This window comes from Lissotriton helveticus, chromosome 5_1 (assembly GCF_964261635.1).
Source record: "Lissotriton helveticus chromosome 5_1, aLisHel1.1, whole genome shotgun sequence".
NCBI lineage: Eukaryota > Metazoa > Chordata > Amphibia > Caudata > Salamandridae > Lissotriton > Lissotriton helveticus.
In genome coordinates, this window is record NC_136065.1 from 1,067,922,457 (window position 1) to 1,068,210,814 (window position 288,358).

Consider the following 288,358-nt stretch of genomic DNA (forward strand, 5'->3'; position numbering starts at 1 on the left):
ACGCTGCCCTGTGTTGCCCTTTGAGGTGCAAAGGCAATGCAAAGGCTTGTAAAAGTGTTAAGAATTAGTAGATACTGTGCATTAATAAGCCAGGTTCATATTTCACATTGTTTTCCTGTATCTAATCACGCATTTCAACTACGTGGCTATTGGGCTGGTAAACAATTCATATTGTAAAAGTTGTAACATTAAAAATGCTGGATAACATTGTCTCAGACCTAGAGTCTTTAAAATGGGTACAATTCATCTTTTTCACAGTATAGAATTTACAGAATAAAAATGTGTGCATTGTGGATTGAGGGGACATATCATCACAAGGGTATAGGCCCAAAGTTCTGGACCAGTCATTCATGACTGGGAAACTTGTTAGTCTATTAAAATTCCCCAAACGAACACGGGTCAACATCATCCTATCATACCCCCGATTACATTTTCAAGATAATGCTGGATACCGTGACACGTTAGTACCATCTGATTTTCCTTTACGTGACCTTTCTAATAGTCTCCAAGTGCAATAGACAATCTGATTTCAGAGTTTTTCTTGGGATTATTGTAATACTACCCGGATTGTCAAAATATTCCGGAACTATTTTACGCCACTCCACTCTACTCCACGAGACTTTACCGCTCTTACGCCACTGTACAAGAATACATTGAACGCAGCTCCACTGTACGACACACTAGTGTACTCTATGCAACTCCACTCTACAACACTGTATAGAACAATCCACACTTTACTACATTCTATACCCCTAAACTCCACTGTAATATACTGTATTCCACTGTACAATGCTCTAATCCACTATATAATACTCTAATCCACTATATACCGCTCTATGATACTGTAGTCCACTATACGACACTGTACGCAACTCTTTGTATGCCACTGCACCCCACTTTACTCCACTGTAATCTATGACACAGTACTTCACTCTACTCTATTCCACTCAACGCTACTTTTTGCAATTCTACTCTATCAAACTGTATGCCAATCCACTCTAGCACACTCTACAACACTGTACCGTACTGTAAGCCAATCCACTCTACAAAACTGTACTATACTGTATGGAACTCTACTCTCCTGTAGTATACATCACTTTCCAGTACTGTATGACATGCCACTGCACTGTACTTCAGTTTATAACAGTTTACTCAACTGTATGCTAAGCCAATCTACTTTACTGCACTCCACGCCACTTTACTCTACGACATCCCACCCCAATCTGTTATACTTTACTGTACTCTATGCTGCCCCGTTTCATTGTTCTCCACTATACTCCACTTCACTACACTTTATCCCACTCTATGCCACTGTATCACACTCCACTCTATGCCACTCCACTGTCCGATACTCTACTCGAGTTTATGCAACTCCACTCTGCAAGACTGTTGAACATGCTGTACCACTCGATAACTCTCTACTCCATGCTATGCCCATCCACTGTACTCCACTATAGTACACTGTGTGATGCTCGATGAGAATCGACTCTACTCTTCTTTACGACATACCACTCCACTGTATGACAATCTCCTCCAGCGTACTCTACGACACTCCTCTCGACGATACTCCACTGTACGACACTCTACTCCATCTTATGCCACTCCTCTCTACAACACTCTACTCCACTCTGACAGTCTGACTTCCTGCTGTACTGTACAACATTCTAGTGTACCTCCACTCTAGCGTACGACACTCCAATTAATGACACCCTAATAAATGACACTCAACACTACGATTTCAAACACATTATTAAAAAATCAAAACCATTGAAATTCAATTGAAAAACCAAAGTGTAGGGATAAGTTATAGCTAGGAAAACTTCCTTTATTCCTTCTATACAAAGCCAACTTATATTAGACAAACATTAAAAATTCTAAAGTTATAGTTATAACCACTGTTCCCAATAACATGCGCGCATGGGCGGGCGCGCACCTCTGTTGCATGAAGCGCGCAGTTCTGTGTGTGAAGCGCGCACACACACACACAGCACATCAATCAACAACATTCGCGCCGCTGCTTTTAAAAAGCGAGCGGCGCGAAACCGGGTATTTCTTTCATGTAGAGCCAGGCTGCAGTGCCTACTGTGTGCTTTTGATTAAAGTATTCATGTTAATTGCAGCGCCGTCACAAGCTGCAATTAACATGAATACTTTAAACAAAAGCGCACAGTGTGCCCATCACCCTGCAGCTCAGCTCTATTATGAAAAGAAATTCAGCAAGTCTAAAAACAGGGGGTGAAAAGCACACATCGTGTTTGTAACCTTGCTGAATTTCTCTTCTTAACAGAGCTGGGCCGCGGTGTGATTGTGTGACTTTGGTAAAGTTTTCAGGTTAATTACAGCTCCAGACGGGCGCTGTGATTAACCTGAAATCTTTAACAAAGCCCCACAATCACCCCGCAGCCCAGCTCTGTTAAGAAAAGAAATGCAGCAACTCTACAAACACGGCGTGAAAAGCACACGTCGTGTGTGTAGAGTTGCTGCATTTCTTTTCTTAACAGTGCTGGGCTGCGGGGTGATTGTGTGACTTTGTTAAAGTTTTCAGGTTAATTACAGCTCCAGACGGGCTCTGTGATTAACCTGCAATCTTTAACAAAGCCCCACAATCACCCCGCAGCCCAGCTCTGTTAAGAAAAGAAATGCAGCAACTCTACAAACACGACGTGAAAAACACACGTCGTGTTTGTAGAGTTGCTGCATTTCTTCTTAACAGAGCTGGACTGCGGGGTGATTGTGTGACTTTGTTAAAGTTTTCAGGTTAATTACAGCTTCAGACGGGCGCTGTGCTTAACCTGAAGTCTTTAACAAAGCCCCACAATCCCCCCGCAGCCCGCTCTGTTAAGAAAAGAAATGCAGCAACTCTACAAACAGGGCGTGAAAAGCACACGTCGTGTTGTAGACTTGCTGAATTTCTCTACTTAATAGAGCGCAGCTGTGGGGTGATTTACACATTTCTGCGCTTGGCATAGTGTGCCACCCTACTTGTATTTTACTGTTTCTGTCATTACTTCCAGATATATGATACAAGTAACATCATACCCAGGGCTTTAAGTGGGATGAAAAAACTTGGGGGTCTCGCAAAGGTGCGTGGCCAGTTTAATTTAGCTTAAGACACATAAGCTAAAAATCTGTACTTAGCATAGTGTACCGCCCGACTTGTATTTTGCTGTTTCTGTCATTGCATCCAGATATATGATACAACAAGCAACATCATACCTACAAGTCAGGACTATTAGCTTTGTCAATGGTTGTTATTTGCATCAGATAAATAAGCAGCAACTATGGCTTGTGTGTAATATTGAAAAGACTTCAACTTAAAGCCCTGGTGGCACCACAACAATGTTGCTGCTCCTGCGTTTCAAAAAGAGAACTGAAATCCAGAGAGAAAATGACTCTCTTTAAAGGATTTCCCATCCCCTACAAGTATGGTTATTAGAGCGTGCGACCCAAACAACGGGACATTTTGCAAAAATAGAGGAAGGACACAGAACAAGCACTAAGAAAATAAATAAAATGTAATTTTTAAAACCAGCATCATGACAGTTAATTAAAATGCTTACTTATGACAGCTGCTTACTAGCCCTGCTTTGGAACACCCAAAAACATGCCTATTACTGTTTTTTTGTTCACCCTCTCCAAAAACTGGGACATAAGACACTTTTCCCAAAATCTGCCGGGACAACTGTTGGAAAACCGGGATGGTCCAGACAAATCCGGGACTCCTGGTCACCCTACCTACAAGACTCACCAGGCATGATGTCATGCCCTAACTTCTCTACTAGTGAGAAGTGAGCAGTGTGAGCACGCACACATCGATGTGCCTGCTGTCACTGCAGTCTGGAAAAAAACGGACTGCCTGTGCCAGGGCATAAAACAGAGCCCAATAGAGACCTGTTTCGAGGCCCCCTTTAAAAAACTGCCAGTGCTCAGCACCGGTGAGACCCTCTTAAAGCCCTGATCATACCTACAAGTCAGACTATTGACTTTGTAAGTGGTTACTAGTTACATAAGATAAATACGCAGCAACAATGGCTGGTATAAATGAAATCCATCTGAATTTGAAAGCAGCAAAACTCTCCAGCCATCTTTTTAGTTGTGTTTAGGCTGCCAATGACAGAGACTTGCTTGACTGTCTGTTATGGTCACGCTGGTAGTACAGTTTTAACAACCCCTTTTGACAAAATGTGACATTTTAACAAGAAGCAGTTTGACTGTTGATGAGATTCGCTTTTTTGTACTTGCATATATTAGGGCGAAAGGGGGTGATCTTCTGTACAAAACTCAGCTCTGAAATTCATCAGGTTAAGCAGACTGTCTTGTGATAGGAGCTTGCCATTCATCTAGTAGTGCAGCTTCTGTACTGTGGTTGGGACAGAAAAGTAAATAAAGGGAATTCAACAGTTGGCTTTCTTCTAAATATTTTTCAAATTGTAGGGTGCTTATTCTTTCCAGGTTTAATGGGATCAGAGGAAGGAAGAAAGGGGAAATGTTTGTGGTATTTCTCTATTTTTTTTAATGTAGGTGCTCATTATGGCAAGTCTGAAGAATAGACTAGATAAACCTTGACCCAGTGAGACACTGATGATGGTAACAGTAGTCTTGAGCAGTGGAGGAGCAGAGTCTTTTTAGACCTTATTTAGACCTTCTTTTAGCTCGACCTTACAAGTAACTATCCCCCAGATTCATCATGCTCCTCTTTTGCGAGTCCTTAATAGCGATTATTAAGGAATCGCTATTAAAGACTCGCAAAACGGGATGCATGTAGAAATCGCAAAATTTTTAGCGATTTTTACATCTTCCTTATTTGCGATTCGCTAATTGCTATTCGCAAATAAGGAATGACTCCCCATTCATTCCTATGGGCCAAAGGCCTATAGGAATGAATGGGGAGTCAATCCTTATTTGCGATTAGCAATTAGCGAATCGCAAATAAGGAAGCGATTTCAAGGGTGCCAGGGTGTCCAAAGGACACCCTGTAGCACCCCTGAAATGCAAATGTACACTGGTGTTGCGCACACACATGTCCAAAGGACATGTGTCTGTGTGTACCACCCAACTTAGAAAAATGCACTAAAGTGCATTTTTCAACGTTTTCGCTATTTACCACGAAGTCTGACTTCGCGGTAAATAGCGGCCAAAAATTGCAAATTCGCAATTCTAAAATGGTTCATGAATTGCATTTAAGGAATCTCAAATAGAGATTCCTTAAATGCAATTCCTCGCAATTTAGCGATTTCAGAATTTGCGAATTATGCATTTGGGATGATGTATCCCAAATGCAAAAAAAGCGCTCGCAAAGGGCCAGATTCGCAGAAACTGGCCCTTTGCGAACCGATTTTCCCTTCATGAATCTGGATGTATGTTGCCATGCTCTAATAACTGTGTAACCTTTGTGAAATTTGTAAGTAAGCTTTATTTCGATACAGTACATATCCTAAAAGCAATACAAAGCATCAAATAAAACAATACAATTTACATAATATAAAATACCTTCAGGTTTGATAATAAAAGCAATAAAAGCAATAAGAGCGAGATGCGCAAATAAGGGTAGCATTAACATTTGAACACCCATACGGAATATAGTTCATCAAGGGGCACTTTACTGAAGCAGCAGCTTCCTTGAGGTTCTTATACGCCAGGCCCAACCTAAAAATTTTGCCATACAACATGCAAAAAATGGGCGGGCATCTGAGCATAGTATGCGTAGGGCTTCTGAGTGTGATCTTGTTCCTAGGCTCCTACACAATGGATTTAGCCATTTCGATCTAGGTGCTGCATAAGCCTTACACTCAAACAGTAAGTGGGCGATGGACTCAACCCTTGAAGCACAGAACGGGCAATGTGGAAGCGTTTGAAGTGGAGGTTTCCAGGTAGAGGTAAACGAGCCTAGGGGGAGCACACCCACTCTAAATTTAAAATACAGTGATCTGTCTCCAGAATTATGAATCAGGTCCAGATAGGGTTCCCTATAGGGGATCTCTTTGACCAACAAGAACTTGGCGACAGATTTGCAATGGTTGGAATTGTGTATTCTCTTATTGTGTACCCATAGCCAATACACCCTCTTCAGGAACTGCTTGGGGGGTGCGGTTTTGTTGACCCAGGCGTCACCCAAATCCAGCTCATAAAGCAGGCGTTTGACTTCCCTAAACCAGGGTATCTTACTGCAACCTGGAAGCGACAGAAGGTCTTTTAGGGCGTCAGCGTAGCTACACAATTCGGGGACGTTCCAGATCCGGGACCAGAGAAGCAAAGGTCGTAAATTAGCTTGCTCACAGATTGGGCGAGTGCCTGTATCTAACAGTAGTGGGATTGTAGGAGTACTATGGGGCAACCTCATCAAATCCTTGTGGAAATTATTTTCAAGGTGGGCCAGGGTATCAACTTTCTGTAAGCCCCACAGTTCAGCCCCATACAGGGCGGCACTCACAACCCGCGCTCTGTAGATATCTATCAATGCCCCGATTGGTTTTAAGGATGAGGCTCGCTGTTCCTTAAGCAAGGCTCCTGTGGCCCTTTTGTGAGTCAGGAATACCTTTTGGTGGTGTGCCTTCCAGCTCATGGTATCACAGAGCCGTATTCCGAGGTAATCAAATTCCCTGACTCTTTCAAGGGGGATAGAGTCTAAGGCAGGAGGGGTAACGGATTTCTTAGGAGGGTTAAGGACAAGGAATTTAGTCTTGCCTATATTTATTGCCAATCCCCTAGAGTCACAAAAAGATTTAAAACTTGTGAGCAATTTCTGAATGCCCGCAGGTGTTTTGGATATCAGAAGGGTGTCGTCCGCAAACAGGAGAGTTGGAACTTTTCTGCCCGCCAGGGTGGGTGCATCTGCTGGATGTTCCAAGAGATGCTCCACCACTCCGTTTACATAAAGAGAAAACAGAGTGGGGGCAAGCACACACCCCTGGCGGACACCCCTGTCTACTGGGATACGAGATGTTTTTTCTCCCTGGACACCCCATCTGATCTGGGCGAAATTGTCTTCGTGGAATTTTCTGAGCAAAAGCAGCAAGTAGGGTGGTAGGCCTAGTCCATCGAGGACATTCCAAAGTAGTGCCCGTGGGACCAGGTCGAAGGTCTATAAAGACTAGGTACAAACTGCCCCCTCCCAGTACCACCACCTTCCAATATATCATTAGGAGACGGAATGTCTGCTCGATGGTGCCTGTCCCTGATCTGAATCCTGCCTGAAAATCAGACAGAATTTTTCCCTCGTCAACCCACTGCAGAATCCTACCCAGAACCACCTTGCCTGCCACCTTTTGGGTTGAATCCAGCAAACTGATGGGACGGTAGTTGGCTGGATCGTCCCTGCTGCCTTTCTTAAATATTGGCACAACTTCAGCGCCCCTCCAAGAGTCAGGAAAGGAGCCTCCCATCAAGACCTCGTTTAGCAGTGAAGCAATTAATCTGCTCCATACTGCTGGATGGGACTTCAAAAGGTCGCCTGGGATTCCATCGGGGCCCGGTGCCTTGTTAGAAGCAATACCACCAATTGCCCTTTCAACTTCCTGGTTAGTGAAGGGGTCAACGATGACAGGGGAGAAGACTGTTGGGCTGTTCAAGAGGCCCGGGCCCGGGCATGCAAGGGATATCCCCTGAGTCTCAGAGTATAGTTTGGAAAAGTGAGCAAACCAAACGTCACCGGGAATGTTGCAGGTTATCTGCTGGTCAATGGGCTTGTCCCTTGCTCTTAAAAGATCCCAAAAACCCTTCGAGTCCTTCCTTTTACTTGCCTCAGTTAACTCACACCAAAAATAATATTCATAATTCTCCTTGGCCTCAGTCACCGTTTTTTTATAGAACTTCCTTGCGGATTTGATAATGACTGGATCCCTATTCTTTACTGCAGTGATGAGATCCCCCCTAGCAGCTCTACATTTGGCGGAATACCATTTAGCTCTAGCTTTGTTGGCACCATTAGCTACAGACCTGGCCTTGGGTTGAGGAATAACAAACAAATCACTCAAGGATACTACGGTCTCTATGAATAATGGTAGCACTTTAGTGTTCGGTGGGCATAAAGTGTCAAGCCGGGATACCACCACAGACAAGATGGTCCCAGCTTGCATCAGTCTAGCCTCGTCTTCTTTAACTTTAGCCCACTTCAATCGTCTGCCACAGTTCGTTGGTACAATGTTATGGGATGATTTCCAGATGTGGGAAGGCTTGACCTGGTTCTTCATCTGCCACGGGGAAGACAAGGTTAGGGAGAGGGGGTTGTGGTCGCTGTCGGAAGACGTGATGACCTCCATGTCATGGTGAAGAGGCCAGAGATTATAGTTCAACATGATAAAATCTATTCTGGAGGTATGGCCCGTCCTATTATATGTGTGGGCACCCCCAGGATCCGATTTGGATCGACCATTCGTTGAGCGCAAGTTGTGTTCCATGCAAAGTGCAGTGATGTCTATCGCACTTTGAGTCCATTTTGGAATTGGGTCGAGAGTCAAAATCGGTATTCCTCTTTTAGTGTCCTCATCGAAAGACTCCAAAATGTCCTCCCTTGCCAGTGGTTCAAAGCAACAGTTAAAGTCGCCTGCAAGGAGGACGTAGGAGTTAATATTGCAAGCAGCCAGATCTTTACTTAGGCCTGTTGATGGCAAGCTGGATGACCCATTTCTAGCACCTCTCAAGTACAGATAAAAAACCTCTAGCATCCTTCCCCCATCACAATGAATTGAAATCCTCTGTAGGTCAGGAGATTGGGTGGGCCTATGACTCACCTTTAGGCCCAGAGCAATACTGACCCATATCAAGAGGCCGCCAGATGGGCGACCCTTAGATCCGCTTTGCTGGTGAGCTGGGACAAAGTAGGTTGTGAACCCTACCCTATGTTTAGGTTCCTGAGACCAGGTTTCTTGCAGAATGCAGATGTTAAAAGGCTCTAAGAACGCATTCCATTCCGGGTTATCGAGGTTGCGAGCAAGCCCTGCCACATTCCAGCTTACAATCTTTAACAGTGATACCTCTAAGGAGGAATGGTTGATGGAATGGGTAAGTGCAAATGGAGAGGACACAGCCAATGACGGTGGCCTATCTAAGGGCTCATTTTTAGAGTTGTTAGGATCCATAGTATCCTCCAGTGGGTAAGCCGGTGCTGGGGTGAGCCGGGGTAATGAAGACAGTGGAATATGGGAGGGGACCAACTGGGACTCCCTACCATAATGACAAGGCTCACCTAGGATGGTCGAATCAGCCAATGCAACCTTGCTCATGTCTGTCATCCCACCCTCTAGCAGTGGAATGTTAGGTGTTCTATTTAAGTCAGAAGGGCGTTCGATGGCTAAGGATTCCTTAGAGACAGAGGGGGATTCACAAGGCCTTCCGGCTTGTGGTGATATTACAATCCCCCCTGTGTGGTGATCAGGGTGCTTAAGGAGTCAATCTACTTCCTCTAGGCCTCCAAATCTATTAGAGGTAGGGAAGCCGTTCCAGTGTGAGTAGGGATCCACATTCTTAAAATGGCCTTTCCTTGGTTGGTGGTGGACTAGTGACCAATTATTAATCTGGTTGTGAGTGGGGCGTGGAGGTTTTGGTAACCTTTGTAACGATGTAACCTGTAACTATGATCTGATACTCATGTAAGGCACTGTGATACCTCCGGGTCTAGCCAGTGCTATATAAAACCTTTAAAATAGGGTCTTAATTATTGTTCTAATATTGTCTTGAGAAACTGACATCTAAAAGAGTGTGATTTTTATGCATGATGATTTGTGACCTGAGCATTCGACGGGACTAGGTGATGTCCCAGTGCAGTGATGGTGCAGATTTTCACAGATCTCTTGTCAGCGTTGTAATGTTGGTCTAAGTTTGTATTTTTTCAAGGATTTGAAAGTTGGATAGGTGTTCAGTGATCACTTTTCTCACCTATAAAAGCCTCTAGGTGCACTGCCCACTCCTAGTCATCCCGTTTCACTTCATCTGAAAGTTTTCTTGTTAATTGCAGCTCCAGACGGGCGCTGCGATTAACCCGAAAACTTTAACAAAGGTACACAATCAATAGAATTTGCAGTAATTCTCTTCTTAATAGAGCTGGGGTGCGGGGTGATTGTGTGACTTTTTAAACTTTTGTGTGCTTGGCGTAGTGTGCCCCCCAACTTGTATTTTTCTGTTTCTGTCATTGCATCCAGATATATGATACAACAAGTAACATCATACCTACAACAAGTCGTACTATTGGCTTTGTCAGTGGTTGTTAGTTGCATGAGATAAATAAGCAGCAACTATGGCTTTCATATAATATAGAAAAAGCTTCCAAGACAATGTTGCTGCCCCTGAGTTTCAAAAAGAGAGGGCAAGCAAGTGTTAGTGAAGAGAATACTCCCGAAAGATGGATCAGTCATTTACACACTTGCAGCTGCCATCTGCTCACACCTGCATCTTGGCAAAATTAAAAATCTTGGCAAGGCCTAACCAGCTTTTCAACCTCCTTAGTTTGTTCAGGTGAGCACGAGTACATAGAGCAAGCGTTTAGAAATGACAAGACACCCCAACATCGATATGCAGAGACGCTACTTCCGAAGCATTGCCATACCACACTCGCTGTCCTCTCTGACATATCTTTTGTCCTTTATTTCTTCCACTCCCCAGCTGCTCTCGCCGTCTCCTTCTCTTCTTTTTCTTCTTCCTCATATCAGTTCCGCTCCACGTTTACCCACTTTCCCCTTCTCCCCATCCCATTCTTGTCTCCATTTCCCTCTCACTGCCTGTTCTTTGCTTTCTCTCTTACCGGTTTTCCATTCTCCCTTCTCCCTTCCAGTGCTCCAAAGCCTCTGGCTGCCTTTCTTTCCGTCCCTCTCTTACCAATTTCTCCATTACCCCATCCCCATTTCTCGTCTTTGCGCCCTGACTTTTTTTCTACTTTGTTCCTCTCTCCCCCTTTCTCTGCCACTAAATCCTATTTCTCACTAGTCTCCTCTCCTTTTCCTTCAGGCTATGTTACAATTTTTAAAACACATCCAACTATCACTGAATATTACATGGAAGCATATTTAGAATTTGGACCAGTGTGCCTCTGCAGTATCGGTGACCTGGCCAAAAAAGGCATGAAAAAGCTGAAATTGGATAATAAATCGAAAGCTGTTCAAATCAGGGGCCCCGGAAATAATGTTGGCCCTGGCACTCAAAATCCTTAAGATGTCCCTGTGCATTTGTTAAAGTTTTCATGTTAATCGCAGCACCCATCATGAGCTGCAATTAACACGAAAACCTTAACAAATGCACACAATCACCCCACAGCCTAACCATATTAAGAAAAGAAATGCAGCAACATAGCTGCCAAGGTTTCAAATTGCAATGTGGGATGTTTTCATAATTTCACTGTAATTATTAGTGCCATTTGAACAGGGCCGGCTTTAGTGATGGTGGCGTCTGCTGTGACAATGTTTGTTGGCGCCCCAATAACCACCTCAGCCGCGGATACTCTCAAGTCTCCAAAACCCCTCTATCTTTAATATTTATTTTGTTTAATAGCGCCACTCATACCAGTGTAAGGTGTTAAGCACTTTACATCGCATACACATTACACAGAGACACTGAAACATAGTGTGTAATCAATGTATAGGAAATGTTACACCAAGCAGAGGGGTTAAAATGTCTCTTCTTAACAGAGCTGGGATGCTAGGGTTTTAAAGCAAACGTTTGTAGAGATATTTGGCGCTGCACACACGGGCGGTGTGGTTCCTGGTGCACATAGCCATGGCTGAAGCGTACAGAGACCCTACACTGCCTACACAGAGGAAAAAAATTTGAGGGAACATTGGTTATAACTTACATTTATAATTTATGCACTACCTTCAAATTACAGTAAGTCGTGCACCTTCGTACCCAGTGTTATCACCTCACTCGCCGCACAACTTTAACTATAACTCACACCTTCTCCATGCACTGGTTATACCTTCCATATTACATCACTTATACCATGCGAAATTACAGCATTTATAGCAACACTGATCACTTCTCATATTACAACATTTGTGAGAACATAGTGCATGGTAGAACAGCGAGTTATAGTTAATGTAGTGTGGCGAGTGAGGTGACAACACTGGGTGCTGTTTAGGTGCAATGGTTTCTCAGTAGTGGTATTCCATTAAATTGTTTTTCTATGAAATCACATACATTGTGATATGCCTTGTACATCTTGGTCATAGGCTCACTCAGTGCTTACTCAACCTCATCATTACACCTGTCATATGACTGGACCTCAGGCTACTTTTCATGCACTGGACACTGGACACTGTGCCTCATTTCAGAGGTTCGTCTATTCTTGTTCGCCCATCTCCCCGAAACACTCGTTTCTCAGCACTCCCCAAGTTATGGAAGTCACTCTGTTTAGACTTGTAACTGCATAGGTTTCAAATGTTACTCCCTCATTTTTATTTCCTGGAAACACGCCACTATACTACTGCTGCTGAAGAAACTCCCCTCCTTGTGCTTGCCTGTCTGCTTCTCCCCACCTGCAACCTCTGTGCTTTACCCCAACCCCTGTGTTTCTTCTGCTCACGTTCTCTCCTGGTGTGTTTGTGTGCCCTCCTATGTTGCTTCGCCATTCCCCCCTGACTCTCGACAATGTTGGGTCACTGTTAACCTCACCCTGCCCTTGTTGTTTCTGCTCCTTCCACCCACCTGCTTTAAAAAATCTTTGCGAGTTGTTTTTTCTTTTGTAGTTACCGGAAACTAAAGAGAAAAAAAAAGCACCTGAATAATTTTGAAGCTTGCAGAGGCCGTACCAAAGGCTTTAAAAAATAAAAAGAAAAAGAGCCATGGTGCACAGCATTGTGGATGATCTGCGGCCTGAATAAAAACAATTTGCAAAGCCAATAGGTCACAAAGGTGAGCCCTATTGGCGTGGCAATGCTTGTTTTTCACTGAAGTTGCCTTTTTAAAAATATTGTAGTGGGGGGCTCGAATGAAAGCCAAATATGTGGGCATTGTCAATGCTTGTTTTGTTATAGTACTTGAAGCTTGTTTGTTTACATGCACAAAAGCCTTGCACATGGGTCACAACACCCTGGTTTTGCAAAGGTTAATACTTCACGCTATGTTTATGACAGATTATTCACAGATAAATACGGAAGCTTTCTCTTCTACAAACAAAAAGTGCTAGATATCATGAGGACAGGTAAAGGTTATTATGTTCGGCGACCCTGACTGAGAGTCTAAGGTAATAGAGCACTTAACATAAAAGTTGTTAAATGCGCACTTGCGGAAATGAGTGCCATTTTTGGTCTGTGATTCGCATCGTGCCTAGCCTGCTCTTCCGCCCTCATTTATGTACAGTATTAGAAGCGAGCTCGGTCGGAGTTGCACATGCTCAGTGCAATTTGCAGGGCAGCCTTGGTTTCTGTTTCCATTTGACTTTATTTTTCCGTGCCTGGGTGCAGCAGTTCCTTGTTTTTTTTTTACTCTAATATTTTATCTAAACTTGGGATTTTAGCTTTTGTTAATTACTTATCTCGCTTTTCGATAACAGAACAAACATTTGCGACTCGACATATCTTCCAACTACTTTCTGGTTTTTGGTATTTCATCGCATGCTGAGATGGAGGCGGGACGCTGCAAGCCACTCACGGCATCAACAGAGGAGAGCCGCTCTCAGGAAGGTGAGGCCCTGCTTATTGAACGATGTGACGCAGTGACAGGTCATTGTTTTGCTAGAGAATGAATATCGAGTTTGCGAGACCTGTCACCCCCACTCTCAAAAATCGCGCAGAGAGGTGGAGTGACTAGATTTTTAAAACAAAAACCGGAACATTTCACAACATAAATAGAACTGCAACTTTTGCAACCACCGAGGGGCACTGACTTAATTAAAGGCGCTCACCAGCATAGACAACGTACGTAGATCGTAAGGCAATACGCACAGTGTCATTGGTGGTATGTATCTAAATTCCTCAGTGATAAGGGCTGCTAATATTTACACCGGATCAGGTGAAAACTTCCCTCCCTCTGTGTTTGAAAATGCCTTCTGGGTTTTGTAGTTCAGACACGCAAACATTTCAAAAAAGAAAGTAGGAGATTCTGAAAATAATAACAAGCATTTACAATGCAATGGTTTCGCCTTTGGAAAAGTTAGAGCTATTGGCATTGTAAATGACAAACTTTGTATTTATGTGTTGGTTTTGTCATTTACATTGCCATTAGCTTAATCTCTCGCAATGTGAGACCTATTGTACCCTACGGACGAGCTCAGCAGACAGCAATTACTACCACACACACACACCCAGAGCCCCACACACACACACCCAGAGCCACGCACACACACCCAGAGCCACACACACACCCAGAGACACACACACACCCAGAGACACACACACACACAGAGAGACACACACACACACACCCAGAGCCCCCCCACACACACCCACCCAGAGCCCCCCCACACCCACCCACCCAGAGCCGCACACACACACACCCACCCAGAGCCCCACACACACACACCCACCTAGAGCCACACACACCCACCCAGAGGCAGGGCAGCCCACATCTCACTTCTTGCTGTTTGAACAATAGATCTCACTTCCAATGGCTAGCCTCCATTTATGGAGCTAGCCAATGGAGGTGAGAGGCGGGACTTTTGTCCATAATGTGTGTCCATAATTGTGTAAAGGACAGGGGATGCCTCAGTCATGAGGTTCCCTCCTTTTTACCACATGGTCTCTGCATAGACTTAGAAACCTTGACTTTACATTTCCACAGCTGAGCTTACTGCAAGTCTCACACTGTGCAATAGGAAAAGTTTAGCGAGAAAAACAACCAGCAAAGCATAGCTACCAAGGTATCAGATTCATAGTGGGACATTTTCATAATTTCAGTGCAATTATGAGTGATATTTTAACGACTATGAGTGACACTTTCTGGAGAGCAACATCAAGCATTGACGACGAGGGAAACATATAAATATCAGACATTACACCCATTTGCATGTCAAGATTGTCTGAATTGTACTGTGTGAGCTACCAAAGACCATTCATTAAAGGGTGTGAGCCATCTAGTGAATGATGTCACAATAGGTATCAACATCCAAGCAGACGTCAAAGAAAGAACATTTTGGAATGCTTACTGGTGGTGTCGGTTAGTGGTGGAGGAGAGGCCTGTTTGTTTCTCTTCAGAGGATGCCCCTTTCAGAGAGAACAATCTCTCAGCCAAGCAGCAGCTCTACAAAAGCGATTAGGAGGCAGGGGTTAATGTTCTTGTTTTTATCTGCCTGTAGAGATGGTCTTGTTTTGGCAGCTGTATTAAGTTTATTTGCATTATTATATCAAGTTATATGAGAGCATCAGCGAAGCTGGAAAATGTGGCTTGGATTCTTGTGATATATTGAACTTGTTTTAAATCAAGTCATGTCTCTGTAAGGCATCAGAGGGGTTCTTTCACTGGGAAAGTTTCCCTATTTTATGTGAAAAGTAAAAGCCATGGCATTATTCCCTTACAATAGCTAAAAATATTACTTTTTCCATGAATAACATTTCTCATTTAATTCTGAAATTGCAAATGCGACACTCCCTTTTAGAGTTGTGCTGAATCCAGTGGCTGCAACGGAACCTACTAATTATATCAGTCCAGTCCATTCCAGGAGCAAGGACACACAAGCCCGCATTTCAATGCCAGAGGATGCTTGTCACAAGCGCCTGACCCCTAAAGTACTCTGACACGACGAGTGCTCCACCCCAGCTTTAATGTATCCGCTGCCCGTTTAAAAATGCTTCCCATTTGCAGAAAACAGGCGACGCACCAGCAGGTACAATCCACCTACTTCCTTTCGACTCACTGCTTGGTTCTTATTGGTGAGTGAATATATGCGGCTCCTGGAAGAACAGAGCTCTGCGTTTCCGAGCCTGAAGGAAATGATTTAGGCTGCCATCTATCACGCCAACTTCACTTGGAGCGTGACTCTGGCTGCGCTACAACGCTTGTGACTCCAGTCAGTCTTGGGTGCACTTTCGGTAACTGAATTTTCATGGCGCGACTGAGCGTCAAATATATTGCAGCCGGGACGGTGTCCGGGGGGGCAGTGGCGCGGGCGGCACACGAACAGCGGGGGGGGGACGGGAACGAGCAAACGGACAGGGGGGGAAGGGGGGCAAATGGACAGCGGGAGGGGGGGCGGGAACGGGCAAACGGACAGCGGGAGGGGGGCGCACTCACCTGGACAATAATCCGGCAAATGATCAAAACATGGCGTCGAAAAAAAAAAAAAATATCCGCCCGCAGCCACATGACGTGCTAAAAGGGGCAGGATGAGAAAAACATCCCCGGAACGCCCACGAATCGCCTCGGACCATGATTGACAGATCTCACTTGCAATGGCTAGCCTCCATTTATGGAGCTAGCCAATGGAAGTGAGAGGCGGTGAGAGGCGGGACTTTTGTCCATAATGGTAAACAAAAGTTTTCGCCTTGTGCGAAAGTCTGCTTGCGCAGCTTTCGGCGAGGCGAAACCTAAAAACGGGGGAATGCATTTCCCCGATTGAATTCTATTTAAGCAGAGGCAATTTTAGGTGGGAGGCAGCTCAAATAAAGCATATTTTTGCTTTAGAACTCTAGAGACTGCTGCCTAAATTGGATCTATTGGCATGTATGCTTGTGCTTCAATTGAGTTTTTAGCACACGTGAAATCAAAGATTTGTGGGCGGAAAGTTCAGGCATGGAATCACTGAACGTAATTACATGGAGTGCGGTGGTCATTCTACTCTGGGAACCAGGGCATTCACTAAATTTAAAGAAATTAGTCAAGGAAAGAGGTAGGAAACTGGAGATTTTCCAGTAAATCCGCGATGGCTGGTCACCTCACGGAAAGAGTGACATCAGCATTTATTCAGTTGCAAAATGGAATGAGATGTAGGTGATGAAACTAGGTTATATCTTGATGCATGTTATCATTATGCAGAGGAGCTATTTGGGTTTGGGGAAGCTTGGTTTCGCGCCGATAGGGACACTTTCAACGCTCTATTGAAACTTACTGACTTGACTTAGTCTTAGAAGATGTAGAGAGGAAACCATAAATAGAAAATAAACAGCTTTGAAACTGGGCCAACCATGTTATCAGTGTAATTTTCAAATAAAAAAAAAAAAAAAAATATATATATATATATATATATGTATATTAATTCCGTTTTCCCTTATTCAGAGAGTTGTTTCTTCATGCACTCTCGTGTTTTTTCAAATTTACGCCACATGTTCTGTTTGTCAATTATTAGATTTATTTAGTTTATCCACAGCAAGCCAGCAGCACCTTACGCGTTTCGGTCTCTACGGAGACCTTGCTCACAGGTAAAACACGAGAGTGCATGAAGAAACAACTCTCTGAATAAGGGAAAACGGAATTAATTTTAACGCGGCGGGTCCTGCCGTGCTTCGCGTGCACCGCCTGAAGAGCACCCGGAAGCTTCAAACTTGGATCAAACGGGAGGTGATATATATATATAGTGACATTTAACAGGGAGCCAAACATTAATCCATGAAAATGATACATAACTGGTTAGAGCCCAAAATTCCTCCAAGACACCTAACATTCCAGTTACACTCCCTGGAAAGTCGTGATGGCCAAGTGGTAGAAAGCAAGATGGATATAAGGTGGGTGTAAAGTCAGAGTATACAAATACCTAGTCTAAATTGTTTGACTGACTTTGCATAGTTACATTTCCTCAAATACCACTATCACACTAGGGACGAGATTTTTTGTTCTTTCCCAAACATTCTGTAATTTTTGCAACTGCTAACAGTTACAACCCATAGCCACCAAACCTTTGTGCAAATGGGTTTTATCATTTAAATAGGGTCTTTCTCACACATTCAAAGTTCTTGGGAGAAAAAGGATTGCTAACACTTGTTCAGTGTCAAAATTCCGAGGTAAACTGTTTTGAAGTCAACTTTAGAGGAAGACGCACATACCTTTCCTCTCCCAAATAACAATGCAAGAAGTTAATCTTTTTATTTGCAGTGCCTAAAAAATTAAGTACACTTGATAATACACTTGGTTAATCAGATTGCAGGCACAGGTTCACTGTTCACACATGCGATCACCGTGTTTGATTGAATCTAGTTATAACCAATATCTGCTCATGGTCCAGGTGTTTGCAGTGGCATAAAAATATGAATTGGAGTTCTTAGATCTTGTGCCCACTGACCTTTTTCATTCCTTCACCAGTAGCTTGATTTATCTATTTTGATGCATATGTCGCAGGTGCATTTACAGCAAATATATTGTATTCTACACTTCCTTTAAGGGTATTTGGGTCAGCCTCGTGTAACCATTAGCTTGTTTTGCTCTAGAACCTTCATCCATTCATTGGCTTGAAACAGTGTTAGTCCTCCTCACATAGGACAGTTTGTCAGTTTTCAGATGGCTTTTTGGGTGCATACTTCTGCCTTTTTTATATTGCATGAAGGACTCTTCTAGAGTCTGTGATCAGCCCTGTAGCACTGTGGAGCGAGCGCTGATAGAAGCATCTGAATAGTCGACACTATATAAAACAAAGCATTCCCTTATTTTTTGTAATGCTTATTTTTAGATGCTTTAGTCTGCGGTTATGCCTCAGAGAATAAACAAGTATTGGTCAAAATATCACGCAGTACAAAATGTCAAACCTACTGTCTTAACCGTTGCGTGTTCATTTGTTCGAAGCCTACTAGACAGTCTTGTTGGCATTCTGAAAGCTTCCCTGAGAGTGCATTCCACCCAATGCTTACCATTGACTTTGTGGTTTGTAACTCACATTTTCTAGCTTTGTTTAAGGCTCTCCAGCTTGTCTTCACCACTCCCGTGGAGCAAAGCTTGTTCACCATCGCTCCTTGTATTTTTCCAAAGTCCTCACTTTCTGTTAACAGGCTTTTACATTTTGTTCTTATCTTGTCACATTTGTTGTGCTTTCAAAGACATTTAATTACATATCTTTTTCTGACTTCAGAGTGAAAGGATTTATCTGACAATCTTGCCAGGTACTGGGAAATAAACGTTTTTTCTAGTGTACAACAAAATGTATATGTCATTCAATGAACTGGGCAGATATTTCAGAATATATCAGAATTTGGAAAGCACAAATGTAGCACTTTTTTGGTAATACTGAATTGTGGTGGAAACAAATATTATTTTTCGATCTAAACAAATCAGCACAGTAGGTGCTGCCATTTCCACACATTATCGTTTGTGCATTGTATAGTTATATCAGTAAAACTGTATGCGCGAACGTAATGGTAATTTTAATTGAAAATGTGTTGTCTGTAATGGCAGTACGCTAACACACCATGCATAGCTCTATGCCACTCAACTGTACGACACTCTATTCTACTCGACTCTACCTCCACTGTACAACACTTTACTCCACTCAACCACACTTCACTCTAAGGCACTTCACTGTACACCACTTTACTCCACTCAACAACAATATATGCCACTTTACAACACTTCATGCCATGTTACACCCCTCTATGCTAGGCCACTCTGACACTTTACTCCATCCTATGCTATGCCACTCTGCTTTTCGCCACTCCACAACACTTTACGCCACTTTACCCCAAACTGTGCCCCTCAACTCGATGCCCCTCCATGCTATGCCCCCTCCACTCTCACACTCTACTCCCCAGTCTACACCACTCCACTGTGCAACACACTGTGCCACTCAAAGCCACTCTACAACTATCCAAGCCATGCCACTCTACACGGCTACGCCACTCCAATCTACACCACTCCACGACACTTTATTGTACTCTGCAACACTTTACTCTATGCCCCACAGCTCTATGTCCCTCCATTCTGACACTTTACTCCACTCTTAGACACTCTACGCCACTCCACGCCACTTCACAGTAGGGCACTTTAGTCCACGCCACTCCACTCTATGCCACTCCGCTCTACGGCTCTACTCCACTCTACAACACTCCACAACACTCTTCGACACTCCACTCTACTACAGTTTATTATTTTATTTATTTATTTATTTTATAAGTTTTATATAGCGCTAGCTAGACCCGAGGGTATCAAAGTGCTTTACATGATCGAAGAACACCGTATAATCAGGTCGCTTACCAGAAGATGCGAGACATATTAGATTTTTAGAAACACACCCAAAAATAAACAAAGAAAATTGTTAGGCAATGAGCATGGATTAACTGTAAAGGCAATAGGAACAGAGTAAGATTAAGGGAAAGAAACACCTCCTAAACAGCTGAAACAAAAAAACAACTGACTATAACAGAGGGCCGATCCCGGGGGGGGGGGGGGCGAGGTGAGTTTTCGGCGTCCCTTTGAGGATGCATTTCCATAGTCCAGTTTAGAGAGGATGAGAGATTGGACCACCATCTTGAAATCATCAGAAGGAATGAATGGTTTCATTTTCTTGAGGTGCTTAAGTGTGTAAAGCGCTCCTTTGGCTGAGTTTTTGATGTGATTCTTCAGTGAAATGTTCTTGTCCAAGACGAATCCTAGAGATTTTGCTGAGTTGGCTAGAGTGAGAGAACAATTTATTCTGCTTTAACATTTATTCTGCTCTACTTCACGACACTACAGTCCATTACACTCCACAACACTCTACTCCGCAACCAGATTCTGGGTGGGGAATGGCCATGACTGATTCTGGAAGTGTTGGGTCCTTTATAAATTAAATGATAGTGAGTTTATGTAGTGCATGCGGTGTGGCTAAAAGATATAGTAGGATAACGGTTTGCTACCTTTTAATTATTTCATGCTTTCAGGAATGCCTATATTTTGTCGTACTTTGAAGTTCAAGATCTGACATTTCAGTACTACTGTGAAAAGGCTTTGTGGCTTTGATTTATGGTAGTCCATAAAATACCATGAACGTTGGAGATAGGTGTTCTATGCGTCCCGTTTGCATAGCGATTGTTGGAACTGTGTTTTAGACTGCCTGAAGTTGGCTGTCTTCCCATGGCCTGTACATGACTTGTTTGTCACCATTTATGCTCCTGCTGGTATGTCCATCTTCCACTCCCTGGGTAGCACAGTAGGAGGCATCTACACTGATACAGGAGAGGATACTCTTGTAGCTGAGTGATGCTCCCAAACTCTTGGGATTCATATGTGGGGTATTGGTGTGTGATTTTAGCAAATCTCTTTCATTTACCCTGTCCTAGATCCCTAACACACTTCCAACTTTAGCTAGCAATGCAGTACCATTGTTGGTGTTTCCCCTTTACCTCCATAGCCACACAACCAAAGGACTACCCCAAACGAAATCTGAGGCTACAAGTAGCTAGTGTTCTGGAAATGTTTATTTAGATACATGTTTACCCCTTAGATATAGAGTCCTAGTCTACCTCAGCATCTCGTTTCAACCACTCTGGGACATTCTTGTAATGCTGTAATGCCAGTTTGAACCAATGTCTTCTTAAACGTCTGACAAGTCATACTTCCTCCCCACTTAACTACTGCGCATCCTTCCTCCCCACTTAACTACTGCGCATTATCCCAAGTTACTTCTTTTTCTGAACTCCTGAATGTCTGATGTTCAACTGGTTTATTCCACGCCTCTCCTACTCATCCTTCTAAAATGAATAGAATCTGGCCTTTGCAAATTTAACTCTACATCTCTGGCGCTCGACTGGGACTTTCTCACCACTGCCTAGCATAACCACCTCTCTTAAGTTCACATGCTCTTTAACCTCGCAGCTATGTTTAACGCACCTTGCCTTGTGTTGCTGACAATGCTGAAGACTGGTTGTCTGCAGGATTTAAATGGGGGAAAAATAATTGCTCCCTGAAAGTAGTAGAGGTCAGAGATAAAAGGAGAGACTTGGGCTGATGTGGTTAGCGGTATGGTGGAGATGCGGGGCATTGAATGGTATTTCCAGACGTTCTCGGTCTATGTGCACATTTTAAACATACACATTTCAAATTGTGTATGTACAAATTTGTACATATGTACTAGAATGTGCAAAAGGCCCACTTTTACATTCTATCTGAATTTCCCATTCTCAGCACACTCTGCCATGCCCAGCATATATTTTATCTTTGGCTTCCACCCCCTCCTATGCACAGAACCTCTCATGTCCAGCATTGCCCCATCCTTCTGTCTCCTCATCGCAATGCAGAATTCCTTTGCCCCGTTGTCCCATACCAGGTATCAGTGGCTTATCTCTTGAGTGGCATCTTAATAAACAATATACAATGAAGTACATAACCAGCAACAACTAGAAAGCAAGTTAACATTTAGGAGGTATCTCAATTCTGAGACGGTGATTTACAGTATTCTTAAACAAGCATTTGCAATGCAATAGGTCTCGCATTAGGAAAGTTTGAGCTATTGGTATTGTAAATGACATTTTTTTAATTTATGTGTTGGTTTTGAAAATAGCGAAATTATTAGCTTTGTCATTTACAATGCCAATAGTTATAACTTTTGCAAATGTGACACCTATAGGATTTGTAATGCAATATGTGTTGTATTTACGTGACTTAGATGTATTGATATTACAAATACCAATGGCTTTTAATTTTTGTTTAATAATTAATACTTAAATAAAAGTTATTGTAATTTATAATGGCAATAGCTTAAACTTTTGTAAATAACTTTTGTGAAGATTATGTTCAGTGTATTTTATTGTAATGAAAATCCAAGAACAGAAGTAAAATATTAACATCTTTTTGTGACATTTGTAATAAAGCTTGAAACATTGAGAGAACATATTTGAACCAGTTAGTTGTTGTTGAATGGTTGCACAGGCTGATGCTGTGGTGGCGCTGAGTGATGTTGTGGTGGCGACGAGTGATGCTGTGGCGTTCAGTGAGGCTGTGGTAGCGCATAGTGATGTGGTACCCCTGAGTGATGCTGTGGTGGTGCGAGAGATAGATAGAGTGTGTGCGATAGATAGATAGAGTGAGTGCGATAGATAGAGTGAGGGCGATAGATAGATAGATAGAGGGAGGGTGATAGATAGATACCGGGAGGGTGATAGATAGAGTGAGGGCGATAGATAGAGTGAGGGCGATAAATAGATAGAGTGAGGGCGATAGATAGACAGATAGAGTGAGGGCGATTGATAGATAGACAGATAGAGTGCGGGCGATAGATAGATAGAGTGAGGGCGATAGATTGATAGAGGGCGATATATAGATAGAGTGAGGGCGATAGATAGATAGATAGATAGAGTGAGGGCGATAGAGTGAGGGAGATAGAGTGAGGGCGATAGATAGAGTGCGGGCGAAAGGTAGATAGAGTGAGGGTGATAGAGTGAGGGCGATAGATAGATAGATAGATAGTGAGGGTGATAGATAGATTGATAGAGTGAGGGGCGATAGATAGAGTGAGGGCGATAGATAGAGTGAGGGCGATAGATAGATAGATTGATAGAGTGAGGGGCGATAGATAGAGTGAGGGCGATAGATAGATAGAGTGAGGGCGATAGATAGATAGATAGAGTGAGGGCGATAGATAAATAGTGTAATTATGTGGCGTGCAATTATGTGGCACCGAGAGGTATTTGGAGTGTATGTTGCATTGAGTGCAGTGTAATTATGTGGCGTGTAACTATGTGGCACTGAGTGGTATTTGGAGTGTATGTTGCATTGAGTGCAGTGTAATTATGTGGCGTGTAATTATGTGGCATTGAGTGGTATTTTGAGTGTATGTTGCGTTGAGCGCAGTGTAATTATGTGGCTTTGATTGGTATTTGGAGTGTATGTTGCATTGAGTGCAGTGTAATGTGGCGTGTAATTATGTGGCACTGAGTGGTATTTGAAGTGTATGTTGCGTTGAGCGCAGTGTAAATATGTAGCATATAATTATTTGGCACTCAGTGGTATTTGGAGTGTATGTTGCATTAAGTGCAGTGTAATTATGTGGCTTTGAGTGGTATTTGGAGTGTATGTTGCGTTGAGCGCAGTGTAATTTTGTAGCATATAATTATGTGGCACTGAGTGGTATTATGAGGAGTGTATGCTGTATTCAGTAGAGTGTAATTGTGTGGCATGTAATTATGCGGCACTGAGTGGTATTGTTTGCAGTGTATGTTGCATTGTAATTATGTAGCATATAATTATGTGGCACTGAGTGGTATTGTGTGGAGTGTGTGTTGCATTCAGTAGAGTGTAATTATGTGGTGTGTAATTATGTGGCACTGAGTGGTATTTGGAGTGTATGTTGCGTTGAGTGCAGTGTAATTATGTAGCATATAATTATGTGGCACTGAGTGGTATTGTGTGGTGTGTGTGTTGCATTCAGTAGATTTTAATTATGTGGCGTGTAATTATGTGGCACTGAGTGGTATTTGGAATGTATGTTGCATTGAGTGCAGTGTAATTATGTGGCGTGTAATTATGTGGCACTGAGTTGTATTTGGAGTGTATGGTGCATTGAGTGCAGTGTAATTATGGTACAAATTTATCCAGATAAAAGATGCCCTATTGGCTTGAAAGTTTAACCAATGAAGTATGCATCCCCGAATGTAGTTGCCATTAAACATGGCTTTCCGCATGGTACATATAGCAGTACTCATTTACCTTTTAGGGACAGCGCTTATGCACAAGAAGGCCTAGGGTTTCCGGGACGCTGTTTGGGGCCAACTAGAGGGTATAAACTGAATACACACAATCTCCCTAGAATCTATATGGTTAATGTTCCAAAACTAACCCCAAATAGTGGCAGTGAGAATGGTGATTCGTTGATAAAGAAAGCCATCTACAAGATCAGATATGTGAGGGGTTGTCGATCGGTGATCAGGGAGGACATCTTAGCTGCACGAAGGATATCTCTCCATAGCATTCCTATTGCATCACCTAGGGAGGGACCTAAGGAGAGGCTATCGACCACTATCCACAATGTGGCTCTGTCACTAGAAGATGATGGGGGACAAGTTTAGCTGTTATACCAACTATGAAACACCCAATGCCCCAGACCTCAGTTCCTATTTACCCTGTAAGTAATATCTTGAGGGGGGTGCCTGGAGAATCTATTAGCAACAGGGGCACATACCCACAAGGAACTTTCCAGATGGTTGTGAATCTACCTACAGTATGTAACATCATGAGCTGGAATATTGCAGGCCTTAATTCAAAGTTATGCTCGCCTGAATGGAATACTTTTGTAAAGATATATGACATTTGTGCTTTCCAAGAGACCTGGGCGGAAGCACCCCTGTTTTGTGATGGGTATTTGAATTTCTCCATAGCAGCTGAAAGGGGAGAGAAGGGAAGGCCCTCGGTGGGGCTAACAATCTGGGTTCGTCAAGAGCTTAAAGTCAATATCCATGTTCTTTCAACTCAGAATAAGGATATCCAAGCGATTAAATTAATCACCAATGATCATTTATCAATTGTGTTATTTAACATCTACGTCAGGGGCACAAGGGGCAAAAGATCAAGAGTTTTAGCGGCTCTTAAAGAGCTCCTTGATATACTACCTGACGCTTCTAAGGTAATAATAATGGGTGATTTTAATATATCGTTTGAACCACTTACTGAATAGGATGGCCACTGCATCGAGGTAGATGACAGTAAATGGGGTGTCCCACCGCTTGAGTTGCAGCTTATTAGAAAGTGGACTGATGTGGCTGTCCAAATAAATAGTATCTGTATGGAACAGGGCCTAAGGGCTCTGAATGGGCGCACTAAATCAGACGGGCTAGGAGCAAATACTTTTAATAATGGGCATTATGTAAGTAGAATCGATTATGTTTTGGTAAGTCTGAGCCTGTGGTATTTGGTGGAGGACATGAAGGTCACTGATAGGCTCGAAAGTGACCATAATCCGCTCTGTTGTTCTTTGTTTCTGATTTGTCATATTTCAGATTCACATTTAGCTGATAGGAATTACCTTGGCGAGGTTGTCCCCATGAATGATCAAAGGAGACTTAAATGGGTACAGGTAAAAGAAGCCCCAACCTTGCTAGACAACATAGCGCAGAGCCTGCATCTCGCTATTAAAGATCCCGAGGCTTGTGTATACCAGAAAGGAGACCAAGGTAGAAGAGTGAGCATCCATGCTGCCTTATTTAACCTTTTGCGCTCATACTTTGTGAAGCAGGGAAAGAAGCCCAAGGTATCAGCCCAGAAAGAGGGACGCTGGTATAATGATGAATGCCGTGACGTTTCGCCTGGCCCTTGGGAAAGCCATAAGAGGGGGTGATCCATCAAAGGTCCGCGAAATGAGAAATCTTTTTAAGGTTATGCAAGTAAAGGCCAAGAAAGCCTGGGATGGTAAAAGGTGGCAGGATTTGAGGGACGCATGTGCCTCGAAAAATCCAAAGCAGTTTTGGCACATTTATAAATGGTCTACCAGGGGCCAAGCAGAGCGCCCCCAAAATCATGTCTCCGTATCAGCCTGGGTTAATCACTTTAAGCCCCAATATGCTTCTACCCCTTTAGTGGGGGAAATCATACTCACAAGTTTGATGTATTCAGGAGAAACCTTTACCAAGAGTGAAGTTGAGTCAGCTTTGAACTCAATTTTACCGGGGAAAGCACCAGGGCCTGATGGTATCCCTGGCGATATCTTTCTACATGATAAATCTAGTTGGAGCCGATATATCCTCTTGCTATCCAATGCGATTGCACAAGGAGCCCCAATTTCCGCGTCTTGGAAAAGTGCGGAAATCATCCCTGTCTACAAAAAAGGTGACAAAGCATGCCCGGGGAACTATAGGCCTATTAGCTTAATTGACTGCTTCCAGAAAATAATTGGTAGAATGGTGTTAAATAGATTACAGGGGTGGATAGAGGAGTTCGGAGTCCTATCCCCATTGCAAGCTGGATTCTGAGCGTCCATAAGCACCATCGACCAAGTTTTCAGATTCACTCGAATTTACTGGAAGATAGTGACTATAGGCAAGGGTAGTCTCTATGCAGCCTTCGTAGACCTTAGGGCGGCATTTGATTCAGTTCCCCTTTGGAAATTATGGCTAGTTTTGAAACAGCTTGGGATTCCCCTGGACCTTTTAAATTTGATCAGAAGGCTCCATGAAGATAACAATGCCCAAATTAGATGGGGGGGGGGGGCAGGGGGAAGCCACTGAATTGTTCCCGGTGGAACATGGTTTGAGACAGGGATGTGTGATGGCCCCTACGCTATTTTTGTTATATATCAACGGGATATCCGATTGTATGAGTGCAATGCCAACTGATGCCTCTTCACTTGCCGGAGAAAAAGTACCAATATTGATGTTTGCCGATGACACGTTGATCCTTTCCAAGACCCCTAGTGGGCTAAGAAGGCATTAAAATTCGTTGAGGATTTTTGCTGCCAGAGGGGCTTGGAGGTCAACGTGTCCAAAACAAAGCTAATGGCATTTAATGCCGGTAAGGCAAATCTGAGCGGTTTTAATATGAAGGATGGCCCACTAGAATTAGTAAACGAGTTCACTTATTTAGGAGTGAACTTTCAAGGAAGTATGGAGTGGAATCGCCAAATTGATTTAGCCTCACTTAAACTCAGACAGATTTCAGGGGCTCTCTGTCAGGAGCATAATCTCCCTCATTTGAAGCCTATTAGTCCAGCCCTTGAAATTTATAATTTGAAAGCTGTTAGTTCAGCATTATATGGCTCGGAAGTTTGGGGATGAAAGAACCTTCTAGCTCTTACCATCGCTGAAAACAGGTTCCTAAGAAATATTACTAGACTACCCCAGAGTACCCCTACGTGCCCGTTGTTAATTGATCTGGGTAAGAAACCTATTGCAGCAGTAGCTAAATTGCGCCCCCTTCTGTAGTGGAGGAGACTATGGTCTACACCTGAACTCGCAGGCTATGCGCTGGGTGTCTTAGAAATAATTAGGGTTGATACACTACGTCGTATTAAATGGTTATGGGTAGTTCGAAACCTTCTAGTAGAGCTAGGCTTGATTTCGCTGTGGATTGATCCTGTAAACTCCAACTTTCCATCAAAAGTTGTGCTGAAGACCAAATACTGGAAATGGTTTCAGGAAAAAAATGTAAGACAACAAGCGTCAACTTCCCATACTAGCCACTTTTTGGACCATAAAGTCGCCCCGAGGTTGGAACCTTACTGGGATGCTATCACTAAACCCATGGACCGGAAGTTGTACTTCCAGTTTAGGGTGGGAACGCTCCGGGTGAGATTCTTTACCATTAAATGGTCAGCCCAATCGTCAACTAGGTGCCCGTGGTGCAGATCCTTTAATGAGTCTACGGCTCATATTCTCTTTGCTTGTGATGCCTATGTTGCCCCGCGCCGGGCCTGGCTGCTACCAATTTGTAGGCTCCTGGGCACAAGGATGGCTGTGGAAGCTAAACGCATCCTGTGTACTTTCACATCATTACCTATTGCACTAGCCATGGCAAAATTTCTAGGCTGGGTATGGATTTTGAGTATTTGAAAACAAAAATATAATGATTTCTTCATAATGCTGTAATTTGCACATATTCTAATGTTTTATCATTTTTAACCTGCTGTTTTTAACGATTTTATATATCTATTTTTATTTACGGAGATGCAAAGTGTTTTATCTAATGATTTATTGTCTCTTTTTTTGTGATTTTGTATATAAACTTGTACTCGCTGATTTGCACACTGCTTTTATGACTGCAAAACTCGAATAAAGCTTTTTTGAAATGAAATGCAGTTTAATTATGTGGTGTGTAACTATGTGGCACTGAGTGGTATTTGGAGTGTATGTTGCATGGAGTGTGTGGTGCATTGAGTGCAGTGTAATTATGTGGCACTGAGTGGTATTAGGAGTGTATGTTGTGTTGAGCGCAGTGTAATTATGTGGCGTGTAATTATGTGGCACTGAGTGGTATTTGGAGTGTATGTTGCATTGAGTGGAGTGTAATTATGTGGAGTGTTATTATGTGGCAATGAGTGGTATTTGGAGTGTATGTTGCATTGAGTGCAGTGTAATTATGTGGCGGGTAATTATGTGGCACTGAGTGGTATTTAGAGTGTATGTTGCATTGAGTGCAGTGTAATTATGTGGCATGTAATTATGTGGCACCGAGTGGTATTTGGAGTGTATGTTGCATTGAGTGCAGTGTAATTATATGGCGTGTGATTATGTGGCACTGAATGGTATTTGGAGTGTATGTTGCGTTGAGCGCAGTGTAATTATGTAGCATATAATTATGTGGCACTGAGTGGTATTGTGAGGAGTGTATGTTGTATTCAGTAGAGTGTAATTGTGTGGCGTGTAATTATGTGGCGTGTAACTATGTGGCACTGAGTGGTATGTTATGTTAAAGGTGTCTATATGTTATGTTAAAGGTGTTTATATAGCGCACGGCTGCCCCAGCCAAGGGGCGTCCCGGCGCTAGCAGCCAAAATCCAGGGGACAGCTAAAGATGTAAAATGGAAGGGGGTTGTCCTAAAGTGCACATAACATAACTAATTAAAAAGGTAGGTTTTGATGGCCTTCCTGAAGGATAATAGATCGTTCATCTCACGGATCTGGGCTGGAAGCCCATTCCAGAGTTTGGCAGCCAAGTATCCAAATGAGCGGCCGCCCATTCGGCTTAGCTTGATGCGGGGAATGGTGACCAGGTTCTGACCCTCCGACCGAAGGGTGCGTCGAGGGACGTAGGGGTAGAGGAGGGGACATAGCATCGGGGGGGAAGCAAGTTTAAGAATTTTGAAAGCAAGGCATAGGGATTTAAAGTGGATCCTCTTTTCAACTGGGAGCCAGTGTAGATTCTTTAGAGTAGAGGAAACCGCTTTATGTCGAGGAAGACCTGTAAGGGCTCTCGCGGCAGCGTTTTGGACTCTTTGTAATCTAACTTTCTCGGCTACGTTAGTTCCCAACAGTAAGGAGCTAGCGTAGTCCAGCCGCGATAGAATAGCTGATTGGACCACCACGTGGCGGGTCTGATGGTCAAAATATTTTAAAATAGGCCGAAGGTTTCGTAGAATTCCGAAACATGTGGCAGCCACTTTTTTAGTATGGTGGGTAAAGTTCAAGGCAGAGTCCACCCATACTCCTAGGTTTTTTACCACATTCTTGGGTACAGGCGGCTGGTCCATAGTTTCAGGCCACCAGTTTTTTCCCCAGGCCGTTGTGTCTTTACCTAGCAACAACACCTCCGTTTTGCCAGCATTAAGTTGGAGATAGTTTGCTGACATCCAGCTGGTGATATCTGTGAGAGTTTGCTTGAAGTTCTGAGCACTCAAGCCACTCTCGTCTTTCAGTGCTACCACCAGCTGGGTGTCGTCGGCGTAGGATACCAGTGTGAGCCCACGCTTCCTGGCTACCTCTGCCAACGGAAGGACATACACGTTGAACAGGGTGGGGCTGAGAGCCGACCCCTGGGGAACTCCCTGTTCAACGGGATATTCCTTAGAGAGGAAAGGCAGGATGGAGACCCTGAAAGATCTATCTGACAGAAAAGCCCTAAACCAACTGAGAGCCTGGCCAACAACTCCTACTTCCTCAAGTCTGGACAACAGCACCTTATGGGAAACCGTGTCGAAGGCAGCACTGAGATCTAAAAGAATCAGTGCTGCCGTTCCTCCCACGTCTAGTATGGTCCGAAGATGTTCAATGACGCTCAGGAGGGCAGTTTCGGTGCTGTGTCCAGCTCGGAATCCATGCTGAGACCTGTCTAGGATGGAATTAGACACCAAAAAGTTGGTTAGGGTGGAATTAACATGGGCTTCTGCCACTTTGGCTGGCCAGGGGAGCAGAGAGATTGGCCTAAAGCTCTCAGGGAGGTTAGGGTCAAGTGAGGGTTTTTAGGTCTCGCGACCTATCGATGCGCGCAAGCGCATCGAGCGGAGCGAGAATTCAAGTAGGCAAACTGCTCGTGAAACCACCAGCTTTTTGCTGGCGTTTTCATGAAGTTCACGTGAACCACGTGATCAAACACGAACGCGCATCAGCCTCCCTCCATCCTAATTGCATCTTGCCGCAGAGCACATCAAAGGGCTTCGCCCAGCGTGCGCTCTGCGGCTTCTCGGCTTCTCCTCCCCTAATTAGTCATTTTCGCCGCTCTCCCCACTCGGGCCCCCTCCCCTGCCCGCCGTGTCGCATTTCATAGCAATCCTTTGAAGACGCTGCCATGAAACAAGCCTTGGCAGTTTCCTTTCCTTCCGTGTTTCCTTAGGTAGACCGTTTTTAAACTGCTGCGGAAACTGACAGCTATTGCAATCACGGCAGCAACTTGCACAGCCGCCTGTAATCTGAGAGCAGCAAATACTGACCAATTTCCTGCAATATCTGCTTAGAGCATGTTATTATTGTCTGGTACAACAACACACATTTAAGGATTTGCGTATGACAACCCCATTCACAATACACATAATGCTGCTTGACGAGAACCACACACGCCATCCTCAGAAATGGCTCCTCAGCCGACTGCGGCAAGGCGACCAGAGCGCTTTAATAATGAAGGACAAATTAACAGTCACCATGTAGGACTGCAGCTCTGCATCGCTGTGGCTGATTTATTAGCAGCTCTATATAGCGAGGGCCGTAACCCAGGGGTGTCAGAGAGATACAAATTGAATACGCCCCCCAAGTTCGTTTCCACACTTTTTTTTTTATTGAAGCGGGCTTCTCCCGCGTAAGCAGAATATGCCTCCGCAGTCCGCACCATCCACAGCCTGGCAATTAGCATGTTAATTCATTTCACCAAATTGCCTTTAGACTGCTATTAGGTGTGGGCTGGTTGCCAGGTTTCTTTTGTAATGCCTGACTCTTATGCATTCCTGATACATCAAACACACAGCCGTGAATGACATTTAAACAACTGTCTGGCTTCCCTCTCTTTGTGCTGATAGTTAAAACAAAGCCGCCGTCTGTCCTCTCGATGGGATTGATAGCAGCGCGCGGTTCTAACAGCTTGCAAGTCTATTCTCTCGTATGCAGCGCTAACTTACAACAAGCATTGGCGTAGCCAATAGGTCTCGCTTGTGGGACCTTATAAGTATTTAGTTTTGCAGCACAATATCCTTGGTGCAACAAGGATATTGTGCTGCAAAACTAAATACTTATAAGGTCCCACAAGCGAGACCTATTGGCAATGCCAATGCTTGTTTTATGATGGGAGAGACCCACGCTTGCTTCCAGGTGGCGGGAATGTTGGCCGTAAGGAGGGAGGAGTTCGTTATATCTCTGAGGGGGCCTAGTATTAGATCACCGACTTCTCTAAAGAATTCAGGTTTCAAGGGATCTGCGGGAGAGCCGGATTTAATTTTGGCGCAAAGTGTCAAGTAGTTTTCATGGCTAATGGCTGGAATAATGGAGAGTAAGGGTCTATGAGAGTCGGTTATGGAGATAGGTTGGGACGTAGTCGTAAACGAGTTGTTGATTTTTTAAATTTTGTCCCGGAAGAAAATGGCCAGATTTTCGCAAAGAGCAGGAGAGGTGTTAAGATTATTTACAGTTTTTTTGGCGCTAAGTTCTTTCAAGATTTTGAAAATAGTTTTAGAAGCGTTCTGGCTATTATGAATTTCAGTGGCGTAGTATGCAGCTCTGGTCCTACATATTTTGCGGTGGTAGCTTTTTTGTAGTTGAACATATACGCTCTTGGACGTGGGATCGTAGTCCTTTCTCCATCTATTTGGAGTGTATGTTGCGTTGAGCGCACTGTAATTATGTGGCGTGTAATTATGTGGCGCTGAGTGGTATTTGGAGTTTCTGTTGCATTGAGCGCAGTGTAATTATGTGGCACTGAGTGGTATTTGGAGTGTATGTTGCATTGAACGCAGTGTAATTATGTGACACTGAGCGGTATTTGGAGTGTATGTTGGGTTGAGCACAGTGTAAATATGTAGCATATAATTATGTGGCACTGAGTGGTATTTGGAGTGTATGTTGCATTGAGTACAGTGTAATTATGTGGCCTGTAATTATGTGGCACTGAGTGGTATTTGGAGTGTATGTTGCGTTGAGCGCAGTGTAATTATGTAGCATATAATTGTATGTGAGGGTGCAGAGTTTTTGAGGGTGCAGAGTGTGTGTAGGTACAGTGTGTGAGGGTGCAGTGCGGCATTAAAAAGTATATTGCTTCTGTGTTTGCGCTCAGACATCACTGTGCATGATATAATAGTTGTGGTGTTTAATATCATATTGCTGCTATATCAATAAATGCACATCACTTGCGGTATACTCTATGCATCAACATAAATAGTAAAATAAAAGACCTATAAGTTGCAATGCGTAGTGCGCTCCGCACTGTTCGAAGTAAGTAAATTTAATAATGAGAAAGGACAGTTTTTGATTAAAGTGTCCTTGAAGCGCTGATGAAGGATGTACAAAGAGCGTCTACTAATAAATTTGTTACCACGAAGTAACAATAAGGAGCCAGTTAGAAAAAAGGGTAAAATACCGGCAACTAGCAAACATGAGTAAAGGCTTCCTAAATTAATTAAGCGCAATAAATAAAAGCATCTGTAACCGAAAAAAGTACAGGCTCCATTGATTATTAATACAGTGCAGTCAAGTGATGTCCTCGTCCAAAACACGCAAAAGCATGCGCTTCACGAGGTAAGAGACTTGCCAATAGGAACAAACGGGCTGGCCTAGGCAACGTGGTGTGACGGGAAACAAGGACTGGGCGAGAAGGGAGGGGGGATGCCAGCAGGAAGGGAGAGGGTGGGAAAGCAGCTGGGGTGTTGCTTGTAAACAACAAACTCTGGCATTGCGCGGAGGGGGGCGGGGGAGCGGATTCCTTTGAAGTGTAAACCAGCATGAGTGCGGAGAGAGGCTCACAGGCTGACATGCACTGTAGGCAATCCGCTTAGAAAAGCCTTTGGGTGCATTTTTTAAAGCCCCTACATAATATCTCGCCAACACGCATTGCTAAAGCAATGCCTTAAGCGAGACCTAAAATTGAGTGCTGTGTAATTATGTGGCGTGTAATTATGTGGCACTGAGTGGTATTTGGAGTGTATGTTGCATTGAGTGCAGTGTAATTATATGGCGAATAATTATGTGGCACTGAGTGGTATTTGGAGTGTATGTTGGGTTGAGCGCAGTGTAAATATGTAACATATAACTATGTGGCACTGAGTGGTATTTGGAGTGTATGTTGCATTGAGTGCAGTGTAATTATGTGGCCTGTAATTATGTGGAACCGAGTTGTATTTGGAGTGTATGTTGCATTGAGCGCAGTGTAATTATGTAGCATATAATTATGTGGCACTGAGTGGTATTATGGGGAGTGTATGTTGTATTCAATAGAGTGTAATTGTGTGGCGTGTAATTATGTGGCGCTGAGTGGTATTGTTTGGAGTGTATGTTGCGTTGTAATTATGTAGCATATAATTATGTGGCACTAAGTGTAATTGTGTGTGAGGGTGCACAGTTTGTGAGGGTGCAGAGTGTGTGAAGGTGCAGTGTGTGAGGGTGCAGTGCGGCATTAAAAAGTATATTGCTTCTGCGTTTGCGCTCAGACATCACTGTGCATGACATAATAGTTGTGGTATTTAATATCATATTGCTGCTATATCAATAAATGCACACCACTTGCAGTATACTCTATGCATCAACATAAATAGTAAAATAAAAGACCTATAGGTTGCAATGCGTAGTGCGCTCCGCACTGTCAAAGTAAGTTAATTTAATAATGAGAAAGGACAGTTTTTGAATAAAGTGTCCTTGAAGCGCTGATGAAGGATGTACAAAGAGCGTCTACTAATAAATTTGTTACTACGAAGTAACAATAAGGAGCCAGTTAGAAAAAAGGGTTAAATACCGGCAACTAGCAATCACAAGTAAAGGCTTCCTAAATTAATGAAGCGCAATAAATAAAAGCGTCTGTAACCGAAAAAAGTACAGGCTCCATTGATTATTAATACAGTGCAGTCAAGTGAAGTCCTCGTCCAAAACACGCAAAAACATTTGCTTCTTGAGGTAAGAGACCTGCCAATAGGAACAAACGGGCTGGCCTAGGCAAAGTGGTGTGACGGGAAACAAGGACTGGGCGAGAAGGGAGAGGGGAATGCCAGCAGGAAGGGAGAGGGTGGCAAAGCAGCTGGGGTGTTGCTTATAAACAACAAGCTCTGGCATTGCGCGGAGGGGGGCGGGGGAGCGGATTTCTTTGAAGTGTAAACCAGCATGAGTGTGGAGAGAGGCTCACAGGCTGACAAATGGTGTGCGATGTGCATGCGCTCGCACACATGCACTGTAGGCAATCCGCCTAGAAAAGCCTTTGGGTGCATTTTTTAAAGCCCCTACATAATTTCTCGCCAACAAGCATTGCTAAAGCAATGCCTTAAGCTAGACCTAAAAATCATTTGGCACAAATGATTTTGCTAGAGAGCTGAAGTAAGTCTGCTGCAGAGATGTGTTCATTCTACAGGTTTATAGTTTTGAATTCCATAGAAGCAAATTCAGCCTTTCTTCCAAGGATAATAAAGTGTTGTAATTAACTGGGTATGTTGCTTACAATGTGCCCTACAAATGCTATTTCCTTTATATATTGCACGCAGTTGTATACATCATTGTTGAATATGTCGCAAGAGGGGTAAAAAAATGGTAAATCTATTTTTTTTTTTGTCTCTGACCTTCTGACCGGTTTGTTGCTGCATTCTCCTCCAGCACTAATACATCTTTTTCAATGGCCTTGTATTCTAGTTTATGTTAATTCACCCCCCCCCCCACTACTCTTAAGGGCCTAATCCCGAAGCGCAGTCTTATAGGCTTGCCAACAAATACAGGGGGATCTACTGATCGCTGATTCTCTTCGAAGTATTGGGTTTTCCTGTTTTTAATTTTATTTTTCATTTACCTATCCTGAAAGTACCAAGTTTCAATTCTGGGGAACAATGTAGCGGTCTTTGAAGGACCCTGTTGGTGCACCCCAATGGGAGAATGGTCTGAGATACACCTTGCATATAATGTCGCATTCGAAAACCGCCATGCCGATGGTTTGTACGTAAAGAGATAGTCCAGGCAGGAGTAACTAGTATGTGCAGAGGAAAAGTGTGTGTATCGGTGAGCAGAGTAATTTTTATGTCTCCACAGGTCCACTAGCCTCATTGCTTCTACAAATGAGGGCAGCGCCCCCCTTGCCTCCACTCAGCACATTACCGCTGACTCTGACGCCCATTAATTCATTGACATCGCCCCTCAGCCCTAGTGTTCCAGTCGGCAGGGCCAGGAGTAACGCACCCACATCCGGCAGATTCCCTGTGTGAATGTGTGGAGGAATATATAGGGAGCAAAGATTTACCCTCCCATATTCCAGTTACTGCCACGTATCTACCATGTGGGTCAGTCCAAGTACGATGTGTTGTGAAGTGAATGATTTTCTGAGTAATATCCACACTTCTCTCGAATCTGTTGTGTAACCTGAGTGAGTTATCAGTGTATAACCAAATCTATCTAGGGCCTTGTAGCATGTGCCCTTAAGATGTTCCTCTTGAAGTAAAATCACATCCGGAGGCCGTCTCTGTAAATACTGAAGGACCAGGATATGCCTAATCTTGTGACCCAGTCCGTTCACATTCCTTGACCATATATTTAAGTCTCTGTGCATGCGTTGTCTCATTCTAGACTAGGGAACTTAGAGGTGAAATTGTGCCTCGACAGGGACAACTCTGTTCCAGCCCGGGCATCCAACGCCGTATGACACCTCCACTTTTCAAAAGCCCGCCTGCCAAACTGAATCTGTAGTGACGCATCAGTAAAACGGACAAAATACTACATGCCTTGATAAACCCCCTAAAACCCCCTCCCTTCTACCTTGCCTTATGAGCTAGAACATGCCCAACCCCCAGCTTGCAGAGTGCCTATCGCCCACATAAGTAAATAGGGGCAGGCAGCACACGCCATTGTGAAGCATATATGGATAAACAAGGAAAAATGGTCATCCCCCTTCAAAGGATCATGTTTTAGTAATTTTATTGCAGCTTCCAACTTTTAAGTATTGTCCAGCTGGGCGACATTGTAGTTTTCATAACCAGCCCTTAAGGGACCCAGTGGTGAATCAGCCAACAATTAACCTGTCAAGAAACAGTGTACATATCAACAAGCATAAGCCCATAGGATTATTCTCCCGTGTCGACCAACTGATCCAGAGACTGACGCCCCTGGCCCACGAGTTCCTTTATTTCTTGTCCCTCTCAGGTGGCCAGGACGCCAGCCCGCCTCCCAAAACCAGGCCTCCTCAGGGGGTTGTTGAAATACCATGTTTTGCCATCATCGATGATCTGTAGCTTAGTCGGGTGAAGCATCATGTATTTGATGTCTCTGTCACACAAGGTTCGTTTCACTGCCTCAAAGCTCTGCCTCTGTTTGTGGACATGCAAGGTAAAGTCTGGGAAGAATCTGATTGTCGCATTTTTGATACATAAGTCTCCATGGGCACATGCCGCCTGCAGAATTGCGTCTCGATCTCTATATTTAAATATTCTGGCAATTTTGGCTGTAAGAATCGCACTCTTTTTGGTAAGGGTCTGGATCTGCTCCTCCAAACACTTCGTCGTAGACTAAAGACCATTAATTTGAGATTCTGTTGTTTTCACCTTGTCCGCTATTTTCCTAACATGTGCCCTGAGTAGGTTCACATCTGTCGTGACTGTTTCTAATTTAGGTTCCAATGTCCCCCCTCAGATCCCTTATTGCCGCCAGTATGTCATGAAGAGTGGGTTTTTCATTGGTCTGGACGAAATGGTTCAGCATCGTTCCCTGAATTTTGGGTGGATTGCCCCTGGGTAGACATTATAACAGTGTATTTGTCTAGTTTATTGCATTGCGTGGGTTTAGTCCCACGATTTCTGACGATTGCCCTAACAAATCAGGAGACAGGTGGGGTGCTTACCAGCGTCGGATTGGTAATGAGGGCACTCTGGCAATGCCCGAGGGGCTGGTGTCCGAGCTCCAGTTGTTGGCTGCTTTTTTGAGCAGCCTGGGGGGCGATTTGGGCGGTTTCGGAGTTGTTCTATGCCACCAACGGCCCAGTGGGTGTCTGAGTGGCCTTTCTGGAGGTAAATGGGCGTCCATTACCTCCCTTTTACCAAGGGGCAGAGGTGTCACTCCTTTTGTTTCACTCGGCCGGCCCATTAATGTATGCATATTGAGCGGGGGTAAGGGGGCCCGAGCAAAAGTGACCTCACTTGTCTTCAGGTGTGTTTCACCAGTGTTAACAAATTCCTACATTTTTTTTTAACGCCCCCCCACACCTTTTAATAAACGTTCGCTGAAGCAGTGTTTTGCGGCAACGCAATATGCAAATGTGGCCACTTTGTTTTTGCGTGTCCGGGCCGATTTTCAATCCCAATCCAACCCTGGTGCTTACCCACCTCACAGAGGCTCCTCCCTGATGTAGAATCCACTGCTTGAAAGCCTGTTGTAGCTCTGGGAGACTTAAAAGTCCATAATACCTCCTGTGGGGTCGGGCCTTAGGCCCTCATGCTGGCAATAACTGAGACACAGGACACACTGCATACAAGGTGCAATTGGGCTCGAGCACGTGGGCTCAGCCCTTTTTATTAACAGGGTCATCTGACCGATGACGCCTGTGGTGGGTGGGTGTTTAGTGTGGTCACAATAATAAACACTAGAATGCTGACTGTGACTCTGAGTCCTTACATCCCTCCCAAAATTGGTGAAAATCAAACCAAACGGGAAAAGTCCAAAAACCCTGTGGGGAAAGAACAGATACCAAAATAACATTTGGACTTCTGATTATCAACGAGTCTCTTTGACTGCTAGCAGGCCGCAGGCAGTGTAGTTCCTGTGTCTAGGACCACCAGTTCACTGTGGCACGGCTCGCAGTTGTTCGGCGGGTTCATTCTTTGTCTGTGCCGTCTGGATGCTGTTCTCAGCCCTGCCTTTTGCTTTGCTCTCTTGGTGCCGATGAATAGTTAAAGAGAGAGATGAATGACATGGGTGTTATTTGTCTTCTGGCTTCTTTTCTCCATGCTGGTTCCGTGATGTTTCCGGGCAGGCTTCAGTGTGTCTCTTGGCAGGTGAAGAGAGTAGGTGCAAACATCCCTCTCACTAGGATGCCCCTCTCGCCGGTGTTCTTCTCTCACAAGACGTCCGGGAGGACCTCTTTACCAGTTTTCCACTGGACTGGTGTTGTCGGTCGTGTTGCTCTACCATAGCCTTCGGGCCGTGAGCAGGGTGCTCCGCGAGCCTCACCGTTGTGTCCTAGTTCTACCTGAAGTTTGGGTTGTCGACTCTTTTTCTTGCTCGCGAGGCTTTCATCCCCGTGGGTCCTGCAGACGCGCAACTGTGGATCTGTCTCCCGTGCGGGACTTGCTGCCACCAGAGTCCCTTGAGGCCTCTTCTTCCTGGGTTGCCACGGGCTGGTGTGAGGTGGTCAGTTCCTCAGCTTCCGGAGGCCTGAGCAGTCTTGCCATCCAAATTCTGCTCAACCCCAGAGGTAGATGTCGCCAACAGTCTAGCTTGCTCTCCTCTGTGATCGCCATGTGGATGGATGGCTCGTAGGTAGATGTCCTTGGTCTGCGCTGCCGGTGCTCTTGCCAGGCCTTGTTCTCCAACGCACTCAGGTGTTCCAGTGCCTGTCACCTTCCTTCTTTCCGCAGGGGTGGCTTCTTCTTTCAGTGGCTGCATGCCACTCTGATTTCTCCTTCCTTGTTTCTCAGTGGCGGTGGCCACTCTGATCTTTCTTCCTTCTTCTTGAAATGGCAGTGTGCCACTCTGATTTCTTCTTCCTTCTTCTTTCTTCTCTCAGTGGCGGTGGCCACTTCCCTTCTTCTCGCGACGTAACCTGGCCCGATCTTCTCCATCTTTTCTGGTTAGGCTTCCCCGCGCAGTGCGCGCCCTCTGCACGTGTCTTCCTGGTCTTGTCCTAGTCCTAGGACACTGTCTTCTTGTCACTCAACTCCTAGGGTTCGCGTCGCGACCTTCACTTCCTCTTTCCGTCGCCTTCATTAAATGTGAAGTTGAAGTTTGTTGGTCCATGTCCGAGGACCGCGCCTTGGCTGAACTTCTTGGACCTCGTGCTGGTCCCTTCTGCCGATGTCTGGCAGGTAGGCTTCGTGGTGCGACCATCTGGCTGGTCGACTTCTTGGTGCGACCAATCTGGCTGGTCGGCTTCGTGCTTTGTGACCAGGCTGAGTGGTCCGGTTGCTCGTGTGTTGAGTTTTCCATGCTGCGGGATGTCTGCGCAACCATTTTCCTTTCATCGCAGTTTGATTGCTTTGGTGCGCAACTGGGTGCGCTCTTCGGGTGTTCCTTGTGACTTGCTGCTCTGGGCTAGTGCTGTCCGCACTGCGGCACATTTGCGTCATGTGCTTTCGCACCTCCTGTTGCCAGGTTCCAGAATCACCGTCTGTTCGTGAGGGGGGGCTTCTGCCTTCGCCATTCTGGTGCAGCGATGGCCTGTGGCCACCAGGCATCGCTGTGCTCTCTTCCGGTGTGGCGTAGGTGCTTCTGGAGTGTGTGCTTCTGGAGGGTTGCGTCACCACTCCGTTGACATTCTCCTGATCTTGCTTCTTCTGTTCGTTGCTGGTTGCGATCCTTGTGAACTTCTCTGGGCGCATTTGCTGTGTACTTTCTAGTGTCTTCTGAGGAGTTCTTGCACTCCTGTTTTTGGGGTGTTCTTTGAGCTGTGGTGCGTTCCTGCACCGTCGCCTCCCCATGCCTTGCGTGCATGCCTTCGCTTCAGTATCGTTGACTGTGTCCCTTGTGTGTCTTCTTCAGTTCTCTTGTCCTTGGGAGTAGCCACCTGCTAGCAGGTGGTTCTCTCTGTCTCTAGGCATCGCTTGTGTGGGCCATGCAGTCTTGGCTGTGTGTTTGCTTGGTGGCGTTCCGGGTGGCAGCGTTCTGCGCACACTCTTGCACCTACTGTTCAGTGTCCCTGTAGCTGCAGCTCTCTTCATGGCACACTGTTGCCTGTTAAACCATGCAATTTTGCGCAGTCTTTATTGTGCATTCTCGCTCTGTTACAGTCTTTCATTTAAGGGGTGCCATGCTGCTGTATGGCCACTAGATGGCTCTGCAGACCAGGCAGCTTTCCACCTGATGCGTGTCTCGTTCGTCCCGGCCGGGTGGTGAGGAGCAGGACCTGGAATTGAGGAGCAGGCCTGGTCAGGCCACAGGACACGAGCCAGCCAGGTAAATGGAAAATGTCTCTACTGTGTATGGGGATACTGGCGCAGCTTTGATTCATCTGGGGAAGCGCTAGTCGCGCTGTCGTCTTCCCCTTTGTTCTGCTTTAATTCCTTTGTTGCATTCCCGTTCCTCCGCCGCCGCCGCAGCCTCATTGTTTACACGCGGCGCGGCGGGGAGGGTGTTGGTGTGTTCCACTTGGCCGCGGGTGGGCTCCGATCGGCTCTCCGCTATTCTGGGCTGTCCACCCGCCCCTTTTCTCTCGGGGTGATTGCTGGCCGCCTGCGCTGGCTATGGGCTGCCCGCTGCTACTTTCTGCCGCTCACTTCTCTGCACGGGCGGTGGAGCTTGGGCTGCTTGCTCCGCATGCGGGCACAGTTGGTTTCTCTCACGGGACGGGGAAATGGGCAGCTACCCCACCCTCCATTCTTCTTCAGTCCGCTCTGTTCTCCACACGGGGATCTCACCGCGGGTGCATCGAGGAGCGGGGTGGCCTCCCGCTGACTTTGGGCAGGGCCCGGCAGCTTTCCTCACGCTCCCCGCCGCCGCAGCCTCACTAGTCACACGCTCCGTGGCGGGGGTATGGTCGCTGCAGGCAGACCGCGGGTGGGCTTCGCTGGTCTTGCTTTTCACATGGGGCGGTAGCGGCCGTCGCCGCTCACACTGTTGGGAGCTCAGTTAATGTTTATAGTTTATAGTGGATGGGCTCTGCTTTATACGTGTCCCGGGCGGCGCTAGCAGGCGGCCGCCATTATAATTGTTGTGACCGTTGCGGGTGGGCTCCGCTTTCGGTGCCGGTCATCTGCATGGACCTACCTTTGGCCAACGGGCCACTGTTGCCACGCTGGTGGGCTCTGCGAAGGCTTCAACATAGATGGGCTCAGTCGGGGCCGACGCGGGTGGGCTCCGGTCGGTCCGCTCTTTCCCTCGGGGCACCGCCACGGCAGGGAGGGTCACAGCAGGCCTGAGAGGTGCGGGGTGGGCTCCCGGCTACCTTCTCATTCTTCTCCAGGCCCGGGGCTCGACACACGCCCCGCGGTCCTCTCGGCGGCCGGCTCCTTTCTTAGGGGATGTGCCTTCGCTGCAGGCAGCTCTCTCTCCCCCTTTTCCTCAAGTTTTCTTTTAGCTGGCACACGTGGCCAGCGTCCGCCCTCGTCGCCATTGTGGGGTCGGGCCTTAGGCCCTCGTGCTGGCAATAACTGAGACACAGGACACACTGCATACAGGGTGCAACTGGCCTCGAGCACGTGGGCTCGGCCCTTTTTATTTACAGGGTCATCTGACCGATGACGCCTGTGGTGGGTGGGTGTTTAGTGTGGTCACAATAATAAACACTAGAATGCTGACTGTGACTCTGAGTCCTTACACCTCCGAGCCCTTCTGCACGTCTGGCTTACCCCCTGCAGTCCCAGCAGATCCGGCCAGCTTCAGGCCCTGGAAACACACAGGTCAGTAGGTTGACTTGCACTGCACCCGGCTCACCAGGAGGGGGCCCGTGGGGTGGGAGCCGCGCTTATTCAATGAGACTCACAGAACCCAGTTCGTTATATTTTTATAACCACTGCATATATTGTGGTTATAATCTGTCCGTGAGGACCGCACGCCGCCCCAGCCTCCGGTCTTCCTTCCTGCCCCCCCCCCCCCACAGGTAGTCTCTCCCCTATCAATAGCGCCGCCTTCGTGGTCCAGCATCTCCCGATTTCCTCTCCAGGGGCCGCGGGGCTTACTCTCTCAGGCCCACACACCGGGAGTCACTAACAACGCATCTCTGTTGCAGTGCCGTGAGGCTCTGGGACCGTGATCTGATCTGCCAGCCTCCAGAAACCGTTGCACAGTTGTTCGGCCTGCAGCTCCTCTCCTGGCTGGCAAGAGTGGGAACCGGTGAGGAAAAGAAAGGGGGGAGAGACCGTGGGAAAGCCCTGCTTCCAGTTAGGGTCCTCCAGGCTTCTTGGACGAGGCCGCGGTCTTCTCAAAGTCAAAAAGTTTATTATGTTTTGGCTCTCAATGAGGGCCACATAAAAATAAACACACAATTATACAATATAGATAACGAAATAAATCACAAAACAAGACGGGAAGAAACACTACTTATCTGCAAGTCAAGCAATCATCAACATCTCCCTGTACATCATTAATAAATATCTAAAAACCCTTTAAAAAATTTAAAAATTCTTGAACAAAACATTTCATTTGGAGGGCAGTAAAGTGCATGGAAGAACATTTTTACATTTAAAATTCCTAGTTGTATACAAATTGGTTTTAACCATTTGTGGCGCAATAGGCGCAATGCGGGACAAATGAACAAGACATGATTACGATCCTGTACAGCATTATTACAGAAGTTACATATTGGTGATACCCCATACCATTTTGCTAAAAGGAGATTTAGTGGAAGCAAATCGTGTCTTAAAAGGTACCATAATCTACGGACTCTATGAGGAATATTCCAAGTAAGGTATTGTTGGGCCAGCTTTGGGATATATGTTTTTACCAGAGATTCCCTTTCTTTTTGTCTAGGTTGGGCAAGTATATCCAATTTATAACAAAGTTCCCAAGATGCACATTTTAATTTAGACTTTAGCTCAGAAGGTGAAAGTAGGAATAAAGTGCTTTCATCCAATTCTAGCAAGAATACAGCTTTTCTAAAGTTTTTTACTAACAACGAGAACTCGTTAAAATTGCCCAAGAGTTCCTTTTTAATAGCTTCTCTTAAGGAACCCGGTTTACCTCTGGCCAAGCAGGCTACCCATCTTACGAGGGCTACCAACCCCTGTACCCAGCAACTTCGGAGTCCGAATTCCAGCCTACATGAGGATGTAGAGCATGCTGTATTAAAGGAGGAGATTTTTCTTAATACCTTTCCTTCCATTTTTTGCAAAAATCCCCATTGTTTCAACTCCACTAATTCAATTCCATATAGCAGAGTTGCAGGAATTTTTGCTCTAAATACTTCCAGAAAAAGGGAGAAGTGTCTCTTCCCTGTAGCGTTATACAAGGAACATAACCCCATGCCATGGGCCAGCGCTTTACGTGAGTTATGTTCAATATGGGGATTGTCACTAAGATTTGCTGAAATTATTTTGCCTAAGAAGGAATAGGTTTTAACCACCTCTAGTTTTTGTCCACCAATAGCCCAATTATAACTTTCAGACCTACATTTTTTCTTACCAAAAATGCACATGATTTTACTTTTCGCTATATTAATTTTCATGAAATGTGCTTCAGCAAATTGGTTCAATGCATGTAGACGATTAGATAAACCCTTCGGGGTCAAATCTAAAACAAGTATGTTATCCGCATACATTAGGACCGATATAGATGACCCTCCTACTGTCGGGGCTAGTCCCTCACAAGCTGCAATGGAGGATGGTAGGTCGGCCGTATATAGGGAAAACAATATAGGCGCTAGTATACACCCTTGTTTTAGCCCATTCTGAGAGGGGATAGATTGAGAAAGACCCCTTTCTCCACCTTGTAGCACCTTACACCACGTGTTCGAGTGTAGAGACCTAACTAATTCGAGTAGATATACTGGCATACCCAAAACAGCCAGCTTTCTCCACAGCGTTGCACGGTCCACCTTGTCAAACGCCGTGGAGAAATCTATGAATGCTGCGTATATGCCACCACCTCGAACACGTGCATGCTTGTCCATAATCACCTGTAATAGTGTCAAGTTATCTAAAGTTCCATGCTCTTTACGGAATCCTGTTTGTTCCATGGGTAAAATGCCATTTAATTCTGCCCATTCCGTTATTAACATTAAAAGACATTTTGCGAAGATTTTTCCTATTGAGTCCAATAAAGCTATTAGACGATAGTTAGTAGGCTTATCCCGGTCACCCTTTTTAAATATGGGGATTAATATACTACCCCTCCAGGAGTCGGGGACTATTCTTGATAAAAAACATGCTTGAAATACTGGAAGAAGAATCCTGCTCCAGGTGGTAGCATCTTGCTTGATGATTGACATGGGCAGTTCGTCCGGACCCATAGCTCCGGAAGAGTGCATACTCTTTATCACGGTAGCTATGGATTTCTCGGTGGGGAGTTCTATTTTATGCTCTCTATTTGGGCCTGGATCCCATGTATCCCCCACTGCACTATTGGGTGCATATAAGGTAGTTACAAATAGAATCCAGACATCTTCCGCAATAGAGATTGGGGTTGGAGTTGTTATTGATCCACATCCTTTCCTTATTATGGACCAGAAATCTGTAGATTTATTGTAGGTTGAAGCCTCTCTTAGCTTGATCCATAGAGAATCTTCTTTTTCTCTTTTTAGCTTAGATCTCAATCTAACCCTCCTTCTTTTTAATAAGGCTAACTGACGCTTATTTTCCCCAGATCTATTAAGGAACTGTTGCCTAACCAGTTTATTTATCTCCTTATTTAAAATTAGTAATACGCTTGGAGAGAAATGTAACTTTTTAGGATTTCCAGTTTTCTTAGCTATTCTGATGAGTTTTTTTATAAAATTTTCTAAATGTAAAAATTCCATGCCTTGCCAATCATTTAGTTCTAATAAAGTTTGGGCAAGAATATTTTGTACATCCTTCATACAGGTAGATCCCCAGAAACATCTTCCAGACTTACAGTTAATAGTAAGTCCTCTGTTCTCTAAGGACCAAGAATTGGTTTCTGGAGGAATTATTGAGACAGTTATGTTAATCATTTTGTGATCGCTCAAAGAAGAGTGAGAGATCACCATATCTTTGATAAAAGAGAACGTATCGTAGTCCGTAATTGCATAATCCAAAATAGATTCACCCCTATATGATCCATGTGTGTAGCTAGCAGGAGTGTCGGAAGGCATCCTACCATTTATGATAAGCCCCTCTAAGTGACTAAGTTCCTCAAGAAGTATCTTTCCTCTTTTATTAGTTTTTATTTTAGAGGGAAAGAGTGCTTGAGGTATATTATATGCTTCTTCCTTAGATTTGTTTCTAAACATGTCTAGACTTAAATTAGACACTTTGCTATTTAAGTCACCCACCAGTAATATATAAGGGGGGTGATCAAGCTCTAATAATTGTTTGACATAAGAAAACATTCGCTTTAGAACTGGATTAAAAACATCTTCAGGGGGAATATATGCGTTTAAAATTATAAATGAAGACCGTCTACCCACTGAGGCTAGATTAGTAATAGTTATTGATTGGAAGAGATTACTAATGTCCGTGTAATGGGAGAATTGCCATTGTAAAGAGTTCGATAACAAACAGGCAATTCCACCTTTAGCATGCCCTTTTTTAGAGGGAATTGCTGGGGCCTCCAGGACAAAGTAATCTTTCCCTCCATATGGGAGATTTTTACACCATGTTTCCTGGATGCATAGCACATCTGCATTTAAAGAAAGTAACAGATCAAATTTCTCTGGACAATTATACAGGCCTGCAGCATTCCAAGAGACAATTTTTAAATGATCGTTAAAGATGTTGAAATAGTCGCGGGTTGTTCGATGTATTATTTGATAAAACTCCTGGTAACCAATTCCAACTCTGATTGTCTTCTATTAGAGGAATATCTATATTGTCCGGTAGAGGGAGTACCTGAGAGACCATTCGTTTGCCTCTAGAGACCCAGATTTTTAGGTCTTTGTTACAAGTAGAGGAGTCCTCCTGGCTAGAATCCAACTTTGTAATTCTTTCTCTAGAGGAAGTGCACTGCACACTATTAACAAAAGGTAACACATCAATTCCTCTACATTGAAAGACTTCCGCTTGTTGGAAAACAAGATTAGCAATTATTTTAGAATAGAATTTTACCCTTGTTCGTTGCCCATTTACTGATCTTATTGGTAAGACTAAATCAATATCATTGGATAAAATTAGTTTTAAGCTTTCAATCTCTTTAAAGCAGTTAAGCAACCAAGATCTGTTCAATTTTAGGTCTAGATCAAATAACGGAAGAAAGTCCAATGTCAAAGTATCCACACATATGATAGGTGTTTTCAGTGGCTGAATAATTGAGCTCCTAGCTACATCTGGTTGGGGCCGAAAAGTAGGAGCGGATGGATTAAGTACCTTTGCTACTATAGGTGTGTTTCCGATAACTTCAACACTTGATGCTAAGGGTTCTAATGCATTTACCACAGAATATGGAACTACCCCATTCATAGTAGCTTCAACAGGGGTACCTACCAGTACATTGTTAGTGATACACTCCACTACCTCTTTGGCAGGAGTATCTGATAGTAAACTATCTCCACTTTCTCTAACATCAGGCACTTCAGGTGTTATGTGTTTTTGGAAAATAATTTGCCTCGGTCTTTTCTTTTTATATTTACGAAGCAACTTCCTATTTTTCCCTTTAGATTTTACTTTTGCTGTTTTAATAGTCGTCAAAGTTTGTTCTGGTTCTTTTTTTTCCTGGATAAAAATGGGAAAAAGTTCGTTTCCGACCGTTTGTAGTACCTCTACCAAACTATCTTCCTTCACAGTAGGTTCTAAATCTTTACTCTGTATTAAGGAAGATGGGGTAGGGGTCTCAAAGGGCTCATGAATATCAACCTTTATAGACATTCCCAACGCTCCATTTTTTCCCAGAACATTAGTGTTATCTACAACTTTTTGAACAACAGGTTCAGCAGGAGGAATAGTCACATTCTCAACGTTTTTAACCAGCAGTGCCTTCAATATCTCGGTAACTGAAGTCAAAATGCAGTCGGAGCTCACAGCAAATTTACCAAGTAAGAGTAGTATAGAAGACAGAATTTGTTCAAGTGCTATCAGAGACTCAGAGATCGGTTTCTCATTTTTTGGATAGCTGGTTGGAGTAAAAGAGCAGATCCCCGATAGATTAAATTGTGGAGATTTCAAATCACTCTGGATTGAGAGATTGTCATTGGATTTGATGGAAGGAGTGCTACTGTATAGCAGCAGTCCTGATGGCGTTGCTCTAATTGGTGTTTTACTGTGCTCCAGCTGAGTCAAGGATCTCTTGTCCATATAGCGACCACAGAGTTCAAGATCGATACTGGTTGAAATAGATGCATCTCCCATGTCTTCCTCCACATTTTCTCTTCCCTTAGGGGTATTGTGCAGAAGTACTTGCGGATTTATTAACACGGGATCAAAATCATCTCCTTTTAATGTATATGTTGGGAGGATTACTTCGTTGGACTGAATCTGAAAAAGCTTATTTATTTCCGTCGTTGGGTCTAGATTGAGATCTTTCTCCACATTAGATTGCAGTTGCGGATGTGTTAATATGTCAACATCAGTTATTGTTGGGACTTCTATGGGTTTATTCACTGTTTGTTCCCAAATTTGCACCAACTGCATCTGACCTTTCAATTGAACACTATTTTCATGCTTGTTTCTCAGGGGGTTGGATCTTGATGTTATACATGACCTCTCCCCTAAGACTTTCCCGGAACGTAATTTCTTTGCAGTCATGATGACTGAGGAAAATCTAACCCTACAGCAGGTTAATAAATCACAAATATGAACACACAGTCAATAAAATATGAATCCACAGGGCGAGACGATATCGCTCGTACAGGCAAATGGCGTATTTCCTAGCAGAATCCCAATCTGCGTAATTTTTATACAAACATACAAAATGAGAGACTAAAACTACAATGAGAGATGAAAATGCCGGGGCCCAGCCCGGCCTACCTCGGCCACTGAGGGCCACAGAGGGCCCGCCCTTTGCCCGGGCTTAGCCCGGCGTCGCCCGTGCGCGTCCCGCGATGCGCGGACTTCCAGCGCAATTGAAGGCAGGTGAGGGGGGCGTGGCGGGGAGTTGTTCCTGTCCCAGATGGCTTGTGGGCACTGATGTTGTTTCACTCCGACCGCCTAGAATCCCACACAGGCGAGTGTTTCCCGCGAAGCAGGAAACGCGAGCAGTAATTCAGTAGCGCTGCCAAGTAGCGTTGCCAATAGCGCTGCCAAATAGCGCTTTCAGGATAGCGGCGCTAGGTACAGATTCAAATGCTTTTTTCTCCAGCAAAAGCTGCAACCACACGGCAGCTACAGGAAAGTAGTTCTCCGCTCCACAGCGGACTTCCAGCGCAATTGAAGGCAGGTGAGGGGGGCGTGGCGGGGAGTTGTTCCTGTCCCAGATGGCTTGTGGGCACTGATGTTATTTCACTCCGACCGCCTACAATCCCACACAGGCGAGTGTTTCCCGCGAAGCGGGAAACGCGAGCAGTAATTGAGTAGCGCTGCCAAGTAGCGTTGCCAATAGCGCTGCCAAATAGCGCTTTCAGGATAGCGGCGCTAGGTACAGATTCAAATGCTTTTTTCTCCAGCAAAAGCTGCAACCACACGGCAGCTACAGGAAAGTAGTTCTCCACTCCACAGCGGACTTCCAGCGCAATTGAAGGCAGGTGAGGGGGGCGTGGCGGGGAGTTGTTCCTGTCCCAGATGGCTTGTGGGCACTGATGTTGTTTCACTCCGACTGCCTACAATCCCACACAGGCGAGTGTTTCCCGCGAAGCGGGAAACGCGAGCAGTAATTCAGTAGCGCTGCCAAGTAGCGTTGCCAATAGCGCTGCCAAATAGCGCTTTCAGGATAGCGGCGCTAGGTACAGATTCAAATGCTTTTTTCTCCAGCAAAAGCTGCAACCACACGGCAGCTACAGGAAAGTAGTTCTCCGCTCCACAGCGGACTTCCAGCGCAATTGAAGGCAGGTGAGGGGGGCGTGGCGGGGAGTTGTTCCTGTCCCAGATGGCTTGTGGGCACTGATGTTGTTTCACTCCGACCGCCTAAAATCCCACACAGGCGAGTGTTTCCCGCGAAGCGGGAAACGCGAGCAGTAATTCAGTAGCGCTGCCAAGTAGCGTTGCCAATAGCGCTGCCAAATAGCGCTTTCAGGATAGCGGCGCTAGGTACAGATTCAAATGCTTTTTTCTCCAGCAAAAGCTGCAACCACACGGCAGCTACAGGAAAGTAGTTCTCCCGCGGTCTTCTCTACAAGGCGTCCCACACCCCGCCACAGCCGTCAGTGGCCCGACGATACTAAACTCCCCACCGGGCAGGCAGTACAGCTGCTCCACTCACCTCTTCCCCTCTTCCACTCTCCAGATGGGGTACTCCGGTGGCCCACCTGATCTTCGATCAGGCTTTTTTTTAGCACAGAATTTTATTAAGTGTTTGTTTTAATACAGTCTAAAATACAGCATCACAGATCGCATAAATAGTATATACACATAGTAATCGATACAATGTTGAACGGTCTATTAACGTGTCCAAAAGCAAATCTGTAAAAGAATATCACTACACAATAGAAATGTACGTATACAATTTTGTAGGAGTAGAAATTATGAGCGAGACTAGATAAAGTCAATAATCCATATGCTGCATATCTGTACAAACAAGTTTGTGCTCATAATGCCAATCGCGTTACCAATTATCTTATAATCACATCTAAAATCTGTGATTTAATTAAAGAAACGACAATAAAGAAAGATGCTACTATGAACTATGTATCCACTCTGATTTCCCTCGGGGGGTGCAGGGAAGGTCATGAAGCCCTCAGAGTAAGAGGGGGCAAAGGGGTAGGAAGTGCGTGGAAGGGAGAAAGGGCAATACGCATGTACAGGAGCATATCAATCATCAGCGCTATCCGTGTAGTGTGTTTTAAAAAGTTCTAACATTTGAGCCCAATCTAAGGATGTTGACTTTCTCCACAGCCCACTACATTCTTCACGATGCAGTGCCTCCCTCTCAGCAGTAGCCCACTTTATAACTTCTTCCCGCCATTTCCTCCTACGTGGAGCCTTGGCTGATTTCCATTGTTGTGTGATAAGCCTCTTGGCCAGCATGAGAATGAGATTTATAAAACGGCATAACACCTTTGCTTTCGTAGGAAGCGGAAGGAGCCCAGGAGGCATGCCTCAGGGGTGTGCCAATTGGAATGCTCGGAAAGGTTTGTGAGGCCCTTTAAAACCTCCCCCCTGAAGTCCACAAGAGCGGGGCACTTCCAGAACATGTGAATAAAGTCTGCCTCTGAGGTGTGACATCGAGGACATTCTGATGTGGCATTGGGGTACATACGGTGTATCACCTGTGGTGCGAGATAGGCCCTATGCAGGATAAACAGTTGAATCGTTTTTAGTTGTGCATTACAGGAGCCGCCCCTGGGATAGTCCATGATCTGTGACCATTCTTTATCCGTTATGACCCGGGACACCTCTGTTTCCCATTTTTGACAAAGAGATAGTAAGGAGACTCCACGATGGGGTCGCAGCCCCCGATATAGCTATCTGACCAAATGACTACCTTGTCCCATTATGTGGATTGATTGCAGTAACCCAAAGGTTGGAGGTTCCCTCTGATCTACTAACCAGTATCTACGCACATAATGTGTGATCACAGCATGTGTTAAAAACAATGTAGGAGGGGCCGAATATGTTTGAATAAATTCCTCATGTGGCATTAAATTTCCATCTAGAAATAAGTCCCCTACAGTGGTCGCCCCAAATTCCAAATAACTGTGCAGGCTAGCGTCTGATAAAATTCCTCGTGCCGTGGGTAAGAAACATAGAGGTATATTCGGAGCATAGGGCAATGATATATTAGTATACTTCATTGCCAGTTTCCAATAGTGGAATGCAATATGTAAAAGAAATGGAGGGCCTTTCAGCTTAGTCATTCCAGGGCATAATAAGATTTGGAGCGTCCCAGCCCGTAAGAGAGCGGTCGAATAACCTATTTTGAATAAATTATGACCATATATCCAATAAGCCAGACATTGTAGTTGGGCCACTATAGAATAGGATTTAAAATCTGGCACACTCATTTCACCCTCTGTAGTCGGGAGTTGTCTTTTGGCAAGAGCTAATCTATATCAGCCCTGTCCCCAAATGAAGGAAGTAAGTAATTTATCTAATGCTTTATAAATCCGAGCAGGAAGCGGCCCTGGAAGATTCGCAAATTGATACAATAGTTTGGGAAGCATTACCATCTTGGAGATGGCCACTCAAACTGCAGTGGTTAAAGGTAAAGTATTCCAGAATGCTACTTGGGGCTTGAGATTATTAAGCGCTCGGACAACATTCCCATCAATTGTGTCAGTAGTTGTCCTGTAAATATTAATCCCTAAATACTTAAAGGTAACTGGTTCTACTCTAAACTGCAGTAGACCAAATTGTAGCGTGAGAAGTGTATATGTATCATAAAAAGAAAAGACCACTGACTTAGAAGCATTGAGGTACAATCCCGCAACGGTCCCAAATTGCTTAAACAATAAGGCGATAGGTGACATATTGACATGCAAATCTGCAAAGTAGAGGAACATATTGTGTGCATACGCCGCGACAGAATGACGTAGCTGACCAACCGGGATGCCAACTGGTGCCATCACGTGTTGGAGCTGTTATAACAAGGGTTCTAGAGCAAGCACGAACAGTAAGGGCGACAGCGGGCAACACTGCCGGGTACCTTGATATACATTATGTGCCGCATATACATTGGTGCCGGTTTAGCCCTCGCTGTGGGTCTAGTATAAAGGAGCTTAACCCATTTAGTAAAAGTTGGGGGAATCCCATATTTAACTAATGTGGCCAGTATATACGACCAGCATAGCGAGTCAAATACCTGGCGTACATCCAAGGTGAGGCACCCTGTGTGTGGCGAGCTGGTGTGAGCTAAATGCAGAAAGGCATTAAGACGACGTGCGCTGCCAATAGCTTACTTAGAATTTTATACTCCGTATTAAGGATCAATAGGGGTCTATAAGCTGAGAGATCCAAATGGGTTTTATTAGGCTTCAACAGCGAGGTCACTATCGCCTCCCTAGTCGACGGGGGCTAGGCACGCTCATCCAAAGCAGTGGTGTACAGTTGGAGCAGCTTAGGGACCATGGACACTGCGAAGGTGGAGTAAAATTCAATGGGAATCCCATCCGAACCCGGGGTCTTGTTACGAGCAAGTCCCCGTATAGCACAACGAATTTCAGGAGCAGTCAGAGGGGCGGCTAAATCCGCAGCCTGGGCTGCTGTGATTTTGGGCAATACCATCGCCTCCAAGAATGAAGAGGTCGCATCCGTGGTGTCGCATGGAGGAGCTGTGTAAAGAGATGTATGATGTTCACAAAACGTTCTATTAATGTCTGCTTGTGTAGTGAGCAGTTCATGGTGGTCATTATATATGGCCAGAATAGCTGTGGAGGAGGGCTGCGGTCTAATCAACTTGTCCAACAGTGCACCAGACCTGTCCGAATCAACGTGAGTACGCAACGTGTACACATTTAAATCTATCACCCTCAAGTGCTCCAATAACTCAGCATATCTGATCCTGGCTTCTTGGAGATCCAATACCGGACTGAGCAGCTTTTTCTAATGCTTGTAATGCACTTTCGTGGTCTGTAAGATCTCGTATGGATGCTCGCCGAAACCCCACTAACGTCCCCATAGAGACAACTCTGAGTATTACCTTGAACGCTTCCCATTCAATTATCCTAGAGCATGCTGTACCTTCATTATCTGTAAAATAAGTGGTAATAGTGGTAGCTAGAGTATCTCTGTAAATCGGGTATTCCAGCTGTAACGACTGTAAGCGACACATTGGGATTGGCGCAGGATTGTGAACCCAATGAAGTACCAACTCCAGGGTATTATGATTGGGGAGAATAAAAGATAAAATGTCAATCCTGCAGCGCGGGCTCAGGCCTTAATTCCATGAACGAGGCCCTCAGGCGTTGGACTGTTTTACGTATAATCTGGAAAATTTAGATTTTGGTGTTGTCAAAGAGTATAGGGCCAGATTCCCGTGTTGTTTGTAAGATATGATCTCGGTCCCTGTAGTTGAGGATTCTGGCTAGCAGCCGTCTGGGAGTAGCACCAAGGATAGGTTTACGCATAGCTACTCTGTGAGCCCGTTCCACTGTGAAATGTGCTGACAAGCCCGTGGGAGCCACCCTGGTCCGCAACCAATCTTCAATGAAGGTCGTGGGGTGTTGACCCTTCGCCCCCTTCGGGAGTTCAACAATGCGGAGGTTGTTGCACCAGGCCCTCCCTTCTGCATCATCAGCCCGGGCCTGTAAGGACTCAACCTGTTGTTGTAGGAGACGGATGTGCCTATCATGTTCCTTCACGTGGGGCTGCAGCGTAACAACTGAGTCGTCAATGTCTTTCATCTTATCTGCCAGTTTTTTTTATGATCATCTTTAAGCAAATTTAATCCAGTAGAAATAATGCCGATTTGTTGCGCTATAGCGGCACGAGATGCACGGATGTCTTGAAGTATCACATCTAATGTGTTAACGGGGGGAGAGAAGTGGCCCCATCATCCTTCCAATGCGATTGTATGAAGGATGTCTCAGAAGGTGGGGAGCCAGTCCGCTCCAAGCCTGGCAAAACTTTCGTCCTGTTTCTGCCCATGACGTCCTAGAACGTGTGAAATGAGCCCACAGTCAGGCCTACACAGGATTCCAGTAAGGGAGCGCACGGGCGCTCCGCAGCCTCAGCAGAGGGTCTGATAGCAGTTCACAGTACCCGCACAAGAGGCCTTGTGAGATCAATAAGGCAGGCAGTATCACAGGCTCACAAAACTGATGTCTCACATAAGCCCGGCATTCACTGCAAGCTACTGCCTCTAGCTCAGGATCTGTGCCACTTCCAATATGGCTTGGCGAGTCGGCCATGGAAGACAAGGCCCTCTCCAATCATGTAACAACCCCGCCCAGCAAAATCTGGGCTCCACAATACCGCGTCTGGTCGGGGGAGGAGTGAAAACTCAGTCAGTGGTCCACGCAGCAACTTATTATGGGGGCCATCCTTGGGAAAGCATATACCTGGCGGGGCCAGCACACTCCCATTCACCCCTAGTGGTTGGTCCGATGGAGGGGTAGGGTCGAAGGGGGGCACCCACCGAACCGCAAGGAGGCTCCCAGGGGCCCGAGCATTCCTCCAACACCGGCAAGGTCGGCCGACTCGCCGCGTCTCCGCCTCCAATGTTGTCAGCCTAGCCTCGACGAGGGATGAGGATCAGTAGCAGGAAATGGGGGGGCTAGATCTCCAAGCTGGCCCCCCAGGGTAAATCACACAGGGCCGGCGATCCTCCGACCGGTCCTTTCATCAGCCAAAAAAAGTACAAAACATTCCTCACAGAGTGTCCCGCTCATCAACCGCTACTGATAGGGACCACTCGGCTTTGCTACAGCTCACTGAAACTCCTGCCCAAAACCGGGGCCATTCGTATGCAGGGGCACCGCCGTCAGGCTTCAGGCATCCGGGCAGGCTGCACCACTACTCACTGCTCCAAAGGCCACTCCCATGCCGCAGGTCCATCACGATGCAGGAAATCCAAGCGGGCCGTACTCAGCGCGCGACCTCTCAAATCCTCCGGATCACAGCACGGAGGTCCCAGCACAGCTCGCCGTGACACACCAGATGACATATAGCGATAGCAAAAGGGGAAGTGCAGGCTAATCGATGGATTTGGACGCCCCTGGCCTGGAGCTCGTCACTTATGCGACCTCCATCTTGGGCTGCAAGCCACGTCCTCTCATCTCCGATCAGTCTTGTATGCCGATCCTCTGCTCCTCAATCTCCACGACATTCAGGAGTTCACCACTGCCTCCAATTGGCCTTTGAGTCAGCACCGGCACCCCCTCCCAGCGGGGGCTCTGGGTTGCCCAAACAGCACATAACCGACTGCCAAGGGTGTCTGTATTAATCACTACAACCCTTACTGTGTGCTCTGCACGGATGATTAAGGATTTAGAGGGATTATGTTACTGGATGCTGCGTAGCATGCTTAATGCGCGGCAATCTTGCTAGGCAGTAGGCAGTTGGCTGCGCCCCCACAATTTTAAATCTTATCCGAATACTTTATTATCTGTATTTTTTTATTTTTATTTTTTTTTTTATTTAGAATTTGCAGGAAAAGGAGAAGAGAGAAAAGAAAGAACTCATACAAGCGGCAGTCCCGCAATATGCCCCACACGAGGGGTGCCGTAGGAAGCTCACAAAAACAACAAATGGGGAGGATGCAAGGGGAGGCGGCATGGCATGGCAATAAAGTTCAGTCCTCAAGTCCAATGCATGCCAAGGAGTTAAATGCTCAGATCCGTTCTTGGTCAAGTGACAGGCAATGGAAAAGTGCTGCAGAGGGCTCATAATCCTGACACCCCCCCCGAGCTTTGCAGTGCCGCAACAGTTAACAAACCCAAATACCCAACTGGTCCCCCCCCCCCCCCCCCCCCTGGTGGTGACGACAACACACTCACGCACTTCAAACCCAACAATCATATAGTCTGATTAAACCTGGAAAAGGTGAGGAGCGCGGAACGTGGATGGGCAGACCGCAGATGGCAGGCCTCGTGACAGGAAGCGGACCAGGGGACCCCATCGGAACAGGAAGTTTTTAAAGTTGCCCAGGAAGATGTCCGCCATTCTCTCCATGCTCAGTAGACCCCACAGTCTCGCGTGCCATAATGATGTAGCTGGGTCATTCGGTTTCTTCCAGGCTGCAGCCAACGTGAGCTTGGTGGCCCCCAAGCAGAGCCATAGGATACGCTTGTCTGCTTTAGTTTGGTGTTCCAACAACGGGTCGCGGAGCCCCAACAGGACATGAGCCATCGAATCCGAGATCGGATATCCCAAGATATCCTTAATGTGGGACAAAATTTCAGCCCAGAATGGACGAATGATCGGGCAATCCCACCAGATGTGGCGGAAATCCCCCAAAAGCCCACAGCCCCTCCAACACCTATCCGAAGAAGCCGGAAATATTCGATGGAGCTTGGACGGGTAAAGATACCAATCGTGCATGGTCTTTAAGTGTACCTCCTTAAGGTTCACCGAATGGTTATGCGCCGAGATATCGCGCCAGAGGCTTTTCCATTCGTCTTCGGAAATGTCTCGGCCCAGAAGGACCTCCCAGTGCTCCATGTAGCGGGGGCGTGGAGAGACCGTAGTGGCCAGCAGTAGCCCGTACAAGAAAGAAATCGTCCCTTTCATAGTGGAGGTGCGTAGAAGAAAGGTCTCGAACGGAGAAAGTGGTCGGGTAGCGGCATCGCCCACACCCGCCGACGTTGCCCAGTGGAGAAGCTGGTTGTGGCGGAAGCGTTCAGTGGCCGGGATCCCATAATCCCGCATGCAGTTGTGGAACGTGAGGGGTACCACTCCATGGAACAAATGCGTGAGCGCCCTACAACCTCCCTCTCCCCACAGCCTGAAGGGTCCCTCCTGCAGCGCCGGCGGGAAGGCCGGGTTGAAGTGAATGGGAGTAAAGGGGGATGGAAACGTAGTCCAGCGGTCATCGCCGGAGACCGTGTCCCACACTTTCAGAACTGTGCTAGTAGGTCTGCTAATGTAGGCATTCTTGGGCCTGTCCACCTTAGGTTTCCAGACCAAGTCCCAGATCGATCTCCCAGCCACACTCCTATCCATATGTAGCTAGTGTTTCTCTGAGAACTGCTGGGACCATTCTACCAGTACTCATAGCTGCGCGGCTTTATAATACAAGTGCATGTCAGGGAACCCCACTCCACCCTCCTTCCGCGGTCCATGCAGCGTCGTGAAGGAGATGCGTGCCCGTCCACCCTGCCAGACAAATCTCAGCATCAAGGTTTTTAAGCGCCGGAAAAAGTCCACCTCTATAGGAATGGGAAGGGCCTGGAATAGATAGAGGAACTTAGGTAGGAGGACCATCTTAAGAGCATGGATCCTGCCAAGCCATGAGAGAAACTTCGGCTTCCACCGGTCCAGGTCCGCTCGTATCGCAGCTAGCATTGGGGGGAAGTTAGCCGGGAATAAGGATCCTACGGTAGAGGTCAGGTGAACTCCCAAATATAACAAAGAGGTTGACGTCCATGGCAGTGCCGTGAGCAAGCGCACCTGCTCCACTTCCGCTGGAGGGAGAGTCATGTTCAGTATGTATGATTTGTCAAAGTTGACCTTGAACCCAGCTACCTCTTCAAATTGGGATAGTACCTCCTGAATATGCGGCAATGATTGAGCCGGATCCCCCACCGACAACAGCACATCGTCCGCAAAGAGGGAAATTTTGTGCTGTTCACCCGTAAAGGGAAGGCCCTTGATCTGTTCCCTCCCCCGCACCGCAAGCGCCAGAGGTTCGATACTCAAGGCAAAGAGGAGAGGGGAGAGAGGACATCCCTGCCTCGTTCCCTGTGAGTGAGGGAAACAGGCAGACCGATGCCCGTTAATCACTACCCTCGAGCTGGGGCTGCTGTAATTTGCCCGAACCATTGTTATGAACTGGTGCGAAAAGCCAAAGGCGGTCAGGGTGCGAAACAGGAACCCCCAATCGACACGATCAAAGGCCTTCTCCACATCCAGCCCCACCAGTAACGCCGGGATGTGGAACATGGTGGCCTTCTCTATCAAGTGTATCACCCGCCGCAAGTTGTCATGCGTCTGCCGTCCCTTAATGAACCCGGACTGGTCCGGATGAATGATGGCCGGCATCAGGTCCTGGAGCCTGCGGGCAATGATAGAGGAGTACAATTAAGCATCCACATTGAGGAGTGCTATCGGGCGATACGATGAGCATTTGGAAGGATCCTTTCCCGGCTTGGGAAGCACGGTTATCATGGCCTCGGCCATAGTCCCAGAAGTCTTCCCAGTGACTGCCATTTCGTTGAAAAGGGAGACCAGGTAGTCACTCAGTTCCGTCGCAAATGTTTTGTAGAAAAGAGCAGTATAGCCGTCCGGGCCCGGAGCCTTGTGAGGCTTCAGGGCCTTAATAGCCTCCAACACCTCCCCTCTGGAAATAGGGGCCGCCAAAAGCTCATTCCACTCTCTAGAAACCTGCGGCATGGGAAGGTTCGCCAGGAACGCGTCCTGGGCTCCTTGATCCAAGGAGTCGCCGTCGTACAGTGCAGCATAGAATCGGCCAAAGATGTCCACCTTGTCCTCGTCCTGATGCCGCAAGGATCCCCCCGGGTCCTGGATCCCTCCAATGTATTCCTTCTCCCTTTTTTCTCGGAGCTGACGGGCCAAGTGCCTTCCTACCTTGTTCCCCTGCGAGTATGATACGCGCCGCAGCCTCAGGAGGGTGAACTCAGCTCGATTTGTGTAATGGGCCTTTAACTTTCCCCGGACAGCCGTTAGGGGTCGGAGGGTTGCCCGAGATGGGTTCGACTTGTGCGCCCGTTCCAAGATGGCAAGTTCTGCCTCCAATTCTTCCCGTTCCCTTCTCCTCAATTTATTGAGGTTCGCATTGAGGCCAATGCAGGTGCCCCTCAACGAGGCCTTGCAAGCGTCCCAGGTATTGAACACTGACGTGTCCGAAGTCGGGTTAAGAGTCAGGAATTCCCTGATAGCCTTCCGTAGCTCCTTACATGAGGTATCGTCCCTGATAATCGCAGCTGGAAAATACAATTTCCGTAAGCCATCTCCCTTCACCGACCATTGCAGCACGAGGACCAGTAAGCTATGATCTGAGACAGAGAGCGGAAAAACCCTGGAATCACGGACATCCCCCCTGAGTGCTCGGCTCAAAAAAATGTGGTCTATGCGGGAGTAGGACTGGTGGACGTGGGAGAAGAATGTATAATGTCGGGCCTGAGGGTGCCAGGTACGCCAACCATCAATCAGCCCCAAATCACCCACCCGGCTTTTCGTCTCAGCGGAAAAGACACCGGAGTCCGCCCTCTAAGCGCGAGAGCTGTCCATGTCTTTGTCCCAGACCATGTTGAAGTCACCCAATAAGAACAAATGCCCCTCAACAAATTCCCCCACCTTATCCAACAATCCCTGGAGAAAGCTGTTTTGCTGGGCATTGGGACCATACACCACCACAAATGTACACAAGCGGCCGTACAACAACCCCTTAACCATCAACCAGCGACCTTCCTTGTCACAACACATCCCCACAGGTTGGAAGTGGAGGGATGCCCGAAAAAGAAGAGCCACCCCCCTGTGCTCGGTAGAGGCAGAAGACCTGTAAATGAGGGGAAAGTGTTTATGTCGGAGCTGTAGCTCATCCCTGCGCGCCAGATGGGTCTCCTGGAGACCAACCACATCTAAGTGATGGTCCGACAAGTATTTCCAAAGTTTTTGGCGCTTCTGCGGGGAGTTGAGACCCTTCACGTTCCATGTGCCGATGCTAAGAGGCATGAGAAAACATCAGACCCCACCGCTTTGCATTCGCTAGGTCAACCCACCCTTGCCCCCTCCTCTCCACAAACATCCAGACCCCCCCTCCTGCCCCAGCCCCTTCTCGCGCACACCCAACCAGCCTCCCTCCTCCCCACTCCCCGCTCCCGCCCCATGCCTCATGGACCCCAAAGTCCCGGCCCCACAGCAAAAAAGGGGAATTCCTAGTCAGGGTACAACACCTTAGATTGCAGCCATTCAAAAACGCGGTATCCAAACGCCTATGAAACGCTCCCCTAGGAGGAACAAGACTCACAGCAAGCACAAGCATCCATCGGTCGTCACCACCATCCATCCCACCCACACCCCAACTCCCCCCCTCCCCAGTCCAACCCCCAAGGCCCTCCATCCCCCCCCCCAACAAGCAAACAAACCAAAGAGATATACTCAACAGTCCCAGAGGATAGTAGTCCGAAGAGACCTCCTCTGGATGGGGTCGGGACACCACTGATGGGTCCCCCAGGGCCACGGTCCGGGGTGTCTTCTCAAAAAGTACAAACATACCCCCGATACCTGAGTTCACGTGCCCCTCCGGCGCCATCGGCCATCAGTCCAAGGATTAGGCCGCTCCGGAGCTCTGCTGGGTAGAAGCCAACGTCACTGAGGCCACAGAGGCCACCGCTTCTCCTCTCTCCTGCAAGCTAAGTGTGCGATCAGGCCTTCTGCGATCCGTCTCCGAACCCACTCTGTGCCACGAGGAGGACCGTCGTCGCCTCCATGAAGGTGAATTGCCAGCCGCCGGTGAGGGAGTCGAGTCATCAATGCCCAGAAGCTCTTTCGCCACTTGAAGAGAACGGACCTGCGCCAGCCTGTTTTGCCATCGAAAGACGACGCGAAAGGGGTGACCCCACGAATAGGAAATATTGCGCTCTCTCAGGAAGGTGTTCACTGGGCGGAACTCGCGCCTCTTCTGGAGTGTCGAAGCCGCTAAGTCCTGATAAAGTTGAGGACGGTGCTCTCGGAATTGCAGGGACGGAAGGTCCCGCGCCTTCCGCAGGATAAGCTCTTTAGCTGGAAGTCATGCACGCAGACTAAAATGTCAGGGGGCGGCCCTCCTCCCCGTCTGGGCAGACCTACCCTGTGGAATCTGTCCATCTTGATATCATGCAATTCCTCCTCGCCGAGTATCTGCAAGAAAAGTGCCTGAACATAGCCTCGTAGGTCACCTGCCTCACCATCCCACGGCACAGCACGTATGCGGATGTTGTTCCGGCGGGAACGATTCTCCAGATCCTCCGCGTGGGCCTGGAGATCGAGGTTCTGCTCCGTGAGCCGAATCACATCCTGTTGCAGTTGATGGACATCGTTCGCCATGCTCAGATCATGGTCCTCCAGGGTGGCCACCCGCTCTCCGATGCCGTCCACGTCTCTGCATACCTCACGGAGATTCGACGCCAGTTGAGTCCGGAGCTCAGAAATGTCCTCCTTTATAGATGTGAATAGTTCCGTCATGAAGGCCTTGCTAGCAGGGGTCTCATCATCCGAGTGCCCGGAGGATGCGATAGGACCCGGCGAAGCCTGTTGTTGGGATCCCTTGGGCTGGCCATCCTTGCCGGGTTTCCCTTTGCGCAGCGAAAAAGACATCGCCGCACCTCTATTCCGCCTGGAATCCAGCCCAAAGCAAGAAGTCACCTTCCCACAGAAAGCAGCCTTGCCGAAGCACCCGCACTCAGTCCCAATCCAGGACACAGCCCCCGCGCTTACCGCCTATCCCACGGAGCTTACGTTGGCGTCTGCGGATCAGGCGTCATATGGCGTCTCCTCTCCACAGCCTTTGTCATCTACCACGCCGGATCCCAGCGTGAACAGTCCATGGCCCACAAACGCCAGTCTCAGGCTTCAGCGGTGTCGCCGTCCACATGCCCACCGTACCTCAGTGCAGGGAAGCGTCCTATGACCAGGTGACCCCCACTTCAAGCAGCACCACCAACTCAACTCGGACAGCCGTAGGTCTCAGGGCCCAGCTCCGATGCCGGAAGCATCCAACCCCGCAGCGAAGTGCAGTCCAGCAGCGGTCAACACATCCGAGAGGCCGTGTCCCCAACGCCTGGTCCGTCCCCCCCTACTCATCAGGGGGCGGGAAAGGGAGGCACACTCCAAGAAGGCCGACCAGTCCGCCAGCAGGCCGCCGCGTAGCCCAGGGGTCCTCAATGAGCACACGCGGCCCCGGCCCATCCAGCACGCCGCGGCCTGTGGCGCACCAAGACCATGCACCGCTCCCAGAGTCTCTGTGCGGACAGGGGGTTTGATAGTAGGGTGGGCCGCAGCGCCCGCTCCGCCTCTGCGCGGCAACCAGGCCGCAATCCTCGGACTCACGTAGTCTGTGTGGCCGGGAGGCCGGGGCCGCCCCTTCCCGACTCAACCCCCCTTGCACCTGCCAGGAGCCGTCGAGATGTCTCCGCCACTCAGGGCCAACTCAGGTGCCTCCTCTCGGTCCACCGCTCGCTCCGTTCTGCCTCTGCCCCAGGCCGCAAGGCCCGGAGTCGCGTACACCGCAGGCCGAGAAGCGTGGCTCCTCAGCAGTCCGGGCTCCGCTGCCCCACCGCAGCCGGGATCCGCAGATGCGGTCAGTCTGTAGGCGCGAGACCGGGATCCCGCCCGCAGCTCCGGGTGACCCCAATCAGCCCTCCAGGGCGGCCTCGGCCCGCAGCTCCCTCTGACCGGGCCGCAGCCCCTCGTGGCCCACGGCACCGCTGCCGAATCTCGCGGTGCGCCCGCTCCCGCTCCGGTGCCGCTCCTGGGGCACCTCCGCTGCTAGCTCGGGACCGATGGTCGAACACGGCCGCCAGTGGTCACAGGCACGTCCAGGAAGCCGTGAAGGAGCCCGGGACCAGGTGCTAAACAAGGCTATAGCAGGCCCTGCGCCGGAGGGGACTTAAAGCACGTCCTACTCTGCCGCCATCTTGTCCTACTCCGCCGCCATCTTGATCTGTATTTTTTTTAATGAGATAATGTAAGTTCACAATATATCAGTGAATTGATAACATGATGCAAAAACTGTTTAGCTAGCAGTCTGTGTGACATATTTAGCTCAGGCCTGATATACTGGGACTTGTAGTCTACATTGCAATTCTGAGTTCAAATATACAAGCTTGCAGTTAACTGCTGATATGAGCCAGGACTCGCTAACTATCTTCTGCATGCCATAGTGGGACTTGACAGTTTTTCTCAAGTTCCTTTTGGTGTTTTACTTCTTTCCTGTTCCCCACTCAGTTACCAGTATTTGAAATATACCTTGTAGTACTTGACAGGATTGATACTTAAGAACTACTGCCCTGAAATTCATATTTCTTTCCTTAAATAGAGAAGTTGAAATGTATGACCAGATATATTGTAGAACCGGCTTTTTGGAGACCCCTCCACCACTAGGAGAGTCAAAGCCAGCAGTGCAGGGGACACCTAGAATCTACTGGTTCTCCTCGCCTAAATCATACATTACCAAAGAGACCAGGACAACCAGCCGTGGAGGGAAGTAAGTTATTTATTAGCTCGAGCTAAGGACAGGGTCCCAGATTGGTACAAAGACAATTCTACGGAGACTGCTGCTTTACTCCGCAGCCTACACATATTTATTGCGCTAGCGACACCCATTTGCACAGTACAAGTTCCTTATTCAGATAAGTTCCTCATCTGACAAGTTCTTCGTCAGTGTTGTGTGGTGCAATCGTGGCCAGGGGACATCTGTCTCTGCACAATGTAGGCAGCCCGTGCTTCCTTGTCCAACTGGTGTGGTCATGGGGCACAACCTCGTGCTTCCTCTATCAGTTGGTATGGTCACAGTGTACAGCCTCGTGCTTCCTCTATCATTTGGTGTGGTCACAGGGCACAGCCTCGTGCTTCCTCTATCAGTTGGTGTGGTCACAGGGCAGCTGGTCGTGACAGGTTGAGTTATCAACAATGGACAGGATGTGGCTGAGTCCCTGGCACAACTGGTGGGGGGGTGAGGCACACAGGCAGCTTCTTGGAATCGGCTAGACCACAAGGAGCAGGAAGGGTTGGGCAAGTTTTGACAGGGACGTGGAAAGCAAATCTTCACCAAGTTGCCGAGAGCATGGCAACACAAAATGGAGTCATGTGGGTCATTTTAAAATGCAGTTCAACAGTCCCTCATTTTGCCATGCAGAGGCAACAATCAATCGTCGTCTAGATCAATGTCCATCATTTCCTGGACCCCTCGCTCGATCTGCAATGCACTGTACTCCAGGACATCTTCATTACCTACATTTCTTAACTTGGAGTTTAATAAATATATATATATATATATATATATATATATATATATATATATATATATATATATATATATATATATATATATATATATATATATATATATATATAGATGCTGGGGATCTGGGAGTATTAAAACTACCCTGAACTAATTTTCCTGCGTTGCTGTGGTCTGTACCTACGTGGTTGAATCGGTGTCTAGAGCCGATCTGTGGGACTGGTGTACGGATATATATATATACCTACTGGCGATAGGGAAATCGCAACATTCTATTGGGAATAACTTTGGCGCCGGTTGAGGAATCTTCCTGAAATTTTCCTTAACTTAGCCTCGCGGCGCTCCGGTCCTTCCCTGAAAGTTTGGGGGAGATTCGTCAAGCGGGGGCCGAGATAAAAGGGGGGTCCCAAAACGTGTTTTCCCCATGTTAATTTCCATAGGGCGGTTGGACTCACTTTTAGCCCGAACGGCTGAATGGTTTTCCACCAAACTTGGCAAAATTGTAGGGACTGGTAGCCCGATGTGCCTTTGCTATGTCTCAAGATATGTGCTCCAGTGGTTTTTACGAAAATTAACTGTGAAAAAATATATATTGGGCTACATTGGGCTATATATATGTTAGAGCCCAAATGTAGCCCAATGTAGCCCAAAGATGGCCACCAGAGACAACAAAAAACAAATGTAGCCCAAATATCAGCCAGATGTAGCCCAACTATAGCCCAATGACAGAATGTCCCAGAGTGTTCTAAAGAACAACTAGAGCGCTAACAGTCTTACTTATGACAAAAGTATGGCACACCTGAAGTCATCTTGATTGGAATAAAGTGTTAACACTTAAAACATTTAATTTGCAAAGGAACAAAATGAGGGGGTTCATTTTGCCATAGAAATTATGATTAGTGCTGAAGAAAGAAAAATTAGGGCACATTTTGAATGACTTCTCAAATCCTCTTATATTTCATTAAAAAAATTCTGATATGCAGTCTCCCAAGATGGCCACCAGAGACAAAAGAGCCTGTGCTTAAAAACTCTGTTAGCAAAGCAGGCATTTGAGATTTAAAAAACGTTTTAATATATAAAAACGTTATCCGCTAATAGAATTAGCATTTAAAAAACCTTGCGAATTCAATGAAAAAAACATAGGTTTCAGGCCTTATATAGTTAGGAATTAGCATTTAAAAAACCTTGCGAATTCACTGAAAAAACCATAGGTTTCAGGCCTTATATAGTTAGGAATTAGCATTTAAAAAACCTTTGAAATTCACTGAAAAAACCATAGGTTTCAGGCCTTATATAGTTAGGAATTAGCATTTAAAAAAACCTTGCAAATTCACTGAAAAAACCATAGGTTTCAGGCCTTATATAGTTAGGAATTAGCATTTAAAAAACCTTTGAAATTCACTGAAAAAAACATAGGTTTCAGGCCTTATATAGTTAGGAATTAGCATTCAAAAAACCTTGCAAATTCACTGAAAAAACCATAGGTTTCAGGCCTTATATAGTTAGGAATTAGCATTTAAAAAACCTTTGAAATTCACTGAAAAAACCATAGGTTTCAGGAGTTATATAGTTAGGAATTAGCTTTTAAAAAACCTTTGAAATTCACTCAAAAAACTATAAGTTTTAGTGGTGTTATAGTTAGCTGGACATTTTACTCATACAAAACCATTGAAATTGCTCCTATATAGTTAGTTGTACTAACTATATTTCGCGCACCCGCAATCCACTGCTGATGATGTCACATATTAGATCATTCATGACATGGTCAGTGACATCACTGATTACATCTCAAATGACATCACTGATGACATCACTGATGACATCATCCACGTGACAATCACATACACCTTTTCATACACTATTACAATTTTTCATCACTCTTTGTAAAATACAGAGTATCATATTTAAATCCATTGTCACAGCAATACAAGTATCTAAAAATCCACTCAGTGATTCATAGATGTATACACACATCTAATCACTTACCTATGGATTCACTCATACATGCTGTCAATGAACAATAGAACACTATCAAAAATACTTATACATCTATATCGACTTTAAACAACAGCACGCATCCTATTCACATATGTCATCCTACTCACTTATGCAAACAATGGATCATACTTACATATTTACTTAGCAAAACACTTATACAAACACCACTTCTTCTATTCATTTAGATAGTAAGTCATACTTAGTGAATTATAAAATCATTATTACAAGTATACAGTTATCCATACAGTCACTCACACAATCATTGTGTCTTATGTATACTTATTTATATACAACAACTGACACATACACTGCCTTTTATTTTTCTTGTTTGTTGGACCTGTACCATTGAGAAATATATTTGCTCATCACCACACCCATAAAGATATTCACTCACCCAAACAACTGTTAGAACATGTAGTTTTAACTTCATATATCTACTGAATCAACTATTCACACATCTTTGGACAGTCACACACCCCCCACCGAACCACACACACTTTCACACTCCCATACAAATACTCAGTTAACTAATCAATAACTAATATAGACTTTCACATAGCTAGTAACCAACTGTAGAATCAGTTTACACAACAACTGACAAAGTGATACAGATATTCACACAGTTTAGTCACTATCCACTATATTTAGTGAGACATTATAAATTGGTCAAGTAAACAGTCAATTACACTGCTACTAAATCCTCCATCCAAATATTTATTTATATATATCCACTTATTCTTCAATGCAAATTGCTATATATTTAATGCATATTTAAATAACGAAGCAAACCACATTCACTGGATGATGTCATCAGTGATGTCATTTGAGATGTCATCAGTGATGTCACTAACCATGTCATGAATGATCTAATATGTGACATCATCAGCAGTGGATTGCGGGTGCGCGAAATATAGTTAGTACAACTAACTATATAGGAGCAATTTCAATGGTTTTGTATGAGTAAAATGTCCAGCTAACTATAACACCACTAAAACGTATAGTTTTTTTAGTGAATTTCAAAGGTTTTTTTTAAGCTAATTCCTAACTATATAACTCCTGAAACCTATGGTTTTTTCAGTGAATATATATATATATACCACCATAATTAGGTCTCTGAACCTACACACATATAACTTGAATAGGGACAAAACCAGATCATCTTTTACTAATCAGAATGGGAAGCAATCCATGGGCCTTACAGCTAGTAGATACTATCATTACTCCATCTGTGTCAGTCCTTGTGTGGTATCAAAAGGGTCATAGATATTGTCAATGCTTTCAGGTGAAATGGTGATACTCTTTGTCTGAGTACGGGCTTGATACTGTTCTACTAAACAGAATACTACTCTTAAATGATGCCAGCAAACAGTAAGAACTGTCCCACAAATTCACTTCTGTTGGACCATTTTGGATGCTAGAGGTGGAGCCACTTCCTCTTCCATAGCAATTTAGTCAAATGGGAACATATCTAACATTCGCTTTATATCATTGCACTGGAATTGCTTGGGCAACTATGCCCAAAGTCCGTTCTAAGCCTCTTTGGTAGGCTTCTATCGTCCATCAAATCTGCTTCCATTTTCTTCTTCCGCGTTGGGCCTCTCGATCCAGGCCTTTCCATGAAAATAGTGCGTCTTAGTTTCTGTTGGAGTGCCCTCCTGGCAAACACTCACAGCTCACTCAAAAGTCTCAATGTCTCAAGGCAGTACACCAATATCTCTCCTCTGCGGCAGAAACTACAGATATCATGCTCTTCGGTGGTCGTGGGCGCAGATCATATTGTGCAGACCCAAGTACTGTAAATCAGGAAAGTGCAACATGCTTTCACGTTCAGCAACACTCTCAGGCTCCAACACTTGTTATTCAGTGTCAGAGGACGCTCGGGCTGTTCTTCCATTCTAATTTTCCTTTCAACATAGATATTACAAATGTAGTACCTTTTGTCAACCTTGGATCCTCCGGTGCACTGCCCTTCTGTTGGCGCAAAGGAAAGGAGGGGGTGTGGTCAAAACTTAGGCCAAGGGGGTCAAAGAACCGTTCGCTGTCAGAGGTTACCAGCACATGACAGGTAGAAAACTGAAGCCTCAAACCAGCCCTGCCGTCAACAACAGGGATCTTTCTTTTGCGCTCCTTTGCACTAAAATTCTTGTTCTGTGGCAAACAGGGAACCAGCTCCTCTTTCTTCTCTGATGTCTAACGCTGTCTGATGAAGCAAACACCATACTTTGGAAATGCCATTGATGATAAGCTGGCGATCGCTCTCCAGCCTTGCTACTTTCTGGGTGCTGGGACTGTAAGTCCAAGACGTCCGCCCCTCATCTTTAGCTGTCACTGATGGGAGTTAGGACTCATCTTTGTCACCTTTCTGCAGGTTATTATGACTCTTCCTTTTTCTCTGGAAGATCCCGCAGAACCTAGTGATGTAGGAAATGTGACACAGTTGTTAGTTTCCTTCAAATTAGCGAAAAAACTATTTATTGTATTTAACAATGGGATTGCAAGCAGGTGACCTGCAATCTTCAAGGGAGTGGCCAGACACCATGGGACAGTCAGACTGGAAAACATCAAAGTGGGCCTAAAGAAAATTCTTGAAAACCAGCCTGGTCATACAGAAGGGATTTACACATAATATGGGGGTCCCTGGTACATCACTGCAGTCTGGGAGTGTGAACTTAACCAATACATCAACAATATTAAAAGGGCTGACTGGCGAAAGGAATACGGAAAAGGGAAATGGGACTGGGACACAGCTAAAATCCCCAATAACTAGGCACAATGTGAATTCGATCAGGGGAGAAGCGGCAAAAGAAAAATCTATAGAAAGAACAAGAAATGACTTGGGTGATAGTCAGGCATGTGACACAGCACCAAGAGTACGGGTGATACACAAAAGACCAAAATAGTACACAAATTTTAACTCTACCACCGGCTGCTACACCATATACTGTAATCTCAGCTACTGATCCAGTTCCTTCCCCGGGGAAAATTAAGTTTGGTTTCCTTTGAGGAACAAAGCCATACACTACCTAGGAAAGCAGAACAGGATTAACTAGTTCAATATCATGAGAAAAGTTTAAGTCACCTTTAGCAAGAGCCACAGATTTATAGTTCCTCCTTAGGGTCCAATCAGGGAGCATGAAATCAAGGGCCGCCCGTCCCTTAAGGGAAGGGGCAGTCATGTGACTAACTGCAGGTGACATGCATTTAATCCTGTATAACTTTTTTAATTTTTCTTCAATACCATTATAGCCAAATAGACATGCACTGGTGAAGTGTTGTCTCTCATGTTCACAGCATGAAATATCATATCTGTGAAATTTAGTAACCAGAACAAGTCCAACCAACTGTTGCGTAGCGATGGGCATTGTCATGACCATCCCCTCACAACACAGGGGAGCTTGTAATAGTATCAAAAGTAAAAATTTGTCAAAACAACGCAAAAACAAAAAAAAACACGCATAAGATAAAAACTCACATGCCAAGCCATCAGGTATACTTGCTGTATACCAAGCACAAAAAGCATAAACAAATTACAGTAGCACATGCAAATGTGTTGTGACACACAATACTATGTCATGCACTTTATGCACAGTGAACCTGCAGCCCAAAACCCAATATTGTGGCCTGCTTAATTTGTCAGGTTTAAAATCAAAATTCAATTTTCTTACTTTCCTCACCCTCCTTTTGACAGCAGGTCACCTTAATGGTGATCGGCTGTCAATACAACTTACTGTGTCGCTTCTGACACACAGGACCAGCAGGAACAATTCATAAAAGGACAAAATGCACAAAAATATAAAAACACACAAACATTTCTTTTCAAATGAGTTATGGAAAAACACATCTTTTCTCAACATACTGCTGACAGCACCCTTCTTTTTGCAATTTGCATGTTGATTAGGTCCCACAGGTACATATGGAACACTTCGTGTTCCACCACCTCGTGGAATGGCCCATCTCGTGGAATGGCCCATCACAGATGCGTTTGCTGTTGAACTCTGCTTTTCCACTACTTCCCTACACCTACTGTAACATTCTTGGTCCGTTCTAATCTTCTTTTACCCTGATTTCCTACCTATAGTCATTCAGGGCGCACATTTCACCTTTTTCCTCTCACAACTATGACGTTTTTTTTTGTTTTTTTTTCAAACCAACTCACGTGTCTTGTCAGCCTTAAAACCACTCAGAACAATCCATGAATGATCTGTGGGCAGAAGCAAAGAAGCAAAAATACACAACCCACAAAAAAAGAAACACTTCTCATAACATAAAAATATCAACTGTAACTTTTTAATCAGGAGATAAAACATAATACACATAACGGAACACAAAATAGAAAATATACTTAACTGTAACCATCTTGTCAACTTTGCAATGACTAAACATGTAAGCATGTTAAGCCACCTTAATTCTGACTTTCTAAAAGCAAAACTTTTTCACAGACACTCTGTGTTTCCCTTGCGCCACAATTTTTCCCTTTGAAAAATAAATCTGAATTTGCTAATCGTTTTTACCTATGCGTGTATCCCACAAAATTCTAAGAAAGAGCTTCATCTAAGACTAATGCAACATTTTATTTTCTGTTAAATGAAGGCAACCATGAACCCACATTTGTCTAAAACCTGCCGGAGTGTCAGTGTTGCCATCTATACCAACAACGCGATCTCTCCAGACAGGCTGTACCTCCCTCATCGGAAAACCCTTATTTAACAGAACACCAGATAAAGAGTCTCTGTAGGCTACTAGCGTGATCAGATCGCATAATAGTGCTGGGCCCTATATGTCCTCTTTTTCAACCTTATGGCGAAGGTCAGACAGACCTGCGGGTGGATCTAATTCTACAAAATCCTCCCACATTTGGATCAGTATATCACACATTTCACAAAAAATATCAATCTGTTGGATGCGTGTCCACTGATCCATCGTCATCCATATTTCCTGAGCGATGTACATAGTGTTATTTTCCATCCACCTACGAGCCTTTTGACTCATAGCTAGTTGTTCCTGTGTATTCCCTATCCGTCTGCGCAAAGTGCGTCATCTGGTAGTGGGCGGCCTAGGCGGAGTTACATAAGGGGTATAATCACGGACCACTGACCAAGCATTCGCTAGTAGCCCTGCACTGGGGGAAGGTGTCAGACGACTGTCAACAAGGAATGTTTTAGTTGCAACGGGAGTTGAAGGCATATTAAGTTGGGCAGGCACGGGACCAGTGGAAGGTGCAACAAGGGGAAGGGAAGGGTGTACTTGCATTGGTACAGTGGCCTGAATAGTCGGGGCGTTGGAAACAAGTGGCTGAGGAATCAGACAAACCAGGGCATGGACAGGGGCAACAACTGGAGCAGTAGCGGGAGCTAATTGCGTGGGATCAGGGGCCGGATACATGGCGGGGGTATAGGGTGGAGGGGTGCTCAACATAGAGGACATGAGAGGGTCATCCTCCTTGTCCCGGGCCTTTTCGGGAACCTTCTTTGTAATGTAACATCCATCTATCTGCGTTCGATGTAATCTGTCATGTATTACTTTATCCTCTTCTAGTCTCTGATTATCGTGATTCTGGGCTTTCTGAATCACACTCATACGTATTATTCTAGCTTCGTTCTTTTCGAGTTTGATTTCTTTCTGTTTGTACTCCTTGCGCCAAACCCGAAAGGAATCAACATCGTAGGTCTAGCTTTTCTTTGAAACTAGTACCAAAGCGAGCAAAACATAATTGGGCCGATGCCATCTTTAGCATAAACTTCATTATTAGGGGTCCCCAAAGGAGGAATCGGTCAAGATTCCTCTAATGCGGAGTCCTGTGTACAATAACAACAACACCATTTCCGAAACTTACTAAATCCAGGCATCTCTAGACGTGTATCCTGGTTCCAAACATCAAAGGGTGAAATCTAACGTTTACAGCATATGACTGCACTTACCCTTTGGTTTTCGGCTTTTGCAAAAGTCAAACAATACCCAAAACAAAGATACAAATCACCAAGGAAGTGGGCCACTCCCACTCTTACCTGACCATTAATCTTCCATCACACGGCCGTTGTCACAAAGGTCCCGATCTCCCAAAACTAGGAACCAGAGCTGGGGCGTCAGTCGGGGCCGCAGTCCGGTAGCCCACTGGAGGGAGGAATCACGCAATCGGAGACCTCGGAACCAGAAAGACAATTTTCAGCCAGTGTAGTGGCGCGCCTCCCTTAGTGTTCGATCACGGACTCCTCACGACCACCAGGCTCGATGACGACCACCGAAGACGCCCCACTTTGGGCGCCAAATTGTAGAACCGGCTTTTTGTAGACCCCTCCCCCACTAGGAGAGTCAAAGCCAGCGGTGCAGGGGACACCTAGAATCTACGGGTTCTCCTTGCTTAAATCATACATTACCAAAGAGACCAGGACAACCAGCCGTCGAGGGAAGTAAGTTATTTATTAGCTCGAGCTAAGGACAGGGTCCCAGAATGGTACAAAGACAATTCTACGGAGACTGCTGCTTTACTCCGCAGCCTACACATATTTATAGCGCTAGCCACGCCCATTTGCACAGTACAAGTTCCTTATTCAGATAAGTTCCTCATCTAACAAGTTCTTCGTCAGTCTTGTGTGGTGCAATCGTGGCCAGGGGACATCTGTCTCTGATTGCACAATGTACACAGCCCGTGCTTCCTTGTCCAACTGGTGTGGTCATGGGGCACAGCCTTGTGCTTCCTCTTTCAGTTGGTGTGGTCACAGGGCACAGCCTTGTGCTTCCTCTATCAGTTGGTGTGGTCACAGGGCAGCTGGTCGTGACAGTCTGAGTTACCAACAATGGACAGGATGTGGCTGAGTCTTATGGCACAACTGGGGGGGTGAGGCACACAGGCAGCTTCTCGGAATCTGCTCGACCACAAGGAGCAGGGAGGGTTGGGCAAGTTTTGACAGGTTTGTGGAAAGCAATTCTTCACCAGGTTGCCGAGAGCATGACAACACAAAATAGTCATGTGGGTCATTTCAAAATGCAGTTCAACAATATGGATGGCTCCGGGCACATTTTATACTTCCCCAAAAGTAAAATAGGGATTCAAGGAATGTTGCCCTTATCTTTTTTTGTTCTGTTGTCCTTAAACCCAAACCAGAACCAGCTAAAGAAAAGCAGAAGTGCTGTGGAGTTGACAGAAGACTTTATCCTAACAACAAAAAAAGAAACTAAAAGAAAGGTTGAAAGAAAGAACAAGAAAAGAACAAACAATATATGCATATATATTCAATGAAAAACTACAATTTGAAGTTCAGTTATAATTCTGGCTCAAAAGCACAAACTACTGAAATGTGCCTGAACTTTTGCCACCTGCCATGCTTTGCTCTTGGTAGTCAACCTTTTTTTCCTGTGTCATTTTGAAATGGGTGTTTTGCTTGTTTTATTTTGTGTTTTCTGCTTGGCAGTCGACTTGGGTTATTATGTCCGATTCTGAATGTGTTTCCTTTTCAAGTAATGTCATGTGTTTTTTTATTGCAAGCTTGATTTCCAAAAACTCTGCACATGGCCTTTGGTTGTGAGCAGTGGTGGTAGGCAACAGGGCCAATGCCCTGTGCCCAAACCCTGTGGGTAAACAGTTGCGCTGCACAAAACCTTTTGTCGTATGCAGGGGGGTTGGATGCAGGCAGGACGCACCCATACTGCTGCGTGCTGCCAGCCCTCACCACACTCAGCCTTTGCCCTTTTTGAAATGGGGTTTTTGTTTTCTACGTGGGCGGTGGTGTGATTTATGGCTTGCATTTCTATAACTATGCTTTATTCAGTGAATGTAATATTTTTTTAATATGATGCACTTAACTTTAAACCCACTGTAGGCACCTTGTGCCCAACCCATTGCGGGAGACCAACCTAATGTACAGAGGGGTTGGCCGAGATAGCCTGCACTTTGGCCAGGCCATATATCTTTTTGTATTTGTGCTCGCTAGTGAGCTGCCCAATTGGCATCCTGCTGCTTCTTGTGAAAATCATTGATGCATTATAATTTTACTTCAGGTTAGTCCATGCTTTTTGCACATGGGAAAGGTTAGTTTCGCTTTTAGCATTGTGATCACTCAAGGTACATGGTTTACTTTTCAGAGCAATAGGGTAGCAGTCAAAAGAGATGGATGAGATTAAAGAATTAAAAATGAAGCACATTATCTGCATGTGACAGTCAGGTGGTGGACGATGTAGAAATCTTGTCAGTCAGGCAAATGCACTAAAGGAGGTCAAAAGAGAAAACAGTTTTCAAAGATATCCTTAGATACCAAAAAGTCTTGGAATCCTGGCGAATGAGGCAGACAAGTTTACTTGTTAGAGTTCAAGGAGAAAATCAATAACATTGTCACCTTGTACATAAAATAACAGGACTTTACAGAAAGTAAACCTTTTTAAGAATCCGTATACTCACCAAGGGCCAGATGTATCAAGAATTGCTTGTGCAATTCTTAAATAGCGAATTTTACTGATTCGTCATTTAAGAATCGCAAAATGCAATTTATGTAGGATTTGCAAATAAATTTGAGATTCCTACATATTCCTTAATAACGAATTGCAAATTACGATTTGCTATTAAGGAATAGCTTCCCATTCATTCCTATGGGCCTACAGGCCCATAGGAATGAATAGGATTGCATTCGCAATTTGTGAGTACCAAATAGGTGCTCCCAAATTGCGCATGCAAATTCAAGGGTGCAAGGGTGCCAAAAGGAAATTCTGTTGCACCCCTGAAATATGCATGTGTGCACATGTGGCGCACATACAAGCCCTAAAGGCATGTATGTGCGCCACATGGCACTTAGAAAAATTCTAAAAAGTGCATTTTTATAGGAATTTGCTAATTGCCACCAAATTGAAGTTGGTGAATGCTAATTCACAATTTGCAATAGCTATCAGAATTGCATTTAGGGAATTGCAAATTGTGATTCCCTAACTGCATTCGCAATTTGGCGAATTACAAATGTTTGATACATTGCAAAAATGCATTTTTGTTATTGCAAACGGGCTGATTTGGCGAATCGGGCCCACCGACCACAAATGCACCGGTATCGCTGTCTCGTCTTGTCAGCCCATAGTGTGAGCCCACGGAACCTCGTCCCCTGAGAACGAGAAAGAGCGTCAGCGATCTCATTGTTTAATCCAGCAATATGATGTGCCTTGTAAGTAACGTTCATGCGCAAGCACTCCTGTTGCAATTTCCAGACCTTGTGATCCCACGCAAGCTGGCGGTTGGCAATACTCCTCACGGGCATATTGTCCACATTGAAACTGCAACCACCAGGAGAAAAAAACACAAAGAAAGCGATACTCAACCCCCTTCTCTTTCATGCAGCTAGACATTCCTCCTCACACCACTGGCCTTGCCAAAAGATGATGAAACCATGACCGCCTGCTGCGTCAGAAAACAGCTCATCCTCCCTTCCTTCACCTCCTTCAAAACCCTGCTCCATGCTAACTCCTCCTTCCCCTTCCTTGACCGCAAGTTGTCCTCCCACTGCCTCACCCTGGGACCATTGTAGCATAAACAACAATTCCTTTCTCCTGTTTGTACCCAACAATCCAAGCCAAAATTGCAACCTGTCCACTTTAACTGGTGTACGTGCCTATTCCCATGGGGTTGTGACCCCTGCCCCTGCCACAATCGTTAGAACCTGACCACTGCCCTGCATTTCTGGCCTGCTGTCCAAAAGTTCCCCCCTGAGGACCACACTGTGTGAAGTGGTGCTTCCCGCCGCACTATGAGCACTCATGCAAAATATGCAGTAGACCTGCAAACATTGCGTCCTATTATAAGACCAAATTGCCCCTCAACTCCCCAAGTGACCCCGGCCAGCTGCCCCCCTCCCCTCCCCCCAGAAACATGGGGCGCCCTCGATAGGGCTTGTATATGACTGGCCAGCCACTCGCCGTATAAATCGATGGGGCTGGCGTTTCAGGCGTCATAGCCTGTAAGAGTAATAAGATATCCAATTGACTCAAGACCCCATCCTTCTCCTCTGCAAGGCGAGCCTTGAACTCCACGCCGTACCGCTCCCAGGCCCAACTCCCAAAGGTAACCTGAACCTTGTGCACCACATCAATGTATTTAAACAAAGCCACAAACCTCTCTGGGTATTTTTTACAGTAAACACTTGCATAGATAGATGAGGAAAGCTGCAGTTCAGTTCTATATCTTAACTGCCACCCTCGGTCTGTAGGACAATTCATACTGCTCTTCTTTAGATCCTTCTTTAACCTGCACCTTCCAATGCAAAAGCTTAAATAACTCGATCTACTCCCCCATTCAAATGCACATCTTGGTAGTCAATATTAATGCCCATGTAAGGCAACTTTTTGCGCTTCACTTCCTTACTCTATTTATTTTCTCCTGGTATCTTGTCCTCACCTCTGGCTACTGACACCCCAGATTCCTGTGCTATGCTAGCTCCCCCACCCACTGACTTCTGTGGCTCCTTGTCTGCCTCTGTACCTGGGTCATGATCCTGGACATAACTACCTTTCGATAAACAAAGTCCACAGTCCCCTTGTATTTGTGTTGCTCTCTCCATGGCGCGCACCCCTACCTCCACCCCTGGCCTCCACTGCAGTGCCCAGCACGCTAGAATCCTTCCCTGGCATCAAGTCGGGCCCTCACCAAAACCGCCCTTCCTGATGCCAAGATCACCTTGTGAGCGGGCACTGGTCTCGCTGAGCTGTCGGACACAGCCTGTAAAACACCAAAGCTCCCCCTCGTGTTAGAGGCTCCCTGAGCCCGGCTCACATCCTCAGACACCCCCCCACCACTCACCCTTACACCCATCCACCTCCGCAATCTCACCTTCCTCCAAATCCTCTCCGTAGTCCAAATTCCATACTGACTCCTCACTCATTCCACCAGCATCCACAGTAGTCCCAGGACCCTCACTATCTATCACCAACACCCCATCACCAAATTACACATCATGAAAATTTAATAAGAGATCAAATTCCTGCAAGGTGGGCGCATATACCAGTCCTTGCCATTCCAATGAGGGGTCCAAATCCGTCCCAGAACAGACCGCACAGATATGCGCTCTGCCTTCGGAACGAGGTTGCTAGACTGCATCAGATCCTCCCAGCTGGCTGGATACCGCCAACTCTGATGACCCTGCCCTCAAACCCCTGGCTGGCACTAACAAATCCCTGCAATGCCTGCTCCCTCCAACTCTGGGCCCCTTCGTAACACCATACCCACTTGCCAGGGGGCACGATCCTGAAAAACCTCCTGCCCTAACCATCCCAAAGAGCATGCCCTTGGTGCCTGAGATGGCAGCACAACCTCACTTCTCTGCAGTAAACCCAACCCCCTCCCCCACCTGCCCTGCAAACCCTTGTGTGCACCTAGGCACTTGAGACACCTGTTGGCCCTCTGTACTAAACATTCCATTGCTACGGGGAATGCCCATAGGCCTTTGCGTTACAAATAAAGCAAGGCTCAAATCCCCCCAGCACCAATTCACAGTGCCTCTGTCCCAATCCCCTCTCCCTCCTGATCCATACAGTGTTCAGCACTGCCCCAGTGCTCCCTGTTTCTACCCGTGCTCTTATTTGTTCCTCCTGCCCCTCCCTCCCAGCACTCAGCACCAGGGCCTGCCTGTACAGACTAGATAGGTCCAGAGGCAGGCCCTGTGACGCACAAGCCCTGCCCACGCCGTCATATGGGTCTGAGACCCCACGCTCCTGAGACTCAGCGCTTCACTCATGGGCCGCCCTTCTAACTAACTAAAACAAAGCCCGGTACCGCGGAGTGAATAAACACAACAGCGAACAGATCCTCAACATCGCTGGCACAAGGGGGCCAGGTTCTGCCGAAAAGGGCACATGCCTCTATGTGACACGCGCCCTCTGTTGTAACGAGCCGCAGCGTTGGATGACACTGCAGTGGTGGTCCCGCCTCCAGGTCATCCTCGCCTACATTCGCGCAATAACCACTCCATGCTGATAGCATAAAAGGCCATTTTATTAGGACAGGGTTGACAACCATATTTAAACATAACGTCAATAAACATTTACCAAACCCCCCTACTCATGTCTTTCATCCATCATCTACTCCAACGCACCAGTTACTCACTCCTGATTCACTCAGCGACCTCATTCCCTTATACCATTCACTTCCACAGTTCTCTTCCAACCTCCTCCAGCATCTCCAGCCATCGCACTCCTACATGTCGCACCCCCATCAGGCATCCGTATCCCCCACCCCGGAAGGGTGAGTATGCCCATCATGGACTCCCCACCCCTCCCAAGTACTGCTAGTACACACCTCAACCCGTCCTAAACTGGAACGCTATTCAAAGCCAACACCCTTTTCCCCCACTCCTGAAACATGTAGGGTGGGAGCGTGGTCAAACTTCCTACCCTTTCCCTAACAGCGCTGGGGACAGGAAGAGAAAGAACTACATCTCCTGCGCCCTTTTAACCTTAACCTAAAACCCCACCCCTAAACCCACGCCCAAAGCTACCTAAACCCACCCAGTCCTGCTATAGCGCGAACACCCCGGGGGAAGACTGGTCTGCCGACTCCACTTCTCCCAGGAGCCGCAGGCTGCACCCAAGGCGCTGTGAGCAACTCTCACCAACTTAGTCATCAGCCGGACCCTCCTGCCCACGACAGCCCAGTGGGGCATTGTGGCCTATAGCCGCCGAGCCTCTGCACTATCAGGGGCCAGACCTGAACTCACTGCGCTGATTGACGCCTTGCGGGACGGAGGCGAGCAGACCACTCCTCTTCGGGCATTCCACACAGGGGCCGCCTGCCTCCTGCAGGGTCCCCTCCACCAGTAAATCAGCCTACTGGCCTAAACGAATGTCCCCATTTGGGGTTTGAACCATGGACATATGCATTCATAACGGCTGGCACCACTCCTCTTCGGGCATTCCACACAGGGGCCGCCTGCCTCCTGCCTCCTGTAGGGTCCCTTCCACCAGTAAATCAGCCTACTGACCTAAACGAATTTCCCCATTTGGGGTTTGTACCCTGGACATATGCATTCATTACCCATGATAACTACCATTGTACCACCTGTTCTGCTAAAAAGTCCCGACCATCTGGGGTGTACCCAAATTCTAACGTGGCACCCTGCCCTAATTAACATGTCCTTAAAATTTTGTGAAAACCTCTGTGCTCCCATACCAATCCTGGAGCCCCTCGCTCCTGGACCCTACCATCCGCCCAGAAATTCCAGGAGGGTAGGGCATTCTGCCCTCTCTCCCAAAACCTCATTGTCTTTCAGCTGCAGTGCTTGGAGATCTATGTTTTGAGGCCCTGAAAATCTACCACACAAGAGAGTAGCTCTTCTCATTATGGCGCAAAAGAGCTGCAAGGGAGAGGATGAAGAAATTGCAGCAACATGGCGTGAAGGGTCTCCGGTACAGAGGACCAATGACCAGCTTTCAAGAAAGCAAACATCATCCATTCCTTCAGTCTGCTGACTGTCAAGAGATGCTTAGAGCAGCGGTTGTTGTAAGCGGACCCCTGGGAGTCCGCTATGCCTAGTTAGGGCAGCCTGCAACTGCTTAAATATTAAATTATATTAACAGATTAATAAAGTGTTTTTAAATAAAAACGCAAAATGTAAAATTGAAACTTTTTTTTTTTTATATTTGTGAATTAAATTAAATATTTCGAAATGTGTGTATTTGTTTAATGAATGCTTGTTTGTGTATAGTTTTGAGGTTAAATTAAAATTGGTTAAGCTGGGGTCCCCGGCTTTCAGAAATGACTCAGTGGGGAGGGGTTTGGTCCCCTTATTCCAGTAATCATTAAGTGGGGGAGACCATAAAAGTAAAAAGGTTAAGAACCATTAGCCTACAGCCTTCTTTCTAATCACAGTCCCCGAATCAGAAGACCACATTGGCAACTTTCAGGTGATGCAGCGCGTGCAGTTCCCAGATGGGAAACCCACCATTTCCATAAAGGGTATGTGTAACCCCATAATGAAGGCAGAGTAAGAAAGCGCACCCTTGGCAAAGCCTGGCTGTGTGATGCATTCAACTACTTTCTGTCCTGCAAAGTTCATTTAGACCACTCCAAAGTCCATTTGCTTATCATAATGGTGCTAAAGTGCCAATATGACAAATTAACCAAAAACATGAAGGAGACTTGCTCAATAAAGACTCATTTGAATGAATGTCGTACCCGAGAAAAAGTGACTAAAACATGTATTTTTGTCGTTTCAAGGAGCAGCAAAACTGACTCTTATCACTGCGGAGGAAGAAGAACCCTGGCTGTTTGAGTAAGACGCTATTATTATTTTCTTTAATGTCGATGAGTAGTGACCATTGCAGCCTGCGATTAAGAGATTTCAATCAGTCTTGCAGCTTGAAATGCCAGCCTGTCCTCTTTGCAGTCAAAAATCAGCCATGTCTCGGGTTCAAATTAAATTACCTCAGAAATTGTTTATTAATATAGCTTTTCTATGGCACTACATTACCCAAAGAAACTGGAGTTATTTACAATAAAGAGAAGATATTGAAAACAATGGAATAGAACCTAAAATGTATCTTGGATAGGGAAGAGAAAAAATGAAAAATGTGAGAACCAGCGAACTAGAGGCTTGGACTCAGTGTTCACTTATCCCCGCTGGCTGAAAGTTATATGAGAGTTTTCAGTAGATCTCTGTAGGAGAGGCCATTGGGTCTCAGACATATATAGAGACGGTGGTTGTATCAAAGTCCTGAAGCAGCAGCTGAAAACGCAAGAATTGAGGAATGTAAAAATAGAGAAGGCCTTTGGTTTGCATTCTACAGAGACTTCCCATATAGTGGGACTTAGGTGCAAGATACTAAGGTTTTAGCATTTGACATTTTGGAAAGTGATGCAAGTGAGTTTGAGGGTAGCACGGGCAGTAATTGTTGATAGTGCAGATTTTTAGAAACCGGCATGCGGTCGGATTTCTTGAGGCTAGAGTCTTAAGTATCAGAATAATTTAAAAGTACCCCATCCTACGCACCAGTGAAGCCGGTGAGCCACTTTATTGGGAACACTGTTTTTAGAGATTTGCTTGTGCAGAACTGGCTCAATCACTGCTGCTACTCAATGCAACTTGGAATTTGTTGAAAGGATGGATAGTAGCCTGAGGTATAGCATAAGTAGAGGTTTATTAGGTAAGTTACAGGATGGTTGTTAATCAGTTCAGCTGTTAAGAGGCCCCACCAGGAGCAGCATCTTTGCTGCTCAGCTCACTCTCGCTAACTGTCATTCCTCCAGTCCACCAGGCACACCAACATTCTACTCAGTCATCAGGCGTTCCAACATTCCACACACACACACTCATGCATACTGGCTTAGCAGAAGGAAATCTAAGTACAACAGAATTCATAAATAGACCTTACCTCTTTTGAATGTCACAGTCTGCTGTTGCATGTAAATGTAACAGTCAGGGGCCATACCCTGAAACAGTGCCATTGTATTAGCATACCTTTAAAAGTAATAAATTGAGGCTTTTCTAAAACTAGGTCTTTAAAATTGGATAGAGCATCCCAGCCTTATTTAGCACAATAACAATAAACCTAAACAAACCTTCAGCCCTATGGTACTGTTCATTGTTGTGTTGCCTGTTGTGCCTATCTTTAATCTCTTCCAAAAAGTGGAATATATACCTTTCTTTCCTCTTATAGTTCATTCCATATGTTGCTAAATCACCATGAGTGAATATTTCTTTCCTTGCTTCACTTCCTATGCCTAAACCTCTTTCCCATACGTGGCGATACAGTGATATGAAGAAGGGGACACCAACATCTCTTCTTCCATTCTAATCTCCCTACCTCATGCCTGAAATGGAGGCTGCCCCGTTGCTCGTTCTCATCATCATGGATAGCAGTGTTGTTTATGCCGCAAGCCTTTGTGACTCCCATTTCCCTTCAAGGGATAGTATAGCAATTGCAGAATCCGATTTGCAACAAGATTGACCTGCTTCACGATGAGGCAGTATTAAAACATGCCTTTGTGGAAGGGTTCATTGTCCACAAGCACACCATCTCAGGTGGACAGAGTAGTCTGCTCTCCTGGAAGTGATAGCTGTACATTTGCGTGCAGGTGGATTTTACTGCACGAGTCAGCCTATTGGGAGTTGGCAGGAGCAAGTACAAACAAGCCAGTCATCTTTTATCACCCTACCACCATTTGGCCTTGGTTCAGCTCTCCTCCAAACCTTATTGCAGCTGACTTACTGTTAAGTAAGGATCCGTGACAGGTGGTGTGTTCTTGCTGAAGCATAGTATTTAAGATATGATTTCCACCAATAGGATTGCATCCAAGAAGTGAAGATTGATTTCTGGAGAGTAGTAAACCTAATACACCTTATCAAGCTCTTATGAAGGGTCGCAATAGTTGAGCCTAATGAATGAGGCCAGTCCCCAGATTGCTAGAGTTATGTGTGCTGAGAGCTAAATGGCTGGGATTAGAGCTCACAATTATTTTGAACTTTGATCAAGGTGGAAATTGCTTTGTAAAAATCATATTCATAACATTTTTGCCTACCAGTTCCAACTTTTGAGGCTGTACAATTTGAGGATCGGAAATAGTTCTGATTGACCCTTACAGTCAATGGTGTTATGTTTATATACACAAACCCAACTGCTAAGATGGCTATATAGCCTAAAGTTAACAAATGTGCTTAGGTGCTGGAGAGACAAAAACAGATTAGTGCTGCTGAACTTTACCCCATTATCCTATGGTACAGGTTTTATTTTCTTCTAGACCAGTTATGGGTAGGTCAGGTGCAGCTAATTGGAGCTCTTTTTGCAAAAAAAGTGGAGCTACTACATTCTTTCCAAACGCAGGCAATAAGGTACTGTTCTGGCTTATTGACCCATTGTTTACTAGACGGCCTAGTTAGGTGAGAGTTCCAGAAGAAATGGGAATTTCACCCACTTAATTGATATTTTGCATGTTTCTCTGTTCAGGGAAATTCCCCTTGGAAGTGGCATTCTTTTGGTCATGTAAAATTATACCAGATTTCTGCTTCTATTGCCCCCACCGTCTGCAAGAGAGAATAGCTGAAGCGGCCACAGGTAGGAGCCCCAGTTCAGATAGGCGAAAGAGGAACAATTATTACCGATAGTATGTGACTTGTGAACTCCTAGAATAAGAGTCATATTATGTAGGGCCTGAGAGAGAAGACAATCCATGACTCTGGTTGAGGAATGATGTTAGTTACTCAGGAGGACAGTGGTGACCCCGCGTCATGGACAGAAAGGAAACGCACAAGGGCTTAATTTCAAGCTACTGTACAAATAATTTGCAGTGAACCTGCTTTGGCTGTTATTTACTAATTGCATGTGCATATGTCTTGGAAGGCATTAGGCAAGCAATTGGAGTTTACTTTTGGGATAAGAAGTTGCCTGTATGTGGACTAGGACCTTAAAATGGTTTTGCATTCTTCCAGCAAATTATCACAAAATTCCTGTTTTGTTTTACTGAGTTTGAAGAATGTTTCTACATACGCTCTGTTTTTAGGGTTAAAGGTGGTAATACTAGGGTAACCTTTTACTACCAAAAGTGCAGGTTTCCCCCCGAGTTTCAGGCATTGCAGGTTTTTAATTTTAAACATGATATGTGATTCATGGTCTTTGTGACATATTGATGGTATTTGTATTTAAATAAGGTATGTTAGTGAGGTTTATAAAGGGCTGGTACACCTGAGCTTTCTTGATGCTGTAGAACAACACATTTTAACTGAGCCTGAAGTAGGGTATCTAAATTGTATGAGACAATGCTCTTGTCTTGAAAGTACATCTGAAAAAATTGAAGCTTGGAATCCAGTGACGTTTGTCTTATAGGACACTGCAATGCCTTGCAGGGCACCACCCAGTCTACTTTTGCTGATTATAGGAATAGCCAGGAGGTTGGCAGAAGAAGAGCACCAAGCTTTAGGACCTTTTTATCTTTATACACTTTCCTGTGAACCCTGCCTGACACATGTCCATTCAGAGCCCTGTGGACAGTGCACACAACTTTTTTGTTGGGCACATTCTGTAATAGGAAGCCATTGCAGTAGTGTAAAAGGGCGCAATAGACAATGTCTAGGCACTTGCTAGTAACAGTGGGACTGCAGTAATATGGATGGCTCTTTGGAAAAGAATTGCAACAGTCGAAAATGTGATCCACCAATGGAAGAAAGATCACCTCTTACCTTATTTTCGTCAAGAAAGAGGAAGTTGCTTTCAATGGGGAGCCAGTGGAGTGCCCTCAGTGTGGTGTGATATGAGTACCATTGTGAGTTATCAATACCACAGGAACGCCTTCCTCCCCAAAATTTACTCACAACACATTGATAGTAGATTTTGTAGTCACATCTCTCATAAACCTAACGATAATCCACTTAGAATGAATATCAACCACAATTACCGCAATCCTTAAATCCACAGACAGATCCATTATGGGACCAATAAAATCTAAGCAAATGGTATGCGAAGGCCTCCCTAGATCTTCAATGTGTCCTCCATCATCCCTACACCCAACTGTCAACCTTTTCTCACTTTCCTTGCAAATAGAGTAACACTTCACCCAACTTTTTACCTGGTCATCCTGGCCTGGCCAAGAAAACTCTCCCTTGAGTCTCTTACTGGTCAAATCTTGGCCAAAATGACCCTCATGCGCCAACTCAAACAATCTCCGTCTCAAACCCACAAGAGGGACAAAACCATCACCCCTTATGATAAGATTCAGACCACAAATGGATAACTTGTCTGCCACCGTAAAGTAAGGCTGTGCAGTGAAAATGTACTCTCCCTTGCCGCCCCACTCTGAATCATCTTGTACACTTTCTTAAGTACAACATCAATTTCCATCTTTTCCTCCCACTGTTCAATGGTGAAAGCCCCCAAACCACTCTAAACTGCATCATGTATAAACGCCACACCACCCTCCATCTCAAATCTTTTCTCTGCCATGGCATCTACTGTCTCCCAATCAAACGGCAACCTAGACTGGCAGTCAGCCAGTACAGTCCTCCAATCCTGCACAAATTCCATAGTATAGAAGTATTCTTGAAACCTAGCTGCTAATCTAGCTACCCTGGTGTATGCCTTGCCTGCCTCTCCAGACGACAATATCTTCATTAGAGGTTTGTGATCTGTGTGCAACACAAAGCATGCAACCCACGAATAAACATGAAAGTATTTGGCACCCCATGCAGCTGCTAACGCCTCCCGTTCTATTACTGAATAATTTCTTTCATCCAAGAGTGTGTGAGGCAAAAGCAACCATTCTCTCTTTCTTCCTATGCATTTGAGAAAAAACAACTCCCACCCCGGTGGCACTTGCATCCACAGTCAGAATGGACTTCAATCTGTTATCAAACAGCGCCAGTACCCCAGCATTGCACTTTTCTGTTTTGATATTATCAAAACAAACACTCTCTGCCATGGCATCTACTGTCTCCCAATCAAACGGCAACCTAGACTGGCAGTCAGCCAGTACAGTCCTCCAATCCTGCACAAATTCCATAGTATAGAAGTATTCTTGAAACCTAGCTGCTAATCTAGCTACCCTGGTGTATGCCTTGCCTGCCTCTGCAGACGACAATATCTTCATTAGAGGTTTGTGATCTGTGTGCAACACAAAGCATGCAACCCACGAATAAACATGAAAGTATTTGGCACCCCATGCAGCTGCTAACGCCTCCCGTTCTATTACTGAATAATTTCTTTCATCCAAGAGTGTGTGAGGCAAAAGCAACCATTCTCTCTTTCTTCCTATGCATTTGAGAAAAAACAACTCCCACCCCGGGGGCACTTGCATCCACAGTCAGAATGGACTTCAATCTGTTATCAAACAGCGCCAGTACCCCAGCATTGCACTTTTCTGTTTTGATATTATCAAAACAAACACTCTGTTCCTTGCCCCACACAAACTTTTCCCCCTTTCTCAGCACTCTCCTCAAACTCTCCGTTTTATCTACAAACCTGTCAACAAATTTTGCATATTATTCAATAAGTCCAAGGAAAGGTCGTAATTGATCCTTCTCTTCATGAGCAGGTGCCCTTTTAATGGCATCCAATAGAGAGTGTTTGGGACTAACACCCCCATTGGATATAGAATGCCCAAGGTAATCTATCTGCTCTGTCATTAATGTACATTTATCCTTATTCATAGTTAGTCCAAAATCCTCCAGCTTCTTTAGAACCCTCATCAAAGTGACATTGTGCTGTTCCATGGTTTCCCCCATGACCAAAATGTAATCTTGGAAGTAAATGACTTTCCTGACTCGTCCGACACTTTTGTCATCACACGTTGGAACAGGATCACTGAAAGAATATCAACAATCACAATATTGAGTTACCAAAAGATCGTGACATAAATATTGTTATTAATAATATCGACTTCCTATCTTCACAATGGTAAGTACAAAAATATATAGAAAAAAAATATTATTGTCAAAAATATCGATGTACAAAATATCGTTTTTTTATATGTATAAAAATTATGTAAAATAAATTAAATAATAAATGTAACTTAAAATAATTATTTAGATTTATTTGTAAAAGTTAACAATTATAATAAATAAATGTAATTAAAAAAATTAAACATACATATATAAAATATAATACATATATATTTACTTAAAACAATTAATAAATAATAATTTTGATTAATTATAAAATTTTATAAATATATAAAAAATTATGAATAAATATATATATGTGTATATATGCAATATATCCAAAACAGCGCGATGCTCCTTCCGGAGATCCCTCGCCTTTGTTGAGGTGGCTCGAAGCCGGTAAATAATATCCCAAGCGAACGGAGTACCACCGAGCACTAAGTTCCCAAAAATATATCACAGGGTTTGAAGTTCTTACGCCAAAGCTGTGAGGTTTTTAAATTCATAAACCCAGTCGTGGAGCACGAAACGCGTCACGACTGGGTTTATGAATTTAATAAACCTCACAGCTTTGGCATTAGAACATCGAACCCTGTGATATATTTTTTGGAACTTAGTGCTCGGTGGTACTCCGTTTGCTTGAGATATGTATATATATATATATATATATATTGGTTGCGGCGTGATCAAGGGCATAATTTGCCAGAAACGCGTAGCTGCTCTGTGCATCAAATAAAATCCTGCTGATGCTGAATTATCGTGGTCCGTCTCCCTTTGTTTGCTGGCGTGTGAGGCTGTGCTGGGTCTGAGACGCCGAGAGATTCGAGGAGGAGTCACGTGGTATATATATATATATATACAGCTGTAACATAAAAATGAATACATAAATAAACAATATTCTAAATTAAATTTTTTAAATAATAAATATTTTGTAAACCTACATTTCGCACTTCATTGAGTGCAACAGTAGAGAAAGTGTTGGAGAACTGAGGGGTAAAAATGACTATTCCCACTCCAGCAAATGCAGCAGTAGGGAAAGTGTTGGATAGGGGATAGGTAAAAAAAATACTATTCCCACTCCAGGGAATGCAACAGTAGGGAAAGTGTTGGATAGCGAAGGGTTAAAATGTACTACTCCAGCTCCAGCGACTGCAACAGGAGGGAACGTTTTGGATAGTGGAGAGGTAAAAATAACTATTCCCACTCCAGCAAACGCAACAGTAGGGAAAGTGTTGGATAGCGGAGGGGAAAACATTACTATTCCCACTCCAGCGGGTACAACAACGGGATAAGCATTGAATAGCAGAGGGGAAAAAACTACTATTCTCACTCCAGCGTGTGCAACAGTAAGGAAAGTGTTGGATAGCGGAGGGGTAAAAATTACTATTCCCGCCAAAGAAAAATTAAATTTTTGAAAACACAAAATATCAACTACAATACGAAAAATAATAAAACACTTAAAAAAATATACAACAATACAATAAATTACTAAACATAGAAACATATTAAAATGTTAAAAAATCTAAAAAAACACATACAAAAATTAATTTATAAACACATATTTTTTATAAACAAATAAATATTTTTAATAGAAATTATTAATCATAAAATACCATAATTATTACATGAATGTAATATTTGTTTCCAAACCTATAACACAACACAATTTACTACAAACATCTAAATGTTAAAAAAGTGGACCTCCTTAATTAACACAACTAACTATCAATTGAACAATTATTAATTAAAAAACACATTAAAACAGATAACAATTAATATACTAACCAAACGTTACCCTCTATAGAACCAAAATCCACAAACAAATTAAAAATAAACAATTACCAAAAATATTTATCAAATAATAAATGAATATTAATAATCCATTAATAATTATTTAATTTAAACTAAATTACTTTCCACCCTCTACCCCAATAAACACAACACACACACAAATAATTTCACAATTAACATAACTAATTTTACATTATTAAATTAATATCAATTAACCACAAATCATTAATTATTAAAACAAAACTTCCCAACATTTACCATAATAAACCCCACAATTCACACATTAAAATAATTACACAATTCCCATATTTAAATGTTAAATAATTAATTAACATTAATTAAGAATTAATTAATTATAATTTAATTACCTCCCACACTATTCCCCTATAAACCCCACCAACCATTTCTAAAAACTTGACTCAATTAATTAACAAATAAATAATTAATAACAAACAAATTATAACTAATTGTTAATAAATTAATTCCCACAATTAACACTATAAAACATAACAAAATATTATACAAAAAATATTAATACATGTATTAAAATTAAATTACTTGCCGCCCTACTTCCCTAGTAACCCTCAACCCGCTCCAAAAAAAGACACAATTAACATAATTTCCAATTAATTATTAATACTTAACCAATTAATAAACAATTAATAATAAACTAATTCCCACAATTAATAGTATACAATATTAAATAAATGAATATTGATAAAATATTAATAATTTAATTATAATTAAATTACTACCCACCCTATTCCCCTATAAACCCACAACCTGCTATGGAACTAAAACGCAAAATGTAATTAAAATAAAATTAATAAATACTAAAAATTTAACACATATATTAAAAAACAAAAGCAATACTTACACAAAAAAACTAGAACACATACATTTAAAATACATACTAAAATACATAACACTAACTACAAAAACGATATTTTTAACAACTATATTTTTGCAAATGGTATGAATGATATTTTTAAAAACTGTATTTCTTACCTTAAACTCGAAATTCTTTAAAAAAAAATTATTTTTATTTGCTTTTGTAAAGTGCATAAACATAACAGGCATGTCACATATAACCATCTCCCACACCCCGTCCCCCCTCCACCCTCCTCCCGTCGGACCCACACTCCCAATAGCGTCACAACAGATCTATATAATAGTGCCCCACAACTCTGTAAAGTGCAAAGATCGTTCCGAAGCTGCCCCTCATGCAACCTGGTTAACCGAGTACCTCTTCCTCTTCGATTCTCAGTCCCCCGTCTAGGCCATGATATCGTCTCCACTTCCCCCATACCCAAAACTAATTTCTTGGGGCAATGACCCTCTCTGCTGCCATATACATATCCATGCCCCTTCTCGAATCTTCTATCCGAGGAGGCATGGGAGCGCCCCACGCCCGGGGAACGTTCCTCTTAGCCACCACTAAAGCTAGTGCTACAAAAATCAGGAGTGGGCGATTCAAGTCCACATCATTTGTTATGCCCAGCAGCACCAGTTCGGTGTCCTCCGGGAGAACCACCTCCAGCACCTCACCTAATTCCCTCAGAATCTTAGCCCAGTATTTCTGATTTATAGGGCACATCCAGATAATATGATAAAAGTCCCCCTGCACCTGGCCACATCTCAGGCAGCCAGTGTCACTAGCTCCCCCCATGCGGTGCAGCCGCAGTCTATCATAATATACCCTATGCAGGATTTTATATTGGATGAGCCGGAGACGGGACTTAATTGCGACTTCCCTTGGATGCATCAGGGCTGTCTCCCAGTCCACTGTATCCATCTCCCCTAAATTATGTTCCCATGTCTCTCTAAGCTTCACTAGCTCGTCAGGCATATTATTGATCAGAGTTTTATAAGTCGGGTAAACTACTTTGCAAGGGATTTGCTCCTGCAGTAAACGACCCTCAAGCGAGGCATACTTTGGCAAGGGAGAGGCGAGCAGCTTCTCCACCCTCCATGCATGGCGCAGTTGCGCATATTTCAAATACTGAGTGCGGTGCAGTCCGTATTCCGATCTCAGGGTCTGGAATGACTTTAGGTCTTCCCTCTTCACCAGATCCCCTAATACGGAAATTCAAATGTCATCCCATCCTTTAAACCCCCTCAGCTTATACAGTTCCTTCAACCACGCGCAGTGCCATATCGGGGTCTGTTTCGTTGGTTTGTGAGTCCAGCCAATCGTTCTGGTCGCTCTCACCCTTACCTCCATTGTCACCCGCGTTGCTGAGTGCAGTCTTTCTTTCCCTCTACCCCCGTATATATAGTGTAAACAGGTGCGCTGAGCCATTGTCCTTCTCTCTAAGTTATATGTGAGGTGATCTGCAGGAGCGTGAAGCCAATCGTTTATTGGTGATAAGTGTTCAGCCCAATGTTAAGCTTTGATATTCGGCAAGGAGATCCCCCATTGTACTGATTCCTTTGCAATGTATCTAGGGCTATCCTGGATTGTCTCCCCAACCGGAGCAATGACCGGAGCTCAGCATTTACATCTTTAAAAACCTGTTGGGGAAGGGGGAAATATTCATTTTGTAGGGCATAAAGGAACCGCAGCAACGTTATCATTTTGAACATCGTGGCGCGACCTAAAATCGTAAGGGGTAGCGTCTTCCACCTAGTAGTGTCATCAGCAAAGTTTGTGAGCACCCGCTGAACGTTTCTCTCGTATGAGAGATTTCCATCCATGGTTATATATATCCCAAGATATGTAAACCCTTCGTTCGTGACCCTAAGAGCACCGGGCAAGAGGGGCCACTCCTCTCCCCGTCTGGGGCTATATAAGATCGACTTGTGCCAATTTATCTTATATCCTGCATTGTCGCCATAGCGGCTCAGCAGGGTAAACAGCACTGGGATCGTAGTGGCTGGGTGGGTGACATACAAGAGGATGTCATCCGCATATAGCGATATTTTCTCCTCAAACGTCTGCTCAATTTTTAACCCTCTTATTTCTTTTTCCTGCCGAATTTCACTTGCCACTATCTCTATAGTAAGGGCAAATAGCAACGGGGACAGGGGACAGCCCTGCCGGCTCCCTCTCCGTATGGGGAAGTCCTCTGACAACACCCCATTAACCTTTACCCTGGCTCGATGGGTCTGTATAAAGGAGTCTCACCCAATTCCGGAACTTGAGACCAAAACCAAACTTGATTAACACTCCCCCGAGGAAGGGCCAATGCACTGCGTCAAACGCTTTTTCAGCGTCCAAAGATAAAAACACGTGGGGATCCTGACGATTGTGCACCTCCATCAGCCAGTTATGGGTTCTCCTAAGATTTAACCTGGTCGCCCTGTCCGGCAGGAAACCTCTCTGATCCAAATGGACCAGGTCGGGAATTACCCGTCGCCGTCGAAGGGCCAGAATTGTCGCCAAGAGCTTAACCTCCACGTTCAGGAGAGAGATGGGGCGATAAGACGCGCATTCCTCGGGGGGTTTACCCTGTTTATAGATAGGAATAATTGTAGCCATGCGAAGATCAGGCGGTAGGATGCCCTCTTGGACTGCCTCCTCAAACAGGGCCAACAGGTGGCCACCAAGGAGATCCACAGTTTTTTTTAAGAATTCAGCGGGAAATCCGTTTGGGCCGGGAGATTTCCCCGGGCGGAGTCTGGCCAGGGCCTCTTTGATCTCAGTGATTGTTATCTCTCCCTCAAGGCTCAACTGATCCTCTTCAGATAAAATGGGGGTCTCAATGCTGTCCATGTACGGCAGTACATCTGCTAGTGCTCCCAGATCTCTAGCATTGTAAAAGTCCTCATGGTAGGCGGCGAATGCCTGAGCTATCTGGGCGTTGTTCCGCCTAATTTGCCCCTGCCCGTCAATCACCTGTTCCACCCATCGGGCATCCTGCTCTCTTCGGCTTAACCACGCCAGGAGCTTCCCAGACTTATCCCCTACATCATATAGTCTATGGAGGGTCGCCTGTGCCTGTGTTTTGGCTTCATCCGTCACTAGGGCCTTGTACTGCTGTTGTTTGTCCACTCCTTGTACTGCTGTTGTTTGTCCACTAGAAGTCTAAGAGTCTGTGCGTCTCGGTCTACCACATGCTTACGCTCTAGCTCCAGGATATGAGTTTCCAAAGTATGCAGCTCGTCCTGCACTTTCCTTTTTTTCCAGGCTATCCTATTTTGGGCCCTGTCTCGCATAACTGTCTTAAAATCTTCCCAGATAACTACGCCTGATGTGACCGATGCTATGTTTTCTGCGAAGTATACCTTTACATCTGCCCTGAGTCCCCTCACCAGTTCCTTGTTCTGCAGGTCCCACGCCGGCAGACGCCACCCCCTGCCCCCGGCCTATGTTTCCCTCCTAGTCTCACCAGAAGAGGTGAATGATACGAAATACCTCGTGCTTGATACTCCGCCATATCCTCAACGCTAAGGCCACGCCGAGGAAGGAAGACGTAATCCAACCTGGAATACACCTTGTGAGCCCCTGAAAAATATGAGTACGTTTTGGCGTCCCCATGCAACCACCGCCAGACATCTATTAGACCGAGTGTAGAGATGGTCTTAGCTAGGGGGGTTAGTATGGAGTCACCAAGCCGATTCCTTGACCTGTCCCGCAGAGATGACATACCATCATTAAAGTCCCCGCCCACCACCTGTAATGTGTCTGGTGTGTTCAGGAGGATATCAACTATACCAGATAGGGTTCTGTAGTTCAGTGGTGCATATACTAAGATTATCGTGATTCTCTGGCGCCCCCAGGTTCCAGTTATCCCCACGTACGTCCCCTGTGGGTCCGTCCATGTCTGAGTAGCTACAAAGGGGGAGATTTCTTGATCAGGATAGCAACCCCTCTGGAGCCTGTCGTGTATCTAGCATGAGCCAAAGCTTTATACTATCCTCTCGCCAAGAACCCACACCGGGTGCCCTGAAAGTAGGTCTCCTGCAGTAAGACAATATCTGGCCCTACCCTCTTCACGTATGACAAGACCAGCCCCCTCTTCACTTTATTGCCCAGGCCGTTCACGTTCCATGTAAGGATCCTGGCACAGCCACTTACTTGCACAGCCGCCTGGGGGCTACCCACCATTGTAGAAGACATTGGGTGTAAAATGCCTGTGTGGTAGCAGGAGTCGGGTGTTTAGTATACAGGTGTATGGAGTGATCCCAACTTTGACATGCCTAAAAAACTTAGCGGTAAGCCCCACCCAACGTGTAACCCTTCCCTCCTCCCTCTCCCCCCTGAAAACAGTCGACGTCTCCCCGCAATGTCCCCCCTCCCCACCTCTCTCTCCCCCGCTTTCCCATCTCCCACCAGTTGGCAGAGAATAAGCTGTTTAGGTGATGGAGGTCTGTCGCCCACCCAATCCCAAACTCTCAAAAGAAGTGAGGCCCAATCTAAACCTTCAAAATAACCACATGTAAAGGAGTAAACAAGAGCAAGCAAAAACTAAAAGAGATAAAGACTAGATAAACAACACAAACAAGGAGGGGTGTCCAACTTGCATGCTCCAGGCGAACACTATCAAGTCTTGGGCAGCCACTTCGGTCCCCGCTTCACGAGTTAGAGTCCTGGGGGTCCCCCTGAGACACCATGGCTTCTGGCGTGGCCTCCTGTTCCATCTCCTTGATTTCAACTGTCAAAGGATGCAGCGACTGCCCGTCCGAATCTTCCCCCTCTAATGAGGAACCTTGAGGATCTCCCTCCACATCTGAGCGCGATTTCTCCACCAGGCAAGAGAACTGGGACCCCCACGGCCGGTTAAGGCTAAGGGAACTGTCGTTCAGGTCCTGATTTTGGGGTATGGAGTCACACCTGGAAGACGCTCCCCATGGCTCTGTCTCGACCTCTGCGATTTGGGCGCTCCTCTGGGGCCTCCCATGGGCCTCTGTACTGCATTTGTCTTTTGTTAAACTCGATATTCTTGACCGTGATATTCTTGCTGTCAATATTTCTGTGTTTCGATATTTCCAACTGGATATTAGTGCAAGTCGACATTTCCTAGTCGATATTCTGACTGTACACCGTTGGAACACTCTTGCAGCCGACGCTAAGCCGAACAGCATACGAGTGAATTGGAACGTCCCTTCAGTAATAACAAAAGTCGTCAGTCTGTTAGACTCCTCATGCAATTAGATTTGATGGTAAGCACTCCTCAAATCCAACTTCGAGAAGTATTTACCACCCTTCACTAACACCAGCATGTCACTGATATTTGGTAGAGGAAATGTGTCAACAACAAATTTTTTGATTGAGGGATTTCGAGTCGACACAAAACCACAGAACCCCCAACGACCATACGATTTTCAGGTGATAACCACTGGAGAAACCTACTGCGTACATTCTACAGGTTCAATCACGCCCGCCCTAAGCAGGTCACTGAGCAGTTCTTTGGCTCCTTCCCTCAAATACAAAGGTATCCTCTGAAGTTTATGTTGCATGGGCACAGTATTTTTCTTTAAGATGATCTTGTGCACATATCCTTTCAAACAGCCTAAGAACTTCCCAAACACCTTCTCTTCTCTCTTCAATACATCATCCAACTGCACATCTTGCACCACCATCATTTGATTTGCAGCTTTGGGTTTAAATATTATGTTGAGGTCAAATTGATGCATCCATCCCAAAATTGGTGGACTTTCCTCCGACATCCCCCCTTACCTGTCGTGCATCATGTTCCAAATTGGATACCTCTCCATGTTTCCTACAATGGGCTCCCCTGAGTACCCTGCTGTATTGATATCCTTTGCCTACGATGTAACACCACTCCACACAACGTTGAACAATTTCTTGGGAATGATGGTATACATAGATACCGAATCCACCATAAGTTCCACTTCCTTCCCACATACTGTAAGCTTTGCTAAGGGTCTCACCAACCTCCTCGCATAATCCACAGCCATGTGCGTCCACACATCACCTTCACACACCACCAACACTCTATCACTTTAGACATTATTTTTCATCTCCTCCATGACCACCACATTGCATTTGCCTTCCTTACCCCACGTACTGTTGTCTTTACACATTTGTGCATAGTGTCCTCTGCGCCCACTCTTCCTGCTCTCCTTATTGATGGCAAAACAACTCTTTCAATCCGCAGCATTCCTATGGGCCTGGAGGCCCATAGGAATGAATGTGAATTTCCAAATCGGTAAATACCGATTCAGTAAAATAGGGAAACATTCAAGGGTGGCAGTCACATTGACACCCTGTTGCACCCCTGAATATGCTTGTGTGCACATGTGGCACACATACATGCCACATGGCACTGTTGAAAATGTCCAGATTTGCATTTTCAAAAGTATTCGGTATTTACCACCAACTAATAGTTGGTGGTAAATAACGAATCCTTACAGCACATAAGCACTCTTAAAGTGCTTCCTACATGCCATATACCGATTCGGTAAATACCCTACATCAGAAATGGCTCAATACCGGTCGGTAAGCCTGAAATTTACCGACCGGTAATGGGCCACCTACATCGGGCCCTTAGTGTCTTGAATATTTTTCTCCAGTGTAAAGTCATTGCAGGGCATTTATGGCTGTACATTTTGGGCACTTTATGATGCTCGCTGACAGGAACCGAGCAATATGTTCTGCTGTGTAATGTAACTGATGTACATATCTTTGACCTGTGCACATAACTACTACGAGCAATGCTGTTAGTTCTTTCATCAGCCCTGTGAATATTTACTAGAAATGCAGCCCAATCAAATTGTTTGTTCACACCTGTATAGATGAGAATGGGATATTAACAATGTGCTATAAACATATGCTGGGTTTTTGGTCATTTTGTTGACTTCATATTTGAGGCATTAGAAACATGCTTTTCATTTTAGTTGGCTTTTATTGCAGACACTAAAATATGTATACTCTATCTCTTAACTGTATTTCTGATACATAGTCTGAAAGTATGTGTTTACACTGGATTCAGTTCCCCAAACAAATCCTTTGTTCGTGTTGAAAAACCCGAAGAAATAAATAAGACCAGCAGTGTAAGGAAAGTTGTAAATGGAAGATGTGTTCTGGAGAAATGGAGATTAGGAAAGGTTAAGGCATGATAAAGGGTGGCAGCTAGGGTTTGTTTCCACAGAGATTCCTATTCCCTGAGCTCCATGCTGCAGCTGCTAAATTTATTTATATATCCCAATTTGTGAGTTATTCGCGGTAAAGCAGGTACTGTTGCCCACCACTAGGTAGCACAGTATGCTGAAGCTTCCTCAAGATGTATCCCAAGCTGGTTTTTTATTGTTGTGAATAGGATGATCGTGTTAGCAAAAAACTAGAGAGGCATCCCACATGATGTTTGTGAAGTGGGCCCCACAAGCACTGCTGATGGGCCTGGGTTAAGAACTCTCTCTAAGACCATAGCTTCTGTGCCATCACACATAGAAGTTAATAGCTGTCAAGATAAATTATCAGAAAATGCAAGTATTATTTAAAAAATGTCATTAATGTGTTGAAGTTCTATTTTCTAGGAAAATAATATAAAGAGATAGGGGATTGGAATAAAAGTGTTGACTTTATTTCCATCTAGGGCCTTGCCGGAAAGCAACTTAGAGTTTGTAGCTGTCGAAGATACTCAAATTTATGAAAAGAAGAGAAAAGAAAAATTCTACTGGTCAGCAGAAACAAAATTTGAGGAGCAGTGCGAGGATCTGAAAGATGACATACGGTTACCCACATCTCCTATTACAACAGAGACTGACATTGACATTACTGCTGCCCTTCTACCATCTGGAGGGATCCAGAGCCACCACCATGCCGTAAAGACTGCAGTTAGTGAGACAGTGACCCATGAAGTCCCAGAATATGAACCCTGCTTCTATAATGGATTCAGTATTATCCACCCAGAAGTGGATGAGTGCAGCTGTTGCCACGAACAACTCTTCCCGCATTCAAAGTTTCAGTCAATTTTCTCTGGATGGAGCAATTTTACAATATCCACATTGCCATTTAGTTTTGGGAATAATTCTACATCAATTTTTTTGCAGCAACCTTTGGAGCCCATTGATCGCAATTTATCACAATTTGAGGCTCAGACACAAGTGGAAAACATGCAAAAAAGAAAAGTTAATTTTCTAATAAATCAACAGAAAAAGGAGTCTGTGGAAAAGTCAGTGGTGAAAAGCATAGATGATGTGGAATGTATCAAGTCTGTGACTCCATGTTACAACCAGGTGATGGGTCTTGAGGACAGATTAGTTCCCACAGTGCACTCTAGAGAAGAAAACATGCTTATTTGTGAATCTGATATGTATACTGACAACATTTATGTCAACAAAGGACCATATAGTGACTCACATAAGGTGCCAAATGTGGGCACCACAAACCAGCCTGAGGAGGTGTGTCTGGACACTTTCGTTAATGAAGGACTAAATCTAGAAATGTTTGGATGTGAGTCGGATTCAAACCCTATGTTGGATCCAATAAAACAAAGCATTGAGGAATGTCAGTATTTAGTGTATTTTTCATCTGTTGCAAAGGCAAATGCCAACCAAGAAGACCTACAGGAGGCGACCGTCACTCTACCACAGAGTGATTCCATGCAGAATCCACAAAATGAATTAAACTTGGTGGTTGGTTGTCTAGAACATTCTGCAAGGACTTTTGGAAAAAGTCAAGGGGAAGGGCGATTGAAGGAGGGCCCTCATGATGTGTGTAAAAATAGTGGTGTCGTCAAGTGGTCAGAAATTACCCAACATGAGAATCCTCATTTTGCTACGTCTTCTGGAGCTATTTCTTCACAGTGCTGTGAGAACAAAGACTATCAACAACAACTAGGAAAGGCCCTATCCACCAGTGATGTAAACAAGCATATTTTGAATCAGACCTTAATGAACAAACCCAACATAAGTGAATTGATACCTGAGCTGGCTGTTGAAGATCAATGTCCTGAAAGCCCAACCTTAGAAATTACAGATTTTGTAGTGGAGATTAATAATCAATGCCATGATTTTAACTGTGTCAGATATTCAAATGAAACTTATTGTGTTGAAAAAGATGATGTGGATTCTTGTTTAAGTGTTGATTGTATTAGTGACCTCAGATCAGACGAACCAAGTGACCAGACATCATCAGAGGCTGTCAAATGTAATCTAATATTAGACTCAAGAGTAGTAAAAACAACTTTCCAGAATGCAGATATTGACTCTGAAAAGACAAATGAAAATATATTTCGTACAGAAATTCCTCTTACTTTTCGGGAACCTGAGCAAGAATCTTTAATGTGGTTCAAAGATACTGACCCTAGGAGTCGACCTAGGAATTCTGATTTGTTGAGGATCGCAATCAGTCCAGCAAGCGTGGACTACAAAGGAGTCGCCTGTCTGATGAAGGAACCATTTGGCTACTGGACACAAGGAGCAAACGAGGCAGCACATTTGACTTCTGAGAATGTGATGAAGATGTCCATTCAAGATGCATATGGAAGAAAAATCAAAGAATGTGGTCATTCTTTTCTAGAAGCGCTGAGGAGAGCCTTCTTAGGTGCAGAAGGACATCGATTTACACTTTTAGATTCTGGCCTTGTGTTATCAAGATGCAAAGAATATGTTCAAGGAAGAAATGCTTTTATTACCATGGTGAGTTTGATTTTCAGTGGTATTACAAATAGCAATGCTATGTGAACCACGTTAATGGTCTAAAATGTTCCAGGGCCCAAGTGCACATAATTTATTTTGATTTATATAAATGCTATCTTTCGAAAAGCCATTTATGTAGATGTAAAAAAATAAATATCCCACCTCAAAATCTATGTACTTTAAAACCTACAAGAATAATTCCTCTGTGGTCAACAGTGTCAAGGCTATTGGTTATGGCAGTGGTTAATATCAGAAGTTCCTAGCCCTGCGTTTTGGTTCCACCATCGTCTAACTAAGAGTTATTGTACAGAGTGCATTTTTTCTAAGCAACAGGTTTATGACATAATTAGCCCACATTTTGAAACTAGCTCTATTGATAGAGAATGAGGTTCAAGCAAGAGTTGAATGTTTGTGCGTGTCTAGTCTAAATGTCTACAATTTCATAGTTATTTTAGAGTTACGAGCATTGTATCTCAGCATAATAATTGTGGTAATATTTTGGTGAAAATTCCCCAGTGATTTAGGGCCAGATGTAGCAAAATCAGAAATACAGACTCTTAATTACCGAATTTTAGCCAATCGGTAATTAAGAGTAGGTATTTCTAATGTAGGTACCAATTCGCAAAATTTTACCGAATCGGTAAAAATCGGTATTTACCGATTCGGTAAATACCGAATCGGTATTTGATATTGAATCCTATGGGCTTCAAGGCCCATAGGATTCAATATCAAATACCGATTTGGTATTTACCGAATCGGTAAATACTGAATTTTGCAAGGGTGCAGGGGGTGTCACTTTGACACCCTCTGGCACCCCTGTTTTAGGCTTGTGTGCCATGTATGTGTGCCACATGGCACAGGTGTACATGCACAGATGTGCATGTACACCTGAATCGGTATTTTACCATGCAATTGTATTGCATGGTAAAATACCGATTTTCAAAGCCCTGTGTCAATGTTAAAATTTGCACCTACATACCAAACATGCATTTTCGGTAATTTTACCGACCGGTATATTTACCGATTCGGTAAAATATACAGAATCGGTCATTTTACCGATTCTGTAATTTTACCGAATCGGTAAAATTACCGATTCGGTAAAATTACCGAAAATTGCATGTTTTTTTATCCCCCTACATCTCCATGGCCATTTACCGGTCGGTAACGGCCGAATTCGGCCGTTACCGGCCGGTAAATGGCCAAAATCTCCCACCTACATCTGGCCCTTAGTGACTACAGGGCACATGATTAATCTCTAGTAGTTTCCTGTTTCAGAACTATGAATTGCAGTGAGAGACTCCCAGATACTTTGACTCGTTATGGCAATGAGCCACAAGAATGTTTTCTGATTGATTGGTACACTGGAACATCAACCCAGATGGCGGAAGACCTGTGAACGTACTTCTGAGAAAAGTACACTTGTGGCAATGGTGCTTCCATTAGTGAAGTCCGTTAGGCAGACACTGATGTGTACAGCTATGGGCATGCCCTACGAGTCTTAGCATTGGTTATGCTTCCTTTTGTCTTCAGTTACACTCATTGTCCTTTTTACGAAACATAAACATAAGCATGGACATCCTTTTGTGTTACTGTGCTTATGATCTTGACAAGTGTTCAGAATTATGATTGTTTGTGTTCTTTTGCAGTGGAATGGAATAAAGTTGGCAGTGACCATCCCACGGTCTAGCTTGTTCCCGTACTACCATTTGGGGATCCATTTTTATGTTGTTGAGCAGCTGACTGAGGATTGGTACCGTATTAAAGATAGAGTCACCCAGGAGAACATGCTCATGAAAAAGGTAATGCATTGTGACTCATACCATGTGCAACTTGTGGCCCTACTGTGGGTTCCTCTGGCCGAGGAGGTGGGTGATGGGTGGGGTGAAAGGAGGCACCTCCTCCTTACGAGTCGCAATGACATTCATTAATGCTTTCTGAAAAATGTGGTCACAAGGTGGTTGCTTGAATTTGGTTCCTCTCTGTGAATGTCGACTTAGGGGGAGCATACAATGATCATGTGAAGGGTTGCACCATCCCCAACACCCTCCCCCCCCCCACACATGCACTTAGCATTATTCCTGTGGTTTTATTGCAGTCCTTTGTCCTCTTAACTAACACCATTTTGTTTATGTGAATGCTGGGACAGAGATCTGCTGCTCCACGCAGGCCTCCTACCCTGCATAAAAAGACAGGACTCATGAAGTCGCAAACCTCCCCGCTCATTAATATTAATGAGACAGGAGGTTTACAAATGTGTGATCAGTCCCTTTGTACTATGAGGGCTTTGTACATCCCTCACACCACAAAGAGAGAGGCTGGTCTCAGAACAATGGAAAAATTGCTTTGCGACCAGCGTTTTTTTACACATGAGGTCTCAAAATGAATGAACAATTTGTTTTGTCTGTGGCTACTTTAATGTCCAGTTTTACACGTAAGCTGCAAAAACAAGCAAACATACATTTCCGGATCGCAATGTGCCTTTGAAACAATGCGATTTGTGATTTTACCTTAGCAAAGCCTGTAATTTGCAACACCAGAACTAATTAGTAGACCAGGCGTTAGAAGTCGGTCTACGCCTTTGTACCATAGAGCAGAGCTGCCTCCCTGGTTTGGTTATTCTACAACTTTGCTTACTTGGTGGTTGTAAAAGGTTTGGTTCTAAGCTTTGCTCTGTTTTAAAAGGGGAATTGTCTAAAGCCAAAACAGGCAATTGCTTTTATTAAAACAACTATAATACAACAAGCATTGTCTAAGCCAATAAGTCTCACCTTTGGGACTTACTTGCTGTGCCAGTGCTTTTTATACTTGCAGTTTAGTATTGACAAAAAAAAGAAAATCGCAATGACATGGATGCTGTTTGTGTTCTGTACCCATGTGCTTGTGCTGGAGCTCGGGCCCACTCAAACATTTATCTCCAGATCGATGATATTTATACCTGCATGAGAGGTTAACACCTTCGCTGCAGCTCGTCATGAGCCACGGCGCTCCAGTGCTCTTGATGAGCTCAGCTCGTCATGAGCCGTGGAACGCTCAGGTGCGGGGAGAATTCCCCCGCTGTGCTGAGCGTTCCACGGGAGACAATGCACCTGTGACGAGCTCAGCTTGTCATGAGCACTGGAGCGCCGTAGCTCATGACGAGCTGAGCCCGTCATGAGCATGGGGTGCTGTGCGCGCCCCCCAGCACAGCGGGGGAATAACTCCCGCAGCGGAGGGGTTAAGGGAGAAAACCATCACTTGTTTACATCTCATTACAGTGTAGCCAATGTGGTCACACAATAACCCTCTTGACAACTTAGTCTGAGTTTAGTAGGGTTTCATTTTAAATTTAGGAACAAATCAAGACCAATCTCAACATGATCAAATCGAAATACAGAAAGATCAAGATAAGTCCAAATCTCCTGAAGCCATTTACCCTATATATTACAAAGCAGATGACAAATTCTATGACGACGATACAGTTGATCAGGAGAAATAATTGAGTATTAAATTGCATCAGATGATTTTCCAACATAAGCATGAGCAAGCTATCTCTCCCTACACTACCTTAAAAGAGAAACCCTAAACTAAGCAGCATTTTGTAAAGGTGAAATCAGAAAGGTGTCAGCTGTCGCAGTCTTCAGTAGAAGGCACTCCAACCATGGGTCAGGAAGCATAAAGTCACACAAGCAGAAGCATAGGTCTGCTCTCCGTGAAATCCTAAAATGACTCTCTGTCCTACACTAAGTTGCAGCATAAAATATCAATTGCATTCAGAGTAGATAATCCCATGTGATATTTGCTAGTGAATTTCCATGGCTCCGGCACAATTGGATACTTGCACCCCCCTTCCCACATCGATATGTTGCAACTTTGTTTGTTCTTGGCCATTCCTATCTTCTTTCATGAGAACTCGCTTCCTTGCTCATTACCGCGCTTCTCCTTGCCAACTTTGTCTTCTCATACCTCGCTATATAATGGACAAAAACGTCTATGCTAACTAATGAGGTTTTGTCTATACCTGCAGTGAAAACAAAATACAAGCAAATGTATTCTGCATTGAAGGTTAAATGCAGATTACATGTTAGATTTTAAACGTGAGCATGAATTGAACTGGTTTCTTGAAGCCCACTCTAGTCAACTTTATCAGTGCACAGGGTTACAGAATATGTGCACAATTCTACACACACAATAAATGCAGCTTCCTAAGACAAGTTTAAGTTGTAAAGGATTAAGAAGATGTAATTCCAAATGCACCTGCGTAGAAATAATTATTGTCCACATGTATAAATGTTTAAGCGTTCGTTTGCACATACACATTCTGATTTATTAACCTCACAATGGGACGCATTTTGTTAACTTCTCATGTCACATTAGTATATAAAGGTTACATAGACCTTTATTATTCATGTTCTATACACAAATTCTTCACGTGGAGTACTTTAAATATGCAATACTCCACTCTCCTTAGTAACATTAATCACACAGAATACCTTTGAGTGCTAACTACTCATGATTATGATTAGAACTCCCGGTTTTATGTTATTTATTGCTGTATCATTTCCATCTGTATTTATTCATATTTATTTTTTGGTCATCTCAGTGGTATTTATTCATATTTATTTTGTGTTTTGAGAATATATGGATTGTAAAATGGTATATTTCCACATTTATTTAACTGATAAACATGTGCTTATACTTTGCTGCCTGTTGCATTTTGGAAAAATGTAAGCATATAAACATAGTAAAACATTACACCCACAGGTAAATATCAGCATTAGAATTCATATATATGTTAACGTATGCCTATATGTAGGGAAATCTGAACCTGTTTTTTAACTTCACGTGCTATCTCCTCAGCGGTTGTCTTGAAAGCATGAAAGACAGCATGGAGAGTCACCCACAAGAAGCATCATTTTTCTTATTTTTCCACTTTTAAAAATAAACACTGACTGGAAACACATTGCTTTCGGTCTGTATTTATCTGTAAAGATCTGTAAAAACGGAAAACTGGGAGCCTTAATTATGATGCACTCCTACAGTATCTCAGATGGGATTAAGTTTACCCTTCTCCACTTGCATACAGAATGTTGCGGTCACCATTTTCTTTTATTTTGTATTGCTTGATCTAAGATGGCGGTCACTACTTAGATCGATCAGTATAAGAAACAGATTCATAATGTCACTGGTGTTGTAGGTGCTCTATGCAAGAGCTACTCCCCTCCTAAACTTGGGAACTTATCTAATTTCTCTGCTTCATACACACACACCCACATGCGCGCACACACACACACACACTCTCTCTCTCTGTCTTGGGGGAAGCATCAGGGAGGTTAAAATTCTAAAATGAAGCCCATGAGGGAGAAAGCAACAGGGGGTCGATGAAGAAGCACACGAGGGAGTAAGCAGCTGGTGCATGAGGGGCGGGTAGAGGAGTATAGGAGAGAGAAAGCAGCCACGAGATAGAGAGCAAACACAGAGTGGTTGGGCGGGAATTTGGCAGGGGTGAGAGAAGCACAAGAGAGGGATGGAAAACACATACACTCTGAGTGCTAAACCAAAAGACACGAACATTGGCAAAGCCAATCCGTCTCGCTGAGCTGTTGACTTTGCTAATATTTGTCCGTAAAATATTGTTTGGAAAAGGTTAAAGAAAAAATATTTAAAAATACTGAAGGAAAAGCAAAAACCTATCTGATGGTACCTCAAAACTGGATATTGAATTCAATATTTTCATCCTTTTTTAGATGTCATGGTATAGTTTTTAAATACTTTACATTCTGGGAACTCGGAACAGAATTGAAAAAGAATACAGAAGTGTCCGAATATAAAAGAATACCATTGCCAATGCCTAGTATACTTTTATCAGGATTCAGCCATTTGTGTTCTGCTGTAGCCCAGTAAACAAATTTATGGGCCTCCAGGAGAAGAGTCATGATAAGTACACCTTCTGCCTCTGACGCCAGCTGAGTGAGTGCAGCAGATAGGCCTTGCACCAATGGCATAAAAACCTTGGTGTGCCTAAACTTAGGCTTTCATGCAATTTGTGGAAGGAAGGAGATACATAAAAACATGGTTTAAAATCTGCTCTTAGCCATACACCAGCAAAAATATCCCTTTTGCTGTGTTTTTACAGACAAGATGAGAGGCGTCAGGAGCAACATACTGTCATGCTATTTGAGGGAGTGAAGCATCACATGAGGGAGGGAGCTAAAAACAAATGGACTCTCGTGGAATGCTGAATGAAAAAGATAAAAGTAGTTCCTTAAATGTATACTGTGGGAGGATACATGTCAGACAATCAGAAGGATTGAAAAGATGATGTTCCCCAGAGGAGGAACAATCAAGTGAGAGTGACAATAAAGCCAGCCTACAGTAAGCAGTGGGCAGGCTGTAAGCCCTCTGTAAGTTCACAGAGCGTTTGCAACCAGAAAGCTTGCAAGACTTAAAAAGTAGTTTCCTAAAAGTGAGCAGTGGAAGGACACAAGTCACACAGGTAAGAGGCTGGTAAATAAGCTATACTCCAGGGGACGGACAAACACAAAATGAAACAGGAAATCCATCGAATAAGAAGCAAAGAAACAAGGGTGACACTAAACCTAGCCTGTGGCAAGCAATAGGAAGACTTTAAGCCCACTGTAAGTTTTTGATATGCACACAATAGGTCTTTCACAACAAGACAGATTCGCAGTCTGGTAAGAGAGACCTAAAAATTACTTTGTGTACAGTGCACACATATACCCCTTATGGAAGGTCTAAATACTTACTAAGTTTGCATCAGTACTATTACCCAGCATATTTGTTACTCAGTTTATTGACCACAGAAGGATGAATGGCTGAGGTGTCATCATCAATCATGCAACCCCCAGCACACAGTAGTACTTTCACACCTTTGTACTTTCAAATATTTACCTTCAAACCATCTAGGTTGAAAGTAATGAAAAAGAGACACAATTTGACAGACAGCTGAGGATTTTGCAATTTTATTTAAGGAGCTCAGAAGAACTGCTATTTTCTGTTGGAAAAAAGGTAACGTGACTCACAGAATCATGTTCTACAAATAAGTAAATTGGGGGTTTTGCAAATGGGGTTTTGTAATGTGCGATCTGGATTAAGACAATTGACAGCACAAATTGAGCAAAGCTTCAGCATTGTAAAATGTGGTTCATATTATTTTAATATTCTCATTAATGATGCAGGAAATAGGCTCGAGTCTCCTGCTGGTAGTAAATTGAATTGTAAGGGACACATGCACATTACTGACAGCTTGCTCAACGTACGGATAAGTAAAATGCAGTTATTTTTGATACACTAAGAAATTACAGAATGGCGCAAAACTGTAGTGCTCATACATTTTGTAAAGCTCTCTGACGCGTTCTCCATAGACAAAAACAACAAACAAAAAATATAATCACAAAATGGAAAAAAAACGGAGAGCCCTCATATTGTAAGGTCAGTACTGATTTGGGCGCTAATTGGGTTTTGATCCTGAAAAAGCAATTGTTGTGTAGTCCGTTGAATCTGCCCCTTTGCAACCGGTATTTTTGCATTTGGGATGCATCATCCCAAATGCAAAATCGCAAATTGTGATTCCTTAAATGCAATGCAAGATGCCATTTAAAATAACAATTTAGCTATTAGGGTCCGCTATTTACCGAAAAATAAAGCCAGGTAGTTATATAGCGAAAACTTTAAAAAATGCATTTTTCAAATTTGCATGTTACGCACACACATGCCCTTGGGGCATGTGTGTGCGCAACATGTGTGCACATATCAATTTCAGGGGTGCAACAGGGTGTCCTTTTGGCACACTTGCACCCTTGAAATTGCATGCGCAATTTGCGAGTACCTATTGTGTACTCGCAAATTGTGTATGCAATTTCCATTCATTCCTAGGGGCCTGTAATGCATTCTAGCTGTTTCAGAGCCAAAGTATATGGTATTTTCTAAACGTACATGAATGGTTAGCATGGAAGATAAGCATGCAATTAAATACAAGAGTTGGCATATTTCTTAGTTTTCTGATAATGACACAGCAGTGATTGTGTGGCACGAGAAGGAAATTAGCATAATTGAGCAGTTGCTGCTGTGCCTAAGTGGCAATCATGGACAGGGACGACCTCTGATGAAAGCATCATGCATTTTCTGATCAGGATCCCATGTATAGTGGATTGTTGGATGGGCAGGATGACTGGTAGGCATGTAGTCAGCAGCTCTGTGTGAAGTGTACCAGGGTCTGGACTATGGATTGGTCTCTCCTCCACCTGACCTTTGGTGTCTTCTGCCATTTATTGAAAAAAAAATGTAATTTACATCAGCCATGCACTTTTCTGCTTTCCGGGTCGTTTTCAGGTTGCATTTAAAACTCCCTTTTTGGATCAATATTAAAGTAAGGGTTTCTGCATGCAGATACCTACCCTTAATTTAGAAGACCGCTGTAGCGATGTGCTTGGGAAGATACATATTTTTGACATTCTTCGAAAATGTGTGGTTGTTGTAACTTTTACTCTGCAGGTAGCCACTTCCTTACTCCAGCCCCAGTATGGCTTTTGCCCGTCTAGCTGCCTGCTCTGCAGTGGTCCAGTATATTTATGATGCTGACATATGCGGTGTGTTTTGGTTTATTAGTATTTTTGTCACAGTTGCTCTCTCACATGTGGCATTTCCAGTTAGTTCGCACTTAAACGAGTTGCGCCCATTCCACCAACCGGGTGTGGTTGGTGCAGTTAGGTGGGAGCAGTTGGTTACGCACTACTGTCTGTCAGGCCGTGCTGCAAAAAGTTATGGGTAAATAGTCAAGTATTATCCCGAATTGTGTGTACAAGCGTGAATGGGTGGCTTGGTTTGTCTTCAGCGCTTGCTGCATCAGTATCCTTTGGTTCAATCCGATGGAAGCCATCGGGAATTACAGGGACAGGACTTTAGAGAAAAGTTCTAAGGAACTTCCCGCATCATCTTGTAATTGACTTCATAAATTTTAAGGGGAGAAATCAGCAAAGCAAATTAAAAAAAAAAGAAGTGTGGAACGGCTCCATTTGGTTTCCTTTATTTAATTTTATTGCTCATATTCATCTTTTTTACCCTCCTCCTTCATTATACGCGTCTCCCTGCTGTATTTGCCTAATCATGATAAATTAATATTCATTTTTTTCCTCCTGTTCTGCAGCTCCTGTAGCTCAATGAGGGAAGTTATGTGGCTCGCTTGCTCATCTCAGCAGACGCTTGGCTCTTTCCCTGTGATTATATCTTTAAAATATTTACTCATGAATATTAAGCACTGTCATTAACATGCAATCCTGCTGACAGCTCCTGGCCTAATAGAGGCCATCATTCCTCGGCACTCTTAAGCCCAAAAGGAGTGTGCCAGCGTGAGGGGGAAGATATTTTTGTAATTAAAATTTGAGATCCTTGCATTTGCAGGCGATTAGGCCTTCCCCCTTTCTATGCTGATTAAGAGCCGCCATTTGAAGAGTTCAAGGAGATTGTTGGACATGGCGGCTGTACGAGTCACCTGGGGGAGTACGTATGTGGTCTCAACCCCCCTCGTCCCTTTCTGGCTGCCCTTTCATGGCGGTTTTATGTATCCTGTAATATTTCTAAAGTGCTTTGAGATATTAGGAGATGGGGCTCCGTACGAATATAAAATTGTTGTCATCATTCTATTACACGCGGCGGAGGAAGAGCGGGGTTTGGAAGGTTCGGTAAACTTCTCCCAAGGCTTTCGATTAAAAAGTAAACCTTCACCTCAGATGAAGAGGCAGAGCAGATATGATACAGAAGAGTGTTCTAGAGGGCCAGGTGGGGAGATAGGAGGACAGTTGTGCTTCAGAGTATTAAACTCGCTCTCACAGTGATTGGGCGAATTCACTGTCAAGGTCCATGTTGGGAGTAGAATGGTCTACTGATGAGACAATGGGGCATGGAGGCTTTGTTTGATGCCTTATGGCCTCTGTGGGCACTCACAGCCAAAGAGACCTAAACCTATTATTAGTTATTTGTAAGCTGACGATAATCTCTCACTACTAGCGCTCTAATGACCTCCAGCTCTCCATCTTGCGTCAGTAGTAGCTGTAATACGGTGAGACGGTGCATTGGCATATCTTAGGCCTCTGTAGCCCATGCAGTATTGGAAGGCTCTATCTTTTAAGCAACTCCACACTACTGATGCGTGGGAACCTCAGTGGCTCCTCACTACATATTGCAGAGGCTCCTGTCACTGTGTGTTATGCCACTGGGAAGCAGATATAAGAAGAATGCTGTCGTAAAGCATAGGCTCCATGTAACCATCAGATACCACAGAAAATGTAGTAGCTAGAAAGAAAAACTATCCTTGGGGTGAGATTTTACCCTGCCTCCTTTTCTGTCCTCAGTTGGATGAAATGTTCTAATAGCGGTAGACCCGCCCACGGCGGAGTTTATAGCAGTTATGTGGAGAGGTCCTTCCACTGCTCAATTTTTGGAAACTTCTTTTTTGTTGTTCTCTTCACCCCTCCAGATCCATGCAGTTCTCTCTCACCCGTGTGTCCTTAATTTTTTGTTTTTTATATATATTTTTTTGCAAATTGCTGCCATTCCCCTGCTTAAAGAAAATACTTTTACCCTACTTAATTTTCTTTGTTTGAATTTTTTTCAGATCCATTGTGAATTGGTAAATAAAAAAAATTGAGGTACACATCTAAGTGTGCTTGTGTGGCATCACATATGCCTATAAAACGATGCAGCCACTAGTGGGTGCATCATTGCTCTTTTTTTCCCTTCTGGCAGTTCTGCACAGCATCAGCAAGAAATGCTTTTGCCAATGCTGTACAGCATCGCCAAAATACTTTGGCACAGCCAATTGGTATCAAAGGTGGGCCCTATTGGGTTTGCTAATGCTTGTTCTTTCTTCCTCTCGTCTCAGTACTAATCCTTCTTCTTTCGTGTCGTTTTTCCTCATCCTTTTTTTTCTTTGTATTGCTTCTTTTTCCTTCTGTTTCATTAATCTTCCTCTTGCCTTTTTCTTCCTTCCTACTTCATTCCTCCACCGGGCTCACTTTTCCTGCACTTGCTTCTTCCGCCTTAATTTCTGCCCCCTTCTTTTTGGGTCGCAGATACTCCCTAGTACTCATTAGGTGAATGTATTTTCCCATGATCACTAAGGTATATCAGACTATTATATCTCTTATTAGCTAAAACAAAAAGACATGTTTACTTTCTTGATCCATGGATTGTCCCTTCTTTACATTAGTGCTTCTCTTTTACTTTTTCTGAACAGAGTTTTAGCAAACAGAATCTCATTTTAGCCCTGCTTGAAGCTGATTAGGAGATGCACTGGGCAAAAAAGCCCACTCAGATTAAAGAGGGAACGAACGAAGAATGAGTGGAGAGGAAAAAGCCGAAGAAAGAAGAAGTTAAAGAAACGTTTGAGCACGTAGAGGAGAGAAGATAGCAAATTAGAAGATATGGGTGAAGTGGACATACAGGAAGAGAAAGGGTAAAGCTAAGAGTATGGGAGAAGTTAGGATGGTAAGGCGAAGAGAGGATGAGCAAAGAATGGAAAGGACAGAGAAGGAAACAGCAATGGTAAGGGAAGAACAGAGGAGGAGAGTAGAGGTAGGATAAGGAAAGGTAAAGAAAGGAACCGATGTGTGAGTAGTTGGCAAAAAAAAGTTGGTAAAGAGAGGAAATAAAGGGAGCGGAGATGAAGTACATGAGTATGCTGCGAAACCTAAAGAGAAGATGTGTAAGGAGAGATGACGTCAATAGAAGTTATATTTAGAAACTAGGGGCCAGATGTAGGTAACTTCGATTTACCGACTCATAAATACCGAATTTGACCGATTCGGTATTTATGAATCGGTAAATATGAAGGAGGGAGATGTAGGTAATTTTTCAATTTGAATTACCGAATCGGTAACATTCGGAATTTACCGATTCGGTAAATACCGAATCGGTATTTCCCATTGATTCCTATGGGATGTGAAGCCCATAGGAATCAATGGGAAATTCCGATTCGGTATTTACCGAATCGGTAAATACCGAATGTTGCAAGGGTGCAGGGGGTGTCACTTTGACACCCTCTAGCACCCCAAGTAAAGGCATGTGTGACATGTGGCACACATACATGCCCTAAGGGCATGTCTGTGTGTCACATTGCACAGTGTGCATGCACAGATGTGCATGCACACCTGGATTCGGTATTTTACCACACAATAGGATTGTGTGGTAAAATACCGACTCTTAAGGGCCTGTGGCACTCTCAGGAGTGTCACCTACATTTGGATTTACCGAATTGGTAAAATTACCGATTCGGTATTTTACAGAATCGGTAAATTTACCGAATCGGTAAATTTACCGATTCTGTAAAATAATGGCCCCTACATCTGAAAACCCAAATACCGGTCGGTAACGGCCGAATTCGGCCGTTACCGACCAGTAATAGGGCTCCTACATCTGGCCCTAGGTGATTTAAAAGGTGAGGCAAGGAACGGGGAGGATGTATAAAAAGAGAGAGTGAGAGAATGAGTAAATGCCAAACAGATGAACAGAAGCAGATACATGTTAGGAGAGAAAGGCATGAATAGAGGAGAACATGAACATGTTAATGAGATAATGTGTAAAATGAGGGGAGAGTAGTTCAGGAGAGCTTGGGTTAAGAGTGGAAAAGAGGGCTACAATAAGGAGAGGGTGGGCAAGGGTGTGTGTAAGGATGAGAAGAAAGTAGAGAAGGGGGCTGGAGGATATAAAATACCTCGTTCTCTGGCGAGGGAGCACTCCCGATTTTAAGGCACATAAGAGGATTTTTGTGTGTGGTTTGTCACCCTTAGATATTCATCCCGCTCAACTTTCGTATGTTGAGGAAGACGTTACAGAGAAAGTTGGAAGTAAATGATGGATGTAGGCAGGAGGGAGGTTGTGGGAGCATGGATCTGAATTATCTCTCACCTTGTGGTCATGGTGTTGAAGTCCACGTTAGTGAGGAGGTGAGTAGAATTTTGTATCGTGTTTAAGATACAAAGGAGTGCATTTAAGCTGCACTTGTTATTTGCATAGATATAATGCTACAAGTGCTAATCAAAACAATGCACATGTTTTAGGTCTGGGTTCGACAGTGCATTTGTCTTAGTGGACCTATTGTTTCTACTATACATTTCGTGCAAAGCTGATCCCTTTCAACAATTCACCTTTTGACCCCTTCTTTCAGTGATTAGTTTGAGACTTTGTAAAACACATCCCGACTCAGCCCAGAGTAGTATTCTTCTTTCACCTAATACTAGTGGTTAGTTGCATGTATCCTTCCGCATACAATGGAGTGCGTGCATTGCTTTGCAAGAACCACTTTGCACCTCCCTATCTCTCTCTCTTTTGGCTTCTTATTGCTAACAGGTAGCTAATGCATGCAGACAAAGCACACAAAAATGTAAATGTGTACTTGCTAATTGGCCTGGGTGGTAAATTCCGTTACGTTCGCGGAATTCTGCGTTCCCGACTTCGAGAAATTTTTTGCTTGTTCGCGTTCTCAAAATGCGTGTTCTCGAGATATTTCTACCCGAGTACGCAAACAGCAATTGCGACCAGGTAAAAAGCATCGCGAACAAGTAATTCCGCGTGTTTGCGGAATTTCTGCGTGTTCGCGGAGATTTTTTACCGTTTCGCGGAGATTTGCGTAAGGCGATTACGCAAATTCCGCCCACCCCTTCTTGCTAATAATTGGCAATGCTTGCATTATCTAGCTTGCATTATTAGCTAGCTTAATCTTTCCAGCCTTTGCTTCTCCCACAAAGTTTCGATGCTCTGTGGTGCAGTGTTGAGAAGAGTATGTGTCAGACGAGGTGGCTAAACGGCATGCATTCTGTTGAGTGTCTAATCTGAGTATGAATTTTCATTTTTTTATTAATTCATATCTAATGAAGATTGTGATTAGTAGTGAGGCTGTGCCAGAAAATGAAAGATAAACTGGTTCTAAATGTTTTACATGGGTTCAGTTAAGGCCTGCACCTCTTTTTGCTGCAAATGTGGTGTTTGTTAGTCCATCGTAGCTCCGTAATCTGCATTGCATATCTCTCACACTTCTTCATCCATCACACTGCTAAGCACTGTATCCCATAATGCGAAAACCGAGCCATGGCGATCATCAGGTACGACATTGAATTACTTCTAACATAGGATCACAACAAAGACAATACTCTTCCAACCGCACAGTATAGTGTGCTACCCATGTAGGCAAGAGCTACAGTGCCCATATAGGGATAGTAAGACCTATTTAAGTGTTACAGTACAATATTTGTAAAATATTAAGTGCCAGGGCTCTGACCGGGAGGCCACTGCAACTTGTACTTATTCTGGGTCCCCAAAGCTAAAGGAATAGGTGGGGAGGCAGGTGTGAGCAATTTTAATGTATATGCAAAGATAGAACTCTATTCAGCACTCTCAATAGTAAATACAATAATCCAAAATGTACTGGATAAGTTTAACCATCATAAGTTTTATTTTTAAACACAATTTTTTTCTACGTATTGAGCAATATTGCTGGGAGTACCAAAAGAATTAATCAACAAGTTGAAAACTAAATCCTCAGACTTTTTGTGACTTTTTATACTTTGTGAGAAGATATCATTGGCCTTCTCTTAAATATTGCTCAATACGTAGGAAAAAATTGTGTTTAAATATAACACTTATGATGGTTAAACTTATCTAGTATGTTTTGGATTATTGTATTTACTATTGAGAGTGCTCAATAGAGCTTTATCTTTGCATCTTTGTACACACATTATGCTTCTAATGTGTAAGTAGCACCTTTGGTAGTAGGTGAACTGAGCCCCAATAGCATCTCTGCCAAATTGTAAGTTGATCTTTATTGATTCACACAAGACTTGACTACATTTAAAGTTACAAATCCTTGATTGTGCGGTATTTCCCAATTAGGGACCACTACTACCTCACCTTAATTTATTATCCATTTTAATGTATACTGTATTCCTAAACAACCGTTGTTCTGTTCATCTCTAAATTAGAGGAGCAGCGCCACCATATGGTAGACTGTTCTATGTATGGTGTTGACAATTAGGTGCCGGTGCTGACCACTGGAAACTAATTAAGTGCCGGTGCTTATCACTGGAAGGCCCCGGTTCAAATTAAGCACTGGTGTTTGGCAGTTATTAATCCAAAATTGCGGAATCGCCCCTTTGCTAAAAAAGATATTGTTTTTTTAACACAATAATAACATTTGTGGGTTTTTTGTAATCTGTGTTTTATTGTCTTTCATGGCTTTAATAGTCTCAGTGGCAACTACTGGTGGAATACTCTGAAAGTTCTTAAGTCAGCTGCTCCTCGTTAAGAATTAGTGACTTAGTCGCCTTTCGTAAGTGCCTGCATCAGTTTCAGCAGAAACGCCAGCGTATTATTTTAAATGAGACACATTTGTCTTCATGGCCAGAGGGTGTGCTGTAATCAAGCATTGTGTGGCTCCTTCCAATGTGCAGTTAAGATTTTACGACTGAAGCACCCCCTCCCTTTTGTTAATATTTCTATCCTTGAAACTGCATCACAGATAAATACATTGTGATAAAAGAGCAGTCCATAATTGTATTCACGCAGCCTGGTCGTAAATACCCATTATTTGCCTAACAGCATGAAACCAGACAGTATATATATATAATCATCTCTGTTGGGATTTCCCCAAGAATGTTAGAAATGTTGAGTTTTTGTTCAGGTTTCGTCTCGCAGACACAGTTCATTGAAGAAGGCCACGGATATTGGAGAAGGATAGGATGCAGCAGCCTGTATGTCATATCTTTTTAAAATGTTAGCTCTAGTTTTGTATTTTTCAAGTGTGCACCAAAGAACCAGAGTTTTATCAGTTGAAAGGTACAATCCTAAACCTGAAAAACACTGTCGTTCTCTACTTACGGACAGCTAGGCAACCATTACAAAACCTAATGCTTCGCTCATGACGTCACACATGATGTCAGAAATGATATGGTGGGTATTACTGGGTGTCGATTCACATTTGGTCAAACTGGGCCCATATGATCCACACTCTGTAATCCCATAGGCACGTACACCGGGCTCCTGTGAATCAGGCGGGGTAGTATACCCTCCATCACACTGCTCCACCTGACTCATTATAGGGGCCTGAGGGTGCCCAGTGCTGCAGACACAATATCCAGGTCATACACATCAGAGACACTACCCAGTTTGGCCCACTGGTTACAGAGTGTGTCCTTAGGCCATGCCCTGTGTCTAATGCACCAGCCCCAGTACTTACTGAGCATATCAGGCAGAGGGTGTGGCCTTTAGGGTAAGGATTGCTGAAAAAATAGGCTTAGGTAGAGACAACACCACTACCCGCAGGCACCAGCACTTATCCCCAGTCGTGGGTCAGTGTCCATAGGCCTCAGCAGCCACCACAACCCCTTCAATGGAACACCAAGAGGGGAAAGAGGCCACACAACCCAACCCCAAGTCCGCCTCTGGGCAAAGGCTGACTCCAGAGTCCCCAACCGCATCTCACCAGAATATTGCTGTGCCATGTACGTAGACTCACATGGTGTCTCAAAATAAGTTTGGAGGGGCACCCCGGATAGCACTGGCGTTGCCAAATTCAGCACATCAAAGCACCTCGCCACAGCCCTCAACCTTCATGAGTCTCGTCACCAATGTCTGCGCATGAGGCCATAGAGCATGGGCTGGGTGAAAGCCAGGGCATGCCTCACCATTCCAGACAGTATTTAGTGCGCACGCTTGAGGTCATGTGCAAGTGTCTTGGGCCAGCCCAAGCCAGGCAGAGGTAGGTGTGCAAAGGGGGAGCTAACAGAATGTGTACAGTCCAGGCCAATGCCCTCAGGGCACCCCGCCCAGACCAACTCGCCCTTTTCCGGTTTTGTGGTCTGGTCTCTCCTGCGCGGACATTGGGGAAGGCCCCCTGGGGCTACAGACTTGTCGGATACAAGAGGGTTTGCCAAGATGCCCTTTCCCCAGTCCAATCGTAGGCTGCCCCCCGGTGTAACACACCTCGCGAACACTGCAGTGGGGGAGGGGGGGGGCTCTCTGCCATTCACCAGTGCATCATGCATGGGGGGCCTTCGATGGCTCCCCAGGCCTCTGTTCTGCCAGCCACCACCTGCCTTCATGTCTCTCGCCACACCAGCTCAGCTCATCGTCATTCCGGCCCCTGGACCTGACAGACCTTTTGAGGATGTGTCTCAGCGCAGGTCCAGCACCCGAGCCCTGCAGTCAAGCCGCCTCGACAATTTGTAGCCACACTGCCCCTCAACTGTGCCGGTGCACAGCGGCCCTTCGCCTGGACAATATGGGGTCAAACACTTACCACGTAATAACTGTCGTGTCCTACCACCCAGGAACTCACACAGGACACGATGTGCATCTTGCAGGTATTCTTTTATTTGTTGGTTTACATCATGCTTGGATCATGACCTCCTGCCTCGAGGTCTAGCATCAGAGTGCCGTTCCTCTCCACCCCCTGACCGGATGTGGTGTCCGGTGTCCCCTCGCCCTTGTGCTGTCCCAGGGTCCTAGTGCCCATGTCCTGGACACGATAATAACTTTGACCCCGGAGGCATTCTCCCACGCACCCCCGGCCGTCTTCGCCGATAGTGTTCACTGTTGTGGCCCGCAGAGCCCTCTACAATATGGCTGCCTCGAGTCCGAGGGCCATCCTCCGTCCACGGTGCCCACTGCGCACGATGAACACGCGTGGGTGATGGTGCTGCGGATTACTACCGCCAAGGGACTCAACCTAGATCGGATGACCCCGGGGAGCAGCACTAGAACGCAGATTGTCTTCTAGGAGAGCCGAGCTCTTCACAGAACGACCGCCAAGTTCGCTGGCGTAGCCACACACCCCCTTGAAATAGGCCGTATAAATTCATTCATTTCTTTGTAATTATTAATTCTGACAGAAGGCTGCAATGCCTCTTTCAACATCAAGTGGCTTCACAATGAATATATGTGCCTAAAAGGCTTCTGCAGTTTAGTTGAAGGGCAGCATCTAAATGATCTCTGGGAAAATAGTATATGGTGACTTTGGCAGTCTCATGTTAAATATATTTTCACAAACTTATATCTTTGTGAGGCTGCCGTACCGCTCTCCATGTCTTGTACACATTAGACCGAGAAAAAAGACTAATATGTTTGCACGTTGCATTATAACTTTAAAACATAAAATGCTGGTGTAGGGCTGCAGTGACACTGTAATCATTTAGATTTCCTTGTCCTAAATATATGGACAGGAAGAAAAGTCAAACAACACATATTATTGTACATATAAAACCCAGTTGGAAGGCTGCAGTATCTCTCTCAGCCTGTAGAAGTCCTTGTCTGTTGAAGAAAGGCTGGACTTCCAATAACTGCAATCATTTGTGTAAAAGTGCACTTGTTTGTGGCATCAGTGGCAGTATATCAATGTTAATTTTAATTTCACGTGCAAAGTCATGGTTGGTAAGCCTATAGCTTGGGAATTTCAAGTGATATTTAGACATTGTATTATAAGTGCACCAACCCTGTCTGTTGAAGTTTCAAGGACTTTTAAAGGTCTTTTTTATATAAACTTTAGTAGTAACTGTTGGATCGCTATCAGACATACATGGAGCCATTTATGGTCACAAATTAAGTCTGCTTCTATAAGCTTTTTTAATCATATAAGATATTTTTCATTGCATTACTTGAACATTTTGAGATTTTCTATTCGAGTAGCAGCTTTCTCACTGTGAACGGTCGCAACCACCTCATTGAGAAAATCTTACTGGATGCCTTCCTAGTGCCTGAAATGGCGCTAGGGGAGGCCAATTGTCACTCGTGTTGGTGAGCCACGTGCAAGAAAAAACTCCACCACGCGTCAGTAGGCGGAGTTGGGCCAGAACTCCACGTTACAAGGGTAACACGAAGTGCCCAATAATCTGTGAACTCCACCGGCAATTTATTGCCCACCCAGGGCCGGCTCTAGGCTCACGGAGGCCCTGAGCAGGGAGTGTAGGTAGGGGGCCCGAGGCCGCCAAATCCCTGCCAGGGGCCGCCACGCAAATATGTATCTAAGGATATATATTGGCGTGGCGGCCCCTGGGGTTTGGCGGCCCTGTGCAGGTGCACAGTTTGCACATGCCTTAGGCCGGCCCTGGCCCACCCCTATGTTTTGTTCGCTATTATATTTCACATAGGTTTTCATCATCTCTCTTCTTTCTTCAGGTTCAAGTAATCTCGGACTGGAAGAAGTTATTACAGAACTTCCTGTTTCTCCCACACCATCCATTGATGCTAATTCCATATGCGGTGCTGTATGATAGAAATGGCTCCATACTGTACTTGATGGAAGACCGCCATGTTTCAGGTAACAATATTGTACAGAGCATAGTAGTGGAATGTGGAGGAAGCTCATCTGTGAGGCAGTATATCAGTCTTCCATTTCCGAATTTCTGTTGTCCAATGGAGCTACTTATTTTAGGAATATAGGCACCATGTGACAACACAGGTTTCACATCTTCATTACATGCAGGTGAGACCCTCCCCCCCACCACCCAGAGCACCATGCATGTTAAAATGTGTGTAGACAATGTGAAGGAGACTGAATAGAAAGAAGATGGCGATCACTTTCCTTTTAGTTCCTAAAGGTGTGAAGTAACTGAGAATATTTCATTTTTTGTTTGTTTCATTACAGTCTCGGTGCTATTTTTCTTCTCGGAAAGCATATGGACATTGCTTGTCTGACTAGTGATTACTCCCTTGTCAGTCGTGTTGGGTATAGGTCAATACCACCCAGAAAATTATACTGGATGCGGGCAAAACAATGTTAATTTATGCTGTGTTTATGTAGGTAAGGATACTAACGTTTTGTGCGACCGTACTAGGGGGCACAGATGTTAGTTGTTTTCGTTACTCTCCTTATATTTTTTGGCTGACTAACTGACATTTAATAATTGATTCACTGAGGCACAATATTCCATATACAGATATTGTCAGGATGAGCAGGCTTGCCGGCCTTTCCACCCTGTAAATTCTCCATCGTAACGTAAGGTGCTGTTTCATGCGAATAAAGGCTAGCTGATGCACTGTTTCCTTGTTTTAACACATGCCAGGCCCGGTTTTAATCTGTTCCAACTTTACCATACAGGTTGCTCTCCCTCCTCCCGCAAAACATCCTGATGAAGACCCTCCTTGGTGGTTTTGATCAACCACGCAATCCATAGGGTTAAAATGTTGACGCCCTTTAGGTATCTAGACACAAGCTAAACCTCCCCCCTGGGACCTCTAAGGAATTCTCCTAATTTCCCCTGGTGAAGTTGATCATATTTGGACTCGCAGACAGCTGGCAGGCGGCTTACCCACTGTGTTTGAATTTCTCTTTATTTTTTTATCCTCAGTCACATCCTTTTTCATAAGTCTGTACTAGCACTTATGTAATTCCTCTGCACATATTGGAGCAACCATCATTGACATGTACATTGATTGTTTCATGTACCTTGAATGCTGTGTGCAGTAATTTTCATCCAGGTTGTATGTCTTACTTCTTTTTGCCTTTTTAATGGTTATTGAATTATGTTCTCTGGGTCCCTTAAAGAAATTTAGTTTACCTAGAAAGTTGGTACAGATAGGGCTTTCTTTTGTATATATCAATTGATACCCAGACCCTGAGGTTCACTGGGTTACCCCATTAGTTCTTAATGGTATTTGGGTAGCTAGCTGGGTTTTTTCTGATTTTTAAAATATGGCTTCACAGTGGTTCGGCTGCAAAATTTAATTTTAAGATCATTGATGCACATTCCTCCTTGTTTTTAGTTCATATGGATGACGTAGCTTGTGCTGATGATTAAGGGCTGAGTGCACACCGGACTGTTCTCCTCTGTTGCAACAGTAACGAAGGGAGACTGGACCAAGCTCACCAATGGGGGCTGTTATCCTTTTTAAATCCTCTTGGCTGGTATGAGAGGCAAGGTTCATTGAAGGCGCGCAAAGCCCAGTGTCCTTTGCAGTGGCATTGAAAGTGGTTTGCCCTGAGGAAATTGCCTGATAGATACCAAGGCAATGAAACATGTCGGCTGTAAGTAGGGTGTGAATCGATTGGTAGTATTCACATCTTCCTTTTTTATTGTTCATATATGTACCGTATGCAACAAGAAGGAACACCATTAAAGAAATTGTCCCAGTTGCAGAATATATTATATGTTAATTGTTGAATGTTGTATGTTGTGTTACATATAATTTGTGGTCACTGCACCACTCACTGTCTTTTCTTTGGGTTTAGGACACGTTTCCGTTATAGCTTGATGGCACCAATGATGATAACAGGGCCATCCTGGTGAGTACCAGCCAGGGGCCCCATTGGTGGTGTGCCCGTGAGGTGCTATCTCGCTTTCTCACCTTTTTTCTGTTGTTACACTAGGTGAATGTGGGTTTTGTATTTGTTTAAGTCTGTCTATCAGAGTTGGGCTATTTTTAACAGTGGCAGCAGACTGAGACATCCCCTACTCTAGATTTATTGTAAGAAGAGAGGTATGTTGTAATTTATGTACAACCAGCGATGCCTGCAGATCTTTATATGGTATGGTAATTGCCTTGAACACTAGGACAATAGTAGTTTGTTGACTTATTGAGTGGAGGGCGTCCTAGTTATTTGTTTCCCTCTTTGCTCCTACCTTTTTCCCTGATGATTAAGTAAACAATATAATTGATTTCGATAAAGAGTGTTTGAAAAAATTGAATTTATGAACTGGAGCGTGTACACAAGCCTTTAAAGCTGATTGAGCCTGATTTATTAGTATCAAAGTCGAAAGTGTAAAGAAGAGTGTTGTCTATATATTTCAGCAAGAAGCTGTAACTAGCCTTTGTCATGGCCTTGGTGTTGGGTCAGGGAACAGTCTGCTAGGAGGTGCAACATTCATTTGGCTATAGTGTATGTTCATTTCGACAAATCAAATTTTGTTACTGTGTTCTTTGTTTGAAGTTTCCAAAGGACCAAACTCTGACAGTATCAAATTCTTAGGGCCTCATTTAGAGTTTGATGGGCTTCCCACCATCCGCCAGAGTGGTACAGGTCATGTCCTTTGCCACCATGGTTAACTACCGCCCACCATATCTAGAGCTCTCCGCCGGTGTGGCAGAGATCTCAGTGCTTTTAAATGAGCCAGTGCCATGATGGCTCCTCTGATGGCACTAAAAATTTACTGAGCGGATGCCACATTTAATGCAGCTGCTGAGCAAACTTTTTTGTAAAAACAAACAAAAAAAAAATACCAATGACTCTGACACCCTGGGAGTTTTCTCCCAGGTTGCTCTTGTGATTTTACGTTTTGCTTTTTTTCTGTTCAGCACCTCCAGGCTTGTCCTGACTGTCTCAAAGAGAAAAAAAGTTCATCAGACTATCCACTGTAAAAAGGGTGGACGGTCTGATGTAGTTACAGTGTCAGTCTGAGTCCTCCGTTAGGCAGTAAGTGTAACGTTTTAGCTGCCACAGCCAGCGGTGGAATTGCCGGGAAAAACATGACGGTCCACCGACTCAAAAAAAGTGGGCAGACGGTCAGTTTGACGGGCAGGGTACATCACCACATTTGTGCCACAGGATACACTGTCTGCCAAACTCTAAATGAGGCCCTTAGTCTTAAAGGGGAAGGTATCTTTAGTGATATTTTTCAATAAGCGCCGCTAAGGGAGCTTTTCAGTGAAGATGACTGGTCAAGGTTTGACACAGATTGGAGATATTTAGGCATTCTTAGGATGCAGTTCTGCCCATTCTGATTCTCTAATCTGTAAATCATGCTTGGTTATTTACCTTTATCAAAGTCCTTTTACAAATCTGGGCTAAATCTAGGTATTCCAAAATGTCTGTAACTCAGGTATCCTTCCAGTACAAAACCTACATATAGTTTTACAATATGGTGCACAGGTGTGTGTATAGTGCTACGCACCCTGTTTGTGTGACAAGCCGGGGAAGAGAGTGATAGCAGGCCATGTTTCGTAAATATGGTTCTGCGCTGTGCACTCCCCCTAACACAATGCTTTGCAGCAACATTGGTTACTGCTTAGTGTCTGCTATTTTTTTTTTAAATAAACCTATCCCAAAATCTTTAAATGCGTGCAGCCTGAATACTTCTATCTAGTGGTTGAGTATTGTACGGTGTAATATGTAATGCAAGTTTTCTGTAGTTACCTCTATTCACAGATTGTTTTCCCAATAGTATTGTTTTTCCCCAGTTCCTCCAAACATAATATTCCAGTCAAGCACTCTGTGCCTGCCTCATTGCTATGCTCCCCTACTGCTCATCAACATTCATGCAAGAACCTGCTTATTATATGTGTACATTTAGGCAAGCCTTTTCTTGTTCTTGTAAGAGTCTATTTGTTGTTGGAAGACCGCTTTGCTATTGCCTTCTGTTTTGTATTTCAAAGGCATTTTTATTGCAGTTACTAATTTCTTTTTTGTGTCTTTTACCATGTAACTGTTATTTTTCATATACCTGTAGTTTTGTCTTTCTTATGTAGAAATGTGGGTTCCTACGGGTTAGGGGAGGGGGAGAGGGCTTGTGTCTTATTAGTTAAAGGAAATTGTTAAAATGACTTTTTGATAGAAACCTTTCAGTCAGAATTAGTTACTTTTTTTGTCTACTTCGTCATCCTTCGCTTTGAAGAAATTACTCTTTTAATTCCAGTCAGAATATGTAGGGCGGGATACTTGTCACCGATCTTAGACATTGTACTCTTCTCTATGCCATGTACTATAAAATAAAATATGTAAAAGTTTGGTTATACTATGTTGGTTTCAATGTTGTATGACTACACACATTACTTTCTAATTTGGGACTTGCCACAGATCATAGTCATAGCACTGTTCATACTATATTATGCAATAAAATATTGCAGTAATTTTTTATTGTGAATTCATCAAAACATGGTTCACACACAAAAGAAAGTTTAAAAGGGAAGTTTTAGAGCAACTTGCTTTACTTCCAAATCTTTACTTTCCTATCCATAGTTTTTGACAAAAACACCTAATAAGGTAAGCATGAAAAAAGGACAAATAAATGAATTCTCAAATAGTAAAGAAATCTTACTGTGCCGTTGGTTTGTTCATTAAAGTGTTAGATGTTTGGAAAGATCTGCAACTGGTGTGTGTCCGGGTTCAATTGAGCGATATTGTTTTGGGTGTGATGTGCACAGTGCAAAAGAGTGTGAGGTACTGGGTTTTTAAGAACTGGTACAGAACCGGTAACCCAGCGGTGTCAGGGTACACCCAGAGACCTCGGGTTCTTCCTGATCCAGACCACAGAAACTCAGAGTCTTCTAGGTGAAGTCAAAGATCGATTTATTGGCTGCAACCAAGGTAACAAGTGTCCTAGAAGTACAACACACGGGGAAGTATATTCTCAGGAGACTGCTCGAATTTACAAAGTCAGGCTTCTCTCTTTATACAGAATATTCGGCTTCAGGCAAACATTCTTCGAATTTGCAATATACCATTTACAGGTTTTGGTTTACAAAGGAAAAGCAGAGTCATGATGACATGTACATATTTCACGTCATGCTGCCACAACAAATCACCCGGCAAGGCCCAACATTTCATCAGATATCGGTGGACCCCTAATAAAACAGGCACCTCCCCACCATAAAGTAAGTGAAGCAAAAAGAGTAGAGACAGATGGGAGCAAGATACGACAGGTGTGCGCGCTGAAATGGTTTTATGGCTTGTTGAGCCTTGATGCTATCTTGTTCGGCCACTGGGAGGGGAACTGACCTAACGAGTTCGGCCTGGGGCAATGGTTCCAACTTGCACAGGTCATAGAAAAGTCGATTAAGGAGTATGTGTCCTTGTGGAATTGAATTCAGCTGGATTAAGGCCTATGTAAAGGGCAACACATAAATGGAAGCCAAGGGTTTAGAACGCAAATGACGATTTCGAGGTGAAATCGTCGCTCGAATATGCTGAAAATATATGTATATGGTGTGCTCGTCATTCTTGGTCTTTTGATACCAAATTCGTCATGTTTCGATGAAGTTTTAAATCTCGAGTCCAGAACAATTACGTGAATCCAGAATCTTCAGAACCACAAACCCTCCTTTTGCCCTTACATAGGCAATTAATCTATCCTCATGTTAATCTGAGTCCAGATCTATATTCCTAAAGTCATTGAGATGTTGCTGTAACATCATTCTAGTACTCAGTTCATCTCTTGATACATGCTTCCTTACACATGATGTGACGCAAAGGCCACATATTGCAGGTGCACACTGTATGCATAGACAGAACAGGAAAAGAATGGCTAAGACCATCCCAATGACCATTAGAATTTTCCATCCCCAGGCAGATATCAGTTCCCAGAACCATCCCATTAACGACCAATCTCCTTTATCCACATGAATAGATTCGGAAATCTTATGTAGTTTGGAGATGGCCTGGTACACTGTTGGAGCGTTATCTGGGATGAAAACGCAGCAACTCGATTGGATCAATCTGCATACCCCACCTCGGTCTGCAAGTATGACATCTAAAGCGACCCTGTTCTGAAGGATCATAAGTCGATGCGACTGGAGCTCAGCAGTCAAGTTACTAAGGGCACCAGCAGTTTCAATCACGGTGGACTCAACTACCCTTGTCAATTGCCTAATGTTCCTGCTGTTAGCCATGGATCCCCAGAACGGTAGAAAACCCTTTGCAAAGTCCCCAAATTCTTGACCTGCAGTGTCTTCTTCACTCAAAACACCTCTAACTATCCTTGTCCTGTGGTAGTCTGCCGCTGCTGTGTAGGTGGGAGGCAACAGGAAGGAAACAAAACATGAGCCCGAAAAGTCAGGGGGCAACCATGTATAGGCTCTATCGTGGCAGATGAAATAGGTACCCTTAGCTGCTAAAAACGCAGGGGAAGTCTGAGATCCAAAAACATACGTTTCAGTACAGACACTCTTCCCTAACTGAGCCCTGGGATTTGTGCCATTACCTTGCAGACACAGATGACCCTGATGGGGTACAATCCAAATCGGGGACGATCTCTTAGCTTGCTGTTTCTCACTCAGAATAGCTCCATATCCAGTCATGTTCCATCCTATGTAGACTAGTGTCTCATCTCTCGGGATAGTCTCATAAGAAATACCTTCCTTAATCATGTCTACTATACCCTTGACTAGAGCACTCTTTCTAGGATTGTCTGTTACAGAACGTAGGGGGTAGATTTCGTGTGCATATATGAACATTGTCCTATATGCCCATACAGAACCATTGTGACTGAATGGCAGGACCAGATAAGGGATACCTTTATCCGTGGTGTGAGGCATAAGACCGCACACCCAACAGTTAGTTGTGTTCATTACAAGTTGATGTTGGTGTAACAACTGAACAAAGGAGTTATTAATGAACTCCAATCTCCTATTTGATTCGTGGTCAGGCAGAGGGTGGAAAGAATGAGAGGAAACAGTGGGAGGAGGTATAGTTGATGCAGTGGGTGCAAATGTTACACGAAAAGAAAGTAAAACATAACTTATCAAAAATATCATTACACTGAATAGCTTAAAAATACACAATATTATAAAACTTTTCCTTGTCATCACGTTGCACAATTTGTGCTTAAAATTCGCTCGTTTGGCAGGCTTATCCACATCGGGAAACTCCATCCTCTCTAAAGTGCTGCCCGCGATGGGAGGTTGCCTCTGCTAAGGGATGCTTCTGTCAGTCTAGGGCAACTCCCTTGGACCAACCAGAACTACCGACCTAACGTCGTCAGCTGCACCCCAAAGACTTTAATCAACCGCGGCCCTAGCAGCGGAACCCGGATGGCGGTTCGAAAAACAAAAATAAGCAAGTTTCTTAGATGGGAGAGCTGCACTTTCAAAAATAGTATTTGGGAGGAGAAAGAAATATCTTTTTATTAGTCCATGGATCTTGGTCTCAAATTGCAAAAGAAAAATGTTTTCTTTTTATTAGTATGTTTTTCTAGGTCTCAAATTATATCGTTGTCTTCCTGGTATTGTCTGATCCTGGAACAAAAGGTCAGGCTCTGTAGTGTTCAATCGATTGGGCGGCGGCACAGCCTTGTGCAAAATGTTTTCACTTTCTCACTCAGAGTCAGTTCTTGTTACATGCAAATCATTAAAGGGGGCAGCGTTTGGCACTGTTTTAGGTTCTGGGTCAGCGGCACCCTTCTGGACCCACTGGTCATAGGGCGGAGGGAAAGGGATCTTTTTACAATGTATCCCGTGGACCCAGCTGGTCTTCCCCTCCACCCGAACGGCTGTTCTTGTAGAAAGAAGGACGAGGTGAGGCCCGGTCCACCTGGGCTGGTCGTTCTTCGTTCTTTGGAAGTTGCGGACAAGAATCCAGGAACCGGGGTCAATGGCGTGACCCGGAGTCTCAGAGACCGGAGGCAGGGTGTTGTGGACCTGTTGATGCAAAACACGCAATTTAGCCGTCAATTCATACAGATAATTAAGCAAAATAGGGTGTTCCAGTTTGCTAAATTTTGTGGGTCTAGGCACTCCCCATATGTTGGCTGGCCAGCCAAAAACTATCTCATATGGACTAAGTTTCACTCGTGAATGCACAGTCATTCTAGTGGACAGGAGTGCTAAGGGTAGAGCGTCAGGCCATTTAAGACCTGTGCTCGCTTGGATTTCGGCCAGTTTAAGTTTTAACGTGCCATTGTAACATTCTACTAATCCAGCTGATTGGGGGTGATTTGCAGCGTGGAACTTCTGCCGAATACCTAGCCCTTCACACACTCTCTTCATCACACGACCCACAAATTCACTTCCATTATCAGACCAGACCATTCTAGGCATTCCGAACCTGGGGAAGTACTCTTTCACAAGGGCTTTTGCTGTGGACAAGGCAGTATTGTCTTTTAGGGGATAGGCTTCTACCCATCTTGAGAAGGCACAAACAACAACGAGCACGTATTTTAGGTTGTTGCACCTCTCCATGTGGATGAAATCTAGCTGCAAAACCTCGAACGGATACGTAGGAGGTGCAAAATGACCAGCTGGAGTTGGGGTTCCCCTACCAGGATTGTGTTTCAAACATACCATGCAATTCTTGACAACATTCTCTGCACACTTGGGAATCCCTGAATTCTTCCATACTGGGGCCAACAACTCGCAAATCCCTTTTACGCTGATATGAGCCATTCCATGAGCCATTGTAACCACTGCAAGCACATATGCATCGGGTAACAACCATCTTTGATGCTCTGATAATTCAATCCAACAACCATTTGCATCCATTCTACCCGTACTTTCTCTCCACGTGCTCAACTCTTTCTCTGTGGCCTCAGCTTGAATGGACTTGACACTCTCTATTGTGTCTTCACACATTCCAACATCACCAGTCCATCTTGCAGGGCCTGCAACATACATTCGGCTCATTACATTCTTTGCAGTTTCTTTCGCGATCTCATCAGCAAATGCATTTCCACGACCAACATCATCAGTCACCTTCTTGTGAGCACTACATTTCACAATCGCCATTTGCAGGGGCAAGGTCAGTGATTCAAGAAGCTCATTCACCAACTGACCATGCTGAATCTTAGCTCCATGCGACGTCAGGAACCCACGTTCTCGCCACAATCGCCCAAAACTGTGAGCCACTCCAAATGCATACTGACTATCAGTGTAGATAGTCACTTTCATTCCTTTGGACAATGCACATGCTCTTGTGAGTGCAATTAATTCTGCTGCTTGAGCCGAATTATGTGGGACACGTGCAGCTTCAACAACTGAATGCAAAGTCGTGACAGCATATGCTGCAGTCGTGTCACCACTCGGGAGCTTAAAGCATGAACCATCCACCCATAATGTACCATCACATTCAGCAAGAGGAGTATCGGATAGATCTACTCTCCCTTTCGTCTCTTCCTCTGTTCTGAGAAAACAATCGTGCTGTTCTGAAACATCTGATTCCTCTGCAATTGGCAACAACGTAGCTAGGTTTAAGGTACTGCACCTTTTTATGTGCACATGACTCGCTAGTAACGTCAATTCGTAACTGGACAGTCGAGCACTAGTTAAGTGCTGTGTCTTGGTTCTATTTAACAACGTGTCTACTGCATGTGGGACCATCACGACTAGTGTATTATTCATTACTAGACCAGCAGACTGTCGAATAGAAACAGCTACTGCTGCTGTGGCTCTTAAACAACTTGGCAATGCTTTAGCTACCAGATCCAAGGTCGACGAAAAATAGGCACATGGACGCTGCCTACCTCCAAACAACTGAGTCAACACAGACAATGCACAGCCCTCTTTCTCGTGGACATATAATGTGAAAGGCTTACTGTAATTGGGGGTACCTAACACAGGAGCCGAACACAATGCTGTGCGCAATTCGAGAAAACTTTTCTGACACTCTTCAGACCAAGGAATGGGATTGGGTGTATTTTTGCACGTTAATGCCACCAAGGGTTTGGCTAATAACGAAAAATTTGGAATCCACTGTCTACAGTACGATGTAATGCCCAAGAAAGCACGCACTTCTCTCTGTGTTCTTGGCACATTCAATTTCGCTATTGCCTGAATTCTTTCTGGGGTCAGTTTCCTTCCCTCCTTCGATAAGAGGTGACCTAAGTAGGTCACTTCTTGTCGGCAATATTGCAGCTTGGAAAGTGACACCTTGTGATGAAGTTCACACAGATGACGCGATAATGACAGCGTTGCCTTTTTACAAATTTCCTCAGTGTCTGCAGCAATGAGCAAATCATCCACGTACTGTACAAGAGCAGCACCTTTAGGTAAAACAATCGTATCAAGCTGTGTTTTTAGAGCTTGACTGTATATTGATGGACTTTCACAGTAGCCCTGAGGAGCGCGTTTAAAGCGGAAGCTGCGACCTCCTAAACTGAAGGAAAAAATATCCCTGCTCTCCTCAGCAATCGGGATGCTGAAGAAAGCATTCTTCAGATCAATCACCGAAAACCAAGAGGCAGAAGCTGGAATCATAGTCAATAATGTGGTAATGTCGGGTACAACTGGGAATTGTGGCACAACTATTTTATTCACCTCTCGAAGATCAATCACGAATCTGTACACAGGCGGCTGAGAAGGGTCAGTTCGTTTTAAAACGGGCAGAACTGGACTATTGCAAACGTTGCCTCGTGTTTCTTCAATCACATCCTTTTCAATCAATTCGTAAACGATCGCTAGCAAAGCTTTTTCACCTTCACTCGAGATTTTGTATTGGGGAATTCGTGGCATTTTAACGTTGGCTTTCAATGTTACAACATATGGTGGAATTTCTAAAAGGCCTACATCATTAGGACCAGCGGCCCAAAGTATATCTGGAAGAAACGACAATTCTGCTGGAAGTTTATCCCTCGACAAATACATGGGAGAAACCACTTTCTTGCCTAAAGTAAGCTGTACTCCTGAAGGAGAACAGTACAAAGTCGCATACAATCTTTTTAACAAATCCAATCCTAGCAAGTTTTCACCACAACCTGTTGTCAGAATGAGGGGTGCTTCGAATTCGCAAGGACCAACAGAAAGAGACAAAGGGTCAGAAATCGGATTTCTAACTGGGGCGCCAGAAAAACCTACAGAAACGTTCATTTCGCCAGACAAAGGTGCGCCAGGGAGTTTGGAGTGCATAATAGAACTCTTTGTAGCACCAGTATCCAATAGAAAAGGCTCTGACACACCTGATGTAATCACTGGAACTGAAACAACTCCCTCTCTTTGTCTTTGGCTGTCCTAGCAATCATTACCCTCCAAATACTCATTTTCTGTATAGTAATCATCAACGTAGTATTGAGATGTCCTGTCAGAGGCGTTGTTCTGCTGATCGAACCTATTCATAGAATTTTGTGGTGGAAGGGGACGAGCGTTCTGGGGGACGTTTCCACGTCCTCTACCTCTAGGCGCTTGCTGAACACCACGACCTCTTACACCAGAAACACCATTTGCACGCTGTAACAAAATAGGACAACTATACTTGAAATGACCTTCTTCCTTGCAATACGAACACTGGTTGGGGCCTACAGGGACACGTGGCTGAGTGTACTCGACTCTTTGCGAGTTCCTCTGATACTGTTGAGGGTGCTGAAAATTATTCTGATAGTTATTCTGACCATTATTATTTTGATTACCACCACCACGTGGCGGATATGCTTGCTGTAGCAAAACCTTCGTTTTCAACTCCTTAGTTTTCTTTTCTACTCTATCTTTCTCGTCCTTGTCTCTATTTTCATAATATTGTGCAGTAGCCAATATCTGGGCTGAAGATGAGTGACAAGTAGTCCCTAGCTGGCCTATAGATCAGGCAGAGAGGGAGGTTCCTCAGTTAGATTGACAAAGGGGTGAGGGGGAGGGAGGGGGAAGCCAATTGGCCAGCAGATGCCATAACCACATGAAAAATAAATCACAAATAATGAGGGAAAATTTTAAAAACACAATTCAAACCACAAAGTGTATGTACTTGTACAAATTTTTAATTCACGATATACAAAAGTTAATATATAATAACAGTTTAAAAAAACATAAAAATGTACTTGTAAATGTACATGGGTACAAAAGAATAATTTAAAAACACAAGAACACAAGTTGTCGACGCAGCGTTTCGGTTTCTATGATTTTGACCTTCATCAGGACAGGGTTTCTTTGGAAAGAGAAGACAGGATCCTCTCTATTCGGTTCTGTATATGTGTTGTTGCATCCAATCTTGTGGAGGCACGTTCCCTTGGATGATGTGGTAGTTCTTTACAGTTAGTCTTATTGGTGTATCCTTTAGTTCTGTTCACCAAAAAGATGGTTCAAGTGCTAACTCTGTGGTGGCTACCTTCATCAATTAGATAGTCTCTGTAGGAGCCCTTAAATGAATTTGGTATTCCTGGTATACGTGTCGATATTAAACGTTGCTCAGGATGATCAGATGGATGCATTCGAGGAATGCATTCGAGGAACTGTAAAGAACTACCACATCATCCAAGGGAACGTGCCTCCACAAGATTGGATGCAACAACACATATACAGAACCGAATAGAGAGGATCCTGTCTTCTCTTTCCAAAGAAACCCTGTCCTGATGAAGGTCAAAATCATAGAAACCGAAACGCTGCGTCGACAACTTGTGTTCTTGTGTTTTTAAATTATTCTTTTGTACCCATGTACATTTACAAGTACATTTTTATGTTTTTTTAAACTGTTATTATATATTAACTTTTGTATATCGTGAATTAAAAATTTGTACAAGTACATACACTTTGTGGTTTGAATTGTGTTTTTAAAATTTTCCCTCATTATTTGTGATTTATTTTTCATGTGGTTATGGCATCTGCTGGCCAATTGGCTTCCCCCTCCCTCCCCCTCACCCCTTTGTCAATCTAACTGAGGAACCTCCCTCTCTGCCTGATCTATAGGCCAGCTAGGGACTACTTGTCAGTTGTCACATTTGTTTTTCTCCTCGTCCCCTAACGGATTGTGAGGAGACCTCCCTTTTCAATTTTTTGGGCTGAAGATGACACAGCCCAAGAGCTTTCCGAATCCTTTAACTTTTTACACAATTCTGGAAGCAGATTGTGCACGAATTTATTGACAAACAATCTCTGACCACCTTCTGTGGTCATATCTTGACCGCTGTGGTCGACAAATGTTTCTTCAAACCTGGTGAAGAAATCTGAGACAGTTTCCTCTTTCTTTTGCTTGCATGCGTATAACTTATCCCAATTTACACGTATTGCAGGCATTATCGTTTTCATGTAATCAACTATTCTACCAGGGAGTTCTGCTATCAAAGGCTCAGGCTTAGCACCACCAACTTGTCGGGCATCTGCAGCAGCAATATTAGCCCATGAGTCACCTAATTCCTGATCATGATCTGTATGACGAATTTTACCCCATAAAGGCTGTGGAACAACATTCCCAAATAACATATCGATATCGGCTAAATTCATTATACATGATCCAGCAGTCTGTGACAACTCTTTGTAATATCCTGCAGGATTTTTACGCGGATCAGGTAATGTCTGTTTAAGTGCTAAAACTTCAGCTCGCTTCCATGGTACATGTACCCATACACGCTAAAAGTGTGGCAGAATAGGTGGGTTAACAGTTGTGTCGCCCTCTCTCCATTGTGGGGGGACTTCTCTCATGGGGTATTGTCGCGCCTTTTTCCTACTAGACGCACTAGGCTCAGATTGTGATCCAGAACTGCTCTCCTTACTCCGATATGATAACAATATTTCAACCGTTTGCTCTACATCTGGACCTACAATCATGCCCTCCCCAAACTTAAACCGTACACGACTCAATTCTTGCGGGTTGCATTCCAGATCATTGTCTTCCAAATCCTCGCATCGGAAAACACACATTGGTTCAAAAACATATCTCTGCGTCGGTGCTTCCCATTGATGGAAGACTTCCATGACAGACTCTACATCATACTTTACGGTGTCCATAACCCATTTCCGTGCTAAACGATTCAATGAGTCTTTCTCTTGATAGTCAGGCAGTCGACTTCGCAACTGTCTTCGTTCCATTTTAGGGGTCGTAGTAGGCGACCCGAAAAGAGGTGAGAAAAGGTTAGTGACAGTGCTGGCCATTTTCTGCCGAATGGAAGGTGAAACTGAGGGAAGAACGGGTGGAAAAACGGGGTGAGATAAGGCAGGGGCAGAGACAATATCAGAGGAGGCATCAGGAGAGACAGAAGGAGCACTAGACAAAATCGTAGAGGGAGCATTAGGAGAAGTAGAAAGTACAGTAGGCAAAATTGTGGAAAGCACAGGTGAAAAAGGTGTGATTGGTGGGCCTTGAGGAGGCTGCACCATAGGGACAGGAGCCAGCTGGAGAACAGCTGGTGAGTGCTGAATAGGAAGAATAGGAGGCGCAGGTTGCACAACTAAAGGTTGCGGGGGTGCCGTGGCATTTTGCGCATAGGGGGGTGGTGAACTTAATAAATGCGACATTAATGGATCCTTTTCACGCTCTTTTGCTGCCTCTTGTGTGGAAAATGACAAAATGTATATGTACATAAGCGGCGTTCATTTGTGTTCACCCTCGCCACTGTTGAAGGTAAAGAAAGTCACGAAACAGTGGCCCCGCCATCTTGTTCCCTTTTAGGCTCCATCACGAACATAGATAGTAGCCATCTTTGTGTCATGACCTCTCTGCCCATTGCCGATAGCCATCATCTCTCTCTCTCTCTCTCTCTCGCTCTCTCTCTCTCTCTCTCTCCAGCCCCGCAAGCACCCCGCGCCCCGACAACCCCCGGTCTCTCCTGTTCGGGCCATAAACGCACCGCTAAACATGACCTTGTCTCCGTGCTGAACCCCTGCCCCCTCGCTCTTTCATCCTACCCATAGAACGGGCCCTTTTGGTAACCTCTTCCTCCCTGCCCGATTGCCCGGCCTGATCCCAGGCCATCACCTAGCCCAACAGATGCAGTTTATTGCTTCCTACAGTAGGACCTCGCCTCACATCAGAGGAGCGGTGATTAATCAAGGCCTTCACACCCCTAGATCTGACCGACACCCCTGCATTCCTCCCAGGAACACCCTTCCTCTCTTCTGATGACCCCCCCGGCTACACCTGGCCTCTCGACCCAGTCCCATATCATAAAACTAGGTCTCGTGGATGTACCCCCTCCGGCCCCGCATAGCGAAACGTGATCTTATCGCCTGCCCAACCTTAGATCTGACCACCCCCCCTTGCCCTCGTGTCCTGTTAGGACGTCCGGCTGCAGATTACAATCACATGTTACATTTGGGAGGGGAAAACAACATCAGAACGACCGGTATGGGAATAGGCCTGAAGCTGGGATTCCAAACATGCCTTTTTCGTACTTCAAAGTGTCTTTATTACAATAAAGAATGTTTGTACATCATAAACCTGTGTATAAAAGACGGAGCCGTAGAGAAACTTGTTAGAGCACCTCGAGAAGATACCCTGTTGTCTGATTTGACGTGTTCCGTTCCGTCGGAAATAAACTCCTGTTTCCTGCCTTCCAATCTCCAGCGCCTGCCTCTTTATTTGGTAAATCGTGAGTTGGGTGAGAAGCGGCTAACGCCGGGCAAACCTAGAAAAGGGGTAAAACGACCTGATCTGCCTGAACCCTTTTTCATCAATTGGCGTCCCAAACGTGGGGCCCATCAGCGACACGTGGATCCAGTGAGAGAGGTCCCAACGACAGAGTGAACGACTGCAACGATCGGGAAGAGCTCCTGCCTGATAGACCCTTGTCTGGCAGCCGATCATCCGAACTTCACTGGTTCCGAACAGACCTCTCTCGAGTGATCTACGGTCCTGACTGGGAACCATCAGGAGTGCCACAGCAATTACGGAGAATAGAGGACGATCGGGCGCTGGAAACGGAAGACGAGAAACTGTCCATACGGTCCGGGTAAGGTCGTGTAAACACGACAAATTGCGAATTGATTGTTTGATTGTCATTGGAAAATACTAGTATTACGCATTTTGATGGTTTTGTCCTGAGAGATTCTCTGTCTACAAACGGGGAAGGATAGGAGTATTCTCCCTTTGCAGATAGTGAAGGGTGGGTAGCGCAGGCTTTTGCCCCCGTTGTAACCCGTCGCGCCTACTTCCCTCTCCATTTGATTGATTGTTATCCAAGCATTTATTGTTTTGGAATTGGTTCTCTTTGGATCATTCTCTATTTGCAAACAAGCACAGAGCCGCCATACTCTGTTTAGTCTTTGCAGATAGTGAAGGATAGGTAACGCAGGCTTTTGCCCCCGTTGTAATCCGTCGTGCCTATTTTTATCCCCCACTGATTGATTGTTTGACCGGACCTTGATCGTTCGGAATTGGTTCTTGGACAGGATCTTCTCTGCCTACAAACAGAGAGGAACAGGAAGATCTCTCTCTTTGCAGATAGTGAAGGGTAGGTAGCGCAGGCTTTTGCCCCCGTTGTAACCCGTCGCGCCTATTTTATTCCTCATTTGATTGATTGATTGTTTGTCCGAACTTGACTGTTTGGAATTGGTTCTCTCTTTGGGTATTCCCTATTTGCGAATACTGTAGAATAGAAATATTCTACCTAGTCTCCGCAAAGTAGTGAAGGATAGGTAGTGCTGACTTTTGTCCCCGTTGTAACCCGTCATGCCTATCTTCTCCCCATTGTTCAGTAGTTGGTTCAGCCCGGACCATTTATTAGAGGTAGACCATCTGGCTCCACCGGAGGACACCCCTAATAAAAAGGACAAATATAAAGAAAATGCGGATTAGCCGCTGTATCGTGCTAGCAAATAAAAAGAACATGAAAATCATTAGGAAAAACAAAAAGAATCAAGTAAAATCAGTAGGCCGCTTATGAAATCTCTTTTCAACCTCACTGAAATGGAAGCATTAGGAACAACCCCTCAGGAAATATGAAACTAGTGAGGAAAGCCGAACTCAACGCCATGATGACTGCGAGACAGCTCGGCATCACCGACCACCCCGCCCAATTAACGACAAACCCTAGGCAAATATTAGAAATATACAACACAATAGCAAAGTAAGAAGTTAAAACATTTTTATTTGAACAAAAATATATTAAACAACTATTTACACGGCAAACGGCTGCAACAACAAACCCACAATGCATTTCGCCGTCTGCTTGACGCCGTTCCTGTCCCTCCTTCCCCAAAGTAGCAATGCTGGGCTACCTTGGGATACTTTCTAGTAGGTTTTTGGGCGTCAGAAAGTCTACAAAAGCCATCGGCGGCGGCCTGGGGTGGAGAACCATTACGCGAATAGTCCGGAGGCGACACCACGCGCCAAGGCCTGTCCCCAGGATGAACCAAGGGACCCGTTCCTGGGGCCGTGGCAAAGAGCGGCCGGCCGCCATCGGCCGGAGAAGGCATGGGCCCGGCCCGGAATGAACTGGTCCTCCCATTCCCTTCTGCTCCCGGCGCCTTGCAGGCCACGGGGGGGGGGGATGTCTTGCATATGCCTCCGACCCCCCCCCTCTTCTTCGTCGCCTGGGCCGGCCATAACAAATGTCAGCGAGACGCCGTGGGGTGCACTGGGAGGGAGAGGCGGCGCGGACGAGCCTCTCCCGCCTCCCCAGGTGGAGGCCCCTCAGCTGCACCCCCAACGCTCCACACACCCGGCAAAGGGTTCGTCCACTCTTGCGGTGCAGGGACGCTCCACACACCCGGCAAAGGGTTCGTCCACTCTTGCAGTATAGGGACGCTCCACACACCCAGCAGGGTCTCGTCCACTGTGGCGGTGCTACAACGCCCCACCCAACAGGCCGGAGTCCGTCTGCTCATTTGACCCAGTGACTGCCGGTAGCTGCAGAACTCCTAAAAATGGTGGTCGACCTTGCAGGAACGAACCTGGCGTGCAAGGATGGCCTGGTCGCTGGCCAGCTAGAAAAACGAGTCCTCCGTTCAGAAACGTTCTCCTCAGCTTTGAAGATTCTACGAGAGTTGCGGAGGGCCCTCGACCTCCGCGGGCCCCCGACCGCCCCCCGATGGGAAATGACTGCCATGATTGCCCGCAGAACGACCAAGACGTAGCCACGAGACGTCGGCGCCCTCATGCTGGCGCCAGCCTCAGTTTTGAATGACCCAAGATACTGCAGACTACCGATTTTATCAGTTCCGGTGGAACATCAGTACGACCCGGTAGGAAAGATTGTTGCCCCTCCCTTTTCTTTGATTGATGGTTCATGTCACCGGTCCCTTCTGTTGCCCCTTAACGAAACTTCTGGACTGCCGAAAAGAGGTTCTGGTCCAACCACGAGTTGGTAGAGACATTTTGACTATACTTGGACCTGCCTGACCCCACCCAAAATGGCGCCGGTACAAACGAAACTCGCAATTTCCCGTTGTGTTCCGGATGCTCAGACTTGATATCGTGAGATATGTATGCAGTTTTGAAGCACATGGCGGGAGGGGATGAGTATTGCTTGAACATTCGAACAATGAATTTGATATTAAGTTCTGACGCATCATTGAGTACAGTATTATTGAAGGTTCGAATCTTTTTGACACTGATGGTACTTACCCACAATGAATTTTCGATATGATTTTATTGCACTTATCGTACCTTGATGAAATAAAACAACCACCGACTCAGTTATGTTTTCCGCAGATAAATATGCCCTCATGTACAGTTCCAGTCTGCTCCGTGGCTGGCCCACGTGGTTGTAGGCCTGCATTTGTACGTCAACATTTTTTAAATAAAGATTTTGTGACAAACAAATATAGTCGTAGCTTTTGGATTGGTAAGTTCGAATACATAGCCCTTGTTTCCGATCTACGTAAAATACAGGCGAAATAAAGCAAGTCGATTACTGAAAGGTTAAAAAGCAAAGTACCCAGAAATATTTAAAATGTGAATGATCCAAGTTTGTTGCGTGTGTTTTTTTACTTTTGTGCAACCTAAGGCAATCGATAAAGGTCCCGGTGTTCTGTTTTACTTTGTATGCCACATATCTCAGGGAAATTGTTTCAGATGCCCCTAAACCAGACCCGGTACCACTGTAGACCACCCTGACTCCTCGAAGAAGAACACGAGTTCGCCCACTTTACCCTGATTGCCCTTTTGTTTCGACCCCCCCCCCCCACACAAGATCCGCAATACCACACATGGGCGATCTATGCAATGTGCAGTCCATAAATGATTATGCCTCCCGCACCACCAGTCCCTCTGGGCTTAAAACGCCGAGATGGAAGGGACTGCATCCTGCGGAGATAGGTCGAAATACGTAGTAAGTAAAAAGCCTTTTGGGTTTATGCGCGCGAATGTGTCTTAAAACGCTGCCCCCACCCCTTCTTTTTCCCCTTCTTTCTGCAGGTCACATCGGAAGGTCGACTAAAGTATGGAAAAGACCTAAGCAACACGCCATGGTTCCGCGAGGACAAATGATACATTATCCATGGGGACTGCCCCTGAGGACATGACGATTTTGGGTGATATGAATGCGCGCGTGTATAACCGGTTGTGTATGACTCGGCTGGATATACGTTGCACGCGTTGGTTTGAGAAGAGAGATGTTTTTGTACGACTTGAGGGATGATCGAACGACCAATGGAATGGGGAAAAGGGGGGTATGAACCTGGTGCCTATACACGACGAGCAAACATAGATATAACACTCCCTTACTTAGAAACGACCGTCTCTCTCTCTCTGAACCCAGCGACTGGAGGGGTGGCCTGAAGCAGAAAACTTGGCGGGTTATTGCAGTATGACAAAAATATGACTCCAACCGGCCCCCGAATAATGCAACCAAGAATGACGTGCACCTACGAGTAGATTCTTACGCCATGAAACTCGAAGTTGCCCATTGTTCCCCAACTAACACCCTCCGTTGCCTCAGCCTGGATACCCGTTCGCTAAAAATGATTCAAAGATCCCACCGTAAGTACTAGCCCGACCAGGATAGTTCCCGAACAATTGACGAAAGTATAAGTATTTGCAACAGAGACGAACAACAAAAGACAGCCAGGCGAATTAAATAGGAAACTAAGGATGCGCAGCATGCAGGAGGAAATGTCTTTGGCCAAGTACTGTTCTATGTTTTGTCTTGAGTTCTGTATGTAAATGCATGTACCCCCCCCCCCTCGCCTGAATTCATGTGTACGTAGTATCTGGATTTGCGTTGTGTTTCTATATAATATGACCCCTACTGTTTTGTGTTTTGTGCGCACCAAAATGGCCTATTTTTGTACACGTTTCTCTCTCGTCCTTTCCCTTCATGTTGTACGTGTACCGAATAGTTCATTTAAAATGCGAACGACCCCTGCTCCCTCTTCCTCTGTGTGGTAATGTTGTGCCCCGCCGGCACGAGCCTAATTGGTTTTTCGAACACAAAGGTGATCGACAAATTGCCAGAAACTAAAACAATTGTAATTTGCCATGTTACTACCTCTCCTTTTCTGTAAAAATGATAGAACTCGAATTGGCTATAAAGGAAAGGACAGGTAAGACGACTGATGTCCCCCTAATCTGGCCCTTTTTACAGGAGGACTATACGTCAGTAGCCTTCTGCTCTCAGCTCGTTAGAAACACAATCTCCTAGGCCCAGATTGTCCCACCCCTCCGCACCCAAGTACGGATGTCCAAAACGTCCCCGTTCCTCCCGCTTGACCCCAGCTCCGTAAACTCGAGGTATAACTGATGACCCTGCTTAACTGTTGCTCCCCGAGAAAAGAGTGTTTAGCCTCTACCCCTCTCTCATGATGATAAAAGACTGCCAGGGCTAGGGTCAGAAAGCCACATGCGACATGAATGAACGCCAAATAGACTTAGTTCAAACTCAGTAGACATGCCTGTATACATACTCCACAGTGATAACTTCTGACCGTGACCGATGAAACGTACCCCAGCTACCTAGATCTGGGACGGAATTGAAATGTATAAATGCCTTCTCTTGCCAGTGCGCTAAAACCTGTTTTGTACCCATTCAAGGATACACAGTCACCGGAGGAGAGGGCTGGACGTGACGCATAACCTGGCCACAGATCGTGAGGCGCGTGTGACCTCGACCTAAGATGGAGCCGCAGAGCAACGGGACGCGGGACGATGCACCACTCTCAAACGCAGAAAACGAAGGAATGGAGGGCTGCCTTGAAGCCCTCTGCTTGTTGACCCACGCGTGCCGGAAGTCCCCGCCCTTTTGAGCCCGATTGATGGACCTGCCTGCGCATCACCCTTTTGCTCCCTTGGTCCGTCTCAAAGATCCGGTCCCACTCCGCCCTCTCCTCCCTCGATTATCCGACAAAACCCCTTCTATCCTTTCCACGTGGATTCTGACTCCGAGAAAGAAATGCAGGTGCCCAGCATAAGGCACCCTTAAGAGAGATTAGCTAGGAAACAGGACTGTGGCCTAACGGCAAAGGACAGATCACACCCTGCGACGTGTAAAGAAGGACCCGAGCTGGACCTATAGCTCCACCGCCAGTGCTCAACAGCGCCAACGGAAGAAAACGAACTACCAGAACCTACCAGTGATGACTCGCTACTAAAAGGACACTGAGGCGAAGACCCCCCCCCTTTTTTCGGAACTTTCTACGCCCCTTGACTAATTGCTTGTATTGGACTAAATTCCTCCCACAACCACTTTTGCCTGTAAAATGTTTCATCGGTCACTTTTAAGTACGACAAATGTAAATTTATATGTATTCCACCTCGTATGTCGCATCAACTACACACGGTTATATGTAAGTCTACCAATATTGACAAACGCTATTTCATTGACTACACACGACTATATGCATGATAAACACGGAAATGATCTATCTTATGTAAAAAGCGGCGACTGTGGAAAATGACAAAATGTATATGTACATAAGCGGCGTTCATTTGTGTTCACCCTCGCTACTGTTGAAGGTAAAGAAAGTCACGAAACAGTGGCCCCGCCATCTTGTTCCCTTTTAGGCTCCATCACGAACATAGATAGTAGCCATCTTTGTGTCATGACCTCTCTGCCCATTGCCGATAGCCATCATCTCTCTCTCTCTCTCTCTCTCGCTCTCTCTCTCTCTCTCTCTCCAGCCCCGCAAGCACCCCGCGCCCCGACAGCCCCCGGTCTCTCCTGTTCGGGCCATAAACGCACCGCTAAACACGACCTTGTCTCCGTGCTGAACCCCTGCCCCCTCGCTCTTTCATCCTACCCACAGAACGGGCCCTTTTGGTAACCTCTTCCTCCCTGCCCGATTGCCAGGCCTGATCCCAGGCCATCACCTAGCCCAACAGATGCAGTTTATTGCTTCCTACAGTAGGACCTCGCCTCACATCAGAGGAGCAGTGATTAATCAAGGCCTTCACACCCCTAGATCTGACCGACACCCCTGCATTCCTCCCAGGAACACCCTTCCTCTCTTCTGATGATCCCCCCCCGGCTACACCTGGCCTCTCGACCCAGTCCCATATCATAAAACTAGGTCTCGTGGATGTACCCCCTCCGGCCCCGCATAGCGAAACGTGATCTTATCGCCTGCCCAACCTTAGATCTGACCACCCCCCCTTGCCCTCGTGTCCTGTTAGGACGTCCGGCTGCAGATTACAATCACATGTTACATTTGGGAGGGGAAAACAACATCAGAACGACCGGTATGGGAATAGGCCTGAAGCTGGGATTCCAAACATGCCTTTTTCGTACTTCAAAGTGTCTTTATTACAATAAAGAATGTTTGTACATCATAAACCTGTGTATAAAAGACGGAGCCGTAGAGAAACTTGTTAGAGCACCTCGAGAAGATACCCTGTTGTCTGATTTGACGTGTTCCGTTCCGTCGGAAATAAACTCCTGTTTCCTGCCTTCCAATCTCCAGCGCCTGCCTCTTTATTTGGTAAATCGTGAGTTGGGTGAGAAGCGGCTAACGCCGGGCAAACCTAGAAAAGGGGTAAAACGACCTGATCTGCTGAACCCTTTTTCATCACTTGCTGAAGAGACGTCAAAACTGGATAACATTTATCTATTGCAATTTTACGTTGCCTGTGCAACTGCTCACTCATCTGCTCTTCTTCATTGTCTTTAAACTGCATAGCAGCTTGCATTACTGAAATTCCCCCTTCTCTCTTATTTTTCTTAGCTAATTTGATTTCTTTTTGTTTGGCCTCCTTACGCCATAGGCGAAAAGAGTCAAATATCGCCGGCCGGGCTTTCTTTTTGAACAGTTTAACTTCAAGGTTATCTAAGATTTCGGTATCAAAGCTACCATATTGGGGCCATTTTAAAACACCATCTTTCTTTGTGTATTTGATCCACACTTCATTGTATGTGATGGGGCCTACTCCGTGTTTGACATATAACTCGTAAGTTGGAGTTCCAACCGGAGGAACCGGACATGAGTCCTCCAATCGGGAGTCCCTATTATTGCAACCAAGACAAAACAAATTTCCAAGTCTAAGACTAGGCATCTTCGCTCTCTAGTCTAGTTCCAAACTTCAAAGGATTATCGATTACGATATTTCTCGTGGATACACGAGTCCTTCGGTTTTGGTGCTTGCAAGTACCAACAATTATCCCAAAGGATACCCAAGACTAAGACCAACTAAGGACTGGGAGACGCTCCACTTATACTTAACTGAGATATCGATGACGTCACCAGAAGACTCGTCTTAGTGTTTCGCTCTACCAAATTTCAAGGGTCCAAATCATGGCGATAGCCAGGGCAGCAGTCCTTGTAGCCGTCGGGAAGCGGGGAACCTCGCAGCAAAAACCTTCGGACCACGTCGACATGCAGGGGTCGATGAGGTGGTTGGCCGTCCTCCGGAATTTTCACACGAAGCTCCTCACGAACCTCTGGCTGACTGGTACCACTGGAATCGCCCCAAACGTTGGGCGCCAGCTGAGGTACTGGGTTTTTAAGAACCGGCACAGAACCGGTAACCAGCGGTGTCAGGGTACACCCAGAGACCTCGGGTTCTTCCTGATCCAGACCACAGAAACTCAGAGTCTTCTAGGTGAAGTCAAAGATCGATTTATTCGCTGCAACCAAGGTAACAAGTGTCCTAGAAGTACAACACACGGGGAAGTATATTCTCAGGAGACTGCTCGAATTTACAAAGTCAGGCTTCTCTCTTTATACAGAATATTCGGCTTCAGGTCAGGCAAACATTCTTCGAATTTGCAATATATCATTTACAGGTTTTGGTTTACAAAGGAAAAGCAGAGTCATGATGACATGTACATATTTCACGTCATGCTGCCCACAACAAATCACCCGGCAAGACCCAACATTTCATCAGATATCGGTGGACCCCTAATGAAACAGGCACCTCCCCACCATAAAGTAAGTGAAGCAAAAAGAGTAGAGACAGATGGGAGCAAGATACGGCAGGTGTGCGCGCTGAAATGGTTTTATGGCTTGTTGAGCCTTGATGCTATCTTGTTCGGCCACTGGGAGGGGAACTGACCTAACGAGTTCGGCCTGGGGCAATGGTTCCAACTTGCACAGGTCATAGAAAAGTCGATTAAGGAGTATGTGTCCTTGTGGAATTGAATTCAGCTGGATTAAGGCCTATGTAAAGGGCAACACATAAATGGAAGCCAAGGGTTTAGAACGCAAATGACGATTTCGAGGTGAAATCGTCGCTCGAATATGCTGAAAATATATGTATATGGTGTGCTCGTCATTCTCGGTCTTTTGATACCAAATTCGTCATGTTTCGATGAAGTTTTAAATCTCGAGTCCAGAACAATTACGTGAATCCAGAATCTTCAGAACCACAGGCTTAGGGCTTATAGTCCATAGTGTAGTGTGCATCAATTTATGATGAATAAATGGCAGAAATCTGTAACATTTGTAGTAAAAACTGTTTAATCTCCGAGGTAGAAATCAAGTTCAAGTTCAAGTTCCGGAATTTATATAGCGCACTACTCACCCAGAGGGTCTCAAGGCGCTTGGGGAGGGGGTTCATTATTTATCAAATAGCCAGGTTTTAAGTTCTTTTCTGAAGGAGATGTGGTTCTGTGTAAGGCGGAGGTGAATGGGGAGTGAGTTCCAGGTCTTGGCCGCCAAGTAGGAGAAGGATCTTCCTCCCATGGTGGATCTTTGGATGCGCGGAACTGCAGCGAGGGCTTGATTGGAGGATCTTAGTTGGTGTGTAGAAGGATAGTCGAGTGTTGAGGCATTCGAGTCCTAGTTTGTAGAGGGCCTTGTGTGCGTGGGTGAGGAGACGGAATATTATTCTCTTGTTGACGGGAAGCCAGTGGAGGTCTTTCAGGTGACCGGTGATGTGATCTTGGCGTGGGATGTCCAAAATGAGTCTCGCTGATGCGTTTTGGATGCGTTGGAGTTTTTTCTGTAATTTGGCTGTGACTCTGGCGTAGAGGGTGTTTCCATAGTCCAGTCGACTGGTGACCAGTGCGTGGGTGACAGTCTTTCTTGTCTCGGAGGGGATCCAACGGAAGATTTTTTTGAGCATACAAAGTACGTTGAAGCAGGAGGATGAGACGGCGTTGACTTGTCTGGTCATCGAGAGTGAGGAGTCAAGGATGAAGCCAAGGTTACGTGCGTGGTCTGTGGGTTTGGGAGCTGTGCCCAGAGCCGAAGGCCACCATGAGTCGTCCCAAGCAGAGGGGGATGATCCTAGGATGAGGACCTCCGTTTTGTCTGAGTTAAGTTTTAGGCGGCTGTTTTTCATCCATTCGGCTACCTCTTTCATGCCTTCGTGAAGATTGGTTTTGGCGGTGTTAGGGTCTTTGGTAAGGGAAAGGATCAGCTGGGTGTCGTCAGCATAGGAGATGATGTTAAGGTTGTGTTGACGTGCGATGGATGCGAGTGGACTCATGTAAATGTTGAAGAGTGTGGGACTGAGTGATGATCCTTGTGGTACTCCGCAGATGATTTCGGTGGTCTCTGATTTGAATGGGGGAAGTCGGACTCTCTGGGTTCTCCCGGCGAGGAATGAGATGGTCCAGTCCAAGGCTTTTCCATGTATGCCGATGTTGCTGAGGCATTCTATGAGGGTGCTGTGACAGACAGTGTCGCAGGCGGAGGAGAGGTCGAGTAGGATGAGGGCCACTGTTTCTCCGTTGTCCAATAGTGTTCGGATGTCGTCTGTCGCTGCAATGAGGGCGGTTTCGGTGCTGTGTTTGGCTCGAAAGCCGGACTGCGAGGGGTCGAGGGAGTTGTTGGATTCAAGGAAGGGGGCGAGCTGGCTATTGATGGCTTTCTCAATGACTTTGGCAGGGAATGGGAGGAGGGATATGGGGCGGTAGTTTTTAAGTTCAGAGGGGTCTGCTGTGGGTTTTTTCAGTAGGGCGCTGAGTTCGGTGTGTTTCCAGCTTTCTGGGAAGGTAGCGGAGTTGAAGGAGCAGTTGATGACATCACGGAGATGGGGTGTGATGATGGAGTCTGCTTTGTTGAAGATGTGGTGGGGACAGGGGTCTTTTGGCGAGCCAGAATGGATGGAGTTCATTAGGCGGATGGTGTCTTCAGTGGTGATTGGGTTCCAGGTGCTGAGGTTGTTAGGGGGCGGTTTAGGTTCGGAGGTGGGTGGAGAGGATTGTTCTTTGGAAATGTTCTCGAAGCTGTTATGTATATCGGCAATTTTGTTGTAGAAGAAGGAGGATAACGAATCGCAGAGGTCTTGGGAGGGAGTAATGTCGTTTGAGGCTGTGGTGGGGTTGGTGAATTCTTTGACGATGTTGAATAATTCTTTGCTGTTATGGGCGTTGTTGTCGAGTCGATCCTTGAATGCTGATTTTTTGGTGGATCGGATCAATTGGTGGTGTTTACGGGAGGCTGTCTTGAAGGTGGTCATGTTGTCAGTGGTTGGGTTTTTTCTCCAAGTTTTCTCGAGAGTACGGCATAGTTTCTTGGATTTCTTAAGGTCCTCGTTGAACCAGGGGGCCTTTTTGCTGCCCTGTTTGGTTTGGTGGTTTTTCAAGGGTGCTAATTCTTCAACGCTGTGAGTGATCCATTGTTTGAGTTTGGTGGCAGCTTGGTTTGGGTCCGATGAGAGGGCGGGAGGGTTTTGGTTGAGCGATGTGAGGAGTTGGTCGGTGGTGATTTTGTTCCAGTTTCTACGAAGAATAGGTTGTGGGGGGTTGTGGGTTGAGGTAGTTTTGTAGCTGAAGTGAACACAACTATGGTCCGTCCAATGGAGAGTTGTGGTGCGATCGAAGGAGATGTGTTTGCTGAAGGTGAAGATTGGGTCGAGCGTGTGTCCGGCTACATGGGTGGGGGTGTTAACCAGTTGTTTGAGTCCGAGATTGGCCAGGTTGTCCAGAAGGGTGGTGGTGTTGCTGTCGTTTTTCTTTTCCAGGTGGAAGTTGAGGTCTCCTAGTAGAATGTAGTTCTCGGAGGTGAGGGCATGTGGGCTGATAAAGTCAGTGATGTCTTCGCTGAATTGTTTACGGGTTCCTGGAGGCCTGTAGATGAGGGTGCCTCTAAGTGTGGTCCTGGGGTCGGTGTGGATCTGGAAGTGGAGGTGTTCGGCGGTGGCGAGGTTATCGTCGAAGCTGGTCGTGACTCTGGTTGTGTTCTTATGGACGATGGCGATGCCTCCACCTGTTTGGTTGGCGCGGTATTTTCGGATGATCTTGTAAGCGTCTGGGATGGCTATGGCGATGTCGGGTGCTGATGAGGTGTTCATCCAGGTTTCTGTAAGGAAGGCGACGTCCGGTGAAGTAGAGTTGAGTAGATCCCAGAGTTCAGTGGCGTGTCTGTGGACCGAGCGGGTGTTGAGCAGGATGCACTTCAGGTGGTTAGAGTCGGAGCTGTGTTTGGGGTTGGTGGGTTTGGTGAGGGTCTTGATGCTGGTAAACTGGCAGGAGTGGCAGGCGAAGGGACCGTGGGTACGTCCTGGGGCAGCTTCGTAGCATTGTGCTGTGCGTCCGGGGTTAAGGGCTAGGAGGGTCGAGGCGTCATAGGTTAAGCGGGTGGGGTGGGTTTTGCGAGGGACAAGGGGTCTGGCGCTGGGCGCGGTCCAGGCGCGGACAGGCGTAGACGGGCTTACCTTTGGCGCACCTTCGGCACGCATGAGGCGCGACCGCTGCGCGTGAACGCTGCGCGAAAAGACATCTGTCATATGTAGGTATTGGAGGGGGAGGGGCGAGGCAGGGTCAGCTGGGAGGCGGGCGCGGGGTGGAGCTACGGTCTAGGAAGCACAACAGACAACAAAATGGCTGCAAGTAGGAGAAATCAAAACTGGGCGAGCCTGGGGGATAAACAGAGGCACAATCGGGCATAAAGTATTATTCTGACAACAATGCACAGACTTAACAATTCAGCACAAAGATGGTAAAACGCACAATGCACAATTTCACTACAACATGGAAAGCGGGCAATGCAGGCAGTAATGCGGGGGAAATATCGCGCTGATGACTCAGCTGGAAGGCGCGACGATACCGCGGTTCAGCTTTCAAGCGCTCTCAGGTCACGGAGTCAGCAAGCCTTGGGAGCGTGGGGGAGCGACCTCTTCCGAGCTAGTCAGGAGAGTCACAGAGATATTATCTTATAATTAACAATAACCTTTTTACTGTTTCTCTGAAATATATTAAAACAATTTAAAAACTCACTTTAAGATTAGGCCTGGGTGTATTTCAAATTAGGCGTGCTTGGTGGGGACGTGGTTCACTGAGTTGGCACACCCATACTTGTTCATTGGCTGGATTTGCCTGGAGAATAAAACATCAATGACTTCTTTTCTGCAAAAGTGAAGCCAGAAAGCAAACTGGTGGACATCTTGAAACCTGAAAAACTATTGCGGCTGGATGCCACCCTACTCTGGGCAGGTCCTCCTGGCTGGCATCAGTGGCTTGAGGCGACGGGACTCCCAGGTGAAAGCCATGGCTTCACCAGCCTCTCACAGGGGATTCCAGGAGCTGTTCTGCCCGCAAGAGCCCCAGACCCTTCCTCGGTCCAACACTAACCTGCCATTGTTAGGGAAGGAGGCCATGCCCAGTGCCTGGCGCCCTGGCCTGAGGAAACCAGGTCTGCCAGCTGAAAGCCATGGCTTCACCTGCCTCTCACAAACATTATGGGAGGTGTTTAGCCCGCAGGAGCCACATACTCTTTCACGGTTCAACAACAGCCTGCCTTTGGTATGTTAAGTGACCCTGCTTGGTGTCTGGAGCCCTAGACAGCGGGAACCTAGCCTTCCAGGTGAAAGCAACAGGGGATTATGGGTGCTGTTCAGCCCACAGGTGCCCCAGACTCCTCCTCAGTCTGACGCCACCCTGTCCTGGGTTAGGAAGGTGGTGCTGCCTGGTGCCTGCAGCCCTGGCATGTGGGGACTGGAACTACAAGTTGAAAGCCATTGCTTCACCCACCTTTCACTGGGGATTTCTGGAACGGTTTAGCCTGCAGGAGTCCAGATTCCTTCCCTGCTCAACCCCATCCTGCTCCGAGATCTGCCAGGTACAATCTACTTCACATCCTAGAGGGGCAAAAGAGTCTTCCCCAGTTTTCAGCACCATGCCCTGGGTAGGGACTGTGACCCCAGTCCATCGGCTTAGGATGCCTCTTGTCGATGCGATCCACCTTCTGGGGCCCGAGGCTGGGGAGCTAAGGAAGGTTAAGGCCACAGAAATCCACCCTCTCTCCTTGAGCCTGCCTAGGAAGCTTTTTTCCTCGACTATTTAGGCTCTACAAAGTGTAGCCTTACAGAACCTAGGTGGGCACAAGTTAGAGTTAGCTGTGTCGGCCAACACTCTGGTCATCTGGTTGGACAGCCACCTTAGGATGTGCCAGGTAATGGAGCCCAGGGCTGGGGGCTTTAACCCCTGGGACAGCGTGAGCTTTGATCCAAGGCAAAGTCAGAGCTTTTTAATCCAGACAAGTAGATCTAGAGATTGGTGACCAGGGCCGGGGCTTCCACACCAGGGACAGCTGGAGCTCTGGCCTGGGACCTGCTCAGAGCTGCTCAGGCAGCAGAAGCACTCCCGTGCCTACGGGGCCCTGTACTGGGCTCCAAGTGACATGGCGGCCCTGGGAATGGAGCCCAGGGCCAGGTACTTCCATCCCAGGGCTCACTACAGCTCTGACCTAGGGCCATGTTTAGGCTTCTTAACCTGGGCAGGGAGGGGAAGCCTTCCCAAGCCTACCAGGCCCCCATTCCTGGTGCTTTGGGAGATAGCGTGCCTCAGGCTTCCACCCCCGGGCCTGCCAAAGGGTCTTTTATAATACAGCCCAGGACGGGGTATTCCAACCCAGGACCAACTGGTTCTCGCACCCATGCTCCAGTAACAGCGTCTGCATCTTCCCAAACAAAGAAGCCCTACCCAGAACTGCTATACCCTGTTTCAGGCACTTTGCGACTTGGCATGCTGGCCCACGGAGCCTGTGATCCTCAGCCTTCACCTGTCAGAACACTACCCATTCTTGTAATCCGTGCACACCGAGTGGCAGGGGATACATTACAGAGAATGTATCTGACCTCCTGGAGGGCTGACTGGGCTTGAAGCTTCAAATGAGCCCTCACTGGAACTTCCAGGGCAGCTCGGAATTCTGAACACTGAGTCATGTGAAGGAAATTCCATGTTTTGTTTATTTATTTTAACTACAAAATGTCACCAGTGACAGTAATGTAGCATATTTTGCCCCACCTGTGTAGGCTGGGTAAATTACATAAAAATTTAGACAGTAACCTCTTTTATAAAGGCCTGTGCTAAATGACCCCCTAATTACAATTTCGCACAGCCCTACTTAATGTCAGCAATGCCTCATTGTCTCAGGGGCATCCTGTGTTGTTCTGGGCTGTAATATGGAAAGCTTTATACTTGTGCATAAAATGGAGAAAATGTGCATGATGCTTTGGAGTCCTTCAAGTCTAACGGCTAATTATTGTTGATCACATATGTAGACCTTCAGTATCAGTCATTACACTTCTTAAAATGTCAATGTTCTCCAGTTTTGTCTTTATCTTTGACTGGTATAATTCTTTGGTGCTCCAGGTCATTGTAGTCGCGAGCAGAAGTCATTTTCAACGTAGGAAACTGAAGTCCATCTTCTCATTGTTGTCCGAGAAACAATAAGCATTAGTAGGTGGAGCATGGTTAGACTAGTGTCGTTCTTTATACTCTGGGGTCTCACAATCCCTCTTATGATTGTCTCAAAAGCGCTCTGCATTGGGCGGGCAATAAAGACCTCGGGAAAAGAAAAAGTTTCTTCAGCTCACAAAACACTACTCTGGTTGCTGGTGGTCAAGGTTTTTCTTCAAAATGGCCTGCTCCTCCATTCCTAAAGCACATGCCCCATTTTAGCTCCACCTCACAGTTACAGCCCCACCTCCCTAGTTAGAAGTTTCATAGTAAAATGAAGGCCTTGTTATTGGTTCCGAGCTCCACCCCATTTCTCGTGCAGGCGATATTAATCCATGTAGGCCCCATTAGTCTGTCTCACACTTCTGCTGTTTGGAAAAAGCTGAAGACTAGTCGAGTAGGATAAGCAGGGATTTGTAGGAGACCCAAATGGGTAGTGTGCGCTTTAAAAATTCTGTCTGGCATTTATTTTACGGCTTGCATAATGGGGCAGAGCAATACGTGTTTCTCAATCCTTAGACTAGGTAATAGAGCAAGCAATGGACTAGTTCGAATTCATACCATTCTTGTAGCTCACTTTATATGGAACAAAATAGAGGTTTTGCTCCATTTTACAGTGTGATATTGGTGAGTCCTAGACAAAAACAATTTTCTCCTTTTGTCTTTAGGTAAGCAACACACATATCAAAAAATCTGTTTGATTAGGAACCAAGGGTAATCAGGGACCATGTTTAACATTTTATTTCACCAGCAACATGGTTCATAAGCAGTAAAAAATATCATATCATATTTTTTGTGGTGTTTTCACAAGCCGTTTGATTACGTTTTTTCCTTGGTCCACGAAGAATGTGCTTTGATGTTTATGTTGCAGGCTACGTGCTTTGAAACTTGGCTTCCCCTTGTGACATCACTGGGATCCAGCACCATCACGTATTTACCCCACGCCACATTTATCTTCTATTACAATAATGACAGCTCCTGATTAAATTAATTTTGGCAGTGTGGGCTATGCCATGAAACAAATTATTTCTGCTAAAACGTATATTTTTATTCGGTATGGATGGGCCAAACTATGTTTGCTCTATTCCTATGTACGGAAGCAACAAAATGCATTAGTGTTGTATAATAATTGCATTTGTATATCCCTTACCACCCCTGATGAGGCGTTGTTGATCGTTACACCGGGCATCACTCTTCTCTGGAACCCAAGTCAGTGGTTTTTGATTACACAAGGAGAACATTTAATGCATTTCCTCCAATTTTTTGGTATATTTAATTGATACAGTAAAATATGATCATTATAGAATGATATGTAAGCTCATGCAATCCTATGTAAGCTCATGTTAACAGACAGGCTAGAGGAGACTAGGTGTTGTTAAATTGCAGAGGTGTGGGTTTAAAGGAGGAGCGGTTGTGATCTGTGAATTGAGGTGTGGACATTTTGGCGAAATACAATTATAGAGATTAATGTAAACAATCATGTAACTTCGAGTAAGCCGTACTGCCAGAGAGGAGGCAGGCAGAGAATGAAGTGTAGGGTCATTCAAAAGAACACCAGGTGAGGAGGGAACAGTCAGAAGCTTTAAATCAGAGTCAATTTTCATGTAGGGTTTTAGGAATAGAGGAGGCTTTTTCAGTATAGCATGCAATCTGAGGATGTAAAACTATAGAAAGAAACAACATTATTTGCCAGTGAGATAGTGCTACATTAGGTACCTTTGACAGGGACTAGAAACTGGCAAATGGTCTGCCTCAGCTAGGCTACCTCCAAACCCTTGGCATTAATAACACAACAACATGTGCCAAAGAGAGGGTGGTCTACTGAAACCTCTCAAGCAAAGTTCTTCTATTATGTGAAAGACAAAACTTTACAATGCCATTCCGTGTGCATGTCGAGCGCATGAGCAGTGAGTAGTAGGGCTGTGTGAGAGTCTGAGTAGTGAATGAGGCCAGTAGGATCCATGTTGCATGCCCCTGGTTTAGCTTGACACAAGATGGAGGGCAAGAGTAGATTTCCAGACAAAGGAAGTTTATTGAGACTGCAATGACTTGTTCAAGGTGATGTCAGTTCCCAGGGCAGCTCCCCTTTTTATCTGTCTCTGATTGCTGCTTCAGGAAGGCTCTGAGTAAAACATTAACTAACTTTAATACAGTTGGGAATCCAAGCCAAACCCCTTAGATGTAGGAAACCACAAATAGCATAATGCTATTGTAAACTGCTGCGATGTTAACTGGACTTAAAAAGGAAGTTTGGCTTCTGTTGTGTGCTTGGTGAAATTGTTGACCAGTAAATGCTCTTTATGTAAGTCAAACAATTCAGTTCACATTTATCTGAAATATCTAATAAAAATCTATAGCGCCTAGAGTGCTTAGACACCTCGGTACATCAAAGAAGAAATATCTGGACTCATGCAAGACAACATATGCAGATGATGTCTCCAATTGTCACACACAGATTGCAATACAGTGCTATCATTTGTATAGTTCCATACTCGTTTGTTCAGTGTGCCTACAATTAAGGTTGTTATTTAGACTACAAAGCAACAGCCACAGGGCAACAAAGCTGTCAACTCTTGTGCTTTTTTTTTCGGTAAGTGCTAACCATATGTAAATCCTGGAAGACAGCATTTTTGTAGGTCAGTAAACATTTAATTTAAAGAAGAAACGAGCAATATTTAATTTGTCGCTGGTAGTCTATTTACTTAAAAGCAATTTCTGAACATAAGGAAGATTTTAGAGCAGGGTTCAACAATGGTAGATCTTTCGGTCCCCTTGTCTCTGTTTTCTGTTGATGCCACTAACTCAAACATATAAGCAGAGCATTGTGGTTGAAGGTTCCAGAACATCCATTAATCCATTATTTTTTGTTGAGTATATTTGGTATACTTTTGTTATTGGTTGGAATACTAGCTTCAATTAGGGAAGTAAAATGTGCTTTATCTCCCCCCCCCCTTAGCTGATGCTGTGAATATCTTAATGGTGGTGCATGAATTTAAAGGGAGAGTTACTATTTGTCAGGTTTTCAAACATCGACCTATTTGTATTTTTTTTTCTTTCAGCGGTGGGCGCGCCCCCTGATAGATACATTGCAGAAAAGGGGACGCTGTTTGGTGAGATCCTGAGCTTCATGCGATATTGCAAATGGAACAAAATATATCCGGAGGATGATGGCACCAACATGATTTATACACCACAGGTATAATGCAGTCGACTGACGATTGTTTAGTTTCTAACTCGAATTTAATAATGAAGACTTTGATTGTAATAATCCATTTTTATAGCACTTGATCATAGTGCCACGGCCTCAGCTGACCAATGGAAGAGTGGTATTGAATTGTGTGGGGTTGTTGGAGTTCAGATTGGAAAGATGAACACATAGCCTGGGCCTGGGGTGTTGTTTTTGTACATACTGTACATTACAGCACTATCGTTTTCCCTGCTTATGATATTGGCGTTCGTAGAAAAGCCTGGGCATAATGAATCTCTCCATGCACAGCATACTGTTCAGTCTAATAACAGACACTGGAAATACCCTGCATGGATCCACCCATGTGGAGATAGTTATTCAACATAGCTTAATGAGTCAGCACAGAAAAGTGCAGTGATGCAATACACAGCGAACCACACCATGAATCTGTTCTTGGCGCCAGACTGATCTAGAAAACGTTGCAATAATGTTCCCTTGCTGGCAGGTGGCTCCATCAATTTATATCTACTCTGACACATTCTTAAATTGACATTACTGCTCCATATATGATGCTGCCTGACTCAGAAGTAATCCCCCTTTCCCCCTGCTCTGTGGTGCAGATATAATGTGCTTTCTTCTGAGATTTTTGCAATGCTGGAGATTCTGTTTTGGCAGTTTGAGCTCTTCCTCTGTATCTCACTGTTCTCAGAAGAGTCTGGGTTCTGTGCCATCTCAGGTCTTCTTTGGTTTGAGCCTTCTTCTCTGCAGACTCAGGTGGGCGTAAGGTGCATTCTCAGATTGACCACGTAGGCAAGCGAGGGCGCCATTCATCCAGATTTATTTAAGTCCTCTTTGTCAGGGCCCCACTCACCCCTGTACATCAACCCGGTTGAGAATTGTTCCTTCCTTGCAACGTTGTTCTGGACTTCAGGGCAGGTCATCTGTTCACAGTTGCTCCTCGATTCTGATCTCGACATCAGCTATGGACTCAACTCCTGCTTAGCTGGACAGAGGCTCGGTGCCGGCTCTATTCTGGTGCTGTCGGATTACCTACTCGCTTGTCTGTCACCTGGTGTTGACCCCACGCAAGCGGTGCCCTTCATCCAGGCTTTGATAGCTCGGCTTCGGCCACCTCTGACTTCCTCTGGTGCAGCTTTGGTCACTAAGGAGATTTCAGGCCTGTTGTATGCCTCTCCTCCAATGGTCTTAATTCTGGTGCCGGTTCGCTTAGATAGCTGGTAAGCTCAGCCTGGCCTTGATGTGTTGACAGCCACATGTAGGTGAAGTTTGAGTGAACCATGGAGAGAGAGGTTATCTTGGACCTGCTGCCAGGGGTTAGATGAGTTTTACAGGCTCAACGTGCAGGTAGTGATCAATCTTGTACCACCAGCCCCTGCTACATGTTTTTTTTCTAGTACCTTGCTTATTTTCCTTGTTACTGCATGTGTTTCCGTGTGTGACCCTTACTTCATCTTCGACTCAAATACTTTGTTTTGTCATTCATTCATTTGATGCTTCTGTTTGGCCTTCGATGACTAAGATACTGTTGTATGACAAGTGGTTTCTTCCTCTTTTAAAAAAAATGTATAAAACAGCATGGACCCTTAGACTATAGCATCAATAAAGGCTTGCAATGAATTACAAAAATAACAAAAACACATGAATTATACTGAGTTAAGGTTCCAGTAATCAGTACCATACATCAACACCAATCCCATCCACTCTCCTCCCTGCCATCCCGCCTGTCATCAGAGATGACAAATATTCGAGTCCTAACCATGAAAGTGAGGCAACTTCCAAGTCTAACGAAAAGACCAACCTGCCTACCACTACCAGAAAAATCAGAAATAGCCTTACACCCTGGGAACATTTGCTACTCTACTTCACTGCGATGAAACCCATACAATAAAAATTAGTCAACTCAGTACACCATACTCTCCTTGGTGGTAGGGGACAGCAGTGAATCCCTCTGCTCTAGACATCCTACTTTAGACAGCACACCTGGTAGTCACAAATGGGTGCTTGCTTGCTTCCTCTTGCTCACCACAGGTCATTTTGTGGTGTTATTTTGTATCTAGAAGATGTGTTTGTGTTTATTTTTCCTTCCCTTCTGCTGCTTCAGGTTACGAGTGTATGAAATATGAGTCCTATCCTTCCCTTTGGATTGCTTTCATTTTCATCGCTTGCCTGTTGGCATTGTCTGCAGAACCCGTTTGTTCTGTGGTCTGTGGACGTTGCTATCTATGTGTTTTGCTCTTTTCTCCTATGCATTTGTGAGTTATGGTGTTGCTAGTGCCGAAGGATGTGAAAGGACTGGTTCCTTCGGTTAGGTGTTTGCTTTGTTTTTGTGATGCTGCCGTTCGGGACCAATATATCTTGAGCCTATCAGGATGCACCTCTACTCTGCTTGTACCTAGAGTTAGATGATGTAGCCTAACTGCCATGGCGGTGGACACTTATGCTGCTTCTTGTCTCAGGCTCAAATCCATAAGGTAATATTTGGGCCTTGGTTCAAAAGGTAAGGAATCTGCAAGTGGAAGTATGCCTCAGTATCCACCACAGGAAAAAGTTGCTTATCTTCATTAATTATTTTTCATACACACACACTTCCTACCTGCAGATTCCTCACTGACGTGCCCGCTTCCCCACTCTAAGCAGTGGTTACAGGGCTGACAATAATGTACCAAGTTGGCTTTGTGCTCTGCATTCTTCTAAAATCAGCAAGCATTATTACTGCCTTTAGCAGCGTGTGGGTAAAAAGGTTCAGAAGGGTGGTGGCATATATCACTCAGTGATGTAGATTACGGGGGGAGTTGTTGGAGTTGATTTGGAGCCATGGTGCCACCTGTCAGCGCAGGAGATCTGCCACCATTTTTTCCGATCCATTCAGTCACCTGGAGGAGAGTCATGATTGAGAAATCTGTAGTTGGATACAATTTTCTCCGGAAATACTAATATCTAAGGTAAGTAACTTTTTTAGAGACACATTTGAGATCTTCTTTTAATAAAGTGGGACCCAGGGAGTAAAGCTACGATCAGCTCTGCTAGCCTACTGTCAAATAGCGAGAGGCAGCCTAGAGGAAATGACATCAGGGGATGTAAATGCGAGCCTTATTGCTTATGATTTGATTACATCCGGTGCTTTTGGCCACCTACAAATCTGACCCTGTCACTTTATGTTCCTGAGCCATGGAAATTCAACCATACCCTTGTTTTTCTGTCACAGGGAGTCTGCTTTGATCCCAGTGGACTTCTAAACAACGAAGACCCCTGTGTTTTTAAGAAGACCGTCAAACAAATGCTCAGATTGCTCGTCTCCGAGGATCAGCAGGTATGTGGCCAAAATGATATAAACTGATTTCATTATCTCTATCAACAGATTCTACCAGATTAAACAGAAAGCTCAACGTCCATGAGATGCATGCTGTCACAAAAAGGTATCTTACTCTGTCCAGCTAACTCTTCAGCAATGTATGTAAGCTCAGGACAGTAGAAAAAGTGTCAAGGCAACCTGTCTGTCAACCAGGCTCTTTCTCTTTCTTCCTGGACACTAGACTAGGTAAACAGTCACATGCTCCTGCTCTCCCCAAATCGGACATGGCCTACTCAGTGATCCAGGCGCTCACTAGGGGACAGGGACAGGCTCTACAAATTCTAATACTAACTTTTCATCGAGCTTCTTTTTCGGTGCCCTTGTGGTGAGTAGAGGAAACGGATCCTGCTTTTCAGATGCTTATTCTTTGTGCTTTAGTGAGCACCTGTGTAACCCTTCTCTACCATTCTTGTACAATATTCAACCTTTGACCACACAGCTGTGCCTCACCCCCTCTGGTGGAAATCTAGATCTTCGCTGTTTAATTTTTATTTCCTTTTTTCCCCCCTTTTCTTCCTAGCGGCCATGCTTGCGTTTGAAAAAAAATCATCACATAATAAAAACATATTTTCAACTTTTGATTCTATCACTCGTTTCCATTTCTGCTGATTTCAATGTGAAAATAGTTTTTGAGTCCACTTCCATACCGCAGATCCTCTTGCGTCGTGGCTATTTTTGTGTAGGAAGGTCATACAACCCACTTGAGACTGATTTGTTGAAAGATAAACACTCATTAAGTACTGATGCAGAACAGGTGACTTTCACCTGCTGATGTCAGAATATTGTTAGTAAAATTATTGTCTGACTGAAATATTTCGAGAAACAATCAGGACACAGTATTTCTGCCAGATGATATTTAAGTAGGATATGCTGGCGCCATACCCCCTGCTGTAAATATCCTGTGTTCTCAACTTTCAGTTGACACTAAACATGGCATATGGGCTTGCAGGGAGAGGCTTTTACACTAACTTGGATAGTTCAGTATTTCGTATGCTCAAAGCTACTGATGAAGCCTGCATTCATGAGCGTGTGTGTGTTAAAAGGTAATCCCAAGTGGCCAATAGACTACTTTTTGAAAACCACATCCTTTCTGTAACCTGGGGTGCATTCTATTTTTTTTGCCGAAACAAAGTTATATGGTTTCAATGCTGCCAAAATGAATCCTGTAATCATTCAGGTGATTGGCGAGGAGTCAACATTATCAAACATCTTCAAGGCCTTAAATTCTCCCAGAAAGCATAAACGAGTAAGAGGGAAACCCCAAGAGCCATACCTAAATGTCCAGGGCCGTTAAGTGCCCAGGACCTTCACCCAGTGCCATATATGAGCTCTTACCCTGCCGGCATATACATCACTGCATTTCTGGCTTAGTCACTGACTGTTTCCTCATGTACATCTACATTAACCGTATATACATATCTGTTTTTTTGCATTCTCTGCAATCATTTCAGTCAAACGTGATAACTGGCAAAAAACAGAAATTTTTAAATTTTGGAGTAAGAAAAACCTAAACTACGCCCAGTGGGTAATGTAATAACACTTGGCACACGCTTTCTCTTGGTTAAATAATATTTATTCATTTATATAGCATTTTTGTAATGCCGTTTTGCACCTAAATATATTACTGTGTTTTACATAGAACAATGCTAAATGCCAGCATGCAATTTTGGATGAAGTGCAGCATTACACAGGTTAGAAAAAAAAGCAAATGTTACAATATACAATTCTCAAGAAGGTTCGTTTTGTTATATTTGAAATGCAGACACTGCAGAAAAACATTTGGAGAAAACTAAGAAAATAGTCAGCCTTACAAGTTCATAGGTAGTTCAGACAAAGCAGAGTTGATATGTTTTCAGCAATTTCCTGAGGAGAGGAAAGGCGTTCCAAACACCGGTCGTAGTGTATGAGTACTGGATTGGATATGGTGAAGGTGAATAGTCAGGGGCGTAGCTTGGACAGTAAGATTGGGGGTTGGAGGGATGAGCTTCAGATTTTCCAACTGTCAGGCCAGCGTATCATCTAAAAATAAATTATATGAGAAGCATAGCATGTGGGGAGCTTAAGGGGCAGTGGAAAGGGAGAGGAGTGGGGATTGTTAGTAGCACTTAAAACTCATTATGTTCTAAAATAGCCCTCGTTTTAAGATCTTCAATCCAGAGACGAGCGAGTGTGTGTGTGCACTTTCGTCTCTGTGTATATGTAAAAATTCCAGGTGAAATCCTACAGACTCCTTGCCATAGCTAACTGAAAGCAACTGCACCCAACTATTTATTAGTGGATACATTTATTGGAGGGGTGGTGGGGGATGTAACATCCCAAATTCTCCACAGACCCACCCCCGAAGCTACGCCCCTGTGAATAGTGTCTTAAAACAGATGAGGGTCTGTTGGGTGCCTTGTAGGAGAATAAAGGGTGGGTGCCACGCTAGTAATATGTCGCTTCAGTGTAATAGAAGTGCTGAATTTTGGGATTTACAATAGAGTGACTTCTGATGGATACTTTTAACCGCAGATTCCTCACATTTAGATTGCCCTTACTCACCAAACTGTAAACATTTTCAGTATAGCTCCTATACATTAGTAGACGACATCATGGGGCTCTGTGTCAACTCTCCAACCACCTCAAAGTGATGACTGGAGTCATATTGGCAACACTCAAGCGGCCTGTTTTAATTTCCTTTCTTTCTGTGACTTCATACGTAGATCCAGAGATAGCTCCTCACTTTCCGCTGTGCAATGTAATATGTCCCCTCCTAAAACTACAGGGTTGAATCCTTGAAGGAACTGTGTCACCAGAGTGGTGTGTCTCTAGCGTTTGGGGTCAGGCCCCAAATCCACGTTGTGCGTGGAGTGTCCCTTGATGCATCCAAAGACTATCTGCGACTGCGAAACCAAGCTGTATGTTGCCAAGCACCGAAGAAAGCAGTGAAAAGGCCTCTTCTGCTCAAAGTCAAGGACACAGAGTTGTTCCCACTCTCAGGGCTGGTTTCATATTAGGTCATCATTGTAATCCAAGTCTTCAGTTATGTTGTGGAAAAGTAAATTTTGCCATGTTCTGTGTCCCTACGTATCATCCATCATATGTTATGTGTGCATGATTAAATATGCATATGTATTCCCTATGTTCGATTCAAGACGCAATTATAGTTGTGTCCACCTCTAGTATGCCAGTTTCCAGCTCTCGTGAATACTACGAATATCAGGCCTATGTAAAGCTACGTTGCCACGTTTCTCAGTGTGCACGTTATTCCATTGTAAAGTGCCCGTTTCTAGGCCTCAAAAGGGCCTGGACTCCAGATTCAGCTCCTGTCTCCTGCAGCCTCGCTGAGGAGCGATACAGCCCCCACCTGTATCCTCGACCCTTCACTTACTTCCTGCCACGCAGTGCCCGGTTCAGTTGGCTCTGCCTCTGAGTCTGCCAAAAGTATGTTGTGATTCCGGTTATCAGTTCAGTCCTCCTTCTCTGCATTCCTAAGCTACTGAACTGCATCAATAGTTTCCGTCATTGTCTAGCCTTTCCGGCTCCACGTTAGAGAAATACTGTATTTAATGGTCATTTCATATTCCTCATCACGCACTACATGTAGAATAATACATAGTCCAGTCTTAGAATCAAGTCAGCCTTTCCCCTCCTGACTTCTAGTTTATATCAACATGTTCTCCAAACATCAGATACTAGATACTGTTTAGGTACATGTCGCCCTGACTCTCCAGACTTCAGTCTCTGCTCCTAGCACAGAGTTCATAGCCCCCAGCTTCTCCTAGTGATACGTCATTGCTAGTTTGCGCGCACCACTAGGTTAGAGGTCCCGGCTCCTTAGGTAGCCCCCTCCATGGTTTCCGCCCTATTCATGACATATTCTGTTACGTTTGCATCACATGTCTATGTATACGCCCTGTTACACCCACTTTCACCCTTATCTTTCGCGACTGCTACGCGTCATGCCTTCTGCTCCACCCACTGTTACGCCCACTGCAATGTAATGCTATGTGTTTGCGTTATGTATATATGCTGATGTACTGTTATTAAAAGTTGTCCTTATCCTTTTCCTGCCCCAGGCAAGCGCTTGCCATCCTATTCCTGTGCAGGTTGTCCTGTTCCTGTCCTTATCCTGTATTAAACCTGCATAACTCCTACTACCTCGAATCTTGACTCTTATTTTATTGAGCTATCTGTTATTCATTTATATATTCAAAAATAGGGTATTATTTATTTATTTACCACATAATGGCGCCCGAATAGGGACTTGCCCTTTCCCCACGCGTCGGTGAAGCCACGCCGACCCCCTGACCCTCTGCAGCCGTGACGGAACCATACCGTGCACATGCAGATATTTCTGCTTCAAGTATCCCTCAGGCCCACGGAGGAGACGGAGGAGGCGGTCCAGCATCCAAGCGAGACGGTGGAGGAACGCGGCGAGTCCCGACCAGAGCCCAAGCCGAGAGTCCAAGGTCCGAGGTATCCGGAGGTCCACCCGTAACTGAAGTCCGAAGTTCGTCGTCCGTCGTCGTAGCAGTCCAGTCCGATCCGAGGCCTTCCGTTCTTGCTGCCCGGTGAGTACCATTACTGGGGTAGTATCTAGACAGGGTCAATCTAAATTGACTCTGGTCCGTGGGTTGGTGGTACCCAGGCCCACAAACGAAGTGTTCACCTAGGTGGATACGGGTCTTGATGCGTCCCTTTATGGGACCGGTATGTTCCGTACTGTTTCAGCAGTGCATCCAGTAACTCTAGTCTGTTCCGTTCTCGAGAAATTCTTGTGTTTCTGTTCTCAGTATTCCAGGTAATATTCTGTCCGAACTGTTATGTTGTGATGTTGTTCACTGTATTTCCAATGTCGTGGTATGCCTGAAGTGTTCTCCCAATTGTTATTGTTCCTCGTGTATTGTATTGTGTTCCGATTCAAGTTTACAATGTCTCTCTTTTCGAGATTACGTCAGCTAAAAACTAGAAAGGGTTTGTTAGAAGAAGCAGTTCCTGTTCCGCCGAGGGACAGTCCAGGTCACTTTATGTATCAGAAGCATGGCATAAGCGCCATTTTGTATCTAGATTTATGGGTAGAGTATACCAAACAATTAGAAGAAAAGTATAGATGGCCCGTATCGGGTACATGGGATGCCGAGTGCATCATGCGAGTAGAAGAAGCATTATGGAAAAAGAAAGCCAGACAATCACAGAAAGATGCCATCGAGTTATGGCGTAAAGAAGCTCATAGAAGAACCGAAAAAGAAATCAGAAAGTCAGAATTAAGTAGAGAATCCTTGGAACGAGTCCAAGAAAGGGAATTAATCGAGATAGGTGAACGAGTTAAAACTGAACAATCAGACAGACAGAGGAATGCCCTCATTAAGGGTATGTATCCTCTTCTTGCCGAGGGCTTGCCGAAAGCGACCCCGGAGGCATCCAGTAATTTCCCGCCATCACTAGTTCCGATCAAGCTACGTCACAAACCGACCGCAGCTGATATTTTCATCTCGTCCTATTTGGACGACACAGTCCCAGAATATGCAAATCCTGTTCCCGCCCCGCCAGTCCCTGTAAACCAGGCACTTCCCGCTCCTCCAGACACCGGAGTACCTGTTACGGTACCCCCGGTCCAGCCCGCCATACAAGTCCAGCCCGCATTTCAATTTCCCACCTTGCCAGCACGAAAAGCATCAGTTGATGATTCTAGTTTAGGGGCCGCAGGAGGAGGTCTTCCTCAAACCCCGCCGCCACGTAAACGTTTAGATGCAGCCGAATTACATATGCAAGCGTCACAACGTACGCCCAGACTGTCTGTTGCAGAAATAAGAAAATCCCTTGCCGAATGCTGCTATGATCCAGTCCCAGGCGAAAATGATATGGTTTTATATTCATTACGCGTAAGAAATGTGGCCGAGTATCTAGTCACCCTACCAGATATGAAGGAAGATCTAGACAGAATATATCGCTTCATCCGTACAGGGGATGATCCAGAAAGTATCAGTGATGTCATGTCCCAAAGGAAAGCTGAGACCCAGCTCATGATATTAAAGTTTCTGATTAATTGTCTAATAAGAGAACAAGATTACCCGTCCACGAATCAGGCCGAAATGAAAGCCCTGATGAAGTGGAGTAATAGTATAGCCGAGGGTAAGCACAAGACGATCAGTGCTATGGAGAGTATGTACAAGAAAATCCGTAGAGAAATAATAAAGATACACGAACAACGTAAAGCAGCACAAGTAAGCGAGAAAGAAAGTAACTCTGATACTGAAGAGGTAGAGGACGAGAATCCCGCCAGAATAGCGTATGTAGGAAAATCCAGATTTCCAGATCGCCATTCACGTTTAGAACCCAAGTCTACTTTCCATCATCCAGCACCAGAACAAGGTTCTCTAGAACAAGTATTTCAAGCTACCGATCACATTCTGAAATCACGAATCGGTTATAGTGAGTTAAGAACTATGCATGAACAAGAAGTAGCCCGATCAGCAGTCCGATGGATTACTGATTCTACCACTTTTCCAGACGAAATAGTGGCACAAATGTTTCTGAAACTGCCCCCAGCCGAGCAGCGACTGGTGGGTATGTATATGATTCAGCACCTCATTACTCTGTATGAGGGTCAACATTCTGATCCAGGTCCGCTACATGATATCCTGAACGAGTTACTCCAGTATAGATGGAGAGGTCTAGGTACCGATTTAATTAGCGTCATTCTAGAACAGCGCCACAAATATAGAACGTTTCTGAACCCGCATTTTGTTCATGTCTCGCCCCCAGAAAGTAAACCATTTTACATAGACAGACAGAATCCGTTACGAGAAGTCCACCCAGTTAGAGGAACGGGTGGCGAAATGCAACGAGTGTTTGTATACACTCCAATCACAAAGATGGAACTCCTCGAGATGAAGAAATTAATTCCCTGTCATGACAAAGATCCAGCAGGGTTCCATAGAGAATTAAAAGACATGCTCCGTATGGGAGAATACACGTATCCAGATATAATTAAAATGTTAAAAGTTCTGTTGCCCGCAGGGGTGTATGAGAAGCTCAAGGAAAAAGACTGGGAGGTGGGAGAGAAAAAGATCGATTGGGCAGTCCTAGAAGCTGAAGACAAGATACGAGTACCAGGTACCGGTCTTGGAGATAAATGTAAAGAATTACCAGAATTATTGATTCAAGTTTTACCTAGATTATTGACAACTAGAAAAGAAGACTGGGATGCAATCTCAGCCTGTAAACAGAAACAAGACGAAGATATTAGTGATTTTTATTCTAGATTTGAAAAATGTTTTAGCATCAACAGTGGCCTCAAGACAAGTAGTGAGTCATACCCTCACCTTTTTGTTACCAAATTAGTCGAGAATTCAAGTCCATCAATTAAAAATCGAGTTTTGAAAGTCGAAAGTACCTGGCAAGCTAATACCCCGTCCCAGATGTTGCAAATGCTCCAATACCACCAGAATAGGATTAGAGAAGAGCAAGAACATGAAAGAAAACGTATGAAAGACACGAAAATGAAAGTACTAGTTGCACAATCTGTTCCTCAAGACAGTCAGAAGAGGGGTCCAAATCAAGCCAGTCATCCTGCAGCTCCCGTTAAAGGAAACTGCAATTATTGTAAACAGCCAGGTCATTTTATAAACGAGTGTGCAGTTCTGAAACACAACATAGCTACCGGTAAGACTAAAGAAAGACCACGTCCGCCTAGACAAGAGCAAGTTTCACAGATTCCTCAGCCACAGAATGCACCACAGACAGTTACAGCACCGCAGCCTATCGCTGCAACACAGCATGTCACACAGCAGATGTACCAGTATGCACAGTCTGAGTATCCAGAGTACCAGCAGTATTCATGAAACAGCCTAGAGAGGGAGGTAGGCTTGCCTCTCATCGAGATACCTGTAGATCAAGAAGGTCCCTATGTTCATAGTCAAGTATTAGGGAAAGACAGAAAGTTTTTGATTGATACAGGGGCAAGTAGGACCACAATTAGTCACGCCGAAGTTCCAGGGGCTCCGCTCTCAGGCTCAAGAAATGTTTCCCTTGGATTTTCAGGAAAACCTATCGTAAATGAGATTTCAAAGCCAGTTTCTCTAGAAGTAGGTCCATTGTCCCGTACTACTGATCTGTTACTTACTAAGTCATGTCCAGAAAATCTACTAGGCATTAAGACACTGAAAGAATTAGGTGCAGTTATATGCTGTTCCCCAGAGGGAATACGATTGTTCCTACGTGACTTCAAGGGTCACTATGTATTACGAGATTTTGATTCAAGACTGTCTAATGTTCCACAGCATCTATGGGCGCAAGGTCCAACTGATGTTGGTTATATGCAAATCACACCCCATCGTGTGACTCTCAAGCCAGGTGTAGTGTTACCACGAATCAGACAGTACAGATTGCCACCTGAGGCTGTAGCAGCCTTATCCAAAATTATTGACGAGCTCATGGCTCAAGGAGTGGTTGTAGAAACTGACTCCAATGTATGTAATTCTCCGATCATTCCAGTCATGAAACGTACCGATCCTAATGCACCCCCAGTATATCGATTAGTGATTGACTTACGAGAACTTAATAAATGTATTGTTCCTCAGTACCCAGTTGTCCCAGATATCTCTTCCCTATTGACAGCCATTGATTCTGAAGCCACGTTCTTTACTGTAATCGACCTCAAGAACGCGTTTTTCAGCGTTCCTATTCATCCAGACAGCCAGTTCCTTTTCGGATTTTGTTTAAATGGAAGGAGCTATATGTTCACACGAGCTCCTCAAGGTTTCACAGAAAGTCCTAGTATTTACAGTCAAGCACTCAAGAGACAACTAGACAATATTCACATGCCAACTGACACTGCCCTGCTCCAGTATGTCGATGATCTACTGATCACAGCCCGTTCTGAACATGCTTGCGAGCGAGCATCCCTTATAGTCTTGTATTTCCTAGCCGAGATGGGGCACAAGGTGTCCCCTTCTAAGCTTCAATTCTGTGTCCAGCAAGTGGTCTACTTAGGACACTTACTGTCCAAGAGGGGTAGGCAGTTGACACCAGACCGTATCCAGTTAATAGCGAGTCTTCCTCAGCCCAAGACCCAGAAGGAAGTACGTGCTTTTATTGGCCTCACTTCTTACTGCAGGCAATGGATTCCTCAGTATGCATTTCTAGCTAAGCCACTGATACAGTTAACGACACAGGAGGCAGCCGTATCGACTGTCCTCCCTTGGACATCTGAACATACACTTAGTTTCATTGAGTTAAAGAAAGCTTTATGCCAAGCTCCAGTTCTAGCGACACCGAACTACAGTAAGCCTTTTACACTTTTCGTTACTGAACGCGAAGGTACAGCATTATCTGTTCTCACACAAGATCAAGCAGGACAATACAAGCCCTGTGCTTATTTTTCGAGCACATTAGATCCTGTAGCCCAGGCTCTGCCTGCGTGCCTCAAGTCAGTTGCAGCCACAGCACTAGCTATCAGACAAAGTGATTCCATAGTCTTAGGACACTCCTTGACAGTACAAGTTCCACATTCCGTGGAAGTTCTTTTAAACCGAACACAGACTCAGCACTTGACAATTGCACGTTTAACAGGTTATGAATTGACACTGTTCCAGCCACACATAGAAATCAGACGCTGCAACATCCTGAATCCTGCTACACTGTTACCATCAGTTACTCCGAATCCAGCCACACATGACTGTGTGGAAGTAGTTAACATTACGACAAAACCAAGACAAGATCTGACAGATATTCCGTTACCAGACCCCGACCTGACACTTTATGTGGATGGTTCATGTATGAGAACAAGTACAGGAGAACTAGTCGCCGCGTATGCAGTGACTACTGACACTGAAGTTATTGAGACACACCGTATTGACACCCTGTCCGCTCAAGCAGCAGAGCTAGTTGCTCTGACACAAGCCTGCATACACGCCAAGAACTTGAAAGTTAATGTTTACACAGATTCACGCTACGCATTTGGAGTCGTACACGACTTCGGAGTGCTCTGGCAGGAGAGAGGTTTCATGACTTCTCATGGAACCAAGATTCAGCATGGTCTCCTTATTCAAGCTCTGTTAGATGCCATACATTTACCGACATCTATCGCTATCATGAAGTGCAAAGCACATACGAAAGTTACTGACATTATTTCCCAAGGTAATGATCTAGCAGACCGAACAGCCAAGCTTACAGCACAAACTCTAGACATTCCAGTTAACATGACACATATTCCAGATCCGATTACATGTATGACAGTTAAGGACCCTACACAAGATGTCATAGATATCCAGTTACATGCTACTCCTGAAGAAATCAAGAAATGGTCCGAACAAGGAGGGGTCCAGACAGATCAAGGATGGTTAACGAAGGGTAGAGCCACATGGTTTCTCCCCGACTCTATGCTTCAAGTCATTATTAATACCGCACATAGTCCAGCACATTTAGGAGAAAAAGCTATGTTAGACAGTATCCAGAACATTTGGTTCAACAAGCATTTACGAGCTGCAGCCAAGCAGAAAGTCCGTACCTGTATGATATGTTGTCAGTTTAATCCAGGTAAAAGTGTCCCGGTGGAACAAGGTGGATTCCAGCCTCCTGACCACCCTTTTGAAGTCCTCCAGATGGATTATATTCAGATGGAGCGATGTCGAGGTTTCAAGTATGTCCTTGTAGTTGTATGCGCTTTGTCCAGGTGGACAGAAGCATATCCAGTCCCAGATTACACAGCCGCGACCACTGCCAAGCAGTTGGTTCGTGAGTTCTTCCCCCGTTATGGACTCCCTAGAGTCGTATATTCTGACAACGGCCAGCCATTCTCATCTGAACTCATGAAGCATGTTTCCCTTCTGTTAGGGTACCAGTGGAAGTTCCATTGTGTACGCCATCCTGAAGCAGCCGGTCTCGTAGAGAGACATAATCAGACTCTGAAAATCCGAATCGCCAAAGTATGTAAAGAAAAAGGTGTGGACTGGCTGGTAGCTCTGCCAGTTGCTTTGTTTTATATGCGCATGGTCGCACATTCCAGATCAGGTCTGTCCCCGTATGAGGTCGTTTTCGGCCGCCCCCCTAACATGTGGGGTACTCCTAGACCCCGAAGTATTACCGATGTTTCAAGTAATATGCTGACAGATTACCTAGCTTCCTTGATGTCTGCCCTCAACTCATGTCGTTCACAGGTTGCCGCCGCATTTCCAGACAATACCGAGGTGGCACCGCATGAAATCGTTCCAGGATCCATGGTGATGGTCCGCAACTTTGACAGATCAAGTCCGCTGGAGCCTCGTTGGAAAGAGCCTCGACAGGTCCTCCTCACCACCCGTACAGCCGTAAAGTTGGAAGGTCGCAAAGGCTGGGTGCACCTTTCTCATATAAAACAATTTAATGGATTGAAACACGTCTTAAAGAACATTTCCCAGGATTTGAAGGATTGCCAAAATATTGTTCTCAAGGACTGTCCCGCAAAAGACAATATTGCTACAACCCCTCCCCTGTTAGAGAAAACTCCGCAACAGGAGTATAAGCTAAAACTCCGGTCTAGTAAAATAAGTCAGTCAGTTTGATTGTATAAGTCCTCCCCTAGGTGAAACGGTTAGACTGTTTCTGACATGTATAAAATAGACCCCCATAGTGAGAGAGTCAGTCAAAACTCAATCCGATGTATCGTTTTTCTAAGTTTCATTTTATTTCTCAGCATTATGACTTCCTGCACCAGTTATGCATTTTACCTGTATTTCCCAGTTCCTCATGTAAATAAGTCTGCTAATGCTACAGTAGAGCACATGTTTAGTGATCTGCCTCCTCATGAACTCTCTTACCGCCTCGCTATGCGAAATAACTCATTCATCCGCATGTTACATTACTCACACCAGACCAGCAATGCCACTAATTGTTGGGTGTGTGGTCGACTCCCCCCTTTCCAGACCCCGAAGGGAGTTCTGCCACTCTTTCCTTATCCATTTTCACATAATGGTTCGTGTGGAGCATGGTCCACGTTAACGTCATCCTCAACAGATATGTCTTTTCTTAACAGTACATGTTTTCCCGACAAGCAAGGTCTCCCCCACAGAATAGGTTTAGATCTAGAAAATGAAGTGTATAACTTAGGTAATTATTCGTCGAATTTCATGGTCCTGAATGTCCAGTCTGATTCTACTCCAGACTTACCTGCTATTTCAGTACTACCAGTTAAAGGCGAATTATGTGTCCGAAATAATGGTTCCGTACATGTAGGACATAGTGAATGTACTACTATTGTCAAGTATAGTGACAGTGGGAAATCTATTTTCAAAGCCTCACGTCATTCCTATTTTATTTGTGGTCAAACTGCATATGTCCGTCTGCCCCTCGATTGGGAGGGAACCTGTTACATTGCCTTCCTACTGCCACCTGTTTTCCTAGCCCCATCTGATTATCACAGAAACACACATCTAGTACACATTAGACATAGAAGGGAGTCCCCAATTGTCGATTATACTGAAACTGCTCTAGAACAGTATACAGATTTCAATAGAGGTTTCTTCTTCTTTATAGGACCTATCCAGAATAGTAAACTGATCCGTAGGTTAACAAGAACCCTTGAAGCTGTAGTAAATGAGACTGCCTCTGCTCTAGGTAACTTAACCGAAGAGCAATCTGCTATGAGATTTGTCGTTTTACAGAATCGTCTCGTCCTTGACGTCATACTGGCCGATAGGGGCGGGGCCTGTAGAGTCATCGGATCCAGTTGCTGCATTTTCATTCCAAATAACGCGCCGTCTGTTTATTCAGCCATAACCAGACTCCATTTGATTGCCCATCTGATACACCAAGATCCAGGCACCTGGACATGGTCCGGTTGGTTCTGGAATATAATTTCCGCGTGGGGATGGAAAGTCTTGTCCTTCCTAGGTATTGCAGTAGCGATCATATTCAGCTGCTGTCTCTGTATACAATGTGGCCCTGCGATTTGCGGCATTTGTGCTACCTCTTGTATTCCTAGTCCCAAGCTCCGTTCTAAATCCCGTTCCAGGATAATTCGAGACGAGCAAATGATACTGTATGAAATGATAGATGGTATCATGAAAATTGATGTTTCCTGATGGAAACGTAGTGACAAGGAGGGAATGTGGAAAAGTAAATTTTGCCATGTTCTGTGTCCCTACGTGTCATCCATCATATGTTATGTGTGCATGATTAAATATGCATATGTATTCCCTATGTTCGATTCAAGACGCAATTATAGTTGTGTCCACCTCTAGTATGCCAGTTTCCAGCTCTCGTGAATACTACGAATATCAGGCCTATGTAAAGCTACGTTGCCACGTTTCTCAGTGTGCACGTTATTCCATTGTAAAGTGCCGGTTTCTAGGCCTCAAAAGGGCCTGGACTCCAGATTCAGCTCCTGTCTCCTGCAGCCTCGCTGAGGAGCGATACAGCCCCCACCTGTATCCTCGACCCTTCACTTACTTCCTGCCACGCAGTGCCCGGTTCAGTTGGCTCTGCCTCTGAGTCTGCCAAAAGTATGTTGTGATTCCGGTTATCAGTTCAGTCCTCCTTCTCTGCATTCCTAAGCTACTGAACTGCATCAATAGTTTCCGTCATTGTCTAGCCTTTCCGGCTCCACGTTAGAGAAATACTGTATTTAATGGTCATTTCATATTCCTCATCACGCACTACATGTAGAATAATACATAGTCCAGTCTTAGAATCAAGTCAGCCTTTCCCCTCCTGACTTCTAGTTTATATCAACATGTTCTCCAAACATCAGATACTAGATACTGTTTAGGTACATGTCGCCCTGACTCTCCAGACTTCAGTCTCTGCTCCTAGCACAGAGTTCATAGCCCCCAGCTTCTCCTAGTGATACGTCATTGCTAGTTTGCGCGCACCACTAGGTTAGAGGTCCCGGCTCCTTAGGTAGCCCCCTCCATGGTTTCCGCCCTATTCATGACATATTCTGTTACGTTTGCATCACATGTCTATGTATACGCCCTGTTACACCCACTTTCACCCTTATCTTTCGCGACTGCTACGCGTCATGCCTTCTGCTCCACCCACTGTTACGCCCACTGCAATGTAATGCTATGTGTTTGCGTTATGTATATATGCTGATGTACTGTTATTAAAAGTTGTCCTTATCCTTTTCCTGCCCCAGGCAAGCGCTTGCCATCCTATTCCTGTGCAGGTTGTCCTGTTCCTGTCCTTATCCTGTATTAAACCTGCATAACTCCTACTACCTCGAATCTTGACTCTTATTTTATTGAGCTATCTGTTATTCATTTATATATTCAAAAATAGGGTATTATTTATTTATTTACCACAATGTCGAAATCCCAAAAGAAACACAAGAAGTCCAAGTAGGCATTGTCCCACTCTAATATCCTTGCAGAAGTTGCAAGGATATTAAGGTGCCCCACTGTCTCGCTTCCAGGCCTCTACTAAAGATCAAATTCCACAGCTGATTTCATTGCACTCCAAATTTCTGGGTCCTGTAGTAACACCAAACCAGATATAGGCATTTAAGGATTTCATGCGCTGCATCTCCGGGCACCCTACCAGCTCCTGCTGGCGTGCCTTTGGGCCCCTCGGATCTGCGAAGGCCTCCAATAGGCTTACCAGAGGAGGGACCATTTATGGCACTGGCTGGGCCTCCCGTACCCGCTTCAAGTACAGCTCCAACTCCATAACTGGCACCACAATCCATGCTGGTTCAGGCTGGGTTGACACTGGAGGTGGACGTCCATCCCACAGTTCTGTCCGACTCTGAGCAGCATCCATCATGACCTTGGCCTAAGCCGGTGCTAGATCCAGGAGACTGGATGGTGATATTGGACCTGCAGGGAACCTGTTTTTATATCTCCATCCTGCAGGCCCTCAAGCGCTACCTGCAGTTCAAATATGGGGAAAGAGGATTTTTTAGTTTACCGTGCTCCCTTTTGGCCTCACCAGAGCCCCTCGGGTGTTTATGAATGGAATAGTGGTGGTCGCAGAATTCCTTCAGAGGTCGGGAGTACTAGCCTTTGCCTATATCGATGACTGGCTGTTGAAGGCAGGCATGCCACAGTCAGCCATGGACCACCTACTGACGACGGCGAACCTTCTCACATTTGTTAGGTCACTGTAAACATGCTGTCATACCTGAATCCTTAGCAGAGTTCCTGTTTCCTCAGAACCATCCTGGATATGGTGCACTTTCAGACCTTCACTCCAGAAGGAGTCCAGGATATTTAGGATATGATCCAGATGTTTCAGCCTCAGTCCTAGGTTTCAGTGAAGATTACTTGGAGGCTTCTTGGCCTACGGGCCTGCAAGGTGGCATATGAGGGCTCTGCAGTGATATCCAAAGTCTCAGTTGGCGTAGTATTAGGGAAACCTGTATGACTCCATCCAGGTTTCGGAGGAGGCTGCAAAAGATCTTCAATGATGCATGATCAATCACAATTGGCAGACCCCTCTTCCTACCCCAACCACAGCTGACAGTAGTGAAACACTTATGACTGTTCCTTTGGGGTGGTTCATCTGGAAGAGTTGGAGAGCAAAGAACTCTGGTCTCAGGCAGAGACTTGCATTCATATCATCCTGCTGGAGATACGGGCCATTCGCTCGGCGTTGAAAGCCTTCCTACTGTTCCTCAATAGGATGCTGGTCAGGTCCACACAGATAGCCCCCACTTTCCCCCCTCCATTGCCTGCTCTATGGAATGAACTCTTTTTAAGCTTAAAAGGTCCCAAATTAGAGATCTGCACACTGGCATGAACAGTCAGTTTTTGGACTCACGACAGTGCAGATGGTGTCCTGAAAGAAGATGACTTCTGATAGAGACTTATAGGCGCGGATCCCCACCTTTTGAATGTTCTCCAAGCGTTAGACTGGATCTGGAAACTTTACAGCAGTGCTTCTGCGCACCGGAAGCTGTTGCCTAGCTGCTCTTCACTGACGCTGTTCCACTCCGGAAATGGCGTGCATGGCATATATATGCACCACTCCCATGCGCTGACATCAGTTCCTTTTTGCCCCGCATCTAGACATGGATCCGAAGCTTCTCTCGTCTCTCAGAAACCTCTTTTTGTGAATTTCTTCATAAATTTCTACAGTGTGCAAGGGATTTCACCACTAATATCACTGGGTTTAAATCCTGCAAGGACTGTTGCAAGCAGATGTCTGTGGCAGATCCTCACCAGATTTGCCTATGGTGTTTGGGGTCAGTCCACGACACCAAGACCTGCGTAGACCGTGCATCTATGAACCCGAAGGCCATTAGGGAGCGCAAGGCAAAGCCTTATGTCACCAAGCACAAGAAGATGCAGTGGTGGGACCACTCGAAGTCAAAGGTCCGGTCCTCCTCCAATACCCAGCATCAAAGAAGCTTTTCTCGAGGCCGGTCTGTGTTGTGCTCCAAGTCCTTAGGTAAGCACAGAAAACATAAGAAGTTAAAGCGGAGTTCAGCTTCTTGCCTTTCCCACTCACCTGATGAAGCTCTTGAGTGGCGCTAGTTGCCCCGGTGGCGCTCCCGAATTCAATTGACTTCAGAGCCATTTCTGCAGCTGGTGCCGGCACAGCTATACTCTGTCTCTTTGCATCCCTACTGACACCCTCTTGCATGCCTTTGGGCCTCACAGAGCCTAAAGAAGCCTCCCACCTGGATTACCACCGACAGGTTTACCCTCGGCGGAAGCTGGACCCCCTGAGCCACTTCAGTCCTCCAGCAGAATATGCGATGTTACATCGCATGTGCTACAACGCATGCGATTACAAGGCAGCCGCTACAATGACGCGTTGTTACAACACAAAACATTACATCGCAAGTCGTTTCTACGAGTTGATGTATGGGGGTGCGCTGGACTTCGGAATAGTATAATTTACTATTCCAAATCCAGCGTGTGCAACAGTAGGGAAGTTGTTGGAATAGTAAATTATATTGTTCCTTAGCTAGCGCGCCCCCTACAGCAGGTCGTAGAAACAACTTGCGATGTAATGGCTTGCCTTGTAACAACGCATGCAATGTAAATGCTGTTTCCCCCTCCAGCACCAATACAGCCTCTGGCGCCCATGACCACACCAGGCTCAGATAGGCCAATGCCAACTACACCACCCGAAAACGGTTCCCCTGCTGTCATCTCCGATGCTGACTCGACACCGATATGACTTTGACTAATGTCAAAACTGAATGTGACTGAGGTTTCTCCTTACCTCAAGGCAAACAACATTCATTGCATTCCCTCTTTGATACTGACTCTGATAATGACTATGGCCAGAGGGATAAGTTCACTCAGTCCTGTGCCTGTGATAATTGGTATGAAGACCTACAAGAGGCTAGTGGGATTGATAGCTACCTGGAAACTGCCCTCTTTTTGCCTCCTGACCCAACCACTGAAGAATCTGCCTCCTAAGCCATGGTCATGTGTAAGGCGGCCAAAGTCCTTGATCTGTACCTTCCCAGTATGGAGGTCAAAACGAACATCCTGACCGAAGTCCTGCAGCTCGATCAGTCTTGTTCTGAGCCTCTCCTCCCTTTTGATCAGGCCTTGACAGATACCCTTCTAGGGATTTGGACTAAATCCTGTACCGGCCCTCCAGTTAACTGGCAAATTGCCAGGCTCCACCACCCTTCCCTGTATGACCCAGCTTTTCTCTCTCAGCACCCCTCTCCAGACAGTCGTGTGGTGCAGGTTTCCACTAGACAGACCAACCCTAACAATTTCCCTACCACTTCTCCTCATATGGAATCTAAGAGTGGGACATTTTGGAAATCGATTGCTCTTCTCCAGCAGTTTCGCTCTGCGGCCAATCAATGCCTCCTGTTTACTGGGCGGTTATACTCACACCCTTTGGAACTCCGTGACACAAGTTCTCCCTGGTGTTCCAGAAGACCTTTGCCCTCTTCTCTTGCAGGACATCCAGTATGGTTGTGATGCGGCCAAGTTCACGATTCATTGTGGCTTGGATATCACTGACTCCGTTGGGCATGACATTAGCTGTAGTGTCGCCATTCACCGGCATGCACGGCTATAATCAACTGGGTTCTCAGGCAGTGTCCAGTCCTCCCCAATGGACATTCATTTCGATGGGACTCGCTTGTTTGGGGACAAGGCTGACTCTGCCCATGAACATTTAAAGAGAGAAGTTTAGAATACTCACCCTATCCCAGGTCTTGTCTGCCCTTGACCCTTGAGACAGGACAGTGGTGTTGGACCTGCTGGACTCCTATTTTCATATTTCTCTCTTGCCAGCTGTTGGAAAGTGAGTTATTGGTTGGGGCGCAAATGTAGGTCTGCCACTGGCAATAAGGCCACTAACACATGGTAGGACTCAGCATTGGTCTTAGAAAATGATTCCTATGCTCAACCCTTGGTAACGTGGCTACGAGCAGACAGGCTTAACTTTAAAGACAGGTATGTAAACCATTTAGAAACACCAATTCAGTAAATAATGATGACACAACACATAATAAAAATCCAACACCAATTTATAACAATAGGACATATTTGTATCTTTAAAAGGACACCAAAACAACAAAAATCCCATATAGGGAACCGGAGATATGAATTTTCAAAGATTTAATAAAATATAGCCCTTAGAAGATAATTGCACCATATTGTGATACCTGCTCGCGATAGACCAGGCCATGGAGCCCTGAGCGGCTACAGCTCGCGGCAGGTCCCGGTCTCAGTTTCTACCTTAACACTTAGAAACTTTTCTGGAGCTTTTCTTCTCGAGGCCCCGCGAAGCTCCCAGCCAGTCCGGATTCGGTGAGGGTTTGCCAGATTGACTTGTGACGAGGTCCCGGTCAACTTCCCTCGAGCAGACGTAGAACATTTTTCACGATCGCTTGAGCGGGGCAACCCAGGAATCCAGGCCGGCATGCGATGGAAGGCAGGCGGCTTGGCGCTCGCTGTTGTTCCCGGTCACCTTTTCTACGAGTGGACTTAGAAACTATTTTGGAGCTTTTTCTCACGGGGTCTCTCGATGCTCTTCATGTAACCAGATCCGGTGAGGGTTCGCCGCATTCAGATTTCTTCTAGTCCCGGTCAATCTCTGGAAGTTGGAGAGATGGAGCTTTTAGCGTGACGAACCTGGTTGGCTTGGCCGGCTCGCGGTTGAAGGCAGGCGGCCTGGCTGGCCAGGTTGAGTCGGTCCCTCTATAGAGCTTTTTTTCAAAGTTGCTTCAAAGTTCTCCATACATCTTGAACTTCTTCCTGAAGTTCCTCAAGGGTACCAAAGTGTCTCAAACTCACTCCAAAGGTCTGGAGGCACCAAGATGGTCCTTGAAAGTTGAGGACTTCAGTTCCCACAATCCACTGGTACAAAACATTTACCTCCACTGGTGGTCCTCCAAGGTGCGGATTTAGTTGGTGATGTTCCAGATGAGCTCTTTTAACCTGTAGCTTTCAGGGAGTCTATTCCTTAGTTATTTTCCAGGAAAATAATCCACAGGGCTGTAGTTTCAGATGTTAGCCTATGTAGCAGGGGATTTGCAATAGGAAAAAGGACTTGGGCCATTTTTCCAGCACCAGGACTTACTAAAACACATTTTTAAGTACTTTGCTTATATCTACAGGACCCCTACCCCAGGTGCAACTAGGGGAGACTTTAGGTGTTCTGAATCTGTATGAATATTGCAGATCCTCCCTCCCCAGTGTTCCTAGCATCAAAGTCGAATTTGAGCAGCACTTTAACACAATGTGGGTAGTGAAATGTGAAATGTCATGTTACCCAGGCATTTTATAAAGGTGTACCGTATAAATACCTGACTCCCCACCCCTGGGATACCTAGGGGAGACCCTGGGGGTCCCTAATATGCCAAAACATTGTAGATTATCCATTTGTAAGTGCCCCAAACACCAAAGTCGAGTTTGGGCACAATGTACTTTTTAAAAGCAGTCCTGGCACCCAGGGCTGTTTTTAAACTGCAACTTACACACACGCAAGTGCAGAAAAAGGCTGATGGCCTCCAAACTGCCATGCCCCAGGGTACTGGTGACTTCTAGGTAGTTTCAATCCCCCTGCCCTATTATATACTAGGGGCTTATAGGGGAGGTCATGCCAATCACATGGGTACCCCACCATACCATTGTGTACCCTAGTGTATATAGGTGTTTTAACTGTATTCTAATGTGTCTCTTTCAGCAAAGCACTGGCCTTGGGCCTGGTTAGGCAGAGCCCAGGGTCAGTCAAAATCAGTTATCACCAGTACCATTCAGCACAAAGTTGGGGGGTTGCCCAGGGCACAGGATGACTTTGCAACACCGGCCCATCAGCGCTACCTCAGTTTGTGGTGGGAGAGGAGCATTTTCAGTTCATCTGTGCTCCCCCGTGGTCTCAGCAGTGTCCCTCGGTTGTTCACATAAGTGATAGTCATGGTAGCAGGGCACCTTCAGAAGTCACGGGTGCCAGTCGTCCCTTAAATTGATGACTAGTTGTTAAAGACAGGCTCTCCCCAGGTAGTCATCATTTTGAAGTTAAAGTCATACCTGAATCCTTCCCAGACATGCCAGGTTTTGGAAGAGACTGTGAAAGATTTGCAGTGGTGGCTGCTGGACTGTGATTGGGTCAGTTGCAGACACCTCACCTTTCTCCACCCAGAGCAGTGTGTGATGCCTGATGCATTGTTTCTGGGTTGGGGCAGCCATCTGGGAGCTGTGGAGATCAGAGGCCTCTGGTGTGCAGCGGAATCCCAGCTCCATATCAACCTTCTGTAGCCGTGAGCCATCTGCTTAGCACTGGAAGCCTTCCTGCCATCCATAATGTGGAGGCTGATATAGGTAATCATGGACAACACCACTGCCATGTGGCATAGCAGCAATCAGGGCGGGGTGAGGTCACGGGCCCTGTGCCAAATAGCCTTGCGCCTCTGGAACTGGTAGTGGTGAACTACCTGGCAGGGTTGTTGAATGCCAAAGCGGAGGAGCTCATCAGTTAGCACCCAGCGGATCATGAGTGGCAGCTACATGTGGAGATGGTGCAAAGCCTCCTTCTGATTGAGAAGAACCATGTCTTGCTCCATTTGCCACTGCAGAGAACACACAATGGCAATACTTCTGCGCGTTGGCAAGCCTCTCTCGCTCTGAGATGCATTCTGTATCAGGTGGAAACTCTGGACTCTTGATGCCTTTCTGCCGATACTACTCCTGCCTCGAGTTCTCAATAAGACCAGGGCAGACCAGGCCCAAGTCATCCTAGTGGCCCTCGACAGTCATAGAAAGTATGGCATTAGAACTCCTGGGATTGATCATCTGCCCTTCGATCAGACTCCCACTTCTGGAGGAACTACTGTCATAGCAGAACAGTTGGATTCTACACCCTTGCCTGTGCAAACCCCACTTTCATGCTTTTAGATTGAGCAATGACAGCTGAACACCTTTGACCTGCCTCTGGATGTGGATGATGACCTCTTGGCAGCCAGGCATCCCTCAACGATCGTTGACAGAAATTTGTGGTTTGATGCCGTATTCACACAATTGACCCCCTCCTGGCTGATTTGTCCTGTCTCTTGCCTGGCAAGACATTTCTCTGGGCACAGGTAAAGGTTATCTTTAAGCCCTTTCAGCTGTCTTCCGGTTGCCCAATCAGCCCTCTTTTGTGGTGCAGTTTTTAAAAGGCCTGCGACGTATGTTCTCCTATCTCAGTTTGTGATACCCCAAATGGGCCTCAACCCTGTCTTACGTATCTGTACTCCATTCGAGCTGACAGTTGTTCTTTAGAACTTTTCACCATCAAAACGGTGCTCCTGGTTGCCATCACTTCAGTACAGTGTGTGCGTGAGCTTCGGGCTTTATGTGTTCATGCACCGTATACCACCCTCTTCTCCAACAAGCTGGTTGTGCGTACTAGGGCATCCTTTCTCCCGTAAGTTGTGACATTGCTGGCATTCTATGCTCCACCTAACCCCTCGAAGGAGGAAGAGAAGCTCCATCACCTGGACCCTAAGAGGGCGCTCAACTTCTACATTGATTGCACCAAAGATCACAGGGTGGACAATCTGCTCTTTGTGAGGTTCGCCGAACAAAAAAAGGCAAGACAGTGCAGAAGCATAACCATCTCGTCTTGGATCGCGCTTTGCATTAAGATCTGCTAAGCACGACGAAGAAGCAGCCTATGGTCGGACTGTGTACTCATTCCACAAGGGCCAAAGCTGCTACAACTGCATTAGCTTGCAGAGTCCCTGTCCTTCCTAGACATCTGCCTGACAGCAACGTCGGTGTTCCTCCATAAGTTCATGAAGCACTATTTCTGGATAGCCAAGTCCATCGTGAAGAGCACTTTGCCGTTCTGATTCTGCAGGACTTCCTGGTTTGAGTCCATTCACTGCCCTCCTCCCCCTTGAGTACTGCTCTGGTATCTATTGAAAAAGTGAGAAATCTGCAACTGGAAGTCTCTATCAGAAGAATTCTTAGTTTTGGTAATGCTCTTTCTAGTAGAGACTGTGTCTAGCTGCAGATTCCTCACCAGACTCTTCCATCTTCCCTGTTCTTTGGTTTGACTCTACCCATGAAAAGATCCCAAGTCTAGGAATCTTCACACTGTCTAGCAATTTGCTTTTGGAGCTCCATTTCTTGGGGCGTGAACTGTCTCGAAACCAACTGATATCAGTGCTGGGGAGTGGCACCTATATAGACCCTGCATGTCACTTACGGATGCAGAAGAGCATCAGTGCAGAGCCGTAAGGTACACCCTAACTGTGCACAGAAGCATTTCTAAAAAGTTTCTAGATGCCTGGGTAATATTGAAAAGATTGGGCTTCTGCGGATGGATAGAGTCTCTACCCAAAAGTGTGTTACCAATGGTAAGTAACTTGTTTTAACTTGGGTCATGCCTATGTGTGTCTCCAGTCTTCACTTCTGCGGTGGAGTGGAGGGGCTATGTTGAAAAATCTTCCTGATCTAGTCTGGCCGCTAGATATTTTCTAAAGTTGAGGAATCTGTAGTTACATGGAGTATCCACCATAAAGAGCTTTACTGAAATAAGTAACTTGTTCTTTTTAAGCAATAAATTTTGACTAGGTTTTTTTAATGAAAGTTGTGACCTCTAGGTGGAACTTTCTTCCAACTCATTTTAGAACTCTACACACGTTTTATTTTTGTTTGGGCATGACTATTAGTGCTGCAAAATAAATTTAATAATTTGGAATATTTGGGCAAGCTTTTTAATTTGTGCTGTCAAAGAGAATATAACTGACAATTTTATCTTATTTGAAGAAGGCATATTGCTCTGCTTCAAGATGCCAGTCTTCAGCTTCAAAAGAACAGTTTTCCTTAATATCCTGCTCCTTGAATATCTTTCTCAAAACAAGTATTGGAAAAGCCAATAGGTTTCGCCTTTGGGAACTAGTAGCTTTGCCACTGTTTTTAAGCTATGCTGTACAGAATTACTGATACTGTGCAGCATGGCTAAAGAAAACAAAGTATGAAAAAAGTGTCAAGTGGTAGCATCATTTTTTATGTGTTCACACCTACAAAACGACCTAAGCAGTTTTTATTAACAAAGCTGGATCAGTAAATAAAAAAATAAGTCGCACAAAAGCTTTTTTTTTTTAAGCATGGGCAGGAGAGGAGCACCACAGAGGGCGCAGTTGGGGGAGGAGCAGCACAGAGGGACGGAGGGGAAGGACACGGGTGGGACAGAAGCAATAAGTAGGGTGGAGGAGTAGCAATGGGTGAGAGAGAAGGAAGTCGCGATTTTGGGGAAGCAATACATGGTTGCAGCAAGGGGCAAGAGACAAGAAGGGTGGGGGCAAGCAACAAGGAGGACAGGTGTGTGGAGGAGAGGCACCGGGTGAGAGAGCAACAAGAAGCGGGCAGGGGAGTAGCACAGTGGCAAGAATGCAACAGGGTGAGCATAACATGAAGGGAACAGGGAGGAGCACATTGGCGATAGAGAGCATGACAGAGTGCAGGTGGAGAGACGTGCATGAAGGAAACAGCCGGAAAACACATGCAGTCTCGTGGGGTGCTTCACCCAAAAGACAACAGTAGTGCTTGAAATGCAAGCAGTAGAAGCCAGCCAATGAAATGGGATGGTAAAGAGGCAATGCACCATGAGAGTAGCAAACAAAAAGTGACAAGCTGGGACACGAATAAGAAGCAGGCACATGAGTCCCAGTAAAGCCAACCAATGGTATGTAGTGTGCGAGCACCAAGCCGCTGTATGTTCTTGATAAGCCCACAATATGATTTCACACCCAGATGGTAGGCTCCACGTAAATAGTACTGTTTATGGTTTCCCTTAGTTAGGGCCACCAAAACCTCCAAATCTGATTTCAGAGTTTGATTAGTGTCTTAGTCTCTGACTTTAGGAATAAGGCTTACAACATTACATGGATAATCAGAAGTGTCACAGAGACTCTTTGACGCTTATGAACTAGGGACACAAAAATATTGTTGACATTCTTTCATCTTTTGTAGATGAAGACATCTTGTATATTATCCTTCAGTTTGGATACTTTTATATCATAGATAGACTGTTTGAGGTTTGGCAACGCCCCAAGTTCTGCTCCTATCTTTTGATATATTTAATGGGGTTTAAAGAGTCTCTTAGTTTTGTACTTAGGCACCCTCCATTGGATTTTCTGGTACCATCTACCTCATTAGCAATGAAAGTGACTTTTATTTTTGTTTTTGATTCGCAGAAAAGGTTTACAACATGCTTCAGGCAGATTTGAGAAGAGCTTCAGATCTGGAAGTGTTACGAGCAAGAACCATCCCTCTGAAATACTCAAATGTTTCTGAGTGTTAATGGGGGTAAACGATCCCTAACACTAGTGTGAATTCCATTTTTCTACAGTTGAGTTTGGCCTCAGAATCCTTGTAGTGTGTAGGTGATATGGCTCATTTAAGTGATAATACCAGGTGTCTGTCATTTAGATATGGGTCTGAGATGTTGTGGGAAAACTATTGTAAAATAGTGTACAGTGACAAACACTGTACATTTGGTGCATTAACTGCTAATGCTCTAGGTGACTTATTTTCCTCCTCAAGCACAATCCAGTGTCTATCAGCCTTCTCAATGTTTTCCTTTTAAAGCCAACTAAGCAGCTCAGGTCAGGTCTATTAACAAATACGAATTCTAAGGTCCTTATACTCGCAGTGGCCGTTTGACGACCACCGCCTTGCGGGACCTCCTGCAATATTACAACTGTGGTGGTCAAACCTCTGCAACCACCAGGGATCCATGATACCCTGGTGGTGGCAAAGTGGTCTGAGGCAGCAACATGCTGGCGGTGCTGCTGCAGCACCGCAAAACATATTAGTTGTTACCTCACCACCTTACATTTCATGGCGGTGAGCCCGTGGGGTGGGGAGGAAACTAAGGGGGCCCTACTGGGCCCCCAGTTGTCTCTGGGCCATGGAGTGCATGCAGTGGGACACATGGCATGCCCCCTGTTTCTATACACCCTCTGTTCTTGCACGGCATGGATGGCACAGTCCATGCAATGCAGTATTTTAGATGGTGGGGGATACTTAAATATTGCACACTGTGCTGGTCAGTAGTGCACATCCCACTTCATGCTCAACGTATGACGGTAGTGTAATCCAGGTGGTACCAGTTGTCTCTGGGCCATGGAGTGCATGCAGTGGGACACATGGCATGCCCCCTGTTTCTATACACCCTCTGTTCTTGCACGGCATGCATGGCACAGTCCATGCTATGCAGGAAATTGCCTTTCTAAGGCTCAGATATGAGCCTTAGAAGGGCACCACGGTGGGACCCCCAAAGCATCACCCGCCAGACCAGGATTATACTTATGAACTGGTGAGTGGTGTGCAGTTGGCTTTGTCGGTCTCACAGCGGGCCCTAAATCACAATAGACCCTCTGTTTCCTGACAATACAATGTGCTGCCATACCCTGAAGGTGAAATTGACCACTTTGTACATCTCCCCTTTAACAGATATGGTATGATACAAATACATGTATGAAGCACCTGCTTTTTGTTCCTCATTCATATTGGCTGACCAGTATTTTAGATGGTGGGTGATACTTAAATATTGCACACTGTGCTAGTCAGTAGTGCACATCCCACTTCATGCTCAACGTATGACGGTAGTGTAATCCAGGTGGTACTTTAAGCCTCAGAGAGATTACTCATATGCAAAACAGTGTTTGCCATTTCTGTAACAATAAAGCTTTCAAAGGTAGGATGGCACATGACTATATGCATCTGAGAGGCACTCTGCCAATCTGAACAACTCCTCTAAAGATACCCACATAAGTCAGAATGACTTCTCTAAAGAAATCGATGTGCCAGTACAAAATGGTCAGGATCTGCACACAACTTTCACTTTTAGCATCACAATAGAACTACTAGTGCATTCATTTCTTAGTATTCTCATTGTGTCTTTTTTAATGTTTACACAAACCATATTCTCATAAATTGGCTGTTTACTATTCACCTTCACCATGAGTATTTCAAACTACAATGATGGTCACACATTTAAAAAATAAGGACCTCTAGAACCCACAGTTGCGCCCTTTAACGCCAGAATGTATACAATTAACGCCACCTGTGGCAGAACAGTGATGAATCAAACAAAGTTAAAATACGTTTTTTGACTGCCCTCAAACTTGTGGGGTCATCCTGTACTGGAAAACTGTATCCTTTCGGCTTCCGTGCATTATTCCATGTTCGAAGAGTGTCGGCCAACTGTAGATGCAAATGTAGTTCTCCACTTCTATGCAGTGTCATTCTGTCACAACAATGTTCACATTCTCCAGAGATTTGTTTTACCCTTGTAGGTTCTTTTCATCCCACATCCCCCAAACAATGACGGTGCTAAAAATTCAAGACACTACTAAAATTCAAGACACTACTAAAAACCTTCTTTCTGGAGCGAGCTGGATTGTAAAGAAAATCTCCGTCTGACTCTTATAGCTCACTGTCTGTTTGTCCCAGCGAGAACCTGATGACTCTCCCTTGTTCTCCGCCATGTTGCCTTCATGCTATCAATGTATAGATATTTACTTCCTCTATGCTTTCCCATTCTTTCCCTACCCTGCTCGACCTACCTGTTATGTTGATACTCATTTGTTCCGTTGTGAAGCGCTCTGATACCTTCGGGTCTAGCTAGAGCTATACAAAACTTAAATAAATAAATAAATAAAACTACCAGGTAAATCTATCTGTATTCCTTGCACCTTTGCCTGGCGGTCACCAATTTCCTTTGTATTGCCATATTCTATAAAAAAAAGTTTGAGTGGCTCTTCCAACCCTCTGCATCTAGACCCTTGTATAGTGCAAAATCTTTAGTTGTCCTAATCGGAACCTAGCTCTATTTGAAAGCTTCTAAGATATTTCAAGGACTCTTCCAAATCAGAGACTTTCAGTTTTCCGTGGTCTCTCTCCTGCCTTATTTTCAAAGTATCGGGCGAGTTGTTCATTAACATTCTGTATTTCAGCAAGATAGTTTTTTTTGACAGGAGACAATCCTTATTTAGTCAAGACTGAGTTCACTAGAAACATTGATTTGTTTTCCTAGAAACATTGATTTTTTTTTTTAAGAGGGTATGGTGAATCTGTAAATATATTTAACGTGTTGTGTGCTACACAAATCATGTTCTTTACCTAAATGCAAATGTTTAAAGGTTTTCATGGCCACAGTCCATACAAACCTCCAAGTGGCAACCTTCTTAAATATCAGCTTTTTAATCTCTCCCAGTTCTTCGAATCCAACATCTTCTAGAGCCAAGTTTCCCCGGTCGCCGTCTCCTTTCGTCCCACCATGAGTGTGGCTATGCGTCATGATGCAGTTGTAGCCACAGCAGGACTAGGAAGTTTGGTTGGCATCTTTCTGCGATATAGTGCATGTATATAACCCTTGTCCACCAGGATGTACTGGTTCAGTTCTCAATACAAGTTCCTTTGAGGGGTAAATGATGAATCATTAATCATAACTAGTTAGAAATGTCCATATATGAATAGGGGGAAGCTAATTTCCACCCTCATGCACACTCCTACATAACTTGTTTCATGCTATCTTGATTGCTTTCCCATCCCAGAGAATTGCCCATAAACCTCATCAAGCTTCTTGAAGATGTCATCTGGCATCCATAACAGTTTGTTCTACATTATGAGAGAAATCTTGGCAGTATTATAACTTTGAACAGTGTTGGCCTTCCTAGCACGTAGCGGACGTTGCCTCCAGTGTGATGTGTCCTCCAGAAGCCAATTAATAGTTTGTCCAGGTTACATTCATAAAACTCATCTATATATCATAAAACTACCACTCCAAGATACTTGCACTCTAATTCACAGTGGATGCAGAATAACTAGCTAGGCCTTCTTGGGGAAAAAATGTGGTTCCTGTCAGCCCTTCAGTCTTCATAACTTGCCTGATGCAATGGGCACCCCGCTGGCCCCCAGTCTGGTGAATCAAGCACCCAACCTGGGAGTGATCTTCGTTAGTGATCTCTGAGTCTCCCAGCTGGTAAATGCAGTTTGCAAAAATGCATTCTTCCACCTTTGTCAACCGAAGGGGATCTTGCCTTTACTTCAATGCTGGCAGCCCACTTTGATTACACTAATGGGCTCTACACTGGACCCATCATTACTTCCATCAACAAACTGCAAAACTCGGCTGCTTCAACGCCCTCTGACTTGCTCACAAGGCAGTAAATAACCCAACTTTGACCTGCATCATCATACTTTTTGTTCCTTAATATTCATCCTGATGTCTCAGGTGTGCTAGATTGCTGTCACCCCATCAATGTATGTATAAAAGATATGATGGCCACATCTTTCTTCAACAAGGCACCTGCCTTCGAAACTCATCAACTAGCCACCTCAGGCGGCAAAATTACTACTTTAAAAGCAATACATACTTGAAGACACACATTTTCTTCAAGGCATTTGTATAATCCCACCTACCCAGTAACTAACTATATGAACTGTATCCCAGTTTAGCCGTCAGAGGCCTAAAGCCGTTTCACCTTAACATGCGGGCTCTAGACAACTTAACACTAAAAAGCCTTAACATCTGTTCATTCCTTTAATAATCTTGACTTTTCTTCATTACTATATTTGGATATTTCTAAGTCGATCACAGTTTATGTGTGCTCTGAAGTTTCCATATGGTGGTTAGGAGAATGTTACAAAAAAAACCTCAATAAACAAATAAAAATATTCAGCTCAAAAACAGACGGGTATAGATGAAAGACTTGCACGATGGCTGTCAATAGATGATTTACCGATAGGTCAGTTTCAATATTGAGTAGTGCTATGGGGCGATAAGAGAGCCACTTGGAGTATTGCCAACATGTGACCTACCTAAGGCCATTTGGTCTGGGTGTCTTACGTGATTGTTACCTGGGGCAATGCTACAATGACTTCATCCTCAGCCTGCTTCAAATCTGACATTTCTTTTACCTCTTCATCTTTTCTCGGTAGAGGCCAGTCACTCACAAACCTATTTCCTTTCTAATCCCGATTTGTTCGGTCTCATAGAACATCTGAAAACGATCAGCAAAAATCCCCCACTGTCTTTAGTTTCCTTCATCCAACTAATGTCTGAAACCCTCACCCATACCTGCCGTGTTCTTCACTTCATTTGACCACCTTTGTGAGCTTTAGCTTCCCCTTTGAGTAACACTCAGTAGTCCTCCTTTTCGGTCTTAGACTTCTGAATAGATGCTTGATCCTTTGCGTGCTGCAGTTTAAGTGACTTAAAATGTACTAGCTCAGTGCACATATAATAGTTAGCAAGTAAAACCCATTGCTACAGTGTCAGGGATTTCTGATTTTTTCTAAAATATTACTCTGTTATACAGCAGAGAGGAAAGCCCAAACACTGGGGCAATGGCTCATGGGTTTATCAGAGCAGCCTGAGTGATGCACTGTGGAAGTTCAGCAGTTCTGCAGCATTTGCCTATGCTGCGTGTCATAGGTGGTGTATATGCACCATGGAGGTCTGGGAACAAGGGACCTCACAGATGCAGTGCAGCCTTTTTTTTGTCTCTTCACCCTGTGTAGGGGGTTATTTGGTGTCCGGGCAGCAGTTTGCAAGGGCATTATACTTTCACAGGGGAGGGACGATGGTACAGCACCACCACAGCAGACGAAAAGCTGCATCTCTCTGCATCATTATGTTTGTGTGATAAGTGGCTGGCAGAGCATGTCGAGGTCGCCCATTGTCGGGGCCTACAATGTGGCACGCGCTCTGAAGAAGAGCAGCTCAATGGCGACCAGTGGAGGGGAATAACCTTGACCTTACCTAGAGTAACTTGTGGTCCATAGGTTTACTGAAAACTGCCTCTTTCACAGCGGTGCCTTCTCTAGAACATTATCTTTATACATGGATGATGTTGGCGAGGGCCACAGATGATAAATTGTTGAAGTGCAACCTTTCTGCGAAGTGACGTGGAGATTCACTAAAGAACCTTAAGCCTCTATCTTCATTTCTGCTTCAGTGCTCTTATTTTTTTTAATTTTATTTCATGTATAGTATTATTAAAAGTCCAAAATTAGCTGAATAGTGGCCTAGTTCACTAGTTCAGTCATTGGTGAAGACCCAGGTAGGGCAGCAAATCATTAAGTGCTGTTTTTAGCAATTGATGCTGACACTTAAGTTTCGGTAGAGCTAAGTACTTGCCTCACAGAACCACTTTCCTTTGCATTCATTCAAATCCCAGCACAACTGGTTGGATTTCAGACCTGCGCCAATCCACCAGTAGCCACTTTCTAAGACGGGTGGGTAGCCAAGCTAGAGGAAGGCAATAATAAGGCATTCTTTTGGAATGGGAGAATCAGGGACAAATCAGCACAGGAGCAGCAGCTCACCCTTATCCGATGGAAGGAAAGACTAGATTCCACCAGGAAAAGTGAAATACACCACTTAGCAGAGGCTGGTTTTGAAAGATTGACACACCCACACTGTCCTCTTGTAAGAACTAGCATCTGTTCACGTAAGCTGTCTCCTCAGAACAACTCACCCTCAGTTGGGAACCAACACTCAGCTCGGTCCTAGCTGTGAAAGAAAAACTGATTGCACGCCTACGTGAAAACTAAAATGTTTATTAAGGCAAAGAAAAACAATTGGAGACATGGCACTTCCCTTTACCGATAAACGGAGCATATAACGCAACTGGAAAGCCGGGATTTTTTATTCTAGAGTCTGCTTACCATTTTCCAAAATCCTGTCACAAGTCGACTGGACCTTTTTACCTGTCATAGAGTGAATTAGGCAACCTATTTACCAGCAATTAATACTTGCATCAATTCCCAATTACCTTCCCCAAAGGACCACTGACTAAGAACCAAGTTTGAAGATTTATTACAAAAATGGAAACAGCTGAAGATACAAACACCTCAACACGAGGTTCAAAAGATAAACAGGCACTAATACAAACATAATCCTACCGAAAAGTCTTAGGCGGCTTATGAATAATACGAGAATCAGTTCCAGAACCATCAGGCTAACAAAAATTGCTGTAACTTGAGTTCTAGTATGCATTGGAAAGGAAAGTCAAGTTAATCTATCCCTACTCAACAATAGCCCATTCCTAGCAAAAGGTGTCAGCCGTGGTGACTTCCAAAGAAGTTCACTCACTTTCTCTTGAGTCTGGTGTAATTCTCAATCCTAGCTAAGCTCTTTGCCTATCCAACCGCTCTCTCTAGCTCCTCAGCCCATCTGCTCTGCCTCCACCCTCGGGGTGCTGTCCCTAATACAAAACCCCACAATACTGGTGACACGCCTTCAGGTACGCCCCTCTCGAAGGTGTTGGTTTCCAAAATTTTCCATCATGGCACCCTTCCATCCTTGTCTGTTAAAACGTCCTTGGGTCTCAGACTCTCCGTCGCTTCAAGTTGTATCTTTAAATTCCTCAGCTACTCCTCCATGTCTGAGTCTAGCATCCTAACACTCATACACAATGGGCCCTTCTACTCTACTGTCTGCTTGGTGATGCACCTGCAGGGAAATGCATGAGAATCGGCGCACACATTCTTTAGCGTTTATTAATTTTAGCCAAAGGCCGCTTTTACAAAAATAATTCTACCATTTAATGCGAAGAAAACATTTCCAGTCAGACCTACTCGATTTCCATGGACTGGACCTCTGCATGTTTTATAGGCCCCACATTCTACATGAATAATCTCTCTGTTCTTTAGGCCTCCAACTTTAAAGCAAATACATTTTCTACTTCGAGCAGCTAATCACGTATAAAAAAATGCAAATATAAATTTTAATAAAGCAGACCTAAATATACAATGGTGTTCTATTTAAACGCCATCATTAGTGTTTCAAAACCCTTAACATTTGTTCTGCACTTAGTTCTAACATCAAATCCTTCAGTTCTCAACCCTACATTGCATTTGAACATGATTAGTAAACCCTTTACATATGCGGGTGCTGACTACTTGTACATATGATGCACCCCTACAATTTTTCACTTCTGTCTAGCGCTCTCTCAGTTCCCCCCTTTGATGACCTGTGTCATCACCACCACACCAGCCCTCAGGGTAAGAACCGGGCTAAACAGAGCTTGATGCCCCTTTCCCTCGCTTGAGCATCTCCAACGCTCTCAAGCTACGATATGGACTGTCTTGCAGCCTTTCCATTCGCTGCTCTTGCACTCTCATTGATCTCGAAAATCTAGTGGACTTGTACCACTTCCACACTCTTACGAAACCCCACAATCCAATCACACATGCCACCACTATGATGAGGGGTTTCAGTACAAACCCAAGGAAACTTCGACCTAGATTCGCAAACCAATTTCCAACCTTGCCAAATTCCTTGCCAACCGTCTCCCATGCATTCTCTTGGGTCAAATCTTCAATTTCATAATGGATCGCAGTAATGTTGCTTATATATTTCTCCAGATCTTTAGAGTTATCTGGAATATAAGTACAACATTCTTGTACCTTCAAACGTTTACAGACCCCTCCCTCTTTTGCTAGAATGACGTCTAGGGCAAGACGGTTCTGTAAAACCATTGTCCTTATCGACAACATCTCACCCTTGACCAACACTAATGACTTTGCTGTATTCATTGACAGTTCATCCACTACAGTGGCCAATCGCCGTATTTTGATGTCATTCAAAATGACTCCCAACATAGGTATCGCTGCTTCAAACACATCTCCAACAATTGCACCAGCACTTTCCCCTCGCTTTACCCTTTTCTGCTGCCCTCCCTCTAAGAGAGCAAAGTCCTCAGTATGATAAATCTTGGGAAAAATAATCGCTAGGTAGCATGTCCCATACCATTTTTCCGGCAGTCTCACATACGCATTCCTTCCACAGACAAAATATACAGTAGGGATCACCTGCACCACGCTCTTCAAGAAATCTTTCGTGTAATACTCCAATGTAAACGTGTGTTCACATGTAGTATGACCCACATACACATTTTCATAGTAGGTCTGTGGTCTATGGATGCACAACTTCCCTTTCTGTACCGCGTCTAGCGCTATTGGACCATAACTCCCTCTTGACCTGTGCTGCTTCTCTTCTTCGGTCCAATCTACTTTGCCTTGCCCTGAATCTTGCAACTGTTTTTGCTTCGTGTACCTATCTTCCACTTGCTCAATGAACTTCTTCTCTGTCTCGGATAATAAGCATGTCAAATTGTGTCGGTGTGCATACAGGGTGTCTAATTCTTGTGTGGGGATGAAGAAATACCCAAGTCTGTCCTCTGATTTATAATAATCCCACTTGTTCAAGTGCTTATAAGCAGGGACTTCTGGTAACACAGCATCATAATTCGAAAAGAAATATTCAAAATGGGTTCGCCCATAAAATATGCTAAGCAGCAGACTACATGAAATTCCATATGTCAATGGAAGGTGATGGTATCTAATACCCTCATCTACTTAAGCCGGCAATTGCATACACACATAACAGTCTTTCGCATCCATGGCATCAATATATTCATACAACAATTTTGCATACGCATTCTGTCCAAAATTTCCTTTAGACAGATCTGCATGTAACCTACGACTTTCTGCAGCCAGCAAAGCCTTCTCTGCTCTTGCTCTGTCTTCCTTCTTGCTAGGGGTGGTAGGTGTCGGTGTCCCCTCAACCTTCGCTACCTGCTCGTGTGGTGCAAAGTAGGAAACTAGAACTACTACAAATATAAGGAGTATCACTCCTCCTAAAAGGGTGCCTACTATGCACTTAGCTCTACGATTCGGGTCTCCAGCTGCCATGGACTCAGCACAAAGTAGTTCGTTCTCGGAAATCACCCAAAGTCTCTTTCTTGGTTACTTGAGTCCCGAACCACCTGAAAGCAGAAATCCCGTTTAATTCTTCAATTGCATCAGCATCAGACAGCCCTAACCCTTCTCCGTCCTCTGTGGAAATTCCCTAAATTTGTTCTTCTTCCACTCGGCTCTAGGTTAGTTTCAACCGCTATTTACAAAGTCTTTTCAAAGTCTTTACAAGTCTTTAATAATCTATGATCACACTTGCTCCGATTGCCTGTAACACATAGTCCAAAAGTTCCATGCGGAGCACAACTGCGTCATAAGATGGTATATCCGGACCAAATGCAGGAAAAATCCGTCTACCCAGGAGTAGATCACGTATCTTGCTTAGGTAAGGGGGATTAGGAATGGTGAGTGTCAGTACGCCTTCAATCTCTAGTCCAGGTACCAACAATATCACTTCCAGCTTAACATTTGGGATTGTACTGGTCACCGCCACTGACCTCACCCTCCCTGATCTCAATACACCGGGCATTTGTCAGAGGGTAGGTCCACTCGGGAGTGGCGTATCTTCGACAAGGTACTCTCACCCCCCTTGACCTCCTTGGACCTCCTTGCTCTTGTTCTTGTTCTCCTTCTTCCGGGTCTGATTCTTCGGACACAGGGGCAAGATCTCTTTCGGAAGCCAATCTCACATTCATTCGCCTCCGTCTCTCGGGCCAATGAGCCTCTGCACTTCTTGCCCTTCTGCTTCTCGTCTGTGCACCCTGTTCGTCCTCACTGTCAGCCTCTTCTGCGCTCAGATCACCTTCGTCGCCACTTCCCCTTTCCGAGGCAGACTCAGTGTCACTGTTGTCGTGGTCACCTTCTGCTCGATCAGGAGAATCACCAACTTCCACCGGCACCCCCACAGCTTGACTCGCCTCCTCTTGTGGATCTTCTTCCTCGTCAGGATTTCTCTCTTCTAGAGGAGCTGTCCCTTCCAGGGGTGCTGGGACTCGTCGGGTATGAGAAGCATGGATCCAGTTTGGCAATCCACCACACTTCACAGCAGTGTTTGTCACCAAAATAACTTGGCACGGTCCTCTCCAGCACACATCCAGGCAGCTTTTTCGGACGTGCTTCCGCACCAGGACCCAGTCACCCGGGCACAAATCGTGACAAAGGTCGCTAGAAGCCGGAATTTCAGCAGCCTGCACCTGAAGAGACACAGAACGAATGACATCAGAAAGTCCCCTGCAATAATCAAGAATCAAATCATCTGTGATATTCAGCAAGGCAGTTGTAGGAATAGATGGCAGTCTCATATCCCTCCCCATCAGTACTTCGTGAGGTGAGAGCCCTGTACTCCTGTCTGGTGTACTACGCATACTCATCAGTACCAACGGCAATGCATCGGGCCACTTCAAGGATGTGGATGAGCACACTTTTGCCATTCGGGCCTTAAGAGTTCCATTTATTTGCTCCACTATGCCAGAAGCCTCTGGGCGGTAGCTACAATGCAGTCTCTGGTCAATGTTCAGTGCAGAGCAGAGCATCTTCACAACTTCGCTGTTGAAATGCTTCCCTCTGTCCGATTCCAAAGAGGTCGGAACCCCGAATCGTGGCACCAATTCCCTCAACAACAGTTTGGCTACTGTGAGTGTATCGCACCTACGAGTTGGGTATGCCTCAACCCATCTAGAAAACACACACACAATCACCAAGACATACCTGAGGCGATTACACCTCAGCATCTCGATGAAATCTAATTGCATCCTATAGAAAGGTCCACTGGACCTCCCAATGTGACTCAATGTAACTGGTGTTCTTTTCCCAACATTCATCTGTTGACATGTTACACACCTCTGACATACTGCTTCAGCAGCCTGTCTAAATTTCGGATTGTACCACGTTTGCCTGAACACACGCATCATCGCATCTCTTCCCAGATGCACAGGACCATGTATCTGTCGTGCCATCGAACTCACCACCTCATTCGGCAACACAGCTCTTCCATCAGCCGAAACCCACATGTCCAAGTCTCCTTTGACACAGCCAGCCAATTCCCACACCCTTTTCTCATAGTCTGATGCCTGGTCCTGCATGCTCTTCAACTCTTCCCAGGTATCCGCCACCTCAAGCATCATGCTTAACTCGGTTCTTTCCCTGGGCCCTTCAATTGTTTGTTCAGTAAATGAATATCCCTGCTCAGCACAGTAGCGTGCAACTTCATCAGCATAACGATTCCCCATTGACATGAAATCAGTACCTTTGGTATGGGCTGTGCATTTTACCACGGCTATCTCTGCTGGACCTTGCAAAGCCTCCAGCAATAGCCTGATAAATTCTCCATTCCTGATTGGGGAGCCCGATGATGTCATATAACCCCTTTGAGACCACAATTGACCGAAGTCATGAACCACCCCAAACCCATATTGATTGTCAGTGAATATGGTGATCCGAATCCCGTTGGCTGCCAAACAGGCACGCGTCAACGCAATTATCTCAGCCACCTGCGCGGAGTGTACTCCTTCCAAGCAGGCCGCTTCAATTATTCCAGAAATAGTACAGACAGCAAACGCTGCTCTCAACTGACCAGTATTGTCTCTTACACATGAGCCATCCACAAAGTAAATTTCATCAGGGTCCACCAATGGCTCATCAACAATATCCGGTCTAGGTTTGGTGCATAGTTCAGTCACATCAAGGCAATCATGGTCTTCCCAATCATCTTCTACATCATTTGGTAATGGCAACAAGGTAGCAGGATTCAAGACAGAGCACCTCCTGAGAGTCACATTCTCCGCAGCAAGTATAACCTGCTCGTAGCGTGTGAGCCTATTATTGGTCAAGTGCTGAGTCTTGGTCCTGGTCATCAACAATTCCACAGAGTGTGGTACGTGCACTGTCAGTGGGTATCCCATTACAATGCTTTCACATCTTTCAATGCTGACACCTGTTGCAGCAACGGATTTGAGACATCCGGGCAACGCTGCGGCTACTGGATCTAAGGTAGCCGAGAAGTAGGCAACTGGTCTACGGACTCCTCCATGATCCTGCACTAGGACTGCCAAAGCACACCCCTCTCTCTCACAGCAGAACAGTGCAAATGATTTGGTGTAATCGGGCATTCCCAGAGCCGGAGCGCGACACAAGTCCTCTCGCAGCTCGAGAAAAGCCATCATACAATCCGTGTCCTATGGTACCGGATCACTTACGTCCTTGTGCGTCAGTTTCTGCAATGGTTTCGCCTTCAGGGAAAAGTTAGCAATCCACTGTCGGCAATAGCCAACCATGCCTAGGAACATCCTAACCTCTCTTTGGGTCGAAGGCACTGTCATTCTCATGATCGTCTCAATCCTGTCAGGCGACACTTTTCTCTTTCCCTTCTCTATTCTGTGACCCAGATACTGCACTTCAGGCAGGCAGTACTGTAACTTGTTGGGGGATACCTTGTGTCCATTCTCTGCCAAATGGTTCAGCAAGGCAATGGTGTCAATCCTACAAGCATCTTCGGTGTCTGACGCAACAAGGAGGTCGTCTATGTACTGCCCAAGAACGGAGTTCTGCGGCAGTACCAGACTCTCGAGATTCCTTTTCAGCAACTGATTAAAAATCGATGGACTCTCTGTATACCCTTGAGGGATACGACACCATGTTAGGACGCGGCTCTCTATTTTGAACGCAAAAAGAAATTGGCTCTCCTCATGCAATGGGATTGAGAAGAAAGCCTGACACAAATCAATCACCGAAAACAATTCAGCTTGGAACGGTATCTGAAACAGTATCACTGATGGATTCGGCACCACTGGACAGCATGGAACGACTATGTTGTTCACCTTTCGCAAATCCTGCACTATCCTGAACTTCCCACTTGGCTTCTGCAACCCCATGATCGGAGAGTTACAGAGACTGCCCATGACCTCCTTTAGAATTCCCTGTCTAATCATGGACTCAATCACGGGTTTTATACCTGCAAGTGTTTCCGGAGTCAACTTGTTCTGGGGTGTTCTCGGGAATTCAGCATTCGGTCTTACTTGAATTCTGACGAGCTCTACTCCTTTGATCAGTCCGATCTCTTCCCCTGTAAAGTCCCACACCTGCGGTGAGACCGAGTCCCTCAAATCCCAAGGGAGTTCCTCCACAGTTAAAGCAGGGTATAATTCAATGCACACATGCGTATTTGCAACCTTAAAGTCAGCATCGTCATCGTTTGTCTGTAATTCTACTCCCTTGGGGGTACAATAGATGGTGCAATTGAGTTTACACAAAAGATCTCTTCCTAACAGGCACACGGGACTGGAATCACACACTACAAACTGATGTCTGTCCCTAAAACATCCGATCTTCACTGGGACTGACTCAGTCAGGGGGTTTGTCATTCTTCTGTTTGCGACTCCTACAACTTGTATGGTCTGTCCTGAAAGGGGTAAGTTGGTGACTACCGCAGACCGCACAGTAGAGCGAGAAGCACCAGTATCGACCAGAAAGGTGGTGGGATGTCCATCCACATCTGCCTCCACAAATGGTCCCCTCTGATCTACCTCCAGCACTGCTCCAAGAGTACAGACCTCCTCCCCATCCAGGTACCGCCCTGTTACTGGGTCAAAGTAATAGCACTCGTCCCCTTCGACTATGAAAGGCATCTGCTTGTAAACCTTGTTCTCTGCTGAAATCTTCGGCGGCTGGGGAACCGGAGCCCTAGGGGCTGAAGTCCCCCCTTTTGTCGTCTGGAATTTTGTTACTGTTACCTTCTGTAGCGGAGGGGCTTGGACTTCCTCCTCCTCTTCCTCCTGTACCTGATTGTCAGGGTTATGGGGACACTCACGTCTCCAATGCCCGACCTCATGACATTGATGGCACTTGGTCGTCTTTTTCAGGGTCGCTATATCTATCCTTGGTCTCGGACCTTCCTCGTTGTCCCTTTTCTGTCCCCCTGATTTCCTCCCCAGGGTGCCACTTCCTGACTGACCCTGTCCTCCCGATTGCATCTGTACTAACATCAGTTTATCCTTAAGCTTCCTTGTCTTCGAGTCTATCTCATCACTGCAATACCTTGCGTACCTCAAAATCTCGTCCAGAGGCTTGTTCTGCCAACAAATTAAATGTTGCTGTATCATGAGACAGATATCAGGCCTTAGTCCCAGGACAAACTTGGATACAAACTGTCCCATGTCTTTTGGATCCATCACATCTAATCCACTATACTGTTTGAAAATCTGCAATAGCCTCTCATAATATTCATGTACTGTCTCCTTTGGTTCCTGCCTAGTCCGATCTATTTTTACCCAGTCAATGTCCTGTGGTGGTACCTTAGTCTTTAACCACGTGATCGCCTGCTCATACTTTGCCATCACCTTGGACGACGGTCCATTTGTGGCAGCATCTCGCTCTGGCTCCGCTGTGGGCCATTCGACACTGACCTTACATGCTATCCACAAATCACCTGGAACCACAATGTCAAACAGCGTGTTTAAATCAATCCACAGCACCTTTGAGATTTTCACGAACCTCTCTACCTGTTTGTACCATTCCACTGGACTCTCACGCAACTTTGGAAATGTGTTCGTAAAGGCAGCCAGATCTCCCCTACTCCAGGGTACATGTACATATCCCCCATGAGCCACCTCCCGCAAGGGGTACGCTTCTGTATGCATCAACCCTCCTCCCGGGGATGTCTCAATAACACTCCGTCTCACACTCTTTTTCTTTGACCACCTTTCCTCCCATTTCTCCAACTGGGACCATGTTCGGATTCCCACAATCAGTTCTCTGATGTGGGTTTTTAATCCGATCACCCTCTTCTCTTCTAGATCTTGGTCCGAGTACTGCAACCTATGGCCACCCTGTAGTGCTTTTATCTTTGTCAAATCCACGGTATACTTATTCGCTAATTCAGAGAGTTTCTCATGAGCTGTCCTAGCTCTCCGTGTAACATCCTTCGCCACAAACAACAGCTCGTCTGGTTCGTAGAGTTCGATCCTTTCTAGTGGCAATGTACCTTCCACTATTTCCTCCACTTCTGATTTTAGTCTCAGGACTTCTATCCTTCTTGCCTTTATTGCAGCCCTCAACGTACCTTGGCTAGAAGTTCCATTAGAGTCCCTCCCGCCACCATCCTGACTCTCTCGTCTGTTTTCTTCAGGTGTGTTAGGGGGAACCCTTCTGTTTTCCCAACCTTCTCGGTCCCACTCCTGTCTACTGTCGCCAGAGGTGTGGTGGGACACCCCCCTATTCCCCACCCCTCTGTGTTCCCATTCCTGCCTGCTTTCGCTAGGCACGCAGTGAGTCACCATCCTACTCTCCTGATTTCCAGACCCAGAATCATTCATCGATCTGTTGCTCTGAGTGTCCACAATTGTGTCCCAAGTTCTCAAATCTGGCCTTAATTCTCTCATCGACCTCGGCCGCGGTCCCCTCAGATCCATTGGTCCCCTCCAACCCATCTGCTCTTCTGAGGAGTCTGCCGATGCTGCCAAAGGAGTGCTCCTTTCTACGGGCCTTGGCAACTGCCTCCACCCTTCCACCACATTACTCCTGTCTTCATTGGCACATCTCTCACTCCCCATTCGTGGCGGACTCTCGCCTTGTTTCTGTTCTGGATTGTACACTGATACTATGGGACCTATGGTAACAGGTACCGTAAGAGCATCTGGCAGTTTCTGAGAGTTGACACCCTCTTCTACCCGAACTTTTTGTACTGTAAATCTTCCCACTACTCTCGTCACTGGGGAAGGTGGAGGTGCCTTTTCTCCCTCCGCTGGGCCAAACTTGTCCCCTGAGGTGCTCAGACCACTCACCATTTGGACCCCACCATCCCCGACAGAGTCTTCCCGGTTCTTTGCTGATGTTGGCGTTCCCTCCAACTCAGGATTGTATGGAGGTGGTCTCTCTGACAACAGTCTCTCTATCAGGCTGTCGTCTGTCTCACTGTCTTCATCCTCCGTACTTTTCCTCTGCGCATCCCCTGTATTTTCCAGCAACGGGTACAACCTATCCCCTTCAATGGTCTGTACCCTCCACCTCTTGGCCATGGCATCCCATCTCGCATCTTGAACCGCCCTAACTGATCGTTTCACTCTTTCCTGTCTCCTATCTCTGTTCTTTTCATGGGCTGCCCTGATCCATGCATTTAACGCTTCAAACTGTGTTGGTCTGGGCAGAGGCCGCAACGCAGCCATAATCGCTTTCAACTGATACAACACCTCTAGTCTAAAGGTTCCATATTTAGGAAATGTCAATTCTTCCTTTCCGTCTGTCATCTTACACCAATTATCAAGCCACAATATGGTATGTAACCCAACATTGGTTGCCATATAATAAGCTGGAGTATCCTCGGGTGGAGCCTCCTCCCCACCCGCCGGTTCTATCATCTTTTCACCCTTGAAACAATTTCGCAACACTTTAAAACATTTCATGATGAAAACCACAACGTTTCCTTGTTCTACAGCGCTTGTTTACTTCCTGATGACAATCCACCAATCTCAGCGCGGCTTCTCACTAACCGCCCTATCCCAGCGCGGCTCCTTCTGACGTCACTCGCCTCCGTTTCACAGCAGTTCCCCTCCTCTCTCCGCTCGGCTCGCGGTCACGCATGCGTCCCAATCATACACTGGAAATGGTCCCTTCCGACCAAGCAACCACTTCCTCGACTGTACGTCCACAGTCTGACTGTAATTGTCACCTGAACTGGCAACTGCCTGTCCGCTAACGGCTAGACAATCGCCTCAACTGATAGGTACAAACTCACGGCAACTTCCGACCAGCGTCCGTTACCCACGCACTCACACACACATTCCCCCTATCTCGGTCTTGTGGGCGGTCAATGGTACCTCATGACCCCCTTAACAATGGTCGACAATTACTATGGGTGTTCGATACACCCGAACCACTTAAACTCTCCTCTGAGCTTAAGATTTTCTCCGGTTGCGCGCGCTCACAACCTGACTTCCTTTCACACTACAGGCATTCAACTCCGCAAGACAACACAACACAACAACACAACATAACCGCAATCTAACAACGCGTGACCCTTTTCATACTCACTCTCTTCCGACCTGCTGCTTTCTGCCGCACCGTCACTCTCCGTCAATTTCCATGGATCGCCATCCCCCGTCCGCGACTCTCTGGACACTCTTCATTTGTTCTCTATGGGCCTCGGGGAAATCTCAACCTACTTCTAGATTACTCTCACTCCAGAAGATAAACCATCCTACTCTGCTACCAACTGGAAAGGCGGGATTTTTTATTCTAGAGTCTGCTTACCATTTTCCAAAATCCCGTCACAGGTCGACTGGACATTTTTACCTGTCATAGAGTGAATTAGGCAACCTATTTACCAGCAATTAATACTTGCATCAATTCCCAATTACCTTCCCCAAAGGACCACTGACTAAGAACCAAGTTTGAAGATTTATTACAGAAATGGAAACAGCTGAAGATACAAACACCTCAACACGAGGTTCAAAAGATAAACAGGCACTAATACAAACATAATCCTACGGAAAAGTCTTAGGTGGCTTATGAATAATACGAGAATCAGTTCCAGAACCATCAGGCTAACAAAAATTGCTGTAACTTGAGTTCTAGTATGCATTGGAAAGGAAAGTCAAGTTAATCTATCCCTACCCTATACTAAGTGACATCCCTACTCAACAATAGCCCATTCCTAGCAAAAGGTGTCAGCCGTGGTGACTTCCAAAGAAGTTCACTCACTTTCTCTTGAGTCTGGTGTAATTCTCAATCCTAGCTATGCTCTTTGCCTATCCAACCGCTCTCTCTAGCTCCTCAGCCCATCTGCTCTGCCTCCACCCTCGGGGTGCTGTCCCTAATACAAAACCCCACAATACTGGTGACACGCCTTCAGGTACGCCCCTCTCGAAGGTGTTAGTTTCCAAAATGTTCCATCATGGCACCCTTCCATCCTTGTCTGTTAAAACGTCCTTGGGTCTCAGACTCTCCGTCGCTTTAAGTTGTATCTTTAAATTCCTCAGCTACTCCTCCATGTCTGAGTCTAGCATCCTAACACTCATACACAATGGGCCCTTCTACTCTACTGTCTGCTTGATGATGCACCTGCAAGGAAATACATGAGAATCGGCGCACACATTCTTTAGCGTTGATTAATTTTAGCCAAAGGCCGCTTTTACAAAAATAATTCTACCATTTAATGCAAAGAAAACATTTCCAGTCAGGCCTACTCGATTTCCATGGACTGGACCTCTGCATGTTTTATAGGCCCCACATTCTACATGAATAATCTCTCCGTTCTTTAGGCCTCCAACTTTAAAGCAAATACATTTTCTACTTCGAGCAGCTAATCACGTATAAAAAAAATGCAAATATAAATTTGAATAAAGCAGACCTAAATATACAATGGTGTTCTATTTAAACGCCATCATTAGTGTTTCAAAACCCTTAACATTTGTTCTGCACTTAGTTATAACATCAAATCCTTCAGTTCTCAACCCTACATTGCATTTGAACATGATTAGTAAACCCTTTACATATGCGGGTGCTGACTACTTGTACATATGATGCACCCCTACAATTTTTCACTTCTGTCTAGCGCTCTCTCACAACCCCCTCCTGTAGAACATTACTTTTAATGCATTTTTTTTTACCAAAAAGAAGCAATGGAAAAGGTACACGTGGCAGAAACTGAAACTCCGACAGTAGGAGTGTCAGCACATGCAGAGATTTCTCAGGAGAATGATCGAGAGGATCTTGAAAATATACAGCTAATTTACATTCCTCTGATGCTGAGCTAGACCCTGTAAATCTTCACGTACAAGTGCCAATAAGGGAAGGAGGCAGAATACATCATAAGCGCAAATAGAGTGCAGGTCTAAGTACAACATGGGCATAAAAAATGGCTGTGATTAAACAACATTGAATTTTCTTTAATGCAATATAAATTGACAAAATTCATTGAAAAGGGCAACCAGGTTCACATGGCGTTAACCTATTTTTAGTTCCAAAGAAAGAAGCGTATTTTCACACTGTAACGTGCTCTTTTTCAATTAATTACCCAACATTTGCATCACATTTAAAAAAAGGCAGATCAGGGACGGTGTTGAATCCTCTCAGATACCGTCATACGTATTAGCAGTTTGGGTAGCAACGAATGTCAGACATATCTCTAATTAGTTCCCTCAGTCCCTATTCAGAAAATGAAGATGCAGTTATACCATCACTCATTATTGCATAATACAATACAGGTAGCATTCTCAGGCACTCTGCAACCACCCTTTGTTTGGGATATATTACATACAGAATCATAGGTTTTTATTGTAAATCTCTTTTAGCATTGAAATGTTAGAACCCTGCGTACTAGATTTAAAAAAAATATGTAGGGATCAACCTCGCACATGGAAAAAATGCATACAGGCTCTCACCCAACAACTACTAACAATGACCATTAGGGCCTCTATAACATATTGGGAGTATTGTCCCACTCTGAAGTGTGGTGCACCACTTACTGGGTGTGCTGGGCGCAGACTGGAACAGTGAAGCCCGCCTCCTGTTATTGCTGGACCTCTCAGCTGCCCTTAACTCAATCGACTGTCCCAACATCACACGCACCCTGGAGTCTCGAATAGGATTCACTAGCAATGTATTTCACAGGTTCTTACCCTACCTTTCCAACCAACACCAGTTTGTTCTCATGGGCCCCTCCTGGCCACAAAAGATCCCCCACCTGTGGAGTTCTCCAGTGTTCCATAGGTTCTCCTGTCATCTTCCACTTTTATATGGAGCGCTTGGTGCTCTACTGTCAGATACAAGCATTAAGATATACCAGTGTGCTGAATATACACAGGTCGACTTGAAATCTTCTTTTGCTTCAGACATGCAACACCTCATACACTATTGTAAAAAGTTCAATCGGGTCGGGGACAATCGATATTTGCCCGGCGGTATTGCCTCTGTGACCCTCTAGTTATTTAAATCAATGAAGAGGCAGGCGCTGGAGACTGGAAAGCAGGAAACAAGGTTTTTTTATTCTCTCCGGAGGAGAACACAACGAAACGGACAGAAGGTATCGTTCTGAGGTGCTCTAACTGTATTTCTGAGGCCTGGCCTCTTATATCCACATTTATGACTTTATTGCAGATTACACATACATGTTTAAAGCTTTGATGTACGGAAAAGACATTCTCGGAACTCCCCTTTGGGCCCGTTCCCACACACATTTACAGTTAAAGTCCCCACCCTAGTCACAACAGGTGATGAGCATCGCGCAGCTGGATAATCCGCCGATTCACGGAATGTGGGGAGTTTGATCGGGTCTCATGGGGTGGGGGGCTTTGATCAACCCGGGGATCCTTTGATGGGGGAAGCTTTCTATTGTACGGGGAGGGGCAAGGATGGTATCGGCAGAGCTGGGTGTCGGCTTGGGAACGGGGAGGAAAAAACGGGCACACGGGGAAAAAGGGGGTTTGCATCTAAGGGCCGGAGATCATGAAAGGAAAGCAGGGAGGTGTCGCGCTGGGAACAGGATGAGGGCCTGGGGCAGAGCAGCGCCGAAGAGGGGTTTATGACTCAAGGCAGGTGCAAGCAGGGGGTGGTCAGCGTGCAGGCTTAGTGAAGGCAAAGGGCTATGTCAGGGGCCAGCGGCATGCAAAAGGGTTTGTTCTGATCGGGGCATCTTAAAATGGCGGGCGCGCACGACAAAAGTGTGGCATCAGGGGAAGAGGCAAGATGGCGCAGATAATGTTCACCAAAACGCACTAATTTTCCACAGTCCTCCCTTTAACATATTCAAGACATCTTGCTGGTTCATTTTCTATTCGGTTCTACTGTGGTGAGCATGAGAAAGAAAACGGTAGGAACCCTAGATGGAAAAGAGTTGTAAACAATACATTTTGAGGTTTCTAGTTTTTTTTTAGGAGGTGCACCTATTTGATAAACTTTGATAAATTTGTTCAGCAGGAAAGTCATAGGAATGAAATACAAAAACGGCGAGCAGCAAGTACATATCATAACGTGAACTGGCAGGTTAATACATATTTCAGATTCGGTTTGGAGCAGGATCAATACAATGGCGGCTGGGAGAGAAATGAGGCATAAAAACGGTGATTGAGGATGTCAAATGTTCGAAGTTTACGAGTTCTCATTGTTCTTTGTGGTCTTTCGTTGGCGCTGTTGAGCACCGGCGGTGGAGCTACGAGTCCAGCTCTGTTCTAAGTTCTGCGTTGCAGGGCACGACCCTTTCCTCGCGTTTCTGGTCGGAAAGGTCCTTTTCGCCCTGTGTCCTTTGAGGTGATTGTCAGAAAGTTCCGATGGAAGAAGAGCGTTCAAAACAGTCCATAGGGTAGGTCAGAGGAAAAAGGGGGATGGAGCAAGGCCAAATTAGGAACAAACTAGGAGAACGAGAGACTTCAAATAGGCGAGCATGTGACCGGATTCAGAGAGCGGGGACTTGTCGACTAGTACTGGACATCGAGCAGGGGCATCAGGTCGACCCTTTCTTCTCATGTTGTCAGAAACAGTGCCTCGTCCTGCAGCTCTTTTCAGTCGTGGTCTCGCCTTGGCTAATGTCGCAGGTGTTCCTTAGTCTGCAGTCAGGCCTCGTGCTCCCACATCCGGTCCTTCTCTCCTCCAACAGCAGTACCCTTAAACAAGTTTGAAAAGACAGTCTTTAGAAAATTTGCAGATGAAGATAATCAAAAAGTCTATTTCTCTCCCAGCTCCAGGCAAAGAATGAAAATGTCCATTATATTTAATGTTCACAACTGGCATATGAATGACCGGTGGCGGACCTGTTGGATTTACTACGACTTTCCTTCATAATCATTTATTACAGGCATGACAGTTCATCTGATGGTAACCCACCTTCGGGAGACAAATCTGGCAAAGATATGCCGTTCTCTAGAGTTTCACATTTACAAAAGGGTACAGTGAGTCGTCAACATGGTACTACACAGGTATTTTGCTGAGAGACGAACAGGGCTAAACATTTCCTTTCTATCGGTGCATCCTGTTTTTCAACTACTGCGGGGTTCATTTTTGATGATTTCTTTACCTTGGTCTAGTCTGTTAACCTTGTAAAACATCATTCTGGGTCCTACATAACCTTTTACAGCCCGGTTACTTAACTAGAAAGGACAGGGGTTTTATGGGAAACAACCAGGGACATAGACAGGGGAGGTAACGGGGGTGATCGTTTTTCTGGTTTGGGTATTGCGACGATTCGGGGAGGGGAGGGTCGCGTATTCTGAGGTCCTTGTTTCATACTATAGGAGCCGTTGACATGTAGTTCCCTTATTTCGGGCCAGATTAGGGAACCTCTGTCGTCTTACCTGTCCTTTCCCTTACGGCCCAACCTGGGTTTATTGACTTCTAGCGGAAAAGGAGAGGTAATGACGCGGCCTCAGGGTGATTGTATTAAAGACAAGCGTTTGTGCAAATACTGACGGTATTTGAAGCCAATTAGGTGGTGTGCTAGGGGTGGCAATCTGCCAATTTCGGGGCTAACCACTCGGAAGAGTGGTAGTGCAAAAAAAATAGAGAGAGAGAGAGAGAGAGAGAGAGAGAGAGAGAGAGAGAGAGAGAGAGAGAGAGAGAGAGAGAGAGAGAGAGAGAGAGAGAGTGCAACGGCAGGCTAAATAGTACACGTGCAACAGAGAGGGCGGCAGTGCATTCAAGAAAGGCTATTTAGTGCATTACACAGTAAAGGGTATTCACGAGTCCGCGTTAGAATCTTGTAATCATGCAGTTTGAGCATTAGACAGGGTAGAGGGGACGTGCTTTGAAAAAAAGGAAAGAAGAAAAAAGGAGGTACCATTTTGTCGCACTTTCTCGCATTCTCGGTCCTTTGACCAGTTGGGTCAACGCCTCAGTCACACACACACATTCCCACACAGTTTCGCATCATACGTGACATGGGTTCATTCGTCCGGTCTGGTTTAAGGGTGATCACTTTTTATCAGGTTGTGCTAATTTTTCGGGCTTGTTCGATACGTGAGTAGTTTGCAGGCGTGCTTAGACACCACCCTGCGGCGCTGTCCGTTTCGTGTATTTAGACATGGCAAGGTCTCAGGTCTTCGCCACACCTTGGCTGTAATCTCTGATGTAACCTGCAGAGGAAGGAAAAAAGGGGGGGGTGGGGGAGACAGCATTCGCGCGCATTCAAATACATGGATTCATAAGTCCTTTACTTACCTCTTACTCGTCTTTCCTCCTTGGGGCAGGGTCCCCGGGGATATGGTTTTCGGAGTCGAGGGGGGGTAGTGTGTTCATGTAGGGCGTGTGCGGGGAAACATAAAAAGGAAACCAGAGGTGCCTAGTGCGAGGTATCTAGTCAAAGGATATATCTCACTATCGGGATCCTAAAACCTCTTTCAACGCCGTGGCGTTCTAAAGTTCTTCGGTTCTTGGGTCCCTGCTACTTTGGAACGTTGTACTTTACAATATTTACATTATTTCATTTCACCCTCCTTTTACATTCCCTCATTTACACCATTCGTTTTACCCATCCTTGGAAGTCACGGTCTTCCTCTACGCGAGAGTTCATGAGTCAGTCGCGTACTTTTAAGGCGGAGTGTCGTGTTGTCGATCCGATCCGTCCTCCAGGGCTGGGCAACCATCTTCCTTTAACCTTAAAGAGAGAGCAGAGTAGGGTGCACAGAAAAAGAACTTTCCTACCCATCCCATATTGTTTTAAAATAAAGCATGCAATACCCGTCCATAGTTTCAAAGACTTTATTTTGCAAATTCATTTCAGCATATGGATTAGGAGGGTGTGGTCGTATTTGGTCGGTCGTGGCAATGGCTAAAGTGCGTACAGTGGGGGGTGTTGTTTGCAACAATAAAAACATCGGAAAGTTTTACTCATTCATTTGTAAGAGACTAAAACGTCTATTAATTGGTTGGGGGTTCGGGGGCATATATTTCATAATTCAGAAGCATAATCACAATAGTCGTAATCAGATTTCCTATATGCATACCGTACGTGTGCGTCGTAAATGGGGTTTACATCGGTTATAAAAATATAATACAGTGTACATTTGTAATCAACATTTGTAATGGGGATTCTTTCATACTGTTCGTCGAGTGAGCTCTCCTTGTCTTTTCTAGCCAAGTGTACAAAGGATCACAAAAATCTCAGAACATCAAGTTTATATTAGTGCGAAGGAACACCACGAGGTGTTCGTAAGTTCCGATTGATACCAGCGCCATTTTGGGCGGGGCCGGCACAGTCCGGAAGCAGCATCAGGGGGAAATGTTTCCATTACTGGCAGTTTGGACCAGAGTCCTTTTCGGCAGTTCTAGAATTCACGCTAACAGAAGGTGTGGCAATGTCATGTTTGTTTCGTTGGCGATCAAGGCAGCCGTCCCTTACCGGAAACCTGCAAAGGCCGAAGGCTCCGCCGGGGACCTTTGTATGATCTTCAAGGCTGCGGAGATGCTGTCGGAGATGGGGGCTCGTGCTCCATGGGACAAATGTTCGAGTTGTATGGCTGGCCAAAGTTACTCTAGTGGCCGGGGCCCGCCTTCCAGCGGATCCAGACGCCATTTTGAGGCCCTACAGGGGCCACTCTCGTCGAGTTTGCAAGAATGGAGGAGACCCTTCGGAGTGAAAGGAAGAGGTCCCTGTTTTGTGAGAGCGGGACGTTCAGCTGGGGTGCAGCTGTGATGCCCCCACCTGGGGGGGCGAGGGAGACTCGTTCACATCGTCTCCTTCTCCCGGTGCACTCCATGCCGCTCCTTTTCATCGCCCCGCATGAAGGCCTCTCCACATCCGGTGTTCCCCAAGTGCCACCATTGTACGTTCGGTGCTGCGCAAATACTGGGGTGCCACCATTGTACGTTCGGTGCTGCGCAAGTACTGGGGTGCCACCATGGTGTGTCCGGTGCTGTGGAAGTATGGGCACCATCGCCTGACTGGGGGTGTTCGGCGTCGGGCTGGGGGCTGGGAAACCTCCTACCGGTGGAGGTGGGAGAGGCTCGTCCGCGTCGCCTCTCCCTCCCAGCCCAACTTGGACAAATTGTTGTGGAGGTACGTGCAGGACATCCCGCCGTCCAGGACTGCTACGGCTGTGACGGAAGAGAAAAGGAAGAGGTGCCTCGCTCTCCTCTTGACATGTGGCGGGACTACCTTAGTCTTTCCAGGCCCGTTGCGGCCGGCCAAGGAGACATGTGGCGGGACTACCTGCAAATGCCCAGGCTGCGGGCTCCTGCCTCTCCTCCGGCTCCCCCATACGTTAAGATTTCCTGACCAAGAGTTGGCGGCGGGGCTCGCCTTATATGGGTTGCCGTTGGTTGGGCGTAGCCGTAACCCTGCCCTACTTTGGAAGGTTCCAGAATGGGGGGGGGCGAATGTTCTGTTTGACTTTCATTTTCTACAGTTTATCGTTATTATTCCTTGTTTGTTGTGTTAAATTAAAAGTTCAAGTCTATTAATGGTCTACGGATTTTGTTTTATCATTTCTTTCTTTCCAGGTTGCTTTTATGCTAAGTTTCTGCTAACAGGGGTCGAGTAACACGGAAACACGTGTAGAGGGATGACGCAGATTTGTACATTACATACACACGAACTCAGACGGGGGACAGTACAAGTACGACATACAAAGACCCAAGACAAATATAAAAACAGTTATTGGTCATAATTATCTCTTTCCGTCTGTGAATTTTAAACGAGGCTGGGTTCCCGTCTTGACATTGCCCGACCTAGGAGAACTTGATCATGCCGCTGAGATTTTCCTGGCGAAATCTGTGCCATCGGGCATAATCAAACGTGGTGGTTCTGTCTGGTCTGTCTATGTAAGTCGGGTTCTTCTCTGTCTCGCGCCTTTTCTCGTACTGTCGGTCTGTCGTTCTTGTCGGCCCTTTGCCTTTACTCACGCTCAGTAGAGTCGGGCATTGGGCTTTCCAGTGTCCGACATACCTACAAAAAGCGCATTGGTCTGACCCTAAGTCTGGTCGTCCTTTGCATAGTGTCGGGGGATAAGTTGTGGGTAGCGGTGTCCTGGGGTTGTCCTGTCGGTATATTTCCCTACTTGGTTTATCCTCGTCTTTTCTCTGTCGTTTCGTAGCCTCTCTGCGCCACATACCGAGACTGTCGAGCATAATTGGCGTCGTCTTATTATTTCGAAGGGCTATTTCTAACGTTTCTATTTTATCAAGGTCAAAGGATCCTGCCAGTGGCCACTGTTTGTCTTGGCTATCTTCGGTATACCTGTGCCATAATTTATTATAAGCTATGGTGACTAACCCATAGTTTATGAACATGTCCTTATTAGGGGTGCCTTCTAGTGGAGCTATATGGTCCACCTCTAACACCCGGTCCGGGCTAAACAGGCTATTTATCAGTGGGGAGAAGACAGACATGACGGCTCGTAACGAGGGACTAAAAAGTCAGCACTGCCTATCTTATCACTAGGTGCAAAGACTAGACAGAATATTTCTATTCTACGTTGTTTGCAGGTAGTGAATACCTCATGGATCAAAAAAATATAAAACCAAACGACCAATAAATAACAATGGGGAGAATGAGTAGGACCGCAAAGATCTGCGTTACCTACCCTTTTCACTATCTGCAAAAAGGGTGGTCTCTTCCCTGCTTGCAGACAGGGAATCTCCAGGAAACAATAGTTTGTGAACAACAGTTCAGTTTCAAGCAATTATTGAGTGGGGGAGAAAAAGAACAAGCACGGCTGCTACCCTACTTATCCTCCACTGCTTGCAAAGGGAGAGGGAGCCTGTTGTTTCTCCGTTTGCAGACAGTGAATCTCTAAATAAAAATAAACAAAAGCAATACTAGTATTTTGAACAATCAAGCAATCAAAACAAATTCTTTCGCAACTTGTCGTGGCAACACGACCTTACCCGGACCATGTGGACAGTTTCTTGTCTTCCGAATCCAGCGCCCGATCGTCCTCTTTTTCTCGTATTTCTCACGGCACTCCTGATGGTTCCCAGTCAGGACCGTAGATCACTCGAGAGAGGTCTGTTCGGAACTAGTGAAGTTCGGATGATCGGCTGCCAGACGAGGGTCTATTGGGCAAGAGCTCTCCCGATCGTTGCAGTCGTTCACTCTGTCGTCGGGACCTCTCCCACTGGATCCACGAGTCGCTGATGGGCCCCACGCTTGGGACGCCAATTGTAAAAAGTTCAATCGGGTCGGGGACAATCGATATTTGCCCGGCGGTATTGCCTCTGTGACCCTCTAGTTATTTAAATCAATGAAGAGGCAGGCGCTGGAGACTGGAAAGCAGGAAACAAGGTTTTTTTATTCTCTCCGGAGGAGAACACAACGAAACGGACAGAAGGTATCGTTCTGAGGTGCTCTAACTGTATTTCTGAGGCCTGGCCTCTTATATCCACATTTATGACTTTATTGCAGATTACACATACATGTTTAAAGCTTTGATGTACGGAAAAGACATTCTCGGAACTCCCCTTTGGGCCCGTTCCCACACACATTTACAGTTAAAGTCCCCACCCTAGTCACAACAGGTGATGAGCATCGCGCAGCTGGATAATCCGCCGATTCACGGAATGTGGGGAGTTTGATCGGGTCTCATGGGGTGGGGGGCTTTGATCAACCCGGGGATCCTTTGATGGGGGAAGCTTTCTATTGTACGGGGAGGGGCAAGGATGGTATCGGCAGAGCTGGGTGTCGGCTTGGGAACGGGGAGGAAAAAACGGGCACACGGGGAAAAAGGGGGTTTGCATCTAAGGGCCGGAGATCATGAAAGGAAAGCAGGGAGGTGTCGCGCTGGGAACAGGATGAGGGCCTGGGGCAGAGCAGCGCCGAAGAGGGGTTTATGACTCAAGGCAGGTGCAAGCAGGGGGTGGTCAGCGTGCAGGCTTAGTGAAGGCAAAGGGCTATGTCAGGGGCCAGCGGCATGCAAAAGGGTTTGTTCTGATCGGGGCATCTTAAAATGGCGGGCGCGCACGACAAAAGTGTGGCATCAGGGGAAGAGGCAAGATGGCGCAGATAATGTTCACCAAAACGCACTAATTTTCCACACTGCTTGCACATTAACCAGGACTGGATGTCCAGCAGCTACCTGAAGCTCAACACAACTACGATAGAATTCCAGGTATTTGCCAAGAACAATAAATAAGATACAGTACAAACCAATGAAATGCAATATACATTGACATGAACCTTGATGGCTTCAAACCCCAACTTTCACCGATTGCCAAGGCACTTGGGTTCACCATGGACACCGAACTCACACTCAAAGAACACATGCCAGAAACTGATACCAGCTCTCACTTCTACAGAAAGTCAAACCATTTCCTCCAGAAAGCGACTTCAGAACTGCTGCTCAATACCTCATACTCTCGCATCTGGATCCTTTGTATAAAAAAAAAAGTAGGCCTTTTTCATCTATGCACACAGGATCTAGAATGCATCCAAGTATTTATCAGGACCGCGCCAATGCTGCTCCAACTTTAGGAAAGAGTTAAAGATTCAACTCTCAAAAGAGCACTACATCACAATGCAATAATAGTCCACAACCCACCTTCTTCTCTAATTACTCATTGACTTTATGCTCGTCTTTGACCATGTACAGTGCTCTGCTGCATTTTGGCTAGGTTTGCGTAATAGAAATACCACATGCATAGATACATACGTACAGTGCACCCTGTTACATTCAATGCTCTATTCACAATGCAAGTACAAACACGCGCTTGAACGGTGACCAGCGCATTAGTCAAAGACGGACTGGTTCTTTGACGTGGCTAGTCTGCCTTTTACTTCAGCAAAGACCTGGTCTCGCTCTCAAGGGGGCAGGGATCCACCTGCAGGCAAGTGCGGGGGTTGGGGATACCTACCTGCAGAGCAATGCTTGGGAATATCATATCCCTGTTCCAAGTGGCACCATTAAGGGGTGCACTGACTGTGTGCCAACTCCATGTGGTGCACAGCTTTTTTGCCCCTGGGCCCGTGTCTGTAATATGTCACCCTGAAGGAGATAAGTCATGGCTCAACAAGGTAGAATCCTTCCAATAACTGACACTTCTGGACTCAAACATCTAAATGGTCGGCAAATACTGACTGGGCTATTTAGACAAACAATTTCCAAAAATACCGAGCACTGAGAGATGTTTACAATGTCTATCCCATTCACAGACCTTGTGGCTCACTCAATCCAGGTAGGACTTGTGGTTATATTGACTTCCCTCTTCATCAGCATGGCTGTTGCATTCTGAAATGGCTTCCGCTGATGGAACTATATTGCTCACATTCCAAAGGGTTGGGTCCTAACATATGTGGGTTGCAGAGGCATAAGGCTTATATGAAAATGCGGATGGATTTTGTAATGTGGGTTCTCTCATACTCATTCTCTTTTATTTTCCTCTTTTAGGACCTCTCCGCATTGGAGACAATGTTGGAAAGAACTTGTCAGTTGTCGGAAGAGGACATAGAGTGAACAGATCCGGTGTGGCATTAAAATTTCTGTTCCTATATTTCAACTCGGCCAGTATCTCATCCTCACTGTTTCCGAATAAATGAGGCTATAGAAAGTTAGAATTCTGTTTTCTATAAACTTTTTTCTAAATCAAAATACGGGCTAATGTTTCCGAAATCTGTTAAAGAAAAAATATTTTTCAAGATGTTTTATATTTCTGAAAAGTATGTTAATGCTGAAATGTTTACCTTCATAACAGAGCTGCATTTTGAGTTGTCCCACATAACCTACACACTCTAGCTGGGAAGCAGCACCCATCATGTTCTGAGAGAGTGGTATTGGGTAGGTGCTATTGACTTAACCGGACCCTAACACATGCATCTGTGTCATGTTACCGTCTACAATTACCACTACTGCAGCAAGCCCCCCTGTGCATTAACTGCTGAGATTCCTGCTGGTGGTAGTTAAGATTATAATATATGATTGATTTGTTTTTCATTTTCTGATGAGTGCCAGAGAGTTGTCTAATTCAGTTGGAGTTGACAAATCTGAATTGCCTCTTCTGGTTGACAAAAAAAGGCTTGTTCTCGTACCACACCCAACAAAAACTCTAAAACAATTTAGGTTCTACTTGTTTCTTGTGCAAAAAAATGGACCATCCCTGTCCGTCTAAGATACATGGCTAAAGAGAAGAGCAGTAACATGTCTGCCAAAGAGGCTGCTTCTCTCATGAAGGATGACACATTATTGTTCTTGGCAGACCTAAAAGAGGATTTTGACCAGTCTTCATCAGAAGGCTATTCCATCCTCAGTGATCTGGGAACGTGGTATCACCTAATTTAAGAGACATGGAAGGTTTGGGTTCATGGGTGCTACTCCGGTAGATGTTGGACATTAGCTATGTTGTGACCACATGGATTTTTTCATTGGAGTCCCAGGTAAATGACTTCACTGACAAATGTGCTGACCTGGAAAACAAGGTTTAGAGGGGACAGTATTAGTATCAAATATCTAAGACAGGGGGTTGCCAATGATGATGTGGACGGCGGCAACCCAGTTACTCTTTCATCATTCACTGTGTGCTTATGGAGAGGAAGGTATCGAACAAGGCTACTGATCGACCAAGAGGTATAGTGGTGACGCTATCATACCAGGTGAAGGAACACATTCTTTAACCAGGTGGGTCACACCCCCTCATTCTAATCCAGGGCTATCATGTGGCACTGTACGAGGGCCATGCAGATACAATGCTAGCAAAGCGACGCCAGTACCACCCGGAGTTAAAGAAACTCTTGTCAAAACAGATAAAGATGACAATGGACATTCACAGAAGGTCTTAGGGAAGAGGATGTAGCCTTGCTGCTAGAGCAGTCGATTTCTAAGCTGGGGTACCGGGTTCGAGTTTCGGCAACGACGCTCACCATTCTGTGATTCTGGGCAATTCACTTAATCTCCCCGTGCCTAACAAAAATGAATGTGTCCATCTGTAACGAAACTGGTGCTCATGTAAAGCGCTCTGATACCTGATATCTTCGGGTCAAGTTTGCGCTATATACAACTCTTTAAAAACATTTTTTTAAGTACACAAACAAGGAAATGTCAGTGGGGTCAGTACAAGAAGCCTAGCAGCCTTGGCGCTGGGGTTGGAGAGTTCCTATACGATGCTGAAGAGCTCTTTGCTGTTGTGTGTGTTGTTATCCAAACGGTCTTTGAAGGAGGATCTCTTGGCTAATCTGATGAGGTGGTGATGTCTGCGGGTGGCGTCCTTGTGGGCTGCGTGGTTGTTCGGTGTGCGTTCGTGGAGCCATATTTTCTCCAGTTTCCGGCATGCGCATTTGGAGGTCTGGAGCTAGTTGGTGAACCAGGTGGCTCTCTTGCTGGCTTGGCTGTTGGAGGGTTTCTTGAGCGAGGCGAGGGTGTTGGCGCAGTCGTCGATCCACTGTCTTAGGTTGCGGGCTGCGGCGTCTGGGTTGGTGGGGTCGGTGGGTGGGTTCTGGTCGAGGGTGGTGATCAGCCATTATTGAGATTATTGAGAGTGGGTAACGACGGTGGTTGGGGATGTCATAGCGAAGGAGGTCCCCTTCTCCCCTGGTCATTGCCTATGGCTCTTGGTCTCCCACACCTCCTAAACTAAAACTACAGGTAGGTTCCAGGACCTAGCATACATTTTATCAAAAAGAGAAATAACCAGAAACAGGAAGGCCCCTGGGGGACCCCGGATCTTTTACATGGCGCAAAGAGCTTGAGAGATAGGCTGGTTATGAGGGAGAAATACAAATGCCAGAGGCTAGGCGGGGACTGGAGTCCATGGACAGGGTACGGGAAGCACTGGTGGACTACCTGAAAGACCAAGGCCAGCAGTCTCTACCGGTAACACCACAGGGATCACCTTTCGCTGCTCCCTCCTAGAGCTATCAGTTGTATTGCCTAGAGGTAGATGCTAAGACATACATCCCACAACCTCCAACGTGACACAAACAAGCCGACTACACTCACAAACTGACACGGAAAAGGGAAACTACCACTAACACCGTCTGATCTACAGATGCCGGACTAAAGCGGGGTGTGGCACATGGGGGAGGGAGAGGAGGGGAGTATGGGGGATTCGGGGTGTTGAATAACAGAATGTTGTTGGAGATGCTAGCTTAATCTTGATGTGATGATTACTATAATGTAACAACATGACAATTGATTATCAATATGAAAAGCTTAATAAAAATCTGTTTAAAAAACTGAAATGTATCTGGGTGCCTTGCTCTATCATTAAGCTCAGTGTGGGAAGGTAGCAGGATTTGCTATTAAGAAGGAATGTTAAAGATAACATTATGAAATGTAAAAAATAACATATACCTTATTGCACATCTAGTACGGTATAAGACACTTACCTACGTATTTAAATGCAACCACAATACGTAAAAGTAACACAGGAAAGGAAATCCGGCGTTTCACAGAAACAGGCATTTCTCACCACCCCAAATAAGGATGCAGTGGCATATGTTACCAATACAAGACGAACCACACAATGAAGAAAGGCACATACAACAACGTGCAGTCATCACATGCTAAACACGCGACTGGAAACCTTACGGGTCTACACATTAAGACCAATTATTTCATCTTCATAGTCTTTAATCACACCAAGTAGCAAAGTAAAAACATGGCACAAATAATATAAACATCAGGCATGAAAGGCATAAACATGTTACTCTACAGTCATACAGTATAATGCTCATTATATTGCTACTAAGTCTGGCTATATGGACATTAGTGGCAGTCCGGCTCCTTTGTCATTTCCGTAATATTATTACAATGTACAGTATTGTGACGTGAAAATGACAGCAGTCTCTTCCCCCCTCGCACCTCCGTGGTAGGTTAAAAGTCTGATACTTCCCAGTTCACCATGGCTCTCCCCCCCCCCCAATCCATGTACATGTTTCCTTCCTCGATGCTGTGTTATTTGCAAATTGTAAAAGGTATATGGCCATCTCCTTCATCATAATCATATACAAGTGGGGCCTCCCTGAAAACAAGTGCCACCGAGTCTGTGCTTCCCAAGTGCCCACTACATACGTTATAGCAAACGCGTTCTTGGTGCCAGGCTATATCGCAAAGTTTCCTACATGAGCCACTATGTGGCTGCAGAGAGACAAAACATGTGTGATGGAACGCACGCGTTGGGTGCGTGACTGTTTAGAATTATGCCGCAGATATGACTTCTCTGTGTAACTGCACACCGTGTTTTTTAAATGCCCCTCACACACCAACAGGCCCCTTGGTGTCATGCTTCATCATTGGGGCCTTCGCACCCCTCTACGGGATGCGGCGTGCTACGACAGAACGACTACATAGGAGCACTTGACAGTGAGCTATGTGAGGGTGTGTATTGAGTGATGTGAGTGAGGTGAGGTGAAAAAAGTGGATAAAAAATACCTGGCACTAAGGATAAAAAGAAAATATTTTTATTCCGTCCTTGGCTGGTATTAGTAAAAAGTGCAAAGACTGGTTGAAAAAATACGTACTAGGGTATATCAACCAACAACAGTGTCAACATGTTTCGGAGCACAGGGCTCCTTCTTCAGGACGAGGATATGCACTATGATCCTCACCTTACTCACATGGAATGTGAAAGTGTTCAAAAAAATATATAAAAAATACAATGTGTAATATACCTATCAATGTTTTAAGTGAAGGTATGCTCGTTGCGCCCAATTGGCGTTTGAAAAATCTGTAAAAGAAAGACATAGTAAGTAAACTAGTCGGATGTCCAGGAACATAATAAACATGCTAGTCGGATGTCCAGGAACATGAGGAAAAGAGAATTTCTTTTGTAACAAAGGTAAGTATACAGAACTCCACTGTGGATCTGGTACCTTGTGAGAGAAAGACACTTAAAGGGGGACACACAGTCCTAAACACATTCGCACATACATACATGCCATCTCCATGATATGAATGGGAATAAAAAGATTGGTTTTCAGCGATGGTACAGGCTTACTTAAGTTCAAAATTCGGAAGGCCTCATGAGCCTAAGCGTAGTATTGGGGGTATCACTCCTCGTTGCCCAGTCAACAACCTAAAAGATAGTAAATAGCTGTATTCAGGGAGGTGAAGTAGGGATTAAAAAAGCCAGGTTACTGGTGAGTGAAATGCATCCTCCGTCTCAACTAGCCCTACTCACGGTGACTGCATGGAACGATCGCCTGCCTTCCCCTCAACGCTGCTCCGCTGGAAGTGAGCCGTTAAGGCAGAAGTTCGCTTTTTATACTCTATGGTGTGGTTAATTGGTTGGGGTAAATTGGATAATTACTAACGGAAAAGGCCCATATAAGGTAGAGTGCCTCGTTTCATTTCCGGAAGGAGCATGTGAGTCACGGAGCTGCGCTGGGCATGGACGCGCTAGCTCAGTGGTAGTGAATCACAGGAAGCGCATGCGCATGGCCGCGCTGGCTCAGCGGTAGTGATTCGCTGGACGCGCATGCGCAGACCCAGTTTCGTAACTAGAGAACTGCGCATGCGACGCGCCCGAACGGTCTGCGCATGCGCAAACTCGTAATTATTCAATGTTAAGTACTGCTGATCGTGGCAATACATTAGGTGGTGTAGGTATCTGCCTTCCTCACTCGTTGTTCATAAGATGGAACCCTCCATATGGAAGGGCAGAGTAGAAGTGGAATAGATCCAAAAGGGATGTATAGCATTTATGTAAGTTCAATCGAGGTAGTGAAGTTAACCCTAAATTTTGCCATCAATGGAGGAAGGTATAACGCAAGGGTTAAATAGGCATCAAAGGGTCATAAATGTACACAAAGGTACATGGGCGCTCATTATGTCATTTACAACCATGAAGACACTGGTTGACAGAAATTGGTTGCAGTATTGTGTCACTCATCATACCATTCATGCAGTATTCAGAAGCTAACGTAATTGGCTCCAGGGAGATGAGTCATTAAGCCCTGTGATGTCGGTGCCCAGCCGGAACACCCAACGTTGCTCCTTTTCCAACAGACCTACGTCTGAGGGAAGTTGTTCGATCACTGTCCATTGTAATTCATTGACACAGTGTTGAAGTTCCAGGAAATGAGCTGACATTTTTGTGGTCACCTTTTTACATCTAACGTTGCTCTTATGCTCATTAATCCTGACTTTGACTTGCCTCGTGGTCATTCCCACGTACTCCTTGCCGCAGGGGCACGTGATCAAATAGACCACATTTTTACTATTACAATTTGTGAACATCCGTTGTTCCCAGCTCGTCCCATTGGTGAAGGAGAGGGTCTGGGTCTTTTTCGTGAGGTGACAACAGTTGCAGTTGCCACATGGATGGTGGCCCTTTATCCCTTGTAGTCTTGTTTGCTCAGCTTTTTGTGGCTGTGGTCTTGTATGGACTAAAATGTCTTTCAGATTCCTGCCACGTCTGTGGGCGAACATTGGTTTCTCCAGGGATAGTGTGCCACATGTGAGTGTGCGCCAATGCCTATTCACCAGTTTTGTCAATTGATTGGTAACCGGGCTGTAGGTGGTTACACAGACCGTTCTGTTCATCTGGTTATCATGTGTGGGTTTGTCTTCAAGGATTGTTATTTCTAGCTCTTTTCATAGCCTTCTGAATAACAGGGTTGGGATATTTCCTTTCTCTTAGCTTAGTGCAGAGGTCTTTCACTTGACTTTTATATTTCGCCAGGCGCAACGAGCATACCTTCACTTAAAACATTGATAGGTATATTACACATTGTATTTTTTATATATTTTTTTGAACACTTTCACATTCCATGTGAGTAAGGTGAGGATCATAGTGCATATCCTCGTCCTGAAGAAGGAGCCCTGTGCTCCGAAACATGTTGACACTGTTGTTGGTTGATATACCCTAGTACGTATTTTTTCAACCAGTCTTTGCACTTTTTACTAATACCAGCCAAGGACGGAATAAAAATATTTTCTTTTTATCCTTAGTGCCAGGTATTTTTTATCCACTTTTTTCACCTCACCTCACCTCACTCACATCACTCAATACACACCCTCACATAGCTCACTGTCAAGTGCTCCTACGTAGTCGTTCTGTCGTAGCACGCCGCATCCCGTAGAGGGGTGCGAAGGCCCCAATGATGAAGCATGACACCAAGGGGCCTGTTGGTGTGTGAGGGGCATTTAAAAAACACGGTGTGCTCCCCATCCTTTTAGGGACCACTGCAAACCACCTTGTGGATTCTATTTTGTTTATTCATGACGCCCAGGGAGACTGGATCCACTTCTCTCTCTCTCCCCCCTGTTGTTATTTTTCCCTTCTCTTCTCTGTGTAACTGCCACATACACAGCGTTCCTCTTTCACATATACCGCGTCATCAGTATTAAAATTACAGATTGACCACACATGGCTTTTATGCGTTAATTACTGTATTCTTCATGGTCAGATCTTGTAATATTATTCTAATCTCTAATTGCATATATACTCAAATTACAAACACAAAACTCCACCTTTGGGCTGTATCACCTCTTAGGGCACAGTGCCCCAGTCTGGGTCGGAGCACACCCTCAGTACACCCTGCGCTGACTGGAACAGTGTGCCTGATTCCTGAAAATGCACTGTTCCCAGTGCATGCCTGTGCTGGGAACAGTACTTTAGTGAAAGATGGATCATCTGTTTTGATTGTCTGAACTGGGGTGGGGTGGAGTGCAAAAAACCGATGGATTTAGGCCCGGATCTCTGTACTGGGGTGAATGTATGACATTGTTCTGCATTCTGTCCATCAACTGTTGTTTTGTGATTTTCTGGTATTCCCTTTATTTCAAGTAGCAGACCTGGCCCCAGTTTCAAGAAGGGACAGGGATCCCCTTGCATGTGGGTATAGTGTGTGACTGCTTTGGCTGCGGGTGGGGGGTTGCCTGGGGGAATCCTGGCAACCCTGATCCCCCCCCCCCATCCTAAAGTGTGCAGTCAGACGTGGGACAGACTGACTGTGCACCACCTCATATGCGATTTATCATTTGCGTGCCTCCTAACAGCTTCTTTGCTCCTGTGCCCCGTCAGTAATATGGTGCAGCTATAAAAACATTCCCTTATTTGCATGGACTCACATCCTCTTGTAAAGGAGGGAAACCCTCCTGAAATCTCAGTGGCACAAATTTTGCGATGGCAAAATCCATTTAATCCATAAAGGGGTGACTGTTTTTTTGTGTAATACCAAATTCCAACAGGGGTGCAAAAAGCAGGCACCAACACCTGTTACACCTAGGGGGCACTGGGTGTAATATGACCCGTGGATTTCCAAAGCAGTTTAGCTCAGCCCTTGGATTGAGACATTCAAGCTGTCAACAATAAAACCCTCTTAGATCTGGAAAACTATCATCCCATTAGCAGATATTCCAAAGTAGGTCTCTTGCATTATATCCCAGCACATAATACCTTCACATATTAGCCAGGATGCCCCACCAACATAATGTTACTTAAGTTTATTGCCTGGGCCCTGGTGGGGCACATCATTACTTGTGGGGCACACAAGCTATCAGCAACAGGCAGGACCTTGGCTCAGTGAGTCACACTAGCAACACTGAAATCATTACTTACTGGTAATCATTATTCCAGTCCAAGTTGTTCTTATCCCAGTTCTTGCTTAATTGAGGATTTCAGCCTCCTAGGACAGACCACTCTAGTATATACAATAGGAAGGAACACTTCTACTACACAAAAAACGCCTTCTCTTTTCATGATGAAACCTAGGCCCACCGCCACCTCTATATTCACCGGGACGCTGGCAGCTGGAACAGCTATCCCAAAAATAATAAATGTTGAAAAGGAGAAAAAAAAATGTTTCCAAATGAGATGTAAGGCAGGTATAGGACTAGACAAGAAAAACGTGGAGTAATGAAGATTACGAATACGTTTTTATTTCATTACCTCTTCATCCATTTCCACGTAGAAGTCCTTACTTAGTAGTGGATGTACCCAACTTTAACGAATTTAGACACCACGAAAATAAATCCATTCAGTGTGCTTGACAACGGTATTTTTTTTTTTAAGAAAGTGAAAAATCAAACAAAAGCTGCTATTAGAACACCAGAAACAAAATTAAAGGAATCTAAATGCAAAACATCTAAATGATAATGGGAAACAAAAGGGTTAAGATGGACCCATGTGGCCGTCTTACATATCTCCTGAAGTAGCACTTCTGGGATAGCTTCAGCATCTGTTTGCACCTTTGGTGGAACTGGCTTGGATTCCTTTATGAATCTTTTGACTCAAAAGAGAGTAAGCTTGGGCGATGGTTAGTCTCACCCATTTTTTTATAATTACTATAGAACTTCTTTTCACTTTTGAAGCACCCCCACATTAAATTAGCAATGCATTAGCGTTATTAGGGTCTCATGTAGAGTTTGATGGGCGGCCTACACCCTGCCATATTTAGAGATCTGGCCTGGTGGGAATTTCTGTGACTTTAAAGGAGCTGCAGCTCTTGGCGGCTTCTCTGAAGGCACTTTAAGTTTGTTCAGTGGGTTCCATATTTCATGCGGCCTTTCAACAAACGTTTTTGTTTCACAAAATCAAACTCCCAAAGCAGGAGATTTCTCAGAGTGTGGGGTTCATTTGTCTTTTTTTTTTACTGTTAAGGACAGCCAGGGTTTGCCAGGAGGTCCCTAGCAGGAAAAAGTACATCAGACCATTCGCCCTAAATAGGGCAGACAGTCTGATATAGTTACACCGACGGCCCCAAGTCCTTTGAGCCATCTCCGTAGGGTTTCCACCAGCAGAATCAATATGCAGAAATATGGCATGGGCTGTACACTGGGTTCCACACTCAAGGTACATCATTTGGACATATTTGTTCATAAGGATCTTTCCATCAGCCATCAAATGTATGCATTGACTAAAAGTGCAGTCCATTACCTGCCTCTCCAATGTGGTATCTTCCCTCAAACACTCCTCACCCAAACAGATATTGGCACTGACAGTGTTGCCATCTCACCTGTATGACAAAAGGGTGCACAACCATGTTGCTCACCTTTTGAGTAAAACGATATGACCATTTCAGGCATACACTAATGACATTTGGTCAAGAGGCGGATACATTCATTTGCTCTGTATTGCCCATAAATACTTCTTGATCATGACCCTGTGTATCAGATAAGTCCACTTGAACTCATTGCCTCTTCGCTTGATACTCAGGAGCATTTTTATGGTTCAAAAAACACACCCTGAACTATCACCTTTTTGGCTCAGCCCATGGCACAGGTTCATTGAACTAGATTTTAAAGTATTAGAATTGTCCATATGAAATTCCAGTTATTAAACTAGCCGGTCAGATTCCTAAGATCGGATAAGCCCATCTGTGCACCGTAATAAGGCATTTTCACCAATAGTGCAAGACTGCATTCAGCGAAGAGGTAATTTCCACCCATGATCCCCATATTAATATGGGCAGATTTGCACTACACTCTTACATTGGTTATACAGAACCCCATGACCATGCCATTTGTAAGGGCACCTTGGGGAAAGTTTATCAACACTTAGCACTGGATTTGCGTTAACCTAGCATAAAATGTTTTGGTGGGATTTGCCAATTTAAAAAGTTGCATATGGTAATGCAAGTAGAGCTATGGCTACTTTGCAGTACTTTATGGCAAGGGTGTGTTCTGTGGGTGCAGCTATCCATATGTTTTGATGCAAATCTGTAACTACTAGCATTGGTAGACCGGAATTTGCACCAAGGGGCAGATGTATGAAGCTCAAATGGATTCGCAAACGCCAAAATTCACAGAATTTCGGCGTTTGCGAACTCATTTTCGCTAAATGGTATGTATGTAGTAAAATTGAGTGCAAAATAAGGAATTGCAAATTTGCGATTCTTTATTTTGCGATTGCATTTAAGGAATCGCTAATTTTGCGATTCCTTAAATGCAATGTATGAAGCACCCAAGTTGTGCGATTTCTCATTAAGAAATCGCAAATTACCACCAACTTGAAGTTGGTGGTAATTTGCGATTTCTTTCACAAAAGCACTTTTTTACATTTATGAAGGTGCCATGTGGCGCACATATATGCCGTTAGGGCTTGTATTTGCGCCATATGCGCACACATGTGAATTTCAGGGGTGCATCAGGGTGTCCTTATGACACCCTTGCACCCTTGAAATTATTCCCAATTTGCGGTTCTCAAATTGCGAATCGCAAATTGAGAATAACTTCACATTCATTCCTATGGGCCTCTAGGCCCATAGAAATGAATGGGAAATTATTCCTTAATTGCGATTCGCAATTTGTTAATCGCAATTAAGGAATTTTGAGAAATCGCAAAAAAAATGTGATTTTCTACATACATACCAATTTGCAAATCTCAAATAGCGATTTCTAAAAAAATCGCTATTTGAGATTCGCAAATCTCGATGTTAATACATCTACCCCCAAATTCGTATACCTCCTCGAAGCAGACATGATTTGAGAAAAGATTTTTTCCCAAAACCTTTCAAAGTCTGCTTGTGTGATGTACGTAAAGCTTATATACAAAGTGAGAAAAATATTAAAACAGTTTTTAGACTGGAAGGACCCCTTTCCAGAACAAACCCTATACTTGACCGTACTCACGTACCCTTGTACTGTGGTTCAGTGGTGTCTACCTTGTTGCATGGCAGCCAAAAGTGCACCAGCGCTGGGGGGAGAGAAAGCCATCACCTTCACTTTGTAGATATGGAACTGTTTTCGTCTTTAAACACACAAAAGGTATTGGCTCTACCTGAGCATGAGTCACATCTGTTTACCTGTTTGGCAGAGTTGCCACCTAAACACAAAAACTTTGAGAACAGATTGACAAAGGCTTTTCGCTGGTTCAGAGTCACAAAAAGTGCAAACTAGTGCAAAGTCTGTAACCGGGATTTACTTCATATTTTGATGTGCGCTGGAAAGTAGCTCTAAAGTAGCACAGTTGCTGCATTGCCTCATTAAGAGACCGCAGAACAACATCACATCTACTAACATAGGGTGCTGTTTTTCTCTCCTGTGCTGATGCTCTTTAAGCAGCCTTGTGCCATGCACATACATTCGCACTATAGTGTAAGTTTGTGTGCGTGATGTCTAACACAAGCATATCCTTCCAGTAAAAAATACTATGCTTAGACATTCTTGAAAACGTACCCAAATTTGTATTTATGGTGTTCTATACAGCACACATGCAAAGCTGGAAAAGTTTGAAGAAAAGACATGTTTTCTCCAATGGTAAGATTTCCTTGAGGTGGTGTAAATTTTTGCTGCAAAGCCCAATCAAACATTTTTAGTAGAAGGGGCTTTGGGTGGGTGTGGCCATGGGTGGTTGCACGGCTACATGCATGCCCATGTACTAGCCTTGGAATGCCCCTTTGCACAAAGTAACACAAAGTGCTACTTGCGTTACGTTAGGGTTCCTTTCCTGCACAAATCGGGATTTGTACCAGAGAGTAAATCCTAATTCAAGTGTTTGCGTCCGGTTTGCTTCACTTATAGTGACACTGCACCTGCACAAATGCTCGATAAATCTGGCTCATTGTATTGTCCAGAAACACAGTAACATCCGGGTACTAAACAGCACGTGAATCGTCGAGTTTGGGAGGAAAAGTATGGGCACGCCGATAGAGGAGAAAGAGCAGTGGTGCCAATAAAAATCCTGCTATAGATCTTTGTTGGTCTTGATTCTAGAAAGTACCCTGGCATGTGTATATACATTTTACATTGCCCTCGGAAAGTGTGAAGATGCAGGACACATTCTCGCGTGCAAGTCATATGTGCTTTGATTGGCTACAAATAACCCTAACGCACTGTTTTTTGTTTTACATTTTCTTACTTTTTACTAAACCGTAAAGAAATGATTGAATATAATACTTCTGGGAACTCTAAATATTAATCGCTAATTTCTGATTTTGCTCTTATCTTGTGTTTGAAAACAGAATAGATTTTAGAATGTATTCCATTTTCTATGGTGATGCTTACATTCATCTGTGCTGCTAAAAAAATTGAAGGTAGTCGTTGTTGATTTAACAGTCTATCAGCAGAGGGAGCTAAACGCCAGGCTAAATTACAAAATGAACATGCGAACTATATATAATGTAGTATATGAACTGGCAAGCGGTGCAAAAACGGCCTTCCTCAAACAATGTTCATAAGAAGACCCATGGGAAAAAACCAATTCATAGCTTTTGTGAAAGGCAGATTTTTTCAAATGATGCGACCAGTGTTATTGGCATTAATACCACGATAAAACGAACGTGCTGCGTCACAAAACGCTGCGGGCGTTTGGAAACGGGCAAGAGAATTCGGTTGGCATGTATGGAATACGTAGACAAAACTGGCTGCCTTTTTTATACAACGACGATCTGGCAGGAATACATGAAAGATTCATAGCTACTTTTTCCATTCTTGATTTGTTTTCTTACAACCCCCATAGCGCTTTAAATAAAGTGCATAATTGATATTGCGAATGGTTAATATGCCCACGATATAATTATTCGAAAGTTAGACATCCTATGTGCGGCTTTAAAAAATAACTATAAAATGAAAAGAGTTATGATGAAGAGAAATTAAGTTAAACGAAAAACAGTTTGAGAGCTGTGTGTCAGCGTGAGTTGTGATATCAAAGCAGTGGTATTGTCGAGAGACCAAACCTCTAAAAGGGCCGCAAGCCCCTTCCTGCCTCAAGTGATGGAGTAAGTGCAGTGGCACAGAACACATAGTGAGAGGCTACAGGAGTACCCCACAGGTTACATCGGCTTGGCTAGAGAAGGATTTATCCCTCAGGTGACACAGGACGTACAGGCTCGGCCATTACTCAGCGGAGATACCTCTGGAGTCACACAAACAAAACAACCAGGAACAGGTGCACAAAAGAGAGCGATTGTCTATTCCTCTGATCGTACAGGCTTAGAAAGCAGAGCTATCTTTCTTTTTTACATAGCCTACATGCATTTAACTTACATTATGAGGGTAGCTGTCCCACAGATTCCACAAATGTCACAGCCACAGGCTTCAGCTGTCCACAACCGAGCTATATATCTCTGTGCACATCTTACCAGTATTAACATGTAAACAGTAGAGGTATATCTCAGGTTTCACAAACCTTACTGACTCGAGCCTGGAACAGCAGGGCTATTCTTCAAATGTGACAGAAGGGGCAAGTGTGGCTTTCAATACCAGGCCTACCACTTTACTTACAGAACGTGTTGAGAGAGGAGTGTGCTCCAGACAGCAGAGCTATCCCCTTACAATACAAAAATTACTGGCTTTGGGATTGAACTGCAAAGATAGCTTAGAGGATATACAGCATTACAGGAGTTACAGATCCATGCCTCAGAGACCGTGGAGGCTGGGGCATTTGAAAAGTGGTGAGACTGAAGGCTTAGAGTTGATTATTATAAAGTATGAGCGAACTTGAATCAAACACGGGGGAGGGGATGCAGCAGGGGTTCTCTCTACACAAAATGTGAGAAAAAGTGGTTGCAAATTCAGCATTTCAGCATAATGTTCAAGAAACTATATTTTTTTAAGCTGCATACTGCAAAGGAACTCACAAAGACTCACCACACTCCCTGCAATCAGAAACAAATCTCTCAACCTGCACTCGCAGATCTACACAGCTCTGTGCACCTTACACTCACACAAGCATACTACTCACCAGTGGTGTAACAATAGCCCCCGCAGTGCTGGGGTCGTGGGGACTGAGCTCCAGGGGCCCCCTCCGGCGCTGTGCACAGGCTCCTGACTGGTCCGGAGCATTGGGGCCCCCTCCATGTATGTTGCAATGGGGACCCCTCAAGTTTTGTTACACCACTAACACTCACCCTTTACTTACAAGGGCACACCCTTTATCTAGTTCATTCACACCACTCACCACACACTCATGAAGGTATGCCACTCATACAGTGAACACACAGTCACGCAACTAACTGCGCTGCACACCCTTCCCTCATACAGTCACGTCACTCACCACCATCCACCCTGCCCCATTACTGACACCCAGGCTGCATCAGTACTAAAACCTTCCTGTCCCACCCATTCAAGCAGAGTCCAGTGGGAGTACGCCTCCTGCACTGTGTTGGGGAGGGGTGTTGTGGAGGCTAAGCCAAGGAACAACATTGGGGGCTGCAAGAGTGCGGGAATCCGCACTGATGGCGACTCCCTAGTTGGCGACAGAGCAGACATGTTCTGTCCTCTGGCAGCCTCCCTTGCTTTCTAAAACTGCAGGAGCTAGAGATTTTTATTAAAATATATTGTGGGTGCGCGCGGCACAAGGGATTCTTTTAGCCACCCAGGGCCTATCACCTACCTGTGGGGTTACCACCTGGCCAGTTTCATACTGGCATGCCCAGTATTTTTTTCTTCAAAACAAACTTTATTCAGTTTTATAACGGTACAGTATAGGCCGACGGCCAACATATCAGAGGAGACATTACTGTTTGACATAGTGTGCCAGAGTGATAATACAAAGGAAATCATAAAAACAAACGTATAAGAACATGGCTGATCTAGGCATCTGAATCGTCCTCCCCCCACACCACCCGATTCTTAACATTATATGTGCGTTGTGTGGTTGTATGTAGTCTCGAAGGGCATCATTATTACATCATTATTCTCGTTGTACAATAGTGTCAATGGATTCTACCTTTGGTAATTTAGTACCCCTCCCTGTATGCTGCCCATCGTTGCCATATCTTACGATGTTTCTGTGGGCATCCTCTAGCACGGTACACAGACAGCTTCATCCCCATACACCAATCCAGAGCTTTTTTCACCTTCCCAAGGGGCGGCGGCTTACTACTCTTCCAGAACTGAGCAATATCCTGCTTGGCTAGTGTGAGTCCAGTGAAAAGCCAGGGCTGTTTATACCTGTTCCCTCCAATGCCATCTGAACTATGTAATAAAATGATTTTGGGTCAGACGGAATCCTTTACCCAGGCAGGCCAGGATTTTACCCCAGTAGGGCTGAAGAACTGGGCAGATCCACACGGTATGCAGGAAGGTACACGTCTCCTGTGTACACCTCAAGCACTCCGATGACGGTATTACTCTCATCCGCCAAAGGCGGTAACAAGTGTAGTAGGCCCTGTGTAAAAATGTTCACTCAATCAGGTGATAACGAGACACAAGTGCCACATTATGGGTGCTTGTCAGCGCCTCTGCCCAATCATCGTCTGTTAGATCTGGAATGTCACTGATCCAATTCTGTCGGAGTGCGTCTATTGTACTGTTTTTGTAACTATAGTTTAGTATATCTGCCTAATTTTGTGGGCTCCAATATCCCCCATTAACAGTCGCCCTTCTAATGAGTGGAATTCCGAGAGTTCAGTCAGTGTTGCAATGTACGGGAGAGGGCATGTCTTAATTGGAGGAATTTATAGAATTGGTTTTGATGAAGGTGAAAGTCTTCCTGTAGTTGTTGAAAGGATTTTAGAACCACCCCCTTCATGACGTTCCCAAGTGTGGATATGCCTTTAAGGTCCCATGTGTGAAAGCCTGGCAACAGCGCCACTTTTTGAAGATCGACACCCTGCCACAGCAGAGTTGTTTCTGTTAGCCGCCCAGCCCATCCCATTCGACTGACAATTCGCCTCCACAGCTGAACATCGACTTTAGTGGCTAGGGCAAGTGGTCCAGCCGGCAACGGCTATACAGCATGTCGAGTAGCGCACGGTCCCCCAACATTATTCTTTCGACGGCAAAAGCTGGATCTGTTTGGGAGCAGTACAGACAATCATTTATATTGAGGAGATGGGAGGCAGCATAATAGGCGAAGATGACGGATGCCACGATCCCGCTGCAGTAGGTGGATTGAGTACACATCCGTAATGCAACACATACAGCCCCTCTGTCCCATAGAAAAGTATTGAGGAGTGAATTGATTTGTGCAAACCATGATTGGGGACGTCGTATGGATAGTTTTGAAGCCGATATAAGATGTGTGGTAGCAAGACCATTTTAAAGATTGCTGACCGACCATAGAGGGGCAGAGGTAGGGGAGACCAGGCCTGCATCTCAATCCTGACCTTAGGCAAAAGGGGTTGTATATTGTGGGTCCAGGACTTCGCCAGATCAGCTGATATAAACACTCCCAGGTATGTGAAGCCTTCGGATGCCTGCATCAGTTGAGTGGCCCATGTACCTCACCCCTGGTGTCCGCAAATTGGTAACAGAATGAATTTGGATGGGTTTGTGCAAAGACCCAAAGTTTCCCCCAACACCCTCAGGATCTGCAGTATCCTGGGGCCCGAAGAGACCGGGTCCGTAAAGAAGAAAAGAACATTGTCCACATACAATGCAACCCAATCCAAAAACTCCCTCGGACCACTGGAATCCATGGACCAACGGGTCCCGTTGCACCCAATTCGCTAATGGCTCGATAGCAAGCGCAAATAGGAGTGGGGACTGAGGGCACCACTGCCCCGTACCCCTGCGGATGGGAAATGGGTCTGACACAGCTCTGACGATGCGTACGGAAGCAGATAAATCGGTGTATGGGAGGTGGATATATGAGATGACACGGGGCCAAGATTTAAGGCCTGCAGGAGGAGGAATAGGTACCCCCAGTCCAGCGAATCAAAGACTTTGTCAATGTCTGCAAGAAGGACCGCCGCAGGGCTTCCCAGCCTTGGAACCATGGCAAGGACATTGTGTACTCGTCTGATGTTATGACGTGTGGAGTGTTGTGGCATGAAGCCCTACTGGTCAGGTATATCAGTTCAGTGATGTGGGGCAACAGTCAATTGGCAAGGATCTTACCTGAGAGTTTTGCTTCAAAATTTAATAGCAATATGGAGCGATATGATGATGGGTCATCCGGGGGCAACCTGGCTTGAGGAAGACTACGATCTCCTCTTGTCGCCAGTCTGGCGGAGGAATCCCCAGTTCAAGGTTTCCTGCAGTGCCTCTAAGAGATGTGGGCCAGTCTGGGAGATACAGCCTCGGAAAAACTCACCAGGAAAACCAGTGGGACCCGGGACCTACCTTGATGAATGTCATTAAGGGCCGTGGCAAGCTCTTCTAAGGTGATGGGGGCGACAATCTGAACACGCACCTCATTTGACAGTTGCTTTGGGGGTATGTCCAGCAAGAACTCTTGTATCAAATCCGGGGATAGACTTGCCCAGTGCTGATAGAGGTCGGTATAATACGTGGCGAATGCTTGTACCACTGTGTGCGGGTATGTGTGGAGGGTACCGCCAATGACCCGGAGTAAGGGTGTAGGGTTCGGGGCATTATGAACTTGGCATAACCGATGTAGGGTCTTGCTCGATTTGTCTCCTCACTGATATATTCGATGCTGGGTCACCGGCCATGCCAATTGGGCTTCATTAGTAAGCAACTGCTGTATCTGAAGTTGTATCAAAAGGAGCTGTCTATGGGCATGTGTTCCTCCACCCGTCGGCAGTTCCTCTTCTAATCCCCGTTGTCTCGTCTCTAATTCTACGATCTGGGCTAACCGTAGCAGCTTTACTCCTGTGCGGTAGCTAGTGTCAACGCCCCATATTGTGGGCCTGAGGGCTTTCCAAAGCACCACAGCAGAGGCCGTGGACCCAGTATTGGCGGACAGATACTCAGTGATGGCCTGGTGGAGGGTTGTCGTGTATTTCGGGTCTCTCAGAAGCCATGGCGACATCTGCCAGCGGGGACGGGATTGCAAAGGTCCCAAGTGGAGCTTAAGGGTCACCGGGAGTGGTCAAATAGGCCACTCCCCGGGAAGAATGTAGGTAGACGCAGCCTTATGAATATACCGCAAGTGGAAAAAGATGTAACCCAGCCGCGAGAGGGAGCCATATGTGGGCAAGAGGAAGGTTGTTATACCTAGATGCACCCTGATAGAGCGCCCTTAAAGACGATCCTATTTTCCAAGACTACATGTCCCAGAATACTTAGCGATGTGGGCGGAGTATAAAGGGAGGACTCAGACAACGCTGCATGTCGGATATTTTGACTCCGGACCTGGTGTGGAGAGCTGCGTTTGTCAGAGTTCCTGTTCTGTCTTCTGTTCATGTTCTTGTGCTATCAAGCCTTCACCTTAGCGTTCCTGCAGTAGAGTCCTGCTTTCATCGGCTCGGTTAGGGAAGGTGACTTATCCTTCCTGGCGGGCAAGTCCGTGTGTCTGCACGCATTCAAGTTCCGCTAGTGTGTGCGGGGAAAGATTCCCGAGTACGTTTTTGTTTGAGTTATCACGCCTTGTGAAAACAACAAGGTGTTTTCTATTTGTGTTGGGCTGTGTACTTCTCCGGCGTCCCCGTTGGTTGAGCCTTCTTGCACCGGCTCGTGCAGGGTGCGCCACGTTTATCTCATCATTGTGTTTCTACGGCGTCCCCGTTGGCAGAGCCTTCTTGCACCGGCTCGTGCGGGGAACGCCAAGTTGGTCCTTTGTTCCATCAGCGCCCCTGTTGGCTGAGCCTTCTTGCACCGGCTCGTGCAGGGGGCGCCATTTCTCCGGAAAACAAATCTGAAGACCTATTCAGGTACTATCGTTTATTATTTAAGGGTGACGTAACCCGTTCTATTGTTTTATTTCTACATGAGTACTGTTTCAGTATAAACTTTGATCACTATTGGGAATTCACGTTCAGGGCTACCATCAGTTTAAGCATGGTATGTACTTAACATATTACTCACATAAGTGTCAGGAAGGTCGGTTCCACTCTAAGCCTTTATCTGCTTGTCTATTACAGGTGGAATACACATACGCTTCAAGCCTATACCACGGACCAAATAGTGGGGGAAGAGACGTATCTTCAGGGCCTAGCTTTAGTTTTGTTACAGGTATAGGATACAGAGTATTTCTAGTATTGTGGTGTCTAGACCATATGAAGAATCGAGACGATTATTCTTTTTCTCTTTTTGTCGTTACAGTTCTCCCTCCCTGCTGTTCCCTTCCTTTCCTTCCTGTTTATTATTTTATCCTTCTGCCCTCGCCTGATCCTTCCTGGACCCAGGCTATAATAGCCTTCTGGGTTCGGTTAGATCAGGAGGTGGCCTTGTCTCATCAACCTGCTGATTCCGAGGACTTGGAGGATAACAGAATATCCGACCCAAGGTTACACGTCCTCCCGATCAGGGTTTTTTTTGGGATAATGGCCACGTTGGATGACGTATTAGCAGCCTTGGTATTAGTACAAGAAGAATTGCATTTGTCTAAACAGGAGACAGCTGAGTTGCGCACTAGGCTGGATACCCTCCAAAGAAACCCTTTTAGTGCAGGTGCATCAGGAACACCTCAGCCCGGTTCCGTGGTGTTGGAAATGCCAGCCATCATACCTTTGGCTAATCCCGAAAGATTCAAGGGCGATGCGGGTTCCATACAGGTATTCCTGACCCAAGTTACTTTACACTTTTCTTGCAAACCCCGATCCTTTCCCACCAATCAGGCCAAGGTGGCCTTCTTAGTGTCATATTTAGCCGGCGATGCTGCACAGTGGGCAGTTCCTTTGATTCAAGGAAATGATCCCATTATTCATGATTGGGAAGCATTCAGGGATGAGTTTGTCAAGGTTTTTGACAGACGGGCAGATACGTATACAGCCGATAGAGAGTTGTTGCTGCTGAGACAGGGCACTCATGACCTATTAACGTATTTAAATTCGTTCCGGAGGCTAGTCACAGAAACCAAGTGGCCAGAGGCCAAACAAGCTTCTATGTTTCATCAGGGTTTAAGCGAAGAAATGAAGGACGTCATTGCCCAAATCGACCCTCAACCGGCTACGTGTGAGGATCTGATCAATCTTGCAATGCGCTTAGATCATATGATGGGGGCCCGCAAGGGGTGATCATAAGGAGAAGAACAGAACAATCCCTACTTTTGTTTCATCCAAGACTGCTGATAACGCTCCTGTTTCAGGAGCCGAACCAATGGACATCGGGCGGTAAGAGCCGCGTTAACCCCGATAGAGAAAGAACAGAGAAGAAAGAATGGGCTCTGCCTGTATTGTGGAAAGAAGGGGCACTTCGTTCGAGAATGTCCTGTTAAACCTAAGGTGTCTAAATACCGTTTCAATAAGGGGGCATCCGTAGTAGGGGATAAACCGACGGAAAACTAAAGGGCTCCGAGGGTAATGAAGGGGTTCCTTGGAGTCGGTCAGTCATCCCTTCCCTTTTGAACGGTTTTGTGGGAAAAAACCATCTGTTCATACAGATCAAGTTATTTGTACAGTCAGAATGGGTGGAGGTGCAGGCCATGGTTGATTCAGGGGCCACAGGTCTGTTCATGGATACTACAGAGGCTAGAAGACTAGGTATACCCCTCGTTTCTAGGTCTGTCCCTGAAGAAGTATACGCAGTTGATGGAAGAAAATTAGACGTAGGCCCCATTAGTTATCACACTGAAGAGACAGACATGATATTCGGCAGTCACCAAGAAAGGGTTACGTTCAGTATCATCCAGGCACCTCATTATGGTCTGATTATCGGGATACCTTGGTTGAGGCTGCACAACCCTGACATTAATTGGGAAGAAGGTATCGTGACCATGAACTCCCCATATTGCAAAGAGCATTGTTATGAACACATTCCCAGTCCATCCCTCTCCTTAGCAAGCAGTGTGCATGTAGCTACAGCAGCCGAAAAGGAAGTGAGGTTGCCTGATGTGTATCATGAATTTTCCAGGGTATTCGATGAGGTGAAAGCTGAGGTGCTCCCTCCTCATCGACAATATGACTGTCAAATTGATCTAGTCCCTGGAGCAGTTGTGCCTAGTGGGCGTTTGTATGTTTGTATGCACTGACCGAGCCTGAGAACGCTCATTTAAGGGAATATTTGGATAAACTGGTTGGGTTAGGGTTCATCAGGCCTTCCAAATCACCCGCTGCATCCCCTCTTTTCTTCATACCTAAAGCTAATGGAGAATTGAGGGCGTGTGTTGACTTTAGAGCCTTGAACGCAGTCACGGTAAAGAACCGCTACCCCCTTCCTCTCATCCACGTATTATTGGAACAAGTAAAGACTGCCATCATTTACACCAAGCTGGATGTAAAGGGTGCCTACCATCTAGTGAGAATGAGGAAGGGGGATGAGTGGAAGATGGCCTTTAAAACCAGATACGGCCTCTATGAGTATTTGGTGATGCCTTTTGGGCTATGCAACGCCCCGGCTGCGTTCCAGTATTTCTTAAACGATGTGTTACGAGAGATACTGGACCGTTACGTAGTCGTCTATATAGATGACATTCTGATATACTCAGTCAGAGGAGTCGCATATCCAGCATGTCAAGGAGGTTCTAAGACGACTACGACAGCATAGCCTCTATTGTAAATTGAGCAAATGCGACTTTCATGTCACCACGGTCGAATTCCTGGGGGTGATGCTCAGCCCCCAGGGACAAGAGATGGCAGAGCGAAAGATCCGAGCTGTCAAGGAGTGGCCTGTGCCCCAAAACATCAGGGACATTCAGTGCTTTCTTGGTTTCGCTAATTTTTATAGACGCTTCATCAAGCAGTTTTCATTGGTGGTGGCTCCCATTACACGTCTGCTGAGGAAGAATCAGCCGTTCAGTTGGACACAGGAGGCCGATGAGGCTTTCCAAACATTGAAGGCGGCTTTCGTGTCTGCGCCAGTGTTGGCGCATCCAGACCCAGAGAAACCCTACATTGTTGAGGCAGACGCCTCCGTTGTTGCCCTAGGGGCCATCCTCTCGCAAAGACATGAGTCAACAGGGCAGATGCATCCTGTTGCGTATATGTCGAAGAAACTGAATGGGGCCGAATCCAACTACTGCATCGCCGAAAAAGAACTGTTGGCGATAAAAACTGCATTTACTGAATGGAGGCATTTTTTGATGGGAGCAAAACACATGGTGACTGTATACACTGATCACAGGAACCTACAGTACATGACAGCAGCTAGGCTCCTCACACCGAGACAACTCCGGTGGATGTTGTTCTTTTCGGGTTTTCATTTTACTATCACTTTCCGTCCTGGGGTAGAGAACAGGAAGGCTGATGCCCTAACCAGACAGTCATCTCTGAAAACACCAAGGATAGTGGGGGAAAAGGCCATCATTGATCCAGCGAACAGGATATGTGTTATACAACCAGACGCATTCTTGCAGGGAATCCGTTTGGGTATCAAGACCGTGTTCTGGAGAGATTGGATACGCATGCATCCTGAATGGCTGATAAAGGACGGATATCCAGTAAACAACGGACGGTTGTTGGTTCCCACGTTGCCTCTTCGTAAACAGGTGTACAGATGGTGTCATGAGTCACCTAGTGCAGGTCACATGGGGGTGGACAAAACCATCGATCAGCTCCTAAGGAGGTGTTGGTGGCCCTCCTTGAGAACTGACGTTAAAGGATGGGTTTCCCAATGTGCGGTATGTGCCACAGCAAAGACAGATCATAGACGCCCGGCTGGGCTTCTTCAACCGTTACCCACTCCATCTGTTCCATGGGAACGCATTTCTTTGGATTTTGTGGTGGGTCTACCGAAGGATCAAGGGTGCACGGCGGTGCTGGTTGTTATAGACTATCTGACCAAGATGGGTCATTTCGTTGCATGTCCACAAGTTCCTTCAGCTAGTCAATTGGCAGGATTATTGATGGAAAACGTTGTTCGCCTGCATGGACTTCCGTCTGTTATAGTCTCTGACAGGGGCTCTCAATTTACAGCACGTTTTTGGCAGGCGTGGTGTTCATGTTTACACATCGAGACAGCCCTATCCACCAGCTTTCATCCTCAAACCGACGGGCAGACCGAGCGTCTCAATCAAACGCTGAAACAGTTTCTGAGATGCTATGTGGACCAGGGAAAAGACAATTGGGTGAAATATTTGTGGTTAGCGAAAGTGGCCTATAACAATTCCACTCATTGTGCCACTCGGGTCTCCCCCTTTTATTGTACTTATGGGCGCCATCCACGTTTCTTACCATTTCTCCATCCTCATGGGGAACAGACGGTGCCTGAGGCGGCCGAGAGGGTATCTCACATCAAGGACACGTTGGTAAAAGCACAAGCCAGTCTCCAGGCTTCTAAGGTGGCTTACAAGGGAACAGCAGATAAGCACAGAAGAGTGGGTCCAATGTATCAAGTGGGGGATCTGGTATGGTTGTCCACACGGAACATCAGATTCAGAAGGTACAGTGTATTCAACCCGAAATACATCGGCCCCTTTCCCATATTGCAGCGAGTCAATCCAGTGGCCATGAGACTCAGATTGCCAAGGCATTTGCGGGTCCATCCGGTGTTTCACGTGTCGCTACTGAAACCCTCTTCGTCTCCGCGGCGTCAGCCACCTCCTCCGGTTGCCTCGCCTGATGGACCGGAATACGAGGTGGACGGTATCCTGGATTCCAGGCGACGGGGTAGAGGCCTGAGTTATTTGGTCTCCTGGAAGGGGTATGGGCCTGAAGAAAACTCTTGGGAGCCGGCGTCGGGGGTTCATGCTCCGCGACTGGTGGCAGAGTACCATAGACAATTCCCTATGCGTCCTGGTCCTTTGGGTCGCTCTCGGTGAAGGGGAATGTACTGTTATACCTAGATGCACCCTGATAGAGCGCCCTTAAAGACGATCCTATTTTCCAAGACTACATGTCCCAGAATACTTAGCGATGTGGGCGGAGTATAAAGGGAGGACTCAGACAACGCTGCATGTCGGATATTTTGACTCCGGACCTGGTGTGGAGAGCTGCGTTTGTCAGAGTTCCTGTTCTGTCTTCTGTTCATGTTCTTGTGCTATCAAGCATTCACCTTAGCGTTCCTGCAGTAGAGTCCTGCTTTCATCGGCTCGGTTAGGGAAGGTGACTTATCCTTCCTGGCGGGCAAGTCCGTGTGTCTGCACGCATTCAAGTTCCGCTAGTGTGTGCGGGGAAAGATTCCCGAGTACGTTTTTGTTTGAGTTATCACGCCTTGTGAAAACAACAAGGTGTTTTCTATTTGTGTTGGGCTGTGTACTTCTCCGGCGTCCCCGTTGGTTGAGCCTTCTTGCACCGGCTCGTGCGGGGAACGCCAAGTTTTTATCCACTCCTTCGGCGCCCCTGTTGGCTGAGCCTTCTTGCACCGGCTCGTGCAGGGTGCGCCACGTTTATCTCATCATTGTGTTTCTACGGCGTCCCCGTTGGCAGAGCCTTCTTGCACCGGCTCGTGCGGGGAACGCCAAGTTGGTCCTTTGTTCCATCAGCGCCCCTGTTGGCTGAGCCTTCTTGCACCGGCTCGTGCAGGGGGCGCCATTTCTCCGGAAAACAAATCTGAAGACCTATTCAGGTACTATCGTTTATTATTTAAGGGTGACGTAACCCGTTCTATTGTTTTATTTCTACATGAGTACTGTTTCAGTATAAACTTTGATCACTATTGGGAATTCACGTTCAGGGCTACCATCAGTTTAAGCATGGTATCTACTTAACATATTACTCACATAAGTGTCAGGAAGGTCGGTTCCACTCTAAGCCTTTATCTGCTTGTCTATTACAGGTGGAATACACATACGCTTCAAGCCTATACCACGGACCAAATAGTGGGGGAAGAGACGTATCTTCAGGGCCTAGCTTTAGTTTTGTTACAGGTATAGGATACAGAGTATTTCTAGTATTGTGGTGTCTAGACCATATCAAGAATCGAGACGATTATTCTTTTTCTCTTTTTGTCGTTACAGTTCTCCCTCCCTGCTGTTCCCTTCCTTTCCTTCCTGTTTATTATTTTATCCTTCTGCCCTCGCCTGATCCTTCCTGGACCCAGGCTATAATAGCCTTCTGGGTTCGGTTAGATCAGGAGGTGGCCTTGTCTCATCAACCTGCTGATTCCGAGGACTTGGTGGATAACAAAGGTGCACCTGGCAGCCGTCTGGTGATGCGCCTTCCAAACATCCGACCAAACTAGGGAGGACGCCGAGGCACATCTTGGAGTTGCCACCTGTCGATTTGGTACATTGTGTCATTCCAGTAGCCCCCATCACAGACAGTCCCTCGGGTAAAATTCCTCACAATCCCACAACCCCCTCTACAAATGTATGTCCAAGTCTTCGGGAGGCTGTCTGGTGCCCTGAGAGGAGTCGGCTTCTTGTGGAGGCGGAGAATTCAGCTTGAGTGAGATAGTTTTGTCAGTCCATTTGAAGATCTCTTCCGGGGTGTTGAAGAACAGCGTTTTAGAGTTGTATATGACTCGCATCTGTGCGAGGTACAATAGCATATATTGGAGGTTAATGTCTCTCAGCTCGCTTGACCGCAGACCTGGGGAACTGGATTCGAGTCTCGGTAATGACTCTAAAACATCCTGTGATTCTGGGCAAATCACTTAATCTCCCCGTGCCTAACAAAAATGAATGTGTGTCCTCATGTAACGTAACTGATGCTATGTAAAGCGCTCTGATACCCGATTCGGATTCGGGTCAAGTTTGCACTATATAAAACTCTGCAATTTTTTTTTAAAGATTGACGCTGTTGCTGATCAAGACGGGTATAGTCTGGAAATATAATTATATTTTACGAGTCGTGCGTTAGTTTTTCTTTATGGCCTTGGGTGAACTGCAGGATTGTGTCCCTGTCCATATAGTTGAGTTTAGCAATGAATGGACGGGAGCCGTGCGCCCGGGGAAAGCCGCGAAACCCAGGCCCTTTGGCCTTGCTCCACCACAAAGCAAGAAGAGAGGGAGCCCTCTGGCATCAGCGCGCACAGCCATTGTGTTATGAATTGGGTTGCTGAGGCCCCCTTACAGTTCTCAGGGAAGCCCACAAAGTTTTTGCGACTCGCCCAGCCCTCGGCATCTTCTGCTCTTGTAGCGAGTTCCTGCGTAATTACCGTTAAGCAGTTGACTCGCTTACAGAGGGTTATGACTGTGTCTTCCACTACCGAGACACGGGACTCAGCTTCAGTGATTGCAGTCGACCGCCTTGCGGAGATCCTGATGAAGAAAGGAGACCTCTGTACCCACCGCCTTGATTTTGGCCTCAAGCGCATCCCGGTACTGCGTAATCACAGCCAACAGGGCTGCATCGTCTGGCGCCAGGGCAGGAGCCGAGACGTCCCATCCGAGCCGGTCGGGGAAGCGGTTGTATATTGATCCAGCATGCTCTGTTCAGCTGCCAATGTGGGTACTTTGTCTTTAAGTGAGAAAAAACAAGGACCCCCTGAACAGTGATTAGTTCAAATCCCAGGACAGGGACTAAATGGTAGTGACAATAACTCCTAGGCAATGTAGATAAAACAACCAATATACAAAATACGTATAACATACGAAGAAGCAAGGAGAACATGGAAAATGTATTCAAAATAGTTACTGGTTTTCTGCATAAATTTAAAAATAAACATTAAAAAACATCATAAAACATATCACATTTAATCAATACATATAAACAAAGGGTAAAAAAGTGGCAATATATTTATTAACTCAACGCGTGTTTTGGCGTATACAACGCCTTCTTCAGGAAAGCCACACAGTTGGCTGGACATAATGATAAAAAAGAGAAAACGTGCTCAGTTTTCCAAATTTTGTTATTCACAAATCAACATGTATTCTCAATTAGAACATATATTTTAAACCATTGATTTCTTTTTTTACATATATCACAAAAAATATCAGCAACAACAGTAACTATGCATAATCCAACGGTCTTCCTATGTAGAAAACATTACAATTCTTTTGTGTTATCTCTGGTGCTATATCTGAGTGCCCCTTAGTGATCTTTATCCATACTACTATTATAAAGAGAGAGCTGAAACCTTTGAGGCGGGTAAACTCAAGAAGTACAGCACCAATCACAACATCCAATACAGCATTGGAAAGGGGAGTTGCAGCAGATGGACATAGGCTATACAGGTGGCCACCATATACATTAGAAACTCCAAAGAACCTTAGGGGTAAAGTAGTCCCGCGTGGGAGTGGGCGTGGGCGTGTCGGGGGCGTGTTCGTGGGCGTGTCAAACTACACACATTTTACTTTGTGGCTGTAACCGTTGTCAGAGGGGCATGGGCGTGTTGTGGTTCTGAAAATCTGGACCCTGTTGTTATCCCGATATCGAGGTCCAATACCCGTTTCACAAAATATCAACGTACCATGACGAATTTGGTGTCCACGAACCGATAATGATTAGGACATCATTCCTATACATTTGCGTCATAATCGAGGGTCGCCAACGCCCCTAAATCGTAGTTTCCGTCCCGACCCCTTAGACTCCATTTTGTGAACGACATCCATCTTACGTCTTGCCCTCATGATAAGTCAATTAAAGGTCGAGCTTGATCTAAAAGGACACGTCCACCTTCCCTGACTTCCCCCTGACCTGTCCCAACCGACTCCATTGCCTTTAGCCAAACCTGTTTGGGCAGCCCCTCGCCCAGTGGCCAAATACGATAGCATCAATACATAACATTCCTCAAACCATTCACTACATACAGACCATGCTTTCTACAAACATGCACCTGTCCATACTCCTTGTTTATGGCCAGTTTTATGACTGGGTGGTACCTTCCTTTATTGGTGTTTCATTGATATCTGATGGAAGTTCCGGGTCTGGCTGGGTAATCTATCACGAACTGGACATCTATAATGTGGGCTTGCTTACATGACTTCGCTCTTTGTATTATTGTAGAAATATGTTTACAGCCGTATCATAAACTCAAGAATTCTTGCTTGCAGCTATTATTTTTGTATATAAGGAGAAGGCTGGTTCTGTAAAAACGAACAGTCTCCTGAGAACACATGACCCGTGTTTGTCGTGCTTCTAGGACACGTGTTACTTGGTAGCTACCAATAAACTTGATCTCTGACTGCGACTAGAAGACTCAGCGTTTCTGTGGTCCGGAACAAGGGAGAACTCAGAGGTCTTCGGGTGTTATCCCCTGGCACCACCGGGTCCCTAAAAACCCGGCACCTCAGTTGGCGCCCAACTCGGGGCGGTATCAAGCGGCGACGGTCCAAGCCAGATGTTCGTGAGGAGCTTCGTGTGAAAATTCCGGAGGACGGCCAGCCACTTCAGCGACCCCTGTATGTCGACGTGGTTCCGAAGGTCTTTGCTGCGAGGTTCCCCGCGTCCCGACGGCTACGAAGGACTGCTGCCCTGACTATCGCCTTGTTTTGGACCCAGTGATCCTAGGTAGAGCGAAACGATAGACGAGTCTTCTAGCGACGTCACAGATCTTCAAATACTTCAGTTAAGTATAAGTGGAGCGTCTCCCAGTCCTTAGTTTGTCCTTAGTTTTTGGTATCCTTGAGATACGACTTGATTTGGTACTTGCAAGCCCCAAAGCCGAAGGACTCGTGTTTTCACGAGAAATATCGTAATAGATAATCTTTTGAAGTTTGAAGCTAGACTAGTGAGCGAAGATGCCTGGTTTTAACAGACTTGGAAACTTGTTTTGTCTTGGTTATAGTAAGGACTCCCGATTAGAGGATTCCTGTCCGGTTCCTCCGATTGGAACTCCAACGTATGAGCTCTATGTGAAGCATGGCGTAGGTCCTATCGCATATAATGAAGTGTGGATAAAATACACCCGTAAGGATGGTGTTCTAAAGTGGCCCCAATATGGTAGTTTCGACTCAGAAATTTTAGATAATCTAGAGGTCAAATTGTTCAAGAAGAAAGCCCGGCCGGCAATGTTTGACTCTTTCCGCTTATGGCATAAAGAGGCCAAACAAAAGGAAATTAAATTAGAAAAGAAAAATAAGAGAGAAAGAGGTATTTCAGTAATGCAAACCGTGATAAAATTTAAAGACAATGAAGAAGAACAAATAAGTGAGCAGTTGCACAGGCAACGTAAAATGGCAATAGATAAATGCTATCCTGTTTTACAATCTCCTCAGCAAGAAACAATAAAAGAACGTGAAAAAGATCCATTAATGGCACATCTGCTAAGTTCGCCACCGCCCTATGCACAAAATGCCACAGCACCTCCGCAACCTTTAGTTGCACCTCTGGTAGCTGTTATGCCGGCTCCTTTACAGCACTCACCAGCTGCTCTTCAACTGGCTTCTATTTCTCTGGTGCAGCCTCCTCAAGGCTCACCGATTACATCTATTTCTCCTACTGTTCCTCCTACAACTTCGCCTAGCACACCTTCTATTTCTTCTGATACTCGCTCTACGAATGCTTCTGTTCCTACTTTGCGTGACTCTGTTCTGCCACCAGTTATTCCTCCGCTTTCACCTTTCGTCTGGCATAAAATGGCCAGCATTGCTACTAACATTCCTTCACCACTTTTTCGGTCGCCTAAAACGACCCCTAATACGGGACCAAGACAATTACGAAGCCAAATGCCTGATTATGAAGAGAGGGAATCACTGAATAAGTTAGCACGGAATTGGGCTATGGATACAGCGAGATATGATGTAGAGTCTGTCGTGAACGTCTTCCGTCAATGGGATGAACCGACGCAAGGATATGTTTTTGAACAGATGTGTGTTTTTCTGTGTGAGGATTTGGAAGATAATGGTCAAGAGAGCAACGCTCGAGAGTTGTGCAATGTACGATTTAAATTTGGGGAAGGCATGATCATAGGTCCCGATGTCGAAAAAGCAGTTGGGATATTATTATCATATCAAAGTACGGGTGGTAATTCTGGGTCATCATCTGAATGTGGTACGTCTAGTAGGAAGAGAGCGAGACAGTACCCCATGAGAGAGGTTCCTCCGGTTTGGAGGGAAGGTGATGCGAATGCAGTACCGCCAATTCTGCCCCATTTCCAGCGTATATGGGTACATGTCCCCTGGAAAAGATCGGAAGTGTTGGCACTCAAGCAGTCACTACCTGACCCTCGTAAAAACCCGACTGGGTATTATAAGGAGTTATCGCAAACTGCAAGCTCATGTATAATGAATTTAGCGGATGTAGACATGTTGTTTGGGAACGTTGTTCCACATCCTTTATGGAGCAAAATCCGTCATACGGATCACGATCAGGAACTAGGTGACTCGTGGGCGAACATTGCGACTACAGATGCTAGACAAGTCGGTGGTTTTAAACCTGAGCCGTTAATAGCTGAACTTCCCGGTAGGATTATAGCGTACATGAAAACAATAATGCCTGAAGTACGCGTAAACTGGGACAAGCTATCCGCATGTAAGCAAAAGAAAGATGAGAATGTGTCTGACTTCTTCACGAGATTTGAGGAAACTTTCACCGATCATAGTGGTCAAGATATGGCTACCGAGGGTGGCCAAAGATTGTTTGTAGACAAGTTCGTACATAATTTGCTTCCTGAACTATGTAACAAACTGAAAGATTCGGAGAGTGCTTGGGCTGTCTCTACGTCGGCGCAGATTTTAGCTACAGCCCAGTACTATGAAAATAGGCGTAAAGACGAGCTAGATAAAGCAGATAAGAAGACGAAAGATTTGAAAACTAAGGTTCTTCTCCAGCAGGCCTATCCGCCTCGCACGGCTAGTCAGCCCAATTATCAACAACAACAGCAGTATTCGAGAAACGCGCAAGGAAACGAGTTTTCCCATCAGCGTCCTACGTATGGCCCGAATCAATGTGCGTATTGCAAGGAAGAGGGTCGTTTTAAAGGTAATTGTCCGGCCCTTGCGCAACGTTTAAACGGTTCTTCAGGTGTAAGGGGAAGAGGTGTTCAGCATGCCCCTAGAGGGAGGGGCCGTGGAAATCTCACTCAGAATACAACTTCTTTTCCGCCTCAGTATTCCATGAACAGCTTTGACCAACAGAATAATGCATCGTCCAAGTCAGCCCAGTACTATGCTGACGACTATTACACCGAACACGAAAATGAGGGTAATGATTGCTAGGACAGCCATGGACAAAGAGAGGGAGTTGTTTCAGTTCCAGTAGATCAGAATGGACCTTATGTCAAGGTGATTACCTCAGGAGTGTCAGAGCAATTTCTGCTGGATACTGGTGCTACAAAAAGTTCTATTATGCACTCGAAACTTCCTGGCGCACCTTTGTCTGGCGAAATGAATGTCTCAGTAGGTTTCTCTGGCGCCCCTGTTAGAAACCCGATCTCTAGCCCTATATCCCTTTCTGTTGGCCCATGCGAATTAGAAGCACCCCTCATTTTGACGACAGGTTGCGGTGAAAACTTGTTAGGTTTGGATTTACTAAAAAGGTTGTATGCGACTTTGTACTGTTCCCCCTTGGGAGTACAACTCACTTTAGGCAAGAAGGTCGTTTCTCCAATGTATTTGTCAAAGGAAAATACTCCAACTGAATTGTTATCACTTCCTGATATACTTTGGGCTAATGGTTCTAATGATGTAGGTCGTTTGGAGATAGCACCGTATGTCATAACTTTGAAAGCCAACGTTAGGTTGCCACGTATTCCCCAATATAAGATATCTGGTGAATGTGAAAGAGCGTTATTGACGATTATTTATGACCTGATTGATAAAGACGTCATCGAAGAAACAACAGGAAATGTTTGTAACAGTCCAGTTTTGCCCGTCTTAAAACGTACTGATCCTTCACAACCGCCTGTATACAGGTTCGTGATCGACCTCAGAGAAGTGAATAAGGTAGTTATCCCACAGTTTCCAGTTGTCCCCGACATTACTGCTTTATTGACAATGGTTCCAGCTTCAGCAAATTGGTTCTCGGTGATCGACTTGAAGAACGCTTTCTTCAGCATCCCGATTGCCGAGGAGAGTAGAGATCTTTTCGGTTTCAATTTAGGAGGACGAAGCTTCCGCTTCAAGTGCGCTCCTCAAGGCTACTGCGAAAGCCCATCAATATTCAGTCAGGCCCTGAAAACACAACTAGACACCATTGTTCTACCAGATGGGTCAACTCTGATTCAGTATGTCGACGATCTGCTGATCGCCGCAGACACTGAAGAAATTTGCAAACAAGCTACACTGTCATTGTTGCGTCACTTATGTGACATGAAGCACAAAGTCTCTCTCTCCAAACTACAATTTTGTCGACAAGAAGTAACCTACCTAGGTCACATCTTATCGAAGGAGGGAAGGAGACTGACGCCGGAAAGAATACAGGCAATAGCAGAACTGAGTGCCCCAAAGACACAGAGAGAGGTTCGAGCCTTCTTGGGCATTACATCGTACTGTAGACAATGGATACCGAATTTCTCACTACTAGCTAAACCCTTGCTGGCGCTACTCTGTAAAGACACGCCCAATCCTATGCCCTGGTCTGAAGATTGTCAGACGAGTTTCCACGAGTTGCGTGATGCATTGTGTTCGGCTCCTGTGTTGGGAAACCCCAACTACAGTAAGCCTTTTACATTATACGTCCATGAGAAGGAAGGTTGTGCATTATCAGTCTTAACACAACCCTTTGGGGACAAACAGCGACCGTGCGCGTATTTTTCGGCAACTCTAGACCCTGTGGCCAAAGCCCTACCAAGTTGTCTGAGGGCTACCGCCGCAGCAGCTGTCTGCATTCGACAGTCTGCTGGATTAGTCATGAATAATACTCTGATCGTTATGGTTCCACATGCAGTAGACATTTTGCTAAACAGGACGAAGACACAACATCTTACTAGCGCTCGACTATCGAGTTACGAACTTACACTGTCAGCAAGTCACATCCACATAAAGAGGTGTGATACACTCAACCCCGCCACGCTATTACCCATCCCGACAGAAACAGACGAGATGGATAAACATGACTGCTGCTTTAGGACAGAAGAAGAGACAAAAGGGAGAGTAGACTTACAGGACACTCCCCTTCTTGAATGCAATGACACTTTATGGGTTGATGGTTCATGTTTCAAGCTGCCGAATGGTGACACGACTGCAGCATATGCCGTAACAACATTACACACCATTATAGAGACCGCGCGTATTTCCCACCATTCTGCACAAGCGGCAGAACTTATTGCACTTACCAGAGCATGTGTGTTAGCAAAAGGAAAGCGAGTGAATGTGTACACTGACAGCCAGTACGCCTTTGGTGTGGCTCACAGTTTTGGGAGATTGTGGCGAGAACGTGGTTTCCTTACATCACATGGTGCAAAGATACAACATGGTCAGCTAGTTAATGAACTCCTTGAGTCACTGACCTTGCCCCTACAAGTTGCCGTTATGAAATGCAGTGCACACAAAAAGATTCAGGACGATGTTGGCCGCGGGAATGCATTTGCAGACGAGGTTGCGAAAGAGACTGCAAGGAACACAATGAGTCGGATGTATGTTGCGGGTCCCGCTAGATGGATTGCTGATGTGGGAATGTGTGAAGACACCATTGAGAGCGTGAAATCTATACAAGCCGAGGCAACTGAGAAAGAGTTGAATGAGTGGAGAGAAAGTAAGGGTAGACTAGATGCGAATGGTTGTTGGGTCGAATTGTCGGAACACCAGCGATGGCTATTACCTAATGCATACGTACTTGCAGTAGTAACGATGGCTCACGGCATTGCGCACATCATTTCGAAAGGAATATGCAAACTATTGGCCCCAGTATGGCAGAATAGCAATATCCCAAAATATGCAGAGAATGTGGTCAGAAACTGTATGATATGTCTAAAACACAATCCCGGTAGGGGAACTCCAACTCCAGCTGGTCATTTTGCGCCTCCAACGTATCCGTTCGAGGTTTTGCAGCTCGATTTCATCCACATGGAGAGGTGCAACAATCAAAAGTATGTGCTCGTTGTTGTTTGCGCCTTTTCCAGGTGGGTGGAAGCGTACCCCCTTAAGGACAATACCGCCTTGACAACTGCCAAAGCCCTTGTCAAAGAGTTCTTCCCTAGATTTGGTATGCCTAGAATTGTCTGGAGTGATAATGGAAGTGAATTCGTAGGACGCGTGATGAAGAGAGTGTGTGAGTGTCTAGGCATACACCAGAAGTTCCACGCTGCAAATCACCCCCAATCAGCTGGATTAGTAGAGTGCTACAATGGCACGTTGAAACTCAAGCTAGCCAAGATCCAAGCCAGTACAGGTCTTAAATGGCCTGACGCCTTGCCCCTAGCACTCTTGTCAACGAGAAGGACTGTCCATTCCAGATTAGGACTTAGCCCTCACGAGATAGTGTTTGGCCGCCCAGCCAACGTCTGGGGCGTGCCAAGACCAAAGAAACTCAGCGAAATAGAACACCCCGTCCTGCTTGACTATTTGTGCGAATTGACAGCTAAATTGCGTGTTTTACACCAACAGGTTCACAGTTCCTCTCCACCAGCCTCTGACGATCCAGGTCATACCATCGAACCCGGCACGTGGGTCCTGGTGCGGAATTTCCAGCGCACCAACAACGGACAGCCGAGGTGGACCGAACCATACCTGGTACTTCTTTCCACGAGGTCCGCTGTTCGGGTGGAAGGCAAAAAAGAACTGGGTGCACGGGACCCATTGTAAACGGGTCCCTCTGCCCCTTCCATACGACCGGTGGGTCAATAAAGGACTTGCCGACTCTGAAACAGAATCCATACCTCGTTTCATCCCTTTTAGCGATGCACGTTTAAAAGAGACTGGCACCGAAAAGGAGAGTGATCGTATTTTGAAAGGATTTGTGCCACCGTCTATGCAGTTGGACACTACCGAACCTGAGACATTGTTTGAAGACACTTCCGTGCCTGGGAAACGATGGTACAACTTGAGATCTAACCCCAGAGACTAATAAAAGAGCAAACTAATGTGATTTCTTTTCTCCTAAGAACTATTTTTTGATTTTTCAGCTCTCTCGTCCCAGGGAACTAGCTCATTTTTGATTTTCGAACCGCCATCCGGGTCCGCTGCTAGGGTCGCGGTTGAAATGTGGGGAGTGCAACCGGGGAAGTTTTAGGTCAACGGTTCTGGTTGGTCCGAGGGAGTTACCCTGGACTGAACGGAGCGCACTCCCTGGCAGAATCAACCTACCACCGCGGGCAGCAAGTAGAGGATGGAGTTTCCAAGGGTAGAGAGACCTGCCAGATTCACGAACTTTGAAAGACAATTGTGTACAATACTGTCCAGAAGAAGATTTTTAATAATATGTGTTTTAATGCTGTGAAGCATAGTAATGTTCTTGACTGGTTATGCTCTATTCGTATTTCAAGTTTCCTTATTCCAAAATGACACCCGGCCAACGCCTCCTCCCACTCTCTCTCCACACTCCTTTCACCATCTACCTGAACACGAGTCTGCCAGAAGACTCGAATTTGTAAATAACTCATTTATTCAACTCTTACACCAACACCAGTCCATAATGAACACATCAAACTGTTGGATATTGAAGGACTGGACTTTTAACAGTACCAGCGGTGCCAGGGAACAACACCTATAACCTTCATGGGATACCTGTTTCGGCGCACAAATTACAGAGACACGGGATACTTCCTTCGGCGTCAAAGATCAGCGTTTATTACTGCAGGGAGGCAAAAGTCACAAGAAGTACAACAGTGTGTAGGTTCTGAGAGTCTGCTTCAAATTGAGGTTGTAGGTCGCTCTCTTTTATACAGAGTGTTACCATTGCATAACATGTGGACAAAAGATTACAATCCGGTTCCCATAGTAGACTTCAAAAGGGTCGCTTTCATGTGTTCAGAATCCCGGAACATCTTTATAAATAGCCATGCCGGTTCCCAACTGTAAAAGTACATCTTCCCACCATTAGGCACACCCATTAGAGTTGTAAATGACCAAGAAGGAGAGACAAGAGCAGCTGCAAGGAAGTCAGACACGTGTAGAGAAAAGAGTGTGGGGGTAATATCGGAAGCATGATCGCGAGATCAAAAGAGTTGGATCCATTGCCTGTAAGGCTGTCACAATAGACCGGTACAACCAGATTACCCTCAAGCTGTGCCATCTGCCTTTGCTGTGTCATTCCTCCGGCCATAAAGACGCATGAAAGGAATATGCGTCTTCCGTAAGGCTTGAGAACTAGAGGGTCAGGGGGCGAACAGTTATCTGCTCGCTGACTACGTGAGGGCAAGAAACAAAATGGATGCCGTATCTAAAATGGAACCCGAGGGTTCAGATGAAGAACACGTAATATTAGACGAACCCTGGCAGGTAGTGTAGCGAAAATTCGCACACTTGCCGAACTCGTCATTTGCGGTTCGTAGATACCAAACTTATCCATATTCGGCAATGCCCAGAACATCGTAATAATTTTTACGGAACCTCAGACGGTCCTTTTGCCCTCATGTAGGCAAGCACTAGTCGGAATCATAATCGATTTCGATACTCATCAGATCACTCAGATGTTGTTGATACATTATTCGATCCTTCAATGCCTCTTTGGTGACAACGGGCTGTCTTATACACGTCGTAGCACAAAGGCCACATAAGGCAGGACCACATTGCACACAAAGACAACATGAGAACAGAAATGTCACAACAATCCCTATGATCATCAGAATCTTCCAACCCCAAGTCGATATCAGACCCCAAAACCATCCCAGAAGCGTCCAATTTCCTTCGTCCACGTGTATGGACTCCGAAATTTTGTGCAACTTAGAGATGGCTTGATAAACCGTTGGAGCGTTATCAGGTATGAATATGCAGCAGCTCGAATGGATGACTTTACAAACCCCACCTCTATCTGCTAGAACGATATCTAGAACCATACGGTTCTGCAACGTCATCAGTCTATCCGCCTGGACTTCGGCTGTCAAATTACCAAGGGCATTTGCAGTTATGTTGGCAGTTGATTCTACTACACGAGTTAACTGTCTCAGGTTCCTGCTATTAACCATTGGTCCCCAGAACGGTAGGAAACCCTTAAAGAAGTCTCCAGCTTCTTGTCCGGAAGTATCTTCTTTGCTAATCACGCCTCTTACAATTCTATTTCTGTGATAATCAGAGGCCACAGTGAAAGTGGGAGGCAAAAGATTCGCAATATAGCAGGTACCCGAGAAGTCATGAGGTAACCACGTATAGGCTCGATCATAACATACAAAGTAAGTACCCTTGGTAGGCAGGAAAACAGGGGAAGAGAGTGTCGGTAAGACATATGTCTCGGTACAAGCACTCTCCCCAAACTGAGCTCTCGGATTTCGACCAAGACCTTTCAAGCAGAAATTACCAAGGTGAGGTACAATCCATATCGGTGGCGAGCTTTTAAGCTGCCTCTCACCCACTGATAAGCTGTACTCAGCTTCACTTAGTTCCTTATATGCTCGCACCTCTTCCTCTGGGATGAGCGATGCGTCAAAAATATCTCTATCTAAGTCTGCAATAGCTCTCGCCAGAGTCTTGTGGTACGGGCCAGGACCAGAGTTTGCTGAGCGTGGTTCTCGATGGGGGTAGGAATCTAGTGCGCTACGGAACATAGTTTGTAATGCTCGAGCTGACCCTTGTGCACTATAAGGCAGAACTAAGTACGGAATACCCTTATCCATGGTATGTGGCATTAACCCACACACCCAACAATTGGTAGTGTTTACCACTAATTGATGCTGATGCAAAAGTTGGATAAAAGAGTTGTTTCTGAATTCTGCACGTCTGACTTGTTCGTGTTGAGGTAGAGGATAAAAGGAATGTGGAGAAACAGTAGAAACGAAATATTGATCATGAGATGAAAGAGTAGGTGTAGCAGAAGACAATAAGAATTGAGACCCATAATATATTCCTCCTACCAATAGCATAGATATGGTGAGAAACAGTATGATTACTTGTGAGAAAAACCATTTTGTATGACATATTTTCTGCAATGTAGATCTTTGCGCCAACATTTCTTCTCTTTTCGACAGCTCAGACAATGATGATTCCATCCCCTAACGACCGTCCGCGACGTTCTTGACGCACTTCGTTCTGAGTAGCGGTTATCAATTCCCAGGAATTCCCAGAAATTGATAATAGAAACCAACCTTGTGTCGATAGCTGCTAAACAGAAGGAAGTACCCGCACGGCCTTACGGTCAACCTGGATGGTAGGTTCTAGGCTAGATAATGTTCTTGGCTGTACGAAAAAGAAAAAGATACATAATATATATATAATGTCCACTGTTTTCAGAGTAACGTAAAACCTATAAACAAAAAAATCTTTTTATTTATGGCTTGTTCGTGGACGAAGAAAATATCGGCTACTTCCAGGGCGAGTCTGATCTTCAAACAATGGATTGGACGGCAAAGGAGTGTTCAATTGTTCAGGCAATTGTTCAACAGTCAAATTTTCCAAGGTTGATGTGGAGGAAATTGTTTGAGAGGAGTCAGCAACGGTGTCAGATACAAGCCGAGCTTCGCTGAATGGAACGAAACGTGGTGCAGTGTCGGTCTCAGATGAAGAAAGACCTCTTCTTATCCAGGTGTCCGATGGCAAAGGAAGCGGGACTCTTTTCGTGTGGGTAGCATGTACCCAGTTCCGGCGTCCGTGTAATCGAACCGCCGTCCTCGTGGCCAGCTGTACTTGAAACGGGCCCACAAATCTTGGTTCTAGGTTTCGTTTTCGTCCGTAGTTTTTAACAAGGACCCAGTCCCCTGGTTGAAGTCGATGACCAGGACCCTCTGTTTGTGACGGCAGAGACTCAAAGACCTGTTGATGAATCAAACTCAATTTAGCAGTCAGATCATAGAGATAATCAATCAACATAGGGTATTCAATTCTGTCAAATTCCTTTGGTCTTGGGACTCCCCATACATTAGCAGGACGACCGAAGACAATCTCATATGGGCTGAGCCCTACTCGAGAGTGTACAGTTGCCCTGGTCGACAGGAGAGCCAGAGGCAAAGCCTCGGGCCATGATAAACCAGTTGTTGCCTGAATTTTAGCCAATTTCAGTTTTAAAGTGCCATTATATCCTTCCACCAATCCTGCTGATTGTGGATGATTTGCACTATGAAATTTTTGTACAATCCCTAAACCGCGACACACACTCTTCATCACACTCCCAACATCCTCTCTCTCTCCACAATCGTCCAAAACTATGTGCCACACCAAACGCGTACTGGCTATCTGTAAACACATTCACCCGCTTATCTTTAGACAATACACACGCTCTCGTCAAAGCGATTAACTCGGCAGCCTGAGCCGAATTCTGACTTAGTCTTTCGCTTTCCACAATCGTTCTCAATGTAACTACAGCATACGCAGTCGTCACATCACCGTTCGGCAACTTGAAACAAGAACCATCCACATACAAAGTACCATCGGGATCTGTCAATGGAGTATCTTTTAGGTCAATACGACCCTTAGTTTCCTCTTCAGTTCTGAGATAGCAGTCATGTACTGCTTCACCACTTGATTCTGTGTCGATCGGCAGCAATGTTGCTGGATTCAACACATTACATCGTTTTATCCGTATGTGACTGGCCAGCAACGTCAACTCATATCCAGACAATCTTGCGCTCGTCAGATGTTGAGTTTTCGTTCGATTCAATAGAGTGTCAACTGCATGCGGAACCATTACAGTGAGCATATTATTCATGACTAAACCTGCGGACTGTCGAATGGACGCCGCAGCTGCCGCTGTTGCCCTTAAACAACTTGGCAAGGCTCTTGCTACTGGGTCTAAAGTCGAAGAAAAATAGGCACATGGGCGTTGCTTACCACCAAAAGGTTGTGTCAGGACACTCAACGCACAACCATCCCTCTCGTGAACGTATAGTGTAAATGGCTTACTGTAGTCAGGAGTGCCCAACACAGGAGCCGAACACAACGCATCACGTAATTCAGAAAAACTTTTCTGACACTCTTCAGTCCAAGGCAATGGGGATGAAACATCCTTGCACGTAAGGGCTATCAATGGTTTCGCCAACAATGAAAAATTTGGAATCCATTGTCTGCAATAGGACGTAATACCTAAAAAGGCACGAACATCTCTCTGGGTTTTTGGCACAGTCATTCGGGAAATCGCTGCAATTCTCTCTGGGGTCAACCTTCTCCCTTCTTTTGACAATAAGTGACCTAGATAGGTTACTTCTTGACAACAATACTGTAGCTTTGAAGGCGATACCTTGTGGTGTAAGTTATGTAGATAATGTAACAATGATACTGTAGCCGTTTTGCAAATAGCTTCTGTATCAGCTGCCACTAAAAGATCATCAACGTATTGAATCAAAGCTGCACCTTTAGGTAATACAAAGGCATCAAGTTGACCTTTAAGTGCTTGGCTGTAGATTGACGGACTCTCACAGTAGCCCTGTGGAGCGCGTTTTAACCTAAAACTGCGACCACCTAATGAGAATCCGAATAGGTCTCTGCTTTCCTCTGCAATTGGGATGCTAAAGAAAGCATTCTTTAGATCGATCACTGTGAACCAGGAGGCAGATGCCGGAATCATTGTTAGTAAAGCCGTAATGTCGGGAACTACAGGAAATTGTGGAACCACTATTTTGTTTACTTCTCTTAAGTCTATTACAAAACGATACACAGGAGGTTTAGTTGGGTCAGTTCGTTTCAGAATTGGTAATACAGGGCTATTACACACGTTTCCACGAGTTTCTTCAACAACACCTTTTCCAATGAGATCATGAACGATTGCTAACAGCGCTCGTTCGCCCTCAAGAGAAATACGATATTGAGGTAAACGTGGTAATCGCGCATTTGGTGTCAATTGAATCACATAGGGTGGAATGTCTAACAGGCCCACATCATTGGGACCTGTGGCCCATAAGGACGCAGGGAGGGAACTCAATTCCGGTGGGAATTTGTCGACTGATAAATACATTGGAGAGATCACTCTCTGTCCCAATGTAAGCTCCACTCCTTCGGGGGAACAATACAATGTTGCATATAATCGTTTCAACAAATCCTGGCCCAAAAGATTTTCACCACAACCTGTAGATAGAATCAGTGGAGCCGTTAGCTCACGAGGACCAATCATAAGAGGCAAAGGACTAGAGACTGGGTTGCTAACAGGAGCGCCAGAGAATCCAACGGAAACGTTCGTTAAGCCAGACAAAGGTGCGCCAGGGAGTTTCGAATGCATGATGGAACTTTTCGTCACACCAGTGTCTAACAGAAAAGGCTCAACTACACCCGATGTAGCCACTGCAACGTAAGGCCCACTCTGATCGACCGGAACTGACACTACTCCCTCTCTTTGTCGTTGGCTGTCCTAGTAATGGTCATTTACAACAGTCTCATGCTCTACGTAATAATCATCCACATTATACTGTGCAGATCGAACTGACCCTGCATTTCGCTGGTCAAAACAATTATTTGCATCTGATTGATTTTGATAACGATCACTCTGATTGTGGGATGAACCACGACCTCTACCTCGTGATGCCTGTTGGGGACCACTACCACGATTTCCTCGTGCTGACACACCATTTAGGCGGTCCCGTAAGGCAAGACAATCATATTTTAGGTGTCCCTCTTTCTTACAATATGCGCACTGATTATACCCAAGGGAAGATCTATAATCAAAATTGTCAGAACGCGGCTGTGTCCTATTGGGCTGTGCTCGTGGTCGATACTGCTGTTGTGAATCAGTTTGGTTTGATCGTGGAGGGTATGCTTGCTGTAACAAAACCTTCGTCTTGAGCTCCTTCGTTTTCTTCTCTACACGATCACTTTCTTCTTTTTCTCTATTCTCATAATACTGGGCTGTTGCTAGTATTTGCGCTGGGGTTGAAACTGCCCACGCACTCTCTGAATTTTTCAGTTTGTTGCTTAATTCAGGCAACAAATTCGACACAAATTTGTCAACAAATAACCGCTGGCCTCCCTCAGCTCCCATGTCCTGACCGCTGTGGTCGACAAACGCTTCCTCAAACCTTGTAAAGAAATCCGAGACACTCTCGTCTTTCTTTTGCTTACAAGCTGATAACTTATCCCAGTTCACCTTCATCGCTGGCATGATAGTTTTCATGAGCGTAATGATTTTCTGCGGCAAGTCTAAGATTAGCTGGTCGGGCTTAGCCCCACCAACTTGTAATGCATCAGCCGCTAGCAGTGCAGCCCAATCACCCCCTAATTCAACTGCGCGGTTGGCTTGACGAATTTTGGCCCAAACTGGTTGCGGTACAACATTGCCAAACAACATGTCGATGTCGGCAAGGTTCATAATAGAAGCTTCCACCAGTTGTGATAACTCTTTCTAATAACCAGCCGGATTTTTACGCGGATCGGGTAAGGATTGCTTCACTTGCAAAACTTCCGATCGTTTCCATGGAAGATGTATCCATACCCTTCGAAAATGCGGTAGAACCACAGGGTTTGCATTAGGATCACCAGGCACCCACAGTGGCGGAACCTCTCTCATGGGATATTGACCAGGAACCGCTTTCCAATTCTCGGTGGTATCATCTGAGGACACCCGAGAATGTGCTGTGGATCTGAACGCTAATAAGCGTTCCACGGCACGTCGTACATCGTCTCCTATAATCATACCGTTCGAAAAGTGACTCTGAAGTTCAATTATGTCGGATGGTACATTATCTACATCATCATTATACCATTCTTCCCTCAAAAAGTTACACATCTCCTCAAACACGAATCTCTGCGTAGGCTCATTAAACTGAGAAAATGTATCAAAGACTACACGTGGAGTGTAATTAGCAGGATGTTTCATCCACCTATGTGCCATGGTTATTAACGTCTCTTTCTCCCTACCACTAGGGATCTGACTCCGTCTCTGAGGAGTTTCAGATGAATCAGACGAAAATAACGGACCAGAAAAAGGTGAATAAAGGGTAGCAACAGAGTTAGGAACACGCTTACGAACAGAAGGAGAAAGAAAAACAGGGGCAACAACACTGGAGGTGAAAGAAGGCATAGTAGGAACTGACAAGATAGTTGGAGTAGCAGAAACAACAGTCTGCGAAGGTACAGGTACAGGAGCAGTAGGAACAAGGACAGGTGGTGGAACAAACGTAGGGTTAACAGCGGGCTGACCCGCAGCCGCTGGAGCAACAAGGGGAGCAACAGGAGGTACTACAGGAGGAACTACAGGAGCAGTAGCACCCTGTACATAAGGAGGTGCTGATTTCATTAAATACGATAACAAGGAATCCTCCTTCAAATCTTCTTCTTTCTTTTCTAGATTATTTGGCAAAACTGGGTAACATCTATCTATTTTCATATGATGCAATCTAGTAGAGATTTCCATTTCCTTTTCTTCTTTGTCCTGTTTACATTCTCGTATAGCTTGCATTATCGGAACGAACCCTTGCTTCTGATCCTTTTTAAGTTGTTTGATTTCTTTCTGCTTGGCCTCTTTACGCCATATCCGAAAGGAATCAAACATAGCTGGCCTAGCTTTCTTTAAAAATAATTTAGCCTCAAGATTATCTAAAATCGAAAGTTCAAAAGTTCCATGTGGTGGCCATCTAAGGTCACCGTCTTTCTTTGTATAGCGGACCCAGTAATCATTATATATTATAGGACCCACCCCATGTCGACTATAAAGATCATGTATCGGAGTTCCAACTGGAGGTATCGGACACGAGTCCTCCAACCGGGAATCCATTGCGCAACATTTGAAAATACGAAACAAACCACTATGGCTAGGCATCGTGCACACTAACCTAGTATCAAACTTCAAGGATTACCGAAGTAATTAAACCTCGTGTAAGTCAAAACCCTCGGTTTTTGGCAATTGCAACTGTCAAATAATACTAAGGACCAATACTAAGAACCACAAATGCAATGGAACCATGCAATACAACAAAGCCTTAAGGCTATCACAAAGCTCGGAGAGCTAACCACAAAGCCTGAGGAGGCTATTAAAAGCTCGGTGAGCTATTACAACAAAGCCTTAAAGGCTAACAACAAAGCTTTCAAGAAGCTAGAACAACCACTAAGGACTGGGAGCGACCCACAAATACTTAACTCAGAACTTCAATGGCGGCACCAGGAAGGCCCGTCTATCGTCTCGCTTGTACATAAGGTCTGCGCCGGGCGTCGAAGACAGGTCGACAGTCAGGGCATCGGTCCGTCGCAGCCGTCAGGAGGCGGGAATCTTCGCAGGGAAAAACTTCGGGCCACTTATTTCGACAACAGGATCGATGAAGCGGGGTGCACCTTCCCTCGGAGATTTCACACGAAGTTCCTCACGATCATCAGGCTTTGGACCGGTACCGCTGAAGTCGCCCCACGTTGGGCGCCAACTGAAGGAGTGGACTTTTAACAGTACCAGCGGTGCCAGGGAACAACACCTATAACCTTCATGGGATACCTGTTTCGGCGCACAAATTACAGAGACACGGGATACTTCCTTCGGCGTCAAAGATCAGCGTTTATTACTGCAGGGAGGCAAAAGTCACAAGAAGTACAACAGTGTGTAGGTTCTGAGAGTCTGCTTCAAATTGAGGTTGTAGGTCGCTCTCTTTTATACAGAGTGTTACCATTGCATAACATGTGGACAAAAGATTACAATCCGGTTCCCATAGTAGACTTCAAAAGGGTCGCTTTCATGTGTTCAGAATCCCGGAACATCTTTATAAATAGCCATGCCGGTTCCCAACTGTAAAAGTACATCTTCCCACCATTAGGCACACCCATTAGAGTTGTAAATGACCAAGAAGGAGAGACAAGAGCAGCTGCAAGGAAGTCAGACACGTGTAGAGAAAAGAGTGTGGGGGTAATATCGGAAGCATGATCGCGAGATCAAAAGAGTTGGATCCATTGCCTGTAAGGCTGTCACAATAGACCGGTACAACCAGATTACCCTCAAGCTGTGCCATCTGCCTTTGCTGTGTCATTCCTCCGGCCATAAAGACGCATGAAAGGAATATGCGTCTTCCGTAAGGCTTGGGAACTAGAGGGTCAGGGGGCGAACAGTTATCTGCTCGCTGACTACGTGAGGGCAAGAAACAAAATGGATGCCGTATCTAAAATGGAACCCGAGGGTTCAGATGAAGAACACGTAATATTAGACGAACCCTGGCAGGTAGTGTAGCGAAAATTCGCACACTTGCCGAACTCGTCATTTGCGGTTCGTAGATACCAAACTTATCCATATTCGGCAATGCCCAGAACATCGTAATAATTTTTACGGAACCTCAATATGCGGACTCATGCCGCACACGACTGATAAGGGTATCCCATACTTCATCCTGCCATTCAGTTATTATGGTTCTCTGTGGGCTTTCCAGACCATGTTCCTGTTCGCCCTAGAACCATACCCAACCGGTTCCATTGAAAGCGATTCTAACAACAAGGCACTAGTGGCAGGGATAAGAAACATGAGTAGAGAGTTCGACACATATCTAACGATCCCCAAAGATGAACTCACTCCATACACTCGTTGGAACGTAACTAAATATGGGGTTTACCTGAGTAAGAGCCAGACAGCGAAGAAATCCCGCCCAGTTTGGATAGTACCCCACCGAGGTCACTTATGTTTACAAGGTATTGGTAGGGATCCCAAAGCACAATTAGGAAAGAGCATATGCACGGAAACATATGTGTTCGCTTCTCGAACTTCCCCTATACTCTTAGCAGCCAAAGGCACGTATTTCGTCTGCCACGACCAAGCATATACATGGTTGCCCCCCGACTTCTCAGGCACGTGTTTCATCTCATTTCTGCTGCCTCCCACCTACACGGCCCGAGCAGATTACCATCGGACAAGGACAGCTAGAGGTGTCGTGAGTAACGACGACACCGCGGGTCAGGAATTCGCTGACTTCGCAAAGGGTTTTCTGCCATTTTGGGGGCCTATGGTGAACAGCAGGAATATTCGCCAGTTATCAAGGATAGTCGAATCCGCCGTGATCACAACGGCCGGAGCACTTGGCAATTTGACGACCGAGCTTCAGTCGGATCGACTTATGACCCTTCAGAACCGAGTTGCCCTAGATATCATACTCGCCGTAGTGATCCAATCTAGTTGTTGCATTTTCATCCCTGATAACGCACCGACAGTGTACCAAGCCATCTCTAAACTACACGAAATATCTGGTTCCCTTCACGTGGAAAAAGGAGATTGGTCCTTGCTAGGGTGGTTCTGGGGACTGATCACTGCCTGGGGATGGAAAACACTGATCTTCATTGGGATGATCTTAGCACTTCTGTTTATGTTCTGCCTGTGTGTACAGTGCGCTCCTGCACTCTGTGGCCTCTGTGCTACTTCATGTGTACGGAAGCCTGTGTCAAGGGACGAACTGAGCAACAGAATGATGTTACAGCAGCATCTCCACGAATTCCTTCATACAGATTTGGACTCAGATTAACATGAATTATTGCCTTACATAAGGGCAAAAGGAGGGTCTGTGGTTCTGAAAATCTGGACCCTGTTGTTATCCCGATATCGAGGTCCAATACCCGTGTCACAAAATATCAACGTACCATGACGAATTTGGTGTCCACGAACCGATAATGATTAGGACATCATTCCTATACATTTGCGTCATAATCGAGGGTCACCAACGCCCCTAAATCGTAGTTTCCGTCCCGACCCCTTAGACTCCATTTTGTGAACGACATCCATCTTACGTCTTGCCCTCATGATAAGTCAATTAAAGGTCGAGCTTGATCTAAAAGGACACGTCCACCTTCCCTGACTTCCCCCTGACCTGTCCCAACCGACTCCATTGCCTTTAGCCAAACCTGTTTGGGCAGCCCCTCGCCCAGTGGCCAAATACGATAGCATCAATACATAACATTCCTCAAACCATTCACTACATACAGACCATGCTTTCTACAAACATGCACCTGTCCATACTCCTTGTTTATGGCCAGTTTTATGACTGGGTGGTACCTTCCTTTATTGGTGTTTCATTGATATCTGATGGAAGTTCCGGGTCTGGCTGGGTAATCTATCACAAACTGGACATCTATAATGTGGGCTTGCTTACATGACTTCGCTCTTTGTATTATTGTAGAAATATGTTTACAGCCGTATCATAAACTCAAGAATTCTTGCTTGCAGCTATTATTTTTGTATATAAGGAGAAGGCTGGTTCTGTAAAAACGAACAGTCTCCTGAGAACACATGACCCGTGTTTGTCGTGCTTCTAGGACACGTGTTACTTGGTAGCTACCAATAAACTTGATCTCTGACTGCGACTAGAAGACTCAGCGTTTCTGTGGTCCGGAACAAGGGAGAACTCCATTTTGTGAACGACATCCATCTTACGTCTTGCCCTCATGATAAGTCAATTAAAGGTCGAGCTTGATCTAAAAGGACACGTCCACCTTCCCTGACTTCCCCCTGACCTGTCCCAACCGACTCCATTGCCTTTAGCCAAACCTGTTTGGGCAGCCCCTCGCCCAGTGGCCAAATACGATAGCATCAATACATAACATTCCTCAAACCATTCACTACATACAGACCATGCTTTCTACAAACATGCACCTGTCCATACTCCTTGTTTATGGCCAGTTTTATGACTGGGTGGTACCTTCCTTTATTGGTGTTTCATTGATATCTGATGGAAGTTCCGGGTCTGGCTGGGTAATCTATCACAAACTGGACATCTATAATGTGGGCTTGCTTACATGACTTCGCTCTTTGTATTATTGTAGAAATATGTTTACAGCCGTATCATAAACTCAAGAATTCTTGCTTGCAGCTATTATTTTTGTATATAAGGAGAAGGCTGGTTCTGTAAAAACGAACAGTCTCCTGAGAACACATGACCCGTGTTTGTCGTGCTTCTAGGACACGTGTTACTTGGTAGCTACCAATAAACTTGATCTCTGACTGCGACTAGAAGACTCAGCGTTTCTGTGGTCCGGAACAAGGGAGAACTCAGAGGTCTTCGGGTGTTATCCCCTGGCACCACCGGGTCCCTAAAAACCCGGCACCTCAGTGTCAAACTACACACTCAGAGGGCTGGGGGCGTGGTCGTAGCCGTGTCAAAGTACACACATTATACTTTGTGAGAGGGGTGTACCACAACAGCTTTCTCAGAGGGGCGTGCCACAAATTTCATAACAAAAAAATGGCTGTGTCATTTAGTAGCGCGCCTTTCCATTCACGAGTTTTAGTCACTTCTCACACGTCCGTATAGAAGACACAAGGTACGCCGCATTCACGCACATTGCCATTCAGGCAGCGTTAATAACATATGTTGCGAAGCAACCTTTGTGGGCCTAAGCGTTACCGATCTCAACCGGGGATAAACGCAGGCGTCTCAGAATGCACACGCCCACACACAACAACGCTGAACAGCACGCACATCTCACGAAGTGCACGAACGCTAATCTCACTGTGATGAGATTAGCGTTTGTGCACGTCATGAGGTGCGCGTGCCCTTCAGCGTTGTTGTGTGTGACCGTGTGCATTCTAAGACGCCTGCTGCATTGGAAAGCGGTGGGGTAGCGTTCGGTAAAGTTTGCCGTACTTCAGGTAAATCTTTTTTATACCCGGACAACATCGGGACGGGCAGCTAGTTACTTATAAATATATAACAACGAAAATATAATGATAAAGACCTATTTAATGATGTAAAAAAAAAATTAAGATAGAAAGAAATAAGCAATCACTCACAGGTGCAATACGAATGTAGTTATAGCTTAAAGATAAGAGGCTGCAACTCCATAGTTGATTGACACTCTGGATAATGATAAATGGCTTAAACGAAAATATCATCATTATTTTTGGGTCTATTTATTGGGATATGGTCATAGTTCGTATTTATGATGGCTTCTATTTATTCCACCTATGTATATGGTCTCAATACTGCAAATAAGAAGTATTATCTAAAACTCTTTTAAATGAACTTATGTAGCTTAGACCAATGTTTCGATTGATTATAAATCGATAAACTCCTATTAAGAATAAGGAAAAATAGACCTAATTAGTTGATGGTACGTTGTATATATTTCTAATTCTGTACAATCTGGGACGATATTAATGGGCCAAAAACATAGGGGTTTATTGTACATATCAAATTTTTACTTAGACTCCATCCTTAATAGTTTCTTAAATCAAATGTATGCACAATTATTTATAAGGGAAACCCCAATGAGGAAAAAGAAGAATTACCTGATAAAATACGATGCACTAAATGTAAGATGGTATCTTAATAACTATAACATCAACGATTTCACAGAACGATGGGATTTCTACGAGAAAAAGTGATGAAAAAGAAGGGTTTTGGTTTAGAAACCCCTAACGTCAGTGTATTTTAAAATGAACACAATGTTATGTACATAAGAATTTATAAATATATTAGCAAAAACCTGAAATTTGATAATGCCTAGTGTAGATCTATTGGACAAACGGCGATGTCCAGTTAATGTTAAAGTCAATGGCCTGACAGTCAAAAAGCCTCTGAAAAACAATGCATAATCGATCATCAGAATAGAGGCCTTATAAAGAAGAACGTGTTAGGTGACACATAGCGCCACAACGATTCTCATAATTACCTGGTGTAAAAACGAAATTCCGGAACCTACGATAGATGTACGATAATGTTCCAAACGTGTGGCTCGAAGGACTCACACAATAACAAACTGTCTAACAAGAAAGGTAAAACAAAGTATTCATGTGAGATGATTACAAACAAAAATGACCACCATGCTTAGTGACACTATGTTTTACTCTAAAATACAATCTAACCCCTCTGTTAAAATATCGAAAAAAATCCAAGTTTTGTCCCACCAAGCATTAGTCGCAGGAGATACCACAAGTAAAGAATACGATTTTTTAAACTACAATTTAGGAAAAACAGCTTGCATTTATGGTGTGCCCAAAATTCATACGAACATTTTAGATCCACCTTACAGACCTATAGTGTCTACAATTGGTACCATCACTGAACCAGTTTCGAAATGTATTGACCGCTGTCTACGTCCTCATATTCCCAAAATCCCTTCTAATATTAAAGATACGATGCAGATGATAAAGAAAGTGGAGAATATGTCCTTTAACCCTAACCAGAACATCTTAGTGACTCTAGACGTAGAGTCTTTATACAGCAACACACCTTTGGAGGGAGCTATGTTAGCTACTGATTGGTTCATCGACACATACAACACACCTTGTTCCAAACCATGTATTTTGGCATGCCTTAATATAGTATTAACTGAGAACCTCTTGGATTTCAATGATACCCTGTACTGTCAAAACAAAGGCGTAAGTATGGGTGCATCCTTTGCACCCTCAATAGCGAATATCTATATGGCGGCCTTTGAAACTAAATTCATATACAATGAAATTGCACCATTTTTTGAATCTATCTCCCACTGGTCCAGATATATAGATGATATCTTTTTTATCTGGACCGGTGGGAGAGAGTCTCTTACAGAATTTTTGGAATGGCTTAATGTCACAGATTCAAATTTAAAGTTTACTGCTCACATAGATACCGAGGAGGTAGAATTCCTTGATATCATAATTAGGCACTCTTCAGGCCAGTTAGAAGTGGATCTTTAGGTGAAGCCAACAGCGAGGAACACACTGTTGCATTACAACAGTTATCATCTTCGTAACCAGAAGCAAGTATCCCTTTTTCCCAATTTCTGAGAGTGCGAATAAACTGCACCAATCTGACAGACCTTGACAAACCAGCAACTATAATGAGGAAGACATTTTTAGATAGAGGATACCCTCACCGGCGTGCTAGGTTTTAGATCGGGATCACTTACTGAAACCCAAAGTAGACAATAGAAGTTTTCCACTGGTATGTGTCACTAGACACTCTACATTAGAACCCAATCTTGGCTATGTAGGTGAGACCTCGAGAGCAATTCAGACCCGCATTACTGATCATCACTCTGCGGTAAGAACAGCTAAAATGACAGTGCCTTTAGTCAAACACTTCATTGAAATGAACCACAAACCAGAAGATATCCATTGGAGAATCTTGGAGAGAATCAGAACCCCCGAAAATAAAGGGGGCCTTAAAATACGAAAAAAACTAGAAGTTGTCTGGATTTTTACTCACTTTCAGAAACGGTCTTAATAGTGAAATACCGTGGGAGAACGCTATAATTTGAGTCTGTGGTTCACTCTCAACCAGGTCTTTATTACCACTGGACCTAGGTTATGTCGTTGAGGTAGTCTGTACCATCAACTAACATATATATTACATGGAGATATCAGTTCAGCTATATATTTAGGATATCTTCTACTATAGTTTAGCACTATTAGAATTATTGAGCCTTATTCTGTTTGAACTTCTTATTTAAATAGTTTATTGGTCTATATCTTTTACACTTCTCTATTATTTGTAAATCACTTATCGAAATACAATTTATTTTGATAGTTAGTTATTTTCATAACATAAGAGGTCACCAACGTATTTGCTGTTTTTAATATATTCCAGTTTGTAACGCTATTGAAAACTTGTTCATAACAATAAAGTTTTCTGTGCTCTTTAAAATTGTCTATTTTCACTGGCTATTATCAGATTGCTTTTGTCATTTGCCCATTATCGTCTATGTAAATCTATACATGAGTAGTATGTTAGTCTCCACCCATCTAGTGGCTGTCTCCGAACACATTGTATCAGCTTCACAACATTAGTGCAGACATGCTCTGGTAATAATGTGATTGCTAGTCATTTTCACAATATTAGGTTATCAACGCAATTGTTGTTTTTAATATAATCCAGTTTGTAATATCCTTGAAATAATATTGCTCGCAACAATAAAAATGTTTGCGCTCTTCAAAATAACCTATTTTTACTGGCAACTATCAGATTGCTCCAGCCATTTGGCTGCTATTGTCTATGTATTTCTGTATAAGAGTACGTTAGTCTTCACCCACGTACTGGCTGTCTCCTAACATAATTTATCGGCTGTACAACACTAGCACAGACATGCCCTCGTAATATTATTCTAAAAATCTTTTTAATTGGTTTACACGGGTTTTTGCAATACATTTTTTCGAAGTAATTTGTTGCTGTTGGTACCTTTATATTTAAAACTGGGTTGTTTCCTACGAAAGTAGGTAAACATCGAGTCATTTGATTATCACATGATGCTCTCCTGAATCACGTGATCGTCATGTGCTTAGCCATAGAATACTTAAGGAGAACACTTCCACCAGTACTACTGATACCCTTTTTATTGGAGTTCGTACCGGAAGCCATTTTCAGCCCGGGTTTATTCAGAGCCTCGTTTTATAAGATAAACATTATAGTTAGATACTAGGACCCTGCTATACATTTTAACCATCTGTTTTCTATGTATAGACACTCACATGAATACTTTGTTTTACCTTTCTTGTTAGACAGTTTATTATTGTGTGAGTCCTTCGAGCCACACGCTTGGAACATTATCGTACATCTATCATAGGTTCCGGAATTTCATTTTAACACCAGGTAATTATGAGATTCATGGCGCTATGTGTCACCTAATACGTTCTTCTTTATAAGGCCTCTATTCTGATTATTGATTATGCATTGTTTTTCAGAGGCTTTTTGACTGTCTGACCATTGACTTTAACATTAATTGGACATTGTCGTTTGTCCAATAGATCTACACGAGGCATTATCAAATTTTAGGCATTTGTTAGTATATAGAAATTCTTATGTACATGACATTGTGTTAATTTTAAAATACACTGACGTTAGGGATTTCTTAACCAAAACACTTCCTTTTCATACTTTTTTCTTGTAGAAATTCCATTATGATGTGAAATCGTTGATTTTATAGTTATTAAGATACCATCTTACATTTAGTGCATCGTATTTTATCAGGTAATTCTTCTTTTTCCTCATTGAGGTTTCCCTTATGAATAATTGTGCATACTTTTGATTTAAGAAACTATTAAGGATGGAGTCTAGGTAAAAATTTGATATTTACAATAAACCCTTATGTTTTTGGCCCATTAATATCGTCCCAGATTGTACAGAATTAGAAATATATACAACGTACCATCACCTAATTAGGTCTATTTGTCCTTATCTTAATAGGAGTTTAACGATTTATAATCAATTGAAACATTGGCCTAAGCTACATAAGTTCATTTAAAAGAGTTTTAGATAATACTTCTTATTTGCAGTATTGAGACCATATACATAGGTGGAATAAATAGAAACCATCATAAATACGAACTACGACCATATCCCAATAAATAGACCCACATTAATGATGATATTTTCGTTTCAGCCATTTATCATTATCCAGAGTGTCAATCAACTATGGAGTTGCAGCCTCTTATCTTTAAGCTATAACTACATTCGTATTGCACCTGTGAGGGATTGGTTATTTCTTTTTATCTTAATTTTTTTTTTTTACATCATTAAATAGAACTTTATCATTATATTTTTGTTGTTATATTCATAAGTCATAAAGATCACTAAGGAGCACTCAGATATAGCACCAGAGATAACACAAAAGAATTGTAATGTTTGATACATAGGAAGACTGTTGGATTATGCATAGTTACTGTTGTTGCTGATATTTTTTGTGATATATGTAAAAAAAGAAATCAATGGTTTAAAATATATGTTCTAATTGAGAATACATGTTGATTTGTGAATAACAAAATTTGGAAAACTGAGCACGTTTTCTCTTTTTTCTCATTTATTTCAGACAACTGTGTGGCTTTCCTGAAGAAGGCGTTGTATATGCCAAAACGCGCGTCGAGTTAATAAAGATATTGCCACTTTTGAACCCTTTGTTGATATGTATTGATTAAATGTGATATGTTTTATGATGTTTTTTTAATATGTTTATTTTTAAATTTATGCAAAAAATATGTCAAGAAATTATTAAAACAGTAACTATTTTAAATAAATTTACTATGTTCTCCTTGGTTCTTCCTAAGTTATACGTATTTTGTATATTGGTTGTTTTATCTACATTACCTAGGAGTTATTGTCACTATCACAGTACTTTGTCTTTAGCCATGGTAGCCACAGCGAGTACGGCAGGCAGTGGTCTCCAGCCGGGGCAGTCTTGTGGGAGGGGGATTCCCTGGGAGCCGGCTCTCTTGGAACCAGTCTATCCAGAGCAGCAAGTCACGCCAGGGCTACCACGGCGGCTTCTGCCACACACAACCGACTGCAAGTGGACCATCTAAGAGGAGCACACCCGCCGGACTGCCAACCCCTGGCGCTCCACCCAGCCCACTGGCAGGGCCCACAGCAAGCCAAGAGGGCCCAAACACTCCGGGCCTCTATGGGGATAACCCCAGTTACACAGCGTGTCTAGATTGGCTCCAGGTCGCCCACCAGGCCCAGGGCCTCTCTTCTCCTGTTGCGTATTTCCAAGGGCTTTGATGAGGTCTGGTCAACCAGGGGGCCAGCACCAGGTCCTGCAATATGAGGGACCCCCTCTTAGCACCTTCGATTTCCAACCTTAGTGGCACTCTACGTGAGTCCCACCGTCAACCAGAGCATGCCATATGTCCAGTCAGCTCACAGCCCATGTATTCGGGGCGCTTCAATGCATTGCTGGCAACACCCCGAGAGCCTCTCCTCATCCCAGGGTGCCTCCATGCAGCAAAAGCCCGCGCTACATCTGCTCTTCACCCAGGTCTTGTCGTCCTCCACATGGGAGGAGGGTCTCCAATGCCCCGGGGTCTCAACCCCCACTGTTCTGCGACCACTCTCAGGCCTGTGGGCGGTTGCAGTAGTGGAATGTTTGCACTCCCGGGCCACCACGTACCATGAAAAATATGCTGATTCCACTAAGGGTCAATCGGCACCGGCCTGTCTTCCCAGGTGACCCATCTAAGAAGAGATAAGGGGGAGGGGCGGCACCCCACACCAACCGCTAGGCCCCAGGTCCAATGTATGGACAGATGAGCTGTGAGATGCTTCACCGCTTCCCCCTGCTGGGCCATCAGGTCCTCCGCTGCACTTCAGGTGCTCTGCCCTGGGGCACAGAGACTCACAATGGGCTGCCGCACGGTCAGTGTCTCCCGGTAGCCTCAGCAGTCGGGCCGCGTCGGAGGTCTTACGCTGTCATTCTTCAGGGCCCAGCCGCAGCCCCGCTCCAAAAATCTGCAGCTCTTCCACCATAAAGAGTTATGAGTCGGGCTGCCGCAGCCCCGCCCGAAGTGTTGATCCAGCCCCGGGTAGTCCGGCAGCACTAGGCTCTGCGTGCCAGGCACGATACCAACGCCGGGACTCGTCAGCGCTCCTCGGAGTGGATTTGCAGCGGCATCTCCGGGAATTGTCTCGTTCGCAGCAACTAGTATCCCGTTGGGTAAGTCTAAACCGCGAATATGGGGAACTTGGGAGGAGTATAACAGATATTGGATGTGGTGGGCCGGAGCTCCTTATAAGGCTCACTTGGCCATGTAGGCCTGCCCAGTATTTTAATGCCCCAGTTGGTAAAAAAATTAGGAAGGTCACAGAAACTGAGTATTTTCAATGCATTATCAGTACATCCGGAATCAAAATGTATTCCTAAACTGCCAGTTTAAAAGTGGTGAACCAATCTGAAATGGCTGGTGCTAATGCTCCATATGAGCATAATTCACAGACCATATTCACTGAGGGTGAAAATCAGCCTGACACTGAAAAGAAGATAACACCCATGAATGGCAAAGAGAAAGCTGAAGGAGAAGCAAAAATAAAAACTGTAAACTAGCATAGCGTTAAGGACTTGACATTAAAATAAGCCAAGGAGAAAGAATGTAAAGCAAAGAAGAAGAGGAAAGCAAGGGAACCGAAAAATTCCAAGGAACTGAAACAAGCCTAGGGACCCAATCAAGTGAGGGGACCAGAGGAAACCCATGAAATCGAGACATGCAAATCCGCACTAGAGAAAAAGAACACTGGGTTAGAAATTGTGTACAGACAGCTCTTTGAGAGGTCCTCTAGAGCTGCCGTAATGATCCCTGAATGAGTAAAGTAAACATAAAGTAAACATGTAACAAATAAATACAGATGACTTTATGTGAGGTTCTCTGGGAATCAAATCTGGGCAGACTCTTAACTTGAAACATGAACAAATAGCTGGGATTTTACCTGAGATGTCAGGCTCTTTCCCACGTGGCAACCAGCAGAGAAGATCAATTGAGACTGGCAGGATGGGCATGCAGCCAGGGTCCAATCCACAAAGGCACTAGGCAGCTGTTAAAGGGTGGGCAGTAGGCATCCCTGGAACCCTGCTGTTCTGAGGCAAGGATGGGACCAGGGACAAAACGTGCACTGTTAAGTGAAAGTTGCAATTGGAGAACTACTTGAAGTGCCCCATTCGCTTACTCACGTGTGCCGAATACACGGTTGGCTCCTCCCCCAGCCCGTACTCTCCCAAATAAAACTATACCAGCATCAGGGATGTGGAGGGCTCGTACTTTTGTTGACACCTGGTCTGTACTGTCTATCATGACCAAGGCGCTGTATGGATCCTACTCCTAACCACAGGACGCAACTCCCAAAAACATTCAATAGCAATAAAAAATGCCTCCCTCACAAGTCTGACGTCACAACACTGCCTTGTGCCTCCAGGGCGAGTAAACTCTTGCCTTGTCTGGCACATGCGCAGTCACATCCACTTTTCCAGTTAAATAAAACGTGTTTCAGGTGCCACTTGGCACCATTGAGCCTTTTGCTAAAGCAGCTCAGTGGGATTTTCTTTCTGTCGATTGTTGGTGGGGCAATGCCCACTTCATCCCTTAACACCAGCCGCCCCTGCAGGTAGCAAAGCAAAACTTCGAATGCAGACCCCAAACAGCTGAGCTAGCTTACTTGTTACGGCCTCACACATCAGAGCTATCATTCAGGATCCCCAGAGATGACCTTATGAGTTCTTAAAAAGAGATACTTCTTAGGTTACACAGCCCTGGTTTTAGAATGCAAACCTGCCACTTAATTTACAGTCTCAGGAATAATCCCTCAGGTGAGAGAATTTGCAAGCTCAACTAGAGGTACCTCACAAGGACAAGCCTCAAAAGACAGGGATATCTATTTGATTACACTAATCAGGCAGTCGGAGGTGTTAGACAGCGGTTACACAGCTGGTACTCCATGAATGAATAAAGCACGTAGCCCAGTTAAGTGAGTTGCCTGGGATTAGCTTGAGCTGAGCATTTCACAGATGCACTTTACGTGTCCCGGTGCAGAATCTGGGAACCATTTAGAAGAACACAAAATATATAAATATATATATACATCCCAGTGGATATATTTATACACACCTACATCCCAGTGGCATTTGCCACTGGTTAGTTATAATTAGGTGAGTGTTCCTACTAAAAATTAGTTTTTTGTGTTGCCGATAACTTTGGCACTGTTTGATGAATCTCCATGAAACTTACCAAATAAAGTGCTCTTTATTGATTAATTTGTGAATGGAAAGTTTTGGATTAATCCGTCAACCGGAGCAGAGTAAAAAGGGGCCACTATTATTATCTAGGGAAGGGGACACACGGCCCTCCTTCCGAGCCGCATTTAGCCCCGGGTACCCCACCTCCCAGGGCACCAGTATTTTCTAAGGGTATGGGAGAGCTGCCTCCCTCCCCAAGCTTTAAAAGGCCCTAGGGACCCCATCCCCCAAGGCCGTGCGTTTGAAGAAAAGAGAGGGGAGCCATGCAGTCCCCCTCACTGAGCCTTCTATGTCTCTGTGTGTCTGAGAACCCACCCCAGGAAACAGCAATTTCCCTGCCCACACCAGTGCGGGCAGGGAAATGTATGTGTGCTCCTACCTGACGGGGCATTTTAAAAACTCCTAAGTAATGGGAGCAAATACAAAGTCTGCTCCCAGAGGGTCGGAGCTTTAAAAACGCTTCTGCCGACTGGAAGCAGACTTGAAATCTGTTTCCCTGGCCAAACTGATTCGGGCAGGGAAAGAGATCAACAGATTACTCCCACCCAGAAGGAGCAGCATAAATAGCTGCTCCCTGTAGGCGGGAGTAATGATGCTCCTGCAGCATACAGAGAGCTGGCTGGGGCTGTAGGGGCCCTGGGGCTCACCCACTGCCCTCAACGTTGTGCTTGGTGGGTGCCTTGGGTGGGCACAAGGGCATACACCTTGAAGTTGTGCAGTCCCCAGGGGATTACACATGGTAATAAAATATTACTTTACGCTAAAAAAAACTCCAAATTCACTGGAAAAAACAAAGTTTAAAGTAACATTATAGTTAGGGGAATATGTCAGTCCCAACATGACGTTTTGAACTCAAGAAACCACAGGTATAGAACTAACTATAAGTTGCGCCCTGCCATGCACTGCTTATGACCTCACATATTATATCACTCATTACATGTTCTATGACATCACTAATGACTCCTCAAATGATATAATTGATGACATCATCCAAGCTTCTTTTACATACATTGTTCTATAAACTAATGTGGCATTAAAGGCCTTAAAGTAAGTACAAAATTGCTCAGAATAATATAAAGCATCACTAATGCCATTACAGATACAACTCCCTTGGGTGTAGCAAGCATGACATGTGCTAAATTGACCCTATACTACACTCTTCAAGGGTAGTCTAGTTCATTTAAACAATCAGCCACAGATTTGTGGGCAACTCTCATTGCACATGGCGTTCAATCTCCATATAGCTGTTCTGAGAGAACTAAGTTCCTCAAGATACTCACCGTCTGTTCCAAAATGAATGCCCTACAACGGACAGCTTTTCTCTGTATCATCAAACCCCTCACAGTCACCAAACCTAGATTGAGAAATGATGTTCATTCGAGTAGAAAAGTGGGTACTAAAAACCGTGTTTACTCTATTGAGAGAGTTTACTCTGTAGTACACTATTTGCAGACAGTGAAACTCTCATGAGAAATACACCACAAAATATTAAAAAGTATCTACTAAGAACAGTGTACACTTGTTAATGTTATGTTATGCTATGTTAAATATTGCTTATAAAGCGCACACACACCGAATTGGTTTCATGGCTCTGCTCTAAGGGGTGCTGAGCCCTGGGACTTTACTCACATGCCTGTCTAAACAGCCATGTCTTGAGGAGCCTCCTAAAGCTCATAAGATCTGTAAAGGATCTAATTTCGAGAGGCCTGGAGTTCCAGTATCTGGGGCCTAGTACGGCGAACCTAGTTCCACCAAAGCGCTTCAGTTTAAAGGAGGAAGTAGATAAAAGATGCATGGGAGCAGATCGCAGGTTGCGCGTAGGATTGTACCTTTGAATGAGACTGCCTACAAATTTAGGGCTCCTGCCATTCAGGGATTTAAAGATGAAACATCCCACCTTGAAGGGGCATCTCTGAGTTATAGGGAGCCAGTGCAGCTGTCTCATAAGGGGCATGACATGTTGACGCCTATTTTTGCTGAAAAATCAGTCTTGTTGCCTGGTTCTGTACCAATTGGAGTCGATAGATTAGGTAGGCTGGGATGCCAAAGTATAGACAATTGGCGTAGTCTATGTGGGATATTCCCATAGCTAAGGCTACCTGTATTTTAGCTTCCTGTGTGAGGAATCTACTGATTTTTCTTATTTTTCTCAACTGGAAGAAGCACTTTGAGAACACAGAGCTAATTTGGGTCTTCATTGTAAGATCGCTGTTCATTGTTACCCCCAGACTTTTGGCAGAGAAGGAATGAGTGGGAGGCTGTCCTAATTCCTTTGGCCAACAGAGAGGACTCCAAGGGTTCAATGATCCCCTTGTTAGGCTCACTTCTGTCTTGTCTAGATTAAGTTTCAAGCGATTGCTATTCATCCATTCGCGGATGAGTTGCATAGTAGTCTGACATTCCTGAATGGATTCAGGGGTGTTACTGATGGAAAACATGAGTTGAAAGTCATCCGCATAGTTGAAGGTGCACACTTTCTTTCAGGATGTGGATCAGAGGGAGGAGGTATAGGGTAAACAGGTGAGGGGAAAGAGAGGAACCTTAGGGGACACAGCAAGTGGTCCTCTTCTTGGGGGGCTGAGAACTGACCTATGCGGGCCGCTTGAGATCGGTTTCCTTGAAAGGAGCAGATCCATTCAAGAGCTGAACCCTGGATTCCTGCGCTTCCAAATCGGTCGACCAATATGTCGTGGTTGACAGTGTCGAACGCTGCAGAGAGATCCAGCAGCACCAGAGCCTGCAGAGAGCCCCTATCATCCTCCTTCCGAAGAGCGTCCAGTACTGTCAGTATGACCGACTCTGTTTAATGTGCTTGACGAAACCCTGCTTGATGGAGGTCAAGATATTCAGACTGTTCCAGAAAGGCAGAGAGACACCTGTCCATATGCGCTTCAAGTACCTGGGCCAGGTAAGGCAACAAGTAGATAGGTCAGTAATTCATCAGAGTTTTAGGGTCAGCCTCTGGCTTCTTCAGAAGGGGAATGACAATGGACTCCTTGAAGGCATCGGGAACACATCCTTGGGACAATGACTTGTTCAGGAGGGATAGGGCTGGGCCACGGAGAGCAGAGAAGGCTTCCCTTAAGATCCAGGGGGGCAGCAGTCCCTGGGTGAGCCCGATTTTACTTTGGTCAACAAGTCCAGAAATGCTAAGTGACCTATTATTGGTATCTGTTGAATAGTGCAAGAGTTCATTAGCGAGGTCGGGCATAAATCAGGGTGGAACATGTGGTGATGCTAGCCTTAATTTTGTCAATAAAAAAGTTGTTCTGAGAGTCGCATAAAATGTTTTTGGACCGATTTGTGGAGGTCACAATTTTAGAAGAGAAATATGCAGCTTTTGTGGTCGGAACAGCTTTTTTGTAGTTTTTTAACGCAGCCAAGTAAATGCATTTTTCCTCAGGTAGGTATTTACTTCTCCACCTCCTTTCGGATTGCCGAAGGGCTAGTTTTAAGGTTTTTAAGTCAGAGGAAAACCATCTTTGAGCCTCATGGCGTCTGGCTCGATGTATTTTCCTAAGGGGTGCATGTTTGTTACAGGCTGCCAGTACCCAAGCTGTTAAGTTTTCCTCAATGCAGTTAATAGATGATTGGGCGGGCGGGGCTGTGTTGGTCAATGTCTCGAGGATTTGACTTTAAAAAAATATCTTGTTAAAAAAAGACACAATTCACTTAAAATAACCAAGGTCTGAAGGTACTAAAGATTACACTACTTGCAGCCTCCATATTGGGGTGAAAAATGTACAGATAGCCAATCTTCTGAAGCATAAGAAGCACATGTACATAGGTTAGTACCTGGTGCACAGTTTTCTATGTTATGTAGAAATTGTCATGCTGACGATTCTGTCTAATAGCTCAAGGCTGCTTACAACACTTATTATCTACTACGTAGAATCTTTGCTCTTGTGATGAAGATACTGGATACAAGTCATCAACTGTTATTTACAGACAGAGTTAATCTTCAATAGAAACATTTATAACGTGTTCAATACCTCTACACACCTATGATGCATTAGAAGCACATGCGTTTTGTAGACATTTACACCCACTAGCTGGACACAGGCTGTACAAAATTAGGTAGACAAGTAATATGATAGCTACTTACCACTATGTAAACTATAAAACAAAGTAACACACTCATTGGATGATGTCATCAATGATGTTATTTGAGATATTATTACCAAAGAATGGAAGGTAACCAAAAGCAATTAGCAATACTTCACCCCCTGTGCTAGTCCTACTTCCATCCTTAAATCTGGGCATTCAGCAAGGTGAAGTTTGTTGTGAAAAGATCATTTTTGAAGAGCATCTGGTTCCAAAGTGACATGTAACCAGTTTTCTTTAATGGCATTTTTAAATAGATATACATATTTGTAATATATTCATGAAAATAATAATTTTAAAGTATAATGCTTTTGAAACAAATCACCACGAATATAAAAATATCTACAGGATAATAAAAATGAAAAATACGCTAAAAAAAAATATGTGTTAATGTAACGTTTGATGATGTGGTGACATTTACCATTATAATTCAAAGCCAGCAAACTATGGGGGAAATGCATACATTAGTGGTGTGATATTTATACTAATTCCAATCATCTCAAATTTGGGACATTACATAAATAAAATGAGTCTGATTTACTATTTTGACTCCAGTTTCATAAACATTGAAGAAAGTATGTATATATGACGGGGAGGGAATAAGAGGCAGATTTACTATTTTAATTCAAATTCCATAAACAGTTGGGAAAATGCATATAATAAGGGAATGAAAGAAAAATACCTGGAAGTGTATCCAAGTTGACCTAGTGCACTATGAAGTGTGTCACATAATAGTGTACAACCACAGTTAACCAAACATCAATGGCATTTATAAAAAATATATTATAATACAGTCAATCCACAGTAATCAGAAACAATATTCATAGAAACTAAAATATTCAACAAATACTGTCCAAAACATGAGTGTTTGTAGATCTGCGTTATTTATTCAAAAGAATCCTGGCAGATCCATCCAAAAGGAAGTACATAGTGCAGCTTAAATTCAGAATGCAGAAACAAGCTTCATAGTTCCCAATGCATTTTGGGCTGTTAAAAGTGGCCCTTCATCAAGGAAATCTGTAACAAGCAAATTAACAATAATAATGAAAAACAATACTATCATAATCAAATTTTTTAATGTTGACATTAGGCTTCAACATCAGTGACTACAGAGCACCAAATTCCCCGACTCCATGTCGACACAGAATGAAAAGTGACAGCCTCAAAAGGCATAATCATAGCACCAACCACCAGAATTTAGACATCGACGCTACCAAGTGAAAAAGAATACCAAGAACGTAGTGAAATGAAAAAGAATACCGAGAACGTGGTGAAGTGAGCAGTAATAAAACAGGACTGAATACCTCAAAGCAGAACTGTGGACCTGTTCTGCCACAACAAGTAACCGGTATCAATAGAATAGAACTGCCGAAACAACAAAGAATAAATAAGAGTGAAGAATTGAGAATTGAAAACTCTAAAGCATATAAGGAACACAAGTATCAAGCTTGTACCTAATGCCCCACGCCACTGCCACAATGTAAACAACTCCAACCGTCACCATCCAAACTCGTTTAAGCACGAACGCCTGAAAGCTCCGCTTGAGCCTTGAAACGACAATTGAACATTAATCACGAGTAAACTAGAGCTTACTGATAGCTTCCAAAAGCAATGCCAGGAGGTGAACTTCCTCAGAAAACGCCAGCTGCGATTAGCGCTCCACGTTTGTTCCGGTACTTAAACTAAAGCGAGATACCAATAGTGCGCATAGAGAGAGGACTGGGAAAGCAGCCTCTCAATCACTGCACGGCTAGTAAGCAGAGTTATTCAAAATGCCGAAAAAAGAAGGGGAAAAGTAAACAACTTCCCTGAAGCTAAAAATAGAAATGAATAAAAAATTAAAGGATGTGGCACATAAAAGCGAGACCCTATATTACTTGGAAAAAAGTGAACAACTTCCCTGGAGCTAAAAATAGAATTGAATAAAAATGAAAGGATGTGGCACATAAAAGCGAGACCCTGGAATACTAGGAAAAAAGTGAAGAACACTTAAGTGGATAAGCAATGAAAGTCCCGAAAATGTGTAGAAAAAAGAGTGGGTGCAATAAGAATAAAAATAAAATCAAAACTATAAGACAAATATCAACATGAATTGGAAGTGCTCTAAAGCCCCAACATATATTGGAATATGCAGTGAAACATGAAAAACCTAATCTAATACATAATGCTCTATCTAGAGAGTACAAATATAAAAATTTAAAAATATTGCCAAGCAGTAGTTACAAAAAACAAGACAGTTCAAACTTATCATTTAGCCCCTTGTGGGACAATGTTTGCATGTACCAAATCCAATGAGATTCCCATTGAGAGAGTAATTTTGACATGTCCCTGTCTGTCTGCTCATCTACTTTTTCAAGTACCCCAAATCTGAGCTGTGCGATGGAATGATCTTCACGCTGCCAGTGTTGTGCTAGAGGTGAACTAATGGTCTTAGTACGGATTCTACTTTTGTGCTCCGTTATCCTGGTGCGAAGAATTCTCTCTGTTTTCCCTATATACAACAGATCACATGGGCATCTAATAACATAAATCACGTGATGGCTGTTACAATTCGCATTAAAATTTAAGGGAATCTTTTTGCCTGTGCTCGGATGACAAGTGCTATTGCCAACAATTACATTGTTACAGTGTGAGCAGTTCATACACCTTATCATACCCTTACAAGAAACCTTATTGGTGTCAAGCTGTTTTCTCAAAATTTCTTTGAGGTTTCGTGATCTTTTATATGTAAATAACGGAGGACTGGCGAACATGCCCTTAAAATCCGGTTCAGACTGAAGCAGGTCCCATCTCTGTAGGATACTTTTTTTCACCAGCCCAGAATGAGTGGAAAAAGTAGACACAAATACTTCCCTCGACTGGGAAGAAGAAACTGTACTTTTTTTTGTCAAAAGATCTTCACGATTCAAAACCAATGCTCTCTTCTCAGCAAGGTCAAAAACCTGTTGAGGGTAACCTCTCTCTAAGAATTCTTGTTTGGCTTCTCTCATTGTCTGCAAGCCGAGCTCTGAATCTGAAGTTATACGTTTAATTCTCCAACAATTGAGAAAAAGGCAGATGGCGTTTCAAGGGCCAAGGGTGGAAGCTCTGGTAGAGTAAGACATTATTACCGTCAGTGGGCTTCTTAAAAACAGTAGTCTCTATTGTGGTGCCAAAGCGTTTCAACATGACATCCAAAAAAGCTATGCATTGCGATTCAATTTTAAATGTGAACTGAAAGCGAGGATTGATACTATTGAGTGCGAGAATTTGTGTTTCAAGTTGATTGCGTGGTCCTTGCCAGATGATAAGTATATCATCTATAAATTGTCTATATGTAAGCAAATATGTCCACGCGTGGTTCGACAGAATGTTCTCAGTCTCGATTTTCATCATAAAAATATTCGCATAGCTGGGGTCTCCTGAAAAGCCCATTGAAGTGCTATTAGCTTGAAGAAAAAAACAGTTTTTCCAATGAAAATAACTGTGAAACAAACAAAAATGAAGGATTTCTAAGAGAAATACCGTATTGGCTCTCATGTTGTCTAGTTTCAGTAAACCCCATCCAATGGCTTCAATGCTTCAATACCCTCAGTGTGAGGTATAGAGGTGTACAAAGACACCATATCTATAGTACACAGCCACATTTCTTCACTACCAGAAAATTCGATCGTTCGTAAAATGTTGCGCAAGTGGGTAGTGTCTTGGACATATGAAGGACTAGCTTCAACTATTGGCTGGAGGAACACATCCAAATAATGACCTAGTGGTTCATTCAAAGATTCACAACCGGATACGATGGCCCTTAACGGGGGGTCCCTCAAATTTTTGTGAATTTTTGGGATCATATATAAACCCGGTCTCCGTGGAAAGCTGGTCAACAAATACTCTATACTAGTTTTTTAATCAATCCACTTCATCTCAATGGCATGTGTTAAAATAGAATCCAGCAGAGTCAAAAAGGTGTTTGTGGGATCTTCAGAGAGTGGTAAGTACGTGGAAGAATCCTGCAGCATCAGGTCAATTTTGGTGTCATATTGAATGCGATCCATCACTACCAGAGCTCCACCCTTGTCTGCTTTGGTAAAATTGAGTGATTTGTTCAATTGCAAAGATCTCAACGCAAAACGCTCTCTAATGGGTACGTTTGGTTTCCCTGAGATGACATTAGGAAATCCAGCTAAATCTTGTTTAACCAATGATTTGAATAAATCAATGGTTTTGTGTGACGTAGGAGGAACAAAAATGCTCCTTTGTTTGATTATCTGATAATCATCTTCTTGTGAAAGAGATGGTTCTTGAGGGAAGGTAGAAAAGAAGTGTCTTAACCTTAGCTTTCTAGTGAATTTGTACAAAGCAATTTGAGAATCTAGGCTGTTGGCTTGATAAGTCGGAACAAAGGGACTCCCCTTGTTCAATACGGACAATTGATTCTCTGTGACTTTTTTTGAGGAAATGTTGACCACTAATGTTTCTTGCGGCGCGTACCTCCTGTTTCTCCTGAATCGATGACCTCTGCGGGTTTTGTTGGCTCGATTGTGGCCTGCGTTGGAGGTTGATTTGCTTCAGGACTGATCTCTAAAAAGAAAGCCTTGTTGTGCTAGGGTCAGCAGTGGCAGTATCATTCACTGAAATTAGAGTTGGTGAAGGTGCAGGAGGTCTAGTTAGTTGAGTATCAGTGACAGATGCAAGACTCTTCTCTGACTAAGTTGTCCCCTGCTTTTTCCAACTTCTTTTCTGGGCATAGACTTTAGCCCAACAATAAACTTCATCCAGTTTATAATCTATAGTATCACGGCGAAATTTACTAATCTTTTGCTCGTGGCTCTCCTCAGCATAAGCGTCAAGTTTACTATTGATGTCATCAAGAGTGGTTGTCCAAACCTCAGCTTCCATTCTAGATGGCAAGCTAGACTGTAATTCTTTAATTTCAGCTTCTAAACCCACTAGAACTTGTAATAGCCAAAATGTCATTGAATGATATTTTGCATTTGACTGAAAACATATACTGCCTCAGATGCTGCTGACATTTATGGGCTCATTCGAGAAGTTAGGACATTTGACACCACTTCAGGCCCTGTCCAACAACAAATTTGACAGCTAGAATACTTAATGCGCAGAGAGATTAATCAACGTCTGCATGCTACCACTCTGATTCAATATCACCGGGCTAGTCGGATACTAAGGGGGCTACACCTTGCCACTAAGCCTATGCTTTTTAAAATGAACAAGAAGTTTATGGAAAAGTGGTATGCTATTTTAAATAAATGTTCTTTAGAACTGATTTTACTAATTGTTGAAGTACTTTCTGAAGTTCTAGTGGGTTTAGAAGGTGACGGTTGGAGTGGTTTACTGGAGTGGTTTGGAGTGGTTTACATTGCGGCAGTGGAGTGGTGCTTGATACTTGTGTCTTTTACTTGTATGATAAATGCAACTGTCTCTTTGGAGCTTGCTGTTTGGATTGTAAATCCATGTTAAAGGTTTACCGATACAAAAGCAACATGTATAGGAAGGCCTCTCAAGGTAGTGGGCGTCCCGAGTAATTTCTTTCCGCGAAGCAACTGTTTTTTCGTGATTTTCATTTTTTTCTTTCTGAAGTTAAAGCTTCTTTTTTTTTTTTTTTTCGTACTCCTTTTTCTAGCATACCCCAGCCGCAGCGTGATCATGGGTTAGACATTATAGTTGCCTGCGAGTAGGCAGGCCACAGGACTCTAGTGCCAAGGTTCTCCACTTCACCAGGCAACCCCAAATAGCTCCTAAAGCACAGCTAGAACCTCTTCTTGCCGTGAAGCTGGCCCTGCCGGCTGACCGTGGATTACCGAGCTCACCGGCTGCAATCGTCCTCTCTACATTTTCTTAGGTGGATGGGTCATTATGCTCTCAGCATCTTTTAAACCGCGGAGAATTGCCTTGTGCAACGAATATCATTGATCCTTATTTCACAAAGGTTTATTTGAACCCAAACTGGTGTTGTGTCTGCAAAAGGTCATCTTTGACGTACTTTTATCCCTAAGTTGTCAGAAGGCGATAGTCTTTGCTCTTTCACAAAACGTGTCTCGTTTCTTCTTTCAATCATTCTGCTCCTTGTGCTGGCTGAGTTACCAAGATGGTGGCGCCCCAGACCAGTGCTTAGGATCCGTGGGAACCAGAGCAGGGCTTGTAGCACAGTGATCCAAGCGGCGGAGGCACACACTGTAGTGAGCGGGGAGGCCAGGATAGTAAAATGTACATGTGGCAGCGACCAGATGCTGGAACTCTGTGCTTCCCCACTCCTGGCCCACCTGGGAAATACTGAGGGTGAACTTTGTATTGTTGTTTGTAAGGAGTAACACTGCTTCTCTACACCAAGACTGAATAGGCTAATCATTGACAATATCTCGGATAAAGGCGACAAAGAAGGTAGAAATTATTTAAACATTGAATACCATCTAGATGTGAAATGATAAGGAAGTGTGAGAATGATAGCGCTAGAGAAGGACACAAACTCACAAGTAGCGCGAACCCCTAAATGCGAATAACAAAACTGAAAAAATGAATTAGCAGTTCAAACAGTTAAAGTTCGAGACTTGAATGGTTAGTGGGGCTGAAACGGCACAATGAAAGCTGGAGTCTAGATTTGGAGTCCAAAAAAACATTAGATTACAGTGGAATCTTTCCTGCATCAACCATAGAACTTCAGCAGTTTGCAGTTGGAAATATCTTTAAATTAAAGGCCAGTGTGAGATATGAGGATCCCCTCCTTAGTACCAGATGGGGAGTTGAAAAGAGTGATGGAGGGAATCCTCAGCAACAGAAATGAAGCAAGTAGGATGCTATACTTGCCGCTTATAGAGTATGGTGACATTTTAGTCTATTGATAATTGAGATGGCCTATTGCCAGCAGCTATCCAAAATGAAAATGTGAGATTTAAGGGTCAAATGTTCAGTTTTTCCCCCTAATTGGAGCCCTGAGACACCGAGGAGAGAGACGGTGCTGTTGACTGTCAAAAGGGATTAAGCTGGACATTACAGGTTCTCTCTAGTATACCATGCTAGGTTGAAGCTCTTGTGTGTGACCAAAATGTTTGTTTTCCTGAAGGGAACCTTCTAAATTCTTCCATGAAGTGTAATCGTAAAGAATTTGAAGAAATATTTTAGACACCAAGGGCCCGATGTAGGTAGCCAAATACCGGTCAGTAACGGCCGAAAATCGGTAAATTCGGCCATTACGGACCGGTATGAGTGCATCGTGATGTATGTCACCAAAAACGTACCGAATCGGTAAATACCAGTCGGTAAAACACCGAATCGGTATTACACGATTCGGAATTCACCGAATACATAATCTCCGAATCGGTGAATAAGAAATGGTAAGTTACCGAATCGGTAAATACCAAATTCATATTTACCGAGTCGGTAAATAAGAAGTGGTAAAAAAGGCCATTTGAGATGTAGCAAAGTCAGGAAATACCGAATTTCGTCAAATTCGGTATTTAAGAGTCGGTATTAAACATGGATTGGAAGCAGGTGGAAACCAGGAACAGGATACATTAGAAGCTCCCAAAATGCAACAGTACACCGACAATGGCGGCTTTCTACGTTATTGCAAGGTGGCTACGGATACAGGCAGCAGGAGAGAGGGTCTGGCTAAGGGAGGAGCAGGTATATAGGCAGAGGATCACCCTCTTCCAACTCACTGAAGCAGAGATCCTGCAAAGGTACCGACTCCACCCCAGAACTATCCTGGACTTGATCAGGGACCTCCACCCATATCTGGAACACCCAACCCCAAGAGCACACGCCATCCCACCCCATGTACAGGTGCTGTGCTGCCTACACCTTCTTGCCTCTGGGAGGTACCAGCACGTGATAGCTACTGTAGGTGGAGTGTCCCAGAGCTGCCTGTCACACTTCTTCAGAAAATTCCTAAACGCCATGATGCTGAGGATGGAGCACTACATTGAGTTCCCTGAGACACCTGCAGAACTAGCAAGGACAAAAACCGAATTCTATCAACTTGCACAGTTCCCGCACATAATAGGCTGCATCGATGGTACGCACATCCCACTATGCCCACCTGCAGCAACTGAGCACATTTACAGAAACCGGAAGTCCACACATTCAATCAATGTGCAGGTGATCTGCAATGCTAGCAACATGATAACGAACATTGTAGCCAAATATCCTGGGAGTACCCACGACTCCTACATATTCACCAACAGTGGGATATACAGACGCCTTGTTGCTGGTGATTTTGGTGATGGATACCTGCTGGGTAAGTATGTGTGAGACACCCTGACAGTTCATGCAGAATGAGCACTCCTGAGTATGTGACTAATCTAATTATCCTTTCCCACCCAGGTGACAGTGCATATGCCCTGCGTTCATTTGTGCTCACCCCCTACCTGAACCCATCCACCAGGAGTGAAAGGCGTTATAACGTGGCACACAGAACAACACGTTGCGTGGTGGAACGTACATTTGGGCTGCTGAAAAGTAGATTTAGGTGCCTCCATAAGAGTGGAGGTGCACGTCAGTACACGCCAATAATCTGTTGCAAGATTATTGCGACCTGCGCCATGCTGCACAATCTTGCCACCAAGGAGGGCACAGAGATAGAACTCACATATCACGAGGACATTGATGATGGGACAGTACAAGTAGATCACAATGCAGCAGGAGCAGCACCAGCAACAGATGGTCGACTGCGACGTGCTGAAATTACCAACAGATACTTCTAATTGAGCGATGACACACAGCCATGTCCAGTGATTGGAACACTCACTTTAATGTACACAACTGCACCTTCCAAAAAAACATTAATCAAATTAAATGCACCTTGCACAATGTTTTGCCAAAGTTTCCTCACTTTGACCTGTCCTGTGATCAATATGTCTTTCAATGCTTGCGCTTACGCATGATGTTTTGCGAGGCACGGGGCTGGGGGTCTACATGTGCAGTGGTGCCGGTGTCTTCGGCATGGAGTCTGCTGCTCCTACGTATGTCCTGAACAGGCGTGCTGGACCCACTCCTGCTCGTTGACTCCTCAGTGTCCCCAACAACCATGTTGCCACCTGTGGCTGTCATCTGTGTCAGCATTGCCTCCATTGCTGAGGTCACCCTCCCCATCCCCCTGGACAAGTCACTGCAGCAGTGAACAATGCCAGTCTGCAGATTAACAGAGCAGCGACACTGCAGGGTGGTGGAAGTTGCCAACCGGTTAATCGACTGATTGAGCAGCCTGACCTCGCGCCTATACCTGCGCCTCTCTTCTTGGTCACTTTGCAGCCTGTCACAGAGGGTGCCCATGCGCACCTCCATGCCCCTCACCCCCTCTGCCATGGACTCCATCCCTTTGCCCATTGCCTCCATCCCTTTGCCCATGGCCTCCATTCCCCTTGCCATGGCACCTATCCCCCGATCGATGTCCGACATCCTGGTATTCAGGATGCGCACCTGCCGGTGCACAGCCATGATGCCTTTGGCCTGCATACGCTGGACTTTCACCATTGTGGCTTCAAGCCCAGCGAAGACACCCTGCATATCCTGCCCCTCATCCTGCTCTCATGCCCTACGGACACGGTTACCTGCACGGCCAGATCCCAGTGAGCCAAGTTGTCCAGCGTGGCCAGCCATTGTTGGTGTAGTAGGTCTGGGAGCCACTACCACTTCCTCATCGGAGCTCTCCAGGATCCGTAAAGGTGCCTCCTTGGCCTCACGCGCACAGGGGACCCTGAGCTGGGTGTTGTTGCTTCTGCTGGTGCTGGCTGAGTCTGTGTGTCGAACAGCAGGGGCGAGAGTGGCTGAGCAGTGGTGTCGTGCTCCATTGCTGTGGGTGCCTGGGGTGTGGATGTTTCCTCAGGGACAGTGCTAGGTCCAGCAGTGTCTTTTGCCTTCTCCCGCGCAGACGATATTGTGGCACTACACTCCCCTCCCAGCGCTGCTCTGCGCGATGACTCTCCTGTGAACAGACATGGACAATGATCAGCTGCCTGTTTTCCCAACACAGATTCCTAACACGCATTTTCACTTGCCTAGACTGTTTGTGCATGGGGAGTGTGGCATGGCATGCAGGGTTCGGTGTTGGCAGCTTTGATGTATGTACCTATGACTACAACTACCATGATGCATTGCTGGGGACTACAGTCATGTGTGCTAGATTGTGAGTGATTCACCCACATTGGGGAAGGGGCCTGGGAATGGGTGGGGTACATGTCCATGCATCTTACCTTTCTTACTTGCAGCTCTGGCTGAGCTATCAGCATCCCCGATCCCATGTATGCTTTCAGGCTCCATGGTTGATTCCACGAGCTGCTCCAGGTCGGTGAGGCTTGGGGCACGGCTCTTCCCCCCACCGGTTGCTGCTGATTCCTTCCTCTGGGTGGCTAGTTTTTTTTTGGTGGTGATCCTCAGGTCATACCACCTCTTCTTCATGTTGTCAATTTCCCTGTGGGTCACTCCTAGAGCATTGACCTTGCTCTGTATTGCCAGCCAGGTGGTCCTCTTCACAGACTCAGCTACATGCAGAGACTGTTTCCCGAACAGCTGGCTGTAGTGCTGCACAACCTCCTCCACCAGCACCTGGAGCTCTGTTGGGCTGAATTTCACCTTTCTCTTCCTGTCCCCTCCATCCTTTTGTGCCTCCTGGGACTCCATGCTGTTTCTCTTGGTCTCACTGCAGCCTGCTCCTCTGTCTCCCTTCCAGCTCTCTCTGCAGTCATGTTGTTCTGCACCTGCATGGGTGTGGCCACCTCCAGGTACTGGGGTGTGGTACATGCACCTGATTGGCTGATCTCTCAGATACTAGGATGTGGGGTGTGGTGGGTGTCCCTGATTGGTGCACAGGCTCACATGTCATGTATTCGAAATTTCGAGATCGGATTTTACCAATTCGGTATTTACCGATTCGGTAAATTCCGATTCGGTAAATTTCGGTATTTACCGAGTTTGAATACCGATTGATACCGATTCGGTATTTTTTACCGGATTTTTACCTACATTTGGGTTTCCGGTTCATAAATACCGATTCGGTATGAGTCGGTATTTATGAACCGGTAAAAAAAATGACCTACATCGGGCCCCAAGTTGTTTTTTTTTTTTTGAGCTGTGGAGAGCACTTAGTGTGATCTGTTGGGATCTTTGGATGAAGCACTTATACCCCCAAACAAATGCCTACACCAGAGAGGCTGTGGTCAACCCACGCAGCTCTCAACCTGTCAATGTTGCAATGACTGAAATACTGAATCAGCTTGAATTTCCCAATATTTCTTTTAAATGGCCCGATGACCTAAATAACTTCTTTAGTCAGTCTTGCCCTTTGAGCCGACAGCTGCACTTGGCCTTGTAAACCGATCCATTTGAAATCTTTATTGCACTTAATAAACATATATTTTTGTTCATGCTTTATTAACAGTCATGCGCGAGGGAGTAGTGCAGATTGAGACGCTGACGGTTCCGACCCGGCTTCGCCGGTTTACTACTGTTACGAATTTTGGACGAGAGGAGGCTGAAACCGTCTTTTGTACTCTGTGGAGCCGAACGACATAAACTCATCGAACGCCGCTTTTCATCTGTGTGGCTCCGTACATCTAATTAATGATGGCTCCCTCAATGATATAAGCCCGTTATTCCATTGGGCTTTTTGTTTGGACTGTATTGAGAATACACCTGAATTAGAAGATAGAGGTAACCGTATTTCTCTCCAGCGCATAGTCAAGACACGGGGATATTTGTCACAAGGACACATGTCCGCTGTTCGAGCATAGGAACTCGAAAGGCCCTGAAGAGAATCCCCTATGATTCCAGTGGGATTCGAAACGCGTAGGCCCCACCTGACTGGTCTACTGATGCCTTTGGGTATTCAATCAGCCGAACCCCAAGCATAGTGTTGTACATTACCATGTAAAAGTGTCCCCAATGAGTTGCATCTGATCCTGTAGAATTATAGGAATGTACCCATAATATAATTAGTTTTGTAAAACTTTTTTGAAAAAAATTTGTAGACCGTGTATATATTTTCTTGTAATTCTTTTGCATCCCTTCCTTCTTTTCTCCCCAGTATGTATACATGATGTTGTTTGTGATATGAGTGTCACTTGAGTGAATGTTTGACTGATTAATACCCTCTTGTCCCCCGTGTCCACTGTAAATACATCCTTTTGTAGTATGGATCAAATGTTAAGTCAAATGTTGAAAATAATGTGAATAAAAAACTATCAAGTAGTATTCCCAATTCCTGATTCATTGTTCGGGTTTTTGGTGTGAAGTTGTTTTTTGTTAAATCGTGTACATCAGTACTGGCATTTCTTTTGTTGGTTAATGTCTAGGCTCAGCCTTACTGATTAGAGCCAGCCCCCTGTTGCTTTTTGCTGTTATTAACAGTCGCGGCCTGCGCGAGTCGTGGGTGGGGAGTTGTCGCGCGGGGAGGGGGCGTCACGCGGGGAGGGGGCGGAAACAGCGTTGTGATTGGTCGGGAAGCCGACCAGCCAGGTACTAATGGGCAGAACCGGAAGTACTAAGATTTAATGTTTCTTAGTGTGGACTATTTGTCCCGCCTCTGTTTTTGCCTCTCTCCCATTGGCTGGCTTCCTAAACGGAGGCCAGCCATTGGAGGAGAGAGTTGTCCCTCCGAATAGGCTCCATCTTTTTCGGATTTGGGGGCGTACATTTTGCTGTTCTTTTGCCAGTGACGTCACCCGTCACTCAGAACAACAAAACACACGCCCCCGAATGCGAAAATTACCATGCTTTCTCCGAGGCATTTCTGCTTTGCCTCGGAGAAAGACGGTGGTGGTTTCCAGAGCTGCTCTGCTCGTTCCCCCTCCCTCCGCCCGCAGCTCTCCTTCGTCCCGCTTTCCCCCTCCCTCCGTCCGCAGCTCTCCTCCGTCCCGCTCCCCCCCCCTCCGCCCGCAGCTCTCCTCCGTCCCGCAGATTCTTTGCTAAAAGGGGTGAAACAGACTCGGGGTGGACTTGTTGAATATCTGTCAGTGGTTAATAGTAGGTTGTTGCGGATAAATGCTGACAATGGCAGTTGTTGACACATGGTTGAGAAGAAGGTTGTGGATGAATGGTGAATGAATGAATATGGTAAAATGAGGAGAGGCAGAGAAGAGGACGGGCACACGACATAATTGGTGAGGATGGTCACCACTCAGAGGTAAAATGGGGAACATCAAACAAATTAAACTTATCTACTGTAGTGTAAGCAAGCAGTATCTCCACGATGTTTGTGGAGTCGGCGTGCCTCGTAGAGTATAATCACATATATTACTCTTGGGTTATAACTAGAAACTCAAAGCAATCCTCGCCCACCTTTAAAGGGACCAATGCTGTTCATTTAGTATTTGGAGGCAGTGTACAGAAGAAGCACACCGACCGGCTCCCCGCAGACGGAATGCCAACATAGTCTGAAAGAAAAGAAAGGAAGCATACATCCCCTTTCCCTTACAGCCCCCACCCTGCGGATGCAAGCATCTACGCTTAAATGAATGAATTACTGTATGTACGAAGAGCACATTCATGAGACGGAAATATATCTTTTTGTGTATTTAGCCCCCTCTAATGGCCAACTATATTATGTTTCTACAACTGAAGTAGATTTGGCCGTAAACTACAAGCCCATTTGGAGTTTCCACAGAATTACTGCTATCTGCAGAAATTTTCTTAGGAGATTCCTGCAGTTCAGTTAGACTATGAAATGGGGAACAACACTGCAGGCCGGATTTTTCCTGAGGCATTGTCTCGACGCTCCACCTGTGCCGTGAAAGAGGGCCGGTCATCGCCTGAGAAACAGTAGTGAGTGCAGAGTAGTGAGTGCAGAGTGCAGAGTAGTGAGTGCAGAGTGCAGAGTAGTGAGTGCAGAGTAGTGAGTGCAGAGTAGTGAGTGCAGAGTAGTGAGTGCAGAGTAGTGAGTGCGGAGTGCAGAGTAGTGAGTGCAGAGTAGTGAGTGCAGAGTAGTGAGTGCAGAGTAGTGAGTGCAGAGTGTGCGTGCAGAGTGCAGAGTAGTGAGTGCAGAGTAGTGAGTGCAGAGTGTGAGTGCAGAGTAGTGAGTGTAGTGCGTGCAGAGTAGTACGTGCAGAGTAGTGAGTGCAGAGTAGTGAGTGCAGAGTAGTGAGTGCAGAGTGCAGAGTAGTGAGTGCAGAGTAGTGAGTGCAGAGTAGTGAGTGCAGAGTGCAGAGTAGTGAGTGCAGAGTGCAGAGTAGTGAGTGCAGAGTAGTGAGTGCCGAGTAGTGAGTGCAGAGTAGTGAGTAGTGAGTGCAAAGTAGTGAGTGCAGAGTAGTGAGTGCAGAGTAGTGAGTGCAGAGTAGTGAGTGCAGAGTATTGAGTGCAGAGTGTGAGTGCAGAGTAGTGAGTGCAGAATGCAGAGCAGTGAGTGCAGAGTAGTGAGTGCAGAGTGAGTGTGCAGAGCAGTGAGTGCAGGTGCAGAGTGGTGTGTGCTGTTGAGTGCAGAGTGCTGTGTGCTGTTGAGTGCAGAGTGCTGTGTATTGGCAATGTAAATGACAATGCCATTTATTTATGATTTAAAGAAAAAAAAGAAATGTCATGAGCAATGCCAATAGCTCTACCTTTAATGACGCCGAGACCATTGCATTGTAAATGCTTGTTAGTTATTTTTTGTATTTTCTACCTAATATTGTCATGGGGGAATGCACTTACTTTTCATACAGCTTGTGAAATAACATGCAAATGTACACAGCAAGAAAGCGCAGTAGTCCAAAAAGTGCAGGCCCTCATTTTCAGGTCTTATGTAGGCTGCATAATAACCTTTTCTATGTACTCCCACTTCACTACATTATAAAGACAATAAGGAACAATGGGTTGCTCCTAGCGCCTCTTTACTTGAATTGGTTGATTCGCCACCCAGTTAGTGGTGCTTTATCAGTCATGTATAGGTGTGGACTAGAATCTGTGACTGCTTACTATCAGCTTGTTTTAAATGTGGGAGTTTTGCCACATGTGCTGGAGGAATATGTATGAGGGTGACTTCGCACAGTAAGGAGAAATGCTTTTGTGTCTTTCAAAGACGTTTGGTAACTTGCCTATGCTGCGTAGATTGCAAAGTTAGGGAGACAGCGCCCCTTCTTCCCTCTTTTCTGCATGCTTTGCTATTCACATGAGACACAGCAAACGGTATTTTCCATTGAAAATTGTGCAGCTGTAATCATTTGCTTTGCAAATAGAAGATAAGCCAGTACTCAAGTAGCTATTTTTCAACCTGGCAGTCCTTTTCTTTGTAACCAGGACCTGTTAATAAAGTTCTTTTTCTATGAATATGTTTTCCTTGTAATGATGGGTATGCACTAGGCTAGTGCACACAATGAACAAATACATTTGATTCCAGTATCTTCTCTGTGACTTGCTTCCAGATTGTTGCGCTAAATTATTAAATTTTCCAATTATTAGAAGTAAACCGTGATATTTTATCTCCACCACTTAATGAACTCCTGAGAGCTTTAAAGGTTTTTCCACAAACTGAGTACAGTTGTGTTGTTTTTCTGACATATATGTATATCTAACTCTTTTACATTTGAAGCCGCCCTACCAGTCTGAAGCCCAGATCTATTGAGGGGGTAGTGCGGGTGACAATAAAATGCCTACTGGGACACAATGAGGAGCAAACTGCAGCTTTAATTAGGCCAGGGGTCTCAAAGTTTTTCTGTAAAAAGTGCTACATATGTTCAATGAAAATAATAAGGAGTTACTAATATTAGTATTGTAATAGTGAACACGTCGGACACGATTACATTAGTGGCAACCAAATGCATGGTTACTATCAGGGATCTCTTCAGTGCATCTGGCAGAATTGGTAGTACTTATGCATAAAACGATGTATCAATTTGCAGTACCTCTACATGGGCAATAGATGCTATGTTCCTCAGCAAAGTAATAATAGAAATGTAACAATTTTGCTTCAAACACCAACATGAGTCCAGAAAATACATACATTTTTGTCTCGAACACACTCTTTTTCAATTGTGGTATACATATAATAATTAAGCAAGCAAAAGCTTCTAATTTAGTATGCTGGGATGCACACAGGAGAGCTACTTGTTGGAGAAGCCTGGATTAGGTTTCGTGCACAAAATCATTTTTTGCGCCAAAATGTTGATGCGTTTGTAATGCTAAATGGTGTGCATTGCATGGCTTCTAACCCTGATAACTCTTGCAAATTGAATGTAAAGTTGCTGAAACAGCACAAATGACCCTATAATTTCACACAAATCTAGATAAACTAAAGTCATGCAAAGTAGAACGGATCTGAGTGCTAAAATGGGTAAGCAACAGGCAAATGGAAAATCATGCAGTGTTCCCTAATGTATGACATACAAGTCGCTTGAAATTACAGAATTAGCGCTTGAACTGTTGTCTGCATGTAGAGATTTGTATGAGAGGGTGAGTACAAATCTCACGCGAGACTCTGCTCATTTGCCTTTGAGGGAGAGGTGCAACGCTTAATCATGTTAAGTGCTGTGCTAAATCAGAACTTTTAGCACAAGCTTCACCAATAACATCATAGGTGGGTGATATAGAGTAGGTATGGCGTTGGTTCGCACAACACTTCTAATTTTGGCACAGCATTGTATGAAGCGTGGCTGATCTTGCCCAGGATGGTTTTATTCGTGTGACCACTTCTTCGCCGAGTAGATCTCCTTCCAGGACAAGCTTTTAAAAATTAGAGCCTGATTTAGAGTTTGGTGGACTGATTGCTCGGTCACAAATGTAACAGATATACTCTCTGCCATATTACAAGTGCCGTTGGATATAATGAACTTGTAATACAGGGAA

The 288,358-nt window shown here is 45.0% G+C and overlaps 1 protein-coding gene across 1 annotated transcript; it reads left to right on the forward strand.

Annotated features, from left to right (window-relative positions):
* Positions 1 to 13,340: 13,340 nt before the first annotated feature.
* Positions 13,341 to 210,360, forward strand: LOC144755113 (uncharacterized). The gene is made up of 8 exons (XM_078643625.1): positions 13,341 to 13,607; positions 80,410 to 80,464; positions 96,850 to 98,896; positions 100,543 to 100,695; positions 118,055 to 118,196; positions 152,274 to 152,410; positions 155,628 to 155,732; positions 210,160 to 210,360. The coding sequence occupies exons 1-8, from the start codon at positions 13,547 to 13,549 to the stop codon at positions 210,223 to 210,225; spliced, it is 2,766 nt and encodes a 921-aa protein (XP_078499751.1). The 5' UTR covers positions 13,341 to 13,546; the 3' UTR covers positions 210,226 to 210,360.
* The last annotated feature ends 77,998 nt before the right edge of the window (positions 210,361 to 288,358 follow it).

Bases quoted from the DNA above. Each gene is read 5' to 3' on its own strand.
- LOC144755113 (XM_078643625.1), top strand. From the start codon at position 13,547: ATGGAGGCGGGACGCTGCAAGCCACTCACGGCATCAACAGAGGAGAGC. The intron at 80,465-96,849 runs GTAAGACGCTAT...ATTTCCATCTAG, and splicing joins GAAGAACCCTGGCTGTTTGA to GGCCTTGCCGGAAAGCAACT. The intron at 118,197-152,273 runs GTAACAATATTG...TTTTTCTTTCAG, and splicing joins GGAAGACCGCCATGTTTCAG to CGGTGGGCGCGCCCCCTGAT.